General features: G+C 42.4%; 6 protein-coding genes across 10 annotated transcripts in view; 4 read left to right on the top strand and 2 right to left on the bottom strand.

Annotated features, from left to right (window-relative positions):
• LOC135461357 (5-phosphohydroxy-L-lysine phospho-lyase-like) overlaps positions 1–48,849 on the top strand; it is a 73,598-nt gene extending 24,749 nt beyond the window's left edge. Inside the window, exons 3-11 of the mRNA XM_064738399.1 lie at positions 82–156; positions 1,444–1,534; positions 2,559–2,675; positions 18,971–19,053; positions 20,188–20,282; positions 21,444–21,556; positions 32,017–32,171; positions 39,855–39,944; positions 41,607–48,849. Coding sequence (XP_064594469.1) covers positions 82–156; positions 1,444–1,534; positions 2,559–2,675; positions 18,971–19,053; positions 20,188–20,282; positions 21,444–21,556; positions 32,017–32,171; positions 39,855–39,944; positions 41,607–41,928 — 1,141 coding nt within the window. The 3' untranslated portion in view covers positions 41,929–48,849. The remainder of the gene's footprint in view (positions 1–81; positions 157–1,443; positions 1,535–2,558; positions 2,676–18,970; positions 19,054–20,187; positions 20,283–21,443; positions 21,557–32,016; positions 32,172–39,854; positions 39,945–41,606) is intronic.
• Positions 48,850–61,976: 13,127 nt separating this feature from the next.
• On the bottom strand, positions 61,977–65,517 carry LOC135461349 (uncharacterized). The gene is made up of 2 exons (XM_064738391.1): positions 65,445–65,517; positions 61,977–62,947 (listed from the first exon to the last, which is right to left on the bottom strand). Exons 1-2 carry the CDS (start codon positions 65,515–65,517, stop codon positions 61,977–61,979), a joined length of 1,044 nt encoding a protein of 347 aa, XP_064594461.1.
• Positions 65,355–102,888, top strand: LOC135461529 (uncharacterized). Its single transcript, XM_064738667.1, has 4 exons — positions 65,355–66,023; positions 85,800–86,040; positions 100,810–100,968; positions 101,779–102,888. Exons 1-4 carry the CDS (start codon positions 65,555–65,557, stop codon positions 101,936–101,938), a joined length of 1,029 nt encoding a protein of 342 aa, XP_064594737.1. The 5' UTR covers positions 65,355–65,554; the 3' UTR covers positions 101,939–102,888.
• Positions 102,889–108,934: 6,046 nt separating this feature from the next.
• LOC135482103 (zinc finger CCHC domain-containing protein 7-like) lies at positions 108,935–128,536 on the bottom strand. Of its 3 annotated transcripts, XM_064761942.1 has the most exons (9): positions 128,435–128,457; positions 127,804–127,903; positions 123,908–124,490; positions 121,831–121,994; positions 117,941–118,117; positions 114,650–114,685; positions 113,100–113,186; positions 112,684–112,789; positions 108,935–109,502 (listed from the first exon to the last, which is right to left on the bottom strand). In XM_064761942.1, exons 3-9 carry the CDS (start codon positions 123,972–123,974, stop codon positions 109,018–109,020), a joined length of 1,122 nt encoding a protein of 373 aa, XP_064618012.1. In that variant the 5' UTR covers positions 123,975–124,490; positions 127,804–127,903; positions 128,435–128,457; the 3' UTR covers positions 108,935–109,017. The 3 variants fall into 3 exon arrangements, with proteins under 3 accessions (XP_064618012.1, XP_064618013.1, XP_064618014.1); XM_064761943.1 differs by lacking the exon at positions 127,804–127,903 and having other exon boundaries at positions 128,435–128,536; XM_064761944.1 differs by lacking the exons at positions 127,804–127,903; positions 128,435–128,457 and adding an exon at positions 128,031–128,053.
• A 123-nt stretch (positions 128,537–128,659) lies between these two features.
• LOC135461782 (glutamine--fructose-6-phosphate aminotransferase [isomerizing] 1-like) lies at positions 128,660–196,235 on the top strand. 3 transcript variants are annotated; one of them, XR_010443396.1, is made up of 20 exons: positions 128,660–128,731; positions 130,276–130,383; positions 136,360–136,458; positions 139,691–139,816; positions 141,592–141,650; positions 143,046–143,174; positions 149,614–149,675; positions 150,852–150,931; positions 160,857–160,956; positions 165,251–165,414; positions 167,249–167,442; positions 173,053–173,173; positions 173,698–173,855; positions 175,316–175,430; positions 176,129–176,256; positions 179,934–180,062; positions 189,762–189,800; positions 190,894–191,055; positions 194,679–195,003; positions 195,552–196,235. XR_010443396.1 is itself a non-coding variant. In XM_064739011.1 (19 exons), exons 1-19 carry the CDS (start codon positions 128,725–128,727, stop codon positions 194,727–194,729), a joined length of 2,031 nt encoding a protein of 676 aa, XP_064595081.1. In that variant the 5' UTR covers positions 128,660–128,724; the 3' UTR covers positions 194,730–195,542. The 3 variants fall into 3 exon arrangements, 2 of the variants coding, with proteins under 2 accessions (XP_064595081.1, XP_064595082.1); XM_064739011.1 differs by lacking the exon at positions 195,552–196,235 and having other exon boundaries at positions 194,679–195,542; XM_064739012.1 differs by lacking the exons at positions 128,660–128,731; positions 130,276–130,383; positions 141,592–141,650; positions 195,552–196,235 and having other exon boundaries at positions 136,359–136,458; positions 194,679–195,542.
• A 28,178-nt stretch (positions 196,236–224,413) lies between these two features.
• LOC135461299 (beta-1,3-galactosyl-O-glycosyl-glycoprotein beta-1,6-N-acetylglucosaminyltransferase 3-like) lies at positions 224,414–232,446 on the top strand (the record flags this gene model as incomplete). The annotated part of the gene is made up of 2 exons (XM_064738319.1): positions 224,414–225,395; positions 232,003–232,446. Coding segments are annotated over 2 exons (1,278 nt in total), but the record flags the coding sequence as incomplete, so codon positions are not given.
• Positions 232,447–288,358: the final 55,912 nt, after the last annotated feature.

The raw sequence follows: 288,358 nt of genomic DNA, 5'->3' as shown, positions 1-288,358 counted from the left end.
ACGTGTGTGTGTATACACATAGGTGATTGGGTCATTATGCTGCACCAGTGATACTCATGTCTCCTTCTTGTTTTTGTTTAGGTCTGAGGCGAATGACCTTGCTCTGAGATTGGCCAAATCCTACACAAAGAGACAGGACATCATGGTTGTTGATCGGTGAGAGCTGTCTGCATCTGTTCACACTCTGGTTTAGCATTCTAATTTAACGCTTTTAGTATAAAATAAGATGTATGGGATGAATACAGAGCACAGAGCAGCCTGGCAATACAGAGCTTCAGAACAAGGCCTTGTTGACAGAGTTGACATAAGCTTGAAGTTGAAGCTTATGAAAAAAGAACTGCAGTGTTTTTTTTACCCTGGCAAAGTCATCTGGGTAATGACTTTTGTGTCTTATGAGGAATACATACATCATGCAGTTAAATGCATTTTTAACTGGATGTGAAGAATATGCTCAAGGATTTATCTCTCCAGTTTCAATTAACTTTGAAAACATTTCAAAATTGAATATTTTATCAAGCCCACAGCACAAAAACTAGAATTTGTTGACTTTTGTATTTCGCACAGCTTGATGAGAAACTCAGCGGTGAGGGTTCTCCTGTTTCATTACAAAACATGAATGTTCAGGATGTTGTGTACTCGAACGTACATGAGAAAAAAAATCAAGGAGATTTCAACAATTTATTTACATCAAAGACAGAGTCAGCCTGTGTTGTCCAATATAAAATTCATACTGTAATTGACTGAGCTTTTTGACCAGCTGAACAGCATTCGTTTTCGAAATGCTCGAAAGAAAGTTGACAAAACAGGGTCAGGATCTGTAGGGTAATCTGATCAGAGAAGTTGAATAGCACACCGTGGATGGTTGATTGTTCTCACCCATATAACTATAGACAGTGTAGAAAGCGGGCACTTGTCAACTGGCCGGCTATGTTCATGGATACACTCGCCAGTGAAGGGGCGGCGAGGCTTTGAGTGGTCAGTCAACACGCAAAGCAAAAATGTAAGCCCATTCGCTCAGGTGATATCCCGGGCCACATTGCCTTTTGTATATGATCATTGTTCATTGCGGACAATGACGAACCACAAAACACTGTAATAGCCTATTACGCAACTTACATTGTTCACTGCAGACAACGACGAACCACAAAACACTGCAGTAGCCTATTACACAACTTACATTGTTCACTGCGGACAATGACGAACCACAAAACACTGTAGTAGCTCAATAGTTGTCTGAAATTAGTTGTCTGAAGCGAGTAACCAAATCAACCAGGTGTGAGGTCAAATTAGATGTCTGCTGCGGGTAACTGGATCGACCAGGTGTGAGGTCAAATTAGTTGTCTGCTGCAGGTAACCGGATCGACCAGGTGTGAGGTCAAATTAGTTGTCTGCTGCAGGTAACCGGATCGACCAGGTGTAATCGGGCCTGTTTTATATTTGTAGCTCTTACCATGGAAACCTGGAAAGTTTAATGGATATCAGTCCAGTCAAATTCAAACGAAAAACAAGTGAGAAAAAAGATTGGGTGCATGTGGTAAGTTGATGTTATAGAACAGTGATTCTACTGTGATACTCTCTCCTGTTTTCTGCAGTCACAAATAGCTTGATAATGTTATCCAATCAAACACATTGCTGTCAGATTGCATAGTCTAAGCTTTGACATAGCCTTCACCCACTCACTCCATGAAGTGACATGTGGTAACACAGAACTGCTGCATAAAACATCACTTTGAGATCATTTACAACAATTTAGTCGCATGTAGCTGAAGGGTCTTTCACAAAGTGGTGTGGGGCAGGTCTGTATCATTCACGGACCACCACAGAGGTAAAATGAGTTGATTTACAAGCTGTTTCACCCAAACAGCATTCATGCAAAATTCATTAGTGAAGCCAAAGGTCTTTGAGATGGCATCTCATTGGACAACACTTATAATTAATTAAGTCTTATGATATGATCTTTTTCCCTGAATTTACTGCAACTGAAGAATTAAAATTTTGCTCCGTCTCTCTAGCATACAAGGGATGTTTTTTTCTGTTTTCTTTTATAAAAGAGGTGCATTCTCTGATCGATCTCCGTGATAACTACATGTAGGTCAGAACTGATTTCATCTTAGAAACCATCGCTATAAAATTGAAGCATAAAATGCACAGACAGTTGAATGCCTAGATCAGCCTTAGTAAAGCTTCAAATTTATTTTCATTTCTTTCAGAATTGGAAATAAATTTAGTTTAGACGAAGTTAGATGAAGTTTCACTTTTACTGGGTTGAAAACAATCTAGAAAAATATTTAATGATGGTTTAAGATTCGTTGGATCGTAGTCTTTCAGGGGAATTAAACATTAGTCAGATGCTTTCACTTTAAAATATATGTAATGTTGAAATTCTTTTTCTGCTTTGATCATTATTATAGCTTTAATATGTCATACCCCAAGTGTCGGCATCCAATAACATTGAAAACATTGGTAAAGGAAATGTTCAGGTGAGCTCTTTGTCAGCCGTGCTATAAAAGTTTTCGCTAACTTAGAAATGAACTGTGTTCATTTTGATTTGTACACAGGTCCCATGTCCAGATGTCTACAGAGGAATGTTCAGGGAAGATACGCCAGATGTGGGATTGCGATATGCCAATGAGGCTTTGCATGTTTTACAGAAAGCACATGAAAAAGGAAGACCAGTAGGTCAACTACTCTGAGTTCTGTATTCTTTTACAATCACTTTTTCCTTGCCTTGCAATATATTAATTTTGAGGGAACACTTACTATTGTAAACACAGGGTGAGCTACTCTCCCTGATCACATTTGTGCACACCTGCTTTCTGAAACATCCACATGGAAAACAATTTTAGGCTGTGGCTCAGTGGCCTTAGGCCTTGGCTCAGAAGTCTGTCAGTATGTCATAAAACACCAACCTTTAAGGATGCTACGCTATGGCTCAGTTGTCTGTGGCCATGACTTAGTGGGCTTACACAATAGCACAGCTGTCTTAGGTGACGGTGCAGTAGACCTACTCAACGTTTCAGAGGGCTTAGGTAATGTGTCAAAAAACCTATGCAATGTTTCAGAGGGCTTAGGCGATGTGTCAGAGGGCCTAGGCAGTGTTTCAGAGGGCCTAGGCAATGTTTCAGAGGGTTTAGGCAATGTGTCAGAGGGCCTAGGCCACGTTTCAGTGGACATAGGCGATTTGTCAGAGGGCCTAGCCAACGTTTCAGTGCTCTTAAGTTATTGCCTTAAGATGAGGCCTTTTTTACATGTAGATCAGGCTAACATATGAGATTGTTGCTTAACAGTCTTACGTGTGGACATTGATCCTGGGTTGTGGTTCACTGGTTTTGTCATAGCCCAGTGGTCATAGATAATGGGTCAGTGGTCCAGTGATAACAGTCAGTGTTTTCTGGGTATTAGATGATGGTCCAGTGACATTAGGCATTGTTTTCTGGGTATAAGATGCTATTCCAGTGGTATTAGGCACTGTTTTCTGAATATCAGATGCTGGTCCAGTAACATCAGGGAGAGTTTTCTCGGTATTAGATAATGGTTAAGTGGTATTAGGCAGTGTTTTGTGGGTATTAGATGCTGGTTCAGTGACATTAGTCAGTATTTTCTGGGTATTAGATAATGGTTCAGTGACATTAGTCAGTGTTTTCTGGGTATTAGATAATGGTCCAGTGGTATTACGCAGTGTTTTCTGGGTATTAGATAATGGTTCAGTGACATTAGTCAGTGTTTTCTGGGTATAACATGCTGGTCAAGTGGTAGTAGTCAGTGTTTTTTGGGTGTGAGATGCTGGTCCAGTGGTATTAGGCAGTGTTTTCTGAGTATAAGATGCTGTTCCAGTGATATCAGTCAGTGTTTTCTGGGTATAACATGCTGGTCAAGTGGTAGTAGTCAGTGTTTTCTGGGTATAAGATGTTGGTCCAGTAACATCAAAGAGAGTTTTCTGGGTATAAGATGCTGTTCCAGTGACATTAGGCAGTGTTTTTCTGGGTATTAGATGCTGGTTCAGTGACATGAGTCAGTTTTTTGTGGGTATTAGATGCTGTTCCAGTGACATTAGGCAGTGTTTTTCTAAGTATTAGATGCTGGTCCAGTGGTATTAGGCAGTGTTTTCTGAGTATAAGATGCTGTTCCAGTGATATCAGTCAGTGTTTTCTGGGTATAACATGCTGGTCAAGTGGTAGTAGTCAGTGTTTTCTGGGTATAAGATGCTGGTCCAGTAACATCAAGGAGAGTTTTCTGGGTATTAGATGGTGGTCCAGTAACATCAAAGAGAGTTTTCTGGGTATAAGATGCTGTTCCAGTGACATTAGGCAGTGTTTTTCTGGGTATTAGATGCTGGTTCAGTGACATTAGTCAGTTTTTTGTGGGTATTAGATGCTGTTCCAGTGACATTAGGCAGTGTTTTTCTGGGTATTAGATGGTGTGCGGTAACAATATTGAGAGTTTTTTGGTTATAAGTTGCTGGTCCAGTGGTAGTAGTCAGTGTTTTCTGGGTATAAGATGCTGGTCCAGTGGTAGTAGTTAGCGTTTTCTGGGTATTATATAATGATCCAGTGGTAGTAGTCAGTGTTTTCTGGGTATAAGATGCTGGTCCAGTGGTATTAGGCAGTGTTTTCTGGGTATTAGATGCTGATCCAGTGACATTAGTCAGTGTTTTGTGGGTATTAGATAATGGTCCAGTGGTATTAGGCAGTGTTTTCTGGGTATAAGATGCTATTCCAGTGGTATTAGGCACTGTTTTCTGAATATCAGATGCTGGTCCAGTAACATCAGGGAGAGTTTTCTCGGTATTAGGTAATGGTTAAGTGGTATTAGGCAGTGTTTTGTGGGTATTAGATGCTGGTTCAGTGACATTAGTCAGTGTTTTGTGGGTATTAGATAATGGTTCAGTGACATTAGTCAGTGTTTTCTGGGTATTAGATAATGGTCCAGTGGTATTACGCAGTGTTTTCTGGGTATTAGATAATGGTTCAGTGACATTAGTCAGTGTTTTCTGGGTATAACATGCTGGTCAAGTGGTAGTAGTCAGTGTTTTTTGGGTGTGAGATGCTGGTCCAGTGGTATTAGGCAGTGTTTTCTGAGTATAAGATGCTGTTCCAGTGATATCAGTCAGTGTTTTTCTGCGTATGAGATGCTGGTCAAGTGACATTAGTCAGTGTTTTGTGGGTATTAGATGCTGGTTCAGTGACATTAGTCAGTTTTTTGTGGGTATTAGATGCTGTTCCAGTGACATTAGGCAGTGTTTTTCTGGGTATTAGATGGTGTGCGGTAACAATATTGAGAGTTTTTTGGTTATAAGTTGCTGGTCCAGTGGTAGTAGTCAGTGTTTTCTGGGTATAAGATGCTGGTCCAGTGGTAGTAGTTAGCGTTTTCTGGGTATTATATAATGATCCAGTGGTAGTAGTCAGTGTTTTCTGGGTATAAGATGCTGGTCCAGTGGTATTAGGCAGTGTTTTCTGGGTATTAGATGCTGGTCCAGTGACATTAGTCAGTGTTTTGTGGGTATTAGATAATGGTCCAGTTGTATTAGTCAGCCTTTTCTTCGTATTAGATGCTGTTCCAGTGATATTAGGCGGTGATTTGTGGGTATTAGATAATGGTCCAGTGACATTAGTCAGTGTTTTGTGGGTATTAGATGCTGGTTCAGTGACATTAGTCAGTGTTGTGTGGGTATTAGATGATGGTCCATTGACATTAGTCAGTGTTTTGTGGGTATTAGATGCTGGTTCAGTGACATTAGTCAGTGTTGTGTGGGTATTAGATGATGGTCCATTGACATTAGTCAGTGTTTTGTGGGTATTAAATGATGGTCCAGTGGTAGTAGTCAGTGTTTTTTGAGTATAAGATGCTGGTCCAGTGATATTAGGCAGTGTTTTCTGGGTATTATATAATGGTCCAGTGGTGGTAGTCAGTGTTTTCTGAGTATAAGATGCTGTTCCCGTGATATTAGGCAGTGTTTTCTGGGTATTAGATGATAGCCCAGTGGTAGTAGGCAGTGTTTTCTGGGTATAAGATGCTGGTCAAGTGGTAGTAGTCAGTGTTTTCTGGGTATAAGATGCTGGTCAAGTGGTAGTAGTCAGTGTTTTCTGGGTATTAGATGGTGGTCCAGTAACATCAAGGAGAGTTTTCTGGGTATTAGATAATGGTCCAGTTACATTACTCAGTGTTTTCTGGGTATAAGATGCTGGTCCGCAGGTAGTAGTCAGTGTTTTCTGGGCATAAGATGCTCGTCCAATGATATTAGGCAGTGTTTTCTGGGTATTATATAATGGTCCAGTGGTAGTAGTCAGTGTTTTCTGGGTATAAGTTGTTGGTCCAGTGGTAGTAGTCAGTGTTTTCTGGGCATTATATAATGGTCCAGTGGTAGTAGTCAGTGTTTTCTGAGTATTAGATGCTGGTCCAGTGGTAGTAGTCACTGTTTTCTGAGTATAACATGCTGGTCCAGTGATATTAGGCAGTGTTTTCTGGGTATTAAATGATGACCCAATGACATTAGTCAGTGTTTTCTGGGTATAAGATTACGGTCCACTGACATTAGTCAGTGTTTTCTGGGTATTAGATGATGGCCCTCTGACATTAGATAGTGTTTTCTGGGTATTAGATAATGGCCCACTGACATTAGGCAGTCTTTTTTGGGTATTAGATGATGGTACAGTTATAGTAGGCTGTGCTTTCTGGGTGGTAGATGGTACAGTTATAGTAGGCTGTGTTTTCTGGGTATTAGGTAATGCTCCAGTGAATTTCCGTCAGTCATATACAAATGTATAACATGGAATGAAATCATTATTAACATTTTATTTCTTTGCCCAGCAAAGTGTTACCCCAAATAACAAGTCTTTTGTTCTAGACAGTTCTCTGACATGAATACTGTATTTATGATTTTGATAAAATCTTTTAAATATGAAAATGCTTTGCACCTTTGCAATCCTTTGGAAATTTCACCCTCGAAATGGCACAAGTATATTACATGGATGTGAAAACCTCGAACTCTTTGATGTACAAGTGTATTACATGGGTATGAAAACCTAGAGCTGTTTGACGCATAAGTATATTGCATGGATGTGAAAACCTCGAACTCTTTGATGTACAAGTATATTACATGGTTATGAAAACCTTGAACTGTTTCATGCACATGTATATTGCATGGTTGTGAAAACCTCGAACTCTTTGATGTACAAGTATGTTACATGGTTATGAAAACCTTGAACTGTTTCATGCACAAGTATATTGCATGGATGTGAAAACCTAGAGCTGTTTCAATGTTGATGTCCTGCACAGCCCACCTCAGTTCTCCTGCTACAACATAGCACTTATCTTCCCATATCTATATTAGTTGTGCTAAATGTCCTCTGCTATGGTGAAGTAACCTTGCATTTCCAAAAGGCTCTGCTGAGGAGAAGTTGGCTTATTGCTTGTGTGAAATTGTTTCATTATGGCAATCATGTCTGTTTCATATAATGTCTGTTTCATTATGGCAATCGTATCTGTTTCATTATGGCAATAATGTCAGTTTCATTATGGCAATCATGTCTGTTTCATTTTGGCAATCATGTCTGTTTCATTTTGGCAATCATGTCTGTTTCATTATGGCAATCATGTCTGTTTCATTATGGCAATCGTGTCTGTTTCATTATGGAACGCCTTCGTCACCATGTCTCACATATCGCAGCTGTTGTCATATCCGTGGTCTTTAATGTCAAACACACTCACAAGTAGACTTCATTGTGTGTAGAGGTTCCCTTCACCATTGACCAGATAAACTGCCTCACATATCATCTGTTGTCATAGCCATGGTCTTTAATGTCAAACACACTCACATGTGGACTTTAATGTGTGTGGAATCTCCCTTCACCGTTGACCAGGTATACTGCCTAACATATCACATCTGTTGTCATCCTTGGTCTTTAATGTCATACACAGCCACACATGGACTTTAATGTGTGTAGAGGTTCCCTTCACCATTGACCAGGTAAACTGTCCACATATCACATCTGCTGTCATCTGTGGTCTTTAATATCAAACACACTCACATGTCGACTTTAATGTGTGTATAGGTTCCCTTCACCGTTGACCAGGTATACTGCCCAACATATCACATCTGTTGTCATCCATTGTCTTAAATGTCAAACACAGCCACACATTGACTTTAATGTGTGTATAGGTTCCCTTCACCATTGACCAGGTAAACTGCCTCACATATCACATATGTTGTCATCCATGGTCTTAAATGTCAAACACAACCACACATTGACTTTAATGTGTGTAGAGGTTCCCTTCACCATTGACCAGATAAACTGCCTCACATATCACATATGTTGTCATCCATGGTGTTTAATGTCAAACACAACCACACATTGACTTTAATGTGTGTATAGGTTCCCTTCACCATTGACCAGATAAACTGCCTCACATATCATATCTGTTGTCATCCATGGTGTTTAATGTCAAACACACTCACACATGGACTTTAATGTGTGTTGAGGTTCCCTTCACCGTTGACCAGATATACTGCCTCACATATCATATCTGTTGTCATCCATGGTCTTTAATGTCAAACACAGCCACACATTGACTTTAATGTGTGTAGAGGTTCCCTTCACCATTGACCAGATAAACTGCCTCACATATCAGAACTGTTGTCATCCATGGTGTTTAATGTCAAACACAACCACACATTGACTTTAATGTGTGTTGAGGTTCCCTTCACCATTGACCAGATATACTGCCTCATATGTCACAGCTGTTGTCATCCATGGTGTTACGACCCAAACTGTCTGTATTATAAAAAGATGGCTTGTTCGAAATACACGACAGTCTAGCCGCACAAAAAAGTAACCAAAACCAGCAGATTTTATATAGACTGGTGGAATTTTCTAGAATAAGAAAATTCTTGAACACTTGTTGTAAATAAACATACCCCGAACTGAGCGTATTCTGGAACATTCTAAGGCAGAGGCAGACAGCAGGTCCTGAACTGAGCATATTTAAACAGTGGCAAGCTAAATTTAGAAGCTGACGGCAGTTGTGCACATAACACACGCATCCTTCAAGAAAAAAAGTTTTGCTAACTTTTTTTTTTTACCTACAATATATGTTAAACATTAATAAATACAACATTGTAAAACCACATGCAATTAAACATTTTATACACAACTTATGCACGAGATAAGCAATCTGCAATAACATTATCTTTTTCCTTAACATGTTTGATTTCAAGATTGTATTCTTGCAACAATAAACTCCAATGTAACAATCTCTGATTATTTCCCTTAACTTTCTGTAGAAACACAAGTGGATTGTGATCAGTATTTACAATCACAGTTTGTCTTGAAGCTGTTACATAAACTTCAAAATGTTGCAGAGCTAAAATAACAGACAAAATAAATAATAAATAAATAACAGTTGAATAACTTCTCTGAAACTTGTTAAGTTTATGGGAAAAGAAACAAACTGGATGATCAACACCAAGATTGTCTTCTTGAAGCAAAACAGCACCTACAGCAACATCTCTTGCATCAACTGCTAACTCAAAAGTTTTCTCAAAATTAGGTGCTGACAACACAGGCGAACTTTTAAGTATGGCTTTTATCTCATCAAGAGCAGTCTGGCACTCATCTCACCAAATACACTTACTGAACTTTTTCAACAGATGAGTCAATGGCTCACTAATAGTGGAAAAATTTGGAAAGAATTTCCTGTAATATCCAGCCATACCCAAAAAGCAATTAAGGTGCCTCTTGTTATAGGGTACAGGAAGTGTGGAAATAGCACTGACTTTAGAGTCAATAGGCTTAATTTGACCTTGGCGGACAACATGACCCAAATATGTGACAGTGTTGACTTTCCTGTAGTCCGTACACATTCTATATGTACCATCAGGCTCGGGTACCAAAATACATGGTGAACTCCAGTTACTGTGACTAGACTGGATAAAGTCATTGTCTAACAGGTACTTAATCTCATGAGAGAGGTACTTAGCCTTTAGCGGGTTTAACCTGTAAGGGTGTTGTTTAAGAGGTGAGGCATCATGTCTCTTGTACTGACTCTCGAACAGCAAACATCAGAAATGGAATACCTTCATCCCAGTCTTTCTCTGTGTCATAACAATAAGTCTTAATCATCTTCTTTAATGTTTGGTGAAATGTTTCAATTGCACCTTGACTTTCTGGATGGTAGGCAGAAGACTTGTATTGTTTAATGCCTAACTGGTACATAACTTGCCGAAAAATACCAGTCATAAAGTTTGAACCTTGATCAGACTGTACGGATTTGGGTAAACCAAACAGAGTAAAAAACTTTGTTAAAGCTTTGACAACAAACTTGGTGTTTATATTCCTTAAAGGAACAGCCTCAGGAAATCTAGTTGCTGTACACATAATAGTTAACACAAACTGATTCCCAGACTTCGTCTTAGGTAGAGGGCCTACACAATCAATCAATATTCTGCTGAATGGCTCTTGAAAAGCTGGTACAGGCTCTAATGGTGCCTTAGGAATAGTCTGATTAGGCTTACCCACTACCTGGCATGTATGACATGATTTACAAAACTGGGTTACATTTCCCTTTAATCCTGGCCAAAAGAAGTGGTTCAGTATCCTGTAGTAGGTCTTGATAACACCCCAGTGACCAGCTAATGGCATTTTATGTGCCATAAGTAAAATTTCAGTTCGGTACGCCTTAGGTACAACAGTCTGATGTTTAACAGCCCAGTCATCATCAACAGATACATCAGGTGGTCTCCAGTTATGCATAAGTATATCAGACTTGACATAATAACACACAGGTTCAGATGAAATAGCACAATCATCGAGAGCTCTGTCAAACAAACATGAAATTTCTGGTCTTTATGCTGTTCAGTTACAAGCTGATGTTCAGAAACATGTGATATGTCACTAGGTGTACAATGGTCTGATTCATTATCAATACAGTCGACTTGATTAAACATTTGTGTAAGAAATGTATCTTGTAAGTCCTTTACTGTGTTTTTGCCGTTATCAGAAAGTTTGTTTGACATAGACCTCGTTATAGCACAAGAGGGATACAAATCTGGAATTTCTTTCTCAACAGGATCAACAGTTTGATTTAAACAAGGTTTATCAGTCACAATAGGATTAACCTTTACTTTGTCACCAGCAAGATCATTACCAAGTAGTAGATGAATTCCTTTAAAAGGCAAAGTAGGCCTAATGCCGACAGTAGCAGGACCCGAAATAATATCTGATGACAAGTAAGCTTTGTGAAGAGGCACAGATTCAAATTCAGCAGAGCTTACACCTCTAATTAATACATTTGATCCAGAATATGACTCATCAGAAAATGGCAAAACATCTTGTAACAATAAAGACAGAAGCTCCAGTATCTCTTAATACCCTGATCTTTGTATCACAAGACATGTCACTTTTAAGTGAGACTTTACCGTCACAAATAAATGGCTCGAAAACCTTTATAACATTATCCTGTGAATTCCGTGTGCAATCTACTGGTGGAGTCTTAACGTAATCAAATGCATCAACATTGTTGACTATGTCAGACTTTTTAGCAGTAACACACAAACCAGTAGGCTTGGAGACACCCTCCTGTTCTTGCCTGCTCTTTAAAGCATAGCAATGTGACATAACATGGCCTGGCTTCGTACCATAATTACATGTAACCCTGCTAAACTGTCTATCAGTAAATGTATGGTCAGACCTTCATTGAGTAGTGTTTGAATTAACAGGTCTTCTTTGCTCACCTGATTTGTAAAAAATTTGAGTCTGTTTCGGTGGGCCTGAATTTGAGTTAAATGAACGGCTGGGAAAGGGTTCAGGTTTTCTAAATGTAGACGGCTTTTTCTGAAATGAGACCTTATGTGTAACATTGTAAGTATCAGCCATAGTGGCTGCTGCTTCTAATGTATCAGCCTCTTTATCCTCAGTGAAAGTTCTGACATCATCATTAATACACCTTTTAAAGTCTTCAATCAGAATGATCTGTTTTAACTTTTCATAATCTTTATCTACACTTTTAGCAGAACACCACCGCTCAAACAATTGTTTCTTCTGCTTAGCAAATTCAATGTAAGTCTGACCTCTTTTCTCAAAATTTCTAAATTTGTGCCGATAGGCCTCTGCCACAAGTTCATATCTTTTGAAGATAACATCTTTCACAAAATCATAATCTGCAGCCTGTTCTGTTGATAACTCTATGTATATATCCATAGCTTTGCCAGCTAACACACTCTGTAAAAGGGTAGTCCAAAACTTTTTAGGCTACTCTAAATTTTGAGCAATCTTCTCAAACTGTAGAAAATATTTATCTACATTAGTCTCACGAAATTGTGGCACCAATCTTATGTTTCTAGCGACGTCAGATTTTGGAGGCATATCAGAAAAACTTAAGCCAGACCTATGTCCTTCTAGTCTCCTCGCTTCAATTTCGCTCTGAAGTCTCAGCTTCTCCAATTCGAACACTCTTTCATTTTCCCTTTCTTTAAACAACCTTTCATTTTCCCTTTCTTTAAACAATCTTTCATTTTCCTTAAACAATCTTTCTTTTTCATTTTCTTTAAACAGTCTTTCATTTTCGTTTTCTTTAAACAATCTTTCATCTTTTCTTTAAACAATCTTTCATTTTCCTTTTGCTTCAGTTCTAACTCCTTCAGTCTTATTACAGTGGAATCATCGCCCTCAGGCCTGTATGCATCTAATGCACTTTCATCAAATTCCTGTAATTCCACCAAACATTTAACAATACTAAAACTGCATATCTTTCTTGCGTAAGGATCTTTTGATATTAACATTCAGGTACTTGCTTAAAGCATACAAATCATTCTTATTTAACACATCAAAAATGTCCTGATAAACTCGCTTCCATAAACTCGTTGGGCTTAAAATCCGACATGATGAATAAAATCTGCTGGCAAAATTTACTACAAAGTCAAAGACTAGAAAAATGACACAACTTACACAAAATCCTTTCAAATTCACTTCCCGGACAAGCCCCCAATTTGTTACGACCCAAACTGTCTGTATTATAAAGAGATGGCTTCTTCCAAATACATGACAGTCTAGCCGCACAAAAAAGTTTTATTTTACAACAATTTATTAAGTTTAACAAGAACAGATAACAAGACTTAAAAATACTAAAGTACTTAAGTTTAACAAGAAAGGATAGCAGTATCTATACAAATACTAAAGTACTTACATGTACAATGGTGTCAAGTCCAAACGGACGCATATACTCCACAATGCTTAAAAAAAATGCACAGAGGCAATATTCACAAGGGGGAAAATCCACAGTATAACTGAGTGTATGACGAAGTATACACAAAATTCCGCAGACAGGGTCCGTGTACTTATAAGCACTGTGTACACATGAGCACAAATCAAATATACAAGTTGAGACTGAACAAGTGCTCAGTGGAGATATGATATAACAAAGCCAGAGGCTATAAAGACACCAAAATTCAGCACAAAAGGCCTACTAAAGTAACACACAGCGAAAGCATCCAAAACTCTCAATAATTCTCCTTTCTTCTCTTTTGACCTGTTTTCGTAGGTCTTATATAAACTGGTGGAATTGTCTAGAATAAGAAAATTCTTGAACACTTGTTGTAAACAAACAGGCCCCGAACTGAGCGTATTCTAGAACATTCTAAGGCAGAGGCAGACAGCTGGCCCTGAACTGAGCATATGTAAACAGTGGCAAGCTAAATTTAGAAGCTGAAGGCAGTTGTGCACATAACAATGGTCTTTAATGTCTAACACACTCACATGTAGACTTTAATGTGTGTAGAGGTTCCCTTCACCATTGACCAGATATACTGCCTAACATATCACATCTGTTGTCATATCCATGGTCTTTAATGTCAAACACAGCCACACATGGACTTTAATGTGTGTATAGGTTCTCTTCACCATTGACGAGATATACTGCCTCACATACCACTTCTGTTGTCATCCATTGTCTTAAATGTCAAACACAGCCACACATTGACTTTAAAGTGTGTAGAGGTTCCCTTCACCATTGACCAGGTGAACTGTCCACATATCACACCTGTTGTCATCTGATGTCTTAAATGTCAAACACACTCACATGTGGACTTTAATGTGTGTAGGGGTTCCCTTCACTGTTGACCAGATAAACTGTCTCACAGATCACATCTGTTGTCATCCATGGTCTTTAATGTCACTCACATGTGGACTTTAACATTGACCAGATAAACTGTCTCACATATCACAGCTGTTGTCATCGGTGGTCTTTAATGTGAAACACACTCACATGTAGACTTTAATGTGTGTGGAAGTTCTCTTCACCATTGACCAGGTAAACTGCCTCACATATCAGAACTGTTGTCATCCGTGGTCTTTAATGTCAAACACAGCCACACATGGACTTTAATGTGTGTTGAGGTTCCCTTCACCATTGACCAGATAAACTGCCTCACATATCACATCTGATGTCATCTGATGTCTTAAATGTCAAACACACTCACATGTAGACTTTAATGTGGGTATAGGTTCTCTTCACCATTGACCAGGTAAACTGCCTCACATATCACATCTCGTCGTCATATGACTGAAAGATTGTTGAGTACGACGTTAAACCCCAAGCACTCACTCACTCACATATCACATCTGATGTCATAGCCATGGTCCTTAATGTCAAACACAGCCACAAATGGACTTTAATGTGTGTATAGGTTCTCTTCACCATTGACAAGATAAACTGTTTCACATATCACATCTGTTGTCATCCGTGGTCTTTAATGTCAAACACACTCACATGTGGACTTTAATGTGTGTAGAGGTTCCCTTCACCATTGACCAGGTAAACTGTCCACATATCACATCTGCTGTCATCTGTGGTCTTTAATGTCAAACACACTCACATGTGGACTTTAATGTGTGTGGAAGTTCCCTTCACCATTGACCAGGTATACTGCCTAACATATCTCATCTGTTATCATATCCATAGTCTTTAATGTCAATCACACTCACATGTGGACTTTAATGTGTGTAGAGGTTCCCTTCACTATTGACCAGGTAAACTGTCCACATATCACATCTGTTGTCATATCCATGGTCTTTAATGTCAAACACACTCATATGTGGACTTTAATGTGTGTAGAGTTTCCCTTCACCATTGACCAGATAAACTGCCTAACATATCACAGCTGTTGTCATATCCATGGTCTTTAATGTGAAACACACTCACGTGTGGACTTTAATGTGTGTTGAGGTTCCCTTCACCATTGACCAGGTAAACTGCCTCACATATCATCTGTTGTCATATCCATAGTCTTTAATGTCAATCACACTCACATGTGGACTTTAATGTGTGTAGAGGTTCCCTTCACCATTGACCAGGTAAAACTCTCCACATATCACATCTGTTGTCATATCCATGGTCTTTAATGTCAAACACACTCATATGTGGACTTTAATGTGTGTAGAGGTTCCCTTCACCATTGACCAGGTAAACTGCCTCACATATCACATTTGCTGGCATCTGTGGTCTTTAATGTCAAACACACTCACATGTGGACTTAAATGTGTGTAGAGGTTCCCTTCACCATTGACCAGGTAAACTGTCCACATATCACATCTGATGTCATATCCATGGTCTTTAATGTCAAACACACTCACGTGTGGACTTTAATGTGTGTCGAGGTTCCCTTCACCATTGACCAGATATACTGCCTCACATATCATCTGTTGTCATATCCATGGTCTTTAATGCCAAACACAGCCACACATGGACTTTAATGTGTGTATAGGTTCTCTTCACCATTGACCAGATAAACTGCCTAACATATCACAGCTGTTGTCATATCCATGGTCTTTAATGTGAAACACACTCACGTGTGGACTTTAATGTGTGTTGAGGTTCCCTTCACCATTGACCAGATATACTGCCTCACATATCATCTGTTGTCATATCCATCGTCTTTAATGCCAAACACAGCCACACATGGACTTTAATGTGTGTATAGGTTCTCTTCACCATTGACCAGATAGACTGCCTCACATGTCACAGCTGTTGTCATCGATAGTCTTTAATGTCAAATACACTCACATGTAGACTTTAATGTGTGTAGGGGTTCCCTTCACCATTGACCAGATAAACTGTCCACATATCACAGCTGTTGTCATCTGTGGTGTTTAATGACAAACACACTCACATGTGGACTTTAATTTGTGTAGAGGTTCTCTTCACCGTTGACCAGATAAACTGCCTCACATATCACAGCTGTTGTCCTCCATGGTGTTTAATGTCAAACACACTTACATGTGGACTTTAATGTGTGTAGAGGTTCCCTTCACCTTTGACCTGATATATTACCTATCATATCACATCTGTTGTCATCCATTGTGTTTAATGTCAAACACACTCACATGTGGACTTTAATGTGTGTAGAGGTTCCCTTCACCTTTGACCAGATATATTGCCTATCATATCACATCTGTTGTCATCCATTGTGTTTAATGTCAAACACACTCACATGTAGACTTTAATGTGTGTAGAGGTTCCCTTCACCATTGACCAGATAAAGTGTCTCATATTATATCTGTTGTCACCCATTGTCTTTAATGTCAAACACACTCATATGTGGACTTTAATGTGTGTAGAGGTTCTGTACACATAGATGTACTGCTTTTAGTATCACACATCCCTTTGAGGAGAGGTGTTCTAGCTGATATTTGTGCTCATGCAGTCAGGTCTACCCATATATATACCGCTTTTAGTACCACACATTCTCCTGAGGAGTGGTGTTCTAGGTGTTATAGATGCTCATGCAGTCAGGTCTACACATATATATACCGCTTTTAGTACCACACATTCCCCTGAGGAGCGGTGTTCTAGCTTATATAGTTGCTGACACAGTCAGGTGTACATATAAATGTACACCTTTTAGTACCACACATCCCCCTGAGGAGAGGTGTTCTAGCTGATATTTGTGCTCATGCAGCCAGGTGTACACATAGATGTACCGCTTTTAGGACCACACGTCCCCTGAGGAGTGGTGTTCTAGCTGATACAGTTGGTCACACAGTCAGGTGTACACATAGATGTACCACTTTTAGTACCAAACATCCCCCTGAGGAGTGGTGTTCTAGCTGTTATAGGTGCTCACACAGTCAGGTGTACACATAGATATACTGCTTTTGGTACCACACATCTCCCTTAGGAGAAGTGTTCTAGCTGATATAGGTGCTCACACAGTCAGGTGCACACATAGATGTACCTCTTTTAGTAACATACATCCCTCTGAGGAGAAGTGTTCTAGCTGATATAGGTGCTCACACAGTCAGGTGCACACATAGATCTCCTGCTTTTAGTACCACACATCCCTTTAGGAGTGGTGTTCTAGCTGTTATAGGTGCTCATGCAGTCAGGTGTACGTGTAGATGTACTGCTTTTAGTACCACACATCCCCCTGAGGAAAGGTGCTCCAGCTGATATAGGTTTTCACACATTCAGGTGTACATGTAGATGTACTGCTTTTAGTACCACACATCCCTTTAGGAGTGGTGTTCTAGCTGTTACAGTTGTACACTTAGATGTACTGCTTTTAGCACCAAACATCCTCCTGAGGTGAGGTGTTCTAGCTTATATAGTTGCTCACACAGTCAGGTATATGCATAGATGGACCGCTTTTAGTACCAAACATCTTGGAGCTTTTCCTGAGGTGAAAGTGTTAGCTGCCTTACATGTAGGTGTACAAGCACCTTTACACAATCATCCATTTTACACTCAAATTTTGTTTTGTTCCTCCATGTCTTTGGTTGATAGGTACATGTACGTAGCTTCTGGGATAGCTTCGTGATCATGCTGTACGTATATTGCTAGATTTTACGTTTTTGAAAAGCGAGGAATCTGATCTGCAGAATTGATATCAGGATTTGTCAGTGTGCGCCTTGGTAACCCTTTACCTTTATCATCAATGGTGTACATATATTATACCAGTAAATGGGTCATCCAAAATAAGCTGCCATAGGGAAGTACCCTTCTTGTTTTATCAGAAATTTGCTATTGCAAGATGTCCTGCTAAAGGCTTCAAGACACATACATGTACATGCTTATGTCTGATGACAGCATACTACCTGTTCTGTAATTTTGTCCACCTGTTGTTTTTCAGCTTTAATGCTACCTCATCATCAAATTGCATTCATCAGTTATTGTGTATTTCATGCATGTCATTCGTCTTCACGCTGTTACAGATTGCTGCTTTTATCTCAGAGCCTCTTATCTCGGCCGCAGGAGCTATAGTTCCTCCTAGCTGCTACCTGAACACAGTCTACAGGTAATATACTCCATCATCATCTCATTTTGTGCTGCCATTTTGTGCTTTATCCACTACCACTGGGCTCACCTTGCATGTCATTTAGGATTAGCTGTGGCAATTGAGGAATCTCCAAAGCTGACCTTATGTCCTGCTCTGAGCTCTCCTGCTTAAAATCCATATTTGACCCAGATGTATAATATAGGTTGAGTGGTCAGTTGTTATGGAGCCACCTGAGCAGTGAACTCTTGGTATTCGTATCTCCCATGTCTGTGGAGCAGTTGGCCACAGGTGCTGGACGTATCATTTTTCCACAACTGACCTTTTGGGGCTTTCGATCGACTGTCATGGTTTTGAGAGGGCTTTGCTTTGGAGATTCCTGAGTCTTTGACTGGTTACCTGTAGTATATGGGGGTCTGCATGTAGCCTAGATTTTTAAGCATGCTTGCTTGAGTGTGTGTGTTTTGTCAGTTCTGCATGGGTTATGGTCTGCATTTACATATACTACATGTACATATGAACAATATTATCGTGATTCGGGATTACACATTCTGGAGATACTGGACTTTGCTTCCAGATGCGAAAGTTTGCCTGAACCAAATCAGGTTCTGAACCATCCATTCTCCGAACTCAGATGATTAAATAAAAGCACTGTTACTTGACATACATGTATTCCTTGTTTCCTGAGAGACTTGCGGTGTGTTTCAGGTTGCAGCCTTCATAAGCGAACCAGCTCTGAGTCTGTGTGGTGTAATAATTCCTCCAGCTAACTACCTGAGAACTGTTTACAGGTACATAGATACTCACCTGCAGTGTCACACTGTACTCCTCACCTGGCTTTCGTAGATCAAATAGTGACCTGCAGATCAAGCAACCCTGGTATTTTAAAAAGTGCTGATTGCTTTGAACTCAGGATTAGCATACATGTTACATATTAAGTACAATATTACCAACAGATGTTCAGTTGCCGATGTTCTGTGTCAAATTAATCAAAATGTATGACCTGCATGTCTCTTGTGTATTAGATTCCATGTAAAACTATTTTTAAGTACTATGCATTGAGCTGAAGTTTAGCATTCATCTGTCTTCTACAAACGAGGTCATTGGTATCCTTGCTAACAAATCTAAGTGTAATATAACTGCAGGTGACTATAGGTATAAGTCTGTCAGGTAACTTCAGACAGCAGTGGCTTTAATCAGGCCATCCGCATGGTCTTGCATCCATATACCTAACTACAGTACCCTTTGAGGATAACATAATACACTTGTGATGAGAACCCTTTAATGCTTGTGCTGGACTTCAGCTTGACAGAAGAATTGAAGAAGATTTAATAGATGAGCAGGGTGTGTTTAGACCCTGCTCATCTATTAAATGTATAGTTAATAATGCCTTATGATAACAGGGGGAAGGGGATTTGAGGATGTTGTCACATTCATTTACCTGGATTTACAATATTTTTGTGCTGCAATTTGGTGCTTGTTGAATTAGTGAGTAGCCAGAGAGGCAGTATTCATCCACTCTGGTACATATGTATGCACCAATGTTTTTTCTTGGTTGCTTACATAGCATGTTACTTGCATGCAGCTACCATCACAATTTACCTTGAAATTTTTGCAGTTTTGAATTTTTCAAAATGCAAATCAAATTTTGTTGTTCAAGGTAATTTGTAATGTTTCTGGTTTTCGACTCTTCATCAACTTCCACGCTGAATACACAGATACTTTTGCACATAACTTGGGCATTTACGATGAAAATTACCATCGCATGTAAATACCTGATTGAAGTTCACCTATATACAGGTTGGTTGTTGTCCTGTATTCATTTTTTTTATCACTACTGTGTATTTTAAAGTTTCAGCAAAGATTTATCAGCAAGTGGAAACAACTAATATTTATCTAATTCAAGATGTTTCTTCATCCCGCAGAGCAGTGAGAGAGGCAGGTGGCCTTTGTATAGCTGATGAGGTTCAAGTTGGACTGGGCAGGACAGGTGAACACTTCTGGGCCTTTCAGTCACAAGGTGAGTTGTTCTGTCAGAGTGAAGGGGGGCAGGTTTGTGTATATCTAGTTAGGTGGAGGTTGTACTGGACAGGTGAACACTTCTTGGCCTTTCAGTCACAAGATGTGCTGTTTTGTCAGGGTGAGGGGAGGCAGGTGGTATAGCTGACGAGGTGCAGGTTGGCCTTGGTAGGGCAGGTGAACACTTCTGGGCGTTTCAATCACAAGGTGTGCTGTTTTGTCAGTGAGGGGAGACAGGTGTGTGTATAACTGATGAGGTGTAGGTTGTACAGGAGAGGTACAAGGTCACAAGGTGTGCTGTTTGTCAGTGAAGGAAGACAGGTGTGTGTATAGCTGATGAAGTGTAGGTTGTACAGGACAGGTGAACACTTCTGGGGCTTTCAAGTCACAGGTGAGGTATGTCACAGTGAGCGGAGGCATATGTGTGTATAGCTGATGAGCTGTAGGTTGTAAAGGACAGGTGAACACTTCTGGGCCTTTCAGTCACAAGGTGAGTTGTTATGTCACAGTCAGGGGAGGCAGGTGTGTGTATAGCTGATGAAGTGTAGGTTGTACAGGACAGGTGAACACTTCTGGGCCTTTCAAGTCACAAGGTGAGGTATGTCACAGTGAGGGGAGGCAGGTGTGTGTATAGGTGATGAGCTGTAAGTTGTAAAGGACAGGTGAACACTTCTGGGCCTTTCAGTCACAAAGTGAGTTGCTGTGTCACAGTCAGGGGAGGCAGGTGCATGTATAGCTGAGCTGGTGTAGGTTGTACAGAACAGGTGAACACTTCTGGGCCTTTCAAGTCACAAGGGGAGGTATGTCACAGTGAGGGGAGGCAGGTGTGTGTATAGGTGATGAGCTGTAAGTTGTAAAGGACAGGTGAACACTTCTTGGCCTTTCAGTCACAAGGTGAGTTGCTATGTCACAGTCAGGGGAGGCAGGTGTGTGTATAGCTGAGCTGGTGTAGATTGTACAGGACAGGTGAACACTTCTTGGCCTTTCAATCACAAGGTGAGTTGTTATGTCACAGTGGGTGGAGGCAGGTGTGTGTGTGTGGCAGACCGACAGGTTACAAGACACCACAGTCTTGTTCAGCCACAAGCCTGACTGATATCTTATAAGAGAGTACAGTGTTTAAAATGACTCAAATAAATACCTTGACTGTTTGTTCTCACAGATGTCATCCCAGACATTGTAACTGTTGGCAAGCCTTTGGGAAATGGACACCCTATGGCAGTTGTTGTGACAACCAAGGAAATAGCTGACAGCTTGGATGACTTCTCAAGCACAGTAAGTAGGGATCTGTCACTCTCAATAACTTCTGAAGCACAGTAAGCACATGTAGGGAGATGTCACTCCCGATAACTTCTCATGCACAGTAAGCAGGGAGCTGCCAGTCTTGATAACTTCTCAAGTACCCTAAGTAGGTACCTTCCACTCTTGATAACTTTTCAAGCACAGTATGTAGGGAGGTGTCACTCTCAATAACTTCTCAAGTACAGTAAGTAGAGAGTTGTCATGCTTGATAACTTCTTAAGCACAGTAAGTAGAGAGCTGTCAGTCTTGATAACTTCTCAAGCACACTAACTAGGTAGCTACCACTCTCAATAACTTCTCAAGCACAGTAAGTAGGGAGCTGCCACTTTTCATAACTTTTCAAGCACAGTAAGTGCATGTAGGGAGCTGACACTCCCAATAACTTCACAAGCACAGTAAGTAGGGAGCTGCCACTATCGATAACTTCTCAAGCAGAGCAAGTAGGGAGCTGTCACTCCCAATAACTTCTCAAGCACAGTAAGTATGGAGCTGTCACTCTTGATAACTTCTCAAGCACAGTAAGTATGGAGCTGTCACTCTCGATAACTTCTCAAGCACAGTAAGTATGGAGCTGTCACTCTCGATAATTTCTCAAGCACAATAAGTAGTTAGCTGTCACTCTAGAAAACTTTCCAAGCACAGCAATTATGGTAGCTGTCACTCTCGATAACTTCTCAAGCACAGTGCGTATGAAGCTCTCACTCTCGATAACTTTTCAAGCACAGTGCGTATGGAGCTGTCACCCTTGATAACGTCTCAAGCATAGTGCTTATGGAGCGGCTACTCTCAATAACTTCTCAAGCACATTAACTCATTCGATACTGGGGACGCATCTATGTGCTCACTCAGTTCACGGTGTCAGCCCCTGAAGCACTTGTATACGCTGGACATAGCCTCAGTCATATCCCCAGGAGCACACATACGCGCTCCAGTGCATGCATTTTTATTGACCTCAAAAGTCGATCTTTCCGAATTAGACAGCATAGCTCCAATCAAAAATCATGTTCTGATTCATTTCGGGAATATAGAAAACCCATTTTATTGGCTAAATAACATAATGAATGTTAATAAGTGTCCTTAGAGATGACATCTCCGCCGAAGTTACCACATTGGCAGGCAGTTCGAGTGATGACGAACCATTGATTTCAGGCTCAAGATCAGTAAAGTTTTCAAGTGTTTTCGATTCTGAGGGCTCAGAAATCGGCATTTCAGACAACGAGCTAAGTTGTGATTCCGACGAATATTCTTTGGAGGACTGTTTACCTTTGTCCGCCATTTCCCCAAAACAGCCCCAAAGTCATTCTGGAGATTTGACAGCAGCAACAACAACAACTCCGGTACATAGTACAAGCACAGGTGGTGTGAAATCCAGATGCTGTAGTACCCTGTCGACAATCGATGTACTTCCTTTCAATCAACCGGTTGGACCAGTACATATTTGGACTCATGTTAAGAATGAAAAAGACCTTCTTCATTTAATATTTCCTGATAACACTTACCAGTATTTAGCAGATCAGACAAATTTATATGTACGGAAGTGTCAAGATGTCAAACCTGATACAAAATGGACTGCAGTAACTGCAGACGAGATCCAAGCCTTTATTGGTCTGCATATTTTGATATCTGTCATTCCATTGCCAGCATACAAGGATTACTCGACGAGGGACAATCTTTGTGAAATTCCAGCCTTTGCCAAAATAATGACACGACTGAGATTTGAGAAAATCTTACAATACTTCCATTGTAATGATGTGGAGAATCCTCCACGTCATGATCCAGGTCATGATCCTATTCACCATGTCAGGCCAATATTTGATGTCGTCCAGCAGAATTTACAGCACAATTACAATCTCCACAAATCTGTAAGTGTGGATGAGGCTAGCATACCCTTTAGAGGCTGCCTTAGTTTTAGGCAATATCTTCCAGCCAAACCATGTAAATTTGAAATAAAGGTTTGGGAACTTGCTGATAGTTATAAAGGGTATGTGTATAAGATCTGAAGATGGAACACGAGAAGGGGGACTTGCATCTAGAGTTGTCAAAGATCTGACTCGATGTTTAGTTGGTAAAAATCCCCATGTTTACATGGATAATTTTTGTACAAGTCCTGAACTGTCTGTGAAGCTGTCAGCAGATAACATATGTGCAACTGGTACATGCCGCGTGAACAGGAAACTTTGGTCAGAGAAATTACACTCCAGATGCCTTCAGAAAGAAAAGGGAGCAAGCCTGAGCCTGCAGAAAGATAATTTAGTTGCTACATATTGGTTTGATAAAAGACAGGTGAGCTTTTTGTCAACACATTCTGATCACACTAAAATGGTGGAAATGAAGAGGAAACAGAAAGACAGTTCAATACAGAACATTCCAGCACCTGAAGTTGTAGGAAATTATTCAGAAAACATGAGTGGTGTCAATCATGGGGATCAACTTCGACTTCAGTACCCATCAGGAAGACCGTCCAAAAATTTTGGAAATATCTGTTTTGGTTTTTAATTGATGCTGCCGTAGCTTGCTCGTTTATACTTACGCGTGAATCACCAAATCATCCCCACAATACTCGTACTGGAAAACTGAAAAGCAGGTCACGAGTTGAGTTTCGTAGAAATCTGGCGCGTCTTCTTATAGGGCAATTTTGACAGAAACACAGGTACTCCTTGACTGAAGTGGGTAGTAATGGCAGGTCTCACTGGCCAGTTCTCATGTCAACTGTGGCAGATGTAAACAGTGCTTGAAAGACAAGCTGAGCAAGGAATCAATCAGTGGATGTGCCATATGTGGGATAAATTTGTGTGTGGTTTGTTTTGAAAAGTATCATGCCAAAGTAATGGATGAAGAGTAATAATTACAAGTTTACCTTGTCTTTCTTTTTTCTGTTCAATATAGCTAGCTGCTCTACTTGATATACAGTATGTATTGGTTATCACAGTTTTAGGAGCGACTGAGTGCTTGGGTTTACCTTCGTACTCAACAATTCTTCAGTCATATGACGATGAAGGGATCCTTAGGGTGTATGTAATGTGCCTCCTTGTTGCAGGACGGATTTCCACCGCTCTTTTATCTAGTGCTGCTTCACTGAGACCACTCACCGAAGGTAAGTAAGCCGCCCTAGCCATTATACTGATACAGGTTAACCAGTCGTTGCACTATCCCCTTCATGCTGAACGCCAAGCGAGGAAGTTACATCTTCCTCTTTTAAAGTCTTAGGTGTGACTCAACCCAGGATTGATCCTGAATCTACCTCTCCTGAAGCGGACGCTCTACCAACTGTACTATCGGGGCTGGTCACATTTTTAGAACATCTTCAACATCATTATTCACAACATCATTGTGAAGAAAAGCTAAATGCCTGACCTGAAGCTGTTCTTAAATCTAATTGCTAATCAGACACTAAAATTCAAACCATGCAGGGGCATCCCCTGTCCTAGTGGATATACAGGGAATACATATATCATCTTTCTTTTATACACTGTTCAAGTCTTCCCATAGCGGGTTAATTTGAGTTCACATGTAAGGTATACATCAAAGTATGTAAATGAGTGCGCAATCCCACAATCCTTTGCGTCTGAAGTCACGCTGTCCCAAACACACGAACACTCATTCCTTATGTTATTCAATACAGGTTATGAAAAATACTGACAGAAAATTGTGCCACAATGATAGGTAACAAAAAAAATGCTACAATAGATGGTTACTTCACTGTGGTGAGATTGCACATGTATATGGGGCCTCACATTCTCCCCGGAAAAAAATAATGCCTCTGACATTTTACAAGAGTAAACTTGGATATGCATTATATCCGCTAGGACATGTAATGTAGACACGCTTCTAAGTGACAACACTCTTAAGTTCAGAAAACTTTACAGGAAACTACTTTGAACAGTATTTCACATGGCGCCTATGAGAAATAAGTTGCAAAATCAAAGTCTACATGTATCCGGTATTCCCACTGTCAACTACTGTTTACACATTATCACACGTTTTTCCATGCCTACAATACATCATCACCTCTTACATAACCATACTAGTGTACCAAAAAGCAAAACTTCTACAGTGTTCAAAACCGTGTAAGCTCTGGTTGACCCATAGATGTGTAGGTAAGTGTAAGAGGGGGACGTCTCTGTCTTGGTTGCAGAGTGTCAGGCTCAGTGTCACCACTGCTGACTTCATTGTCTGAGCCTACATCGCTGCCAGCTGGAGAAATACTCCAGGCTTTATTTCCATCGTACTGTCGAGGGTAGAACACTGAAGCCGATATCCATATCCATCACTGTCATCCGTCTCATCCACGTGAATCTCTTCTGTAGGTCTGGTCTGCTTTTTCGTTCGAGTCCGCTGAGAGTTTCTGGAGGAAACTTCATCGACAGGTAAGAAATCACAGGGCAGAAGAAGGTTTCGGTGTAGAACTCGAGAACGACCGTTGCCTCCTTCAGTCTTCACTTCAAAGACGAACTCGAGAACGACCGTTGCCTCTTTCAGTCTTCACTTCAAAGACGAACTCGAGAACGACCGTTGCCTCCTTCAGTCTTCACTTCAAAGTCAACTCGAGAACGACCGTTGCCTCCTTCAGTCTTCACTTCAAAGACGAACTCGAGAAACCGTTGCCTCTTTCAGTCTTCACTTCAAAGACTGGGTTACTCCCCTTTTGTTGAAATACGATGTGAACGGTATCTTCCCAATGAGACCGCAACTTCCCAGGTCCTCCTCTTGGGGTCAAGTTCCTCACAAGGACTCTGTCTCCAGGATGAAGATCGGTATGGTGTACCTTCTGGTCTTACCTCTTCTTGTTGTCATCTGCCATCTTCTTCGATTGCTTACTAGCAATGTCGTAGGCTGCCTGCATTCGGGTCGCCCAGTCTTTTACAAAGTGTGAGTGATTCGTGGCCGAAAGCTGTTGGTCCAAGCCGAAGATGAAGTCGACTGGAAGCCTAGGTGGTCTACCATAGAGCAGGAAGAACGACGAAAACGACGTTGCTTCATGGCGAGTGCTGTTGTAGGCGAAGATCACTTTATCCAACGACTCCTTCCAGTTTCCTTTCTGTGACTCTGGCAAAGTCCGCAACATCTGTAGCAGGGTTCTGTTCATCTGCTCAACCTTGCCATTGTCTTGTGGATGATATGGAGTTGTATGACAGTCATGTACTCCCGACAGTTTGGTAAGTTCAGAAAAGAGTCGGTTTTGAAATTCACCACCCTGATCATGTAGAATTCTTGTTGGCAAATACATTGAACAGTTTATCAGCAACAGTTTTTGCAGACTTGTTTCTCGTTGGATAAGCTTGGGCGAACCTCGTGAAGGGATCAACTAACAGAAGCACATATTCATAACCACCTTTGCTCTTCTCTAAGTGGAGAAAGTCGATTGACACAAGTTCCAAAGGATACGTAGACAAGATGGGTTCCATCGGCACTCTGACTGGTTTAGTGGGACGTTTCTGTTTAAGGCATGCACACCTCTTGGTGATGTATTTCTTCACATCTGCCTTCATTTGTGGCCAGTAAAACCTGGTCCAGAACACGATCTGTGCCTAAGTGACCCATATTGTCATGAAGTTCCCTGTAGACAACATGGCGGAGTTCCTTGGGGACAACAATCTGTTTTCCTCGCAGTTTTTCTGTAGAGAAGTCCATTGTCACCAACCTCAAGTTTCTTCCACTCCCTCAGCAGTGATCTAACGTCAGGCTGTTCTGCTCGCAACTGTCTGGTTGTTGGTCTGCGATTCGCCTATTTCAGCCCCAGTGCTCGCTGGATCATCGAGTCTTTGAACTGAGCGTCCTTTAAGTCAATCTTCTTTACGGCGCTTTCCATCCTAGGTGAGTCTGCATTTTCCACTGAACTGGATGAAACAGTCATTCTAGTGAATAAGGGCCATATTCCTCAGATGCTGCTCCATTCAGAATCGCTGACACAGTGTCTATGGAACATTCTTCTGTACACGACAGCATGTAGGATTCTATTGGCAGAGGCATACGAGACAGTCCATCGGCAACCACATTATTCCTGCCAGGGCGATACTTCAGTTCAAACAGTGCTAATTCCGCAACCCATCTGTGACCTGTGGCGTTGAGTCTATCACTGGTTGTGACATAAGTCAGTGGATTATTGTCCGTGTACACTGTGAAGCTTGGGGCATAGTAGAGGTAATCCTTGAACTTATCTGTTACAGCCCATTTTAGAGCTAAGAACTCCAATTTACTGGAATGAAGGTGGTAGTTCTGTTTGGCAACCTAAAGAGTTCTAGAACCATAGCCAATGACTCTCATCTTGCCGTTTTGTACCTGGTAGAGCACTGCGCCTAGGCCATCCTTTGACGCATCTGTGTACAAGACGAATGGTTCGTTGAAACACGGATAACCCATCACTGAAGGCACTTGACAAAACTTTACCTTTTTGCTCTTGGTCTTTGAAGGTCGGCCATCACTACGAGTCCCACTACCTTTCAGCAGGTCATACAGTGGCTTCGCAGTTCTGGAAAAGTCCTGAATGTAATGCCGATAGTAACCGATCAGTCCAAGGAGCTTTCGGAGTTCACCAACATTCTTGGGTTTCTGCTGTTACAAAGCTACCACTGGGGCGATGTCCTTTGGGTCCATCTTGTAGCCATCTTTACTCACGATCATTCCTAGGTAACGTACTTCTCGTTTGAATACTTCACAGTTGTCTGGACGGAGTTTGATACCATGGGAAGCGAGTCGCCTCAGCAATTGTCTCACTCGTGCAACTTCATCCTGGAATGTCTTAGCATAGACCATGACATCATCAAGGTAAAATATTACTCCGCAATCCATCCAAGGCATCTTCCATGAATCGCTGGAAACAAGCTGGGGCATTTGTGAGGCCAAACGGTATTCGATTCCACTGATAAAGACCCCAGGGAGTGACGAATGCAGTCAAATGTTTACTGTTCTCATGCATAAAGCCTTGGTGGTAGGCTTTACCCTGGTCCAACAACGAAAACCAAGAATTACCTGACAGTGTGTTCAATGCATCTTGCACACGGGGAATCGGCTGTCGATCAGCTATGGTTTTCTTATTGAGCTGTCTGTAGTCGATACAGAGTCTCAGGGACTCAGGGAGCCATCACGCTTCCTAACACACACGACTGGTGATGCATAGTCACCCATCCCTTCTCTAACAAGTCCGAAAAATACGCTCTGACTTCAGCATAGAGCGCAGGGGGAAATCCAGAATATTTCTGCTGCACTGATACATTGTCCGTCAACTTAATTTCCATGTGAAGATCAGGAGCACAACCTAAGTCATTTGGATTTCTGGAGAATGCATCACACTCTTGACGCAACATGTCCCGAACAATGTTCTGCTGTCCACTAGTGAGATGACTAATGTCCACTGGTGGATCCCACTTACCACAAGTGTCACCATTCACAGAAGCATCCATACTATTGACCACAGGTTCCTGAAAGTGATTATTATCAGCATGTTTGACAGGATATACAGCATGTATGAAAGTGACATGACCTAAAATGCATTTGACATACAGTACAATCACATGGTTACTGGAATTGTAGACAGGGATATTAATGTTATGGAGTGAACAATTATTCAACATAATGAGACTGTCACTAAGCACGAGATGATCAAAATTGTGTTCAAGGTCAGGTTCAAATAGAACAGGTACAGGACTTGTGACTACAGAAGTCCTAATGCGACAGCCTACATTAACAATCTTACCTGGCAACACTTTAACAAGCTTACGGCCAGACTTTACTGAAAAAAAGATGGTCATCACGTGGTTTAACACAATTTATCAAAGCACTGATCTGACAATCACTGAGGTTTGGAAAAGCCGACCTTAATTAGGGACAAGCAGTATTGAGGACACCAGGATTGTTTACGACCTCTCCTATCGCATTAAAACCGATGATACTAACAAGAAATGGTACATTTAATGGAGAAACATGACGATCTTTTCCCAATTTCAGGTCAAGATTTACCCCAACTAACAAATGGCACATTTCCATTTACAGCCTTAAGGTTTACTCCACCACTAACAATATCTTCAGTTGGTCTCACTTTACACTTTGGCAAATTACTTGACAACCAGGAACTGCTCACTAAACTAACTTGGGAACCGGTGTCCCATAACGCACTGGTTGAAACACCATCAAGCATGCAGCTCACCACGTTTCTCTCTCCAACAAGCTTTGTGATTTTCATTTTGTCAGAGTTGCACACATAAGAGACACACTTCGCTGGTTTGTTAGATTTCTGTGATCCGATGGGGTTTTCTGTGGATGTGTCGTGAACTATGGTTGACCCCGCCTCCATAGCCCCGTTGCCGTTTCCCTTCTGCTGTTTGTCAGGGCAGTTTCTGGCTGTGTGATTACTCGCACCACAGTCCAAACAATGGCGGCACGAGCTGACCGTATTGGCTTGTCTGCAGGCTGGACATCCTCTGTACCGAGGTTTGGCGCTGCCTCAACCACGCCCATTGCTGGCCGACGTCTCCTTGATACTGGCAATTTCTGTATGTAATTGTTTTACAGACAGAAGATCTTCTTTGATCTGCGCAACATCTGTCAAGGTGTTCTTCTTGGGTTTAGGCTGGGCTGGTTTGATGTCATCCTCTTCAATGACAGAGACATTTACCTTCAGACCTTGACCTCGTGACCTTGAGGTGAGTTTCATGTGTCTCTCTTCCTCCTGTCTGGCGGCGATGCTCATCTTCTCAATTAGGAATACATCTGGGACAACGATGTTGTCAGGGTAGGGCTTTATTTCCGACCTCACATTATTATTATACAGTCCAGTCTGTAGAGCATGGAGTGTCATCAGCTGAACCAAATCACGATTGTATTTTATTTTCGAATCAGCTTCTTGCGACGCGAACAACACACGTTGACAGAGGTCAAACACTCTGATCAAGAAGTCTGGCTCGGTTTCCTTGGAACCTTGAGTGGCTGAACTAAGTAGCTGGTAAAGTTCAGTCGGGCTTCTCTCACGGAAATGAGAACGCATAATGCGGCGCAAGCTGGCAAGACTTAGGGCTGGTCTTCCCTCCAGGTAACTGCGTAACTTTAGGCTTGGACACGCAGACTTAATGACATCTTTATCGATTTCTGTCTCTGTGTACCCTTTTACCAGTCCACCCTCAATTTGGTGAATTAGGCTTGTGAATGGTAAATTGTCCTTCTGTCCTTCCACCCCAATCTGACCTGATATTTTGAACTCACGCTTTATTGAGACAATGGCTAGGGGTTCAGCAGGTGGTTTGGGTGTGACAGAACAGAGACTTTAAGTCCTTTCAGTCTGTCCAAAATTTCAGCAAGGATGTCTCTATCAATACCAAGTGTCCAAAAAGTTCATCAGCATAACAACAAGGTTCATTTTGGATTTATCTGCAACATTGTTTTGAGTCACAAGCTTAAACTCCAAACACAGTTCCTGCAAATCGGGTACTGGTATGGTCGGCAGTAAACAGCCTGTCTCCATCAGTAGGTGTTGATGGTCTGGTGTAGACATGGTGTAGTTACTACACTTATACTAGATGCTCATCGCTGTATTGTAGACATCATGCAGCATATCTATCCTGGTCACGGCACCAAATGTGAAAGACCCAGATGACACACTGTATAACGTTCGCATGGCTTTATTCTGAAGAAGAATGAAAAGGGAATTTCGTTAGGACATAATCAAAATGTGGCGATCATCTCAAGGATGGTAAATGAGTGTGCGATCCCACAATCCTTTGCGTCTGAAGTCACGCTGTCCCAAACACACGAACACTCATTCCTTATGTTATTCATTACAGGTTATGAAAAATACTGACAGAAAATTGTGCCACAATGATAGTTAATAAAAACATTTTTTATAAAAGATGGTTACTTCACTGTGGTGAGATTGCACATGTATATGGGGCCTCACACTTGCACATGCATAACTTTAATAGTTCCTCATTTAGGACTTTACATAACAGTGCTTTCCATGTATTCAGATATTGTCCATACAACTCTTCCTCAAGTACTGATTCTGCATGTATTGTCTTGAAACCTAGCATACATCTTCCCTATGATTTTAACTTGTGCATTGTGAAGTTAATTTACTCTCATCTAATTATTTTCATAATTACTCCCATTCAGGTACTTAGTGCAATGATTGATTTTAATGTAAATAGTATTCTATTATGATTGCTATATTTCTCCATTCAAGTATTTAAAAAACAAAGATTTGTCAAGTTAAGACACAGTTAAAAAGCTTTATCTTTTACCTTTGTCTTAAGTACAAACCCTCTTTCCATAGCAATGATCAGGACAATAATGGCTGGAAACAGTTTCATATCTGAGACCCCATGGGAGGACAAAAATGTGTTTTCTCAGAGAAGGAATGATAAGAAATGTAAGAAAACGAAAAAAGCTAAGAATTTCTTTTTGCTAAGAAATTGTGTTTATGATGATATATGTACTTGTTGCAGTTTGGAGGTAACCCTGTAGCCTGTGCTGTGGGGCTGGCTGTCCTAGACGTGATCAAGAATGAGAAGTTAATGTCTAGTGCTATGTCAGTGGGCAAGTGCTTGATGGAAGGATTCCGTGCTATTCTCCCCAGTCACCCAATGATGGGGGATGTAAGGTATGTGTGCTGTTCTCTCCAATCACCCAATGATGCGGATGTAAGGTACGTGTTCTACTCTACAGTACCTGTGCTGTTCTCCCCTGTCACCCAATGATGGGGGATGTAAGGTGTGTGTGCTGTTTTCCCCTATCACTCAATGATGAGGGTTGTAGGGGTTGTGTTCTACTCTACAGTACCTGTGCTGTTCTCCCCATTCAACCAATGATGGGGGAGTGTAAGGTATTTGTGCTGTTCTCCCCATTCACCCAATGGTGGGGGATGTAAGGTATGTGTTCTACTTTACAGTACCTGTGCTGTTCTCCCCTGTCACCCAATGATGGGGGATATAAGGTATGTGTGCTGTTCTCCCCTGTCACCCAATGATAGGGGATGTAATGTATGTGTGCTGTTCTCGCCATGCACCCAATGATGGGGTATGTAAGGTATGTGTGCTGTTCTCCCCTGTCACCCAATGATGGGGGTTGTAAGGTATGTGTGCTGTTCTCCCCTGTCACCCAATGATGGGGGATGTAAGGTATGTGTGCTGTTCTCCCCTGTCACCCAATGATGGGGGTTGTAAGGTATGTGTGCTGTTCTTCCCAATCACCCCATTGATGCGGATGTAAGGTACGTGTTCTACTCTACAGTACCTGTGCTGTTCTCCCCACTCACCCAGTGATGGGGGATGTAAGGTATGTGTTCTGCTCTACAGAACCTGTGCTGTTCTCCCCAGTCACCCAATGATGGGGGATGTAAGGTATGTGTGCTGTTCTCCCCTGTCACCCAATGATGGGGGATGTAAGGTATGTGTGCTGTTCTCCCCTGTCACCCAATGATGGGGGTTGTAAGGTATGTGTGCTGTTCTTCCCAATCACCCCATTGATGCGGATGTAAGGTACGTGTTCTACTCTACAGTACCTGTGCTGTTCTCCCCTGTCACCCAATGATGGGGGATATAAGGTATGTGTGCTGTTCTCTCCAGTCACCCATTGATGGGGGATGTAAGGTATGTGTGCTGTTCTCCCCAGTCACCCAATGATGGGGGTTGTAAGGTATGTGTGCTGTTCTCCCCAATCACCCCATTGATGCGGATGTAAGGTACGTGTTCTACTCTACAGTACCTGTGCTGTTCTCCCCTGTCACCCAATGATGGGGGATATAAGGTATGTGTGCTGTTCTCTCCAGTCACCCATTGATGGGGGATGTAAGGTATGTGTGCTGTTCTCCCCTGTCACCCAATGATGGGGGATGTAAGGTATGTGTGCTGTTCTCCCCTGTCACCCAATGATGGGGGTTGTAAGGTATGTGTGCTGTTCTCCCCTGTCACCCAATGATGGGGGATGTAAGGTATGTGTGCTGTTCTCCCCTGTCACCCAATGATGGGGGTTGTAAGGTATGTGTGCTGTTCTTCCCAATCACCCCATTGATGCGGATGTAAGGTACGTGTTCTACTCTACAGTACCTGTGCTGTTCTCCCCTGTCACCCAATGATGGGGGATATAAGGTATGTGTGCTGTTCTCTCCAGTCACCCATTGATGGGGGATGTAAGGTATGTGTGCTGTTCTCCCCAGTCACCCAATGATGGGGGTTGTAAGGTATGTGTGCTGTTCTCCCCAATCACCCCATTGATGCGGATGTAAGGTACGTGTTCTACTCTACAGTACCTGTGCTGTTCTCCCCTGTCACCCAATGATGGGGGATATAAGGTATGTGTGCTGTTCTCTCCAGTCACTCAATGATGGGGGATGTAAGGTATGTGTGCTGTTCTCGCCATGCACCCAATGATGGGGGATGTAAAGTATGTGTGCTGTTCTCCCTTGTCACCCAGTGATGGGGGATGTAAGGTATGTGTGCTGTTCTCCCCAGTCACCCATTGATGAGGTTTGTAAGTTATGTGTTGTGCTCTACAGTACCTGTGCTGTTCTCCCCAGTCACACAATGATGGGGGATGTAATGTATGTGTGCTGTTCTCCCCTGTCACCCAATGATGGGGGATGTAGAGTATGTGTGCTGTTCTCCCTTGTCACACAGTGATGGGGGATGTAAAGTATGTGTGCTGTTCTCCCTTGTCACCCAGTGATGGGGGATGTAAGGTATGTGTGCTGTTCTCCCCTGTCACCCAATGATGGGGGATGTAAGGTATGTGTGTTGTTCCCCCCTCTCACCCAATGATGGGGAATATAAGGTATGTGTGCTGTTCTCCCCTGTCACCCAATGATAGGGGATGTAATGTATGTGTGCTGTTCTCGCCATGCACCCAATGATGGGGTATGTAAGGTATGTCTGCTGTTCTCCCCTGTCACCCAATGATGGGGGATGTAAGGTATGTCTGCTGTTCTCCCTTGTCACCCAATGATGGGGGATGTAAGGTATGTCTGCTGTTCTCCCTTGTCACCCAATGATGGGGGATGTAAGGTATGTGTGCTGTTCTCCCCTGTCACCCAATGATGGGGGATGTAAGGTATGTGTGCTGTTCTCTCCAATCACCCAATGATGCGGATGTAAGGTACGTGTTCTACTCTACAGTACCTGTGCTGTTCTCCCCTGTCACCCAATGATGGGGGATGTAAGGTGTGTGTGCTGTTTTCCCCTATCACTCAATGATGAGGGTTGTAGGGGTTGTGTTCTACTCTACAGTACCTGTGCTGTTCTCCCCATTCAACCAATGATGGGGGAGTGTAAGGTATTTGTGCTGTTCTCCCCATTCACCCAATGGTGGGGGATGTAAGGTATGTGTTCTACTTTACAGTACCTGTGCTGTTCTCCCCTGTCACCCAATGATGGGGGATATAAGGTATGTGTGCTGTTCTCCCCTGTCACCCAATGATAGGGGATGTAATGTATGTGTGCTGTTCTCGCCATGCACCCAATGATGGGGTATGTAAGGTATGTGTGCTGTTCTCCCCTGTCACCCAATGATGGGGGATATAAGGTATGTGTGCTGTTCTCTCCAGTCACCCATTGATGGGGGATGTAAGGTATGTGTGCTGTTCTCCCCAGTCACCCAATGATGGGGGTTGTAAGGTATGTGTGCTGTTCTCCCCAATCACCCCATTGATGCGGATGTAAGGTACGTGTTCTACTCTACAGTACCTGTGCTGTTCTCCCCTGTCACCCAATGATGGGGGATATAAGGTATGTGTGCTGTTCTCTCCAGTCACCCATTGATGGGGGATGTAAGGTATGTGTGCTGTTCTCCCCTGTCACCCAATGATGGGGGATGTAAGGTATGTGTGCTGTTCTCCCCTGTCACCCAATGATGGGGGTTGTAAGGTATGTGTGCTGTTCTCCCCTGTCACCCAATGATGGGGGATGTAAGGTATGTGTGCTGTTCTCCCCTGTCACCCAATGATGGGGGTTGTAAGGTATGTGTGCTGTTCTTCCCAATCACCCCATTGATGCGGATGTAAGGTACGTGTTCTACTCTACAGTACCTGTGCTGTTCTCCCCTGTCACCCAATGATGGGGGATATAAGGTATGTGTGCTGTTCTCTCCAGTCACCCATTGATGGGGGATGTAAGGTATGTGTGCTGTTCTCCCCAGTCACCCAATGATGGGGGTTGTAAGGTATGTGTGCTGTTCTCCCCAATCACCCCATTGATGCGGATGTAAGGTACGTGTTCTACTCTACAGTACCTGTGCTGTTCTCCCCTGTCACCCAATGATGGGGGATATAAGGTATGTGTGCTGTTCTCTCCAGTCACTCAATGATAGGGGATGTAAGGTATGTGTGCAGTTCTCCCCTGTCACCCAATGATAGGGGATGTAAGGTATGTGTGCTGTTCTCCCCTGTCACCCAATGATGGGGTTTGTAAGTTATGCGTTCTGCTCTACAGTACCTGTGCTGTTCTCCCCACTCACCCAGTGATGGGGGATGTAAGGTATGTGTTCTGCTCTACAGAACCTGTGCTGTTCTCCCCAGTCACCCAATGATGGGGGATGTAAGGTATGTGTGCTGTTCTCCCCTGTCACCCAATGATGGGGGATGTAAAGTATGTGTGCTGTTCTCCCCTGTCACCCAATGATGGGGGATGTAAGGTATGTGTGCTGTTCTCCCCTGTCACCCAATGATAGGGGATGTAAGGTATGTGTGCTGTTCTCCCCTGTCACCCAATGATAGGGGATGTAAGGTATGTGTACTGTTCTCCCCATTCACCCAGTGATGGGATTTGTGAGTTATGTGTTCTGCTCTACAGTACCTGTGCTATTCTCACCAGTCACCCAATGATGGGGGATGTAAGGTATGTGTTCTGCTCTACAGTATCTGTGCTGTTCTCCCCTGTCACCCAATGATGGGGGATGTAAAGTATGTGTGCTGTTCTCCCCAGTCACCCAATGATAGAGGATGTAATGTATGTCTGCTGTTCTCCCCTGTCACCCAATGATAGGGGTATAAGGTATGTGTGCTGTTCTCCCCATTCACCCAGTGATGGGATTTGTAAGTTATGTGTTCTGCTCTACAGTACCTGTGCTGTTCTCACCAGTCACCCAATGATGGGGGATGTAAGGTATGTGTTCTGCTCTACAGTACCTGTGCTGTTCTCCCCTGTCACCCAATCATGGGGTTTGTAAGTTATGTCTTTTGCTCTACAGTACCTGTGCTGTTCTTCCCTGTCACCCAATGATGGGGGTTGTAAGGTATGTGTGCTGTTCTCCCCAGTCACCAAATGATGGGGGATGTAAGGTATGTGTTCTGCTCTGCAGTACCTGTGCTGTTCTCCCCAATCACCCAATCATGGGGTTTGTAAGTTATGTCTTTTGCTCTACAGTACCAGTGCTGTTCTTCCCTGTCACCCAATGATGGGGGTTGTAAGGTATGTGTGCTGTTCTCCCCAATCACCAAATGATGGGGAATGTAAGGTTTGTGTGCTGTTCTCCCCAGTCACCCAAAAATGATAGAGGATGTAATGTATGTGTGCTGTTCTCCCCTGTCCCCCAATGATGGGGGATGTAAGGTATGTGTACTGTTCTCCCCATTCACCCAGTGATGGGATTTGTGAGTTATGTGTTCTGCTCTACAGTACCTGTGCTGTTCTCACCAGTCACCCAATGATGGGGGATGTAAGGTATGTGTTCTGCTCTACAGTATCTGTGCTGTTCTCCCCTGTCACCCAATGATGGGGGATGTAAAGTATGTGTGCTGTTCTCCCCAGTCACCCAATGATAGAGGATGTAATGTATGTCTGCTGTTTTCCCCTGTCACCCAATGATAGGGGTATAAGGTATGTGTGCTGTTCTCCCCATTCACCCAGTGATGGGATTTGTAAGTTATGTGTTCTGCTCTACAGTACCTGTGCTGTTCTCACCAGTCACCCAATGATGGGGGATGTAAGGTATGTGTGCTGTTCTCGCCATGCACCCAATGATGGGGGATGTAAGGTATGTGTGCTGTTCTCCCCTGTCACCCAATGATGGGGGATGTAAGGTATGTGTGCTGTTCTACCCTGTCACCCAATGATGGGGGATGTAAGGTATGTGTGCTGTTCTCCCCTGTCACCCAATGATGGGGGATGTAAGGTATGTGTGCTGTTCTCCCCAGTCACCCAATGATGGGGGATGTAAGGTATGTGTGCTGTTCTCCCCATTCACCCAGTGATGGGATTTGTAAGTTATGTGTTCTGCTGTACAGTACCTGTGCTGTTCTCACCAGTCACCCAATGATGGGGGATGTAAGGTATGTGTTCTGCTCTACAGTATCTGTGCTGTTCTCCCCAGTCACCCATTCATGGGTTTTGTAAGTTATGTGTTCTGCTCTACAGTACCTGTGCTGTTCTCCCCAGTCACCCAATGATGGGGGATGTAAGGTATGTGTGCTGTTTTCGCCATGCACCCAATGTAAGGTATGTTTGCTGTTCTCCCCTGACACCCAATGATGGGGGATGTAAAGTATGTGTGCTGTTCTCCCCTGTCACCCAATGATGGGGGATGTAAGGTATGTGTTCTGCTCTACAGTATCTGTGCTGTTCTCCCCTGTCACCCAATGATAGGGGATGTAAAGTATGTGTGTTGTTCACCCCTGTCACCCAGTGATGGGGGATGTAAGGTATGTGTGCTGTTCTCCCCTTTCACCCAATGATGGGGGATGTAATATATGTGTGCTGTTCTCCCCTGTCCCCCAATGATGGGGGATGTAAGGTATGTGTGCTGTTCTCCCTAGTCACCCAATGATAGGGGATGTAAGGTATGTGTGTTGTTCTCCCCTGTCACCCAATGATGGGGGATGTAAAGTTTGTGTGCTGTTCTCCCCAGTCACCCAATCATGGGGTTTGTAAGTTATGTGTTCTGCTCTACAGTACCTGTGCTGTTCTCCTCAATCACCCAATGATGAGGGATGTAATGTATGTGTGCTGTTCTCGCCATGCACCCAATGATGGGGGATGTAAAGTATGTGTGCTGTTCTCCCTTGTCACCCAGTGATGGGGGATGTAAGGTATGTGTGCTGTTCTCCCCAGTCACCCATTGATGAGGTTTGTAAGTTATGTGTTGTGCTCTACAGTACCTGTGCTGTTCTCCCCAGTCACACAATGATGGGGGATGTAATGTATGTGTGCTGTTCTCCCCTGTCACCCAATGATGGGGGATGTAGAGTATGTGTGCTGTTCTCCCTTGTCACACAGTGATGGGGGATGTAAAGTATGTGTGCTGTTCTCCCTTGTCACCCAGTGATGGGGGATGTAAGGTATGTGTGCTGTTCTCCCTGTCACCCAATGATGGGGGATGTAAGGTATGTGTGTTGTTCCCCCCTCTCACCCAATGATGGGGAATATAAGGTATGTGTGCTGTTCTCCCCTGTCACCCAATGATAGGGGATGTAATGTATGTGTGCTGTTCTCGCCATGCACCCAATGATGGGGTATGTAAGGTATGTCTGCTGTTCTCCCCTGTCACCCAATGATGGGGGATGTAAGGTATGTCTGCTGTTCTCCCTTGTCACCCAATGATGGGGGATGTAAGGTATGTCTGCTGTTCTCCCTTGTCACCCAATGATGGGGGATGTAAGGTATGTGTTCTACTTTACAGTACCTGTGCTGTTCTCCCCTGTCACCCAATGATGGGGGATGTAAGGTATGTGTGCTGTTCTCCCCAGTCACCCAATGATGGGGGATGTAAGGTATGTGTGCTGTTCTCCCCTGTCACTCAATGATGGTTGATGTAAGGTATGTGTTCTACTCTACAGTACCCTGTGCTGTTCTTCCCAATCTTGACACCATAGCCAACACAACTGATTTCCACATGAACATCTTGACACCATAGCCAACACAACTGATTTCCACATGAACATCTTGACACCATAGCCAACACAACTGATTTCCACATGAACATCTTGACACCATAGCCAACACAACTGATTTCCACTTGAACATAGCCAACACAACTGATTTCCACATGAACATCTTGACACCATAGCCGACACAGCTAATTTCAACATGAACATCATGACACCATAGCCATCACAACTGATTTCCACATGAACATCTTGACACCATAGCCAACAAAATGGATTTCCACTGAAAGATCTTTACACCATAGCCAGTATAATGGATTACACAATGTGTTTCCCAAGCTAATGTGAACCTTTCCACTTATATGACATATTGTCATATAAGTGGAAAGTTTCTGAGCATGGCATTAAACTTTAGCCAGTTAATCAATTAACCAACATGAGACCTCAGACTGGATTATCTGGCTTCATTTTCAGGGGGATGGGAATGCTGGTCGGTATCGAAATTGTCAAGGACAAAATTAGTCGAAAACCTGCCAAAGAAGCTGCTGAAATTTTAGCATACAAGTAAGTTTATTATTTCATAACTGGATTTTGTGAACTATTCTGATTCTGATTGAACTCTACTAAGCTTGTTTTTGTCTCATAAGCTTGGACGCCGTCATAAAGTTATGAATTTCTGAGTTAACATACATATACGTACATAAATTGGCCTGTGAATAAAGGACAAATTTCTCATGCAAAGGTTAATAATTTAGAAACATTTGTATGAAATAATATAATGTCAAAATTTTTAGAAATACTGACAAAGAACAAAATCCTAAAATTTGAATATGCTGTTTTTCTCAATAAGGTTTTGAACAGTCACTGAGCTCGCAGTGTTAGTTAGCTGCACATGTGACTAAATGCTGTACAACAACTGATGTTTTTCTATGGCTTGTGGTTTTTCTATGGCTTGTGGTTTTTCTACGGCTTGTGGTTTTTCTATGGCTTGTGGTTATGTGTTGCTATGGCTTATGGCTGTCTTCTTCATGACCGGAGGCTGTGTTTTTCTTGGGCTTGTGGCTGTGTTTCTCTATGGCTTGTGACTGTGTTTCTCTATGGTTTGTGGTTGTGTTTCTCTATGGCTTGTGGCTGTGTTTCTCTGTGGCTTGTGGCTGTGTATCTCTATGGTTTGTGGTTGTGTTCCTCTATGGCTTGTGGCGGTGTTTTCTATGGCTTTTCGTTGTGTTTCTCCATGGCTTGTGGCTGTGTTTCTCTATGGTTTGTGGCTGTGTTTCTCTATGACTTGTGGTTGTATTTCTCTATGGTTTGTGGCTGTGTTTCTCTATGGTTTGTGGCTGTGTTTCTCTATGACTTGTGGGTGTGTTTCTCTATGGTTTGTGGATGTGTTTCTCTATGGCTTGTGGTTGTATTTCTCTATAGTTTGTGGTTGTCTTTCTCTGGTTTGTGATTGTGTTTCTCTATGACTTTTGGTTGTGTTTCTCTATGGCTTGTGGCTGTGTTTCTCTATGGTTTGTGGATGTGTTTGTCTATGGCTTATGGCTGTCTTCTTCATGACCGGAGGCTGTGTTTTTCTTGGGCTTGTGGTTGTGTTTCTCTATGGCTTGTGACTGTGTTTCTCTATGGTTTGTGGCTGTGTTTCTCTATGGCTTGTGGTTGTGTTTCTCTATGGTTTGTGGATGTGTTTCTCTATGGCTTGTGGTTGTATTTCTCTATAGTTTGTGATTGTGTTTCTCTGGTTTGTGATTGTGTTTCTCTGTGACTTGTGGTTGTGTTTCTCTATGGCTTGTGGCTGTGTTTCTCTATGGCTTGTGGTTGTGTTTCTCTATGGCTTGTGGTTGTGTTTATCTATGGTTTGTGATTGTGTTTCTCTATGGCTTGTGGTTGTGTTTTTCTATGTGCTTGTGGTTGTGTTTTTCTATGGCTTGTGGCTGTGTTTCTCTATGGCTTGTGGTTGTGTTTGTCTATGGCTTGTGGCTCTGTTTCTCTATGGCTTGTGGTTGTGTTTGTCTATGGCTTGTGGTTGTGTTTCTCCATGACTTGTGGTTTTGTTTCTTTATGGCTTGTTGCTGTGTTTCTCTATGGCTTGAGGTTGTGTTTCTCTGGTTTGTGGTGGCGTTTCCCTATGGCTTGTTGTTATGTTTCTCTATGGCTTGTGGTTGTGTTTTTCTGTGGCTCATGGTTGTGTTTTTGTATGTCTTATGATTGTGTTATACTGCCCTCCAGAATGAAAGAGGAGAAGATAATCGTGGCGTATGAGGGACCAGAAAGGAACGTAATTTTCCTCACTCCTCCTATGTGCTTCACGTGTGACAACGCCCGCCGGCTGGTCCAGACCTTCCACAGGGTTCTGGAGACAATAGAGCGCGGGGCACTGAGTGCTGGCTTGACCACCCTGGAGCCCGGCCACAAGCCTGTGGATGAGCCCCTGGACGTACCCATACATGTTTTGTCAGAGGTAGAGGAGACCCCGCTTTGTATGGAGGAGGATGATAGTGAGGATGGGCAACCGCGCTCCAAGCACGCCCGCTACGAGGAAATGGATTGATGCAAATCCGATCTCTCTTGCTATCGACAGTGTATGTGATATTTATAGGTATATGTATATATAGGCTGGTACTAAGCTATACCATAGTCCTACTTGACTGGCTAAGCTCTGGTTCTTTCATATAGCCCCAAGCATTATACATGCAGCTGATGTGTAGTGGTATGCTCACGAATCACCACTGAGTTTGGGAAAAGTGAACTTATAAAATAGCAAAACATAAAATGCATACAAGCAATGCGTTAACAAATTTGTTCAGAATGCTGTTTCCTGATTTTGATTATGTTTGAAAATGGCATACACATCGAAGCGTTCAAATGATATGTGTACATCTGCAGGATGTTGGGAGTTGACAGATTGTTCGTGTAGGGTTCTACCTCCAACACCAAGGTCACCTTTTGGTTGTAATTGATTTCTTGGATGAGTGTGGATTTCTACAACTGTTCACCTGTATTCATGACACTGTTGAACTTCTCATCTCTGCCAGCCATCACTGCTACACGTACATCTAAATAGTTGTTGACATGATTCATACAAGAACAATAAGTCTATGGTGTTTAGACATCTAGTTGAGACGTATCTGACTGTTCCATGTATCTGATGTTAGGCCTGCCCGTATTGACTGTCTTTATACTTTGAATGTCATTTGCACCATCCTCATCCATTCACCAAACAGTGAGTAACTCTGTATTCACCAAACAGTGAGTAATTCACCAAGCAAGGAGTAACTCTATTCATCAAACAATGAGTAACTCAGTGAGTAAGTATGGTATTCGCCACAGAGTGAGTAACTCTATTCACCTATCAGAGAGTAACTCCGGTATTCACCAGACAGTGACTATCTCTGTATTCAGCAAACTCACAGTGTTAACCCATCATGTAAACATGTACAATGTGCAAAGTCTCTTCTGTTATGTCTGTGTGAGAATCAATGTTAAATTGTATCTCAAGAAGTACTGTTTGTATTGAGATCTGGTTTGGTTGCATGTATCAGCACTATAACACTAGGGGAATGTTCCATCATGTATTAGCACTATAACACTAGGGGAATGTTCCGTCATGTATGAGCAGAATAACACTAGGGGAATGTTCCATCATATATTAGCAGAATAACATTAGGGGAATGTTCCATCATATATTAGCACAGTAACACTAGGGGAATGTTCCATCATGTAGTAGCACAGTAACACTAGGGGAATGTTCCATCATGTATTCACCCTGTAACACTAGGGGAATGTTCCATCATATAGTAGTACAATAACACTAGGGGAATGTTCCATCATGTAGTAGCACAATAACACTGGGGGAATGTCCCATCGTTGCTGCTCTTGTGTCAGGTTAATTTCACTACATTACAAAATTACCTACTCATTGTCTTGTGTATTACAATCAATGTCAAGGTCAGTGTTTGGGGGAAGTGAGTACAAATGACAACCTACTCAGATAAATTGCATTTATGTTTTTTTATCATTTAAATTTAAAGGGGCAAGTGTCATTCATTACTATTTGTAGAAAAAGCAGCAGCATTTTTATTCTAATATCGGCCTACATAAATAGCGTGGTTCTCATACACCCGGCTGATGACCGGTGGTAAACAGTCAAGTCTGCCAGGACCAGCGGTGCGAGTGTCCAAGTGATGTTGACTGGTGAGTTGAACACTTTTCAGCTTTCCTGGTGGCGACCTACAGTGGAACACCCGCGATGCATCCTCACCAGTGGTGGTGTTCTCATAACGCCAACAGAGACTGCTGGTGGGTGACTGCAGGCTCTATGAGAACCAGGCCTAAATCTCAACATTGTCAGATGTGTACCAATAACTGTTGTACGTAGTTTTTGCCCCATAATTTAAATGGAAACAAAAAGATGGAGAAAGAAATTACTTAAAGTCACTGTGTCTGTAACGTCATAGTGCCTGTAACGTCACTGTGCCTATGACGTCACTGTGTCTGTAATGTCACAGTGCCTATGACATCACTGTGTCTGTAACGTCACTGTGCCTATGACGTCACTGTGTCTGTAACGTCGCTGTGTTTGTAACATCATGGTGCCTGTATCATCAATGTGCCTATGGTGTCACTGTGTCTGTAACGTCATAGTGCCTGTAACATCACTGTGTCTGTAATGTGACTGTGTCTGTAACGTCATTGTGTCTGTAACGTCACTGTGCCTATGACATTACTGTGTCTGTAGTGTCATAATGCCTGTAACGTCACAGTGCCAGTAACGTCACAGTGCCTGTAATGTCACTGTATCTCACTATTATACTCTGACACTGTACTTGAGATTTGGAATGTGACAACCTTTACCAAGTATTACCAGCCATGTGTACAAATTGTTTTCTATCAGAATTCAGGTGTTGTTTTGTGTCATGTGTAAAGCCTGAAAATTTTGTTATGATAGCTAATATTTTGGGATCTAATATACTCTTTGCTACATTCATATATTGATATTAATAAATACTTGGTATTTTGTGACTTTTTGATTACCTGATCATTGTTGATACTGCTGTATGTATTGGGATGGTATCCTTACTCGGGTTTTAAAAGGTTGTCTTTATCTTACTGTTATGAAAGGTGGACTGGCTACTTGACATAATTGTATACATAATACATGTACACACATATCGGCCCTGCCCAGCGTTGCACATATGTGCTCAATGCATGTAACAGCTGACTTAACACACCAACAACAAAATACCCAGCATACTTTGAAGACACGAGCAAGTTTTTGTCCTGCAAAACACAAGCCAACTGTGACATAAATTCCTGATTTGTGTGCAACATTTGATGACTTACTAACTGTGTACATGGCCCAGGTTTAGATGCATGTTTTTAAATTGTTCTACTATACATGATGTTAATTTATTCCCAGCCTAGGATAGGGGATTTCGTAGTTTTCTCTACCTTCGCTGTGTTTAGGCTTTGGAATGTACTTTTGATTGGTGTTTTATTTGATTGGTGAAGAACTCAAGAATATTTCACTTATACAACAGCCAGCATTATGGTGGGAGGAAACCGTGCAGAGCCAGGGGGAAACCCCATAACCATTTGCAGGTTACTGCCAGACCTTCCTGTGTGGATGTACATGTGGTAAGAGGTCAGCAGCTATTGTTCTTATCAGTATTCAGTCGATAGCTTCAGGTATCAGGGGGAGTTTTCCCCACCCATAAATGTGGTATTAAGCACCAATCAGCAACAAGATAGGAGTATACAATTGAGTTCCTCAAAATGTGCAAGTGAGTGTCTGCATTTGCGTGTCTGAAGGTGTGTGTGGGCATGTGCAAGTACATGTGCGTGTCTGAAGGTGTGTGTGGGCGTGTGCGAGTGCATGTGCGTGTCTCAAGGTGTATGTGAAGTTTACTAAATGTACACATGTAGATGTTGATTGTGCAGGGCAGCTTGTATCAGAACTACAGAGCTGCTTTTCATAGCTGGGTTTTGATTGTTTCCTTATGTCTCCCAATGTTTCTTATACAGTGTATCTTGTCAAGGGCCTCCATGTAGTTTGCACATGTATATACTGTATAGTGTATGTATGAAATGTGGATTTGACCAGTTTTATCGTCTGCTAAGTGTTGAAAATCCAGCTAATATCTTACCTGTTTACATTGTAAAGTGGGATCAAACTTAAATTATGATATTCCGAAATATGGGTAGTATGTGTGTAGCCATAGAGAGAACATGTAACAAGATAATCCTGGAATGTCTGAGAACAGTTTACTGCTGTAGTACATGTAGATACTGGTAACCTGTAAGTTGAGGTTGTGTACAACATGTAACAAGATAATCCTGGAATGTCTGAGAACAGTTTACTGATGTAGTACATGTAGATGCTGGTAACTTGTGAGATGAGGTTGTGTACAACATGTAACAAGATAATCCTGGAATGTCTGAGAACAGTTTACTGCGGTAGTACATGTAGATACTGGTAACCTGTGAGATGAGGTTGTGTACAACATGTAACAAGATAATCCTGGAATGTCTGAGAACAGTTTACTGCTGTAGTACATGTAGATACTGGTAACCTGTGAGATGAGGTTGTGTACAACATGTAACAAGATAATCCTGGAATGTCTGAGAACAGTTTACTGCTGTAGTACATGTAGATGCTGGTAACTTGTGAGATGAGGTTGTGTACAACATGTAACAAGATAATCCTGGAATGTCTGAGAACAGTTTACTGATGTAGTACATGTAGATACTGGTAACCTGTAAGATGAGGTTGTGTACAACATGTAACAAGATAATCCTGGAATGTCTGAGAACAGTTTATTGATGTAGTACATGTAGATACTGGTAACCTGTAAGATGAGGTTGTGTACAACATGTAACAAGATAATCCTGGAATGTCTGAGAACAGTTTACTGCTGTAGTACATGTAGATACTGGTAACTTGTGAGATGAGGTTGTGTACAACATGTAACAAGATAATCCTGGAATGTCTGAGAACAGTTTACTGCTGTAGTACATGTAGATACTGGTAACTTGTGAGATGAGGTTGTGTACAACATGTAACAAGATAATCCTGGAATATCTGGGAGCAGTTTACTGCTGTAGTACATGTAGATACTGGTAACTTGTGAGATGAGGTTGTGTACAACATGTAACAAGATAATCCTGGAATATCTGAGAACAGTTTACTGCTGTAGTACATGTAGATACTGGTAACCTGTGAGATGAGGTTGTGTACAACATGTAACAAGATAATCCTGGAATGTCTGAGAACAGTTTACTGCTGTAGTACATGTAGATACTGGTAACTTGTGAGATGAGGTTGTGTACAACATGTAACAAGATAATCCTGGAATGTCTGAGAACAGTTTACTGCTGTAGTACATGTAGATACTGGTAACTTGTGAGATGAGGTTGTGTAGACACAAAGAGAACATATAACAAGATAATCCCGGAATGTCTGAGAACAGTTTACTGCTGTAGTACATGTAGATACTGGTAACTTGTAAGATGAGGTTGTGTACAACATGTAACAAGGTAATCCTGGAATGTCTGAGAACAGTTTACTGCTGTAGTACTTGTAGATACTGGTAACTTGTAAGATGAGGTTGTGTACAACATGTAACAAGATAATCCTGGAATGTCTGAGAACAGTTTACTGATGTAGTACATGTAGATACTGGTAACCTGTGAGATGAGGTTGTGTACAACATGTAACAAGATAATCCTGGAATGTCTGAGAACAGTTTACTGCTGTAGTACATGTAGATACTGGTAACTTGTGAGATGAGGTTGTGTACAACATGTAACAAGATAATCCTGGAATGTCTGAGAACAGTTTACTGCTGTAGTACATGTAGATACTGGTAACTTGTGAGATGAGGTTGTGTACAACATGTAACAAGATAATCCTGGAATATCTGGGAGCAGTTTACTGCTGTAGTACATGTAGATACTGGTAACTTGTGAGATGAGGTTGTGTACAACATGTAACAAGATAATCCTGGAATATCTGAGAACAGTTTACTGATGTAGTACATGTAGATACTGGTAACCTGTAAGATGAGGTTGTGTACAACATGTAACAAGATAATCCTGGAATGTCTGAGAACAGTTTACTGCTGTAGTACATGTAGATACTGGTAACTTGTGAGATGAGGTTGTGTAGACACAAAGAGAACATATAACAAGATAATCCCGGAATGTCTGAGAACAGTTTACTGCTGTAGTACATGTAGATACTGGTAACTTGTAAGATGAGGTTGTGTACAACATGTAGCAAGATAATCCTGGAATGTCTGAGAACAGTTTACTGCTGTAGTACTTGTAGATACTGGTAACTTGTAAGATGAGGTTGTGTACAGCATGTAACAAGATAATCCTGGAATGTCTGAGAACAGTTTACTGATGTAGTACATGTAGATACTGGTAACCTGTGAGATGAGGTTGTGTACAAAATGTAACAAGATAATCCTGGAATGTCTGAGAACAGTTTACTGCTGTAGTACATGTAGATACTGGTAACTTGTGAGATGAGGTTGTGTACAACATGTAACAAGATAATCCTGGAATGTCTGAGAACAGTTTACTGCTGTAGTACATGTAGATACTGGTACCTTGTAAGATGAGGTTGTGTACAACATGTAACAAGATAATCCCGGAATGTCTGAGAACAGTTTACTGCTGTAGTACATGTAGATACTGGTAACTTGTGAGATGAGGTTGTGTACAACATGTAACAAGATAATCCTGGAATGTCTGGAACTTACCCGTCGTATGATATGACAGTCATGTGATAAGTGTGATGTTTATTATTTTTTTTAAAACTTTGCCGTCATGACTTTAATAACATGCTTATGCCAGACCTACAATGTACATGTTGGCAGTGAAATGTTGTGTACAGATATCTCTGTAATAAAATGATAATGAAGCCACTGGCTATTTTTGTATACTACTATGGTTTTTATGTATATTGACTATCAAAGATCTTACCTCAAATGTTGAATCCCCCCTCCCATCTCCCATGCTCTGTGGTTTAAATCTCATGGTTGGTAAAAAAACACAGGTTAAACTATATCTGCATGTGCCAGCATGTGTAGGACTGGCGGTAGATATACTATAACTGTATTATAAAAGTTTCTACGGAGCCTGTATGTTACTGTTTTAGAGTTTATAACATTGTTACATTACTACACACTAACATGACCCATGTATAGAGCTAGTGACTTCATCATTATCTTCATGACTGTAAAACAATTGTTTCTCATGCCATACCTTGTCAGGTGTGATCATTTTAAAAGTGTGCTTGTTGGTGGAAAGTATTAAATAATGCTCTTGTTGAATTTAAGTTGTAGCTATTGAATCCAATGTATTGTTACAGTGTCAGTCTTTTGTTCATTATAGATTGAAACAATAGTTGTCTATACTTTTTATGTTTAACATCATGAATAAATGTTTCGCTTTCATGGTCTAAAGTAAACGTTTCTTACTTTCCTAATTCTTCATCCGTGACAGTGTAAACCTTTCATTCCTTTCCGTATTTTATCTGTGTAAACCATTCTTTCCTTCCTATAATCCATCCGTGCTGATGTAAACCGGGCTTTTCTTCCTTTGATCCATCCGTGTTGATGTAAACCGGGGTTTTCTTCCTTCGATCCATCCGTGTTGGTGTAAACTGGTCTTTACTTCCTGTAATCCATCTGCATTGATGTAAACCCGTCTTTTCTTCGTGTAATCTATTCGCCTTGGTGTAAACCGGTCTTTACTTCCTGTAATCCATCACTAAACATAATGGACAATGATGTAAATTTATCTTGTTATTAAACTGATTCATCTGATGTCCTGGTGGCCTTTATGCAACACGGAGGACACACATGTAAAACTGGAGACCATCACTGAGCTCAATGGACAATGATGTGAATTTTTCTTGCTATTAAACTGGTCCATCTGTTGTCCAGGCGGCCTGTATACACCACGCCGGACATACATGTAAGAGTGGAGTCCATTATTGAGCTCAATGGACAATGATGTGAATTTATCTTGTTATTAAACTGGTCCATCTGAGGTCCAGGTGGCCTGTGTACAACACGGGGAAAATACATGTAACACTGGAGTCCATCATTGAGATCAATGGACAATGATGTGAATTTATCTTGTTATTAAACTGGTCCATCTGTTGTCCAGGCGGCCTGTATACAACACGCCGGACACACATATAAGAGTGGAGTCCATCATTGAGCTCAATGGAAAATAATGTGAATTTATCTTGCTATTAAACTGGTCCATCTGATGTCCAGGCGGCCTATATGCAACACGGTGGACACGCATGTAAGAGTGGAATCTATCATTGAGCTCAATGGACAATGATGTGAACATATCTTGCTATTAAACTGGTCCATCTGATGTCCAGGGGGCCTGTTTACAACACGCGGGACACACGTGAAAGAGTGGAGTCCATCATTGAGGTCAATGGACAATGATGTAAATATATCTTGCTATTAAACTGGTCCATCTGCTGGCCACGTTGCCTGTATGCAACATGGGGGACACACAGGAGAAGAGTGGAGTCCATCACTGAACGTAATGGACAATAATGTGAATATATCTTGCTGTTAAACTGGTCCATCTGATGTCCAGGCGGCCTGTATACAACACGGGGGATACACATGTAAGACTGGAGTCCATCATTGAGCTCAAAGGACAATGATGTGAATTTATCTTGCTATTAAACTGGTCCATCTGATGTCCAGGTGGCCTTTATGCAACACGGTGGACACACATGTAAGAGTGGAATCCATCGTTAAGCTCAATGGACAATGATGTGAATTGATCTTGCTATTAAACTGGTCCATTTGATGTCCAGGCGGCCTCTATGCAACATGGGAAACACACATGTTAGAGTGGACTCCATCACTGAACTTAATGGACAATATGAATTTATTTTGCTATTAAACTGATCCATCTGATGTCCTGGTGGCCTATATACAACACGGAGGACACACATGTAAAACTGGAGTCCATCATTGAGCTCAATGGACAATGATGTGAATTTATCTTGCTATTAAACTGGTCCATCTGTTGTTCACGTGGCCTGTATACAACACAGAGGACACACATGTAAGACTGGATTCCATTATTGAGCTCAATGAACAAAAATGTGAATTTATCTTGTTATTAAGCTGCTCCATCTGATGTCCAGGCGGCCTATATGCAACACGGTGGACACGCATGTAAGAGTGGAGTCTATCATTGAGCTCAATGGACAATGATGTGAATATATCTTGCTATTAAACTGGTCCATCTGATGTCCAGGTGGCCTGTTTACAACACGCGGGACACACGTGAAAGAGTGGAGTCTATCATTTAGGTCAATGGACAATGATGTAAATATATCTTGCTATTAAACTGGTCCATCTGATGTTCACGTTGCCTGTATGCACCATGGGGGACACACATAGAAAGTGGAGTCCATCCCTGAACTTAATGGACAATAATGTGAATATATCTTGCTGTTTAACTGGTCCATCTGATGTCCAGGCGGCCTGTATACAACACAGAGGACACACATGTAAGACTGTAGTCCATCATTGAGTTCAATGTACAATGATGTGAATTTATCTTGCTATTGAACTGGTCCATCTGTTGTCCAGGCGGCCCTTATACAACACGGGGGATACACATGTAAGAGTGGAGTCCATCATTGAGCTCAAAGGACAATGATGTGAATTTATCTTGCTATTAAACTGGTCCATCTGATGTCCAGGTGGCCTTTATGCAACACAATGGACACACATGTAAGAGTGGAGTCCATCATTAAGCTCAGTGGACAATGATGTGAATTGATCTTGCTATTAAACTGGTCAATTTGATGTCCAGGCGGCCTCTATGCAACATGGGGAACACACATGGAAGAGTGGAGTCCATCACTGAACATAATGGACAATGATGTGAGATTACTTTGCTATTAAACTGATCCATCTGATGTCCTGGTAGCCTATATACCACACGGAGGACACACATGTAAAACTATAGACCATCATTGAGCTCAATGGACAATGATGTGAATTTTTCTTGCTATTAAACTGGTCCATCTGTTGTCCAGGCGGCCTGTATACAACACGCCGGACACACATATAAGAGTGGATTCCATTATTGTGCTCAATGAACAAAAATGTGAATTTATCTTGTTATTAAACTGGTCCATCTGATGTCCAGGCGGCCTATATGCAACACGGTGGACACACATGTAAGAGTGGAGTCTATCATTGAGCTCAGTGGACAATGATGTGAATATATCTTGCTATTAAACTGGTCCATCTTATGTCCAGGGGGCCTGTTTACAACACGTGGGACACACGTGAAAGAGTTTAGTCCATCATTGAAGTCAATGGACAATGATGTGAATTGATCTTGCTATTAAACTGGTCCATCTGATGTCCACGTTGCCTGTATGCAACACGGGGGATACACATGTAAGACTGGAGTCCATCATTAAGCTCAATGGACAATCATGTGAATTGATATTGCTGTTTAACTGGTCCATCTGATGCCCAGGCGGCCTGTATACAACACGGGGGACACACATGTAAGACTGTAGTCCACAATTGAGTTCAATGTACAATGAATGTGAATATATCTTGCTATTAAACTGGTCCATCTGTTGTCCAGGCGGCCCTTACACAACACGCGGGACACACATGTAAGTCTGGAGTCCATCATTGAGCTCAAAGGACAATGGTGTAAATTTATCTTGTTATTAAATTGGTCCATCTGATGTCCAGGTGGCCTTTATGCAACACGGTGGACACACATGTAAGAGTGGAATCCATCGTTAAGCTCAATGGACAATGATGTGAATTGATTTTGGTATTAAACTGGTCCATTTGATGTCCAGGCGGCCTCTATGCAACACGAAGGACACACATGTAAGAGTGGAGTCCATCACTGAACTTAATGGACAATGATGTGAATTTATGTTTCTATTAAACTGGCCCATCTGATGTCCAGGCGGCCTGTATACAACACAGGGGACACACATGTAAGAGTGGAGTCCACAATTGAGTTCAATGTACAATGAATGTGAATATATCTTGCTATTAAACTGGTCCATCTGTTGTCCAGGCGGCCCTTACACAACACGCGGGACACACATGTAAGTCTGGAGTCCATCATTGAGCTCAAAGGATAATGGTGTAAATTTATCTTGTTATTAAATTGGTCCATCTGATGTCCAGGCGGCCTGTATACAACACAGGGGACACACATGTAAGAGTGGAGTCCATCATTGACCTCTATGGACAATGATGTGAAATTATCTTGTAATTTAACTGGCCCATGTGATGTCCAGGTGGCATGTATACAACACGCGGGACACTTATGTAACAGCCTTCTTCAGACTTGTTTAAATCATCTGGGATATGTGTGAAGCGATTATAAATGAACGGAACTAATACACTGCCTTGTTTTTCTTTCCTGAACATAATTACTGATCTGTATCCTTCAATGTTATGTCCTTCAGTGGATGGATTAATCCAGCTGTCACTAATACCTGTCAGGGAAAATTTCTTTCCAGTATTAGCCACAAAGCTTATGATGTGAGTGAAGTGCATTTTCAAATTGCGTGCAATGTAGTGGATGATCGAAGCTGGGCTATAGTGGCGATCAGATAGTGTAGAAGGATGGAATTAAAAGTGCTTTGTGCGAACTAATTAGGTTGATTGCTAGGTAAATTTTACCAGCGCATAATTTCATCGGGGGTATCATCTGTGATATAGTGGTTCGTTTCTAAATCCTGAAATTCTATAGGGTTAAATGATATATTATTAAATTCATCAAAAAGGAGTGTAGATTGTGTTTCGAGTCGACAGTTGCAGTACCGGTACTGAAAAAGGCAATTGTTTGAAATCCACTGTGCGGTTATTAACATCAGTACTAGCAAATGTTGCATCTGTTGCAAAGGTTTGACATGTGATGCATATTTGCTAATGAATATAAATATGGACAAAGATGGCAAAATAAAACTATATGGCCAGTTGTGGGATGCACAATCATTGAAATTAGCACATGGCAAAAGATGCTAAAATTATTACAGGTAGCCACACCCATCTCTCCTGGGTTGCACCTTCTCTTAACCGGAATGTGAAGTACTGAAAACAGGCATGGCCTTACAGAACATTTTATATGCATTATCGACTCCCTCATGATATTACTGCATATTGTACAATCATGACTTAACTGAAAATTATTTCCCTAAAATGATTCTAAACGTCCCCAAAAATTTATTGTCCGCAAAATCAGTATATAGATAAAATCCAGTATTTCGCCATTAAATTTGTCATGGTTTGACAGACAGGATCTGTATCAGATTACTAGAAATATCTTTTTATATAAAACTGGCACAAATGTGTCGAATATTAGACGTTTAAAAGGCAATTATTTCAAGAACATAGTACCGTTACGTACTGTTCAGAACATCACATACCGTTACCTACTGTTCAGAATATCACATACCGTTACCTACTGTTCCGAGCGGCACATACTGTTACCTAATGTTCAGAACATGATATACCGTTACCTACTATTCAGAACATGACATACCGTTACCTACTGTTCAGAACAGCACATACCGTTACCTGCTGTTCAGAATATAATACCGTTACCTACTGTTCAGAATATCACATACCGTTACCTAGGCCTACTGTTCAGAACATCACATACCGTTACCTACTGTTTAGAACATCACATACCGTTACCTAATGTTCAGAACATCACATACCGTTACCTACTGTTCAGAACATGACATACCGTTACCTGCTGTTCAGAACATCACATACCGTTACCTGCTGTTCAGAACAGCACATACCGTTACCTACTATTCAGAACATGACATACCGTTACCTATTGTTCAGAATATCACATACCGTTACCTACTATTCAGAATATCACATACCGTTACCTGCTGTTCAGAATATCACATATCGTTACCTACTATTCAGAACATCACATACCGTTACCTACTATTCAGAACATGATATACCGTTACCTACCGTTCAGAACATCACATACCGTTACCTGCTGTTCAGAATATCACATACTGTTACCTGCTGTTCAGAATATCACATACCGTTACGTACTGTTCAGAACATCACATACCGTTACCTACTGTTCAGAAAATAACATACTGTTACCAACTGTTCAGAACATCACATACCGTTACGTACTGTTCAGAATATCACATACCGTTACCTACTGTCAGAATATCACATACATTTACCTACCGTTCAGAACATCACATACCGTTACCTACTGTCAGAATATCACATACCGTTACCTACTATTCAGAACATGACATACCGTTACCTACTATTCAGAACATGACATACCGTTACCTACTGTTCAGAACATGACATACCGTTACCTACTATTCAGAACATGACATACCGTTACCTACTGTTCAGAACATGACATACCGTTACCTGCTGTTCAGAACATCGCATACTATTGCCTACTGTTCAGAACATCACATGCCGTTACCTACTGTTCAGAACATGACATACCGTTACCTGCTGTTCAGAACATCGCATACTATTGCCTGGTGTTCAGAATATCACATACCGTTACCTACTGTTTAGAATATCACATACCGTTACCTAATGTTCAGAACATCACATACCGTTACCTAATGTTCAGAACATCACATACCGTAACCCTATTTAATGGGTCCTATATTATTAATTTAAGCTATCACAGATTTATCCTAAATCTTATGACTGAGTCTGTGATACAGTATGAGATACTAGTAGTATGTGTCCTAATGGGATACAATATGAGATACTAGTAGTATCGTTGGGATATATGGGATATGTGTCATATTGCAATACAATATGAGATATTAGTAGTATCATTGGGATATCATATGGGATGTGTCATACTAGGATACAGTATAAGACGTGTCATATTGATTTTTTTTTTTTTTTGATTTTTGTTTTACGCCGTACTCAAGAATATTTCACTTATACGACGGCGGTCAGCATTATGGTGGGTGGAAACCGGGCAGAACCGGGGGAAACCCACGACCATCCGCAGGTTGCTGACAGACCTTCCCACGTACGGCCGGAGAGGAAGCCAGCATGAGCTGGGCTTGAACTCACAGCGACCGCATTGGTGAGAGGCTTCTGGGTCACTACGCTGCGCTAGCGCGCTAACCGACTGAGCCACGGAGGCCCCCCGTGTCATATTGAGATACCATAGGTAATATATATCTTATTGGGATACCATATAAGGTATGTATCATATTGGGATACAATATGAGGTATGTGTCATTTTGGGATACCATATGAGATATGTGTCATGTTGGGATACAATATGAGATATGTGTCATTTTGGGATACCATATGAAATATGTGTCATGTTGGGATACAATATGAGGTATTTGTCATATTGAGATACCATATATGTGTCATATTGGGATACCATATGAGATATGTGTCATACTGGGATACCATGTGAGATTTGTGTCATGTTGAGACACCACATGAGATATGTGTCATATCGGGATACCATGTGAGATTTGTGTCATATTGGGATACCATGTAAGATTTGTGTCATATTGGGATACCATATGAGATTTGGGTCATATTGTGATACCATATGAGATATGTGTCATCTTGGGATACAATATGAAATACATGTATATCATCTTGTATCCCAGATTAAAATAATGCATTTACATATTAAAACTATGGGCTCCTATATTAAATATCAAATAATTTTACATATCAAATTACATTAAAACTGCATTTGTGTAATAACAAATTATAACTTTAAATAATCCTCGGACATTCCATAAAAAAATTCAGTGTTAAAATTGTTGAGTCATGACAGTAACTAGTGAACACAGAAAGTTGTCAGTTATAGTACACAATGTAAAACGAAACAGAGTTAAAAACATGAACTAGAATACACAATAAATTGTTCCTCTGAGAATGTCTTAATATTACTGCTCGGGGATGAGCTTATAGTACTATAGTAACAGGTAGGTCTACCGAAGTCGGAGCTTCACTCAACAATATGTACAAATATTATGATCACCCGATCAGGCCATAAATACGACTACGTGTCCTTGGTGTATAAGAGTCTCATCTGTTATAACAGTAGGCATAACGACAGTTAACATCAACAGTTAAGTGTCAACAGCAGTAAACCACACGGGTTTACATGTAAGTGTCAACAGCAGTAAACCACACAGGTTTACGTGTAAGTGTCAACAGCAGTAAACCACACAGGTTTACATGTAAGTGTCAACAGCAGTAAACCACACAGGTTTACGTGTAAGTGTCAACAGCAGTAAACCACACAGGTTTACATGTAAGTGTCAACAGCAGTAAACCACACAGGTTTAAGTGTAAGTTTCAACAACAGGAAGCCACATAGGTTTACGTGTAAGTGTCAACAGCAGTAAAGCACACAGGTTTACATGTAAGTGTCAACAGCAGTAAAGCACACAGGTTTACATGTAAGTGTCAACAGCAGTAAAGCACACAGGTTTACGTGTAAGTGTCAACAGCAGTAAACCACACAGGTTTACATGTAAGTGTCAACAGCAGTAAACCACACAGGTTTACGTGTAAGTGTCAACAGCGGTAAAGCACACAGGTTTACATGTAAGTGTCAACAGCAGTAAACCACACAGGTTTAAGTGTAAGTTTCAACAACAGGAAGCCACATAGGTTTACGTGTAAGTGCCAACAGCAGTAAAGCACACAGGTTTACATGTAAGTGTCAACAGCAGTAAAGCACACAGGTTTACATGTAAGTGTCAACAGCAGTAAACCACACAGGTTTACATGTAAGTGTCAACAGCAGTAAACCACACAGGTTTAAGTGTAAGTTTCAACAACAGGAAGCCACATAGGTTTACGTGAAAGTGTCAACAGCAGGAAGCCACACAGGTTTACATGTAAATGTCAACAGCAGTAAACCACACAGGTTTACGTGTAAGTGTCGACAGCAGTAATGCACACAGGTTTACGTGAAAGTGTCAACAGCAGTAAACCACATAGGTTTAGAGTTACGTGTCTTTTTTCTATCACGGCTGTAATAGTGCTGAAATGTCATAGACCTATTATATTCATTCATTCAGTAGATCGTTCAAATATTAATTCAGGACTTCCGTGATTGGGTTAGGTCAGTAATGTTGACTTCATTGTTGATATGTATCAAACCTACATGTATTTCAATTCAAGAGACATTAGGTCAACAGCAATTTTACACTGTTGGCTTTCAAATGAACAAGAATAACGGTGCTCATCTACACAATATTTAAATTCAAGATATAGGACCCCTGGGCAAACCCTTCGTTTTGCCTAAGGCCCCTGTGCATCCCATCTTCGTCTAGCACAAGGCCCCTGTGCATCCCATCTTCGTCTAGCCTAGGGCCCCTGTGCATCCCATCTTCGTCTAGCACAAGGCCCCTGTGCATCCCATCTTCGTCTAGCACAAGGCCCCTGTGCATCCCATCTTCGTCTAGCACAAGGCCCCTGTGCATCCCATCTTCGTCTAGCACAAGGCCCCTGTGCATCCCACCTTCGTCTAGCCTAGGACTCCTGTGCATCCCATCTTCGTCTAGCACAAGGCCCCTGTGCATCCCATCTTCGTCTAGCACAAGGCCCCTGTGCATCCCATCTTTGTCTAGCACAAGGCCCCTGTGCACCCCATCTTCGTCTAGCACAAGGCCCCTGTGCACCCCACCTTCGTCTAGCCTAGGACTCCTGTACATCCCATCTTCGTCTAGCATAAGGTCGCTGTGCACCACATCTTCGTCTAGCATGGGGCCCCTGTGCACCCCATCTTCGTTCGGCATAGGGCCCTTGTGCATCCTACCGGCATAGAGTATACAGGGCCCGTGTCCACCCATGTTCAACTAGCATACGGCTCTTGGCTCGTACCCACATGGTGGGGCTTATTCCATGCACTCAAATTGCTCTTGACCGGTACCCACATGGCAGGGCTTACTCCCAACACTCAGATTGCCCTTGACCAGTACACACATGACGGGGCTTACTCCCGACAAATAAATTGGCCTTGACCAGTACACACATGACGGGGTTTACTCCCGACACTCAGATTGCCCTTGACCAGTACACACATGACGGGGCTTACTCCCGACAAATAAATTGGCCTTGACCAGTACACACATGACGGAGCTTACTCCCGACACTCAGATTGCCCTTGACCAGTACACACATGACGGGGCTTACTCCCGACAAATAAATTGGCCTTGACCAGTACACACATGACGGGGTTTACTGCCGACACTCAGATTGCCCTTGACCAGTACACACATGACGGGGTTTACTCCCGACACTCAGATTGCCCTTGACCAGTACCCACATGACGGGGCTTACTCCCGACAAATAAATTGGCCTTGACCAGTACACACATGACGGGGCTTACTCCCGACAAATAAATTGGCCTTGACCAGTACACACATGACGGGGCTTACTCCCGACACTCAGATTGCCCTTGACCAGTACACACATGACGGGGCTTACTCCCGACAAATAAATTGGCCTTGACCAGTACACACATGACGGGGTTTACTCCCGACACTCAGATTGCCCTTGACCAGTACCCACATGGCGGGGCTTACTCCCGACACTCAGATTGCCCTTGACCAGTACACACATGACGGGGCTTACTCCCGACACTCAGATTGGCCTTGACCAGTACACACATGACGGAGCTTACTCCCGACACTCAGATTGCCCTTGACCAGTACACACATGACGGGGCTTACTCCCGACACTCAGATTGCCCTTGACCAGTACCCACATGGCGGGGCTTACTCCCGACACTCAGATTGCCCTTGACCAGTACCCACATGACGGGGCTTACTCCCGACACTCAGATTGCCCTTGACCAGTACACACATGACGGGGTTTACTCCCGACACTCAGATTGCCCTTGACCAGTACCCACATGACGGGGCTTACTTCCGACAAATAAATTGGCCTTGACCAGTACACACATGACGGGGCTTACTCCCGACAAATAAATTGGCCTTGACCAGTACACACATGACGGGGCTTACTCCCAACACTCAGATTGCCCTTGACCAGTACACACATGACGGGGCTTACTCCCGACAAATAAATTGGCCTTGACCAGTACACACATGACGGGGTTTACTCCCGACACTCAGATTGCCCTTGACCAGTACCCACATGGCGGGGCTTACTCCCGGCACTCAGATTGCCCTTGACCAGTACACACATGACGGGGCTTACTCCCGACACTCAGATTGGCCTTGACCAGTACACACATGACGGAGCTTACTCCCGACACTCAGATTGCCCTTGACCAGTACCCACATGACGGGGCTTACTCCCGACACTCAGATTGCCCTTGACCAGTACCCACATGGCGGGGCTTACTCCCGGCACTGAGATTGGCCTTGACTAGTACTCTTATGGCAGGGCTTACTCCCGGCACTGAGATTACCCTTGACCGGTACCCACATGGCGGGGCTTACTCCCGGCAGTCAGACTGGCCTTGACCAGTACCCACATGGCGGGGCTTACTCCCGGCACTAAGATTGCCCTAGACCGGTACCCACATGGCGGGGCTTACTCCCGACACTCAAATTGCCTGCTCGCACAAACCTGACAGCCGCCCGTGAAGTGAAAATTCCTGAGTGCGGAGTTAATTAAACATAAATAAAATATATAAGTTTCTCTTACCTGTGATGACTGGTCTGTGGAGGGCTGTCTTTTTCTAGAACTCACTGACCTGTTTACAAGACTAATGGGTGTCTATTACAGTTTTAAACACCAATGCCATTTGATGTGTAAACTGATGCCGAATGTAATTATGTTCATTAACTGGTTGCCCTTACCTCCACTTCAGTGTATTTACAGTCACTCTGTTCTACTGGCTTCAAGTATATGCTACAGGTAATTTGTATGTTTAACTGCAATATTAGCAAACTCAGCTGGATACCGGATGCCACAGAGAGGCGTTAAAATCCAATATGCTCTAAGTTTCGATGATGTCGTAAGAGAAACGTTCATAATCGTCGCTAGATAGCAGTCATAGTAGCACTTACGGCGCAACTGCAGGCCAGGTCATACGTCCGTACATCCATGGATGGTATCCACACCGCCATTCATTTAACATAGGATATCTGTCGATTGTTGAGAAAGATCGATAAACTAAATATTTATATATGTTTATAAGATTAATCTATTAATTCCTCATCCAGATTTTAAGACTGTTGTTAGTGTATCACAGTCTCACAGCGTCTTCTGTGAAAAGTTGGTGACATGTCTGTGACAAGCTGGTGACATGTCTGAGGCAAGCTGGTGACATGTCTGTGACAAGTTGTGGACATGTCTGTGACAAGTTGGTGACATGTCTGTAACAAGTTGGTGACATTGCTGTTAGCTTTAGCCAGGCGATAGGGTGACTAAGTGCCTGCAATCCCAAATGTTAGATCAACTTTTAGAAATTCCTTCAGGATACTATAGCCGATATTGAACAAATCTGTAACGTACATTATGCGATATATGCTATTGTCCACGGGTCGCTAGTAAAATGCGACCACTGGCTAAAATGACTGTAAATATCATGGCGACACATGTTAAAAGCATGCGTTGCCAAAGTAGTTACAATTAACTGTGCCTATGACTGCTTTGTGTAGTAGATAAGTACATCTGCTGAACTTTAATAAAAAGGTAAGTTTTCTAGATAATTCCTCCAATTTTTGTTTTTCCCATTAGATTAGCACAGTGGTTAAACACCACCCAGCACGTACTGGTTCTCCTACCATTTAGCACTGGAGCTCGGTTCGTGACTCCCTTAGAGGGTGTTTCATTTCCGGACACAGAGACCGGGTACAGATTTAAGATGTTATAAACATATTTTAGCATGTTTATCCATGTCAGGCCCTGATAGCGATGCAGAGCAGGCATATGTTGTATCTGTAAGCTATAGAACTTATCTGCTTGGACTTCTCGATACTTCACGCCCTTTTCCAAAAGTTATTGAAGCTCTATTTACACAGAAAGGTCCTCTGTAGTATTCTTGATGTGTTTAACATCGGGTTTCCAGTGTACACTGACCTTAAAGCAGATCTGATCATGTGGTAGCCTGGGGTACGAGCATATGTGCACGTGATGTTCTTCTATCGACAACACCACTGCATGGCGCATGCTCATCACCAAAAACTTATGGCCAGGAAGGACACACGTGTTTCGTGGGGCAGATGTTTGGCGTAGGGTCATATCTGATAGTGACCACTCATGGTTTATACCTGATTGTGGACTTTGATGTCTAGGGTAGAAGATTATAGGCCTACGTGGTTGTGACATCTGATGTTTGTGATAGAGGATTACACGTGGTTGTGACCTCTGATGCTCAGGGTAGAGGCATTTACGTGGTTGTGATCTCAGGTTGTAGGGCGGAGACTTATACGTGATTGTGACATCTGATGTTCAGGGTAGAAGATTATACGTGGTTGTGACATCTGATGTTTGTGATAGAGGATTACACGTGGTTGTGACCTCTGATGCTCAGGGTAGAGGCATTTACGTGGTTGTGATCTCAGGTTGTAGGGCGGAGACTTATACGTGATTGTGACATCTGATGTTCAGGGTAGAAGATTATACGTGGTTGTAACCTCTGATGATTAGGGTAGAGGCTTATATGTGGTGGTGACTTCTGATGTTCAGGGTAGAGGATTATATGTGGTGGTGACCTCCGATGTTCAGGGTAGAGGATTATATGAGGTGGTGACCTCCGATGTTCAGGGTAGAGGATTATATATGGTGGTGACCTCTGATGTTCAGGGTAGAGGATTATATGTGGTGGTGACCTCTGATGTTCAGGGTAGAGGATTATATGTGGTGGTGACCTCTGATGTTCAGGGTAGAGGATTATATGTGGTGGTGACCTCTGATGTTCAGGGTAGAGGATTATATGTGGTGGTGACCTCTGATGTTCAGAGTAGAGGATTATATGTGGTGGTGACCTCTGATGTTCAGAGTAGAGGATTATATGTGGTGGTGACCTCTGATGTTCAGGGTAGAGGATTATATATGGTGGTGACCTCTGATGTTCAGGGTAGAGGATAATATGTGGTGGTGACCTCTGATGTTCAGGGTAGAGGATTATATATGGTAGTGACCTCTGATGTTCAGGGTAGAGGATAATACGTGGTGGTGACCTCTGGTGTTCAGAGTAGAGGATTATATGTGGTGGTGACCTCTGATGTTCAGAGAAGAGGATTATATGTGGTGGTGACCTCTGATGTTCAGGGTAGAGGATTATATATGGTGGTGACCTCTGATGTTCAGGGTAGAGGATAATATGTGGTGGTGACCTCTGATGTTCAGGGTAGAGGATTATATATGGTAGTGACCTCTGATGTTCAGGGTAGAGGATAATACGTGGTGGTGACCTCTGATGTTTAAGGTAGAGGATGGTATGTGGTGGTGACCTCTGATGTTCAGAGTAGAGGATAATATGTGGTTGTGACCTGGTGTTCAGGGTTGAGGCATTTTCGTGGTTGTGACCTGTGGTGTAGAGGCTTATATGTAGTTGTTATTGGCTCTTTAAGATGTTCAGAGTAGAGGATAATATGTGGTTGTGACCTGGTGTTCAGGGTTGAGGCATTTTCGTGGTTGTGACCTGTGGTGTAGAGGCTTATATGTAGTTGTTATTGGCTCTTTAGTAGCGCTGTTGACGTGTGTCTGTGCAATGCAAGGACAGCCACTGCAGGTTTTCAGGACTGTAAAATATATACCATAATTAGTAGGGTACAGCTGTAATATAAACATTTGATACCAAACAGTGAAAGGGGCTATCTCTAGGAATTTTGTGAACGTAATATATGCCTATTCCACATTTAGGGATGCTATGATAGCGCTGTGTATCACCGAACTATCAAAGAAGCCATCTGTGCAATGTCTGTGCAAAGCATCTGTGCAATGGCGATATATTTGCCATTTATTAAATGTAGAAGCTGTCCAAGAGACGCTCTGTGCATATTTGTTGAAAGGACAATATATTAGCTATTTAGCACTGATGTAATAGCGCTAGGTAGAAGCAATCTATGAAAGAGGACTTATGGTGGGATTTTCTGGAAGGGCAATATATTCACTGTTTAGCCTCACTATAATGCGCTGTGTAGAAGCTAAGTATCAAAGACACCATCAACTGTGCGGATTTTTTGGAAGGACAATATATTCGCTATTTATCGCTGCTATGATAGCGCTATGCAAAAGCTAACTTCCAAAGAAGCCATGTATGCCAACTGGTTGAAAGAACAATATATGTGCCTAAATGTAGATACTAACTATCAAAGAGGACAGCTGGGCGGTTTTCCTGGAAGAGCAATATATTTTCTATTTAGCGCTGCTATGATAGCGCTATGCAGAACTTAGCTATCAAAGAGGCCTACTGTACCGAATGGTTGATTGAATAATAAATGCGCTATTTCGCAAAGGTGGTGTGTCGTACGGAATGACTGTCTCACATAATTATAGTCGAGGGTATAGGGATTGCCCAGGCATCAAAAGCACCTGCACTCCCCTCATTCCCACAGACACACAATTTGTAAGTCAATGCAGCATGTTTAACCTTAAAAGTTAATCAGTCAGTTGAGCATAAATTGTAGAATACAGAAAAGACATACAAGAAAGACTTTTACTTTTGATTTATTTTATTAACTTTTTAAACTTATTTTTTATGAAAAGCAATACAGCAATGGCGTTACCGGCCATACTGCTTCCGACGCCAATGGAATATATTTTCTTGTAAGGATAGCATAACCCTGGCAGTGATAGTTGCCATCTATTTAGACAATACTTTCAAATCGCTAATTAGCAAATATATTGCGTCATACGCATACCTTCTCCTGGCTGTGGTGTTTAGGATTTATTTAAACAATACTTTGAAATTCTGAGAAGATAAATAAGTCTTCTGGTCAACAATTGTTTACAGAAGGTTAGACATGCTAATTAGCAAATATATTATAAAAAGAGATTACTCTGAGGCCTGCTGTTTTAGGTGCAAACTATTGCTAGCAGTAATAGCTATCATCTGTTTAGACAAGACTTTCAAATCGCTAATTAGCAATGATACATTGTGTTGTACGCATAACTTCCCCTGGCCGTGGTAGTTGGGATCTATTTAGACAATACTTTAAAATTTATCTAAGAAGATAAATATAGTCTGGTCAACAGCTGTTTAAAGTAGATTTGAAATGCTAATTTGCATATATATTGTAAAAGGGGATTGTAGTTTAGATGCAAACTATTACTAGAAATGCCACTAGCCGATAATGCATCTTAATGGCTTTTACGTGTCCGATGTTTCCTGCTAAACGTCTAGTGTATTCATCCATACGCTGAGAGTATGACCTCACTGCATGACGGATCGAGAGACGAAGACATTGTTTATAATTAATTCAATGCTATGGTGCCAGTTTATCCCAAAGTAAACTCTGAAGTTAATGCTTGGCCTGTGCTATTTTAGTTGCAGAAGATACTAGCCTACTTTTCTGGGTGTCTATTGATGTCGATCTTATTAACTGCCTGGTAGGAGGTCATGTTTTCTCCTATTCCAATCAGGGTGTATAACTCTACATTCTATTATCGGAAATGGGTAACACTACACCCTGTCTTAAGCGGGTATTTGCGTTCCATGTGGTCATATCTATGAGCAGACTCCAACAGTAGCTATTGTGTGTTTGTTATAACCCCCTGGCTTTAGTTTGTCGAATTCGCCCGGACCGGTTATATATTAGTTAGTGCAGAGGATAAACCTGCATGCGTTTCACCTAGTCTCTGTGCGGTGACACGCGCCGGTCCGATGTCCACACACGGACGGGTCCACAAACCCTCCAACCCGCGTGGACTACTTAAACGCAGAGGTCACAGGACGCCGCAATAACTGCGAGGCCCGGGATAAACATAACAAGTCGGCCCTTGATCTGGATGGACGGGCAGGGCAGATAGTTCGAAAGCCCATCCCTGGGGAACGAGATTGCTGACTTCCGCAGATGCTCACAGACAACAGCAGAAACAGACAGGGCGATCAGAGCCAGGATTAAATGGGTCTGTGTCTGCGATCCTGCTATCATATGTCCCTCAATCCTCGCAAGTTCCTTACCGGCCACAATGGGGAATAGTACTTATGCCACGGTGCCACCAGTCAGTCAGCTGATTGTCACTGTAGTTATTCTGATCTGTGGAGTCTGCCAAACGTTGTCCCTTGGATTTACTTTACCTCAAACTTCACGGGTATGTGATGATCTCACGATAGATGTGTGTAAAAAACTGAATCTCTATAACCAAACTGTTTTACCGAATTTCTTCGAGCATACAAATCAATCAGAAGCTGAAAGAGCGATCTACACTTATAAAGAACCTCTAAATATGGGATGTTCTGTGGAGTTGTTACCATTCCTCTGCGCATTGCACGCGCCCCCTTGCCAGGGGTCAATCAATCTACCGTGTAGAGAATGGTGTGTCCAGATACAGGAGCAGTGTGGGAAGACAATGGAAGATGAGGGACGTGAATGGCCAGAGGCACTCCAGTGTCACTTATTACCACCAGCTTCTCATCACCAGTGCCTACTACTTACAGGTGAGATCTTGCACCTATAGGCACACATACACCATATGGTTCGTACTGAATTACGTGGCAAGTGACCACTGACCGGTTTGTCCATGTAATTACATAATAAATGATTACTGACCACTTTACATATATTGGCCATTTTACAATGTTTTAATGTAATTACGTAGGAAATGGCAATTGTCCAACATTTATATGTAATTCCATAGCAAGTCACCATTGTCCATCATTTACGTGTAATTAAATAGCAAGTCACCATTGTCCATCATTTACATGTCATTATATAGCAAGTCACCATTGTCCATCATTTACATGTCATTATATAGCAAGTCACCATTGTCCAGCATTTACATGTCATTATATAGGAAGTCACCATTGTACCAGCATTTAAATGTTATTATATAGCAAGTCACCATTGTCCAGCATTTAAATGTCATTATATAGCAAGTCACCATTGTACAGCATTTACATGTTATTATATAGCAAGTCACCATTGTACAGCATTTACATGTTATTATATAGCAAGTCACCATTGTACAGCATTTATATGTCATTATATAGCAAGTCACCATTGTACAGCATTTACATGTTATTACATAGCAAGTCACCATTGTCCAGCATTTAAATGTTATTATATAGCAAGTCACCATTGTACAGCATTTACATGTCATTATATAGCAAGTCACCATTGTCCAGCATTTACATGTTATTATATAGCAAGTCACCATTGTCCAACATTTACATGTTATTATATAGCAAGTCACCATTGTCCAACATTTACATGTTATTACATAGCAAGTCACCATTGTCCAGCATTTACATGTCATTATATAGCAAGTCACCATTGTACAGCATTTACATGTTATTATATAGCAAGTCACCATTGTCCAACATTTACATGTTATTATATAGCAAGTCACCATTGTCCAACATTTACATGTTTATTACATAGCAAGTCGCCATTGTCCAGCATTTACATGTCATTATATAGGAAGTCACCATTGTCCAGCATTTACATGTTATTATATAGCAAGTCACCATTGTCCAGCATTTAAATGTTATTATATAGCAAGTCACCATTGTCCAGCATTTACATGTCATTATATAGCAAGTCACCATTGTCCATCATTTACATGTTATTACATAGCGTCACCATTGTCCAGCATTTAAATGTTATTACATAGCAAGTCACCATTGTCCAACATTTACATGTTATTATATAGCAAGTCAACATTGTCCAGCATTTACATGTCATTATATAGCAAGTCACCATTGTCCAGCATTTACATGTCATTATATAGGAAGTCACCATTGTCCATCATTTACATGTTATTACATAGCGTCACCATTGTCCAGCATTTACATGTTATTACATAGCAAGCCACCATTGTCCAGCATTTACATGTTATTATATAGGGAGTCACCATTGTCCAGCATTTACATGTCATTTATATAGCAAGTCACCATTGTCCAGCATTTACATGTTATTATATAGCAAGTCACCATTGTCCAGCATTTACATGTTATTATATAGCAAGTCACCATTGTCCAGCATTTACATGTTATTATATAGGAAATGTTAAAATGGCCAACTTTTTCTTTACTAAGTAATTACATAGCAAATGTAAACCAGCGATTACTAAATAACATAACCTTTATGATTACTTAATTAGCTTTGGGGAGTGGGGCTGCTTCGATATATTGCCTAACTGCGTTTTTTTGTCCCTTGATCTGCAGCAGGAACATTCATTACCATAACTGGAGAAATGCTACTGGTTACATGTTGCATTGCCTTCATGTAGACATGTTATTTGTTACGCGTTTGCTGCTTAGTCGTTTGGGAATATCTTTATATAGACATGTCAGTGGTTAGCCATTTGGGCTGCCGTCATGTACACCTATTAGTGGTTGACCGTCATGTACACCTATTAGTGGTTGACCGTCATGTACACCTATCAGTGGTTGACAGTCATGCACACCTATTGTGGTTGACCGTCATGTACACCTATTAGGGGTTGACCGTCATGTACACCTTTTAGTGGTTGAACGTCATGTACACCTATGAGTGGTTGACAGTCATGTATACCTATCAGTGGTTGACAGTCATGTACACCTTTTAATGTGGACATTTCAGTGGTTTACGTGTTTGATTGTCGTCATGTAGACATGTCAGTTGTTAGACCTTAGAATAACCTTCATGTAGAAATTTTAGTTGTTAGATCTTTGTATTGTCATCATGTACACATCAGTGGTTACGTGTTTGGATCGGCTTCATGTAGACATATCAGTGGCTACGTCTTTAGATCGACTTCATGTAGACATTTTAATGGTTACTTGTTTGAATCGGCTTCATGTAGATATTTTAATGGTTACTTGTTTGAATCGGCTTCATGTAGGACATTTTAATGGTTACTTGTTTGAATCGGCTTCATGTAGACATTTTAATGGTTACTTGTTTGAATCGGCTTCATGTAAGCACGTCTGTGGTTTCTGTGCACCAGGTCAAAGTACAAGTATTTAGGATTAATATACTACGGCTCGAAATGGCCAGCTAACAAATGTGTTTATATGTTTTATTGTCTCTTTGCTCAGGTCAGGTTTGACCTGCCTAGAGTAGTCATGGGACAGGCTGAATAAGTAGAGGGTCATTCAGGTACTACGTCCGTTACGATACCACTCAAGATATTGAGTGTCCGTGTCGTTTGTTAAACAGATCGAGCTGTAAGGGCGGTTTTGGCCACAACAGATGGCTATTACTTGTCATGTGTCTTCTGTAAGGTACACGTACGTATAGCTGTCACACGCAGACTACACCTAAAGCTGTCACTCACAGGTTACGCCAGTAGTTTCACCGGCAGACTATACGCCTGTTACCTACAGACTACACGTAAAGCTGTCACTCCCAGGCTATGCCTATAGTTTCACTCACAGATCATACGCCTATCACCTACAGACCACGCTTATAATTATCACATGCAAACTACACCCATAGATTTCACCCACAGACTACACCTATATCTGTCACCCACAGACCACATCTATATCTGTCACCCACAGACAACACCTATATCTGTCACCCATACACAACACCTATATCTCTCACCCACAGGCCACATCTATATCTGTCACCCACAGACTACACCTATATCTGTCACCCACACACAACACCTATATCTCTCACCCACAGGCCACATCTATATCTCTCAACCACAGGCCACACCTATATCTCTCACCCACACACCACAAATTTTCTGTCACCCACAGACCACACCTATATCTCTCACCCACACACAACACCTATATCTCTCACCCACAGGCCACATCTATATCTCTCAACCACAGGCCACACCTATATCTCTCACCCACACACCACACCTTTTCTGTCACCCACAGACCACACCTATATCTCTCACCCACAGACCACACTTATATCTCTCACCCACAGACCACACCTATATCTGTCACCCACAGACCACACCTATATCTCTCACCCACAGACCACACTTATATCTCTCACCCACAGACCACACCTATATCTCTCACCCACAGACCACACTTATATCTCTCACCCACAGACCACACCTATATCTCTCACCCATAGACCACACCTTTTTCTGTCACCCACAGACCACACCTATATCTCTCACCCACAGACCACACCTATATCTCTCAACCATAGACCACACCTATATCTCTCACCCACAGATCACACCTATATCTCTCACCCACAGACCACACCTATATCTCTCACCCACAGACTACACCTTTTTCTGTCACCCACAGAGTACACCTATATCTCTCACCCACAGACCACACCTATATCTCTCACCCACAGAATACGCCTATATCTCTCACCCACAGAATACACCTATATCTGTCATCCACCGACAACACCTATATCTCTCACCCACAGACCACACCTATATCTCTCACCCACAGACCACACCTTTTTCTGTCACCCACAGACTACACCTATATCTGTCACCCACAGACCACACCTATATCTCTCACCCACATAATACGCCTATATCTCTCACCCACAGACTACATCTATATCTGTCATCCACCGACAACACCTATATCTCTCACCCACAGACCACACCTATATCTCTCACCCACAGACTACATCTATATCTCTCACCCACAGACTACGCTTATAGACTAAACCTATATCTGTTACCCACAGACTACACCTATATCTGTTACCCACAGACAACACCTATATCTCTCACCCACAGGCCACATCTATATCTGTCACCCACAGACTACACCTATATCTGTCACCCACAGACCACACCTATATCTGTCACCCACAGACCACACCTATATCTCTCACCCACAGACCACACCTATATCTCTCACCCACAGACCACATCTATATCTCTCACCCACAGGCCACATCTATATCTGTCACCCACAGACTACACCTATATCTGTCACCCACAGACTACACCTATATCTCTCACCCACAGACAACACCTATATCTCTCACCCACAGGCCACATCTATATCTGTCACCCACAGACTACACCTATATCTCTCACCCACACACAACACCTATATCTCTCACCCACAGGCCACATCTATATCTCTCAACCACAGACCACACCTATATCTCTCACCCACACACCACACCTTTTCTGTCACCCACAGACCACACCTATATCTCTCACCCACAGACCACACCTTTTTCTGTCACCCACAGACCACACCTATATCTGTCACTCATAGACTACACCTATATCTGTCATCCACAGACTACACCTATATCTGTCACCCACAGACTACACCTATATCTGTCGCCCACAGACCACACCTATATCTCTCACCCACAGACTACACCTATATCTCTCACCCACAGACCACATCTATATCTCTCACCCACAGGCCACATCTATATCTGTCACCCACAGACTACACCTATATCTGTCACCCACAGACTACACCTATATCTCTCACCCACAGACAACACTTATATCTCTCACCCACAGGCCACATCTATATCTGTCACTCACAGACTACACCTATATCTCTCACCCACAGACAACACCTATATCTCTCACCCACAGGCCACATCTATATCTCTCAACTACAGACCACACCTATATCTCTCACCCACACACCACACCTTTTCTGTCACCCACAGACCACACCTATATCTCTCACCCACAGACCACACCTTTTTCTGTCACCCACAGACCACACCTATATCTGTCACTCACAGACTACACCTATATCTGTCACTCACAGACTACACCTATATCTGTCATCCACAGACTACACCTATATCTCTCACCCACAGGCTACACCTATATCTGTCACCCACAGACTACACCTATATCTCTCACCCACAGACAACACCTATATCTCTCACCCACAGGCCACATCTATATCTCTCAACCACAGACCACACCTATATCTCTCACCCACACACCACACCTTTTCTGTCACCCACAGACCACACCTATATCTCTCACCCACAGACCACACCTTTTTCTGTCACCCACAGACCACACCTATATCTGTCACTCACAGACTACACCTATATCTGTCATCCACAGACTACACCTATATCTGTCACCCACAGACCACACCTATAACTGTCACCCACAGACTACACCTATATCTGTCGCCCACAGACCACACCTATATCTGTCACCCACAGACTACACCTATATCTGTCACCCGCAGACTACACCTATATCTGTCACCCACAGACTACACCCATAGCTGTCACCCTCAGACTGCACCTATCTCCCACAAACTGTACAAGTAACAGACACCCACAGACTACTGGCACATCCGTCACCCACAGACTACACTTGCAGCTGCCAGTCATAGTTAGGCCACGACTACAACCTATGGCTGTTTGTGAATCTTCAGTCGAGCCGAGCCTACAGCTGACATACGCCGTGAAAACATGTACAGACGTGTATGTTCCGCAGTCTGTTTGTTACTGAATGTTGTTTTACATGTAAGTAGATCTGTACTTTACTTTTAATGCGCTTATACATGTTTGTAATTCAGACCTTCTTTGCCGTGGAAAGAAGTTCTCCTTGGATTGCAATTTGTATACGATCAGACCAAACTCCTCTGTCAACTTTGAGCGGCATCAGTAAGATCAGTTTCAAAAAAGTGTTGGAATTTGCACATTTCAAAAAGACTCCTTTATTAAAAAGGTTGGATTCGGAGCGACTATACAGTACCGATTTTTTTTACAACCATGATGGAATAGTTTGTGGAAATATGTCCGACATTACTTCAGTTTGGTTGGATGGTTAACTTTGTTAACGTGATACAACACCACGGCTACAGAGTTTAGTCCCCATGTGGCAACATTTACTCTGTGCAGTTGCGTGATATCAGTTTATCTGAATGAAACAATAACCCATAGTAAACAGAGCCGCTCTACTCCCAGGGAATAGATCATATTCTATCCCACCGGTTTTCCTCCGCACTACATCAAAGTCCCGCGGGTTTGTTCAGTAACAGCTGGCCCAGCCCAAATCCGGGCTCAGTGATATACCAAAGAACTGCAAAAAGCATGGGGTATTACTACATAAAGCCATGGCGTGAGTGAGAGAAAGAGGCGCTCAGTCTGGTGACCGTGATCAACCATTCTATACTATATCGGCGCTCTTGTAAACACGGGCGAACGATGAGTGTGGGCCAACCGGCTATCTCATAGTGATCACTGTCGTCTCGCCTTACTCACGACTAGGACAAACTAGGCTGGTGGGAAGAGGACAGTAGTGGTGGGGGGTGGGTACAGAAGTGCGTCGGGTTTGATAGGGTTGTGGACTTTATTTGTATGTGTGGCTAGTATCACCGTCTTATTTGTATGTGTGACTAGTATCACCGTCTTGTTTGTATTTGTGGATAGTACCAACGTCATCTTTGTATCTGTGGATAGCATCATCGTCTTCTTTGTATTTGTGGATAGTATCACCGTCTTTTTTGTATGGCTAGTACTCCCGTCATATTTTTATGTGGGAATAGTATCACCGTCTTACTTGTATGTTTGGCTAGTATCACCGTTTTATTTGTATGTTTGGCTAGTATCATCGTATTATTTGTATGTGTGGCTAGTATCATCGTCTTATTTGTATGTGTGGCTAGTATCATCGTCTTATTTGTATGTTTGGCTAGTATCATCGTCTTCTTTGTATGTGTAGCTAGTATCGGCGTCTTATTTGTGTGTGTGGCTAGTATCATCGTCTTCTTTGTATGTGTAGCTTGTATCATCGTATTATTTGTATGTGTGGCTAGTATCACCTTCTTTTTTGTACGTGTTGGTCGTATCATCGTCTTCTTTGTATGTGTGGCTAGTATCATTGTCTTCTGTGTATGTGTGGCTAGTATCATCGTCTTATTTGTATGTGTGGCTAGTATCATCGTCTTATTTGTATGTGTGGCCAGTATCATCGTCTTATTTGTATGTTTGGCTAGTATCATCTTATTATTTGTATGTGTGGCTAGTATCATCGTCTTATTTGTATGTGTGGCTAGTATCACCGTCTTATTTGTATGTGTGGCTAGTATCACCGTCTTATTTGTATGTATGGCTGGTTTCACCGTCTTATTTGTATGTGTGGCTAGTATCACCGTTTTATTTGTATGTGTGGCTAGTATCATCGTATTATTTGTATGTGTGGCTAGTATCACCGTCTTATTTGTATGTGTGGCTAGTATCATCGTGTTGTTTGTATGTGTGGATAGTACCAACATCTTCTTTGTATGTGTGGCTAGTATCACCGTCTTCTTTGTATTTGTGGATAGCATCATCGCCTTAATTGTATGTGTTGATAATAATGGGGTTTAATTATTCACTCCGTTAGCAACATTTGTATAATTTAGGTAGTTATTATACGCCTGGTGTTACGTTCATTCAGTTCATTAGGTCGGGCGAGACACATGCGTATAAAAGTCTTAATTCTCAGCGTCTCCACTGACTTTTATTTTACAGCCATCACCAGCAATTGGACGACCCAGTTCTCTAGTAACTAGCAAGACATTTTAACACAAACAACTGAGACAGTACAGTAAGAAAATATTAACTTCTCTATGTACAATTTTTGATCATTTCGGAAAGACATCAAAGATCTTCGAGGTCCTTAGTTCATTTACTTCTTTGGAATCTTGAACGACAATGTCCATATTATTTTGATTGCGATATGTCGTTCTATAGACACTGTAACGACAGATGCGATGAGCACGAGATGTGGCGGATTACGTATGGCTAATCTATTGTGCCTAATGGCGCATTGCATCTGTAATTTTGATCCACATATTACATCTGATTATTGGTGACTTATTATGGAGATTCTGATTTAATGGATAAAAAGTTCGTCAGAGTTAGAGCCCGGTACAACCTGACATGTTAAGAGCGTTTCGGTATCTGCTACGGGCACGTCCGCATTTGGCCCATGTCACTCCACATGTACGCACTAGACGATAAACTGTAAGAGCGATTCCTTGGGGGTGCAGCTCGCGGCAGTTACAGAGCCGAGCAGCTATTTAGTCTCAAAAAACGATCTGTAATCTGGGCTCATGGCCTCACTGCCACCTTCTCACGGGCATACTACATCGTGAGATCATGGCATACCCCGACCACACAAGATTCAACAGCTGCTTTGTCTTCTGATACACAATTCACTCCGAGAACGCCGTGGTTTCTGATACACACATGGAGATCGGTAGGGCTGGCAAGAGATTGAATTGACATGCGTCTTGTGAAGGTGCATGGTTCCAGGAGCTGAGGGCATCGGAATACAGATGAAGATCAGGGTGTGTTAATATCCTTCAACAGAATAATGTTAGACTGAGACAAAAAGAGATGAGAATCTGGGTATATTTATATCCTTCATCAGAATACTGTCAGACTGAGACAAAAGAGATAAGAATCCGGATATATTTATATCCTTCATCAGAATACTGTCAGACTGAGACAAAAGAGATAAGAATCCGGATATATTTATATCCTTCATCAGAATACTGTCAGACTGAGACAAAAGAGATAAGAATCCGGATATATTTATATCCTTCATCAGAATACTGTCAGACTGAGACAAAAGAGATGAGAATCCGGGTATATTTATATCCTTCATCAGAATACTGTCAGACTGAGACAAAAGAGATGAGAATCCGAGTGTATTTATATCCTTCATCAGAATACCATCAGACTGAGACAAAAGAGATGAGAATCCGGGTATATATCCTTCATCAGAATACTATCAGACTGAGACAAAAGAGATGAGAATCCGGGTATATTTATATCCTTCATCAGAATACTGTCAGACTGAGACAATAGAGATGAGAATCCGGGTATATATCCTTCATAAGAATACTGTCAGACAGAGACAAAAGAGATGAGATTCCGGGTATATTTATATCCTTCATCAGAATACCGTCAGACTGAGACAAAAGAGATGAGAATCCGGGTATATATCCTTCATCAGAATACTGTCAGACTGAGACAAAAGAGATGAGAATCCGGATATATTTATATCCTTCATCAGAATACTGTCAGACTGAGACAAAAGAGATGAGAATCCGGGTATATTTATATCCTTCATCAGAATACTGTCAGAGAAAATAAAAGAGATAAGAATCCGGATATATTGATATCCTTCATCAGAATACTATCAGACTGAGACAAAAGAGATAAGAATCCGGATATATTGATATCCTTCATCAGAATACTGTCAGACTGAGACAAAAGAGATGAGAATCCGAGTGTATTTATATCCTTCATCAGAATACCATCAGACTGAGACAAAAGAGATGAGAATCCGGGTATATATCCTTCATCAGAATACTATCAGACTGAGACAAAAGAGATGAGAATCCGGGTATATTTATATCCTTCATCAGAATACTGTCAGACTGAGACAATAGAGATGAGAATCTGGGTATATATCCTTCATAAGAATACTGTCAGACTGAGGCAAAAGAGATGAGATTCCGGGTATATTTATATCCTTCATCAGAATACCGTCAGACTGAGACAAAAGAGATGAGAATCCGGGTATATATCCTTCATCAGAATACTGTCAGACTGAGACAAAAGAGATGAGAATCCGGATATATTTATATCCTTCATCAGAATACTGTCAGACTGAGACAAAAAAGATGAGATTCCGGGTATATTTATATCCTTCATCAGAATACTGTCAGACTGAGACAAAAAAGATGAGATTCCGGGTATATTTATATCCTTCATCAGAATACGGTCAGACTGAGACAAAAGAGATGAGAATCCGGGTATATTTATATCCTTCATCAGAATACTGTCAGACTGAGACAAAAGAGATGAGAATCCGTGTATATTTATATCCTTCATCAGTATATTGTTAAACTGAGACAAAAGAGATGAGAATCCGAGTGTATTTATATCCTTCATCAGTATACTGTTAAACTGAGAAAGAAGAGATAAGAATCCGGGTGTAATTCCGTCCTTTATCAGTATGCTGTCATGCTGAGACAAAAAGGATGAGGATCGGACTGTGCTTCATGCATTCATAAGACATCAGACGTGTCATCACTGCATATTGTTTGTGGACATCAGACGTGTCATCACGCTACCTTGTTTGTAGACATCAGTCGTGCCATTAGTGTAAACTGTATGTGGACATCAGACGTATCATTAGTGCACATTGTTTGTGGACAGCAGACGTGTCATCACTCTACGTTGTGCTCTCCATGTTCTTTACGTTTGTAGAACAAGACAAGTCTGTGTAAACATTGATGGTACATCTATATCTTGAGGCCATAATCACTGACGAAATATTTACATGGACTTTTAACCTCTGCTACGGATAGACAGACAGACAGCACTCACTCACTCACTTTACAGTACATCCAGACAATATATAGACATACATACAGACAGATAGACAGACAGACAGCACTCACTCACTCACCTTACAGTACATGCAGACAATATATATACAGACAGTCATATAGACATACATACATACATACATACATATATACATACATACATACATACATACATACATACATACATACATACATACATACATACATACATACGTACGTACATACATACAGACAGACAGACAGACAGACAGATGAACAGACAGACAGACATTATCCAAACGATATTTTCTACAGTGGACAACAGCAGTGTGGATCCCCACGATATTTTGTATAGTACACAACACCAATGTGTATCCCTACGATACTTTCTACACCAGTGTGTATCCCCACGATACTTTCTTCGGTAGACAACACCAGTAGTGTATCCCCACAATACTTTCTACAGTAGACAATATCAGTGTGTATTCCCACGATACCTTCTACAGTAGACAACACCAGTGTTTATCCCCACGATACCTTCTACAGTAGATAACACCAGTGTGTATCCCCACGATACCTTCTACAGTAGACAACACCAGTGTGTATCCCCACGATATTTTCTACAGTAGACAACACCAGTGTGTAACTTCCTTGTACACAAAACTCTGCGGCCGCCCGCCAATTGTCTCGATCTGTGAAGGAAGGGACCAACCCATTTCCATGGCCTGCTGAATAAACAGACTGTCGGCACTGGGGAAGTCATAATGGTTTTCTAGTGTTTCTAAGAGAGAAGGAAACCCATGTCTTATATACTTCAACCGCATATACTTTTTTTACCAATCTGTTTAAACCCTGACTATTTCCTGTGTAAAATTGCGGTTTCTGTGGATAATCCAGTTATCACAGACGAAGAAAGCACGCCAGTTTCCAAATATCTGAAGTCTACGGAGTCCTTGTATCAGTACCCAGTGGTTTAGTAGAGCCTAATTGTTGTCTGACGCTTACGGAGTCATTACCGGTACCCCACTGGTTTAATAGAGCCTTATTAGTATCTGACGTTAACAGAGCCAGCATACCGGTACCCAGTTGCTATGTAAAGCCCTAATTGTTATCTGACGTTTACAGAGCCACCATACCGGTACCCAGTTGCTATGTAAAGCCCTAATTGTTATCTGACGTTAACAGAGCCAGCATACCGGTGCCCAGTTGCTATGTAAAGCCCTAATTGTTATCTGACGTTTACAGAGCCACCATACTGGTACCCACTGGTTTTGTAGAGCCCTAATTGTTTGTCTGACGCTTACGGAGTCATTACGAGAACTCACAAAGATGTCGTACATGTACGATAATCGCACTTAAAAAACCCAGTTGTGGATTGAGTGGATTGGCTGATAACACGGAAGAAGCCGAGGTATAAACACGGAAATGTAAAATTTTTCAAGGTGGTAAACGCTTCACATTTTGGTGGGGATGCTTCTTTCTTCATTATTAAGAATTCATTATTAACTGTGTCTTACTTATCTTTCGAAAATGTAGAAACTGTGCATGTCTGAGAAAGAGATAGAGCGGGCGGAGGGGAGGGAGCAAACCATTATAGCCATTGAGATAGAAGGGGCGAAGGGGAAGGAGCAAACCATTATAGCGATTGAGATAGAGCGGGCGGAGGGGAGGGAGCAAACCATTATAGCCACTGAGATAGAGCGGGCGGAGCTAAGGGAGCAAACCATTATAGCTATTGAGATAGAGCGGGCGGAGGGGAGGGAGCAAACCATTATAACGATTGAGATAGAGCGGGCGGAGCGAAGGGAGCAAACCATTATAGCTATTGAGATAGAGTGGGCGGAAGGGAGGGAGCAAACCATTATAACGATTGAGATAGAGAGGGCGGAAGGGAGGGAGCAAACCATTATAGCGATTGAGATAGAGCGGGCGGAAAGGAGGGAGCAAAACATTATAGCGATTAAGATAGAGCGGGCGGAGAGAAAGGAACAAACCATTATAGCAATTGAGATATAGCTGGCGGAGGGGAGGGAGCAAACCATTATAGCGAATGAGATAGACCGGGCGGAAGGGAGGGTGCAAACCATTATAGCGATTGGGATAGAGCGGGTGGAAAGGAGCGAGCAAACCATTATAGCGATTGAGATAAAGAGGGCGGAGGGAAGGGAGCAAACCATTATAGCGATTGAGATAGAGCGGGTGGAGGGGAGGGAGCAAACCATTATAGCGATTGAGACAGAGCGGGTGAAGCGAAGGGAGCAGACCATTATAGCGATTAAGATAGAGCGGGCGGAAGGGAGGGAGCAAACCATTATAGCGATTGAGATAGAGCGGGCGGAGCGAAAGGAGCAGACCATTATAGCGATTAAGGTAGAGCGGGCGGAGCGAAGGGAGCAAACCATTATAGCGATTGAGATAGAGCGGGCGGAGCGAAGGGAACAACCCATTATAGCGATTGAGATAGAGCGGGCGGAGGGGAGGGAGCAAACCATTATAGCGATTGAGATAGAGCTGGCGGAGCGAAGGGAACAAACCATTATAGCCATTGAGATAGAGCTGGCGGAGCGAAGGGAGCAAACCATTATAGCCATTGAGATAGAGCGGGCGGAGCGAAGGGAACAAACCATTATAGCGATTGAGATAGAGTGCGCGGAGGGGAGGGAGCAAAACATTATAGCGATTGAGATAGTGCGGGCGGAAAGGAGCGAGCAAACCATTATAGCGATTAAGATAGAGCGGGCGGAGGGGAAGGAGCAAACCATTATAGCGATTAAGATAGAGCGGGTGGAGGGGAGGGAGCAGACCATTATAGCGATTGAGATAGGGCGGGCCAAGCGAAGGGAGCAAACCATTATAGCGATTAAGATAGAGCGGGCGGAAGGGAGGGAGCAAACCATTATAGCGATTGAGGTACAACGGGCGGAAGGGAGGGAGCAAACCATTATAGCGATTAAGACAAATCGGGCGGAGGGGAGGGAGCAAAATCATTATAGCGATTAAGATAGAGCGGGCGGAGGGGAGGGTGCAAACCATTAGAGCCATTGAGATAGAGCGGGCGGAGCGAAGGGAGCAAACCATTATAGCCATTGAGATGGAGCGCCCCGAGGGGAGGGAGCAAACCATTATAGCGATTGAGATGGAGCGGGCGGAGGGGAGGGAGCAAACCATTATAGCGATTAAGATAGAGCGGTCGGAGTGAAGGGAGCAAACCATTATAGCGATTGAGATAGTGCGGGCGGAAGGGAGCTAGCAAACCATTATAACGTTTGAGGTACAACAAACCATTATAGCGATTGAGATAGAGCGGGCGGAGCGAAGGGAGCAGACCATTATAGCCATTGAGATAGAGCGCGCGGATGGGGGGGGAGCAAACCATTATAGCGATTGAGATAGAGCGGGCGGAGCGAAAGGAGCAGACCATTATAGCGATTAAGGTAGAGCGGGCGGAGTGAAGGGAGCAAACCATTATAGCGATTGAGATAGAGCGGGCGGAGGGGAGGGAGCAAACCATTATAGCGATTGAGATAGAGCGGGCGGAGGGGAGGGAGCAAACCATTATAGCGATTGAGATAGAGCGGGCGGAGCGAAGGGAACAACCCATTATAGCGATTGAGATAGAGCGGGCGGAGGGGAGGGAGCAAACCATTATAGCGATTGAGATAGAGCGGGCGGAGCGAAGGGAACAAACCATTATAGCCATTGAGATAGAGCTGGCGGAGCTAAGGGAGCAAACCATTATAGCTATTGAGATAGAGTGGGCGGAGGGGAGGGAGCAAACCATTATAACGATTGAGATAGAGCGCGCGGATGGGGGGGAGCAAACCATTATAGCGATTGAGATAGATATGCATACAGTATATGTATGTTTTCTCTTTGGCAGAGCTGATGGGAATATACATGTGTAAAGGTGTGTAAAAAGTTGTAGAGGTTTACGTTGTATGAAAATGATCTGATCAAATTTCTTTCTATCCCCGATATGTCAAATGAGGGTCACCACAATGAAAACACTTGTACTTGTCTCCCTGACCAGCTTTAGTGTAACAGTGTCAACTGACAGCTGATATATCTATCCCCGATGACTTCTTGGCCTGGTCGATTCTGGTATCAAAATGTATTGCACAGTATCAAGCCTGATATCTGATGTATGACCATAGAGAAGACTCAGTGTAAAATAAATGGGCCAGACGGTCAAACACAGATATCACAGATACCTAGACTGTCACACAGGAATGGCCAAATCACGAATTCCTAGACTGCCACAAGAATGACCAGAGACCGGACACACAGAAATAAAGAAATCGCGGGTATCTACACTGCCACACAGGAATGGCCAAATCACAGATACCTAGACTGCCACACAAGAATGACTAGAGTTCGGATATTTACACTGCCACACAGGAATGGCCAAATCACAGATACCTAGACTGCCACAAGAATGACCAGAGTTCGGATATTTACACTGCCACACAGGAATGGCCAAATCACGGATACCTAGACTGCCACAAGAATGACCAGAGTTCGGATATTTACACTGCCACACAGGAATGGCCAAATCACGGATACCTAGACTGCCACAAGAATGACCAGAGTTCGGATATTTACACTGCCACACAGGAATGGCCAAATCACGGATACCTAGACGGCCACACAAGAATGGCCAAATCATGGATACCTAGACTGCCACACAAGAATGACTAGAGTTCGGATATTTACACTGCCACACAGGAATGGCCAAAGCACGGATACCTAGACTGCCACACAAGAATGACTAGAGTTCGGATATTTACACTGCCACACAGGAATGGCCAAATCACGGATACCTAGACGGCCACACAAGAATGGCCAAATCATGGATACCTAGACTGCCACACAAGAATGACTAGAGTTCGGATATTTACACTGCCACACAGGAATGGCCAAAGCACGGATACCTAGACTGCCACACAAGAATGACTAGAGTTCGGATATTTACACTGCCACACAGGAATGGCCAAATCACGGATACCTAGACTGCCACACTAGAATGACCAAATCACGGATACATAGACTGCCACATACTTAAATTTCCACACAGAAATTACAGTATTAGCAATAACTAGAAATTGACCAATTCACGGATACCTTTATTTGAACATAGAAATGAACAAATTACTGATACCTAAATAGCCACACATAAATGACCAAATCAGCGATACATGTCCTTAAATTTCCACACAGAAATTACAGTATTAGCAATAACTAGAAATTGACCAATTCACGGATACCTTTATTTGAACATAGAAACGAACAAATTACTGATACCTAAATAGCCACACATAAATGACCAAATCGGCGATACATGTCCTTAGATTGCCATACAGAAATGACCAATCACGCTGGGATACTTAGGCTGGCACAAAGAAATAACAAGATCATTTAACCTAAACTTGCATACAGAAAGGAACAAATCTCTTACACCTAGATGTAAGCTGTCCCACAGAAATGATCAGATCGCTTATCCTAAACTTGCATACAAAAAGGAACAAATCACTTACACCTACAAGTAAGCTGCCCCACAGAAATGATCAGATCGCTTGACCTAAACTTGCATACAGGAAGGAACAAATCTCTTACACCTACAAGTAACCAGCCCCACAGAAATGACAGTAGCACAAATATACCTCTCGAATTTTCTCAGTAATGAGACTTTTCAGCTGCCCATGAAACTGGCCTTGATTTGTGGGTTGGATTTGTGCACAATCACTGGATGTTGTCTTCCGAGAAATACACTTGGTTTTAAGAAAGATGGAGCTGGGCGGTGTGCCTGTAATTTTGACTTTCTCCGGTCCCGACTGACTATAACAGCCCACATGTTTCTTTCCGTTCAGCGTTAAGCGGTCCGGGGTCATAATTAGGCCCACATGTCTCAAATATCTGTGTGGAAAGTAAATTATTTTTCGTGACTCCGAAATGCCAAAATTTGACAGCGCATCGTAGTGAGCTTGTGGTTCCATGGTTGCCCCAGAATTTCACAGTGAAGGGTCAGCATGGACTCAGTCAGGCCTGTAAAGTTCATCGCAGTGAGCTTTGACAAACAAACAATCTATAGATGCGATGTTGACATTGTCCACTTGGCTGGCCATGCACTTGCTCCTCGTGGATTACATATACACGAGTTTAATTATTTCAACTATTTCAACGCGCTCTCCCTTGTTTGTACTCAGTGTGAGGAGACTTGTCAACTACCATAGATTGTATGGTATGTCCACATGCTATCTGGTTGTATTCAGTGTAAGGAGACTTGTCAACTACCGTAGATTGTATGGTATGTCGACATGTTATCTGGTTATATTCAGTGTGAGGAGACTTGTCAACTACCGTGGATTGTATGGTATGTCGACATGTTATCTGGTTGTATTCAGTGTGAGGGGACTTGTCAACTACCGTGGATTGTATGGTATGTCGACATGTTATCCTGTTGTATTCAGTGTGAGGGGACTTGTCAACTACCGTAGATTGTATGGTATGTCGACATGTTATCTGGTAGTATTCAGTGTGAGGAGACTTGTCAAATACCGTAGATTGTATGGTATGTCGACATGTTATCTGGTTGTATTCAGTGTGAGGAGACTTGTCAACTACCGTAGATTGTATGGTATGTCGACATGTTATTTGGTTGTATTCAGTGTGAGGGGACTTGTCAACTACCGTAGATTGTATGGTAAGTCCACATGTTATCTTGTTGTATTCAGTGTGAGGAGACTTATCAACTACCTTAGATTGTATTGTATGTCGACATGTTATCTGGTTGTATTCAGTGTGAGGGGACTTGTCAACTTCCGTAGATTATATTGTATGTCCACATGTTGTCTGGTTGTATTCAGTGTGAGGAGACTTGTCAACTACCGTGGATTGTATGGTATGTCGACATGTTATCTTGTTGTATTCAGTGTTAGGGGACTTGTCAACTACCGTAGATTGTATGGTATGTCGACATGGTATCTGGTTGTATTCAGTGTTAGGGGACTTGTCAACTACCGTAGATTGTATGGTATGTCGACATGTTATCTGGTTGTATTTAGTGTAAGGAGACTTGTCGACTACCGTAGATTGTATGGTATGTCCACATGTTATCTGGTTATATTCAGTGTGAGGAGACTTGTCAACTACCGTAGATTGTATGGTATGTCCACATGTTATCTTGTTGTATTCAGTGTTAGGGGACTTGTCAACTTCCGTAGATTGTATGGTATGTCGACATGTTATCTGGTTGTATTCAGTGTTAGGAGACTTGTCAACTACCGTAGATTGTATGGTATGTCGACATGTTATCTGGTTGTATTCAGTGTTAGGGGACTTGTCAACTATCGTAGATTGTATGGTAAGTCCACATGTTATCTGGTTGTATTCAGTGTGAGGAGGCTTGTCAACTACTGTGGATTGTATGGTATGTCGACATGTTATCTGGTTGTATTTAGTGTTAGGAGACTTGTCAAATACCGTAGGTTGTATGGTATGTCGACATGTTATCTGGTTGTATTCAGTGTGAGGAGACTTGTCAAATACCGTAGATTGTATGGTATGTCGACATGTTATCTGGTTGTATTCAGTGTGGGGAGACTTGTCAACTACCTTAGATTGTATTGTATGTCGACATGTTATCTGGTTGTATTCAGTGTGAGGAGACTTGTCAACTACCGTAGATTGTATGGTATGTCGACATGTTATCTGGTTGTATTCAGTGTAAGGAGACTTGTCAACTACCGTAGATTGTATGGTATGTCGACATGTTATCTGGTTGTATTCAGTGTGAGGAGACTTGTCAACTTCCGTAGATTGTATTGTATGTCGACATGTTATCTGGTTGTATTCAGTGTGAAGAGACTTGTCAACTACCGTAGATTGTATGGTATGTCGATATGTTATCTGGTTGTATTCAGTGTGAGGAGACTTGTCAACTACCGTAGATTATATTGTATGTCGACATGTTATCTGGTTGTATTTAGTGTAAGGAGACTTGTCAAATACCGTAGATTGTATGGTATGTCGACATGTTATCTGGTTGTATTCAGTGTGAAGAGACTTGTCAACTACCGTAGATTGTATGGTATGTCGACATGTTATCTGGTTGTATTCAGTGTGAGGAGACTTGTCAACTACCGTAGATTGTATGGTATGTCGACATGTTTTCTGGTTGTATTCAGTGTGAGGGGACTTGTCAACTACCGTAGATTGTATGGTATGTCGACATGTTATCTGGTTGTATTCAGTGTGAGGAGAATTGTCAGCCACCGTAGGTTGTATGGTATGTCGACATGTTATCTGGTAGTATTCAGTGTGAGGAGAATTGTCAGCTACCGTAGATTGTATGGTATGTCGACATGTTATCTGGTTGTATTCAGTGTGAGGAGAATTGTCAACTACCGTAGATTGTATGGTATGTCGACATGTTATCTGGTTGTATTCAGTGTGAGGAGAATTGTCAGCTACCGTAGATTGTAGTATTATGGGATTTCTCACTTATTTGACGGCAGTTTATAGGCACCAGGCCAACCAGCTCTGTAATCCCATAATACGTGTCGACACATACTCTGTGATCCCATAACATATGGCGACACATACTCTGTGATCCTGTAACACGAGACGACATATAATCTGTGTTCCCGTAATATCTGATCACGTAACACATAATGACACATACTCTGTGGTCACGTAACACATGAGAACCCATATTCTGTGATCCCTCAACACATGACGACACGTAATCTGTGATCCAGTAACACGGTACGACGCATAGTCTCTGATCTCGTAACAAGTGACCACACATAATTTGTGATCCCGTAACACATAACGACACATAATCTGTCATCCACAAACTCACGTGTAAAACCATATAGGAATCATCTCGCCCAGTAAATATTATCTTTTAAATGTATTGTTTCAAGTAGTTGTTAACATGGTATATTCTTTGTTGTACTTTTCTAGACTTGCAACTACAGAATAGCGGTAACAGGGGGTTGGAAGCTAGACACAAATCACAGAACAAGCCAGTGTTCATGCTATCACCGGGCGCCATAACAGAGTATGATTTCGCTAAGGATGACGTCACGTCCCCGGCCACGTCATTCCTCAGACGGCGTTATGACGTCATCGACTTGGGGGATCCCATGTATTTCCAGGGCTGGGCTGACGTTCAGGGTCAGGGGGCTGCCAATGATTACTGCCGGTAGGTAATGTGTCAACCATTCCCCATTCTTTCCACCAAATGTTGTCCAAAATATTCTCCCCTGTCCAGTCTCTACATGTATACTTTGTACAGTTTAAACGTATAAGAAACAGGCCTGTGCCTAGTGTCAGTCAATTGTTTTCTTTCTTTCTTTATTTGATTGGTGTTTTACGGTGTTTTACACAAGAATATTTCAGTTATACGACGGCGGCCAGCACTATGGTGGGTGAAAACCGGGCAAAGCCCGGGGGAAATCCACGACCATCCGCAGGTTGCTAACCAACTGAGCAATGGAGGCCCATTCTTTTCTTTATTTTCGCCATAAACTGGCTTTCTAATTTGTAATTTGCCTAATTTCACTTAAGCCTTAGTGCTAAGGGGTGTGTAGTTTGCTATTATTATTATTATGATTTACATAAACAGTTAAAATGAAACCTTAAAACGAGGTAAACTGACAACGCCTAAGGCGCTTGTCACCGGTTACGTTTGACCATTTGCCAGCTATCACTTTGTTGTCGATCCTCTGGTTTTGCTCTCATTGCGGCAGGGTTTTTTGATGTTGTACTTTAAGAAACTGCAACATTGAACATAACTGGTTAATGAACAACATTTTTTAAAACTGCTGACAGTCCTGCTAAGTGTTTCACAGGAGATGAACTTCATGTAGGCCTACTGAACTCCGTGTAGACCTTCTAAATATTGCACAGGGGATGATCTCCGTGTTTACCTGCTAAGAATTTTACAGGGGATGAACTCCGTGTTGACCTGCTCAGTATTACACAAGAGATAAACTCCGTGTTGACCTGCTCAGTATTACACAAGAGATGAACTCCGTGTTGACCTGCTCAGTATTACACAAGAGATGAACTCCGTGTAAATCTGCTAAGAATGACACAAGGACGAACTGCGTGTAAACCTACTAATTATCACACATGAGATGAACTTTATGTGGGCCTACAAAGTATTACACAGGGGATAAACTCCCAGTAGTCTTGGGAAGTATTACGCAGGAGATCAATTTCATGTAGGCCTTCTGAACTTCGTGCAGACTTATACTGAGTATTACACAGGAGATGAACTTCATGCAGGCCTACTCAACTCCATGCAGACTTACTGAGTATTACACAGGAGATGAACTTCATGTAGGCCTACTCAACTCCATGCAGACTTACTGAGTATTACACAGGAGATGAACTTCATGTAGGCCTACTCAACTCCGTGTAAACTAATACTGAGTATTACACAGGAGATGAACTTCATGTAGGCCTACTCAACTCCATGCAGACTTACTGAGTATTACACAGGAGATGAACTTCATGTAGGCCTACTAAACTCTGTGAAGACTTATACTGAGTATTACACAGGAAATGAACTTCTTTTAGGCCTTCTGAACTCCGTGTAGACTTATACTGAGTATTACACAGGAAATGAACTTCATGTAGGCCTACTGAACTCCGTGTAGACTTATACTGAGTATTACACAGGAAATGAACTTCTTGTAGGCCTTCTGAACTCCGTGTAGACTTATACTGACTATTACACAGGAAATGAACTTCTTGTAGGCCTTCTGAACTCCGTGTAGACTTATACTGAGTATTACACAGGAAATAAACTTCATGTAGGCCTACTGAACTCCGTGCAGACTCACTGAGTATTACACAGGAAATAAACTTCATGTAGGCCTACTGAACTCCGTGTAGATTTATACTAAGTATTACACAGGAAATGAATTTCATGTAGGCCTACTGAACTATGTGTAGACTTATGCTGAGTATTACACAAGAAATAAACTTCATGTAGGCCTACTGAACTCCGTGTAGACTTACTAAGTATTACACAGCAGATAAACTTCATGTAGGCCTACTGAACTCCGTGCAGACTTATACTGAGTATTACACAGAAAATGAACTTCATGTAGGCCTACTCACATCCGTGCAGACTTACTCAGTATTACACACGAAATGAAATTCATGTAGGCCTACTGAACTCCGTGCAGACTTATACTGAGTATTACACAGGAGATGAACTTCATGTAGGCCTACTCAACCCCATGCAGACTTACTGAGTATTACACAGAAGATGAACTTCATGTAGGCCTACTAAACTCTGTGAAGACTTATACTGAGTATTACAAAGGAAATGAACTTCTTGTAGGCCTACTGAACTCCGTGTAGACTTACATCGAGTATTACACAGGAAATGAACTTCATGTAGGCCTTCTAAACTCCGTGCAGACTTATACTGAGTAGTACACAGGAAATGAACTTCATGTAGGCCTACTGAAGTCCGTGTAGACTTACTAAGTATTACACAGGAGATGAACTTCATGTAGGCCTACTGAACTCCGTGTAGACTTATACTGCGTATTACATGGAAAGTGAACTTTATGTAGGCCTACTCAACTCCATGCAGACTTATACTGAGTATTACACAGGAAATGAACTTCTTGTAGGCCTACTGAACTCCGTGTAGACTCACTGAGTATTACACAGGAGATGAACTTCATGTAGGCCTACTCAACTCCGTGTAAACTAATACTGAGTATTACACAGGAGATGAACTTTATGTAGGCCTACTGAACTCCGTGTAGACTTATACTAAGTTATACATATTAGATGAACTTCTTGTAGGGCTACTGAACTCCGTGCAGACTCACTGAGTATTACACAGGAAATAAACTTCATGTAGGCCTACTGAACTCCGTGTAGATTTATACTAAGTATTACACAGGAAATGAATTTCATGTAGGCCTACTGAACTATGTGTAGACTTATGCTGAGTATTACACAAGAAATAAACTTCATGTAGGCCTACTGAACTCCGTGTAGACTTACTAAGTATTACACAGCAGATAAACTTCATGTAGGCCTACTGAACTCCGTGCAGACTTATACTAAGTATTACACAGAAAATGAACTTCATGTTGGCCTACTCACATCCGTGCAGACTTACTCAGTATTACACACGAAATGAAATTCATGTAGGCCTACTGAACTCCGTGCAGACTTATACTGAGTATTACACAGGAGATGAACTTCATGTAGGCCTACTCAACCCCATGCAGACTTACTGAGTATTACACAGGAGATGAACTTCATGTAGGCCTACTAAACTCTGTGAAGACTTATACTGAGTATTACAAAGGAAATGAACTTCTTGTAGGCCTACTGAACTCCGTGCAGACTTACTGAGTATTACACAGGAAATGAACTTCATGTAGGCCTACTGAACTCCGTGTAGACTTACTGAGTATTACACAGGAAATGAACTTCATGTAGGCGTACTGAACTCCGTGCAGGCTTATACTGAGTATTACACAGGAAATGAACTTCATGTAGGCCTACTGAACTCCGTGTAGATTTATACTAAGTTATACATATTAGATGAACTTCATGCAGGCCTACTCAACTCCGTGTAGATTTATACTGAGTATTACACAGGAAATGAATTTCATGTAGGCCTACTGAACTATGTGTAGACTTATGCTGAGTATTACACAAGAAATAAACTTCATGTAGGCCTACTGAACTCCGTGTAGACTTACATCGAGTATTACACAGGAAATGAACTTCATGTAGGCCTTCTAAACTCCGTGCAGACTTATACTGAGTAGTACACAGGAAATGAACTTCATGTAGGCCTACTGAAGTCCGTGTAGACTTACTAAGTATTACACAGGAGATGAACTTCATGTAGGCCTACTGAACTCCGTGTAGACTTATACTGCGTATTACATGGAAAGTGAACTTTATGTAGGCCTACTCAACTCCATGCAGACTTATACTGAGTATTACACAGGAAATGAACTTCTTGTAGGCCTACTGAACTCCGTGTAGACTCACTGAGTATTACACAGGAGATGAACTTCATGTAGGCCTACTCAACTCCGTGTAAACTAATACTGAGTATTACACAGGAGATGAACTTTATGTAGGCCTACTGAACTCCGTGTAGACTTATACTAAGTTATACATATTAGATGAACTTCTTGTAGGGCTACTGAACTCCGTGTAGACTTATACTAAGTTATACATATTAAATGAACTTCATGCAGGCCTACTGAACTCCGTGTAGATTTATACTGCGTATTACAGGGAAAGTGAACTTCATGTAGGCCTACTGAAATCCATGTAGACTTATACTGAGTATTACACAGAAAATGAACTTCTTGTAGGCCTACTGAACTCCGTGTAGACTTATACTGTGTATAACAGGGGAAATGAACTTCATGTAGTCCTGCTCAACTCCGTGTAGATTTATACTGAGTATTACACAGGAAATGAACTTCATGAAGGCCTACTGAACTATGTGCAGACTTATGCTGGGTATTACACAGGAAATGAACTTCATGTAGGCCTACTCAACTCCGTGTAGACTTATACTGAGTATTACACAGGAGATGAACTTCATGTAGGCCTACTGAACTCCATGTAGACTAATACTGAGTATTACACAGGAGATGAACTACATGTAGGCCTACTGAACTCCGTGTAGACTTATACTGAGTATTACACAGGAGATGAACTTCATGTAGGCCTACTGAACTCCGTGTAGACTTATACTAAGTTATACATATTAGATGAACTTCTTGTAGGCCTACTGAACTCCGTGTAGACTTATACTAAGTTATACATATTAGATGAACTTCATGCAGGCCTACTGAACTCCGTGTAGATTTATACTGTGTATAACAGGGGAAATGAACTTCATGTAGGCCTACTGAACTCCGTGTAGACTTATACTGAGTATTACACAGGAAATAAACTTCATGTAGGCCTACTGAACTCCGTGTAGACTTACTGAGTATTGCACTGGAAATGAACTTCATGTAGGCGTGCAGAACTCCGTGTAGACTTATACTGAGTATTACACAGGAAATGAACTTCATGTAGGCCTACTGAACTCCGTGCAGACTTACTGAGTATTACAGGGGAAATGAACTTCATGTAGGTCTACTGATCTCTGTGTAGACTTATACTGAGTATTACGCAGGAAATGAACTTCATGTAGACCTAATGAACTATGTGTAGACTTATTCCGAGTATTACAAAGGAAATGAACTTCATGTAGGCCTACTGAACTCCGTGCAGGCTTATACTGAGTATTACACAGGAAATGAACTTCATGTAGGCCTACTGAATTCCGTGTAGACTTATACTAAGTTATACATATTAGAAGAACTTCATGTAGGCCTACTGAACTCCGTGTAGATTTATACTGAGTATTACAGGGGAAATAAACTTCATGTAGGCCTACTGAAATCCATGTAGACTTATACTGAGTATTACACAGGAAATGAACTTCATGTAGGCCTACTGAACTCCGTGTAGACTTATACTGTGTATAACAGGGGAAATGAACTTCATGTAGGCCTACTGAACTCCGTGTAGACTTATACTGAGTATTACACAGGAAATAAACTTCATGTAGGCCTACTGAACTCCGTGTAGACTTACTGAGTATTGCACTGGAAATGAACTTCATGTAGGCGTGCTGAACTCCGTGTAGACTTATACTGAGTATTACACAGGAAATGAACTTCATGTAGGCCTACTGAACTCCGTGCAGACTTACTGAGTATTACAGGGGAAATGAACTTCATGTAGGTCTACTGATCTCTGTGTAGACTTATACTGAGTATTACGCAGGAAATGAACTTCATGTAGACCTAATGAACTATGTGTAGACTTATTCCGAGTATTACAAAGGAAATGAACTTCATGTAGGCCTACTGAACTCCGTGCAGGCTTATACTGAGTATTACACAGGAAATGAACTTCATGTAGGCCTACTGAATTCCGTGTAGACTTATACTAAGTTATACATATTAGAAGAACTTCATGTAGGCCTACTGAACTCCGTGTAGATTTATACTGAGTATTACAGGGGAAATAAACTTCATGTAGGCCTACTGAAATCTATGTAGACTTATACTGAGTATTACACAGGAGATGAACTTCATGTAGGCCTACTGAACTCCGTGCAGACTTATACTGAGTATTACACAGGAAATGAACTTCATGTAGGCCTACTGAACTCCGTGTAGACTTATACTGGGTATTACACAGGAGATGAACTTCATGTAGGCCTACTGATCTCCGTGTAGTCTTATACTGGGTATTACACAGGAGATGAACTTCATGTAGGCCTACTGAACTCCGTGTAGTCTTATGCTGAGTATTACACAGGAGATGAACTTCATGTAGGCCTACTGAACTCCGTGTAGACTTATACTGAGTATTACACAGGAAATGAACTTCATGTAGGCCTACTGAACTCCGTGTAGTCTTATACTGGGTATTACACAGGAGATGAACTTCATGTAGGCCTACTGATCTCCGTGTAGTCTTATACTGAGTATTACACAGGAGATGAACTTCATGTAGGCCTACTGAAATCCGTGTAGACTTACTAAGTATTACACAGCAGATAAACTTCATGTAGGCCTACTGAACTCCGTTCTGACTTATACTGAGTATTACACAGAAAATGAACTTAATGTAGGCCTTCTGAACTCCGTGTAGGCTTACTGCGTATTACAGGGAAAATGAACTTCATGTAGGCCTGCTGAAATCCGTGTAGATTTATACTGAGTATTACACAGGAAATGAATTTCATGTAGGCCTACTGAACTCCGTGTACACTTATACTGAGTATTACACAGGAAATGAATTTCATGTAGGCCTTCTGAACTCCGTGTAGGCTTACTGCCTATTACAGGGAAAATGAACTTCATGTAGGCCTACTCAACTCTGTGTAGACTTATACCGAGTATTACACAGGGAATGAACTTTGTGTAGGCCTACTGAACCCCGTGTAGACTTACTAAGTGTTACAAAGGAAATGAACTTTATGTAGGCCTACTGAACTCCGTGCAGACTTATACTGGGTATTACACAGGAGATTAACTTCATGTAGGCCTTCTGAACTCCGTGTAGACTTATACTGAGTATTACACAGGAAATGAACTTCATGTAGGCCTACTGATCTCCGTGTAGACTTATACTGAGTATTACACAGGAAATGAACTTCATGTAGGCCTACTGATCTCCGTGTAGACTTATACTGAGTATTACACAGGAAATGAACTTCATGTAGGCCTTCTGAACTCCGTGTAGACTTATACTGAGTATTACACAGGAAATGAACTTCATGTAGGCCTACTGATCTCCGTGTAGACTTATACTGAGTATTACACAGGAAATGAACTTCATGTAGGCCTTCTGAACTCCGTGTAGACTTATACTGAGTATTGCACAGGAAATGAACTTCATGTAGGCCTACTGATCTCCGTGTAGACTTACTGAGTATTACACAGGAAATGAACTTCATGTAGTCCTGCTTAACTCCGTGTAGATTTATACTGAGTATTACACAGGAAATGAACTTCATGTAGGCCTACTGATCTCCGTGTAGATTTATACTGAGTATTACACAGGAAATGAACTTCATGTAGGCCTACTGATCTCCGTGTAGACTTATACTGAGTATTACACAGGAGATGAACTTCATGTAGGCCTACTGATCTCCGTGTAGTCTTATACTGAGTATTACACAGGAGATGAACTTCATGTAGGCCTACTGATCTCCGTGTAGTCTTATACTGAGTATTGCACAGGAGATGAACTTCATGTAGGCCTACTGAACTCCGTGTAGACTTATACTGAGTATTACACAGGAAATGAACTTCATGTAGGCCTACTGATCTCCGTGTAGTCTTATACTGAGTATTACACAGGAAATGAACTTCATGTAGGCCTACTGATCTCCGTGTAGTCTTATACTGAGTATTACACAGGAGATGAACTTCATGTAGGCCTACTGAACTCCGTGTAGACTTATACTGAGTATTACACAGGAAATGAACTTCATGTAGTCCTGCTCAACTCCGTGTAGATTTATACTGAGTATTACACAGGAAATGAACTGCATGTAGGCCTACTGATCTCCGTGTAGACTTACTGAATATTACACAGGAAATGAACTTCATGTAGGCGTACTCAACTCCGTGTAGATTTATACTGAGTATTACACAGGAAATGAACTTCATGTAGGCCTACTGAACTCCGTGTAGACTTATACTGAGTATTACACAGGAAATGAACTTCATGTAGGCCTTCTGAACTCCGTGTAGACTTATACTGAGTATTACACAGGAAATGAACTTCATGTAGGCCTACTGATCTCCGTGTAGACTTATACTGAGTATTACACAGGAAATGAACTTCATGTAGGCCTTCTGAACTCCGTGTAGACTTATACTGAGTATTGCACAGGAAATGAACTTCATGTAGGCCTACTGATCTCCGTGTAGACTTACTGAGTATTACACAGGAAATGAACTTCATGTAGTCCTGCTTAACTCCGTGTAGATTTATACTGAGTATTACACAGGAAATGAACTTCATGTAGGCCTACTGATCTCCGTGTAGATTTATACTGAGTATTACACAGGAAATGAACTTCATGTAGGCCTACTGATCTCCGTGTAGACTTATACTGAGTATTACACAGGAGATGAACTTCATGTAGGCCTACTGATCTCCGTGTAGTCTTATACTGAGTATTACACAGGAGATGAACTTCATGTAGGCCTACTGATCTCCGTGTAGTCTTATACTGAGTATTGCACAGGAGATGAACTTCATGTAGGCCTACTGAACTCCGTGTAGACTTATACTGAGTATTACACAGGAAATGAACTTCATGTAGGCCTACTGATCTCCGTGTAGTCTTATACTGAGTATTACACAGGAAATGAACTTCATGTAGGCCTACTGATCTCCGTGTAGTCTTATACTGAGTATTACACAGGAGATGAACTTCATGTAGGCCTACTGAACTCCGTGTAGACTTATACTGAGTATTACACAGGAAATGAACTTCATGTAGTCCTGCTCAACTCCGTGTAGATTTATACTGAGTATTACACAGGAAATGAACTGCATGTAGGCCTACTGATCTCCGTGTAGACTTACTGAATATTACACAGGAAATGAACCTCATGTAGGCGTACTCAACTCCGTGTAGATTTATACTGAGTATTACACAGGAAATGAACTTCATGTAGGCCTACTGAACTCCGTGTAGACTTATACTGAGTATTACACAGGAAATGAACTTCATGTAGGCCTACTGATCTCCGTGTAGACTTACTGAGTATTACACAGGAAATGAACTTCATGCAGGCCTACTGAACTCCGTGTAGACTTATAGAGTATTACACAGGAAATGAACTTCATGTAGTCCTGCTCAACTCCGTGTAGATTTATACTGAGTATTACACAGGAAATGAACTGCATGTAGGCCTACTGATCTCCGTGTAGACTTACTGAATATTACACAGGAAATGAACTTCATGTAGGCGTACTCAACTCCGTGTAGATTTATACTGAGTATTACACAGGAAATGAACTTCATGTAGGCCTACTGAACTCCGTGTAGACTTATACTGAGTATTACACAGGAAATGAACTTCATGTAGGCCTACTGATCTCCGTGTAGACTTACTGAGTATTACACAGGAAATGAACTTCATGCAGGCCTACTGAACTCCGTGTAGACTTATAGAGTATTACACAGGAAATGAACTTCATGTAGACCTAATGAACTATGTGTAGACTTTGTCTGAGTATTACACATTAAATGAACTTCTTGTAGGCCTATTGAACTCCGTGCAGACTTATACTGAGCATTACACAGGAAGTGAACTTCATGTAGGCCTACTGAATTCCGTGCAGACTTATACTAAGTTATACGTATTAGATGAACTTCATGTAGGCCTACTGATCTCCGTGTAGACTTATACTAAGTTATACATATTAGATGAACTTCATGTAGGCCTACTGAACCCCGTGTAGACTTATACTGAGTATTGCAGGGGAAATGAACTTCATGTAGGCCTACTGAAATCGGTGTAGACTTATACTGAGTATTACACAGGAAATGAACTTCATGTAGGCCTTCTGATCTCCGTGTAGACCTATACTAAGTTATACATATTATATGAACTTCATGTAGGCCTACTGAATTCCGTGCAGACTTATACTAAGTTATACATATTAGATGAACTTCATGTAGGCCTACTGATCTCCGTGTAGACTTATACTGAGTATTACACAGGAAATGAACTTCATGTAGGCCTTCTAAACTCCGTGTAGACCTATACTAAGTTATACATATTATATGAACTTCATGTAGGCCTACTGAATTCCGTGCAGACTTATACTAAGTTATACATATTAGATGAACTTCATGTAGGCCTACTGATCTCCGTGTAGTCTTATACTGAGTATTACACAGAAAATAAACTTCATTAAGGCCTACTGAAATCCATGTAGACTTATACTGACTATTACACAGGAAATGAATTTCGTGTAGGCCTTCTGAACTCCGTGTAGACTTATACTAAGTTATACATATTAGATGAACTTTATGTAGGCCTACTGAACACCGTGTAGACCTCTACCGAGTATTACACAGGAAATGAACTTCATGTAGGCCTTCTTAACTCCGTGCAGACTTATACTGAGTATTACACAGGAAATGAACTTCATGTAGGCCTACTGAACTCCGTGTAGACTTATACTAAGTTATACATATTAGATGAACTTCATGTAGGCCTACTGAACTCCGTGTAGACTTATACTGAGTATTTCAGGGGAAATGAACTTTATGTAGGACATTCCTCCTGCGTGTCTATTAGACTGTTTACATCTGTGACGTTCATGCTGCGCCTCTGTTCAACTAACATTGTGATATCTATGGCACTTATAGGGTCTCTTTTACAGACATTGTTTACACACGGGTCATTTATGCTGCGTGTCTATAAGACTGACATTGTTTACATCTGTGACTTTCATGCTTCGCGTCTGTTCAACTGACATTGTTTACACCTATGACTCGTGTTGCATGCCTTTTACACCGACATTGTTTACAGACGGGGCATTTATGCATGTTTCGTGTCTGTAACCCTGACATCGTTTACACACGGACATTCATGATACGTGTCTGTGACCCTGACATCGTTAACACACGGGGTACTCATGCCTCGTGTCTGTGACTCTGACATTGTTTATACCTGGGGCATTTAACATAATCGTTTACACTTGTGATGTTCATTTTCCGTGTCTGTTACACTGTTGATACTCCGTGTTCTTTACACTAAAATTGTCAACACTTGTCATGTCCATGCTGGGTATCTGTTACACTAAAATTGTCTACACTTGTCACGTCCATGCTGGGTATCTTTTACACTGAAATCGCCCACGCTTGTGACGTGCAAACTCCGTAATTTTTACACTGAAACCATCTACACTTGTGACATTCATGCTCCGTGACTGACACACTGACATTGTTCACACTTCTGGGGGCTGCTTCGAAAAGGGGACGTAATGCTACGCCGGTTGCACATGCAAAGGCGACGTATGCCGTCAGTATTGGACGTCATGGTGATTAGGCTGGCGTAACGTTACGTCCCATTTGAGAAACACCCCCCTGACGTCCATGTTGGATATCTGTTATACTGAAATCGTCCCCACTTGTGACGTTCATTTCCCCTTCTCTTACACTGAAATTGTCTCCATTTGTGACGTTCATTTTCCTTCTTCGTTACGCTGAAATCATCTACACTTGTGACGTTCATGCTCCGTGACTGTTTCACTGAAATCGTCTACACTTGTGACGTTCATGCTACATGACTGTTACACTGACACTGTTTACCCTTGTGACCTCGATGCTGGGTATCTTTTACACTGAAATCGTCTACACTTGTGACGTTCATGCTACCTGACTGTTACACTGACACTGTTTACCCTTGTGACCTCGATACTGGGTATCTGTTACACTGAAATCGTCTTCACTTGTGACGTTCATGCTACCTGACTGTTACACTGACACTGTTTACCCTTGTGACCTCGATGCTGGGTATCTGTTACACTGAAATCGTCTACACTTGTGACATTCATGCTACCTGACTGTTACACTTACACTGTTTACCCTTGTGACCTCGATGCTGGGTATCTGTTACACTGAAATCGTCTTCACTTGTGACGTTCATGCTACCTGACTGTTACACTGACACTGTTTACCCTTGTGACCTCGATGCTGGGTATCTGTTACACTGAAATCGTCTACACTTGTGACATTCATGCTACCTGACTGTTACACTGACACTGTTTACCCTTGTGACCTCGATGCTGGGTATCTGTTACACTAAAATCGTCTACACTTGTGACGTTCATGCCACCTGACTGTTACACTGACACTGTTTACCCTTGTGACCTCGATGCTGGGTATCTGTTACACTGAAATCGTCTACACTTGTGATGTACATGCTCTGTGACTTTACATTGAATTCTATTACCCTTCGATTCCTTTTTATTACATACAACGCACTGCTTGGCTCTGTGCCAAGTGCACATTATCCGAGTCGTTAGATAGCCCCCATCACGAGACAGAAGCGTTTGACTCCTGGACATGTCTATTGTCGTTGTGTGGGTGGATAGAGGTCGTTGTTTACATTGAATAAAGCAGACGACAAATATAAACAAAGAAACAAAATGGCGATTTTTTCTGTCCAAGCGAACGTTTTTTTAAAAGAGAAAAGTATCAATTTACATAAACTTTTACAATATAAACTCTCCTACATCGATTTGATGTAAAACTACCATTAGACTACCCTGACTCGAACATTATTTCTTCAGTCGTGTACACTTGTGACGTTGATGTTGGGTATCTATTACAATGAAATCAACTACACTTTTTACGTTTATGGTGGATATCTCTTACATTGACATCGTTGTCACGTGGAGGCTCCACGATGCCTATCTGTCAGAATGACATATACTATCCAAAAAAAGAAACGCATATGTGTTTTGTTTTATTTTAAAATGAAATAAATACATTTTGTCTTCATTTCATGAGCAAAATGTGTTTTAATATTGTTAATAGTCACAGTTAGCACACATTTTATTCCTCAAAACATTTCTTGGTTGAAAATGTTGAGTTTGGAGGCCGTTTTTGGAAGAAGTAAAAAATACAGCACCACACTGCATCACGTGCAGTCTTACACGCCGAACTTACGCATGGAAAGCATGCAGTGTGTGACTATAAAACCGCAACTTCGGGCCGGAAATCGGCGTCTTTCAAGTGGTGTTTTGAAACTGATTCAACATGCCACGTCTTGACACTGTCACAAGAAATATTACCATTGGAAGACTTCAAGCTGAAGAGTCCCAATCGTCCATTTCTAGGCGTCTACACGTCAGCCAGAGCACGATTTCACGGCTTGCTGCCCGCTACAACAATACTGGGACAACAAATGACCGTCGGCGTTCAGGTCGACCACGTGTCACTACAGCAGCCCAAGATCGCTACATAAGGGTCCTCCATTTGCGTGACCGTTGTGCAACAGCTGAAAGCACAGCAGCCAGCATACCGGGACTGAGGAGGATATCAGGTCAGACAGTGCGGAACAGGCTGAGGGAACATGGACTGAGAGCCAGGAGGCCCTATATTGGGATCGTGCTGCGTCCTCACCATCGCGCCAATCGCCTCCGATGGTGTAACAACGTGACTGCATGGAATATACGCAACTGGCGACGCATTTGGTTCAGTGATGAGTCCAGATTCCTATTGCAGAGACGTGATGGTAGAAACCGGGTTTACAGACGTGCTCACGAACATTATGCCCCTAACTGCGTACTCCAAGTGGACAGATTTGGTGGAGGGAGTGTGATGATGTGGGCAGCAATATCGTATACTGGTCGTACAAATCTTGTCCACGTTCAGGGAAATCTTACGGCTGTACGCTACCGAGACACCATCCTGCAGCCACACCTCTTACCTGTCATTGACGTTCAGCGGGAGTTGTTCCAGCAGGACAACGCAAGACCGCACACGGCACGTGTCACAAGGGACTTCCTCGCCGAAAACAATGTAAATGTGCTACCCTGGGCGTCCCGTTCCCCGGATCTTAACCCAATTGAGCATCTGTGGGATGAACTTGATCGACGTCTACGCCAACGTCAACCTCAACCCCAAACGCTTCAAGAGCAAGTTGCATGTTTGCAGGAGGAGTTGCAGAACATTCCCCAGGCCTCTATCCAGCGTCTCATCCAGTCCATAACAAGGCTTGTCAGAACTGTTATTCGTGCCCGTGGTGGTCACAACAGATACTGACATTCCACTCAAGTGGTAGACTCATTGTGAGTGTCTTACCTCAAGTTGATGGCCTTGTTGTCTAGATATGGACCCTTCCTTAATCTGTGTAAAAAATATTTGCAGAATAGCAATTCTTATTTAGTTACGCATAATTGAAAAGACTGCATCACCTCCGCAAAAAACAGGGTTATGCGTTTCTTTTTTTGGATAGTATATCATGGGCTCCTGGACGTCCTTGTTTCATATTTTGTTTTGGTAAAGATAATCTAACATTACCTTCGACATGAGCAAACATAAAGGAGCTTTATTGACTCTTTTGGGTTACAATCTGTTTACTTCACGCAGGTCAATACAGACGACTCGTTCATTTCATGTTATCACGACTTTGTTAGACTACTGAGCTTGAAGGGCTCACCCGCCCTTAAAACCGATTAGATACTCAAGTATATACCGTGGTTTACTCGCTGTATAAATACTACCAGCATGCCAAAGCCTTCACCATTGATTGTTTACTGACAAACCTGTCTATATTCCATCCAGTCACCAGGTTTATTCACTTGGTCAAGTGAACAAGTTCAGTCAAATTAGCACCTTCTCAAATTGCAGTGTGATTGGGAAGAAAAAGAGAAGATTTCTGTCTTGCGCATTGGCGGGCAGCTCGGGGCAAGGTCACACATTCGTGTCACAGAGAGGGGTTGACCTGGGTCATCAAAGCACGTGGTTTATGCGAGACATCGACGGGGACGGACGAGACGATTACTGCAGGTCTGTAGGTTGCTACCCATATTCTCACTGGGACACATATAAATTATCTAGACATATATTAATTTCAGGTTAAATACATGTAGGTCAGTAACACATTTGCTTCTGTGAACTATGTAGATAATAAATGTAATGATAGCTATAAATATCTGCACTGAAATATGCAGTTGGTTGCACTTACATGCTTGCTTTCGAAGGTAGAATAAAAAGGCAAACTCCGAAAACACAAGTACAAATTATCACTTTTATGTACAATCTACTTACTTTCACATGCTCCTTTCAGTACAGATTTATTTAAACAGTCAGGGTTCGCCAGCTTGATTGGATTGATTGGTGTTTTACGCCGTACTCAAGAATATTTCACTATACGACGGCGGCCTGCATTATGGTGGGAGGAAATCGGCCAGAGCCCGGGGGAAACCAGGGCCATCCGCAGATAGCTGGCAGAACACCAGCTGACAAACCTGTCAGAGGCAACAAGATCAAGTTTGAGTCAGCATAATGAACACAGTAAGTCTGTCAGAGGGAGTTTGGATCGGTATGATGAACACAGTAAATCTGTCAGAGGGGTTACAAGACCAAGTTTGGATCAGTATAATATAGAGATAACACAGTATCTCTGTTTGAAGGGTTTGGTGATGAAGTTTGGGTCAGCATATTGAACATAGGCTATCTGCGATATTATCCAGTGCAAACACATTCTTGGCCAGACAAGTCATTAATGACTGTAAAACATTCTCTGTGATAATGGTTGATTTCACGGAATGTGACTGTTGTAAAACATACCACCTGGCTTTTCTGCTTTTCTTGCAGATGTGTCGGAGAGAAGCCTCAGACGAGAATAAGTTGTCTAAAGGCCGGTCAGCTGGGGTTTTATGGAAGTCCGCTGCAATCTGGAGATCAGTATACCTTTGATATTCCCGCATCAGGCAATTGCCACGACAGGCCGCTGAACCCTTACCACGGGGTGTAGATGAGGTTCTCATCTCAGGTGTAGATCAGGAGAAGGAAAAGTTCTCACCTTGGAGTTGGGTGATGGGAAGGAAAGGTTCTAACCACGCGGTTCAGAGAAGTGGAAGAAAGGGTTTTCACCACGGGGTGTAGAATACAGAAAGATGGTGTTCTTACCATGAGGGTATAGGTCAGGGGAAAGAAAGATTGTCACTAGGGGTGGGGAGATCAGGGGAAAGAAAGATTATCATCAGGGGGGTAGACCAGGGGAAAGAAAGCTTGTCACTATGGGTGGGCAGATAAGGGGAAAGAAAGCTTGTTTTAGTGGCATTTAGAAGTTGGCACGCAAGTACACTAGACAAGACATTGCTTACGACTTGCTAGTCCTTCAAACCGACTAGGAACCCCACCAAGCCTAACTAGTACACTCCCCCTTACCACACCCTAAAGCGCCTAAGCCCGTTGAATTTACCCCTTAATCGTCTGAGCACTACTTCCCTATATGCTCTATTGTGTTCTTACCTGTTGACACCTGTAGCTTTACTTGCTATATTTAAGCACTTTATGTTATGATGTCATTCACTTGATAACGATGCTAGTATCTGCATCGAAACGTCGTGACAATAAAACCTAGAAGTTGTAAATCCATAAGCAATGCCTTGTCTAGTGTAAGAAATCTTGTCACCAGGGGGACAGATCGTGAGGAAAATGCCTGTCACCAATGGGGTGGATCAGGGGGAGAAAAGCTTGTTACTAGGGGTGGACAGTTCAGGGGAAAGAAAGCTTGTCACCAGGGGGGTAGATCAGCGAAAAAAATCTTGTCACCAGGGGTGGGAATATCAGGGGAAAGAAAGCTTGTCACCAGGGGGTAGATCAGCGAAAAAAAGCTTGTCACCAGGGGTGGGAATATCAGGGGAAAGAAAGCTTGTCATCAGGGGGGTAGATCAGGGAAAAAAACTTGTCATCACGGGTGGGGAGATCAGGGGAAAGAAAGATTGTCACCAGAGGTGGGGAGATCAGGGAAAAAAGCTTGTCATCAGGGGTGGGGAGATCAGAGGAAAGAAAGATTGTGACCAGGGGTGGGGAGATCAGGGGAAAAAGGTTGTCACGAGGGGCGGGGAGGGGTGTAAGATCAGGGGAAAGAAGGGTTCTCACCACGGGGTGTAGATCAGGGAAACAAGGGTTCTCACTACGGTGCGTAGATCAGGGGTATGATAGGTGTTTGAGGAAGTGCATTTGGTAATGTCTACATTTTCCTATACCAGCAAGGGGGTCTACAACTCCTTTAGTGCTGAGCTGACAACATGTATGTATGATCCTCATTGAAGACAATGCATTACTGTAAAGATGGCATATATATCAGATTAAAGGCCATTGAACGCTATACAGAAAAATACTTTCGATTTATTTTTTATAACGGAGTTAAATGCTTTCAAATTAGTGGATTCGGGACCATATGTTTACTTAAAATACAGGAATCGGGTTGGTCGTTTAAAGTTTCACTCAATGAATGTATTCATTGCTGTATATGTATATGCATTTTGAATGATGAAGAATGTCACGAAGATTCCTTAGGTACAGGTTTCGCAGCCGGTTTTATGGACTGCTAGAATGATATTTAGAAAAGAGCCATGGCATACTCATTTATGTACTTTTGGTAGTATGTACCAATCAATCCATCCCCCGGGTGGTAAGATACGTTATTTGGCGACAATGGGATAAGATACGTTATCTGGCGACCATGGGGTAAGATGCATTTTTTGGCGACTATGGGACAAGATGTGTCATTTGGCGACCATGGACTAAGATAAGTTATTTGACGACCATGGGGTAAGATACGTTATTTGGCGATGATGGGGTAAGATATGTTATTTGGCGACCATGAGGTTAGATACGTTATTTGGCGACCATGGGGTAAAATACGCTATTTGAAGACTATGGGATAACATACGTTATTTGGGAAGCATGAAGTAAGACACGTTATTTGACCGCCATCGAGTAAGATAAGTTATTTGGCGACCAAGGGGTAAGGTACGTTATTTGGGGAGCATAGGGTAAGCCATGGGGTAAGATACCTTATTTGGCGACGATGGGGTAGGATACCTTATTTGGCGACAACGGGTTGGATACGTTATTTAGCGAACATGGGATAAGATAGGTTATTTGGCGACCATGGGGTAAGATACGTTATTTGACGACGATGGGGTAAGATACGTTATTTGACGACGATGGGGTAAGATATGTTATTTGGCGACCATAGTATAAGATGCCTTTTTTGGCGACCATGGGGGTAAAATACCTTATTTGGCGAGCACGGGGTAAGACGATGGCGTAAGATCTGTTATATGACGACCCTGGGGTAAGACGAGTTATTTGACCACCATGGGGTAAGATGCTTCAATTGGTGACGATGGGGTAGGATGTGTCATTTTGCGACCATAGGGGTGTGATCCGTTATTTGCCAACCATGGGGTAAGATGCGTCATTTGGCGACCATGAGGTATGATACGTTATTTGGCGACCATGGGATTTTGTGATTCGAGATCATGTGGGACAAACCCTGGATGACCTATAATTGGTAATTCTTCAATCCTAATGAGTACGTGGGAATGTCTGCCAGCAACCTGGTGATGGCCGTGGGTTTCCCCCGGGCTGTGCCCGGTTTCCTCCCACCATAATGCTAGCCGTCGTCGCATAAGTGCAATGTTCTTGAGTAGGGCCTAAGACAAAAAAAAAAAAAAAAAAAAAAAAAAAAAAAAAAAATCAATGCTAACGGAATTCGGCCCAAGCTGTGTAATAAGTTGTGTAACCTTGTTATAATTATACGCTTTGGAGTATCACGCACGTAATGTAGGGGATATTTGGCGGGAAAATGTACCCTATTCAACTTATAAACCGTGTCCCGTACTTGAAAATATCGATGCAGGTCCCTAAACGGGTAAAAATCACTAGCTTTGTGATATTGGTGAAAATCTGTTTTGTTATACATCCCTGACTGTTGTGAATTCGAATCGCCAGCCGATCCACTGAGATGTAAAAAGTGTGATACGTTCTTCACACATGAACCACTCGTTAAATATTTCAGCTGTACATGCGGTAATTATCAGATGTACATTTTTAGGCAAATACATCGTCGTGAATTCTGCAAGATACTTATCAATAGATTTTCAGTGCTATGGTTCGGGAGATACGATTGTCTTAGGAAGTATTTTATCTGTTTAACACGGTGGCTGGAAACGCTTCTTATGAAAATGCACCGTGAATACTGTGTCAATAAATACTGCTATATGCCAACAGGTTACCCTTGTATACACCACGTTTTTATAGAGGTTTTGGGATATCTTTTACCAGTTTGTTGGAAAAGGGTAGTTGGGCCAATAAATTGTGGAGATTGACGATCTGACAAATTCTTGGTAAGATTAGGCTGACAATCGTGCGTAGTGAGGCGACCTAACGAATTCCTGGTACGATTAACGTGCCAACCCGTGTAGAGTGAGGACATCTAACGAATTCCTGGCAATATTATCCTCCCAAACCGTGTGCAATAGGGCGGACCAAAGAACTCCTGATATGATTAATCGGCAAATCTTTGTGGAGAGGGGCGATCTAACGAACACCTGGCAAGATTATCCTGTCAAACCGTGTGTAGTAGGACGGACTAAGGAACTCCTGATATGATTAGCCAGCAAATCCTTGTGCAGAGCGGCGATCTAACGAACACCTGGCAAGATTATCCTGCCAAACCGTGTGGAGTAGGGTCATCTCACTCAATGTAATGTTACCGCGCTGTTGAAATCCTGTTGAAATTAGCCTGCCAACAGATGTGGAGCAGGGCGTCCTTAGGAATTCCTGGTAAGATTAGCGGGCCAACCCACGGGTTGAAGGAATTTCTGGTAAGATTATCCTGGCAACCTGTGTGGATCAGGGCGGTCTTAGAAATTCCTGGTAAGAGTAGCTTGGCAACCGGTGTGTAGTACGGCTGTCTAAGGAATGGGGAGTGCTTGGTGTTTAACGTAGTTCTTAATAATTTTTTTACTCATATGACGACGAGATACTCAAAGGAATTCCTGGTAAGATTAACCTGCCAACCCATGTGGAGCACGGCGGTCTAAGAAATTCCTGGTATGATTACCCTGCCAAACCGTGCTGAGCAGGGCGGTCTAAGGAATTCCTGGTAAGATTAGCCTGCTAACCGGTGTGGAGGAGGGTGGTCTTAGGAATTCCTGGTAGGATTAGCGGGCCAACTCGTGTGGACTAGGGCGCCCTAAGGAATTACTGGTAAGATTAGCCTGCCCGTGGAGTAGGGCGGTCTTAGGAATTCCTGGTATGATTACCCTGCCAAACCGTGCTGAGCAGGGCGGTCTAAGGAATTCCTGGTAAGATTAGCCTGCTAACCGGTGTGGAGGAGGGTGGTCTTAGGAATTCCTGGTAGGATTAGCGGGCCAACTCGTGTGGACTAGGGCGCCCTAAGGAATTACTGGTAAGATTAGCCTGCCCGTGGAGTAGGGCGGTCTTAGGAATTCCTGGTAAGATTAGCCTGCCAACCGGTGTGGAGCAGAGCGGTCTTAGGAATCCCTGGTAGGATTAGCGGGCCAACTCGTGTGGACTAGGGCGCACTAAGGAATTACTGGTAATATTAGCCTGCCAACCCGTGTGGAGTAGGGCAGGTTAAGGAATTCCTGGCAATATTAGCGTGCCAACCCATGTGGAGAAGGGCGGTCTTAAGAATTCCTTGTAAGATTAGCGGGCCATCCCATGCGGAGCACGGTGGTCTAAGAAACACCTGGTATGATTAGCCTGCCAACCCTTGTGTAGGGCGGTCTAATACCTGGTAAGACTAGTCTGTCAACCCGTGTGGAGCAGGGCGGTCTTCGGAATTCATGCCAACCCGCGTGGAGAAGGGCGGTTTAAGGAATTCCCGGTAAGATTAACCTGCCAACCCATGTGGAGCACGGCGGTCTAAGAAATTCCTGGTATGATAAGCCTGCCAACCCTTGTGGAGTAGGGCGGTCTAAGGAATTCCTGGTATGATAAGCCTGCCAACCCTTGTGGAGTAGGGCGGTCTAAGGAATTCCTGGTATGATAAGCCTGCCAACCCTTGTGGAGTAAGGCGGTCTTAGGAGTTCCTGGTAAGATTAGCCTGCCAACCCTTGTGTAGGGCGGTCTAATACCTGGTAAGATTAGCCTGTCAACCCGTGTGGAGCAGGGCGGTCTAAGAAATTCATGCCAACCCGCGTGGAGTAGGGCGGTTTAAGGAATTCCTGGTAAGATTAGTCTGCCAACCCATGTGGAGGACGGCGGTCTAAGGAATTCCTGGTATGATAAGCCTGTCAACCCTTGTGGAGTAGGGCGGTCTAAGGAATTCCTGGTAAGATTAGCCTGGCAACTCGTGTGGAGGAGGGCGGTTTAAGGAATTCCTGGTAAGATTAGCCTGGCAATCCATGTGGAGCAGGGCAGTCTGAGGAATTCCTGGTAAGATTAGTCTGCCAACCGGTGTGGATCAGGGCGGTCTTAAGAATTCCTGGTAAGATTAGCGGGCCAACGGGTGTGGAACCCGTTCCTGGTAAGATTAGCCTGGCAAGCCATTTGGAGGAAGGCGATCTGAGGAATTCCTGGTAAGATTAGTCTGCCAACCGGAGTGGAGCAGGGCGGTCTTAAGAATTCCTGGTAAGATTAGCGGGCCAATGGGTGTGGAACAGGGCGGACTAAAGATTTCCTGGTAAGATAAGCCTACCAACGGATGTGGAGCAGGGCGGTCTTAGGAATTCTTTTTAAGATTAGCCTGTCAACCCGTGTGGAGTAGGGTGGTCTAAGAAATTCCTGGTAAGATTAGCGGGCCAACCCGTGCGCTGCAGGGCGGTCTAACAAATTCCTGGTAAGATTATCCTGTCAACCCGTGTGAAGTTGGTTGGTGTAAGGAATTCCTTGTGAGATTAGCGGGCAAACCCGTGTGGAGCACGGCGGCATGATGAATTTCTGATAAGAATAGCCCACAAACCAATGCCTACACTGTCTGCTACACCACTGGAACAGAAGCTGGGAGAGCAGATATGGCAGAAATTCTGTGCAATGTACACAGTCACTCTTTGCTACACCGCTGGATCAGAAGGTGTGAGAGAAGGTACTGCAGCAGGTCTGTACGATGTAGTCTATGGAGCTTGTCTCCTAAATGTATTCAAATTTTTCAGGTAGTAATTCTAAGTAAACAATTACATTACAGAAATGGACCGATACTCAGGCTATATTAAAATATCCGACAGAAAAAAAAATGTAACTTGTAATTGGTAGCAATGCCTGTACAAGACAAATGAATGCAGAACTTCAGCTCAATGGAAAAAAACTGAAATCGTGGATTTGGTGATTGATGGTCATTATCATGCTCACTGAGCATCAGCGATAGAAAAATCCCCCTTGCATCATTGTGGTTTATATGCGTGTAAAACTTCAGATCAGTATATATACAATATTTTAGACACCACCCCTAACAGGCAGGGATTCAGTCATTTACGGGAATTAATATGTACATACCGAATCAACGATGGAATATCCTCCTCGTGCTAATCTGCTCTACATGTGTGGAAACCCTATACTTCACAAATTAATATGCCCACACCTAAAAAACGATGGAATATTTCCTCGTGCTATTGTGCCCTACATGTGTACAAACCCTGAGCTCAATACCTGTAGTACTTTTTAAGATACCACCCCTACAATTTTGTGTAACATTGCTGTCTCTATGATTGAACGCGAAGACTTACAGTACTAAATAAGCTACAGTACAGGCGAGCTGAAAAGTGGCTTATCTGTGCGCATTTACTGAATATGTGATCCCTAATATGACGACTAGGGCTTCTGAAAAATGCCCACGAGAAAATACAGCTATTATTCGTGGTCTATTCATTTACTAGAGATTGCACATTAACCACTCAAGTAACAGTTTTGGTGTCTGATGCTCAGTTCCATGGACCTCAATATTAGTATTCCACAGTATTTTAATAAAAAACAAACAAACAAAAAATCTAATTATGAGCTTTTCCAAAAGAAAATTTAAGAGAATAATATTCATATCACAATCATATCCTAAAATAAATAGAAGAAAAATTAATCCTGAAATTTAACTTTTACATTTGGTAAAACGATGTTGAATCCTCTCTTTGTCTGAACCACCGTTTGTGCACAAGTCTTTCCAGAAACAGCCTTGTTTTTTTTCTTAGATTTTTTCTTTCTATTTTTCACATTTTTACAACTGTTCAATGTCTCTTTGATGAGACCTCCCCTTTCTTGATCATCTGTAGGGATGTGATTTGCAGCCTTTTTGTTTTTCTTCTTTTGCTTTATAGATTTTCTTCGATCAGCTGCTTTCTTGGACTTGACACTGTTGTCAGTGACGCTGTAATCTGTCACATAGTGAACACTTTCTACATTGTTATCCTGATTTGGTTTTCTGCGTCTTTCAGACTGGAACTTGGCCAAAGGATTTGTCCCATGTTTGACATGATCAGATAACTCTGTGGTCATCCCTGCACTGCGGTCATCTAACTTTTGCTTCTTTCTTGAAGGGCCAGTGTTTCCGAACACCCGGTGATCTGAAGTATAAAACAGTTCTCAATTTGATCTTTTTCATCGTTAACAGCACTTACAATGCTACGCTACTTCAGGAGATATTTGACAGTTGATGGTCCTTACACGACTTGCATTAGGGCTCACAAAGGCTTTCAATATGGTCTACAGTGTAACAACCCTCAATATGGTCTACAGTGTAACAACCTTCAATATGGTGTACAATGTAACAACCCTCAATATGGTCTACAGTGTAACAACCCTCAATATGGTCTACTGTGTAACAACCAACCTTCAATATGGCCTACAGGGTAACAACCCTCAATATGGTCTACAGTGTAACAACCTTCAATATGGTCTATAGTGTAACCAGAAAAGCTTAATATTTTAACCTGCATCTCAAAAGTTCATTGTCCTATATTTAGAACAAGACACTATGATTTTGAATAAGAAAGTGACAGGTGTATAGGAAAAATGAGAATGACCCCTAATCATATATTGCTCAAAGTTGCATTTTCATATGACCAGAGAGTTGTGAGAGTGAAGCCAGTCATCCTGCTATTTTTACTCATTCTCTACATGAGAGTTGTGAGAGTGAAGCCACTCATCCTGCTAATTTTACTCATTCTCTACATGAGAGTTGTCAGAGTGAAGTCACTCATCCTGCTATCTTTACTCATTCTCTACATGAGAGTTGTGAGAGTTAAGTCACTCATCCTGCTATCTTTACTCATTCTGTACATATAACCTGGGAGTTGTGAGAGTGAAGTCACTCATCCTGCTAATTTTACTCATTCTCTACATGAGAGTTGTGAGAGTGAAGCCACTCATCCTGCTATCTTTACTCATTCTCTACATGAGAGTTGTGAGAGTGAAGCCACTCATCCTGCTAATTTTACTCATTCTCTACATGAGAGTGAAGCCACTCATCCTGCTAACTTTACTCATTCTCTACATGAGAGTTGTGAGAGTGAAGCCACTCATCCTGCTAACTTTACTCATTCTCTACATGAGAGTTGTGAGAGTTAAGTCACTCATCCTGCTAACTTTACTCATTCTCTACATGAGAGTTGTGAGAGTGAAACCACTCATCCTGCTAATTTTACTCATTCTCTACATGAGAGTTGTGAGAGTTAAGTCACTCATCCTGCTATCTTTACTCATTCTCTACATATAACCTGGGAGTTGTGAGAGTGAAGCCACTCATCCTGCTATCTTTACTCATTCTCTACATGACAGTTGTGAGAGTGAAGTCACTCATCCTGCTATCTTTACTCATTCTCTACATGAGAGTTGTGAGAGTTAAGTCACTCATCCTGCTATCTTTACTCATTCTCTACATGACAGTTGTGAGAGTGAAGTCACTCATCCTGCTATCTTTACTCATTCTCTACATGAGAGTTGTGAGAGTGAAGCCACTCATCCTGCTGTCTTTACTCATTCTCTACATGACAGTTGTGAGAGTGAAGTCACTCATCCTGCTATCTTTACTCATTCTCTACATGAGAGTTGTGAGAGTTAAGTCACTCATCCTGCTATCTTTACTCATTCTCTACATATAACCTGGGAGTTGTGAGAGTGAAGTCACTCATCCTGCTATCTTTACTCATTCTCTACATATAACCTGGGAGTTGTGAGAGTGAAGCCACTCATCCTGCTAACTTTACTCATTCTCTACATGACAGCTGTGAGAGTGAGGGCACTCATCCTGCTAACTTTACTCATTCTCTACATGAGAGTTGTGAGAGTGAAGGTTTCCATCCTGCTATCTTCACTCACTCTCTACATATAACTTGAGAGTTGTGAGAGTGAAGCCACTCATCCTGCTATCTTTACTCATTCTCTACATGAGAGTTGTGAGAGTGAGGGCACTCATCCTGCTAACTTTACTCATTCTCTACATGACAGTTGTGAGAGTGAGGGCACTCATCCTGCTATATTAACTCATTCTCTACATATAACCTGAGAGTCACGAGAGTGAAACCACAGATGCTGCTATCTTTACTCGTTCTCTACATACAGCCTGAGAGTTGTGAGAGTGAAACCACCCATGCTGCTATCTTTACTCGTTCTCTACATGAGATCTGTGAGAGTGAAACCACTCATACCGCTATCTTTACTCATTCTGTACATATAACCTGAGAGTTGGGAGAGTGAAACCACCCATGCTGCTATCTTTACTCATTCTGTACATATAACCTGAGAGTTGGGAGAGTGAAACCACTCAGCCCGCTATCTTTACTCATTCTGTACATATAACCTGAGAGTTATGAGAGTGAAACCACCCATGCTGCTATCTTTACTCATTCTGTTTTACTCATTCTGTACATATAACCTGAGAGTTGGGAGAGTGAAAACACTCAGCCCGCTATCTTTACTCATTCTGTACATATAACCTGAGAGTTGAGAGAGTGAAACCACCCATGCTGCTATCTTTACTCATTCTGTACATATAACCTGAGAGTTGGGAGAGTGAAAACACTCAGCCCGCTATCTTTACTCATTCTGTACATATAACCTGAGAGTTATGAGAGTGAAACCACCCATGCTGCTATCTTTACTCATTCTGTACATATAACCTGAGAGTTGGGAGAGTGAAACCACCCATGCTGCTATCTTTACTCATTCTGTACATATAACCTGAGAGTTATGAGAGTGAAACCACCCATGCTGCTATCTTTACTCATTCTGTACATATAACCTGAGAGTTGGGAGAGTGAAGGCGCCCATGCTGCTATCTTTACTCATTCTGTACATATAACCTGAGAGTTATGAGAGTGAAACCACCCATGCTGCTATCTTTACTCATTCTGTACATATAACCTGAGAGTTGGGAGAGTGAAACCACCCATGCTGCTATCTTTACTCATTCTGTACATATAACCTGAGAGTTGGGAGAGTGAAGGCGCCCATGCTGCTATCTTTACTCATTCTGTACATATAACCTGAGAGTTGGGAGAGTGAAACCACTCAGCCCACTATCTTTACTCATTCTGTACATATAACCTGAGAGTTGGGAGAGTGAAGGCGCCCATGCTGCTATCTTTACTCATTCTGTACATATAACCTGAGAGTTATGAGAGTGAAACCACCCATGCTGCTATCTTTACTCATTCTGTACATATAACCTGAGAGTTGGGAGAGTGAAGGCGCCCATCCTACTTGCTGCTAAAACATTCATATTGAATTAGTAAAACTAATTCTGACCTTTTCTCTTGGTACTGTCTGTGGCATGTGGCTTGTACTCCTCATATCTAGCTATAAATGGATAAACAGCTGGGGAATGGGCATTGACCTGACACTCTGTGCATTCCTACAAATAGGACCCAGAAAATGGGAAATGACTAAAATATAACATTAAGACTGATTTCTCAACAGTGGAGTTACTTTAATTAAAAGAAAATGAGTAAACAAATTCTCTAGAGTGAATCAATGAAGACTGCAAAAGACAAGACTGTGAAATCTCAGAAATAAATGTGTGACGAATTATAACCCAATGTTTATCTTCCCTGACCTAGACTGCTTAAGTTTTAAAACAAGAGGTCAAGTTGATTTTAATTATCCCACATATTGGTAACTACATAAATACATAATATAAAATTATGACAAGAAAATATGCTCACAAATCCAAAATGGCCTTTCCCTCCACAATTATGGCAGTATACACGAGGATTTCTCTTCAGTTTAAGCTTGTTCAGCCTTCCCTTGGTCTACAACATAAAATTTGTAATGATTTGTTAACAACATAAAACCCACTTAACATGGTCTGCCCACTTAGAGCTTGTCAACAATACAGAATGGTCTGACCACTTACAGCGTGTGAACAAGAGAGAACTACCTGCCCACTTACATCTGGTAAACAACTCAGGACTGTCCGAATGCTAACAACGGGTCAACAATACAAAACAGACCATTTATAGCTTGTCAGTAACACAAAACTCTGTGCCCACTCACAGTTCGTCAATAACACAACACTCTGTGCCATCATACAGCCTGTCAATAACAAAACTGTCTGCTCACTTACAGCTTGTCAATAACACAAAACTGCCTGCCCACTTACATCTTGTCAACAATATATAACTGTCTGCTCACTGACAGCTGGTCAACAACACAGAACTGTCTGTACACTTACAGTTTGCCAACAACACAGAGCTGTTTGCCCACTTACAGCTGGTCAGTAACACAGAGCTGTTTGCTCACTTACAGCTTGTCAATAACACAAAACTGCCGGCCGACTTAGAGCCTGTCAACAATGCATAACTGTCTGTCCACTTACAGCTTGACATTAACACAGAATTGTCTGCACAGTAACAGCTGGTTAACAACACAGAACTATCTGCTCACTTACAGTTTGTCAACAACACTGAACTGTTTACCCACGTACAGGTTGGCTACAACACAGAACTGTCTCTACACTAACAGCTCGTCAACCACATAGAACTGTCTGATCACTAACAGTTTGGAATTAACACGAACTACCTGCACACTAACAGCTTGGCAGTAACACAGAACTGTCTGCACACTAACAGCTTGGCATTGACACAGACCTGCCTGCACAATAACAGCTTAGCATTAACACAGAACTGCCTGCACACTAATAGATTGGCAATAACACAGAACTGCCTGCACAATAACAGCTTGGCATTAACACAGAACTGCCTGCACACTAACAGCTTGGCAATAACACACAACTGTCTGAACATTAACAGTTTGGAATTAACACGAACTACTTGCACACTAACAGCTAGGTATTAACACAGAACTGCCTACACACTAACAGCTTGGCAATAACACAGAACTGTCTGAACATTACCAATTTGGCAACAACAAAGAACTGTCTGCCCACTTACAGCTTGGCAACAACACAGAACTGTTTGCCCATTTGATATCCTTACTGATTTATTTGATTTAAATTTTTGACTGTTGCATAGGCAGTCAGTTTTATGGGTTGGGGGAAACGAGTGCCAAGGGTAAACCACTAACCTTTGACACCCGCTTTATACAGCTTTGTCAGAATTGTCCGCATAATTACATTCAAAGCCAGAAATACACACATGCTCTGAACAATGTTACTTGTAAGCTGGCAAATTCTTCTTGATACACAACAGAGGGTCTAAACTGTTACTTCTTAAGTAGTTAACACGTCAAATCGACAACAAAATGTAAGACTTACTGTAACATGGTACTGTCTCCATAGTTCTGGACATTCCTACAAACATAACAAAACACTGATTTTGACATGAAAACAATACTTGAAGACAACCAAGCTTTACAAATGATTTATTTAATTGGAATTTTACGTAGTACTCAAAAATATTATATACGATGGTGGCCAGCATTATGGTGGAAGGAAACCGCGCTAAGCCTGGAGGAAAAGCGACCCCTTAATGAGGGTGGGGGGTGGTGGGTTATGGCATTGTGCTGTGCTGGTGAAGTAACCCCTTCTGCCACAGAGGCCACACTTTTTAAATGAATATGACAAATAAACAACATAGATCAGATACACTGTACAAACCTAACCTCAGATATACTGTATAAGCCTAGACTCAGATACACTGTACAAACCTAGCCTCAGATATACTGTATAAGCCTACACTCAGATACACTGTACAAACCTAGTCTCAAATATACTGTAAAAGCCTAGACTCAGATACACTGTACAAACCTAGCCTCAGATATACTGTATAAGCCTAGACTCAGATACACTGTACAAACCTAGCCTCAGATATACTGTAAAAGCCTAGACTCAGATACACTGTACAAACCTAGCCTCAGATATACTGTATAAGCCTAGACTCAGATACACCGTACAAACCTAGCCTCAGATATACTGTAAAAGCCTAGACTCAGATACACTGTACAAACCTAGCCTCAGATATACTGTATAAGCCTACACTCAGATACAACGTACAAACCTAGCCTCAGATATACTGTAAAAGCCTAGACTCAGATACACCGTACAAACCTAGCCTCAGATATACTGTATAAGCCTAGACTCAGATACAACGTACAAACCTAGCCTCAGATATACTGTAAAAGCCTAGACTCAGATACACTGTACAAACCCAGCCTCAGATATACTGTATAAGCCTTGACTCAGATACACCGTACAAACCTAGCCTCAGATATACTGTATAAGCCTAGACTCAGATACACTGTACAAACCTAGCCTCAGATATACTGTAAAAGCCTAGACTAAGATACACTGTACAAACCTAGCCTCAGATATACTGTATAAGCCTACACTCAGATACACCGTACAAACCTAGCCTCAGATATACTGTATAAGCCTAGACTCAGATACACTGTACAAACCTAGCCTCAGATATACTGTAAAAGCCTAGACTAAGATACACTGTACAAACCTAGCCTCAGATATACTGTATAAGCCTAGACTCAGATACACCGTACAAACCTAGCGTCAGATATACTGTAAAAGCCTAGACTCAGATACACTGTACAAACCTAGCCTCAGATATACTGTAAAAGCCTAGACTCAGATACACTGTACAAACCTAGCCTCAGATATACTGTATAAGCCTAGCCTCAGATACACTGTACAAGCCTAACCCCAGATACACTGTATAAGCCTGGCCTCAGATATACTGTATAAGCATGACCTCAGATACACTGTATAAGCCTAGCCTCAGATACACTGTACAAACCTAGCCTCTGATATACTGTAAAAGCCTAGACTCAGATACACTGTACAAGCCTAGCCTCAGATATACTGTATAAGCCTAGACTCAGATACACTGTACAAACCTAGCCTCAGATATACTGTATAAGCCTAGACTCAGATACACTGTACAAACCTAGCCTCAGATATACTGTAAAAGCCTAGCCTCAGATACACTGTACAAACCTAGCCTCAGATATACTGTATAAGCCTAGACTCAGATACACTGTACAAACCTAGCCTCAGATATACTGTAAAAGCCTAGACTCAGATACACCGTACAAACCTAGTGTCAGATATACTGTAAAAGCCTAGACTCAGATACACTGTACAAACCTAGCCTCAGATATACTGTAAAAGCCTAGACTCAGATACACTGTACAAACCTAGCCTCAGATATACTGTATAAGCCTAGCCTCAGATACACTGTACAAGCCTAACCCCAGATATACTGTATAAGCCTAGACTCAGATACACTGTACAAACCTAGCCTCAGATATACTGTATAAGCCTAGCCTCAGATACACTGTACAAGCCTAACCCCAGATATACTGTATAAGCCTAGCCTCAGATATACTGTATAAGCCTAGCCTCAGATATACTGTATAGGCCTAGACTCAGATACACTGTACAAGCCTAACCCCAGATACACTGTATAAGCCTAGACTCAGATATATACTGTATAAGCATGACCTCAGACACACTGTATAAGCCTAGCCTCAGATATACTGTATATTGCTTGTACATGATCTTAGTTCATAATGGGGCTCTTCTCTGATTAGGAATAACTAATATAGAGTTCATACAGTCAGGATACTAGTCATTTAAGGATCTGTAAACAATAAGATTGTTTTGGTATAGGATAATTTCATGTATAGTCCTTAAGTTTTTGCAGCAGTTTTTGAAGTTTATATACTCGATCAAATAAGAACAGCTGCCCCAAATAGAGACAGGGTATATTTAATAAGGCAGGATATAACTGTTATAAAATAACAGTCTTGTTTTAAAGGGAAGAAAAGGCTTCTGCCTCCTCAGTATTGCCTTAGCTTAGACACAGTACTGAGTCAATCTGACTCTGCCATGAAAGTGTACGGTATATATGCAGTCCAAGAAGCTTCAAATTTTGTACATTTTCAGTTGTCTGTTCATTGACCATGACACTGAGTGAATGCTGATGACAATTTTACAATTTCTGGGTAGTTCCAATATGGATGGACTTTGTTTTGGAGACATTAAGAAGCATTATATTTTCAAAGCACCACTGATTAATAAGTTCCATATTAGAGTTCAAATCTGATTGAATTTCGGATAAAGATTTAGAAGCATTGTACATTGTGGTGTCATCAGCATAAAACTCAATGTCACAGCGAGAAACATTTAAAGTATTATTTATGAACAGTAAAGGGCCAAGAAAAGAACCCTGAGGTACTCATCATTCGACATTTAGAGATGAAGACAACTTGTTATTGATACTAACTTTCTGTGATTGACATTCGAGATAAGAGGTTATCCATTTCATTGTTAAGTTAGTGCCTCCATATATATTTCATTTTTTAAGAAGAATCTGATGGTCAATAACGTCAAAAGCCTTTTTAAAGTCAATCATGACAGAACCTGCGATTTTGTGGTCGTCTATTGCTTTATGCCAATTTTCGGACATTTTGTTTAGCACAGCTGGTAATGTAAGCACATTTTGGTAAGCTGAGCCTAACCTCAGATATACTGCATAAGTCTACAGCGGTACAAACTTATGTCAGTACCATCAACAGTTGTATGTAGACTTACAAATTGCCGATGTCCCTGCATCTGACAGCGATGGCAGACCTCCCAAAGTCTCTTCCTTGATGAAGGACAATCTCTGGCCGTGTGACCAGCAGCCTTCTCACAGTTGTAGCAGATAGAAGTTGGACAGCTGCGGACATTGTGACCCGTCTCACCACACAGGTAACAGATCAGGTGTTTCTGCAAATAAGACCATCTTCATGGCAAGATGACTGGTTCACACTATGTATCACTATCATCACAACATGACTGACACACTGACAAGGTGGATATAAACCTCAATCATTCTGTATCACACTGCAACATCCTAGCTCAATCATTCTGTATCACACTGAAGCATCCTAGCTCAATCATTCTGTATCACACTGAAGCATCCTAGCTCAATCATTCTGTATCACACTGCAGCATCCTACCTCAATCACTCTGTATCACACAGCAACATCCTACCTCAATCATTCTCCTAATGATTCTGTCCGCCATTGCAGCAAACCACCCCAATGATTCTGTGTCAGTGCATCAAACTCCCCCAATGATTCTGTGTTAGTGCAGCAAACTACCTCAATGATTCTCTGTGTCAGTACAGCAAACTTGCCCATGATTCTCTGTGTCCGTGCAGCAAACTTGCCCATGATTCTCTGTGTCAGTGCAGCAAACTACCACAATGATTCTCTGTGTCAGTACAGCAAACTACCTCAATGGTTCTGTGTCAGTGCAGCAAACTACCCCAATGATTCTCTGTGTCAGTGCAGCAAACTTCCCCATGATTCTCTGTGTCAGTGCAGCAAACTACCACAATGATTCTCTGTGTCAGTACAGCAAACTACCTCAATGGTTCTGTGTCAGTGCAGCGAACTACCTCAATGATCCTCTGTGTCAGTGCAGCAAACTACCTCAATGATTCTATGTGTCAGTGTAGCAAACTACCCCAATGATTCTGTGTCAGTGCAGCAAACTACCTCAATGGTTCTGTGTCAGTGCAGCAAACTACCTCAATGATCCTCTGTGTCAGTGCAGCAAACTACCTCAATGATTCTATGTGTCAGTGCAGCAAACTACCCCAATGATTCTCTGTCAGTGCAGCAAACTACCTCAATGATTCTATGTGTCAGTGCAGCAAACTACCTCAATGATTCTATGTGTCAGTGCAGCAAACTACCCCAATGATTCTCTGTGTCAGAACAGCAAACTACCACAATGATTCCCTGTCTCAGTACAGCAAACTACCACAATGATTCTCTGTGTCAGTACAGCAAACTACCTCAATGATTCTATGTGTCAGTACAGCAAGCTACCTCAATGATTCTCTGTGTCAGTACAGCAAACTACCTCAATGATTCTATGTGTCAGTGCAGCAAACTACCCCAATGATTCTCTGCGTCAGTACAGCAAACTACCCCAATGATTCTCTGTGTCAGTACAGCAAACTACCTCAATGATTCTATGTGTCAGTGCAGCAAACTACCCCAATGATTCTCTGTGTCAGTACAGCAAACTACCTCAATGATTCTCTGTGTCAGTACAGCAAACTACCCCAATGATTCTCTGTGTCAGTACAGCAAACTAACTCAATGATTCTCTGTGTCAGTACAGCAAACTACCTCAATGATTCTCTGTGTCAGTACAGCAAACTATCTTAATGATTCTCTGTGTCAGTTCAGCAAACTACCTCAATGATTCTCTGTGTCAGTACAGCAAACTACCTCAATGATTCTCTGTGTCAGTACAGCAAACTACCTCAATGATTCTCTGTGTCAGTACAGCAAACTACCTCAATGATTCTCTGTGTCAGTACAGCAAACTACCCCAATGATTCTCTGTGTCAGTACAGCAAACTACCTCAATGGTTCTGTGTCAGTACAGCAAACTACCCCAATGATTCTCTGTCAGTACAGCAAACTACCTCAATGATTCTCTGTGTCAGTGCAGTAAACTACCCCAATGATTCTCTGTGTCAGTGCAGCAAACTACCTCAATGATTCTCTGTGTTTGTACAGCAAACTACCACAATGATTCTCTGTCAGTACAGCAAACTACCTCAATGATTCTCTGTGTCAGTGCAGCAAACTACCCCAATCATTCTCGGTGTCAGTGCAGCAAACTACCCCAATCATTCTCTGTGTCAGTACAGCAAACTACCTCAATGATTCTCTGTGTCAGTACAGCAAACTACCCCAATGATTCTCTGTGTCAGTACAGCAAATTACCCCAATGATTCTCTGTGTCAGTACAGCAAACTATCCTAATGATTCTCTGTGTCAGTGCATCAAAATACCTCAATGGTTCTGTGTCAGTGCAGAAATCTACCCCAATGATTCTGTGTGTCAGTGCAGCACGCTACTGCAATGATTCTGTGTCGATGCAGCAAACTACATACTTTTTTGCTCAATATTCCATTGCTTCACACTGAAGAAACATGAATTCTGAAAACCTTGCTATGTACTACAGTCTCTCATTGGTTCCCCGTACTTATATTGCAGCTGGATTTTTATTATTTTTTTTATTCAATTGAGAGGCAAACAGTTTAATCACTTGACCACAGCCTGTTCCTGAACCCGCCCCACTTGTGTCCTAGCAATTGAGAGGCAAACAGTTTAATCACTTGACCACAGCCTGTTCCTGAACCCGCCCCACTTGTGTCCTAGCAATTGAGAGGCAAGCAGTTTAATCACTTGACCACAGCCTGTTCCTGAGCCCGCCCCACTTGTGTCCTAGCAATTGAGAGGCAAGCAGTTTAATCACTTGACCACAGCCTGTTCCTGAGCCCGCCCCACTTGTGTCCTAGCAATTGAGAGGCAAGCAGTTTAATCACTTGACCACAGCCTGTTCCTGAGCCCGCCCCACTTGTGTCCTAGCAATTGAGAGGCAAGCACTTTAATGACTTGACCACAGCCTGTTTCTGAACCCACCCGACTTGTGTCCTAGCAATTGAGAGGCAAGCACTTTAATGACTTGACCAAAGCCACTTTCTGAACCCGCCCCACTTGTGTCCTAGCAATTGTGAAAGGCAAGCAGTTTAATCACTTGACCACAGCCTGTTCCTGAGCCCGCCCCACTTGTGTCCTAGCAATTGAGAGGCAAGCACTTTAATGATTTGTCCAAAGCCACTTCCTGAACCTGCCCCACTTGTGTCCTAGTAATTGAGAGGCAAACAGTTTAATCACTTGACCACAGCCTGTTCCTGAACCCGACCCACTTGTGTCCTAGCAATTGAGAGGCAAGCACTTTAATGATTTGTCCAAAGCCACTTCCTGAACCTGCCCCACTTGTGTCCTAGTAATTGAGAGGCAAGCAGTTTAATCACTTAACCACAGCCTGTTCCTGAACCCGACCCATTTGTGTCCTAGTAATTGAGAGGCAAGCACTTTAATCATTTGCCAAAGCCTGTTGAAAAGGTTAATAAAAAAATATGAAACACTCTGAAAGATAAAACAGAAGTCTACTGTCGTGTACAGAGGTTTCTATTTCATTAAAGCCTCAGCTAAAAAACCAAACTGTGCTATACTTTTGAAAGTACTGTGTTAAATTTTGTGACAAATTGCAAAAACTGCACAAAAATCCCCAAATCATTACCAAACTTGGACTTGTCAGGTGCAAAAGCTCAATAAAGATATACACAAACTTTTGATGAAATGCATTTCAAGAACAAGAAAAAAGATTGAGCAATGTGTAATATGTTGAGGGAAATTTCTTAGCCCCAAAAATTTAAAAAACTACAAAACCATTTATTATCCTAGGACACCCTTGATGTACTTACAGTGATTGATGAAATATAAACCTTGATTTACCAATCCAAAATCTGGAAACTCTTTTACATGCACCCCCCAGTGAATAGTTTTAAACAACAAAAAACTAAACACTGTCCATTTTATGTCCCAACTGATACAATAGCCTACCTTAGGTCTGGGGCAGATTTTGGACAAGTGCCCGACCTCGTTACAGTTACGACACCTTATATTGAGAGGTTTGACACGGTCTGGTCTGTAGTACCTTGGTGGGATGGACGCAGGCCCTTGGGATAGCATGTCCTCATCAATCAGTGACCAGTCCTGTCCATCACCTGTAAATATAGATACAGCCATTACTAGTACATCTGCTGCAAGTACAGGATCCATTTGGTGCCTGCCTTCATAAAAACCAAGCACAAAATAGAAGTGCTGCTTAGAGAGTGGCTAGAAGAGATACGAACATGTCGATATCCACATTTAGGGTCTTATTAACACAGCTCTGGGTAATCAGTTTAAGACATATAATGAATGGAAAACACAGACCATTTAAATACCACCAGGACGAAGATGCTGGGTGGTGAAAATACCTTCACATCTATTATCCATAGAGTAACGCCATTCTAATGCCAAAACAATTGATGGTAATTAATATGCACACAGCTCATCAACGATGGAACATCCACCAAAAGCAGTACTTTTTTGAGATACCACTCCTAACATTTTAATAACATGTACCTTGTGATTTTAATACAGAATACAGTACATATACATGTAGGTCACGAATTTTGTAATTTTTGGTCACTGTTATGCCGACATGACATCAATGGTGGAATATTACTATTGTGATCTACACATTTACTACACCTGATATTACAACACCTGATATTACAACACTCGATACTACAACACCCGATATTACTACACCCGATATTACAACACCCGATATGACAACACCCGATATTACAACAAGCGGTATTACAACACCCGATATTACAACACCCGATATTACAACACCCCGATATTGCAACACCCGATACTGCAACACCCGATACTGCAACACCCGATATTACAACACCCCCATATTACAACACCCCCATATTACAACACCCGATATGACAACACCCGATATTACAACACCCGGTATTACAACACCCGATATTACAACACCCGATATTGCAACACCCGATATTGCAACACCCGATATTACAACACCCGATATTACAACACCCCGATATTGCAACACCCGGTATTACAACACCCGATATTACAACACCCGATATTACAACACCCGATATTACAACACCCAGATATTACAACACCCCGATATTGCAACACCCGATATTGCAACACCCGATATTGCAACACCCCGATATGACAACACCCGATATTACAACACCCGATATTACAACACCCCGATATTACAACACCCCGATATTGCAACACCCGATATTGCAACACCCAGATATTACAACACCCCCATATGACAACACCAGATATTACAACACCCCGATATTGCAACACCCCGATATTGCAACACCCGATATTGCAACACCCGATACCACCTCGACATTTTAAAAGATTAACATAATAATTACAGACATACAGTATAGAGAGTAAAACTACAGCAGCAGCAACAACAGTGTGATAGCTGGCAAATGGTCACATGTAACTAGAGAAATACGACCTCTTGTCAATTTACCTCAGTTAGGGTTTTATTATAACTGTTCTTGTAAATGCATAAATAGCAGCAATTTACACACCAGCTAGCACCATGGTTTAAGCAGTATTAGGAAGAAAAAAAATGCAGTGATGTTAATTGTAACTTGAGATATCATTGGTCTAGTACTACTCAAAAATGCTATGTTGTCATCACATTTAACATACAATCATATTGCATTTCCTCTTATTGAACACAGGTGAAGACACTCAAGGTATGACATAAGCTATGCTGGTACTTTGTACAGAGGTGGTTAGCACACCATCATAGCATAATGACGCAGGAGCCTCTCACCAATATTGTCGCTGTGAGTTCAAAACCAGCTCATGCTGGCTTCCTTTCCGGCCATTCATGGGAAGGTCTGAGAGCAAAATGCTGAAGGTTGTGTGTTTCCATTGGGCTCTGCCAGGTTTGCTCCCACCTCAATGCTCGCCACCATCATTTATAAACACGTGAATTTTTTTTTACACTTTTATAGTACAGGGTAAAACACAAAACAAATACATAAATAAATAAAGTTACATATACCTTGAGGAGATTTGAAGTCACCTTCACATGTGCTAGACTCCTGACTAAGGTTGAGCTGGAGATCCATGAGCACAGAGTCATCCTCTCCTGATTCATGGGAGTCACTCGAGATCTGGCCGATATAGCCATCCTCCGAGCTGTCCACATGCTGTCCTCACGTTGGTCACCATCACTGACCAGTCTCTTTCTCTTCATACAACCATGAAGGTTTGATACGTGTACACTGTCTGATCCCTGTAAGCTGGTACATTCAACCTTGACATCACATTTGCTCTTGCCTCCCAGTTTGCAACAATGGCACCTAAAGCCTCATTGCAGACAAGTTTTCGTTGTGAGTTATCTCCCCCTGGTCCAACCCACACAACTGGCTCTTGAAGAGTTGAGTTCAGTTCACACATTACATCTGCAGTGGAGGTATGGTGATAATGGATCTGGTTGTATAATGCAAGCTCTATTTCTTCCAGTTCAGAGTTGTTTCCACTCTCACATCCACCTTCCACGTCATCCTCACTAAGATACGTGTATGTATAGGCTCCTTCTTCATCCCAGTCTAAACTCAGCATTATTTCAACCTGTTCCACACCTGCAAAAATGTCAGCAAAGGCCGGATTAACAAGGATACCTACTGACCTGTCATATAATCTGTGTTTGTACATTTTAATACAGTAACTGTTGCACTAATGTTGATTTGACCTGTGTTGATTTTGAGATTACCAGACTCTTTAGCAGACCATCTTCCACGAAGTACCAGCCAGAAAAGTTCAATATTTGTAAAGCCAGATATGAACACACATGTAGTTACTTATACCTGGGGGAAAGCTACATGTAGTGGGCTGATGCTGTTCAAATGTAATAGGATGTGCTGCAATTACATCTTAGAAGAGCTAGTCTCTAATAAGCAGTATGTTGACATGCTTACTACAAAAGTCAGTGCTTCAGAGCTACCAAAACCATATCTTGTTGACATTCACAATTTACGTGTACATGCATGTATACTGTGCATGTTGTTCTGTTGTCAACATATTATAATTTCTGGTTATTATCAGGCATAGTTCTCAGAATATCGTTCACTCTTGTTCACTTCCCTGTACAATCCAATGTTATCTTTCACCTCATTGTCTAAAAGCCACTGCTGCATGTAATTAATCCAAGTACACTCCTATGTCTTCAATTTGCATGAGACTTGTTCAATAACAAAGATAATTCCCCTAAGCAGTTGTTGAGTATGAATTAATTATTACAAGCTTTGTGAATTCACCAACACTAGGCTAGTATGAGTAATCAGGCTGGTAGTATTTAAGCTGAAGCTGGTTATGGCAAATGTGTACTCCTACAGCTTTTGACTTGACAGAATCAAACATGCGTCTACTTTATTCCAGGTCGCAAACTACCGATATCTCAACAACAGGAGCACCACCCAGGATATTGCACAAAATACCATCAAATTGGTACAGGGTAAAGCCAAATAGATAAACAGAACCCAATCAGCCTTTGATCATGTCATGGCAAAGCTCCGTTGTTTCAAGCTGACATTTTGAAAATGTCAAATACGCGCTTTGTTCTTGATCGCAAACTACATCCCAGCATGCACATTATCCCACAATTTTCCAGGAGCGTCGACCAGCCCGGATAGCACAGTTGGCAGAGCGTCCGCTTCGGGACCGGTAGATCCAGGATCAATCCTTGATCGAGTCACACCTAAGACTTTTAAAAGAGGAAGTTGTAACTTCCTCGCTTGGCGTTCAGCATGAAGGGGATAGTGCAACAACTGGTTGACCCGTATCAGTATAATGGCTCGGGCGGTGCGGCTTACTTGCCTTCGGTAAGTCGTCTCAGTGAAGCAGCACTAAATAAAAGAGCAGTGGAAATCCGTCCTGCAACAAGGAGGCACATTACACGTGCATGCACCCTAAGGTATTCCTTCGTTGTCATATGACTGGAAAATTGTTGAGTACGACGTTAAACCCCAAGCACTCACTCACTCACTCCAGGAGCGTCAATTTACCTATGTCCAGTTCATTTAGTTTTCCTGCTTTATATTTTAATGTATCTGCTGAGAAAAGGCATGGACAAAGTTTTTCAGAAATTAAAAAGTGTTGAAACAGTGTGTAAACACTAAGTCACTGTGCCACTCCATTCACAGGTAAGCTACCTGTTGGCGTGCAGGTTTCTGAACTGGTACAGCAAACTGATAATCTCTGCAACATTGTGGGTGACAGAAGAAGGATGTCCTTAATTACAAGTCTCAAATTAGGCCATTTCAAAGCAGTGACGCTTTGCCCGGACGATAGAACAGGCTAACAGGGATCAAAGTCTGACATGATCTGTTTAGTCTTCTGTTCTGAAAATTATTTTGATGGGTAGGCTGTTGTGCTGTGAATAAATGGGAACAAAGATACAGTCAAATACAGATATATACATTTTCTGAAAAATGCGGCTTTGCCACCTCAGGATACCCTTTAAATTCCCCTTTACAATTCAATGATTAAACGATGTGGTGGGTAAATTTGACACCGTGGACATCCATGGACTTCACCCATAAGAGGCAGTGGCAAGAAGACAACACAGTGGAAGATAATTCTGGAGGTTATAGGGAAATGATCAACATTGGACGATATTCAGAAAAGTATGAATGATAATAACAGGGCTTGAAGCTGCGAACAATCGTTCAAGTTACAGGGAGGTTAGACAATGACAAATTTTTGAGAGCGATTTTTCGTTCCCTGAAGACAAACTGACGAAACAGGAGAAAAACAAAATGTTTAATGACTAAATCTGTTAAAGAGCTGGGCTGTCGACAATTTATTGCCAGTTTTCATCGCCATTTTCTATCAAATCGAAAGTGGTGTGATCCAAATGCCGATGATTGAAAACCTTAACTTCAAAAGTTGATGCACACAACTGGACTCATGATGCACTTATTCTGTTTATTTACTGCCATGCAGTGCATTGCACTCTGGGTGTATGGAAGTTGTGCTCCCACTGTGCCACTTTGAGCCCTATTAAATTCTTTAAAACAATAATTTAAATGACACCTACGTTCAGAAATCATTGGAGTTAACTGTAATGATGCAATGCTAAATTTTAAGTAAACAACACATATTTTTACATTGTCCTAACACCTTAGACTGGTGGAATATATAACTTCATATTTTATGGCTTCCTGGTACCGGTATAAAACATGAAATGAAATAAATTATACTTACATCACAATCAATTAACATTTATATAAAATTTTAAAAAATGAAAAAGGGATAATTTTCATTCAAGAAAATAATTTTTAACTTATATAATTACTGGGCATTTAACGTTGTACTGAGGAGAATAAAGAATAAATGCTATATCAGGGGTTGTCCCTACGCTACAATACCCCCCAGCCCAGTATAAAGAAAGGAGTTGAAGTAATCACCTGGGGCTAACTTGTTCAAAACCCATAACTGTGGTGACGGTAAAATAGCTGCTGCTTCAGCAGTGACCGTCTCAGTATTTCGGAGCTGGTGTGCCATTACTGAGTGCAAAATACCTGAAGTGTTGTGTGTGCGGGCGAGCTGACAGGTAAGAGGCACAGATGACGTATGTTTATATACTGCAAGCAGACATCGTTTAGAAATGACTAATCGGACATGGCGTGAATCGGTTGATAATTTACCATAGGTTGCCCCTGTGGCTGTAATACTCCACCAGCCCAGTATAAAGAAAAGATCTGAAACAGCTACCTGGGACTAATATAACAGACTGTCATGTTAGTCCCAGCCGTAAATAACACCCGCACAATCCCCGAGACAAGTTCCGACAACGTGTTGTTGTAATATATTGTGTGGTCAACACTTCTTAATTTTGCGTTTTTACCACATCAAGCTATATTTTTTCTCACACTTTTTCATAGACATGCTCACCAGACGCCAGTAATGGCCCGTTCCGTGTCTAGTCATCGGACGGTAACATTTAGAGAGTGTGGGAAAAGCTGCTCACAGACCTTTCGAAATGTTTCTGAAACTGAGGAATAAAAGTGCTAACCTACAGTACAATTTGTACACGTATGGTGTAGCAGAAATCTTTAAACAGCTCTGTAGGGCTGTGATTTCGCATACTATCACAACCCTGTCTTGTTCCATAAGCTTACCTTAAACACGGCATGAAACTAAATTGGAAACTGGATAAATTCCAACTTCACCCGCCATGTTCAAATGCATACTCCTCACAGCCCATACAAGATGGATAACTACCGACACTTCTAATCTTTTCTTCAATTTTGTTTTATTTATTTCAGAAATCGTTTCAGTGATTGATGTTGATTATGGGCTCCTCTAAGTCATTACTGGTGATACTGATCCTAAATAATTAGTCCATATGTGTGAAAAAGTCAATCTTGTCTAGCAGTAGTGGAAGTGAAAATTGTATACATGACTCCCTTCACTGTGGGGAGTATACATTCAAACATGGCGGTTCGAATCAGAATTTATCCAGTTTCCACTATAGTTTCATTCTTGTATGGATTTACTCGTGATGCCACATGGGAACACCTACCTGGAATTTATAGCTGAGACGACTGTGATTAAGAACAGACAAATGTATGTCCAGCAGTAGTATGCGGAAGGCAGCAAGGGAAGTACAAAAGCTTATGGAACAAGACAAGCATGTGATAGTATACGTAATCACAACCCTCCAGCCAACCCACTGCGTCAAGCTCTGGGCCCCGCATGTGGCGCAGAATGTTTACATGGTTGTCCCACTTAGCGTTCGTGGCATGACAGGAAGCTTGTCGTGCTGATATTTTGGGTGGAGGATTGTTGAAAGCCGCTATCGATTTTGGCAAGATGTGCGGTAAGAAAGTGAAATACCACAAAGGGCTTGCTTCTGTTTTTATCAGTCACTGTTTATATTTCATAAATTTAATCAGCATATTAAGTGCTGAAACCTAGTTTTTTCTGACAGTTTCCCTGGTGCAAGTGGTTTTCAAAAACTTGTTGCCCTCGTACATGTAGGTTACATGTCGAGTGTCGTAAGAGTAGACTTGCCAGAAAATCAGGTAACTTCTAGAAAAAGCCTGAGGATTCAAATAGCACTTTATTTCCCCACCTAGCCAAACATGCATTTATGCGGAAATACACCATGTGTCTGGTTAAAAAAAGAAAAAATTAATTAATCTGATAAATGAAGTAATTTATAAAATAAATACACATATACATACACATTAAAATATAAAATGAATACCACATGTATATAATTTTATACAGAAGAAGAAACCAAAAACTTTTGCATTTCTCTACATTGTTGGGTTACAGCTATAGAGGATATTGAGATTGTCCCCTTTTTTCTGTTACCTATTCTCCACTGCAGCTGCTGAGGTAATGTGGTCAAATGGTATTAGAAGATGGGACTTCAGGGGAGAAAATCAGTTTTTCTGAAATTTCTCTATTGAAATTAAAATGAGACTCCATGGGTGAGTGGTTAACATGATAGTGCAGGACATATAATAACTAAGGCGCTTAGCTCTCACCACTATAGAGGCTGATGTGAGTTCAAGTCCTGTCCAGTTGTATGTGGGAAGGTCTTCCAGCTAACTGTTCAGTCAATATTTTCACTGCCACACTGCATAAGTAAAGCATGTACTGGTAGGTGTGAGTAAAATGATAAACTTGCGCCTTTATGTGTGTGATCTCTAATACCCTTATTTCTTATGCACAGATTTTTAAGTACTACTTTTACCCCTGATAGCCAGCGAAGCATGAGTCTCTGACCTAAATTATTTGTATCCAGTTTATGAAGAATAATATTATACATACTTAGATGTACATGTAATAGTGATATCAGCTATCACCCTAAGCTGATATATATTATACATGTAGTTTTGTTTGGTCAAGCGAAAACTCTACGGATAATGCATGGATTGAACGAAACCATTGTTACTTGTAACAACAATGGCTGTGTTCTTTCTGAAATGGGAATAGTGAAATATTGTGTTATAGTAGTGGCATAACCACATGTATACATTTCATGTGTTCTTACTTTAAATTTGTTCTCTTTAATGCCATATGTTTTGTTCACTGAAAATTTTGGAAGGTGGGCCTTCGTGGCCAAGCGGATTATCACTCAAACACGGCACAATGACCCAGGAGCCAATGCAGTCCCTGTGAGTTCAAGTCCAGCTCTTCTGATTCATCTCCAGCCGTATGTGGGAAGGTCTTCCAGCAACCTTCGTATGGTCATGGGTTTCCCCTGGGCTCTGCCCGGTTTCCTCCCACCATAAGGCTGGCCGCAGTCGTATAAGTGAAATATTCTTGAGTATAGCGTAAAACATCAAATAAATAAATTTTGAATGTGTCCAGCATTGACTACTCTGTATCTTAACGCTGATTCCTCTTCAGGTATATTTGCATATCTGAATCATTTGGTACCAGCAACAAGGAAGGAAATTCTGGAAATTCTCTTCAGTGGCGTGAGAAAGCTCGAATACAGAGGTTATGATTCTTTTGGTAAGAGATTCACTCGATTTCTTCTTACAAAGACATTTAGATGTTGAGTAAACAGTACTAGTACCAGGATTAAAGGTCTTATTGATAACAACATCTCAAGTTATTAAATTGAGATTTCCATGTCCAGTGGATATTTACATTGAAAGTTTGATGGTATAAGCAACCATGTCAAAATGTGGTGTATGTAAATATTAGCTAAGAAGTTAAACTACATGTATGATTCGTAAGTAATTAGGTTTCCACACTGAAAGCTGGAAGCCTATTTTTCTTGCATAGAATATTAACCTGGACTTAGAACTTAACTGGACTGTTACATGTCACAGTCCATGATTTCCCAAAGGGGACTGAATGACTGTTTCAAACGTTATCATCGTCATTGTCACAAACTGCTCTGTACAGAAGCAAAAACTGAAAACCATTCATGCAGACTGCTTGAAAGTCATTCAACTGCAGGCAGTTCTAGTTTATTTTAGAATTCGTTTTTGGTAATTTTTCAAAACGTGGAGAGGTTCAAATGACACATGTAATTCACTTGCACTGTTCATTACTAAGTTCTTCGGGCTACATACTGGCACATGTATGTAAAACTGAACCACATCCTTTAACTTTGTTCTCTCGACCCGCTTACATGAATGCCCTGATTTATTTATTTATTGATGTTTTACACTGTACTCAAGAATATATCACTTATACGATGGTCACTTTGTTGGGAGAAAACTGAGTGCCTTGAAAATTAATATGCTCACACCTACTTGTCGTGGGGCTAAAAATTTTGAAACATATATTTCAAATCGCCTGAAAACTGTGGAAGTTAAAGTCTTCCTTTTTTCTGATTATGCAATTGCAGTTTATTCATTACATTAGGGCTGAAAATTAAGAATGAGGTTGGATGAGGTCCTGCCAATACACATTTATTACAATTAATAATGGGGTTGGATGAGGTCCTGCCAATACACATTTATTACAATTAATAATGGGGTTGGATGAGGTCCTGCCAATACACATTTATTACAATTAATAATGGGGTTGGATGAGGTCCTGCCAATACACATTTATTACAATTAATAATGGGGTTGGATGAGGTCCTGCCAATACACATTTATTACAATTAATAATGGGGTTGGATGAGGTCCTGCCAATACACATTTATTACAATTAATAATGGGGTTGGATGAGGTCCTGCCAATACACATTTATTACAATTAATAATGGGGTTGGATGAGGTCCTGCCAATACACATTTATTCAAATTAATAATGGAGTTGGATAAGGTCCTGTCAATACACATTTATTACAATTAATAATGGGGTTGGATGAGGTCCTGCCAATACACATTTATTAAAATTAATAAAGGGGTTGGATGAGGTCCTGCCCATAGACATGTATTTGGATTGAGAATGGGTTTTATGATTGAGTACACATGCATTACAGTTTGTGTGACATGATTTTTTCTTTCATGTGACATGGTCTTTGTTGACTGAACTGGCTTCGGCGTGCTGCCAATTGAGAATGGGTTTGGATGAGGTCCCGCCAGAACAGATCTATTAGGGTTGAGAATGGGTTTGGATGAGGCCCTGTCAGTACACGTGTATTAGGATTGAGAATGGGTTTGGATGAGCCCCTCCAGTACACATGTATTAAGGTTTAGAATGGGTTTGGATGAGGCCCTGCCAGTACACATGTATTATGGTTGAGAATGGGTTTGGATGAGGCCCTGCCAGTACACATTTTTTTTTAGGGTTGAGGATGTGCTTGGATGAGGCCCTGCCGGTACATATGTATTAGGATTGAGAATGGACTTGGATGAGGCCCTGTCAGTACACATGTATCAGGGTTGAGAATGGGTTTGGATGAGGCCCTGCCTCTGCACATGTATTAGGGTTGAGGATATGCTTGGATGAGGCCCTGCTAATACACATGTATTAGGGTTGAGAATGGACTTGGATGAGGCCTTGTCAGTACACATGTATAAGGGTTGAGAATAGGCTTGGATGAGGCCTTGCTAATACACATGTATTAGGGTTGAGATTGGGTTTGGATGAGGTCTTGCCAGTACACATATATTAGGGTTGAGAATGGACTTGGATGAGGCCCTACCAGTGTACATGTATTAGGGTTGAGAATGGGTTTGGATGAGGCCCTGCCTCTACACATATATTAGGGTTGAAAATGGGTTTGGATGAGGCCTCGTCAGTATACATGTATTAGGGTGGAGAATGGGGTTGGATAAGGTCCTGCTAATACACACATATTAGGGTTGAGAATGGACTTGGATGAGGCCCTGCCTCTACACATGTATTAGGATTGAGAATAGGTTTGGATGAGGCCCTGCCAGTATACATGTATTAGGGTGGAGAATGGGGTTGGATAAGGTCCTGCTAATACACACATATTAGGGTTGAGAATGGACTTGGATAAGGCCCTGCCTCTACACATGTATTAGGATTGAGAATAGGCTTGGATGAGGCCCTGCCAGTATACATGTATTAGGGTGGAGAATGGACTTGGATGAGGCCCTGCCAGTACACATGTATTAGGGTTGAGAATGGACTTGGATGAGGCCATGTCCATACACATATATTAGGGCTGAGGATATGCTTGGATGAGGCTCTGCTAATACACATGTATTAGGGTTAAGATTGGGTTTGGATGAGGTCCTGCCAATACACATGTATTAGGGTTTAGAATGGACTTGGATGAAGCCGTCAGTACACATGTATAAGGGTTGAGAATGGGTTTGGATGAGGCCCTGTCAGTACACATGTATTATGGTTGAGAATGGGTTTGGATGAGGCCCTGCCAATACACATGTATAGGGTTTGAAAATATGCTTGGATGAGGCCCCTCCAGTACACATGTATTAAGGTTTAGAATGGGTTTGGATGATGCCCTGTCAATACACATGTATTAGGGTTGAGAATGGGTTTGGATGAGGTCCTGCCAATACACATTTTTTTAGGGTTGAGGATATGCTTGGATGAGACCCTGCTAATATACATGTATTAGGGTTGAGAATGGACTTGGATGAGGCCCTGTCAGCACACATGTATTAGGGTTGAGAATGGACATGGATGCGGCCCTGTCAGTATACATGTATTTGGATTGAGAATGGGTTTGGATGAGGCCCTGCCAGTACACATGTATTAGGGTTGAGATTGGGTTTGGATGAGGCCCTGTCAGTACACATTTATTAGAATTAAGAATGGGTTTGGATGAGGCCCTGCAAATACACATGTATTTGGGTTGAGAATGGACTTGGATGAGGCCCTGTCAGCACACATGTATAAGGGTTGAGAATGGACTTGGATGAGGCCCTGTCAGTACACATGTATTAGGGTTGAGAATGGATTTGGATGAGGCCCTGCCAGTACACATGTATTAGGGTTGAGAATGGACATGGATGAGGCCCTGTCAGTACACATTTATTAGAATTAAGAATGGGTTTGGATGAGGCCCTGCAAATACACATGTATTAGGGTTGAGAATGGACTTGGATGAGGCCCTGCCAGCACACATGTATTTGGGTTGAGAATGGGTTTGGATGAGGCCCTGCCAGTACACATGTATTATGGTTGAGAATGGGTTTGGATGAGGCCCTGCCAGTACACATGTATTGGGTTTGAGAATATGCTTGGATGGAGCCCTGTCAGTACACATGTATTAGGGTTGAGAATGGACTTGGGTGAGGCCCTGTCAGTACACATGTGTTTCGGTTGAGAATGGGTTTGGATGAGGCCCTGCCAGTACACATGTATTAGGGTTGAGAATGGACTTGGATGAGGCCCTGTCCGTACATATGTATTAGGGCTGAGGATATGCTTGGATGAGGCTCTGCTAATACACATGTATTAGAGTTAAGATTGGGTTTGGATGAGGCCCTGCCAATACACATGTATTAGGGTTAAGAATGGACTTGGATGAGGCCTTGTCAATACACATTTTTTTTAGGGTTGAGGATATGCTTGGATGAGGCCCTGCCGGTACATATGTATTAGGGTTGAGATTGGGTTTGGATGAGGCCCTGGGGGCAGGCACATGTATTGGGTTTGAGAATATGCTTGGATGGAGCCCTGTCAGTACACATGTATTAGGGTTGAGAATGGACTTGTATGAGGCCTTGCCAATACACATTTTTCAGAATTAAGAATGGGGATTTGATGAGGTCCTGCCAGTACACATGTATTGGGTTTGAGAATATGCTTGGATGAGGCCCTGCCAGCACACATGTATTTGGGTTGAGAATGGGTTTGGATGAGGCCCTGCCAGTACACATGTATTAGGGTTGAGAATGGACTTGTGTGAGGCCCTGCCGGTACACATGTATTTCGGTTGAGAATGGGTTTGGATGAGGCCCTGTCAGTACACATGTATTAGGGTTGAGAATATGCTTGGATGGAGCCCTGTCAGTACACTTGTATTAGGGTTGAAAATGGACTTGTATGAGGCCTTGCCAATACACATTTTTCAGAATTAAGAATGGGGATTTGATGAGGTCCTGCCAGTACACATGTATTGGGTTTGAGAATATGCTTGGATGAGGCCCTGCCAGCACACATGTATTTGGGTTGAGAATATGCTTGGATGGAGCCCTGTCAGTACACATGTATTAGGGTTGAGAATGGACTTGTGTGAGGCCCTGCCGGTACACATGTATTTCGGTTGAGAATGGGTTTGGATGAGGCCCTGTCAGTACACATGTATTAGGGTTGAGAATGGACGTGGATGAGGCCCTGTCAGTACACATTTATTAGAATTAAGAATGGGGATTTGATGAGGTCCTGCCAGTACACATGTATTGGGTTTGAGAATATGCTTGGATGGAGCCCTGTCAGTACACACGTGTTAGGGTTGAGAATGGGTTTGGATGAGGTCCTGCCAATACACATTTATTAGAATTAACAATGGGGTTGGATGAGGCCCTGTCAATACACATGTATTAGATTCAATAAGGGGGTTGGATGAAGTCCTGCCCATACACATGTATTTGGATTGAGAATGGGTTTTATGATTGCACATGTATTACGGTTTGTGTGACATGATTTTTTCTTTCTTGTGACAGGGCCTTTGTTGACTCAACTGGCTTCAGCATGCTGCCAATCAGTGGCGAATCGTTGAGCCATACCCAGCTTTGACTGGATTGGCTGCAGTATTAAATCTGGATTTGTTAGGTGCCTGGTCCAATATGACAGGGTACTCAGCACTCGGTACACTCCAATAAACATTACCTGTGAATGGCTTAAATGAGGAAAATGTATTTAGCACAAAAATGAATAATAAATACATGAAAAAAAAAGAAAGAGTGCCACATTAATTAAAATGATATTTTCAAAAAATGTGCCTATTACATGTCCTTAATTGGAGACAGAGACTGACTAATGATGATTTTCAGCAGTATTTTCCCCACAATCTGTTTCTAGCCAAGTGTTTGTTAATTTCAGCATATCCAGAGCAAATTTGGGGTTCAGGTGAAATAATGTAGAACTTTTCAAGGACAGCATGTCAAGTAGCAACCACTGAAATGGTGCCTTGTTCATGGACAAATGAACCAGCCATGGCACAGCTCGCATATTGTTCATTTATGAGCGAGTGAGTGAGTGCTTGGGGTTTAACGTCGAACTTAACAATTTTTCAGTCATATGACTATGAAGGAATCCTTAAGGTGCATGTAAAGTGCCTCCTTGTTGCAGAACGGATTTCCACCGCTGTTTTATCCAGTGCTGCTCCACTGAGACGCCTTACTGAAGGCATGTGAGTCACCCCGCCCAAGCCATTATACTGATACGGGTCAACCAGTCGTTGTACTATCCCCTTCATGCTGAACACCAAGCAAACAAGTTACTTCCTCTTTTAAAGTCTTAGCTGTGTCTCGACCCAGGATTGACCCTGGATGTACCGCTTCTGAAGCGGACGTTCATTTATGAGATAATTATACAGGTGTGCATACATACATTATAGTCTGACATTGTTTGTCCTCCAGGAATTGGGGTGGATATAGGACAAGACACTGATGAAACATATTCCATTAAAGTGGTCAAGAACAAAGGCAAAGTGTCACTGATAAAGGAACAGATATCATGTAAGTCACTGCCAGTGTATCCACTGTCATGGCACTGATAAGTGCACGGATATTAGGTAAGTCACTGCCAGCGTATCCACTGCCATGGCACTGATAAGTGTACGGATATTAGGTAAGTCACTGCCAGCGTATCCACTGTCATGGCACTAATAAGTGTACGGATATTAGGTAAGTCAGTGCCAGCGTATCCACTGTTATGGCACTGATAAATAAACAGATATATGGTACATATAAGTCACTGTCAGCTTATCCACTTTCATGGCACTGATAAGCGAACAGATATTAGGTGAGTCACTGCCAGCATATCCACTGTCTTGGCACTGATAAGTGAACAGATATTAGGTGAGTCACTACCAGCATATCCACTGTCATGGCACTGATAAGTGCATGGATATTAGGTAAGTCACTACCAGCATATCCACTGTCATGGCACTGATGAGGGCACGGATATTAGGTGAGTCACTGCCAGCATATCCACTGTCTTGGCACTGATAAGTGAACAGATATTAGGTGAGTCACTACCAGCATGTCCACTGTCATGGAATTGATAAGTGCACAGATATTGGGTAAGTCACTGCCAGTATATCTACTGTCATGGCACTGATAGGTGACAGATATTAGGTGAGTCACTACCAGTATATCCACTCTCATGGCACCGATAAGTGAACAGATATTAGGGAAGTCACTACCAGCATATCCGCTGTCATGGCACTGATAAGTGAACAGGTATTAGGTAGTCACTGCCAGCATATCCACTGTCATGGTACTGATAAGTGAACAGGTATTGGGTAAGTCACTACCAGCATATCCACTGTCATGGCACTGATAAGCGAACAGGTATTAGGGAAGTCACTGCCAGCATATCTGCTGTCAAGGCACTAATAAGTGCACGGATATTAGGGAAGTCACTGCCAGCATATCCACTGTCATAGCACTGATAAGTGAATAGGTATTATGTAAGTCACTACCAGCATATCCACTGTCATGGCACTGATAAGTGAACAGATATTAGGTAAGTCACTGCCAGCATATCTGCTGTCAAGGCACTGATAAGTGAACGGATATTAGGGAAGTCACTGCCAGCATATCCACTGTCATGGCACTGATAAGTGAACAGGTATTGGGTAAGTCACTGCCAGCATGTCCACTGTCATGGTACTGATAAGTGGACAGGTATTGGGTAAGTCACTGCCAGCATGTCCACTGTCATGGCACTGATAAGTGAACAGGTATTGGGTAAGTCACTGCCAGCATGTCCACTGTCATGGCACTGATAAGTGGACAGGTATTGGGTAAGTCACTGCCAGCATGTCCACTGTCATGGCACTGATAAGTGAACAGGTATTGGGTAAGTCACTGCCAGCATGTCCACTGTCATGGCACTGATAAATGGACAGGTATTGGGTAAGTCACTGCCAGCATGTCCACTGTCATGGCACTGATAAGTGAACAGGTATTGGGTAAGTCACTGCCAGCGTATCCACTGTCATGGCACTAATAAGTGTACGGATATTAGGTAAGTCACTGCCAGCGTATCCACTGTTATGGCACTGATAAATAAACAGGTATATGGTACATATAAGTCACTGTCAGCTTATCCACTTTCATGGCACTGATAAGCGAACAGATATTAGGTGAGTCACTGCCAGCATATCCACTGTCTTGGCACTGATAAGTGAACAGATATTAGGTGAGTCACTACCAGCATATCCACTGTCATGGCACTGATAAGTGCACGGATATTAGGTAAGTCACTGCCAGCATATCCACTGTCATGGCACTGATGAGGGCACGGATATTAGGTGAGTCACTGCCAGCATATCCACTGTCTTGGCACTGATAAGTGAACAGATATTAGGTGAGTCACTACCAGCATGTCCACTGTCATGGAATTGATAAGTGCACAGATATTGGGTAAGTCACTGCCAGTATATCTACTGTCATGGCACTGATAGGTGACAGATATTAGGTGAGTCACTACCAGTATATCCACTCTCATGGCACCGATAAGTGAACAGATATTAGGGAAGTCACTACCAGCATATCCGCTGTCATGGCACTGATAAGTGCACAGGTATTAGGTAGTCACTGCCAGCATATCCACTGTCATGGTACTGATAAGTGAACAGGTATTGGGTAAGTCACTACCAGCATATCCACTGTCATGGCAGTGATAAGCGAACAGGTATTAGGGAAGTCACTGCCAGCATATCTGCTGTCAAGGCACTAATAAGTGCACGGATATTAGGGAAGTCACTGCCAGCATATCCACTGTCATAGCACTGATAAGTGAATAGGTATTATGTAAGTCACTACCAGCATATCCACTGTCATGGCACTGATAAGTGAACAGATATTAGGTAAGTCACTGCCAGCATATCTGCTGTCAAGGCACTAATAAGTGAACGGATATTAGGGAAGTCACTGCCAGCATATCCACTGTCATGGCACTGATAAGTGGACAGGTATTGGGTAAGTCACTGTCAGCATGTCCACTGTCATGGTACTGATAAGTGAACAGGTATTGGGTAAGTCACTGCCAGCATGTCCACTGTCATGGCACTGATAAGTGAACAGGTATTGGGTAAGTCACTGCCAGCATGTCCACTGTCATGGCACTGATAAGTGAACAGGTATTGGGTAAGTCACTGCCAGCATGTCCACTGTCATGGCACTGATAAGTGAACAGGTATTGGGTAAGTCACTGCCAGCATGTCCACTGTCATGGCACTGATAAGTGGACAGGTATTGGGTAAGTCACTGCCAGCATGTCCACTGTCATGGTACTGATAAGTGAACAGGTATTGGGTAAGTCACTGCCAGCATGTCCACTGTCATGGCACTGATAAGTGAACAGGTATTGGGTAAGTCACTGCCAGCATGTCCACTGTCATGGCACTGATATGTGGACAGGTATTGGGTAAGTCACTGCCAGCATGTCCACTGTCATGGCACTGATAAGTGAACAGGTATTGGGTAAGTCACTGCCAGCATGTCCACTGTCATGGTACTGATAAGTGGACAAATATTATGTACAGTGTAAATTACGTCAGGCATATCCATGGTCATGCATTGAACATGAATCTTTAATTCTTTCCACCCTTCATGTTGTAAGTAGTTAGGAATACATTCTAAGCCACTTGTTGAATGTTAAACGTGCCAATGTTCCTAGATCAATCAAAGACAAATCAAAATGATTGAAATAAACAAGAGCTGTTATTCCTTGCTTCAGTGCACGAGGACCTAAATCTAGACATGACCTACGATGTTCACTGCGGAATTGCTCACACCCGATGGGCCACACACGGAGCACCTTCCATGGTCAACAGTCACCCACAACGATCGGACCCAACCCACGGTATTTGTTCACATTCACAGCTATATACATATATTACCATGTGGATTGTATTTTAATGGATCATTATTTATTATTTTTTTGTTTGTTGGCTGCATAATTAGGGCACCCCAACGTTTGACAAGGTATATCTATGGAACAGCACTGGCTTCCATCTACTTGAATGTCCATACCAGTATTTGATTGTGATCCATGGAAAATCACTGGCTTTTGCCTATTTGAATAACAGTGCCAATATTTGATTGCGATCCACGGAACAGCACTGGCTTTTGCCTACTTTAATAACAGTACTAGTATTTGATTGTGATCTGTGGAACAGCACTGGCTTTGCCTACTTGAATAACAGTACCAGTATTTGATTGTGATCTGTAGAGCAGTACTGGCCTATGCCTACTTGAATAACAGTACCAGTATTTGATTGTGATCTGTGGAACAGCACTGGCTTTGCCTACTTGAATAACAGTACCAGTATTTGATTGTGATCTGTGGAACAGCACTGGCCTATGCCTACTTGAATAACAGTACCAGTATTTGATTGTGATCTGTGGAACAGCACTGGCTTTGCCTACTTGAATAACAGCACCAGTATTTGATTGTGATCTGTGGAACAGCACTGGTTTCTGCCTACTTGAATAACAGTACCAGTATTTGATTGTGATCTGTGGAACAGCACTGGCTTTGCCTACTTGAATAACAGCACCAGTATTTGATTGTGATCTGTGGAACAGCACTGGCTTTGCCTACTTGAATAACAGTACCAGTATTTGATTGTGATCTGTGGAACAGCACTGGCTTTGCCTACTTGAATAACACTATCAGTATTTGATTGTGATCCATGGAACAGCATTGGTTTTTGGCCATTTGAATAACAGTACTAGTGTTTGATTGTGATCTATGGAACAGCACTGGTTTCTGCCTACTTGAATAACAGTACCAGTATTTGATTGTGATCTGTAAAGCAGCACTGGCCTGTGCCTACTTGAATAACAGTACCAGTATTTGATTGTGATCTGTGGAATAGCACTGGTTTCTGCCTACTTGAATAACAGTACCAGTATTTGATTGTGATCTGTGGAACAGCACTGGCTTTGCCTACTTGAATAACAGTACCAGTATTTGATTGTGATCTGTAAAGCAGCACTGGCCTGTGCCTACTTGAATAACAGTACCAGTATTTGATTGTGATCTGTGGAATAGCACTGGTTTCTGCCTACTTGAATAACAGTACCAGTATTTGATTGTGATCTGTAGAACAGCACTGGCTTTTGCCTACTTGAATAACAGTACCAGTATTTTGTTTGGGATCCTTGGAACGGCACTGGCTTTTGCCTACTTGAATAACAGTACCAGTATTTGATTGGGATTCATGGACAGTACCAGTACCAGTATTGTGAATGTTTTCATTGTCATTAAAGTGGGTGCGATTAGTGAAAGCTACTGTTTCTGCGGATACAAGATTTGCTTACCTTGGTGAAGGGCTAGTGTTTGCCATAATATATCCGCTTGATGGGCTTTTTTCCGACTGTATTCTGTATCTACAGGTATATGTAACTCTGAAATATGCTGAGGTTATAATTTACTGTTATATCATAGCAGGTTTTAACAGCCACTGAAAGAATGAATGAATGAATGATTATGGCTTAACGCCACATCAGCAATATCTCAGCCATATCATGGCCAACCACTGAAAGGCTGAAGAGGTTATTTGGGATATGTGTCTCTGTATTTATATTGTGCATTTCAGTATGATTGTCTTCATGCGTTTTCTTATTTCTCAGAGTTTATTGTCGTACACAATGGAATCATCACCAACTTCAAAGTCATTAAGCTGTTCTTGGTGAGTCTTTTTTAGTTATGCCATTCATAAGACTATTTTTGGTCAGTCTTGTTGGTTATGCCAATGTCATCAGACTATTTCTGGTCAGTCTTGTTTGGTTATGCCAATGTCATCAGGCTATTTTTGGTCAGTCTTGTTTAGTTATGCCAATGTCATCAGACTATTTTTGGTCAGTCTTGTTTGGTTACGCCAATGTCATCAGACTATTTTTGGTCAGTCTTGTTTGGTTACGCCAATGTCATCAGGCTATTTTTGGTCAGTCTTGTTTAGTTATGCCAATGTCATAAGACTATTTTTGGTCAGTCTTGTTTGGTTATGCCAATGTCATCAGACTATTTTTGGTCAGTCTTGTTTGGTTATGCCAATGTCATCAGACTATTTTTGGTCAGTCTTGTTTGGTTATGCCAATGTCATCAGACTATTTTTGGTCAGTCTTGTTTGGTTACGCCAATGTCATAAGACTATTTTTGGTCAGTCTTGTTTAGTTATGCCAATGTCATCAGGCTATTTTTGGTCAGTCTTGTTTAGTTATGCCAATGTCATAAGACTATTTTTGGTCAGTCTTGTTTAGTTATGCCAATGTCATCAGGCTATTTTTGGTCAGTCTTGTTAGTTATGCCAATGTCATCAGGCTATTTTTGGTCAGTCTTGTTTAGTTATGCCAATGTCATCAGACTACTTTTGGTCAGTCTTGTTTGGTTATGCCAATGTCATCAGGCTATTTTTGGTCAGTCTTGTTTGGTTACGCCAATGTCATCAGACTATTTCTGGTCAGTCTTGTTTGGTTATGCCAATGTCATCAGGCTATTTTTGGTCAGTCTTGTTTGGTTATGCCAATGTCATCAGGCTATTTTTGGTCAGTCTTGTTTGGTTATGCCAATGTCATCAGACTATTTTTGGTCAGTCTTATTTCGTTATGCCAATGTCATCATGCTATTTTTGGTCTGTCTTGTTTAGTTATGCCAATGTCATCAGGCTATTTTTGGTCAGTCTTGTTTAGTTATGCCAATGTCATCAGGCTATTTTTAGTCAGTCTTGTTTAGTTATGCCAATGTCATCAGGCTATTTTTGGTCAGTCTTGTTTGGTTATGCAAATGTCATCAGACTATTTTTGGTCAGTCTTGTTTGGTTATGCCAATGTCATCAGGCTATTTTTGGTCAGTCTTGTTTAGTTATGCCAGTGTCATCAGGCTATTTTTGGTCAGTCTTGTTTGGTTATGCCAGTGTCATCAGGCTAGTTTTGGTCTGTCTTGTTTAGTTATGCCAATGTCATCAGGCTATTTTTGGTCAGTCTTGTTTGGTTATGCCATGGGATAGTACTATTAACTATTAACCTACAGCAAAACATACCAGTGAATGAGAAAGTTTAAGCTTTGTTTTCTTTTATTGTGACAGGAAGCGAGAGACTTTGTGTTTGAGTCTGAAACCGACACAGAGGTCATCCCAAAGCTCATCAAGCACCTGTATGACAACAACAAAGACAAGAACTTTAGAGAGTTGGTGGAGATGACCGTCATGCAACTGGTCAGTGATGCTTTACATCATTATCATCTCACACATGTACAGCATTATCACACATGTACAGCAGTATCCCACATGTACATCAGTGTCAAACATGTACAGCAGTGTCACACATGTACAGCAGTGTCACACATGTACAGCAGTGTCACACATGTACATCAGTGTCACACATGTACAGCAGCACCACACATGTACAGCATTATCACACATGTACAGCAGTATCCCACATGTACATCAGTGTCACACATGTACAGCAGTATCCCACATGTACATCAGTGTCACACATGTACAACAGTGTCACACATGTACAGCAGTGTCACACATGTACAGCAGTACCACACATGTACAGGAGTGCCACACATGTACAGCAGTGTCACACATGTACAGCAGTGTCACACATGTACAGCAGTGTCATACATGTACAGCAGTGCCACACATGTACAGCAGTGCCACACGTACAGCAGTGTCACACATGTACAGCAGTGTCACACATGTACAGCAGTTCCACACATGTACAGCAGTGCCACACATGTACATCAGTGTCACACATGTACAGCAGTACCACACATGTACAGCAGTGTCACACATGTACAGCAATACCACACATGTACATCAGTGTTACACATGTACAGCAGTGCCACACATGAACAGTAGTGCCACACATGTACATCAGTGCCACACATGTACAGCAGTACCACACATGTACATCAGTGTCACACATGTACAGTAGTACCACACATGTACATCAGTGTCACACATGTACATCATTATCATTCATGTACAGCAGTGTCACACATGTATATCATTATCATTCATGTACAGCAGTACCACACATGTACATCAGTGTCACACATGTACAGCAGTGCCACACATGTACAGCAGTGTCACACATGTACATCATTATCATTCATGTACAGCAGGGGGCCTCCGTGGCTCAGTCGGTTAGCGTGCTTGCTCAGCATAATGACCCAGGAGTCTCTCACCAATGCGGTCGCTGTGAGTTCAAGTCCAGCTCATGCTGGCTTCCTCTCCGGCCGTACTTCGGAAGATGTGCCAGCAACCTGCGGATGGTCGTGGTTTCCTCCGGGCTCTGCCCAGTTTTCTCCCACCATAATGCTGGCTGCCGTTGTCATTTAAGTGAAATATTCTTGAGTACGGCGTGAAACACCAATCAAATAAATAAATAAATAAATTCATGTACCGCAGCATCACACATGTACATCAGTGTCTCACATGTACAGCAGTGTATCACATGTACATCAGTGTCACACATGTTCAGCAGTGCCACACATGTACAGTAGTGCCACACACGTACAGCAGTGCCACACATGTACAGCAGTGTCTCACATGTACATCAGTGCCACACATGTACAGTACAGGAGTGCCACACATGTACAGTAGTGTCACACATGACCAGCAGGGTCACTTCAGACAGTGGGTGGAGATGACTGCCATGCAACTGGTCAGTGATGCTTTAGATCATTATCATGTCACACATGTACAGCATTATCACTCATGTACAGCAGTATCACACATGTACAGCAGTGCCACATATGTACAGTAGTCTTGCTGATGCCGGGGTTTTTGTGGTGGTCGTTATGTCTGTGACAGGCCACCGCAATGAATCCAGTGTATGGAGTTATGTCACCAAACCGTTTGTTTCAAAATGCTGTGAAATCAGCAATATCCTGCATGCTTCAAGTGTGTTATCAGAAAATGCTGGAAGTGAAAATGCCGTTGAGAATACTTACATGTCGGTCACGCCACTCCCAGTGCAAGTGCCCAACGCTGTCGACTATAATGTTACACATAACAGTAGCAATACCATCCAAATGGCAAAATCCCAGTTTTCAGTCATGCCTCGAAGATTTGGAGGGTTTTCAACAATGCAACAGTAAATAACAGCACAGTCAACTTCACATCCTCAGGATAGTGGACTGGCTGCAGATTGTCCTTTTTAACTCCCAATCCTTGTTTGATGTTTTATCCATGTTGAACTGTTGTTTTTTTTCACAATGTTCAGTCCATTTGCTTATCTTTTCTCTCTGCAAATGCTGTTGTCAGACTGCCGCAAATGTATTGCGGTTGACCCAGATCTTCAAAATCGGTACATCATGTGACCCTTATGTACGAAGTGACGCCTATATTTTACGTAGCGATTCTGGTACGGCGTACTGAGTGAAACATGTGCACGTCGCTGGTTTAATGTATATATAACTTTGTACGGATTGCGTTATTACAAATTGTATTTCACAATCCCATAAACACAAATCATATTTATCCTCATGATACCTTGAACATATAAATTATAATATATTTATTTGCTTACTTATAATAAGCATGAAGGCATATCTATGATGCTGTTATTGTTTTGTTATTTATCAACATATGTTGGGAAATTAACATTGAATTGAAAATGTGAACTGAAGTGTTCCATTTTTTTAGCATTCGTTACCCAGTGTTTATGAATTTGATACAGAATACAACATGACCGCAAAGCATTTACACAAGTAAACCAAATAAAATTCAGTATCAAACTAGTGTTCACCTAATTTTGTGTATGTTTCAATTATTTTTTTTTCGTACATAAGTCAAACTTTAATTACGTTTAAACAGTTGAACTCCCTGCTTTTTTGTCATTGTGCTGATGCCAGAGGTTTCCAGCTCCTTTAGCTCTGTCAAACTGAGCTTAGGAAATCTTCTGACCTGCCCAAACTGCCAGCAACGAACGACGTCCCTGGCTCACTGTCAGTATGGTCGCTGTTTGACACCGTGCCTGTCTCACCGAGGCCTACTCCGATCACAGCAGCTGAAAGCAGGACAATATGAAAGCAGATATTTTATAGTTGGACTTGATTTCGAGAAACAAACATATTCTTTTTTTTTGTTCTATCCTTGTCGTAAAGCACGTCTGTAATATTTAGCGTCATCATGGTTTCGTCCAGAAGTAGGTCACGCCCCTTTAGAACGTTCGGTTGAACGAAAACATGTCCGGGAAAGTGCGGGCGTTTTTTGCTGCAATGGCATTTTTGTTATAATTATGAAACATTTTGCTGCTACCAAGGTAATAGAATACAAATAATGTTCGCGTCAGGGTAGTCTAACGGTAGTTTGACATCAAATCGATGTGGAAGAGTTTACAAATTTTAATATATATTAAAATATAAAAAATGTTTAAAACTACTGTTAGACTACCCTGACACGAAAATTATTTCTTAATTACGAGACAGAGTTCATAATGGTTGGTTTATTCTCAATAAGTAGTGCAACATCTATATATAACATAGTGTGTGAAGGTGTGAATGAACTCACAAACCTTTAGTTTGCTGGGTTTAAATCTGTGTTTCGGCTCCCGGCTTACAGCGGAAGTCAACCCGTTTCCAGAAGCCTTGCTCTGATTGGCTCTGGGTCAGCAGTACAGCTAATCAAATGACCTGTACTATGTCTTCTTGAAAAACCAACAACCAAAATGGTGTCGCGTCAAGAACTTAATACCCCTAGCCATGTGAGCGGAGAGAAGTACAAATTTGCTGTGTGGAAGCATTTTGCTTTTCTGGCAGGTAACCGCTTGGTAACTGTTTGTCAGACTTGCAAAATCGCAATCAGATATACAGGAAGTACCACAAATATGTCTACGAGGCACCACCCTGATGTAACAGAGGACAATGCGCCAAGTCAAACCAAAATGTCAACTTTGTTTATCACAGACGCTGCATTCAAAGCTAGGACCAATCTCACCAAGGGCAAAATTAATCACCAAAGAGATTGGGGTGTTTATTGCTCTTGACTTGCGCCCATATTTTGTGGTCGAAAACACTGGATTCAGGCGACTTGTAGAGACACTAGAGCCAAAGTATGACATGCCGTCCCGCCCTCACTCCTGCGAAAAGGTGATCCCTAGTCGGCAGTCAGAGGTGAGAGACAGAGTTACTTCTGAATTAGACAAAGTCACAGCCATAGCAATCACCACTGATGGATGGACGTCAAGAGGCACAGAAAGCTTCATCACAACAACAGCCCACTTCATTAAAAGTGATTGGATGATAGGGAACTATGTTCTTCAGACCCGACCTCTCCTTGAATCACACACAGTGATAAATATTACACATGTTCGGACATCAGCCATGGATTAATTTAAACTCCAGATAGTGGGGGTGTCTACACCTTGTGTAACGGACAAGCAACATGGTGGTGGCAGTAGAGGAAGCAAGCCTGGCTCCACATATTCGATGCTTTGCACATACTACGAATCTAGCATCTCAGAGGGCACTACAGGTTAACAAGGTTTCAAGACTTGGGAAGAGTCCGAAGAATTGTTTTACTTTTTTCACCGAAGCTCAACGGCAGCAATGCTGCTCAAGTCTAAGCAGGCTCTTCTTAAACTCCCAGAACACAAACTGGTTCAAGATGTCCCAACCAGATGGAACAGTGCATATCAAATGTTAAGTTGATATTTAGAACAACAGCCTCCTGTTACCTCAGTCTTACTGAGTAGAGAAATCAGGAAAATTAATCTGGTGTGAAGACACTTTCAGAATCAGATGTCACCAAGGCAGAGGAAGCCGTGGGAGTTCTAAAGCCCCTGAATGCAGTCACAACACTTCTGTGCAGCCAGTGACATCCTACAGCATCACTCATCCATCCATTAAAACAGGTCATACCAAGAGCCATGACAGTGGATGAAGAAACATACTCTACTTTTGTACAGAGTATCAAAATTGCCGTCAGGAGGGATATTCAAAAATGCTACACAGGTGATGCAGTCCGAGACTTCCTCCTGCTGTGCTCAGCTTTAGATCCGATGTTTCTTTCGTTGACTCGGGAAGCTGATGTTAGATGTGTCCATGTGTACAACAGTATAGGGACAAAAGCTGCAGCACTTCATAATGCTTTGTTATTAAAACAGAACCTGAAACCTCCACTCTGCAGACTGTGGGAAAATCCCCCTCTGTCCGACTTACCATGTTAGATTCCACATTTACCATTTGATTTAGACTAGTCATGTGAGGTTCCATATTCACTCTGTGAGAGCCCACAATACAAGTCCCTTGAATGCCAGGATGAAGAAAAGTACGAACCCTCTGCAAAAAAAAAAAAAACTGCTATGGGAAATGTTTTTTGGAGACATTTTTGTAACTAAAGTCGTGACAGAGAAGTCTTTCTATTCGATGCTTTGCACATACTAGGGGGGATGAAGTGGCAAGGTACAAATCCGAGTCAGAGATCTCCACAGATGATGACGTGCTGCTTTGATGGAAATTCGATGAGCAGAGTTATCTGCTGCTTGCTGCTCTCACCAAAATCTACCTGGGGGTCCCAGGCACCTCTGTGCCCAGCGAGCGTGTGTTTTCTATGGCGGGTGATGTGGTTAGTGCTCAGAGAGCACAGCTGAAGAGTGTGCATGTTGACCATTTAATCTTTTTGAAGAGAAACATGGAATAATTGATTGTTTTTTTCCTGGTAATGTTACTTCATACTGAAAATTCATTAATACTCATAAGACTTCAAGACATATCATCATGTTCATAATGATGCTGATGCAGACTGCTTGGCATTAAACTTTAATTTAAAATATGTTTTCTTATACTGAGACACATTCTGACAATAAATGTAAGTCTATGTTAATTTAAAATAATTTCAAATCTGCTTAATTTTGTAGTGTATGATTTTATTGATTTACTGGTCTGTAAGTAAATTCACATTGATCCATTCAGAGCAAAACATTTAAACAAGAATTCTTTATTTGGTGATTGCCTTCTTGTTATGTTGCCTGTATTCCAATGTTAATTATCTCTACATACATCAAAGATCAGGTCTATGATATGTTCTTAACACCTTTTCATCAGAAGATTTCATTATGTTTTTTTTTCTCATTTAATGGGTCACAGATGTAGGGTAATGGCACACATTGTGTATGTGACAGATGTTTGGTAGTGTCACACATTTGGAGATGTCACAGATGTGTGGTAATTAAATCTTCTCATTTAATGTGTCACAGCTGTAGAGTAATATCTGACATTTGCAGATGTAACAGATGTACAGTTATGCTAGACGTGTAGATGTCACAGATGTACAGTAATGTCAGACATTTGCAGATGTCACAGATGTATATTAATGTCAAACATTTGCAGATGTCACAGATGTACAGTTATGCTAGACATTTGTAGATGTCACAGATGTGCAGTTATGCTAGACATCTGTAGATGTCACAGATGTATAGGTATGCTAGACATTTGTAGATGTCACAGATGTAAAGTAATGTTGGACATTTGCAGATGTCACAGATGTACAGTAATGTCAGACAGTTGATCTTACAGATGTACAGTAATTGAGACGTGCAGATGTCACAGATGTACAGATATTGACATATTTACTGAACATTTCACACTCACTGTGTTTCAGTACATTCCGTTTATACAGATACTATTTTACCTATTTGTAGGAAGGGGCCTTTGCTTTGGTGTTCAAAAGTCGGCATTTTCCCGGTGAATGTGTGGCCACAAGGTGAGTAAACATTTAGACAGAGCAGGTACATCTAGAGGAAGGATAAAGGTGGATTCACAATATGAAGGGCAGGTAGAGGGAGGACAGCGAGAGGTTGCCTTCATGCCCTTCATGTTGTCAGTGTTGGCAGAGGGAAGACATTGGAAGGTTGCCTTCATGTTGTTTGTGTAAGTAGAGGAAAGACAATGGGAGGTTGCCTTCATGCCCTTCATGTTGTCAGTGTTGGCAGAGGGAAGACATTGGGAGGTTGCCTTCATGCTGTTCATGTTGTCAGTGTTGGCAGAGGGAAGACATTGGGAGGTTGCCTTCATGCCGTTCATGTTGTCAGTGTTGGCAGAGAGAAGACATTGGGAGGTTGCCTTCATGCCGTTCGTGTTGTCAGTGTAGGCAGAGGGAAGACAATGGGAGGTTGCCTTCATGCCCTTCATGTTGTCAGTGTTGGCAGAGGGAAGGCTTCACTGATGCGCCTTACTGAAGGCAAGTAAGACGCCCCACGTGAGCCATATACTGATACGGGTCAACTAGTTGTTGCATTTTCCCCTTCATGCTGAAGTCCAAGTGAGGAAGCTGCAACGTCCTCTTTTAAAGTCTTGGGTGTAACACTCTAACAGCTGTGGCTAGCGGGGCCGGTTGTAGGTAGAGGAAGGGCAATGGGAGATTGTCTTTGTGTCCTTCATATTGTCATTGTAGGTAGAGGAAGGAAAATGTATGTATTTCTTACAGATCTGACAGTCTTATGGGTTGTATTCTGTCTTGCAAACGTGTCAGCCCAGTCTTATGAGTTGTATTTCTGCCTTGCAGTCATGACAGCCCAGTCTTATGAGTTGTATTTCTGTAATGCGGACGTGGCAACCAAGTGTTATGAGTTGTATTCTGTCTTGCAGACACGACAACCGTGTGTTATGAGTTGTATTTCTGTCTTGCAGACATAACAGCCCATTCTTACAAGTTGTATTTTGTCTTGCAGACATGATAGCCAAGTGTTACGAGTTGTATTCTGTCTTGTAGACACAACAACCGTGTGTTATGAGTTGTATTTCTGTCATGCAGACTCAACAGCCCTGTGTTATGAGTTGTATTTCTGTCGTGCAGACTCAACAGCCCTGTGTTATGAGTTGTATTTTTGTCGTGCAGACTCAACAGCCCTGTGTTATGAGTTGTATTTTTGTATTGCAGACGTGGCAGTCCTATGTTAGTCGGTGTTAAAACTTCTACCAAATTTACAGCTGACCACATTCCAGTATTCTTCAGGAAAGGTCAGTAATAAAATGGCTAACTCTGTCTTTAGATATGTCTATCACTGCACAGTTCTACCTGTAAAACTGCCCATAACTGTGCAACTTTATCTACATATCTGCCCATAACTGCGCAACTCTACCTACACACTTCCCATAACTGCACAACTCTACCTACATGTCTGCCCATAACTGCGCACTCTCTGCCTACACACTTCCTATAACTGTGCAACTCTACCTACATGTCTGCCCATAACTGCAACTCTGTATAGGTGTCTGAACATAACCATGCAACTCTACCTACATGTCAGCCCATAACTGTGCATCTCTACCTACATGTCTGCCCACAACTATGCAACTCTACCTACGTGCCTGTCCATAACCATGCAACTCTACCTACATGTCTGCCCATGACTGCGCAACTCTACCACATGCCTGCCCACAACTGTGCAACTCTACACGCATGTCTGCCCATAATTGTACAACTCGTTTAAATATATCCTCATGACTGTGCATTTCTATTTACATGTCTGCCCATAACTGTGCAACTTTACTTATTACATGTCTGCCCATCACCTTTTAGGTCTACATGACTGCTGATAACTGCGCAACCCTACTTCCATGTTTGCCCATAACTGTGCAACTCTTTTTACATGCCTACCCATAACTGTGCAACTTTACTTACAGGTCTGCGCATAACTGGGAAACTCTACTTACATGCCTGCCCATAACTGCGCAAATGCCTAAATGTGTGCCTTTAGCAGTGGAACTCTACTTACATGTGTACCCATAACTGTGCAACTCTACTTACACGCCAGTCCATAACTGAGCAACTCTACCTACATGTCTGCCCATAACTACGTGACTCTACCTGCATACCTCCTCATAACTGTGCAACTCTAACTACATGTCTGCCCATAACTGTGCAACTCTGCCTACATGTCTGCCCATAACTGTGCAACTCTGCCTACATGTCTGCCAGTAACTGGGGAACTCTACCTACATGTCTCCCATAACTGTGCAATTTTACCTACATGTCTGCCCATGACTTTATTTCTGCCTACATATCTGCCCATAACTGTGCAACTCTACCTATTGTCTGCCCATAACTGTACAACTCTACCTACATGCATGTCCATTACTGTGCACACTCTAACTACATGTCAGCCCATAACTGTGCGACTCTACCTGCGTACATCCTTGTAACTGTGCAACTCTAACTACATGTCAGCCTATAACTGTGCGACTCTATCTGCATACCTCCACATAACTGTGCAATTCTACCTACATGCCTATGCATAAGTGGACAACTCTAAATACATGATTCCCCATAAATGTGCAACTCTACCTACATGTCTGCTGATAACTGGAGAACTCTACCCACATGTACATGCACAGACAACTCTACCTTCAGGCCTGTCCTTAACTGGGGAATGTACAGGCCTGAGTGTAAATGGATGACTCCAACAACTTTTGGCTCGGGGTGTAGGAAAAAAAAATATGGAGCAATCTACCGAAAACCAAAAAAAGGGTCGGGTGTGGCCAAGGTAGGTAGGTAGAATGTTATACACATTGGTGGTCAGATCTGAATTTGAGTGGACAGGCGTGTATGTTTGACCCGACTGTATAATTGAGAGAATTACGTACCAAGAAGATAAGAAAACTGAAAAAAGTGCACTGTAATTTAGGAACAAGGTTATCGAGTAAAAATGAATTGCAATACTTACGTGCGTACATGTACTTGTCAAATTATGAAGAGCCAGTATTATTACCAGACTTGCCAACTTTTAGGTTAGCATTGGTGTTCGGGAAATTTGAGGTCTAAATTAGACATTCATTCACACATAGGATTATGCGGGAGTAAACCGGGATTGCCTGGATTTCTGACTGGGTTGATTTCAAGTACAGGATTTATGTTGAAGTCCACCAGATACGTGGTGTGTGTATTTAGAAAACAATAGGCTGTGCATATTCAGGTAAATACTGCTCAGATAGGGCCTACTGTTTTGTCTGTGACACGAAAGACTTTATGGTTATACAGAAAATATAGACTATTAAACTGTATATACTAACACAAAATATGACTTTGTGTATTATTTCTGTATTAATATAAAAAAGCGCCATTCTCAACATTATTTTTGTGAACATTTCTACTCTATTGTTACCCTAATGTTTCAGTAAATGCAAAAAGAAATGTTGTACTATATGGAAACTCTGATTTTTAAAGATATAGATTAGCCAGATAAATGCATGGATTGAGCTGATTTATATAGAAAATTAACTACATCAGTGAAGTTTTAAGGTGGAAGCAGAGCAAACAATATTAGGAACATAACTAGTATATACAACAGTTTCCCGGATCATGAATTGTGAGAGAAAACAGGACAAAACAGCAGTTTCATCCCAGGCTTCTACCCTACCTAACAATCGCTAAAGAACTTGAATTGTTAAGCATATTACAAAGACCAACTCAAAGGCATATTTGTGCAGATCGGTTCTGACTGACACATTGACGTTCACTTATAAAAAAAATAGCCGAAATAGAATAAGATGCAAGATAAAGAAGTTAGAATTGCCTATTCATCGGCTTAATGATTTTTCATTAATAAATCTCAAACTAGTTAAACACTGTTATACGATGGGTTAGATGTTGAGGTAGATCAGCATAGACACAACACACATATACCCAAATAACAATTCAGTAGCCTATACAACTGCTATGTATATTTTTTAGTGTTTTTGTGCACGGAATTCTCACAACCAACTCACATCCGAGCCTAGGGGTTGTTTTTTTTTCTTGTTTGACAGATGTTCAAGAAATAATATAAAGTTGATCGTTTGTGTGCTGAAACAATGTAAAAGAGATATTTTCCTCTTAACTGGAGGTGTTGGTCTTTTATTTATCGTAAGTCCTAAACAGTAAACCATTGTTAATAATACACCATGGAAATCAACAATGCAAGCTTCCACGGTGACCAGGCGGAAATCCTCATTATAAGAAAGACATCCAGTCATCTCCAAATGCTTTATTTCAGGTTTAGCTTCCTTTGCAATATTGGTTAAATTAACGTAATTTTGAGTTGGTGTTGAGTCGTTGCAGGACAGTGTAGTCTTTGGGCCTTCACGCGTCAGGGTACTTACAGTTGTTTCTGCTCAACAGTGAGCAGATAAAATCATTGCTTCATGCCGTCAACATACTTTTTTTTACCAGCAAATTCACCACAACGATAAACTGACTCATTGTGTGGCTGTTGACAACGTTTGAAACACCATCTTTACCTTCAAATATGGCACCCTCACAACAAATGGTAAATTTTTGCACCCCTTCCTCCACTGTGCCGAACCTGATTTGAGATTATTTGGTGGTATAGTAAATTAATTGAACCAAAGAATGCCTGTGATCAGTATTTTACTGTTTTATTCCATATCTCAGAATTCATCACATACATTATTATGAGTAAAGAATAATCATAAAACAGATCCACAGTCAATATAAAACGAAAAAGTATAAGTTTTTTACAATCTCTAGGCCAGCTTCTTTGAATGTACTAGTGTGTTGTGGTGCTTCTTGTCAAGGTTGGTGGTGGTGGGGTGGGGGGGGGGTGGTGGATTTCTCTCGGCTGACTGAGTATTTACTTATACCACTGATGTCAGTGTTGTGACCAGTAAGTAATTAAGAGCTGACTACATGAATATTTGTACACCTGGAAATCAATCATTATTTCGACATAAAGATTTTGCAGAAAAACAATGTCAACTTTCAACTGGCCCAAATTAATAAATAAATACATGTACAGTCCAGACCATCCCGCTTCACGACACCCTTGCTAACAGCTGTACTAATAGTGATGTCCTAAACAACATGAACTACCGAACAAGTAAGTTGCAGAGGCTGACAAATGCTCACTTTGTTTACACGTCAGTACAGAAGAGTACGACGTTAAACCCCAAGCACTCACTCAATCAGTACAGAAGAAATGACAGCCCAGTCCGTGAGCTGATTCCTTTCATTTATAGCTTGTCACGATGAAGCCGATGGTCAGTATGCTTATGAGAGCCAATCACATCATTTGTTATGTGCAAGATACCTACACAGAACCGATATAAAAGCAGAAAGTGTAACAGAGATTGAAGGAATATGGATAGATAAGATTAAATGCTGTGATATTCTCCTAGAAATAGCAAACATTAAACAGCAGTATCATACCCTGGCTTTACATACATGGCTAGCAATTCATTGCCATTTGGATCTCAGCTCGAGTAATGTGGCTGATTGTCGTAAGCTGAAGTCAAACGGAAAGGTGCCGTAAATACTTACTACTCGCAGGAATTTATTTTCACAGATTTTCTCAAAAAAATATGTTTGCGGGAATTAATTCTCGCGTGTTTAAGGGAATACTGATAAACAAATCTTAAAATTTTCCAAGATATAATACGGCCAAAATTATTTGAGCATATAAAACAGGTATCATCATGGGTGGCTTTAATCCTCCTTTGTTTTCTGCGGTGTTGCTAATCCTCATGATCTGGATCACAGATTAAAACAATGGGGGAGGGATTATCATGCGAGAAGACTACTTCGCACCTACCGTGAGCAGTACTCAAACAGGTGGTTCGCCACATGGACGATCTGCAGAAGCATGTCGCTGGGGGCCATATATAGGCCTATGCCATACACAAAGTCTACAGCGCTCCCGGCATACTGTAGCACGTCCTGGTAGCGTTTGATAGCAGACGGATGGTCGATCGGAGAGGAAATAGGGTCTTCAACGTTCGCGGCAAACTGTTTTTGCGCTTCGAAGGCTGTGCCCGTGCCTAGAGCACGCGCCCTTGGTTGCGCTTGGGCACCTAGAATAGCCCACACGTATGTCCAGATGAAATCGTTTAGGCGCTCTACGCCCGGCTGCGTGAATCCTTGGGATGTGTCGACAATGAACGACGCCCAAGCCTCCTCAGTGTCCTGCTCGATGTAGTCGACGTGGAGCGCTGTAGCTTTCTAGAGAACGACATCCTGCTCGGATCGAAGGTCCCATCGCCAGTGGGGCTGTAACCCGTTCTCGTGATATAGTAGTATGCCACTCCGAGGCCGTGATTCACCCCCTACGCCTCCAGTCTGTGTGCGCATCTACGCGGAACTCCCTACAAATCCTCTCATAAGCCCACTCGTCGTGGGGGGTTTTGAATGCCGCCCACGCTCTGTCTTGCGGCAGGGGGGCCTGGATCTCTTCCAAGATCCGCCTAACTTGGTAATACACATGGAACGTGTACAGGGCCCTTATTTGTTTGTCGGGGGCGAGAAGATGGTCTTTTACAGAGACGCCGCAGCCCGTGGTTGCGCACCAGACCGCGAAGTTCACTTGGTTCTGCCAGAATTGCATAGGATTGGTGTTCCAGGCCTGAACAATGTCATTGCTGGTTATCTGTGGCAGCCGGTACTTGGCCAACACATCTGTGAACTGGACTGGAAAGGCCTTCTTTTCATCGATGTAGATGTCAAATCGCGTGAGCTGCTCTGCGTGGGTTTGGATACTATGAAATGCCCCGGCCTTGTAAGTGGCCTCTCTATTGAACCTGTAAGCCTCGCTGTTCATCGTGGCTAAAATGTTCATCACATTGACTGACATTCTAAATGGGGCACAGCACACCCTGCCTCATGCCCTTAACAACCTCGACGGCCGCCTTAAAACCGCCCTTCACGAGATAACATTCTACCCGAACTGGGTGAATATCCCCACCGGAGTGGGCTTCTTGCTTGATGGCAAACATGTTGAACTGGCGACGGGCTACTACAATGTCTGTATGCTGGACAAGGGTATATTCCGGCCGCATGGGGTTTCTCTGGAAATGAATGAAGCTACGGGCCGCCTAGTCCTTACCCTCCCTAGAAATGCCATCATAACGCTCTTAGAGCTTGCCCCCATCTTAGGGTTCTCCGACGGGATTGCGCCCATAGGGGGGACTGTGGAGGGTGAAAATCTACCTAACTTGGTCACACACAAAGAAGTCTTCATGCATTTGGATGAACTGAGCACCTCAGAAAGCGTGAGAATAACCTCAGATTTCGGTGGCGGTTCAACACTACTTCAGGCCATCGCCGTGACTGGTGAAGGGATAAACTGCGGGAAGACGGTTTCATTTCCCAACCCACCGTACAAAGCCTTGCGCACCGACTATATAACGCACTTGACCGTGGCACTTTTAGACAAAAACGGCAAGTATATTAATGTAGAGTACCTCAGTGCTACCCTAGAAATAGAATGAGTATGGTGGATGCAGCCGGTCCCAGGTCTGCATGCCTGTCTTTAAGTGACTTGGCAGATGTGTCGGAGTTCGAACTTCAAGGCCAGGAAGGTAAAATCTACGCCTTCCAGTTTCAAAGTGGCAAGTACAGCCTCAAAAAGATTACGGAGGGGGGGGGTGGGGGTGGGGGGGGGTGCAAAGCAGACCCTGCCACGTTTGCTTCCCTTGAAGATGTCTCATCCTCTGTAGAGCAAGAGCGCAGGTCGCCTTCTGAGGTGATTGAAGAACAAAAACTCTCATTAATTCGCTTTGAAGACCGCTTTGTTCTTGCCAGAGCTCGCGACCCCGATTGGCTGATAGATGTGAAGGTGACCCCGATGACGGTCCAGGCCACTAGGGCCGATGTGAAAAAAGTTTTCAACTCCGGAAACTATTGCGTGTCGTACGTACCAGACGCCAGCTGTTCTATAGATCGGAACAGAAGAGGCCGCTTCGCACTAATGCCGGGGCTGGAAGGGCCCGTGCGTCTTACCGCGCAAACCGATTTTAAGGCCGCACTACTACTAAACCCTGGATCTATACTTATCTTCGACCTCATACTTGGCGCGGCCGAACAACGCCGTTGCACTTTGATTACCGGGGTGAAAATAAGGTGGCCTGCGGAGCACGATACAAAGGATCTCAGACTGATGATCAAATTACAGGCCCAGGGCGACCCAATCATCCGGAACTCTCTCGAGGATATACGAGTCGTCATAGGGGGCGTTTTAAATCTCGATGCAATCCATTTAGAGTGCGGTATAGGCCTTCGCCACTTCGTTGTTAGTAGCCCCGATGACAATTTAGAGCTAACCGACGTTATTGATTCGTAGGATAGACAATATGGGGTGACTGTACCCGACAATCACGGATGAAGACTCCTTGCCGACGATTACGGATGACCACCCCTTGGCCCCGACCGCGCCGACGATTATGGTTGAAAACCCCCCGGAGGGTGTGGCGCACGCCCATCGCCTGCAGTATATCAGCGAATTACAGAGGCAGCTTGAATCTGAGCGAGATCTCTGCCGGGCCTTGTACAAAAAGGTCCGGCGCTGTGTCTTAGCCGCCGAGGCCCTTGATTCGGCCATGTTCACGGCCGGTTTGGGACTAGGGGTTGCAGGTCTGGGACTACTCACAACAATAATTCCAGCCCCTTCTGTCTTGGCCATGGAATCTGTGGCCCTAGCTTGCGGTGTCTTAAATGTCTCCGGAAAATTTGTTAGCCGCCGACTTCACGCAAAGGCCAAGAAACATAACGATATACGGCTGTTGGCTGAGGCTAAACTTAACAGCATCCTTGCGCAGGTAATTACGGCATTATCTGATGGTGTTATTTCGGACGTAGAGTACAGGCAAGTCGTTCAGGAGCTCAAGAACTACTCTGATCTGAAGCAGGAGATACACGCTAAGTCTGGTAAGGCATTCAACGCCGTAGAGATCGATGAAAGCACGAAAAAACTGCTTATAGATCGCGGCTGAAAACTATCTCGGCAAGAGCTGAAAAATGCTCTTTCCGAATGATGTTCTGGGGAGGTGCCCAGGGGGAACTTGTTTGGAACCAGGGCAACCCCATGCTATGTCTCGAGAGCCCCGGGGGCAGGGCATTAGCCAGGATCTGACAATAGGGCGTCCAGGGGGTTTGGGGGCCGCCGTAAATAAGCAGGGGGTCTGCCGCCGGAGACATTTTATCGCCACTGTATCATTGAAAAACAAGACCTTTTAATAGCTTTAATTGCCATTATATCACTGGAAATAATGTATTACTATTGGACCCCAGAAATTGACTGTTTTGGTGGGGGCACCAAATATATCACACATTTCCCACCAATGACTGACACTGAGTGCGAATCACTAAAAAGAGTACATAAATTTTATATTAAACTATGTATGGTTACAATCTGTTATGCTTTGGACAACCAAGTGTGAAATAGGAGGTAGAAACTGTAAAATACACAATTCAATACAGATGTAAGGAAAACATTGGCAGTTTGGCGCATCAGTTCAAGTGTGAATGCTGTGAATCAGGAGGTAGAAATAAATAAACAATAAAATACACAAAAAGGAAAACAATCAAAATGCATGGTAATTTGACACAGCAGGTGCATGTCACTCACAGTTACACTACTTCACATGCAACGGAACCAAATCAGAGTACAGTATACATAGCTGTGAGACTGAGAACATGCAAAATTATCACCACTGAATCTGTGACTGTCACTCACTAAAAGAGTAGTGGCACCATACGTTTTGAGCACCTAAGTCACAGTAGGTAGAAATAAACTTTGTAAAATACAAAAAACAAGAAACAATTCAAATACATGTACTATCATTCACATATCTATGTCGAGAAATTAACTCTGGGCACAGTAGTGCATGTCAAACATCATTTCTGTCATCTGAATACATATATGAATACACTTTGTAAACTTACATGTTAGAAAAATATTCACAATCTAGTATACATACATATAATATTAATACACTTTGAAACAGTGCACTGGTCTGTGGGCTGGGACTCGCCGTAAAAAATATTGCCCGTCAAAAATACCCCTTATGGCTGGATTGCCCGTCCAGTTGGACGGGTGTCTGGCTAGCCTGGTACCCGGGGGTAAAAAAAATCTGCACAGGGTGGGGCTCGAACCCATGGTCCAAAAAAGCAAAAGGCCTGGTTTATAGCTCAGTCTGTTACCAATTAATCACCACCCTAACGGCGGGCTCCGGATTTTTTGCGCTAGTGACCCACCGTTAGTGGGGGGTGGGGGGGGGGGGGTGGGGGTAATTGGCGCTGACACATCCCACTACCTTTGGGCCATCTACAACACCCCTTGGTAAGGTCTCTCTGCCTCCGAAACTGTCGAAAGTTGCAGAGATTTCTTAGAAGTGCGTAGAGCCTGGCGCCATTATGCAGGTAACGCATTCATATACTACATATACAGGAGACCAAATCCGGATTTGAGCTAGCAAACATCCCCTTATACATGTAGTATATGAATACACCCCTTACACACAGCGCCTTTCCCAGCTCTGTCAGCTGACTGAGCTATATCCCACGACCCACGAAACATAGGCTAAATTGGAAAGACTATTCCGCATAAACAAAATATTTCCAATCATCCTAAAAATACTGGATCTTATCAAACAAGACACGCTGAAAAAGGCTGTCACATTTATTTTTCATAAAAATCCATAGTTTAAGCCCTATAGTGGGGAGAAAATCAGCTGAATCACCCTGTTGTGCAATACAGCCGGCCTTTATATAGACTATACGCCTTATGTATTAAATGCCAACTAGGTCGCCTCATATCAATGTGTGTGTGTAGGTGAGACTTGTAAATAAGCTTGTCGGCCTGGCCTGGGGAAGCAGGGAAAGGGGGGGCCTCTATTTGTTATTTGTGCCAGAACCCTCCTTCCCTATACTACTTTCATTTAGTGTTTTACGCTTTACTCAACAATATTTCACTTATGCGACAACAGTCAGCATTATGATGAGAAAAAATCCCATGAAAAACAAGAACTATGAGGCAGGTAGCATCAGAGAACACACTATTACATACAATGTAGATGTAAAGTAAGGTGGTGTGTACATGTATTTAATGGTGACCTGATAGGACATCAGTACCTACTAGACTCGATCAGAAACTGATTGTTCCATGTCATGTTTCAGATGGACAGGGCAAGCCTGTCTCCAGACAAGACAGTTTCATGGAATTTCACCCAATGGGCCCAAACAGACAGGTGGAGTACTTCATTTCTTCGGATCCAAGGTAAAGTCTGTCAGTGGTTTGTTTTCTGTAATTGCTGATTAGATTAGAGAGGAATCATTGCCCCTCCCCAGCACATGACAATACCTCCCTTGTGTTTAGCAGATCTCAATACCTCGCTTGTGTCCAGCACATCTCACTACCTCCCCTCTATCCAACAGATATCACTACTTCCCTTGTGTCCAACAGATCTCAATACGTCCCTTGTGTCCAGCAGATCTCAATACCTCCCTTGTGTCCAGCAGATCTCAATACCTCCCTTGTGTCCAACAGACTCACTACCTCTCTTATTTTCAGCACATCTTACTACCTCCCTTGTGTCCAGCATACCGGTATCTCACTACCTCCCTTGTGTCCAGCAGATCTCAATACCTCCCTTGTGTCCAGCATATCTCAGTACCTCCCTTCTGTCCAATAAACCTCACTACCACTCTTATTTTCAGCACATCTCACTGCCTCCCTTATGTCCAACACATCTCACTACCTCCCTTGTGTCCAGCACATTTCACTACCTCCCTTTTGTCCAACAGACCTCACTACCTTTGTTGTTTTCAGTACATCTCAATACCTGCCTTGTGTCCAACACATCTCACTATCTCCCTTGTGTCCAACAGACTCACTACCTCCCTTGTTTTAAGCACATCTCAGTACCTCCCTTCTGTCCAATAAACCTCGCTACCTCTCTTGTTTTAAGCACATCTCACTACCTCCCTTATGTCCAACACATCTCACTATCTCCCTTGTGCCCAGCAGATCTCAATACCTCCCTTGTGTTCAGCACATCTCACTACCTCCCTTGTGTCCAGCACATCTCAATACCTTTCTTGTGTTCAGCAGATCTCACTACCTCCCTTGTGTCAAACGGATCTCAATACCTCCCCTCTATCCAACAGATCTCACTACCTCCCTTGTGTTTGGCAGATTTCAATACCTCCTTTGTGTCAAACAGATCTCAATACCTCCCCTCTGTCCAACAGATCTCAGTACCTCCCTTGTGTCCAACAGATCTCAATACCTCCCTTGTGTTTGGCAGATCTCAATACCTCTTATCTGTTCGGCACATCTCAATACCTCCCTTGTTTTCAGCACCTCACTATACCTCCCTTCTGGCCAATAGATCTCAGTACCTTCCTTTGTGTCCAGCACATCTCTATACTTCCTTTGTGTCCAGCACATCTCAGTACCTCCTTTGTGTCCAACACATCTCAATGCTTCCCTTCTGTCCAACACATCTCAATACCTCCTTTTGTCCAACACATCACAATATCTCCCTTCTGTCCAACACGTCGCAATACCTCCCTTGTGTCCAGCACATCTCTATGCCTCTGTTTTTGTCAAACACATCTCCATACCTCCCTACTGTCCAACACATCTCAATACCTCCCTTTGTCCAACACGTCGCAGTACCTCCCTTGTGTCCAGCACATTTCAATACCTCTCTTCTTCCCAACATGTCACAATAACTCCCTTGTGTCCAACGCATCTTAATATCTCCCTTCTGTCCAACACATCTCAATACCTCCCTTGTGTCCAGCACATCTTACTACCTCCCTTTGTCCAACACATCTCAATACTTCTCTTCTCCCCAACACGTCACAATAACTCCCTTGTGTCCAGCGCATCTTAATATCTCCCTTCTGTCCAACACATCTCAATACCTCCCTTGTGTCCAGCACATCTCACTACCTCCCCTGTGTCCAACACATCTCAATACCTCCCTTGGGTCCAGCACATCTCAAAATATTTTTTTCTGTCCAACACATCTCAACACCTCCCTTGTGTCCAGCTTATGTCAATTGATGTACCTCCCTTTTGTCTAGTACATTTTGATACCTCCTTTCTGTCTAGCACATCTCAATACATCCCTTCTATCCAACACATCTCAATACCTGTTTTCTGTCCAACACATATCAATGCCTCCCTTCTTTCTAACACATCTTAATGTCTCTCCTTTGGCCAGCACTTCACAATGCCTCCTTTCTGTCTACCTTATCTCAATGCCACCCTTCTGTCCAACACATCTCTACGCCTCCCTTCTGTCCAACACATCTCTATGCCTCCCTTCTGTCCAACACATCTCTATGCCTCCCTTCTCTCCAACACATCTCTATGCCTCCCTTCTCTCCAACACATCTCTATGCCTCCCTTCTGTCCAACATATCTCAATGCCTCCATTCGTCCAACACACCTCAGTGCCTCCTGTCCAACACATCTCTATGCCTCCCTTCAGTCCAACATATCTCAATGCCTCCTTTTGTCCAACACATCTCAGTGCCTCCTGTCCAACACATCTCAGTGCCTCCCTTCTGTCCAACGCATCTCAGTGCCTCCCTTCATTCCAACACATCTCAATGTTTCCTTTCTGCCCAACACATGTCGATGCCTCCCTTTAGTCCAACACATCTCAATGCCTCCTGTCCAACACATCTCAATGCCTCTTTTCTGTCCAACACATCTCAATGCCTCTTTTCTGTCCAACACATCTCAGTGCCTCCCTTCTGTCCAACACATCTCAATACCTCCCTTGTGTTGAACACATCTCAGTGCCCCCTTTCAATTCAGCACATCCTAATGCCCCCTTTCAATCCAGCACATCTCCATGTCCAGCAAATCTCGAAGTCTCCTTCTGTCCAGCACATCCCGGTTTCACAGGCTCTTCTCAGTTTCCTTCCACCAGAATGTTCGCCACAGTCATATACACTGTAAGCGAAATATTCTTGATCTCAACATAACACACAAATCAAGTGAATGAATATATTAACTAGTGGGATTGATCACTTCGTACAAACTTGACCAAAGATGTAAAGCAGGGGATATTTCAGCGTTAGCAGATCTTACAGTTATTTCCTCAGTGAGCTGATCCAGTTTAGTCCCATCATTTTTTTCTGCCGGACCAGTTTTACACAAGATCGGTGCATAGCTCACTCGACATGTGCAGAGGAGGATATCATATACTGTGCATTACTGCCTGATTGTAATGATATATCCTACACGTACCATACAGTCATTATGGCCAGCCCATGCTGGGTTGTTGACACAAGCATTATTGGCAGACCATGCAGGGATATTGGCACAGCCATTATTGGCAGCCCATGCAGAGATGTTGGCACAGCCATTATGGGCTGACCATGCAGAGATGTTGACATGTCCGTTATGGGCAGCCCATGCAGGGATATTGGCACAGCCATTTTGGGCAGCCCATGCAGGGATGTTGACACAACCATTATGGGCAGATCATGCAGGGTTGTTGACACAACCATCATGGGCAACTTGTGCAGAGATATTGCCACAGTCATTATGGGCAGCCCATGCAGGGATGTTGGCACAGTTATTATGGGCAGCCCATGCAGAGATGTTGGCACAGTCATTATGGGCAGCCCATGCTGGGATGTTGGCACAGTCATTATGGGCAGCCCATGCAGAGATGTTGGCACAGTTATTATGGGCAGCCCATGCTGGGATGTTGGCACAGCCATTATAGGCAGCCCATGCAGGGATATTGACACAACCATTATGTACAACCCACGCAGGGTTGTTGGCACAGCCATTATGGGCAGCCTGTGCAGGGATATTGACACAACCATTATGGGCAGCCCATACAGGGATGTTTGGCACAGTCATTATGGGCAGCCCATGCAGAGATGTTGGCACAGCCATTATGGGCAGCCCATGCAGGATGATGGCACCATCCAGATGGCATCTTCTGCTGATTGACCAGCTCATGTGGTCTCATCCTGATCCCTATATACGACAGTTTCACCTTTTCCTCCATGTTGTCTGTGGACACAACACTTACCTGGTTTAAATGCAGGCCTGTTTACTCTACGCTCACTATACGTGGATGGTAGAACTGTCTTGGCTGTATGATCGAATTGTGATTTGAACATCACCCTCCCATATTACACACAACATAGGTCACAACATTTAAGATCATTTGGATTGAGCATTAATGTAGATTATTTGCATAATAACTGCCTTGGCAAGATGTTAATTACATGTGTGCACATTGTCAGGCTAAATGTGAACACTATGGACTTAGATTCATCACTCCCATTAAATTTGAAGGCCTGGTACGGCGTGAAATGTGACACATACACACATGATGGCATGACAAGTCTTGTTTATCTTGGATTTCCCATGAATTATAAACTATGTTGTGGTAAAACTGTAATAGTAATTCTTTTCTCTGACTTTAGACTGGTACCTACATATACATGTACACTGGATGTGCAGGCACATACATTGCCCATGATGAACCTTGTTATCTTTGTAATCAGAACTTCATCAATTATTGCAGTGCTATTATTGAATACACAAACCGTGTAATATACTTGGAAGATGATGATGTGGCTGCCGTGTCAGATGGTTGCTTAACGATCCATCGCCTGGAAAGTGGGCAGGCTGACAGCAGTGTCAGAGAGGTGACCACTTTGCAAGCAGAGATACAGCAAACTCTCAAAGGTAATGCAAGTGGAGATACAGTAAACTGTCAAAGGTAATACAAGCAGAGATACAGCAAACTCTCAAAGGTGATACAAGCAGAGATACAGCAAATTTTCAAAAGTGATGCAAGCAGAGATAGAGCAAACTTTCAAAGGTAATACAGGTTGAGATACAGTAAACCCTCAAAGGTAATACATGCAGAGATACAACAAACTTTCAAAGGTAATACAAGCATACATACAGCAAACTCTCAGAGGTAATACAAGGAGAGATACAGCAAACTCTCATAGGTGATGCAAGGAGAGATACAGCAAACTCTCAAAGGTAATACAAGCACAGATACAGCAAACTCTCAAAAGTAATACAAGCACAGATAGAGGAAACTTTCAAAGGTAATACAAGCAGAGATACAGCAATACAGATAACACTCTACAACACACTGGCCTTTTGGGGCAAAATCAGCTGAAAGGTAATACTAACACACCTGTGAGGGAGAAGTCAGTTTAAAAGTAACACTAAGGCACTGGCCTGGGGGTAAATCAGCTGAAAGGTAACACTCACTCAAACACTGGCCAGGGGGTAAATCATCTGAAAGGGAACACTCACTAACACACTGGCCTGGAGGAGGTGGGGCGGGAGGGTGGAGGTGGGGGGTGTAAATCAGCAGAAAGGTAACACTCACTAACACACTGGCCTGGGGGTAAATCATCTGAAAGGTAACACTCACTCACACACTGGCCAGGAGGTAAATCATCTGAAAGGGAACACTCACTAACACACTGGCCTGGAGGAGGTGGGGTGGGAGGGTGGGGGTGGGGGGTTTAAATCAGCAGAAAGGTAACACTCACTAACACACTGGCCTGGGGATAAATCAGCAGAAAGGTAACACTCACAAACACACTGGCCTGGGGGTAAATCAGCAGACAGGTAACACTCACTAACACACTGGCCTGGGGATAAATCAGCAGAAAGGTAACACTCACTAACACACTGGCCTGGGGATAAATCAGCAGAAAGGTAACACTCACAAACACACTGACCTGGGGGTAAATCAGCAGACAGGTAACACTCACAAACACACTGGCCTGGGGGTAAATCAGCAGACAGGTAACACTGACTAACACACTGGCCTGGGGATAAATCAGCAGAAAGGTAACACTGACTAACACACTGGCCTGGGGATAAATCAGCAGAAAGGTAACACTGACTAACACACTGGCCTGGGGATAAATCAGCAGAAAGGTAACACTCACAAACACACTGGCCTGGGGGTAAATCAGCAGACAGGTAACACTCACTAACACACTGGCCTGGGGATAAATCAGCAGAAAGGTAACACTCACTAACACACTGGCCTGGAGGGGGGGCGGGATCAGCAGAAAGGTAACACTCACTAACACACTGGCCTGGGGATAAATCAGCAGAAAGGTAACACTCACAAACACACTGGCCTGGGGGTAAATCAGCAGACAGGTAACACTCACAAACACACTGACGTAAATCAGCAGAAAGGTAACACTCACTAACAACTGAGGTAAATCAGCAGAAAGGTAACACTAACACACTGGCCTGGGGGTAAATCAGATGAAAGGTAACATTCACTAACACACTGGCATGGGGGTAAAACAGCAGAAAGGTAACCCTCACTAATACACTCACAAACACACACTGGCCTGGGGTGACTGCAGAAAATACACTGGCTCAGAGGTATGTGGAGTCGAGAAAAGTGCCTGAAAGACATATACTACATACACACTGTCGACAACACACATACTTGTAACTATCCTCATGTGTCTTATGATCTGAATGTAGAAAAATGTTTAGATGTGTATGTGTACTGTACTTGTTTCAGGCAATTTCAGTTCATTTCTTCAGAAGGAAATTTTTGAACAGCCAGAGTCAGTGATCAACACCTTGAGAGGGCGTGTGGACTTCAAAAAGAACAAAGTGATCCTGGGTGGCCTGACAGACTACATGCGGGACATCCGAAGATGCCGGCGACTTATTTTCATTGGCTGTGGGACAAGCTATCACAGTGCTATGGCAGTAAGTCTTGGTTGACACAGTGCTGGACTTGTAGGACAAACTATCAGAGTGCTATGGGAGTGAGTCTTGGTTCACATACTGCTTGAGCTGTGCTGATTTTACACAACAGTCTGTTGCTGCACACAGATGATGCACTGGGTGTACTCAAACTGGCAGATTGTACACAACAGTCTGTTACTGCACACAGATGATGCACTGGGTGTACTCAAACTGGCAGATTGTACACAACAGTCTGTTACTGTTCACAGATGATGCACTGGGTGTACTCAAACTGGCAGATTGTACACAACACTCTGTTAATGAACACAGATGATGCACTGGGTGTACTCAAACTGGCAGATTGTACACAACAGTCTGTTACTGCACACAGATGATGCACTGGGTGTACTCAAACTGGCAGATTGTACACAACAGTCTGTTACTGTTCACAGATGATGCACTGGGTGTACTCAAACTGGCAGATTGTACACAACACTCTGTTAATGAACACAGATGATGCACTGGGTGTACTCAAACTGGCAGATTGTACACAACAGTCTGTTACTGCACACAGATGATGCACTGGGTGTACTCAAACTGGCAGATTGTACACAACAGTCTGTTGCTGTACACAGATGATGCACTGGGTGTACTCAAACTGGCAGATTATAGCCTGCACAACAATCTGGATTGTAGGCGTACATGTATGTTGGAGAGGCATTTTAATCAAATATGATAGTTTGACACATTCTTTTGTCCGCAATGACTCAGCTGGACAGTGTGTGTGTGTGATCGAACTAAGACTGAGGTTGTCACTTTATGACAGGCATGAATTTTTCTTTATTAGACTGATCTGAAACTTTATACTGATACTCTAGTTTGAATATGTAGATAGTCTAGATGAAAGCAGACAGATATTCTATTTGTCATTTTACATGCTGTGGGTGTATTCTCTTTCTGTGAGCTACCTGTATATGTAAAGCTACCTGTATATATAAATTTACATGCACCTGTATATGTAAAGCTCATTGTATTTGCAAAGTGTAAACATTTCTTCTACATGTATACCACCACTCCTTCAGCTTTAGTGTAAACTTTCCTTCCTCTTCTATCCGCTTAGGCCATATATGTATGTAGAGTGTAAATCTTCTCTTCTATCCCCATGGAGCTATAATTAGAGAATAAACTTTACCTTCTCTGCTATCCCCTTAGAGCTATAACTAGTGAGTAAACTTTACCTTCTCTGCTTTCTCCTTAGAGCTATAATTAGAGAGTGAACTTTACCTTCTATGCTATCCCCTTAGAACTATAACTAGTGAGTAAACTTTACCTTCTCTGCTTTGCCCTTAGAGCTATAATTAGAGAGTAAACTTTACCTTCTCTGCTTTTGCCTTAGAGCTATAATTTGTGAGTAAACTTTACCTCCTCTGCTTTCTCCTTAGAGCTATAATTAGAGAGTAAACTTTACCTCCTCTGCTGTCCCCATGGAGCTATAATTAGTGAGTAAACTTTACCTTCTCTGCTATCCCTTTAGAGCTATAATTAGTGAGTAAACTTTACCTTCTCTGCTATCTACTTAGCGTTATAATTAGAAAGTAAACTTTACTTTCTCTGTTATCCCCTTAGAGCTATAGTTAGAGAGTAAACTTTACCTTCTCTGTTATCCCCTTAGAGCTATAATTTGTGAGTAAACTTTACCTCCTCTGCTTTCTCCTTAGAGCTATAATTAGAGAGTAAACTTTACCTCCTCTGCTGTCCCCATGGAGCTATAATTAGTGAGTAAACTTTACCTTCTCTGCTATCCCTTTAGAGCTATAATTAGTGAGTAAACTTTACCTTCTCTGCTATCCCCTTACAGCTATAATTAGAGAGTAAACTTCACCTTCTCTGCTTTCCCCTTAAAGCCATAATTAGGGAGTAAACTTTACCTCCTCTGCTTTCCCCTTAGAGCTATAATAAGTGAGTACACTTTGCTTCCTCTGCTGTCCCCATGGAGCTATAATTAGTGAGTAAACTTTACCTTCTCTGCTATCTACTTAGCATTATAATTAGAAAGTAAACTTTACCTTCTCTGTTATCCCCTTAGAGCTATAGTTAGAGAGTAAACTTTACCCTCTCTGCTTTGCCCTTAGAACTATAATTAGAGAGTAAACTTTACCTTATCTGCTTTTGCCTTAGAGCTATAATTTGTGAGTAAACTTTACCTCCTCTGCTTTCTCCTTAGAGCTATAATTAGAGAGTAAACTTTACTTTCTCTGCTTTCCCCTTAGAGCTATAATTAGGGAGTAAACTTTCCCTTCTCTGGTATCCCCTTAGAGCTATAATTAGTAAATAAATACCTTCTCTGCTTTCCCCTTAGAGCTATAATTATTGAGTAAACTTTACCTTGTCTGCTTTCCCCTTAGAGTTTTAAATAGAGAGTAAACCTTAACTTCTCTGCTTTCCCCTTAGAGCTATAATTAGTGAGTAAACTTTACCTTCTCTGCTTTCCCCTTAGAGCTATAATTTCTGAGTAAAATTTACCTTCTCTGCTTTCCCCTTAGAGCTATAATTTCTGAGTAAAATTTACCTTCTCTGCTTTCCCCTTAGAGCTATAATTAGAGAGTAAACTTTACCTTCTCTGCAATCCACTTAGAGCTATAAATAGAGAGTAAACTTTACCTTCTCTGCTATCCCCTTTACGGCTATAATTTGTGAGTAATCTTTACCTTCTCTGCTTTCCCCTTAGAGCTATAACTAGTGAGTAAACTTTACCTTCTTAGCTTTCGCCTTAGAGCTATAATTAGTGAGTAAACTTTACCTTGTCTGCTTTCCCCTTAGAGCTATAATTAGGGAGTAAACTTTACCTTGTCTGCTTTCGCCTTAGAGGTATAATTAGTGAGTAAACTTTACCTTCTCTGCTTTCCCCTTAGAGCTATAACTAGTGAGTAAACTTTACCTTCTTAGCTTTCGCCTTAGAGCTATAATTAGTGAGTAAACTTTACCTTCTCTGCCTTCCCTCTAGAGCTATAATTAGAGAGTAAACTTTAAGTTTTCTGCTTTCCCTTAGCGCTATAATTAGTGAGTAAACTTTGCATTCTCTACTATCCACTTAGAGATATAAATAGAGAGTTAACTTTACCTTCTCTGCTTTCCCCTTAGAGCTATAATTAGTGAGTAAACTTTACCTTCTCTGCCTTCCCTTTAGAGCTATAATTTGTGAGTAAACTTTACCTTCTCTGCTTTCCCCTGAGAGCTATAAATAGAGAGTAAACTTAACCTCCTCTGCTTTCGCCTTAGAGGTATAATTAGTGAGTAAACTTTACCTTCTCTGCTTTCCCCTTAGAGCTATAAATAGAGAGTAAACTTTACCTCCTCTGCTTTCACCTTAGAGGTATAATTAGTGAGTAAACTTTACCTTCTCTGCTATCCCTTTAGAGCTATAATTAGTGAGTAAACTTTACCTTCTCTGCTTTCCCCTTAGAGCTATAAATAGAGAGTAAACTTTACCTTCTCTGCTATCCCCTTAGAGCTACAATTAGAGAGTTAACTTTACCCTCTCTGCTTTCCCCTTAGAGCTATAAATTCTGAGTAAACTTCACCTTCTGTGCTTTCCCCTTAGAGCTATAATTTCTGAGTAAACTTTACCTTCTCTGCTTCCCCTTAGAGATATTTTTAGAGAGTAAACTTTACCTCCTCTGCTTTCCCCTTAGAGCTATAATTAGGGAGTAAACTTTACCTTGTCTGCTATCCCCTTACAGCTATAATTAATGAGTAAACTTTACCTTGTCTGCTTTCGCCTTAGAGCTATAATTAGTGAGTAAACTTTACCTTGTCTGCTTTCGCCTTAGAGCTATAATTAGTGAGTAAACTTTACCTTCTCTGCTTTCCCCTTAGAGCTATAGTTAGAGAGTAAACTTTACCTTCTCTGCTATCCCCTTTACGGCTATAATTTGTGAGTAATCTTTACCTTCTCTGCTTTCTCCTTAGAGCTATAAATAGAGAGTAAACTTTACCTTCTCTGTTATCCCCTTAGAGGTATAATTAGTGAGTAAACTTTACCTTCTCTGCTTTCCCCTTAGAGCTATAATTAGTGAGTAAACTTTACCTTGTCTGCTTTCGCCTTAGAGGTATAATTAGTGAGTAAACTTTACCTTCTCTGCCTTCCCTCTAGAGCTATAATTAGAGAGTAAACTTTGCATTCTCTACTATCCACTTAGAGCTATAAATAGAGAGTTAACTTTACCTTCTCTGCTTTCCCCTTAGAGGTATAATTAGTGAGTAAACTTTACCTTCTCTGCTTTCGCCTTAGAGCTATACTTTGTGAGTAAACTTTACCTTCTCTGCTTTCCCCTTAAAGCTGTAACTAGTGAGTAAACTTTACCTTCTTTGCTATCCACTTAGCGCTTAAATTAGAGAGTAAACTTTACCTTCTCTGCTATCCCCTTAGAGCTATGTGTGGAGTGTACATTTTACCTTCTTTGCTTTCCCCATAGAGCTACATATGTATGTAGAATGTAAATACCTCTTCTGCTGTTCTGTCAGAAGTGTGAACAGTGTGCATTATTCTTGTGAATGTGTTTGGTTCGGTCAAGGGTGTGCATTGTTCTGTTAGGAGCGTGCTTGTTTCTGCCAGGTGTATTTGAGCAGACTTATAAAACTTCTTATGACCTCTAGAGATTCAGAATATAGGTTTTGCTCCGCTCTTTGTTTATCACCAGTTAATCTCTATTGACTCAGAGATAAAAGTCTTACATTTTGGCAGCATGTCAGACTCATATTTAGCTCCTTTATAGGAGACACTACTACAGAAAAGTGGATTTACTTATATTCTATTTAAAACATCAAATACATTCCCAGCCTGTATTGTTCCAATAAAACTTTTGGAAGATAGCCCAGTCTTATGATTTATTTTAGTGAATCAGGAAGAACAGTGTAATAGAAGATCTAAAGATTCATTTTTCAGTTTAAACACCAAACAGTGAAATCTGTTCTTTAACATATATACAGTCAAATTATCAAATATTCCATCAAAATCAGCGATACTGTTTGTGAGAGGGAGTTTCAGGGGGAATAACTCTGCCTGCTTGTTGATGCGACTGTATACAGTGAACAGTTTTTAGCAGGTTAAAATTAATCAACATAACTTAACATAATTTTTCTTTATACACATTTTATAGTACATTTTTTTTACCAGAATTCTGTGACAATCGGTCAAACATAAAGCCACTAACTCCCTTTATAATTCATTTTCATAGACAATAAAATGTCAGATATGCGTAAAGCATGTAAGAAGACACAAAGCGCAATGTGCAATGCTAAAATCCTTGTACGTTAGGTATACTGTTTTGTATCAGTCGACTTTAGTGTTCCTCTTAGTGAACAGTATTTTCAGGATTTTGGAACTTGACAAGTAAAAATTACACAGTATAGTCTGGCAACCACGATTACATTTACTGTGTAACACCAGTCAATCTGATACCTGTAAATTTCTGTCAGGAGTGTGTATAGTGTGGATTATTATGTCAGGAATGTGTACAACATACATGGCTATGTCAGGAGTGTGTATAGTGTGGATTATTATGTCAGGAATGTGTACACCATACATGGCTATGTCAGGAGTGTGTATAGTGTGCATGGTTCTGTTCTCAGTCTCGTCAGCTGATGGAGGAAATGACAGAACTGCCTGTGGTGGTGGAGATGGCCAGCAATTTCCTAGACAGAAGCGTGCCTGTCTTCAGAGATGACGTTTGCTTCTTTCTCAGTCAGTCAGGTAGGATGGTGTTTAATGTCATGTCAGAATGTGACAATTTGGATATGTATAACACACAACAGATATCACACTGTTAGAGATATGTTCTAAGAGTCTAGAGATGTCCTGTGGAAGTTTTCAATATGGTCCCTTATGGTCCCAATGTCTTGGTGTGACACGATGAGAAGAGGAACACAGGGCTGAGCTCTGGATATTGGTTTAGCACCCGGGAAGATTGAACTGAAAATGATTAACCAGCAGACAGGTATTTTTCTCTCAGTTCACTGGTGTACAATTTAAGCTGCTGAATGTTAGCTGCTGAATCACTAGAACTCTTGAAAAGGTAGGCAAGAAAGCAGTTGATTAGTACAATATCGATGAACGTTGCTGTCGACTCTATATGTATGCAAACAAGATATCCAACATGTTCACCAAATGTGGTTGGTTATCCAAAGCTTATTGATCATTCACAAGTCGATAATATGTTGTGAATAGTGATAAAAATCAACAAATTCTAAAATTTCAAATGTATGTTTGCTTGACAGGTGAGACTGCAGACACGTTACTGGCCCTAAGATACTGTCGGAAACGTGGCGCTATTATTGTTGGTGTCACAAACATAGTGGGCAGCAGCATATCAAAGGAGTCGCACTGTGGAATACATATCAATGCTGGACCTGAGATAGGGGTAGTCAGTACAAAGGTTAGACTCTGATGAGTTCATATTGTAGCTAACACTGTTGGTGTGAGAGTACGTCCTTGTGTGTAACACCTACAGTATGTCCTGTGTGTAGCACCTACAGTGTATCCTATATGTAGCACCTACAGTGTGTCCTGTATGTAACACCTACAGTATGTCCTGTATGTAACCCCTACAGTATGTCCTGTATGTAACACCTACAGTATGTCCTGTGTGTAACCCCTACAGTATGTCCTGTATGTAACACCTACAGTATGTCCTGTATGTAGCACCTACAGTATGTCCTGTATGTAACACCTACAGTATGTCCTGTATGTAACACCTACAGTATGTCCCGTATGTAACACCTACAGTATGTCCTGTATGTAACACCTACAGTATGTCCTGTGTGTAACCCCTACAGTATGTCACACCTACAGTATGTCCTGTATGTAGCACCTACGGTATGTCCTATCTCACAATACACATGGCACACTTGTTACACATACACATACATGAACTGTGCTGGCATCATGTCAGCTGTACAGGACATCGCATCGCATCGCATCCCACAATGTACATGACACACTTGTTACACATACACATACATGAACTGTGCTGGCATCATGTCAGCTGTACAGGATATGGCATCCCACCCCACATTGTACATGGTACACTTGTTACACATACACATACATGAACTGTGCTGGCATCATGTCAGCTGTACAGGATATGGCATCCCACCCCACAATGTACATCACACAGTTGTTACACATACACATACATGAACTATGCTGGCATCATGTCAGCTGTACAGGACATCGCATCCCACCCCACAATGTACATGACACACTTGTTACACATACACATACATGAACTGTGCTGGCATCATGTCAGCTGTACAGGACATCGCATCCCACCCCACAATGTACATGACACACTTGTTACACATACACATACATGAACTGTGCTGGCATCATGTCAGCTGTACAGGATATGGCATCCCACCCCACATTGTACATGGTACACTTGTTACACATACACATACATGAACTGTGCTGGCATCATGTCAGCTGTACAGGATATGGCATCCCACCCCACAATGTACATGACACACTTGTTACACATACACATACATGAACTGTGCTGGCATCATGTCAGCTGTACAGGATATCACATTGCATCCTGCAGTGTACATGAACATGTAAACATTTGTATTATTTTGTCATGTGCACAACACCTGTATGACATAATACCAAGTCATGTACCCTAGTAATTTGGGTACTCTACATTGATTTGGTGGATTATACATATTAGCATATTGATTGCTCTCTGTCCTTCATACAGGTGTACACAGGTGTGTTGTTTAGAGTTAAAACTTTATTTCTGAGAGTCTGATTTTGCCTTGCAACTCATTAGTTTTTGTTAGGCAGAATGTTTTCATCTCTGTCTGGTCTGTTAATGTTTGTCTTCCTTCTGTGCAGGCATTCACCAGTCAGTTCATAGCCTTAGTGCTGTTTGCCTTACTCATGAGTGAAGACAGATTATCTATGCAGCCTAGAAGAGCAGAGATTATCACTGCTCTGAAGCAGCTATCAGGTATTACAGCAACAGTTTTTATTATCAGCCCTTAACCACAATCTTAAGTCTATATATATATATATATATATATATATATATATATATATATATATATTTATGCCAACAACCACATGAAAATAAAGTTTTGGTGGATGTGAAAGAAATTCTGTTTTTTGAAAAGTAAAAACCTGTATTAGATGAAAATCAACATCCTTAATTCATTTTTAACAAATGAAATTGTATATTAGACTTATTTTGACATGTTTATCAGGCTTAATCAGGCTTAACATCTGTCTTTTGAATAGTATTTTACTAAGGGGTCCCCTTGGCTCATTTTAGAAGTGAAATATTCTTGAGTACGGCATAAAACACCAACGAAATAAATAAATAAAAAAATAATAGTATTTTACAAGGATTATCATATTTGATCTCTGAGGTGTGTTGAGGAACTTTTATAAAGAGTGAAATTCAAGTCAGTACTCGCCGCTTCTGGTTATGTGTTGTTAAGCAACCACTGATTATACTGTATATAATCATATAGGACACTGCCAACACTCAGTATCCCTGATTAGAATGAAAATTCAAAACTGCAGTTGAAATACGATGTAGAAATTTGAGGTGGTTGCCATTGTTTTTTGTTATACCTGTTCTGTACATCCAAAAACTTTTTACTTAATATCTGTTGTATTGAGAAAAAATTATTTACTATTTTGTAGATCAAATAAAAGAAGTGCTTAAGGTGGATGAACACATTCATTCCTTGGCTGAGGAACTTTATCAACAAAGAAGTGTTCTGGTCATGGGCAGAGGTTATAACTACTCTACCTGTCTGGAAGGAGCACAGGTAACTAGTGCATACAATTATGTGGCTGGTCATATAACTACCCTCCCTGTCTGGAAGGAGAACAGGTAACTAGTGCATACAATTATGTGGCTGGTCATATAACTACTCTGCCTGTCTCCAGGGAACACAGGTAACTAGTTCATGAAGTTATGTGGCTGGTCATATAACTACTTATGTGGAGGGAGCACAGGTAACTAGTGCATACAATTACGTGGCTGGTCATATAACTACTCTGAATGTCTGGAGGGAACACAGGTAACTAGTGCATACCATATGTTGCTGGTCATGTAACTACTCTGCCTGTCTGGAGGGAGCACTGGTAGCTAGTTCATGCAGTTATGTGGCTGGTCATATAACTGCTCTACTTTTGTGGAGGGAACACAGGTAACTCGTGCATACAATTACATTGCTGGTCATATAACTGCTCTGCCTGTCAGGAGGGAGCACAGGAACTAGTGCATACACTTATTTGACTGGTCATATAACCTCTCTACCTGTCTGGAGGGAACACAGTTAACTAGTGCATATAGTTATGTGGCTGATCATATAACTACTTGTATGGAGGGAACACAAGTAACTAGTACATACAATTATGTGGCAGTTCATATAACTACTCTGAATGTCTGGAGGGAGCACAGGTAACTAGTGCATACAATTATGTGGCTGGTCATATAACTACTCTGCCTGTCTGGAGGGAGCATAGGTAACTAGTGCATACAATTATGTGGCTGGTCATGTAACTACTCTGCCTGTCTGGAGGGAGCACAGGTATCTAGTTCATGCAGGTATGTGGCTGGTCATTTAACTACTTATGTGGAGGGAGCACAGGTAACTAGTGCATACAATTATGTGGCTGGTCATATAACTACTCTACTTGTGCAGAGGGAGCACAAGTAACTAGTGCATACAATTATGTGGCTGGTCATATAACTACTCTACTTGTGCAGAGGGAGCACAGGTAACTAGTGCATACAATTATATGGCTGGTCATATAACTACTCTACTTGTGCAGAGGGAGATAGGTAACTAGTGCATACAATTATGTGGCTGGTCATGTAACTGCTCTGCCTGTCTGGAGGGAGCACAGATAACTAGTTCATGCAGTTATCTGGCTGGTCATATAACTACCTTTCTGGGGGAAACACAGTCATATACCAGTACATGTAACTATGTGCCATGATCATATAGCTGCCTATGTGGAGGGAGTACAGGTATTTACCAGTACATGTAATTATGTGCCTGGTTATAGAAATACCTGTCTGGAAGGAGCACAGGTGTTTGCTAGTACATGTAATTATGTGCCTGATCATATATGTTCACTACATGGGAAGCATACATGTGTAGGTAGCTTGTGTTGATGTGCCTTTTACTATAACTACTCTGTCAATGGGAACACTGCTCATGTGCAGCTGTGTGCCTGATTATATAACTCCATGTACATGTACATTACCTCTACAGTCATGAGTGTACACTGTAGGGTTCCTTGGTGTCACTATTTGTTATGCGTGTGGGGTCTTGGGGAGGATGCTGATGCATGGCATGTGGCTGTAAATACGCTATCATTAGCTTTCATTGATAGCTTGTTTACACCATGCAGTGCTGTTTGCTCCTTTTTACACCTTGCAGTGCTGTTTGCCCCTGTTTACACCATACAGTGCTGTTCCCTCCTGTTTACGCCGTGGCGTGCTGTTTGCTCCTGTTTACACTGTGCAGTGCTGTTTGCTCCTGTTTACACCATGCAGTGCTGTTCTCTCCAGTTTACACCGTGCAGTGTAGTTTGCTCCTGTTTACACCATGCAGTGCTGTTTGCTCTTATTTACACTGTGCAGTGCTGTTTGCTCCTGTTTACACCATGCAGTGCTGTTCCCTCCTGTTTACACCGTGCAGTGCTGTTCCCTCCTGTTTACACCGTGCAGTGCTGTTTGCTCGTATTTACACTGTGCAGTGTAGTTTGCTCCTGTTTACACCGAGCAGTGCTGTTTGCTCCTGTTTACACCATGCAGTGCTGTTTGCTCCTGTTTACACTGTGCAGTGCTGTTTGCTCCTGTTTACACCGTGCAGTGCTGTTTGCTCCTGTTTACACCATGCAGTGATGTTTGCTCGTATTTACACTGTGCAGTGTAGTTTGCTCCTGTTTACACCGAGCAGTGCTGTTTGCTCCTGTTTACACCATGCAGTGCTGTTTGCTCCTGTTTACACTGTGCAGTGCTGTTTGCTCCTGTTTACACCGTGCAGTGCTGTTTGCTCCTGTGTACACCATGCAGTGATGTTTGCTCCTGTTTACACCGTGCAGTGCTGTTTGCTCCTGTTTACACCGTGCAGTGATGTTTGCTCCTGTTTACACCGTGCAGTGCTGTTTGCTCCTGTTTACACCATGCAGTGATGTTTGCTCCTGTTTACACCGCGCAGTGATGTTTACTCCTGTTTACACCGTGCAGTGCTGTTTGCTCCTGTTTACACCATGCCATTATGATTTAAATTCTTCTTTGAAACCATATGACTATAAATCAGAAACAGTTAACTAGGCTTATGTTTGGTGTAGAGACGAAGAAACTTGTGGGCCCAATATAGCCGTACCCATCATACATGTACCTTACATGTGCATGCATGTTGATGTTTAATGTTTGACTTAAGTAAAAAGTTGCTTTGTGAAATTGGCCGAGGTTGTTTTTCTGATCCATCCTCTTATGGGAGAGCCCTGGATGTTTTTCTGTACTTTGTCATCTTCTGGAGAGCCCTGGCTGCTTTCCTGTACTCTCATCTTCTGGGAGAGCCCTAGCTGCTTTCCTGTAACCTGTCATCTTTTGCGGGAGCCCTGGTTGTTTTTCTGTATATGTCATCTTCTGGGGGAGCCCTGGTTATTCTTCTGTATCAGTCATCTTCTCGGGGGAGTGGGGTGGGGGTGGTAGGCCTGGTTGTATTCCTGTACCTGTCATTTCCCGGGGGAGCCCTAGTTTTTCTTCTCTACTTGCCACCTTCTGGGAGAGCCCTGGTTGTTTTTCTGTACCTGCCACCTTCTGCGAGAACCCTGGTTGTTTTTTCTGTACCTGTCACCTTCTGGAGAGCCCTAGCTGCTGTCTTGTACCCGTCATCTTCTGGGAGAGCCCTGGTTGTTTTTCTGTACCTGTCATCGAGAGAGTCTTGGTTGTTTTTATGTACCTGTCCTCTTATGGGAGAGCCCTTGTTGTTTTTATGAACCTGTCATCTTCTGGAGAGCCTTGGCTGCTTTCCTGTATCTGTTATCTTCTGGGAGAGCTCTGGTTGTCTTTCTGTACCTGTTATCTTCTGGTGGAGCCCTGGTTGTTTTTCTGTACCTGTCAGCTTCTGGGAGAGCCCAGGTTCTTTTTATGTGCCTGCCAGCTTTTGGAAAGGCCCTGGTTGTTTTTATGAACCTGTCATCTTCTGGGTAGCCCTGGCTGCTTTCCTGTACCTGCCAGCTTCTGGGAGAGCCCTGGTTGTTTTTTTTTTTGTACCTGTCATCTTCTGGAGAGCCCTGGCTGCTTTCCTGTACCTGTCATCTTTTAGAGAGCCCTGGCTGCTTTCCTGTACCTGTCATGTTCTGAGCCCTGGTTGCTTTTCTGGTTGTTTTTCTGTACCTGTCATCTTACTAATAGTTTCATGGTGATATGTGTTACATTCATTAAAATGATATTACACTATTTTCCTTATCTTTTCAGAAAATCAAGGAGTTGACATACATGCATTCTGAAGGAATTATGGCTGGAGAACTGAAACATGGTCCGTTAGCCCTGATAGACAAAGCCATGCCTGTCATTATGATTGTCACCAGAGATCACGTCTATTCTGTAAGTTACCACCTGCTCGCTGTAACAAGGGGTCATGGGATCTCTGATAGACAGAGCCATGCCTGTCATTATGATTGTCACCAGAGATCACATCCATTCTGTAGGTTATTAGCTGCTCACTGTCATAAGGGATCATGGGATTTCTGATAGACAAAGCCATACCTGTCATTATTATTGTCACCATAGTTCACATATATTCTGTAAGTTACCACCTGCTCGCTGTAACAAGGGGTCATGGGATCTCTGATAGATAAAGCCATGCCTGTCATTTTGATTGTCATCAGAGATAACATCCACTCTGTAGGTTATTAGCTGCTCACTGTTACAAGGGATCATGGGATTTCTGATAGACAAAGCCATGCCTGTCATTTTGATTGTCACCAGAGATCACATCCACTCTGTAGGTTATTAGCTGCTCACTGTCGCAAGGGATCATGGGATTTCTGATAGACAATGCCATGCCTGTCATTTTGATTGTCACCAGAGATCACATCCATTCTGTAGGTTATTAGCTGCTCACTGTGGCAAGGGATCATGGGATCTCTGATAGACAAAGCCATGCCTGTCATTATGATTGTCACCAGAGATCACGTCTATTCTGTAAGTTACCACCTGCTCGCTGTAACAAGGGGTCATGGGATCTCTGATAGACAAAGCCATGCCTGTCATTATGATTGTCACCAGAGATAACATCCATTCTGTAGGTTATTAGCTGCTCACTGTCACAAGGGGTCATGGGATCTCTGGTAGACAAAGCCATGCCTGTCATTATGATTGTCACCAGAGATCACGTCTATTCTGTAAGTTACCACCTGCTCGCTGTAACAAGGGGTCATGGGATCTCTGATAGACAAAGCCATGCCTGTCATTATTATTGTCACCAGAGATCACATCTATTCTGTAGGTTATTAGCTGCTCACTGTTACAAGGGATCATGGGATTTCTGATAGACAATGCCATGCCTGTCATTTTGATTGTCACCAGAGATCACATCTATTCTGTAGGTTATTAGCTGCTCACTGTTACAAGGGATCATGGGATTTCTGATAGACAATGCCATGCCTGTCATTTTGATTGTCACCAGAGATCACATCTATTCTGTAGGTTATTAGCTGCTCACTGTTACAAGGGATCATGGGATTTCTGATAGACAATGCCATGCCTGTCATTTTGATTGTCACCAGAGATAACATCCACTCTGTAGGTTATTAGCTGCTCACTGTCGCAAGGGATCATGGGATCTCTGATATAGACAAAGCCATGCCTGTCATTATGATTGTCACCAGAGATCACATATTTGTTGATTTGGTTTGTGCATATTATATACTGTAAATTACCAAACACGTGATTTGCATGTGATGTCTTGTGTATTGGGGGTGGTATCTCAGAAAGCACTGCATGTATTTGCCTATTGTACTGCAAGTTTTACATACATATAAATCACAATAACACAAGGTAGGTGTTCCATCTCTGATGCTCTTTGTGCATAGTAAATTAGCAAATTCACAATTTCACTACTTGATGTTGAGCTGAAATTTTGCATTCAGTCACCTCCAGCTGCCAGGCATTCTCTTTAGTGTAGGATTATTATAGTACCTTGATTGCCTGTGGTGGCGTACATAGCAAAAATATTAACATCTTATAAAGTAACCTACATGCATGTATTTAACAGCTCCTAATTGTATTTAGGCCTATCTTGTCACTATCAAGGACTTAGGTAGGGGAAATAGACGCAGAACGCCATTACCGGTAATGTGGAAGTTACCAGGAGGAGGATATGCCATTTGACCTTGACTTGTAGGGCCATTGCCCAATAACTGATCTCCCATGGCGTGGATGCCAACAAACTTATTATACAAAGTTTTGCATTAAAGTTTGTGGAATGGACTCTTAATTACATTTGCTGTGTGATGAACATGTGGATATATAATTCTGAAAAAGATCAAAAATAAGTTGGACAGATTTGCCAGTTGTGAGTATGTGTGTGCTTTTAAAACTCATTTTGATGTCTGGACCTCTCAGGTATTCTGTCCAGAAGGCAATCTTTCTTGACTGTGTGATATCATCACGTCATTATGCAGCCATATCGTGGTGAGATGTGGCTGAGAAGTACGTAGTACATACAATGTAAGTGGTTGGGAGGATTTGATTGTTCAAGTTTACATGAACAATTGTACACGAATTAATTGTTATCACAAACTAACATTGTTTGTATTAGGGGCACTGTTACTTTGAAACCTTATGACACGTGTGGCATAGTCTTGACAAACTCATAGTTCAAAAGTGAAAGGGACAGACTCGTTCAAGATGATGGATGGCCTTCGAACTCAAGATGATATGCACTTCTTATGACTGACCATTCTTTACCAATTCGATACACTCAAATGAGTTACCATGCTGACTGATGACGATTTGTGTAAAAAAAAAAAATGAAAAAAATGTACTGTCTTCCTTCCTTGTGGTAATCTTAAAATGGTGGTTGAATTTAATCCCTGGTAACCTTTTGTTTCTATTCGGAATTTTCTCTAGGGGTTATCTCCATTCATGATAGTGTTCCACTGGGTGAACCAGAGATAGAAACCAGTGAGCTTGTTGAGGACTAATTTATGTTATTATTCACAGGACCTCTTTAAGTATCCATCATTTTCATTTAAGCCTATGCTAAAACTTCTTCCCCTGTGCACTTGTTCATTTATAATCAGCCTTTGCTGTTTTCTTTTCTTTTTTTTTTTTCATGTTCTTGCTGACAGAGATTTTTTTCTTACTGTATTGTGAGAAGCTAGAGCAATATACCCATTTCGCAGCCTTTGGGCTTCTAGTTTCACATTTCGATCTGTTTTAGGTGTTGTCCACTCTGGTCTACTCGTATTTTCTGGGCCATTGATATTGTTAAAAGCATAGAAGAAGGCCTGTGGTCGCAATTCCCTAATTTTGTACTCAAATAAGCAGTCACACAACAACATACAAATAACTACAAAGACATGTGGCCACCTCCCTCTTGACATGAATTCTGTCTACCCACAATCCTCCTTGCTCAGTTTCCTGTACCTTCTTACATGGCCACAGACCCCATTAGTTTTCCATAAGCGACAATGTTAACGTTTAGCGCTGTAGCTCATTCCCAAACAATCCGTGGCCAAAAGGCTTTGGTGCATACCTGGCCCAGCCTGTGAGAAAGAAGCCATAAACATCTTGACATACACTGACCGTCAAAATCTGGACCTTTCCATGCAGGCAGCTGGGAGAGATGCCTAGCAACGCCAAGGGGACGTCACTCGCAGCCTCATCACCACCTGTCTCCTTGTGTCCTCTCGCCCAGAATTTTAAACTTTCATCATTAAAACTCATACCTGCCCAAAGCTTAGACAATTTCCATCATGTTGATACCAAGCATGCACCTGTACCACAAAAATGGCTGGCTGACAGCAAAAAAAGACTTTACACCCTAAAATACACAGAACTACAATCGTCCCTACTGAAAATACGGAAGTTGTAATGGGGGTCCTGTGTCCATATTCCATGCATGTACATGTACAGCCTGAACAGTCATTTTGACAAATTTGTGTAAACCCTATCTCAGCTATTATTATACCCCCCTCAATGAAGCAAGGGGGTGGGGTATTCTGGAGTCACCCTGTCCATGACACAATTTTATCCATGCACCTCCTAAACTACTGCGCCAATTTTGATGAAACTTATCTACACATACATCTTGCCTATCATATGATCTTGTGAACATTTTAAGTTTAATGGCAGCAGGGTTATTATTTTTATGATTGGCTTTGTCTAATTATTTTCATAATTACCTCCATTTAGGACTTAATAGTGCTTTGCCATCTATTCAGATTTTGTCCATACTCCTTTTTCTAACGCACTGAACCTATTTCCACGAAACTCAGCATACATCTCGCCTATCATCGAAATTTGTGCATGCTTACATGTACATGTAAGTTTAATTATATTGGGTAATTATTCTAATAATTGCTCCTGTTCAGGTACTATATGATGCAGTACTGGATTTTCATGTACACAGATTTTGCTCATGCAACTCCTGCTAAAGTATTGCACCAGTGTCCCTTAAACTTTGTGTATATCTGATATATCATCTAAATATCTACAGGCTTATTGATAATAACTATCTGATTATTATTTTTTTGTTTTAATACTCACCCCCATTCCAGTACATGGTATAATAATGCTCTTCATGTGTACAGCTAAATGGCCAAGCTGAAGACATTTATGTCGTTTCTTCAACTAGTCATTTAGAACAATGCATTGTACATTCACCATACACAAATATTTCCAGCTATATAATCTTCTGATCACTATATTCACCATACACAAATATTCCAGCTGTATTATCTTCTGATCGCTACATTCACCATACACAAATATTCCAGCTGTATTATCTTCTGATCGCTACATTCACCATACACAAATATTCCAGCTGTATTATCTTCTGATCACTACATTCACCATACACAAATATTCCAGCTGTATTATCTTCTGATCACTACATTCACCATACACAGATATTTCTAGCTGTATTTTCTTCTGATCGCTACATTCACCATACACAAATATTCCAGCTGTATTTTCTTCTGATCGCTACATTCACTATCCACAAATATCTCCAGCTGTATTTTCTTCTGGTCACTACATTCACCATACACAAATATTTCCAGCTGTATATTCTTCTGATCACTACATTCACCATACACAAATATTTCCAGCTGTAGTATCTTCTGATTGCTACATTCACCATACACAAATATTTCCAGCTATGTTATCTTCTGATCACTACATTCACCATACACAAATATTTCCAGGTGTATTATCTTCTGATTGCTACATTCACCATACACAAATATTTCCAGGTGTATTATCTTCTGATCACTACATTCACCATACACAAATATTCCAGCTATGTTATCTTCTGATCACTACATTCACCATACACAAATATTTCCAGCTATGTTATCTTCTGATCACTACATTCACCCATACACAAATATTTCCAGGTGTATTATCTTCTGATCACTACATTCACCATACACAAATATTCCAGCTGTATTTTCTTCTGATCACTACATTCACCATACACAAATATTTCAGGTGTATTATCTTCTGATCACTACATTCACCATACATAAATATTTCCAGCTATGTTATCTTCTGATCACTACATTCACCATACACAAATATTTCGAGCTATGTTATCTTCTGATCACTACATTCACCATACACAAATATTTCCAGGTGTATTATCTTCTGATCGCTACATTCACCATACACAAATATTTCCAGGTGTATTTTCTTCTGATCACTACATTCACCATACATAAATATTTCCAGCTATATTATCTTCTGATCACTACATTCACCATACACAAATATTTCCAGCTGTATTATCTTCTGATCGCTACATTCACCATGCACAAATATTTCCAGCTATATTATCTTCTGATCGCTACATTCACCATACACAAATATTTCCAGGTGTATTATCTTCTGATTGCTACATTCACCATACACAAATATTTCCAGCTGTATTTTCTTCTGATCACTACATTCACAATACATCAATATTTCCAGCTATGTTATCTTCTGATCACTACATTCACCATACATAAATATTTCCAGCTGTATTTTCTTCTGATCACTGCATTCACCATACACAAATATTTCTAGCTGTATTTTTTTCTGATCACTACATTCACCATACACAAATATTTCCAGCTGTATTTTTTTCTGATCACTACATTCACCATACATAAATATTTCCAGCTGTATATTCTTCTGATCACTACATTCACCATGCACAAATATTTCTAGCTGTATTATATTCTGATCGCTACATTCACCATACACAAATATTTCCAGCTGTATTTTTTTCTGATCACTACATTCACCATACACAAATATTTCCAGCTGTATTTTTTTCTGATCGCTACATTCACCATACACAAATATTTCCAGCTATGTTATCTTCTGATCACTACATTCACCATACATAAATATTTCCAGCTGTATATTCTTCTGATCGCTACATTCACCATACACAAATATTTCTAGCTATATTATCTTCTGATCGCTACATTCACCATACACAAATATTTCCAGCTGTATTTTTTCTGATCACTACATTCACCATACACAAATATTTCCAGCTATGTTATCTTCTGATCACTACATTCACCATACATAAATATTTCCAGCTGTATATTCTTCTGATCACTACATTCACCATACATAAATATTTCCAGCTGTATATTCTTCTGATCACTACATTCACCATACACAAATATTTCCAGCTGTATATTCTTCTGATCACTACATTCACCATACACAAATATTTCTAGTTATGTTATATTCTGATCGCTACATTCACCATACACAAATATTTCCAGCTGTATATTCTTTTGATCACTACATTCACCATACACAAATATTTCCAACTATATTATATTCTGATCGCTACATTCACCATGCACAAATGTTTCCAGCTGTATTTTTTTCTGATCACTACATTCACCATACACAGATATTTCCAGCTGTATTTTTTTCTGATCGCTACATTTCTCCATTCAAATTGAATGTATGATCCAGTAGTGCAATCAGTGCACACCATGAATGGCCCATGAAACAATAAATATGAAGCAGAACTATAAAGCAATATGACGTCCCATCAATTCTTTTAAGATTTTATTAGCGCTCTTTCATTTTATATTCTTGGAAATGTTGGGGATGGAAGGGGGCATTTCAGACGTCTGAACATAGGGTTCTGAAAGTCGCACATTTGTGCAAAATAACCTGAAGTTGTGCACTGTCAGGTTATTTTTTGACATTTCAATCTTTAGTAGGAGTTGTCTGATTTTTCTGAGAAAATTTGTGGGAGCCACATCTTGGCTATTATTTGGCATATGATTGTCAAACACACATAAAGTGTGCAAATTGGCTTAAGAAGTTTCCTGCCCTTATGTAAATTTTCCGATATTTGTGATATTTCAGCGGAAGTTTGAACCTTGCACAGAGTGTGCAAAATGACCTGCAGTTGTGCACTGTCCACTTACTTTTTCACATTTTCATCGGTTTTAGGAGTTATCTGCCCTGTACATTTATGCGACGTAACTCTGATGTCATATTGGCATATGTTTTTCATACTGATACAAAGTGTGCTAAGATAACTTGAAGTGATGAATTGTCAAATTATTTTTTCACATTTCAATTTTTTGAGTAGTTGTCTGCACTTGCCCATAGGGCATAAGATACATATTATCTCGGGTATGATTCTCAAACTTACACAGGACCCTCTGTGGCCAAGTGGTCTAAGATGCTCATCTCACGATTGCTGTAGGCTCAAAACACCCTATAAAATCTCTTTAAAATATATTAATATTTTACAACAGTGGCTATTTGTGGTCTATTTATGCTTTTTCTGAAGGGGAGGGGTTGCATATATGTACATGTTTGCAATCTCTGTTTGCTTTCTTGTTTTTCTTACTGATTTGAATACAGGCTAATGCTTGAATTACACCCTCCCCAAACAGATTACACCCTCCCCAAACAAATTACATCCTCCTCAAACAGATTACACTTTCCCCAAACAGATTACTCCCTCCCCAAACAAATTACACCCTCCCCAAACAGACTACTCCCTCCCCAAACAAATTTCCCCAACAAAGACAATCTATTCCTAAAAGGGGGGCCTCCGTGGCTCAGCCGGTTAGCGCGCTAGCGCAGCGTAATGACCCAGGAGCCTCTCACCAATGCGATCGCTGTGAGTTCAAGTCCAGCTTATGCTGGCTTCCTCTCCGGCCGTAAGTGGGAAGGTCTGTCAGCAACCTGCGGATGGTCGTGGGTTTCCCCCGGGCTGTGCTCGGTTTCCACCCACCATGATGCTGGCCGCCGTCGTACAAGTGAAATATTCTTGAGTACGGCGTAAAACACCAATCAAATAAATAAATAAATCTATTCCTAAAAGTGGTTACAGTGTGTTGCATTTAGAGCTAAAGTGTTAGTGTGTTTATTTATTTATTTATTTGTTTGGTGTTCTACGCCGTACTCTAGAATATGTCACTTATACGACGGTGGCCAGCATTATGGTGGGAGGAAACCGGGTACAGCCCTGGGGAAACTCACGACCATCCGCAGGTTCGTTAGTGTGTTCACACAGACTTAAAGTGTTCACATTGTGTTGCATGTAGAGCTAAATTGTTTACTGCGTGTTGGACATAAAACTAAAGTGTTTACAGTGCGTTGCAGGTACATCTAAAGTATTCAGCGTGTTCACAGAGCTGAAGTGTTTACAGTGTGTTGCATGTACATCTAAAGTATTCAGCACGTTCACAGAGCTAAAGTGTTTACAGTGTGTTGCATGTACATCTAAAGTATTCATCGTGTTCACAGAGCTAAAGTGTTTACAGTGTGTTGCATGTACATCTAAGGTATTCAGCGTGTTCACAGAGCTAAAGTGTTTACAGTGTGTTGCATGTACATCTAAAGTATTCAGCGTGTTCACAGAGCTAAAGTGTTTACAGTGTGTTGCATGTACATCTAAAGTATTCATCGTGTTCACAGAGCGATAGTGTTTACAGTGTGTTGCATGTACATCTAAGGTATTCAGCGTGTTCACAGAGCTGAAGTGTTTACAGTGTGTTGCATGTACATCTAAAGTATTCAGCACGTTCACAGAGCTAAAGTGTTTACAGAATGTTGCAGGTGGAGCTAAAAGGTTTACAGTGTGTTTCAGTAGAGCTAAAGTGTTTTTACAGTGTATTGCATGTACATCTAAAGTATTCAGTGCATTCACAGAGCTAAAGTGTTTACAGTGTGTTGCATGTACGTCTAAAGTATTCAGCACGTTCACAGAACTAAAGTGTTTACAGTGTGTTGCATGTACATCTAAAGTATTCAGCGTGTTCACAGAGCTAAAGTGTTGACAGAATGCTGCATGTGGAGCTAAAAGTATTACAGTGTGTCTCAGTAGATCTAAAGTGTTTACAATGAGATCATATAGAGCTAAAGTGTTTGCAGTGTGCTGCACGTAGCACTGAAGTGTTTACAGTGTGCTGCATATAGAGCTAAAGTGTTTAGAATTTGTTCATGTAGAGGTACATGTAAATTTTGGCCTCAAAGTGTTTCTATGTTTTCTAGAACCTCCTATATTTTCCTATATTTGTTGAACAGTTCCTGTATTTCCTATATTTTATGAAAAACCGAGCTCAGGATTTGCTGTCAACCTTTTTGCTAATTTTAGCTTACATGTGTAAAGTACATGTAAATATGTGGGCTACATCTGAAGTTATGTCATACCCGTGACATTTGCATGAAATAGCAGTTAATGCAAATAGGCTACTTCCACTGCAGTACTACTGTACCAATTTTATCTTGAAGTAAAAGTTTATTTTATGCAGTATTTTCAATGATGCATGTTATTATGCTTTGTTAATAATTTGTCACAAATAGATATACCTGATGGTGGTCTTTATGGGTTGATGCCTGGTATACGAATGTCTGTTTCAATGCAAAGATTCATGACTTCTACTGTTTTAAACAAACATCCAGTCAAAAGACTGCCAAATAAACTGAAACACTACTTAGCGAGCTGCCGGGTTTCTCCTAACCTTTGTTATAGAGCGTTAAAGTAAAAGGATCTGGCCATGGTATCCTGAAGTTTTCTGTGTATTCTCTTTTCAGAAATGCATGAATGCTCTACAACAAGTCACAGCAAGACATGTAAGTAATTACTAATGTGATGTCTGCATTAAAATGACTCATACCAAGTCTTACCAAAGACTTTTAAAATGACTCTTGCTGCTGCCTTTCTTGGTGCTCATCACTGAATTTGGAGCAAGGAAACATGACTGTTTCACCTTTGTCAGCACTGTCATGTGACTGGGTGGAGTCTGGTGTCTTTGGCATGATATGCTTCAGTGGTGACAGCACTTTGGTGGAATGGACTCCAGCCACAAGAAGACATATATATATATATATGTACACACACCTAATGACTTCTCATCGTCATATGACTGAAAAATTGTCAAGTATATGGTGATGTCAATGTCCTTCTTGAATTGAAGAAATTACCTAACAAATGTCCTGCTTGACCTGCTGAAGTTACATAACAAATGTCCTACTTCGACTGCAGAAATTAGCTAACAAATGTCCTATTTGGACTGAAGAAGTCACCTAAGAAATGATCTACTTTGGCCGCAGAAGTTACTTAAGAAATGAAATGCTTGAACTACATGAGTCACATAACAATTATCCTACTTGGACTACAGATGTTACCTAATAGATGTCCTGCTTGAACTGCAGAAATAACTTAACAAATCCCCTGCTTGAACTACAAGTGTTACCTAACAAATGCTTAGGCTAAAGAAGTTATGTAACAAATGTCCTGCTTGAACTCTAGAAATTACCTAACAAATTTCCTACTTTGACTGCAGAAATTAGCTAACAAATGCCCCGTTTGCACTGCAGAAGTTACCTAAGAAATCTTGTGCTTGAACTGCAGAAGTTGTCTAACAGATGTCCTGAGCATCTACAAAAATCAGCTAACAAATGTTCTGATTGAACTGCAGAAGTAACCTTAGAAATAGTCTGCTACCAAAGACATGCATGTCTGAGAAGTTTTACCATTGATATTTGTTATGTTTGAGATAGGGGTTGGTGATACCCAATACTCCACCTTGGCATCCTGGTCTGAACCCCTATTCATTGTTTATATGTTTTGTGATCTAGTTTTGACCTGCTAGGCCCTTAGTGTTGCAGAGGGGAAGACTTGTATAAAAGCATGTCATATGAACTTTGCAATTTCACACTTCAGGGCCGCCCAATCCTGATTTGTTGCCAAGGTGATGAGGAGACCAAGAAATTCGGCCACAAGTTTCTGGAGGTGCCTCACACTGTGGACTGCTTACAGAGTATACTTACCACAATTCCCCTGCAGCTGCTAGCCTTCCACATTGCTGTCCTTAAAGGATATGATGTAAGTTTATTGACAACATCTACAAAACCACATATTCAGTCTCCATATTTGCACATGTACACACCATGACCGTAAAGCATGAACGTTACACACTACTGACACTTGACGATGTCTTTTATGAAATGGGATATGCGAAATATTTCTTGAAATTAGGCACAGGTTTGAGATTCTACTAAATTCTGTTGGGCAAAGAAAGTTAGAAGTTAGAAAGACTTGTTTCATGACGCCACTGGGTACCCGGCTTACGGATATTTCTGTTTGGTATCACAATTGCCCAGGTTAACTTTACCCTTACAGTGTCAGAACTACCTGAAAATCTCAGATCTTCATGGCTCAGATGGATACCGGTTGCGTTCGCTGAGAAGACGATGACGGAAATAGAGAAGTGTTACATACAAATTAAAAAAGAATGCTGTGCACTTGTGTGGCATTGAGAAGTTTTCGCGATATCTGGTGGGATATCATTACCGTGAAAGGTAAAGAGCGACGCATGCACTGTAGGGAGTGTGTTACTGCTTGTTCATCTGATAAACAGACCAAGGATATAGGCCAGTGCCAATATAGTTGCCGGAGACTGCTAATGAGGCTCATGACGCCCAGTTCAGTTTGGAATCACAAACCAGGAAAGACTATGGTGATAGCTGACACACTTTCATGCAAGTAAAGGTGATAACTGAGCTGTCACTAGTCCTGCGGATCTACAGAGAACAACGAGCAACCTGCAGCGTTAATCATTTTATTCAGTACGGATGGTCAAACCACACAAGAAATTCTGGAAATATCAGAGACTATTTCTCCCTACATGAGATACTTAGCACAGTCAACAGAAGTTTGCCTTGCGGTATTTCATTGGTGATTCCGGAATGATTACATGATTACATTCTTAATAGAATCCATGACGGACATCCGCCTATGACTAAATGATATGATTGGCAAAGCGGCCAATTGTTATATTCACCAAGAATCAGTAAACAGATCCAGACCAGAGCGCCAAGTTTCACGCCTACCCTTGGGAAGGAGCCATCAAAGGCAGCCCCCTAGCCCTCAGGTCTGCGGCAGCAGTTAGCAGCCCATAGAGAGAGAGAGGTAGTGATTGAGAAAGACAGATAGTGATTGAGAGAGGGAGGTATTGATTGAGAGAGATAGATAGTGATTGAGAGAGGGAGATATTGATTGAGAAAGATAGTGATTGAAGGAGAGATAGTGATTGAGAGAGGGAGATATTGATTGAGAAGATAGTGATTGAAGGAGAGATATTGATTGAGAGAGAGATATAGTGATTAATTACTTTCCATGTTACTTTCAAACAGCGGAAACTGAAAAACATTTGTGCACGATTTGGAGCAGCCGAACAGACAACAGAAAAAATTTCATGTCTAGAGACCTTAAACAGTTCCAAACTGCCTTTTGTCAAATGTTGAGTCCACACCATCATCGAGCACAGGATGAAATAGAGCGAACAGTTGATACCACAAAAAATACTTTGGGGTAAAACATTCTTTTTCTAACCCTGATGACTTATCAGACTGGATGTAGTCTTGCAAATCTATTAATAAGGCGCCCACTGAGGACAACCCTTCTTACCCTTCCTTGAAATCTTTAGCCATGATGGTTGAATTTTTGAGCGCATGAGAAATCGTGGAATGAGATTCTCAACATGGTGCTTCAGATCTATGATCATTTAAGTCTGGACAAACAGTGCAGGTAAAATTGGACAAGAAAGACACCTTATACCTCTTGTGGTCCAAACCAGTGTAGGCCAGTGTGGTGGTAATAGGTGACAAGTGAAATCAGTGTAGGTCAATGTGGTGGTAATATGTGACAGGTGAAACCAGTGTAGGCCAGTATGGTGGTAGTATGATAAGTGAAACCAGGGTAGGCCAGTATGGAGGTAATAGGTGACAAGTGAAATCAGTGTAGGTCAATGTGGTGGTAATATGTGACAGGTGAAACCAGTGTAGGCCAATGTGGTGGTAATAGGTGACAGGTGAAACCAGTGTAAACCAGTATGGTGGTAGTATGATAAGTGAAACCAGGGTAGGCCAGTATGGAGGTAATAGGTGACAAGTGAAACCAGTATAGGCCAGTATGGTGGTAATATGTTACAGGTGAAACCAGTGTAAGCCAGTATGGTGGTAATATGTTACAGGTGAAACCAGTGTAAACCAGTATGGTGGTAATATGTTACAGGTGAAACCAGTGTAAGCCAGTATGGTGGTAATATGTTACAGGTGAAACCAGTGTAAACCAGTATGGTGGTAATATGTTACAGGTGAAACCAGTGTAAGCCAGTATGGTGGTAATATGTTACAGGTGAAACCAGTGTAAACCAGTATGGTGGTAGTATGATAAGTGAAACCAGGGTAGGCCAGTATGGAGGTAATAGGTGACAAGTGAAACCAGTATAGGCCAGTATGGTGGTAATATGTTACAGGTGAAACCAGTGTAAGCCAGTATGGTGGTAGTATGATAAGTGAAACCAGTGTAGGCCAGTATGGTGGTAATAGGTGACAAGTGAAACCAGTATAGGCCAGTATGGTGGTAATAGGTGACAAGTGAAACCAGTATAGGCCAGTATGGTGGTAATAGGTGACAAGTGAAACCAGTATAGGCCAGTATAGTGATATTATTTTAAGTGAAACCAGTGTAGGCCAGTATGGTGGTAATAGGTGAGAAGTGAAAACCAGTATAGGCCAGTATAGTGATATTATTATAAGTGAAACCAGTGTAGGCCAATGTGGTGGTAATATGTGACAGGTGAAACCAGTGTAAGCCAGTATGGTGGTAGTATGATAAGTGAAACCAGGGTAGGCCAGTATGGTGGTAATAGGTGACAAGTGAAAACCAGTATAGGCCAGTGTGTTGGTAATAGGTGATAGGTGAAAACCAGTGTAGGCCAGTATGGTGGTAATAGGTGACAAGTGAAAACCAGTGTAGGCCAGTGTGTTGGTAATAGGTGATAGGTGAAAACCAGTGTAGGCCAGTATGGTGGTAATAGGTGACAAGTGAAAACCAGTGTAGGCCAGTGTGTTGGTAATAGGTGATAGGTGAAAACCAGTGTAGGCCAGTATGGTGGTAATAGGTGACAAGTGAAAACCAGTGTAGGCCAGTATGGGGTAATGAAACCAGCACATGATCCAGCCCTTGCCAGATCCTTTTGACAACAATGTGGAATGTACTCTGCACATGTTGTTTGTTCAAGGATGCTGTTGACAAATTAACTCTTGTCGGAGTTAGTTGTTTAACTTCATTCTCTGAACATTAGCCAGAATGTGAGTTTTTACTGGTAATCTTTTTTGTTTATCATAGAAATCCAAAGTATGGACGTGGAACTTACTTATGAGATATACTTTGCTGTATGTTGCAACCTTTGTGTTTAAAACCAACAATAGTCGTGCCCACACACACATGTACACTTTCTGGCAGGTAGTAAAACATTTCAGCAACTTTTACGGATAGATCTCTGCTGTGACTCATTAACAAAACAGGGCTGTGGTTTTCGCCTGACTCACCGGTTTCTCCAAACATAAAACTGACCCATCATATTCTTGTTTATGGCATTAATCAAAAATCAAATAAATTAATAATTAAAATGAAATAAATGTATGTTTTGCATTTTGCAGACTGACCAGCCTCGGCATCTTCTCAAAACGTACACCATTAAAGACGATTAGACGCCTCCTCAAAATGTACACGAAGGCCGATCAGATGCATTTCCTCATAAAGTATGCTTAGATGCATTTCCTCATCGAAGATAATTAAATGCATCTCCTAATCAGAGACAGTCCAGTGCATCTCCTCATCAGAGAGAGTCCGGTGCATCTCCTCATCAGAGACAGTCCGGTGCATCTCCTCATCAGAGACAGTCCGGTGCATCTCCTCATCAGAGACAATTATATGCATATTCTCATCAGAGACATTTACCACATACTGCTCAATTCAATTCAGGTAGTCCACTAGATTTAATTTTGAAGAACACTTGCATTCATAATGCTACTCTAATAAGTATATTTTCCTTTGCATTTTAAATCCTCTGCATAATAAAACAGAGCTTGAATCTCAGTATTTGTATTTACTCTATTTTTGTATACACATTTTGCATATAAATATACATGTAAATGTGTTCCTTGGCAGTGTACATGTGTGTACAGTATTACCTGTCTTGATGTGGTTAGTTTTAGGGAGTTATCCTTCCTTTTGTATACTGGACAGATATGTATTATTCTTTTTATTTTGATCTGTAGTACTAGGAAATATGCGAATGGAAAAGGCTAATTAGCTTTTGTAACGCCTGTCAATTATGCCCATAGTGCTGTCCTATATGTTCATGTGACATGTCTTTTCTGTCTTTATAATTTTCAGTTTCAAAAGTTGCTCACTGACGTCATCTTGATTTTAGTATATTTTCTTATTTATTTGGTATCGAAGTGTTAAATATAACCAACATATCAGAAAGTGTTTTATTATTACATTATTTGACTAATTAATGCATACAGGTACTTATCAGTGTTTTAAGTGGGCGTTGTCCGCAGAGCGTCTACCTAAAGGCTTGTTACCTCTGAATGGAATACCACCTCAACTACCCCAGACCGGCCCGGATAGCACAGTTGGTAGAGCGTCTGCTTCGGGACCGGTAGATCCAGGATCAATCCTTGGTTGAGTCACACCTAAGACTTTAAAAGTTGTAACTTCCTCGCTTGGCGTTCAGCATGAAGGGGATAGTGCAATGACTGGTTGACCCGTATCAGTATAATGGCTCGGGCGGGGCGGCTTACTTGCCTTCGGTAAGTCGTCTCAGTGATGCAGCACTAAATAAAAGAGCGGTGGAAATCCGTCCTGCAACAAGGAGGCACATTACACGTGCATGCACCCTAATGATTCCTTCGTCGTCATATGACTGAAAAATTGTTGAGTACGACGTTAAACCCCAAGCACTCACTCACTCAACTACCCCAGACTGAAGGTAGACTGAAGATGTAATATGATATTAAACTGTCTTTTCTGGAATCCAAACAAAACAAAGCAGGGCTATGCGTTAACCTGAATTATGGGGAGATAACAGTAAGGAGACAGGGGCATGTAATTACCTCTATTGTAGAAAGACCATATATTTTAGAGGGGTTGGGGGTGGATAACAGGTGTATGCAATAACCTAACTTGTAGAGAGAACATAGGGAGGGGAAGCAGGGTTATGTTGTGTGTGTTGTTGGGGTGGGGTGGGGGGCAGGGGATAATAGGGAGGAGAAACATGGGTATGTACTGACCTGAATGGTGAGGAGACAATAGGGAGGAGAAACATGGGTATGTACTGACCTGAATTGTGGTAAGACGATAGGGAGGAGAAACAGGGGTATGTAATGACCCGAATGGTGAGGAGTTAATAGAGAGGAGAAACATGGGTATGTAACAACCCGAATAGTAGTGAGATGATAGGGAGGAGAAACGGGGGTATGTACTGACCTGAATGGTGAGGAGACAATAGGGAGGAGAAACGGGTATGTAATAACCTGAATTGTAGTGAGATGATAGGGAGGAGAAACGGGGGTATGTAATGACCTGAATGGTTAGGAGACAATAGGGAGGAGAAACATGGGTATGTAACAACCCGAATAGTAGTGAGATGATAGGGAGGAGAAACGGGGGTATGTACTGACCTGAATGGTGAGGAGACAATAGGGAGGAGAAACATGGGTATGTAACAACCCGAATAGTAGTGAGATGATAGGGAGGAGAAACGGGGGTATGTACTGACCTGAATGGTGAGGAGACAATAGGGAGGAGAAACGGGTATGTAATAACCTGAATTGTAGTGAGATGATAGGGAGGAGAAACGGGAGTATGTAATGACCTGAATGGTGAGGAGACAATAGGGAGGAGAAACATGGGTATGTAACAACCCGAATAGTAGTGAGATGATAGGGAGGAGAAACGGGGGTATGTACTGACCTGAATGGTGAGGAGACAATAGGGAGGAGAAACATGGGTATGTAACAACCCGAATAGTAGTGAGATGATAGGGAGGAGAAACGGGGGTATGTACTGACCTGAATGGTGAGGAGTTAATAGGGAGGAGAAACAGGGGTATGTAATAACCTGAATTGTAGTGAGATGATAGGGAGGAGAAACATGGGTATGTACTGACCTGAATGGTGAGGAGACAATAGGGAGGAGAAACATGGGTATGTAATAACCTGAATTGTAGTGAGATGATAGGGAGGAGAAACGGGGGTATGCACTGACCTGAATGGTGAGGAGACAATAGGGAGGAGAAACATGGGTATGTAATAACCTGAATTGTAGTGAGATGATAGGGAGGAGAAACGAGGGTATGTACTGACCTGAGTGGTGAGGAGACAATAGGGAGGAGAAACAGGGGTATGTAATAACCTGAATTGTAGTGAGATGATAGGGAGGAGAAACGGGGGTATGTACTGACCTGAATGGTGAGGAGACAATAGGGAGGAGAAACATGGGTATGTAACAACCCGAATAGTAGTGAGATGATAGGGAGGAGAAACGGGGTTATGTACTGACCTGAATGGTGAGGAGACAATAGGGAGGAGAAACATGGGTATGTAATAACCTGAATTGTAGTGAGATGATAGGGAGGAGAAACGGGGGTATGTACTGACCTGAATGGTGAGGAGACAATAGGGAGGAGAAACATGGGTATGTAATAACCTGAATTGTAGTGAGATGATAGGGAGGAGAAACGGGGGTATGTACTGACCTGAATGGTGAGGAGACAATAGGGAGGAGAAACATGGGTATGTAATGACCTGAATTGTAGTGAGGTGATAGGGAGGAGAAACCGAGGTATGCACTGACCTGAATGGTGAGGAGACAATAGGGAGGAGAAACAGGGGTATGTAATAACCTGAATTGTAGTGAGATGATAGGGAGGAGAAACGGGGGTATGTACTGACCTGAATGGTGAGGAGACAATAGGGAGGAGAAACATGGGTATGTAATAACCTGAATTGTAGTGAGATGATAGGGAGGAGAAACGGGGGTATGTACTGACCTGAATGGTGAGGAGACAATAGGGAGGAGAAACATGGGTATGTAATGACCTGAATTGTAATGCGATGATAGGGAAACGAGGGTATGTAATGACCTGAATGGTGAGAAGATAATAGGGAGGAGAAGCATGGGTATGTAATGACCTGAATGGTGAGGAGATAATAGGGTGAAGAAACATGGGTATGTAATAACCTGAATTGGAGGGAGACCACAGGGTAGTATGTAATAACCTGAATTGTAGGGAGACCACAGGGTAGGGAAATGGAGGTATGTATAACCTGAATTGTGGGGAGACCACAGAGTAGGGAAATGGAGGTATGTATAACCTGAATTGTGGGGAGACCACAGGGTAGGGAAATAGAGGTATGTAATAACCTGAATTGTGGGGAGACCACAGGGTAGGGAAATAGAAGTATGTATAACCTGAATTGTGGGGAGACCACAGGGTAGGTAAATGGAGGTATGTAATAACCTGAATTGTGGGGAGACCACAGGGTAGGGAAATAGTAGTATGTAATAACCTGAATTGTGGGGAGACCATAGATTGGGGAAACGGGGGTATGTAATGTAATAACCTGGATTGTAGGGAGACCACAGGGGTAGGAAAATAGAGGTATGTAATAACTAGAATTGTAAGGAGACCTTAGAGAAAGGAAATAGAGTAATGTAATGACCTGAACCTAGACATGCATAACGCCTTTTTACTCCTTGTATACAGAATGCCCCATGAGGAACTCGGACACAAAACAGTCCAAATTGCAGCGAAAACACGCGGTTTTCTGATGTAGCGTTGTAGTGTTTGTACACTTATTTTGAGGGCGCATGTACCGGAAGGTGAGGCTCTGCAGAAAGTGACGAAAGAATAGGCCCTGCTCAGCTTTGAAAACTTTGTATTACCTTTACCAAAGCAGTTCAGAGATCCCGGTGACTGAGACAAGGTCTCCCCTAGTTGCCAAGTTATATCTCCTGACTTGATTGGTTTTCTGAGAGAGTACTTCGATAGAGGATTGTAAGAAATTATTATTATTATTATTATTAATAATAATAATAATAATAATATTATTATTAGGGGTCCGCGCAGTTTTCTTGATATCGTTCGGATTATTCTTATTATTAGTCGTTTCGTAAAATTGCATTGTATCTCGAAAACTTGTAATGTAGCGTAACCAACTTTGCAGTTTTAGTTACGAACACATGAAGCAACATGTGACATTTTCTGCTGTTTGGCCAGTCACGTCTTTTAGCGGCCATTTTGAATGTTATTGACAAGCTTTAAAAATCTTCTCCAGACGGATGAATCTGTCGTCATGAAACTTTCGGTAGCAGTTACTAAGTCAATGGCCCTACAAAGATTCCAAAAATGAGTTTGATATGGAAATTATGGTATAGCAGACAAATGAAATTAGCTCAAACGTAGGCCTACTCTAAAAACTGCACAACGTATGGGACAAAAGCATTTTTGAGGATACCTTGACGTCAGGATTATGCCATTTTCACCTTCGAGCTGTGCTTTTCACGTAACTGCCAAAAACTTGCCAGAAATCGTTCGACTTTTCTTCGAAATGTAACATGCGATCTTTGAAAGAGTGCATGCAACTGTTAACAACAGTTTACCGTGGTAGCGGCCATAAACTTTGCAACAATGTATTCTCTCAGTCTTTTTCTCGGACACCAACATTGCAACAATGTATTGTTTCTGTACTTTTTCCTCGGCTATCAGTAGAAGATCAAGGCGGCCTAATCTGTATTCTCTTCTTCACTGTAAACGGTGTTTGGCAGTCTAGGGTTCATATCCAGAACATTCCGTTACTTTCTTTGTCGCGTTTTGTTTTCTATTTTCGTTCTTATTTTTACTGTACAGAGCCGATGCCCAGAAATTCTGTTCTCGGCACTTAACCACATCACTGAGCAATGTTTATTTTCTGTTCACTGGTCTAATGGACATTGTATCTAGCTGCCTGTAGTTAAAAACCAGTGAATTCCTGGAGATCAGTGTTTGCTTTTATGAGAGCAGGATAGCAGAAGTGGTAAAAGACCAGCAGCGTGAACCTGGATAATGCTGCTGGATTACGGCTTGTTATTTTATGTATTGTCTCCATTACATTAGCTGTCGTCTGGAAGCCGTCGTTTTACCTTCATGCGTCAGCTTGGTCGGTTTTGCAAAACCATCAACTTTTAAGTTATTTCTTTAAATCACCCATGGCTCCGACTTTTCAAATTGCCAGGAGTGCAGTGGTCTAGTATTGTCTTGTTGGCCACTCTAATCTGTGCTCGTGCTAATAAACTGTGCAAGTATTCTAGCTTGATTTAAAGGGCAAAGTAGAATAATTTGATCAGACATTTATATATTCAAGCAAAAATGTTTAGGTTTGGGTAAAACATTAATTCAATAAATTATATATTTTTTAAATATGCGTATGTGTGTGTTATAAAACTATACGGACCCGCTTTATAATAACATACATATCAAAATCAACATTAATCCATGAAAATATAATGATAATGTAAGAATAACAAAGAAAGTCTCAATGGTTAGGGGTTAAGGAAGCTTCAAAGATGTTATCAGGTTTGATAGCGTTTGTGATCGGCCCGGATGGCACAGTAGAGAGCTGAGAGTAGAGAGTCTGTAGATCCTGGATCAATCCTAACACACTAACACTTTAAAAGAGGAAGTTGTAACTTCAAAACGAATTGAATAATTTATAACCCTTTCTCGACGTCATCAGTTGAACTGATTGGATGAGCTGAAACCCTAACTCAGTATGACATTGCTGAGTGTTTTATCTGTAGCCTGAGGCATGCAGTAAGATCCTAAACAGGATCAGCTGGTAAATTCTGGACAACCAAGACGAATTGGTATGGTCTACATCAATACTTTTGACCCCATAAAATCATCCACTTTTCCCCACGTCTGGAGATCATTCGGATGCAGTTTCTGGAAATGTTAATACAAAAAGTACACAGCTTGCGCATGACGGACTTCTTCCCACTGGTCGGGTAATGACCACGCCGTTTGTTTGTATTTCGGTCGCTGAAATACACGTTGGTTTGGTCGAGCCGTAGATCTGAGATGTGTTTCATTCCTCCAAGCTTAGCTTTCAGAACGTGATGTACTCCATTCCATTCACTAACCTGAAATTCGGTCATTTCGAGCGTGCTGTTCCCAGCATGTCAAAGGTTTTACAATTGTCCATTTGTGCGCATGCCGTTAGAACCAGATTGATACATTGAGATTCTGTTCGATTCCACAATTTCCATGGTAACCACATTGCTATTTCCCCTGTATGGCTTCATGTCTAGGTTACAACTCCTATTCTCCTGCATGCTCAGTTTTAATTTTTACCGGATATACAGAGATAGCATCTAACATTTTATTATGTCTGTGGTTGTCATGGCAACCTGATAGTAGAAATGTCATACATCACAATGTTCCTCTTCTCCCACAGAAGACATATTTACCGTCATTTTGTATAAACACACTAACCCCATTGTCTAAATAAGAAAGACAATTGTTTGCGAGTGGGTCATCAAAATTGAAGGCACAAAAAATAAATAAATAAAAATTAGTAGATCCAGCTATAGGTTTGCAAACTGTCAACAATTGTACATGTATAGGGGGTGATGTTTGTATTGTAAGCTGAGAAGCAGGTATTCTCTCTCTAACACACTTGATCTGCAGACCATTATGCTGTATCAAAAAGTTGAAAATTGAGAAAATTCACTGAAACTTCAGGGTGCAGATCAGAAGGGCTATGGAGATCAAAACGAAGGAAAAGGAATGTATTGGGTTTGCATTATGAAGTGTAAATGAAAATACTAAGTAGATTTCACTTATAAAAGGAAATTATCTAACATCAAAGAAGAAGAAAAAGTCATGATGTATCTGTACATAGATAAATCATTATTTTTTGTATTTTCGTTATTGTGTCAGAAAAAAATATTCTACCCATTATGAAGTTAGGCTGAAGGAAAAGCTGTGATCTGGAAACTTTTGAATTTTACTGAATATACACAATTTTGCTCTAATTTTTCCTTCCCTCATCTCAGCTGAAGGAAAGGTGTTTTCATAATTAGGAAATAAAAAAAAACACCTTCGACTACGAAATACATGAACATGTGTGTATTGAAAGTAGATCAGAATTTCATTCTGTAAACTCACTGGTTATGTTCCGTCATAACGCTGGCTGTTGTATAAGTTAAATATTCTTGAGTGGAAAACACCCATTAATGAAATAAATCAAACCATTCCTCACAACCGAAAAAGAACTTTAAAAAGTTTAGAATTTAAAGTCATTGAGATATGATCTTAGTTTCCTCGTATACCCGGACGCTTATATACAACCAACACATTCTAAGATAGTCATTGAGATATGATCTTAGTTTCCTCGTATACCCAGACGCTTATATACAACCAACACATTCTATTATAAAGTCACTGAGATATGATCTTAGTTTCCTCGTATACCCACACGCTTATATACAACCAACACATTCTAAGATAAAGTCACAGATATGATTTTAGTTTCCTCGTATACCCAGACGCTTATATACAACCAACACATTCTAAGATAAAGTCACTGAGATATGATCTTAGTTTCCTCGTATACCCAGATGCTTGTATACAACCAACACATTCTTAGTAGTCACAATATGTTACAAAATAAAATAACCGAAACAAGTCCTGAAGCCTGATCTGTTTCATACTAAGTTGTCGCTCGCCTGTTGCAGATTCTGCGGATGAAACGTTTCCCACTCATAATCATCTCTGGAGATATTTGTGTACATGTATGTTATTATTCATATTGGGAGCGGGTCATGGCTGATTGATCTTGTCTGTAAACACACAAGGTGAGGGTTCAATCCCAGCCTTTAGCAAGGGCCTTGGTGGCGAAAAGTGGCCGACAGAGATAAGCATATCTTGCAACGTGGTATGCCGGTTGTTTACCCCAAGTATTCCAGTGCCCTCCATCTATACAACCGACTTAGCTGATGTGTGATATTTCTGTAAATCCGTGCTCAACTTTATTTTATTCAGACTGAACTTAAAATGATGACAGCGAGAATGCACACAAAGTCTTGATAAAGGCATACCTGATAAATTCCTCAGACAATACCTTGAACTCGCTTGTGATTTTTGGAAATTCTACAGTTCATAGCATTGAATGTATTGACTAAACTCGTGTAACTGGAAATAAATAATCAATTTTGAATGATTAGCACAGTGATCTCACTTTTAATTTTCACCCTGAAGTATTAATCAGCAGCTAGTGCCCTTATAGACTTGAGGATTACACCTCAGTGTGAGGTATAGATAATGTGTATATCGGGGTGTACACCACATGTACACCTCAGTATGAGGCATAAATGAGGTCTGCCATATGCATCTACCTCAGATAAACCTCAGGAACTGTGAACAATTTTTGAATATGAATTAATGTACCCCAGATATCCTTCAGTAACTCTGAAAAAAAAAATGCACACTAAGAAAATATATCTCAGGTACATGTTAGAGGCCAAAAAAAAAGGAAAAAGTACACTAAACAAATACAAGCCCTTACCTCACAATATACTTATTTCCCTTTTTTTGGCAAATATTGATCAACCAGAGAGCATGAATATACTTTCCCCTTGATTATTCCAAGATGGCTGCCTCTGACAGTGTGCATGTCTAGGTTATGGGAAAACAAACCCGATCATGCATTGACTTATGCTTTCTAGTGCAGAATTTGTAACGTGTGGTCACATGAAAAGTTTAAAATTATGGTCGGAAAGTAATGAAGTTAACAACTACTACGGAGATTTTATCTTAACAAACATTGTATTCTCTTGAATAGGCGTGCGTTCTGTAAAAACAGAAAGAAATAAAATAGCATTAATGATCGTATCACAAATGATCAAACTGATGAAATAAATAATATGTCCGTGCACTACGCAAGCTTAATACAAACACATTAAAACAAACAACATCGGTAACGTCCGGTAAGTAATATTCCAACATGTACCGTCTTCTCTTATATAATACAATAGAATGCAATATATTACTGCTTATGCCATTCCAACTTTGTAAACATGCTAACCCAGGTCTACGGATTTCTCATAAATACAGGGCAGCATATTTTTCCACAGCAAAATACATGAAATCATTTATCAACAAACATCGAATACATCAGCTCATTCATATTCATGAGCGTGGCGTGACGTCATGATCTACAACGGAGATTTCGAAGGCTTTAATTTTCCACAGTTATCAAAGAAATAACAAGACCAATGCTCAATCTAACTAATGAAAACTGAAGAAATATTTGTAGGGTACACTTCAGTAAATGCTTAGTTTACATCTATATCAGATAAATGCCTTATATGAGCGCAGTCTTTGACTGCGCCCTGTGTTATTGTGTGACCTGTAAGTCCCTGTCTGGTTACGTTGCGCCGAAAAATGATAAAGCAACACTAAATGCAAATGTATCAAAGTATCCAAAATCTTGTGCGTCAATTAGCAGAGAAAATGTATGTCACTTCACCTGAAGAGTGGATTTCCGTACTCTCAAAACAAGTTTTACGCTGCGAAACTGGCTCTTCATCACCGCGTTCGTAGCTACCGCTTCGCTATCATCTGGCTGCTGTGATGTCAGGTCGCGGGTAGTAACTGAGTGAGTGTGGGGACAGTTTAGTGCCTGTGTGGTGTCAGGGAGCGATCCTTGCTTGCATCTGACGTACTTTCTTAACAAATTGCTTTGAAAAAGAGTAGCAATAAATTTTGATCAAGCAGCCAGAAAGCTCAAAATAACGGTGAAAACGGTGTGTTAATTGTGAGTTACACTCAGAAACATTGAACTTGCCTATAAGCATATACGTCAGCTTTTACTCGGGTACACCTCCACTGAGCTGTACTTTATGCAAATTAATACTTGAGGTATTAATTTGCAAATTTGGCAGTACACCTTCAGTATACCTCACGTACACCTCAGATCAGACATGTTACACTTCAGTGGTACACCTGTAATGTACGTCGAGTCTAGTAGACCTTATCAGAGTAAGGGTAAATATGTCGTCGGCGTTTTGGGAAAAGCCAAGGGCTATCTTATCAGACACGAATGAGGTATCAATGAACAGACCAAGCTCTTGAAAATTCTACATATACACAGTAATCAGAGAAATTTGTGGAATAATAAATTACATTGTATTGTTAGCGCACACTGTCTATTATTCACAAGGCAAAGTAATGCACAGCGTTCGCTCCTAGGCTTTGCCCATTTCATGTTATACATATAAATATGTAGGCCCTATGACACGTATGTAAATGGAAGTTAATGAAGTTGCATGTGTAAATGTACGCACTTTACGGACTTAGGAGAGACTTGATCTGAATTGCTCATCATGAGTTGGTCCCTTACATACCACGGCTACAAATGCAATACATGAAATGCACATGTGACCTGGAATTGGCACATAAATTCGGAATAGCACAAACAGATCTACACAGGGATTAATACAATGCGAAAGGAAAACAAATAAAGCTAAGGATACAGGAGTATCCCAAGCAGATTCGAACTATCGCCATCATGAGGATTACTTATTTACTGTATCAGTAATGCCCCCAATTAATAATCGAGAGTTACAGTGTTCGGTGCCATATTTACTGGTTATGTGTACGGTATTAATGGTGGAACAAGTTACAACAGATTTACAGCTCTATTTAATCCATCCACAAGTGAACTGGCTGGCAAGTACGCCAGTAGGCCTATAAGGCCTACAGAAAACACAAACGTGGTTGTAAGCCACTATCACCATGGAACTTCCCATCACACCAGCATGTTCGACGATGGCATCACCATTACACTTGTACAATGTAACCACGTACATGTTATTTAAGCAGCTATGTGTCTACACATCCTGGTCGTTCGGTTACGCATGGCACAACACCGTTCTTCTGAATTTAATCCAACTCATCCCAGACGTTCAACGATGTATGAGTGAATGCTTTTGTTGCATTCGGGGGTTCAGAATGAAGAAGACAATCCCAGACGAACAGTGAAGGTGCTTTACTGGCTAGAAATGGCCGACGGCCATACGGTAACATACAACAAACTCGATGTAATAGTGCGCATGCGCGTGACCACACAACGTAACAGCCTTGACACAACGAAGACCCCAGTATTCGTCACTAACGCACGTGTGTGTGTAGGCCTACACTTGTAAAACAATATAATACTTTATCCTTAGTTATCCGTAAGGACGTTACATCTCCCATTTTATGAATACATACCCTCTTTCTATTTGTCGAAGAACAACCTATTGGTGATGTGCACTCAAAAATGGTTATTCAAGTCACGTTGCTTACAAGTTGAATGTCTCTTCAAAGTCATTGATGGAGGAAGAGTCAAAATGAGGGCTGTCAAGCTCAGTAACGGGTGAGTACACCACGAGCGTCGATGATTTCTGTGCATCACCGTCTCACTGAACTCGCCAAACGAGCAAGGACAGTAGTATACAGAATAGGAGTTCTGGCACACCCTCCCCTGGGGCCCTCCCCAGAACAAAATAGAAGCCCCCAGCCCCTTCTGGTGTTCTATTAGACATACCAGTTGCACCAGGTATACTTCGATAAATACAACAACAACATGCCAAAGGGTAGCAATAATTGCCAGTGGCTTCTCATCAGTTCAACGGAGCTCTGTGGTAAGAGTTGTCTGTGGGAGTACTGCGGTGTTCACCTAGCCCGTCTGCGGAAGAGTCCTGGCATCCAGCCATGTATTAGCTGTAGCCGGGGTGTTAAAAACCGATTTCGGCTTTGCGGGGCCTGCGGATATAATAATGTCCAGACGTGTGAAAGCCAGCGGAGGCGCAAGGCTTTCTTGGACGAGTTCAAACGGCTGGCGGCTATCGAAATTCCCTATTAGAGAATCACTGTCAATAGGTATAACGATGATGTTGGTATAACAGCGAGTACAATGAAACATCATCAAAAAGCACGAGCACTACGGAGGAGTTTGAGACGCTCATAGGTGTTCGGCCCAAGTACCCACGGCCCCGCATTGCCTTGGAAGAACTGCAGGGGATCCTCGACAGGTATAAAACGGCTGTGGCTGAGTTGAAGCGGCTGCAAGACAGCAAGAACTCCCGAAGTAACGAGGAGTTGAAGCAAGACGTCAGTAACGAGGAGTTGAACCAAGACGTCAAGAACCTCCTCAGTAACGAGGAGTTGGATGAATTGCTAGGCGAAAAGAAACTAGAATTCATTAACACTGACAGGGTCATAAGGAATCTCCTCCGGGTCTGGCAGATGAACGTACCCGAAGGCGTTTGGACAGACGTAGCCTTCTTAGAAGAAATTCGAGCTATTATTCGCCAGAAGCTAGAAGAAGAGATCCTGGCACTCAACGGGGTTAACTTCCAACTAGGCCTCAGGGTTCAGTTGCGAAAGGGCAACGCCGATGGCAGTGAAGAGTATACCAGCCCAGTACTCCACAACAAACAGGAGGCCCTCTTAGAGGCCGGTGACATTGACGGGGCTCTAGATAAGGCCTTCCCCACCATCCAGGAGGTGCTAGAAAAATGGACACAGCGAGGGTAAGGGTGGGTTGTCAATAGCGTGCAAACACTCTGGCTTGACATTGCAAGGTATCAGCCACTGAGAGGCGGGCCCTACATCCCCCTACCCGCAGCTGTGAGTGATAAGAAAGCAGTCATCAATGTGAAGAACAAAGACGACGACTGCCTCCGATGGGCACTCCGGTCTGCCTTATTTCCAGCCACCAGAAACCGTCAGAGACCAATAAAGTATCCCACCAATGATGGCCATGATTTTAGTGGGATCGACGCCCGCACGCCCATCTCTCAGATCCCTAAAGTGGAGGAAAAGAACGACCGCGCCATCAACGTGTTCGGGTGGGACAAGGGCGTGATCGTGCACCGCCTCAGCAATAAGCCCGGCGACACGTCATGAATCAATCTGCTGCTGATTGGGAAGGTAAGCAAATTCCATTATACGTGGATAAAAGACCTCAACCGTCTCCTGTTCCAAGAAAGTAAGGCACACCATTGCAAACACTTCTGCGAGCGCTGCCTACACGGTTACACAAGGGAGGATCTGCTCGAGGCGCATAAGCCGGAATGCCAAGGGATTGGCCAGACGGCGGTGAGGGTGGAGATGCCCCAGGAGGGGGAAAACAAAGTTCACCTTTCAGAACCACCACAAACAGCTACCGGCTCCGTTCATCATATATGCCGACTTTGAGGCTCTGACCAGAAAGGTTGAAGGCCCGCCGCCGTCACCTACAGAGAGCAGCACTCAAAAGACTCAGCACCACGAGCCCTGCAGTTACTGCTATGTTGTGGTGCTTTGCGACGGCCGCACAAAACGCCCCGTGGAATACAGAGGCCCTAACGCGACGGAACACTTCCTCAGAGCTCTCCAACAGGAGGAGCAGGAAATCAAAATTATTTGAGTCAACCCTATAGCCATGAATATGACTCCCCAGGACTGGCAGGCCCACAACAACGCCGCAAGCTGCCACGTGTGTGAGAAGCCTATAGGCGCCGATTCTGGTCGCGATCACTTCCATATCACCGGCAAGTACAGAGGCACGGCCCATAACGCATGCAACCTAAAATTGCGGCTGGGTCCCAAGACAGCCATACCAATAGTCTTCCACAACCTTCAGGGCTACGACGGGCACCTCTTGATGCAAGCCATAAGTAAGGCGGAGGGCCGCATCTCCTGCATCCCCAACAACACGGAAAAGTACATCTCCTTCTCGCTGGGGCAGCTCCGCTTCATCGACAGCGTTCAATTCTTACCGAATTCCCATGACAATCTGGTAGAGGCCAACAAACCGGAGGCTTTCCTTATCACAGCCCGGTATGAGCCCGACGAAGAAAAACGAAAGCTGCTCATGCCCAAGGGTGTCTAACCCTATAAGTATATGGACTGCTGGGAGCGCTTCGACGAGTCAAGCCTCCCACCCAAAGAGGCTTTCTACAGTAAGCTCAAAGTCGGAGGCATTAGCGATGACTACATCCACGCTCAACAGGTATGGAAGGTATTTAACTGCACCAATCTGGGAGACTACACAGACCTTTACTGCCGCACAGACGTGTTCCTGTTGGCCGATGTGTTTGAGGCCTTCCGGAAGACTTGTTTACGGCAGTATGGATTGGACCCTGCACACTACTTTCCGAGCCCAGGTCTCTCGTGGGATGCGCTGTTCAAGAAGACCGGGGTAGGGCTGGAGCTCTTGACCGACTACGACCAACATCTCTTCATTGAGAAGGGGTTGCGAGGAGGTATCTCCATGGTAAGTAAGCGACACGCCAAAACCAATAATCCGCAGGTGGAGGGAGACAACCCCGAAAGTCCAAACAGCTACATCCAATACCTAGACGCGAATAATCTATATGGCTGGGCTATGAGTCAGTTCCTTCCAAGGGGCGGCTTCCAGTGGGTAGATGACGCGCGGCGTCTCGGCGAAACGTTTGCTACCCACCCCCACGACAGTCCTTCCGGTTACATCCTCGAGTTCGACCTAGAGTATCCGGCCTATATAACGCATATAACGGCTACCCATTAGCCCCGGAGCGTCTGGTGGTCCAGAAGGAGTGGATGTCCGACTATTAGCACGGCCTTCTCGGTAAGAAATCGCCTACCGAGGTCGAAAAGCTGGTCCCCAACCTCCGCAACAAGGAACGGTACGTCCTGCACTACCGGAACCTACAGCTGTATCTATCTCTGGGAATGCGCCTGACAAAGGTTCACCGGGCCCTGAGATTCGCCCAGATCCCTTGGATGGAACCCTATATCAGGATGAACACAGAGCTCCGAAGAACGGCCGCGAGTAAATTCGAGAAGGACCTGTAAAAGCTAATGAAGAACTCGGTCTTCGGAAATACCATGGAGAACCTTCGGAAGCGTGTGGACGTCAAGCTGGTACGCTCTGGAGAAGACGACAAGATCCGACACTTAATAGCCAGCCCGAGCTTCGCACGGGCAAACATATTTGGTGATGACCTCGCAGCGATTCAGATGCACAAGACCCGTCTAGTCGTAAACCGACCTATCTACGTGGGCATGAGCATTCTAGATCTCTCCAAGCACATGATGTACGACTTCTACTACAACTACATGAAGGCCCAGTACGGAGAGCGCTGCCAGCTCCTCTACATTGGCACGGATAGTCTGCTACTCGAGGTTCAGACTGAGGATGTTTATAGGGATATAGCTGAGAATGCAAACCTGTATGACACCTCAGATTACCCACAAGACCACCCCCTGCACAGCGTACCAAATATGAAAGTCTTGGGGAAAATAAAGGACGAGTGCGCGGGGCGCCGAATACATTGGTCTGCGCCCCAAGATGTACTCCATTCTGGAGGCAGATGGAGCCAACATTAAGAAGGCCAAGGGCGTGAAAAAGGGAGTTGTGGAAAAGCGCATCCGCCATAAGCAGTACAAAGAGGCCCTCTTCGAGAAAAAGATCTTCCGCCACGGTATGGACGTGCTGCGATCAGAGCGCCACCATATCTATGGGCAGCACCTGAATAAGGTCTCACTGTCCCCCTTCGATAGATAGCCGAAGATGGTGTCCACACCTTGGCTTATGGCTATGCGCCTCCTTGACGGCAGGATGGGACTTCGAGTGAGTGAGTGAGTGCTTGGGGTTTAACGTCGTACTCAACAATTTTTCAGTCATATGACGACGAAGGAATCATTAGGGTGCATGTACGTGTAATGTGCCTTCTTGTTGCAGGACGGATTTCCACCGCTCTTTTATTTAGTGCTGCTTCACTGAAACGACTTACCGAAGGCAAGTAAGCCGCCCCGCCCGAGCCATTATACTGATACGGGTCAACCAGTCATTGCACTATCCCCTTCATGCTGAACGCCAAGCGAGGAAGTTACAACTTCCTCTTTTAAAGTCTTAGGTGTGACTCGATCAAGGATTGATCCTGGATCTACCGGTCCCGAAGCGGACGCTCTACCAACTGTGCTATCCGGGCCGGTCTGGGACTTCGAGGAACTACCGTAGAACCCCATTCGGGGGAAGTTGAGTATCAGGAGGCACTATAAGCAACCCCTCACGAACGAATCCCGGTCGTGGACAATCCGACGTATTGTCTAGATAGTACAGCACGGGTTCATTAGGCTTTGTGACAGAGCGCCCAAGCCGATATATCTATAGAGACCACACAGGATCAGTCGCACGACAGCGGCCGCCCTCCAGCTATCCAGGCTGATAGAGATAACGAACGCCAACACCCTCGGGAATCTTCCGCTCATTAAGTCCAACGGGACGACCTGGAACCGTCGAGGAAGGCTTATGGGGCATCCCTTTTGCCTTGATGGCGTCTTTTGCCTTTTTTTGAACCGCTCCACTATGCCTTGGCCTCGGTGGATATCCACGCGGCCTCGGCGGACTGTGACATCGTGTTTGGCCAGCAGTTGGCTCACCGCACCCATAAACTCGCGCCCAGGGTCAACTTGGAGAAGCTTCGGCCATCGAAGGGGTCCCCTCTTGTAAATGCGAGAGAGAGCATCAGCGACTTCTTTGGAATCTTTAGTAGCCAGAGGTTCCACCTCCTTGTAGCGAGAAGTGACATCAACAACTGTCAGCGCGTACTTATACAGCTGCCGGCCTCGCCGATCATGTGGTAGAAATAGAAGATCAGCTTGGTGGATGTCATTCGGCGTAGAAACATCGAACATAGGCCTCGGTATTTTTCGGGGACGAGGCAGGCATATCTGCCAGATAGCCTGCTTTTTCAGCCAGGCCCGGACCACATCTTCGGAGACTTTAGCCGCAGTGGCAAGTTTCTGGATGGCCGAGTGGCCCTTCCAGTACCCACGACGGCTGTAGTAGATATTTGCCAGGCGAACAAACACTTTACTAGCCATGTCATCAAGGTATTCTAGCAGAACTCTAACAGATTTGCGACGAAAAAGATCGTCGCGCGCAGAACCACCTCGTGCCCGGCGAAGAGCTCAATGGCGGCACAGTCAGTTCGGATTACTTAGTGAATTTTGCGATTCCGTAACTCACACCCCCAACCACACAAATTCCGAGGATGACGAAGGTCATCTCGCGGTGTTTTTGGTCTTCACTAGGCACATAGAAATCGGAGAGCTGTGGCTCTGTGCCCAGCAGCGCGTCGCGTGCGTCGCGTGTAAGAGTTTTGCCCGAGACCCTAGAATACTCGCGGATTGCAGCGTCGACATCCCGGAACGTATGGATAGCGTGTCCCTGGCGGCGGAGTTCATCGTTGATCCAGTCCAAGCGCTCAGTGCGCTTTGGGGCCCATTTTTCCTGGGCGGCTTGGAGCTGCTCTACAGCGCGGTCATGGCGCCTCCGCTCTTCGTCGACATCGGAACTCCTCAGCATCGAAAACATATAGTTGCTCCCGCTGAAGGCCAAAGCGTTTACGAGGGCGCCGCCCATCATCATTGCGATGGAGGCCATTACTACTTGATTATATTGGGAGGAAGGAGCCCTTGTTTAATTAGCAGGTCCTTCGAAAACATGGCCAGGCCTACATCTGCAATGACCATGCCGACGTCACAGGGTGTTAGGTCCAGCTTCGGGAGGGCTCCTTTCAGGAACATCTGGCCGAGACGACCGTACCCAGTAGCCAGGAGAGAGACCACAGTGGCATGGTAGACCGCGTTGACTAGCACTTTTCCGTCGCTGGGTGGGCTAGACATGCTGCTCTATATAGAAAGGGTCGCGACGTATATTCAAATGGAGATTCTTTTCTTGCGGCGCTGCATGCGGTGTAATATCTGTACCTCGTGCTGTATAGCGGCTGCGCCACACGCGTAGCAACACTAGCACTATAAGACTGTCAACGCTTAATAACGCCAGGGGCGCCCTCCAGTCGGGTGCCTTTGTAGAATCCTCTTCCTTCGGCTGTTCCTTCGTAGATTCCGGCTGTTTCTTGGTGGAATCGCCAAGCTAAGCAGCCTTTGCCTCGCGAAGCTCGTCCTTAAGCTTTTCAGCCTTGGCCTTTCTCGCTGCAGCACCCGCTCGACCCGCAGCGACTTTTTGGGGATTCTTCGCAGGGCCGTCATTCAAATGATGGTGTTCAAATGAGCAGTGCTCAGTAGTGGTCAGCGCCATGGTTAACGGTTGCAAGTACTTACCATAGCAGTAGTATAGCCAGCAGCTAGCACAGCTAAGCGTCTGTTCAACAAATGAGTCGGTGGCGAGCTGTGCCATGAGCATTGGTCGATTCTCGAGTGGGATTGGTAGGAGCCAGCTGGCCGCTCTTACATGTGATCTCAAGAATATACCTCCAAGACCGTCAACCGTCCGCGCACCGAGCTTAGCCTCGCACCGGGAGTGCAGCTTTTCAACGTTTTCGTCGCTCATGGCGTCGATCTCAGCGGCTGTTACCTCTTTTCCCCGATATCGCTTGACCTGCCCACCCACCGCCAGCCTATCCCTGAGCTGCCGTGCATGTTGGCTGGGCTGTTGGCTGGGCTCCTCCTCCTCCTCCTTGCCCAGAATCTCGTCTATAAGCTCGTCGGTATCCATTATTAATACGTAGGGGTGACTACGTCTAATATATAATCTTAGATGTGGCGGGCGTATCGGTTATTAGCAGGAGCTTAGAATGCGCATTGTTCTTGAGCTTCTGTCGAACCTCTGCCTTTTCGCTCTCGGCCTCGATGATGTGGTTCTCCTCCAGGCATTCGTTGAACGAGTGCCGATCTTTGCAGTGGAATAAAGCCACCCACCTTGTCTGCTCGCGAAAGTCTTTGAGGACGGCGTTATATTTCTGAGTGAGGGCCGAGACGCTTTGCTGTGCATGACGGCCCGAGAAAGCCATGAATGACAGCATTTTTTCTTTCTTCTTCATCACCTTCAACGCGCTACAATCATCGATGATGTATAGGGTGGGCTCCCCCTCGAACAATCTCTAGAAAGCTCTCAGGCATTCGTGTAGCCGCTCGCCGGGATCAAAACAATAGACCTCAGGTTCAGACAGTATCCATCTCCACCGGTACGCCTCGTTATGCTTAAGAGTGGGGCACAGGATCACAATGTGATGAAAGAAACCGCAGAAAGGGCCCTCAAGCATGTCCAGCATGAAGACTGTTTTGCCGCAGTTTGTCTGCCCACAGACAATCGCGCAGTAGGCGTCATCAATAAAGCGCGCTAACGAATCTACCATTCTTGATGTGAAGCATTGCGTCCATGATCACATAGAGATATACGTTCAACACGCCGGGATCTTCTCTCTCTTTTGTCACCTGTATCGTAATTCCCTCGCTGGCGTTCTGAACGCGCCTCCCACTGCCATGCAGCTCGTCATCGTCGCTTGGCCGAAGGTCAAGCCAGAAGGGTTTGTGCGTCAAGAACTCTAGTCTTTTACGACCCTGGCCACCTCAGGGTCCCGCTTCTTAAGTGGTGAGCTGGCGAAGAACCTCTGGACCTCGCCCCATTGCTGGTACGCCCGCATGCCCTGGCTGTACAGCTGATTGAGGACCCCTTCTATTGTGACTTCTACTTTGGTGATCTTCGGGTTGTAGAAGGATTCCGACCTCCTCCCCCACGGGGTCCTCTTAGCCTCGAACAGCATGAGGATGCCCTTCATTGCTCTCGCTGGAGTGTTCAGGTTTATGTTCCAGAGAGTATCAGACTTGTCCTTCACAAACTTTCGGTGGCGGAGGACGCGATCATACAGAATGGAGACGCCCCCGGCAAACTGGGTGCGGATCTGTCTAGCGAGCTCCTCATCGGTGACCATATCGAACTCCAGGCTGATGTTGTCGATGGTGTAAGTCGTGTCATCGTCTGTTGTCTTGATGACCCGGCTGTAATCGTTGAAAGTCAGTTCGTACTCCAGTCGGTCGGCCAAGGCACTCTGGTAGAATGGCATGTGGCCATCTAGAAGCTCAAAGTCTAGCTAGATGTGGAACCGGCTGCCAAAGGCGTGAGCGATGGCTTTTTCTCCAGCATTGTCGTTACTTGCGTCCTCCGCTCCGACTCTAAGTTTAAGCATGTTTTCGCTGCCGATGCCTTGGTAGGCCGCATTCCTTAGTTCGTTTTTGGTCAGCCATAAGTCGCCGTAGCAATGAAACACATCAGAGTCGTCGATGGACATTACCTCATTCCCGCTGATTCTGATCGTGGTTTTCTTGACTACTGCGCGTCCGAGATTCCCGACCACTGTGGCGTTCAGGTCTGATGAATTGATCGTGATCGAGAAGGCCAAGCGCACGGTACCGGGCACAATGACGTCATTTGGGCCGAGGTTGGGGAAGCAGACCATGAGTTGTTGATTCTGGTCGATCGTACTCGGGTTGTTGGTGACGACCAAGGACTGCCGTACACCTTGTACCCCCTAAGGCTTACGGAGTGTTCTGAAAGGGTTTAGCTTGCGTGTGATGCATCCATTGTGTGTATTGAAGGTATACCTTGCAATGTTCAATACGAGGATTATGGCAGACTTTGACTTAGATGATCCGGTGCCCGGCGACGCCCAAGAGGGCAACATCATCGACGACGAGCAGACCACTCTCCGTGCAGGTGTCCAGATCGGGGTGTATCCCGAGCATCAACCCATTGATGAGATCCTCAAAACCAAAGAGGGAAGGCTGTTAGTGTCCGCCGTGAATGATTATTACGATACCATGGAGGGGCTGTATCCCAACCTTACCAAACCGAAGCGCTATTACACGGATTTTAAGATTGACGAAGAAGGGAAACTGCGACTCAATAAATACCACGATCTGAACCTCACCAGCATAAACACAGGTGAACCGCTATCCCTCTCAACACTCGCCGAGAGAGGAGGGGCTGATGTTGTTCAGAATAAGCTGGGCTTTGAAGACTGGACAACAAGCAAACAGCCATCATTGCATAAGGCAGCAGTCGCAGCCCTGGAGACAGCGAGTTCAGAGCTCGGTGCCGCGGCCGCGGAGGCAGATACCATGGAGCTGAAGGATTTAAACCAAGCAGCGAAAAAGGCCGCTGATGCAGTCCACACACTGGAAACACGCTTGACGGATAGTGAGGTAGATCGGATTATTGAAACGATAAACGACCCTCCTCTTCCCATACAAGAGATTCCCGACCCTCCTCTTCCCGTACGAGAACTTCTGGGGCTTGATAAGGCACTGCAGATCTTGGAAGGCGAACACGCGAATAACCTCGCCAAGCTGTCAAGTCTCGATAAGTACATCGCAAAAGAAAAACGGAAGTTGGGGGAGGCCCCTGATGAATTCTCCCGGCGCCAGATCGCAGACCGGATAAGGAATCTCGAGGACGAGAGGGTGCCCCGGCTCGAAGCAGCCTCTTTAACGGGTGAAGCCCTGCGCACGCAAATACACCGCATCAAGCAGACGATCGATCGCATCCTACACAAGGATACCACTCCGGCCGAGCGCGTCCGCACCCTCTTCCGGGAGCAGGGAATAACCGTGGTCTCCATTCTCACGGCAATTGGGATGGCGATCTCGATACTGGGGCTAGCGATAAAGTTGGCGCTGACTGGCAGGTCCGGCAGGGGCATCCAGCCAACACCACCTCCATCCGACGGGCGTGGTCTTAAAGAATGGGTGAAAAAGCATCTCCAGTCCCTGGTGCGCGCCCTTGGCAAGCTGGCTGGGAAGGCTGCCGCTGCGATTCCGGGTATTATTGGCAGCATCGTGTCCTGGCTACTGAACATTCTCGGGAAAACGGCTGGGTGGCTGGCCGATAATGTCTGGGCTCTAGCCGTCGCAGTAGGTGGCCTAATGCTTGTGGCTGTTCGCAAGTATTTAACGCATAGTCCACAGCAGCAGTAAGCCGATACCAACCCCAGCGACGACGATGGCTGTCTTCTCCGCATCGTGATTCTTTTCTGCGGTGGGTGGTGGGACGCTTTCTTGTGGCTCAACGAGGAAAGGTGGAGGGACGCTTTCTTGTAGCTTAACGTGGGAAGGTGGGACGCTTTCTTGTGGCTTAACGATCCCGAGGAAAGGTGCGCGCTTGTGCAAAGTGGGCGGTACTTTAGCGTTCACACCCTCACTGGCGCCTAGCTTCTGGTCCTCTGTGGCCACGAAAATTTTGCTGTTGTATGGCCGATCTGCAGAAGCATGTCGCTGGGGGCCATATATAGGCCTATGCCATACACAAAGTCTACAACGCTTCCGGCATACTGTAGCACGTCCTGGTAGCGTTTGATAGCAGACGGAAGGTCTATCGGAGAGGAAATAGGGTCTTCAACGTTCGCGGCAAACTGTTTTTGCGCCTCGAAGGCTGTGCCCGTGCCTAGAATACGCGCCCTTGTTTGCGCTTGGGCGCCTAGAATAGCCCACACGTATGTCCGGATGGAATCGTTTAGGCACTCTACGCCCGGCTGTGTGAATCCTTGGGATTTGTCGGCAATGAACGACGCCCAAGCCTCCTCGGCGTCCTGCTCGATGTAGTCGACGTGGAGCGCTGTAGGCTTTCTAGAGAACGACATCCTGCTCGGATCGAAGTTCCCATCGCCAATGGGGCTGTAACCCGTTCTCGTGATATAGTAATATGCCACTCCGAGGCCGTGATTCACCCCCCTACGCCTCCAGTCTGTGTGCTTATCTACGCGGAATTCCCTACAAATACTCTCATAAGCCCTCTTGTCGTGGGGGTTTTTGAATGCCGCCCACGCTCTGTCTTGCGGCAGGGGGGCCTGGATCTCTTCCAAGATCCGCCTAACTTGGTAATACACATGGAACGTGTACAGGGCCCTTATTTGTTTGTCGGGGGCGAGAAGATGGTCTTTTACAGAGACGCCGCAGCCCGTAGTTGCGCACCAGACCGCGAAGTTCACTTGGTTCTGCCAGAATTGCATAGGATTGGTGTTCCAGGCCCGAACAATGTCATTGCTGGTTACCTGTGGCAGCCGGTACTTGGCCAACACATCTGTGAACTGGATTGGAAAGGCCTTCTTTTCATCGATGTAGATGTCAAATCGCGTGAGCTGCTCTGCGTGGGTTTGGATACTATGAAATGCCCCGGCCTTGTAAGTGGCCTCTCTATTGAACCTGTAAGCCTCGCTGTTCATCGTGGCTAAAATGTTCATCACATTGACTGACATTCTAAATGGGGCACAGCACACGCTGCCTCATGCCCTTAACAACCTCGACGGCCGCCTTAAAACCGCCCTTCGCGAGATAACATTCTACCCAGCCTGGGTGAATATCCCCTCCGGAGTGGGCTTCTTGCTTGATGGCAAACGTGTTGAAGTGCCGACGGGCTACTACAATGTCTGTATGCTGGACAAGGACATATTCCACCCGCATGGGGTTTCTTTGGGATTGAATAAAGCCACGGGCCGCCTAGTCCTTACCCTCCCTAAAAATTCCATCATAACGCTCCAAGAGCCTGCCCCCATCTTAGGGTTTTCCGACGGGATTGCGCCTATAGGGGGGACTATGGAGGGTAAAAATCTACCTAACTTGGTCTCACACAAAGAAGTCTTCGTGCATTTGGATGAACTGAGCACCTCAGAAAACGTGAGAATAACCTCAGATTTCGGTGGCGGTTCAACACTACTTCAGGCCATCGCCGTGACTGGTGAAGGGATAAACTGCAGGAAGACGGTTTCATTTCCCAACCCACAGTACAAAGCCTTTAGCGACGGCTATATAACGCACTTGACCGTGGCACTTTTAGATAAATACGGTAAGTATATTAATGTAGGATACCTCAGTGCTACCCTAGAAATACAATAAGTATGGAGGGCGCAGTCGGTACCAGGTCTGCGCGCATGTTTTTAATCGACTTGGCAGATGTGTCGGATTTCGAACTCGAAGGCCAGGATGGTGAAATCTACGCCTTCGAGTTTCAAAGTGGTAAGTACATCCGCAAAAAAATTGCGGGGAAACCTGCCGATTCGAAGTTACTCACATTTAATAACGTTGAAAATAATGTACATCACGTGTTGAATCAAGTCATTAACAACCTCGACGGCCACCTTAAAATCGCCCTTCGCGAGGTAGCATTCTACCCGAACTTGGTGAATATCCCACCCGGAGTGGGCTTCTTGCTTGATGGTAAACGTTTTGAAGTGCCGACGAGCGACTACAATCTCTGTATGCTGAACAAGAATATATTCCTCCCGCGTGGGGTTTCTCTGGAAGTAAATAAAGCCACGGGCCGCTTAGTCCTTACCATCCCAGAAAATACCTTCATAATGTTCCAAGAGCTTGCCCCCTTCTTAGGGTTCTCCGAGGGGATTGCACCTATAGGGGGGGGGGGGGTGTTGTGGAGGGTGAAAATATACCTAATTTGGTCACACACAGAGAAATCTTCGTGCATTTAGATGAACTGGACGCCAGAAAAAACTGGAGAATAACCTCAGAGTACGGAGGCAGTTCCACACTACTTCAGACCATCAACGTGCCTGGTGAATGGATAAACTGCGTGAAGACGTTTTCATTTCCCAACTCACATTACAAAGCCTTGCGCGCCGACAATATAAAGCACTTGACCTTATCACTTTTAGAAAAAAACGGCAAGCTTATACATATAGAGAAGCTTAATGCTATCCTAGAAATACAATAAGTATGGTGGATGCAGCCGGCCCCAGGTCTGCGTGCCTATCTTTAAGCGACTTGGCTGATGTGTCGAAGTTCGAAGTTCAAGGCCAGGAAGGTAAAATCTACGCCTTCGAGTTTTAAAGTGGCAAGTACATCCTCAAAAAGACTCCGGGGCAAGCTGAACCTGCCACGTTTGCTTCCCTTCAAGATGTCTTATCCTCTGTAGAGCAAGATCGCAGGTCACCGTTTGAGGTAACTGAAGAACAAAAACTCTCTTTAATTCGCTTTGAAGACCGCTTTGTTCTTGCCAGAGCTCGCGACCCCGATTGGTTGATAAATGTGAAGGTGACCCCGATGACGGTCCAGGACACTAGGGCCCTGGTGAAAAAAGTTTTCAACTCCGGAGCCTCTTTGGCGTCGTGGATACCAACCAGCGACTGTCATATAGCTTTGGGTGGAAGAGGTTACTTCACACTATCTGCGGCGCCTGGTGTAGAGGCCGTGCGTCCTACCGCGCAAACCGATTTTAAAGGCTCACTACTACTAACCCCCGGATCTATACTTATCTTCAACCTCATACTTGGCGCGGCCGAACAACGCCGTTGCACTTTGATTACCGGGGTTAAAATAAGGTGGCCTGCGGAGGACGATACAAAGGATCTCAGACTGATGGTTAAATTACAGGCCCAGGGCGACCCAATCATCCGGAACTCTCTCGAGGATATACGAGTCGTCATAGGGGGCGTTTTAAATCTCGATGCAATCAATTTAGAGTGCGGTATAGGCCTTCGCCGCTTTCTTGTTAGTAGCCCCGATGACAATTTAGAGCTAACCGACGTTATTGATTCGTAGGATAGACAATATGGGGCGACTGTACCCGACGATCACGGATGAAGAGCCGACGGATGACCATCCCTTGACCCCGACCGCGCCGATGGTTGAAAACCCCCCGGAGGGTGTGGCGCACGCCCATCTTCTGCAGTATATCAGCGAAATACAGAGGCAGCTTGAATCTGACCAAGATCTCCGCCGGGCCTTGTACAAAAAGTACCGGCGCGGTGTCTTAGCCGCCGAGGCTCTTGATTCGGCCATGCTCACGGCCGGTTTGGGACTAGGGGTTGCAGGTCTGGGACTACTCACAACAATAATTCCAGCCCCTTCTGTCTTGGCTATGGAAGCTGCGGCCATAGCTTGCGGTGTCTTAAATGCCGCCGGAAAATTCGTTAGCCGCCGACTTCACGCAAAGGCCAAGAAACATAACGATATACGGCTGTTGGCTGAGGCCAAACTTAACAGCATCCGTGCGCAGGTATCTACGGCATTATCTGATGGTGTTATTTCGGACATAGAGTACAGGCAAGTCGTTCAGGAGCTGGACACCTTATAGATCGCGGCCGAAAACTAGCTCGGCAAGAGCTGAAAAACGCTCCTTCCGAATGATGTTCTGGGGGTTAGGGTTGTTGCCTCATTAGCTCGGGCAGCAGCAGGTTTTCATAATACTGCCGGATTGGCTCGGGGTGATCCACCGAAGCGCACACGTCGTTGGTGAAGAGCTTCAGCACGAGCAGCCGGCCCGCGTTGACGCGTCCGTCTTCAAACATGCTGTCGGTGACTTCTTTGTAGCCTCGCAAGTCTTGCACCGTGCCGACTAACTTCGCCCAAATAGGCTGGCTGGTCGTTTCCATCGCGGGAGATCCCATGATTATTCATTGTATTCTCTGTATACCTAATAAGAAATTTCGATAGCTATCAGGCCCTCCGCTGGGGGGCCTCTATTTGCCAAGGGGAGGGTGTGCCAGAACCTATACAACTATACTTATATCTTTCACGAGAAGGGGCTGGGGGCCTCGATTTTGTTCTGGGGAGGGCCCCAGGGGAGGGTGTGCCAGAACTTCGATTCTGTATACTACTAGGACTGCTTGCGGAATCTTGGCCCAGATCCTGATTAGGCCTTTATCCATTGCGTCCCATTCAGGAAAAAACGTCGGTCAATTTCGTTCCAAACGTGCTCAACAGGTGCTAAGTCAGGCGAATTTGCAGGCCAATGGACGACATCCACAAAAGTTTTTGTCGCCTGAGCCGTATGCTGACCGGCATTGCCCTACTAAAATGAGATTCTGGGGCCGTGACGCCGCAGGAGAGGGACGAGAATGGGTTGAAAGATCTGGTCTCCGTAACCTACAGCCTTTTTAGTTACAGTCAACACCAGCAAGAGGAATACGGTGGCGAAATGTGAAACCTCCCCACTCTGCCGCTGACCCGCCGGCGAAACGGTTTCTCAGGACAACATGGGACGCGTTGACGCCCATCTGAATAGGAAAGGTGGAAACATGATTCGACAGTAAACAGTATATTTTGCCACCATTGTTCAAGGCGTCTGACGTGTTTTCTGCAGCACTGCAACCTTTCTTGGAGATACTCAACGACGGGCGTATCACAGGACGACGTGCGCACAATACACCAATCCAGTCTCCCCCGACAGTTTTGTTGTGGTTTGTTGGTTTATGCGGCGGTGGTCTGGAATGATTCAAGCGGTTTCTGGGACCGTATAACGTCTGTTTCTGAGGTTTGTGATCTTTCGCGTGCGTCATTACCCGTGGACGTCCAGATTTCTGGCGATCTCTTATATAACAATTAAAGAAGTACAACGTACATGTGTTACATATTGGGTCATAACACTCCCTCCACCGCCTAGAAAATAGATGACTGTGCCTAAGCTACAAGTGCACTAACAAAATATTAAACTCCTTACAATAAGAAAAAATGTTTACAATGGATACATGTAAATATACAAAGATACCTAGACAAATAAGGGTTCAAGTCCTGGATAACATATCAGCCACAATGCTATGTTTACGAGCAGATGTACAATCTCCAATGCATTCGACTCTAAGGTTAAACTCAGAACATTAGGAAAGAGTAATAATTACAGCTAGTTTTAAGAAACTTACAGACACTCAACTTTATCTTCACTTTAGCTGCGACCATGCTAGGCATACACAGGAAAATCTCCATTGTCATGAATACATTACCACTATTAAATAATAGCGCTACAGTGAAAGAGATATTATGCAAATCACCTATTATTAACAGCACACGTCAAACCCCTAACTTAAAGAAATCGCGGAATCTCTTTCTGACAATCCGTGTAATGCACAGGACACTAAATGTAACAAACATAGATGTGGAGCTTGTGTCCATACCGTGGAGAGCCATTGCACTGGATTTAGTGCAAACTCTGTTCCTGAAGTTAAATATAACATGTGAATAAAAATTTGTGATATACTGTGTCATTTGTTCAGGCTGTGGTATAAAATACATTGGCCAAACAACAGATCTGTGCTCTAGGCTAAGTGTTCACAGGCAACAAATTAATATCGAAAAGCGTTGTTTTCTTTCCGTTAGTCGTCATATCGGGCAGTGTGCTGTTTTTCACTCACCACCATTTACTGTCTTCCATTTTATCAAGTACCGTATGAAACCAAGCTTTAACATATGAAATGGTATACTTGACTTATTTTGGTTGTCTTTGTATAGTATTTTATCAGGAAAATCCGATTTGATATCTGTTAAGCGTGAAGTGTTAAATTAGAGTCAGTGCTCGCTGGCCCTGTTTTTGTGTTGTTAAAATTGACTGCTGTTGTCAAGTAAACAATGACCGTACTGTATATAATTATGATTTTACACAGCCTACACCCAATATTCCTGATGAGAACGCCACACACACACGCACGCACACACACACACACACACACACACACACACACACACACACACACACACACACACACACACACACACACACACACACACACACACGCACGCACGCACGCACACACACACACACACACACACACACACACACACACACACACACACACGTGCGCGCGCGCACATATACATACAATTTTCGGCCACATTTCCATATTCCTCACAGTACAGCTTTCAAGGACTTCAGTGTTCGGCCACTCTTCCATACTTCTCACAGTGCAGCTTTCAAGGAGTCAATTTTCTGACCCATTGGCTGATGTAGCGCGGTCGCGCCCAGTGTATTTGAGGCAAATATTCCTGCTTAATCTACATTTGTTTGTTTATGCAAAAATATTTCTAATCTATGTATGGAACAGTTTGACTTCGGCGTGGTTTGTTTACTCGGAATGCATGGCGGGCTTGTAAGACCTTTGCGCTTTGTTGTCATAAGGCGGGGTCAGCAGCTTGATCTCTTTGATACAATGAACAATTAATTAGCAGAGGAATAGCAAACAGTACAAGTCAGTAGGTGTAGGCCTGTATTCCTGGTGGACTTACGCTGGTCTTAACCAGTCAATGTGTGTATAATAAGTTATCTAACGTTTATAGGGCAGGACACGTGTGCGTCTAATGTTGGTCTATATATGTGAACTGTCACTTCGGTGGAGTTGTGAAGATTGGAATATACTGCTCGAGTTGAAGACGATCAGATGTACTATGCCCGAACGATTTATTTTGCTCCATTCCAAGGTAAGTTCTACATCCAGAAAATTGTATACTTACACATTTCGAAGGTAGAGATATGCTATATGACATGCGCTACGAACGTATTTTAATCAGCCGAGATTGTCGCTGCTGTCTGAGTTTATTTAAATGTGTCATCCAGGTTCAATTCCATATGAAATGTAACAGATCCTAAACACATTCTCTTGCATACTTTCTTCTCATCAGAGGATCCTGTAACGTTTGCAAATCTCATGACGGTGGAAGGCCTTGCTCCCCAGGATGTCGATTTCCTGCCTGAAGACGTCAGTACCACACAAGGTGATCAGGACACGACATCTGGTGATGCTTATGACAACTATCACATTTTCTGTAGCTATTATTCATTTCATCACAGCAAGATACAAATTCACCGTTGACAGTGTCCACGACATAAGTCCGAAGTGGGTAGATTACTTCCCGCCACCTTCAACACTTGACTGCACAGCTTATCTAGAAGGAGAGCAGGAAAAGATCAGACAAGCGTTGGTGATACAAAAGTCGTATATATACCCCTTTATATCTGACGACAAATTTGTGGTGTTAACAAAGGATTGCGATAGGTACAAGAGACTTAAAGGATATTTTACAAATTCAAGCAAGGAAGAAAAGGAATTCCCAATTGCTTTCAGTATATTGCTGTACAAAGAGGCGGAGCAAGCAGAAAAGCTTTTGCAGGCCATATACCGCCCTCAGAACTTGTACTGCCTTCACATTGATAGGAATTCCCCTTCACCCGTCCACACCGCTATGGCAGCCATTGCGAAATGTTTTGATAATGTATTCATTGTTTCAAAATCGGAGAAAGTCGTTTACGCTGGATTTTCAAGACTTAAAGCCGATATTAACTGTATGGAGGACTTAGTGGTCAAAAGTACATCGTGGAAATATTTTCTGAATTTACCCAGTCAAGCATTTCCATTAAAAACAAATGCAGAACTAGTGAAAATATTAAAAATCTACAATGGAAGTAATGACATTGAAGGCATTACTGGTGATCGAATGTTGGCGAATCGTTATCGTTACAAACACATACTTGTGAAAGCTTCCGAAGGTGCCCGACTTCATTTAGAGAAAACAGAGAAGTTGAAAGAAAGACCACCCCATAACATCACCATTGTAAAGGGGAGCGCTTATGGTGTATTCTCTAGAGCTTTCGTGGAGTTTCTCCTTACGGATAAGTTTGCTGTCGACTTGCTGAAGTGGTGTGAGGATATTTACAGCCCAGACGAGTACTTCTGGGCCACATTGCACCATCAAGGCTTCTATGGCACGTTACGTCCTCCTGGAGGATACTCTGGTAAGTATACGCTTCCAGACAGTTAACAGTTGACAATCTTGTTTAAAAATAGTTAAGGGTTGACGGTAAAATTTTCAGATAGCGCTTCATACAAAATTTGAACTGCCGTTTTTTTTATACCCCAGTAAGCCTAAGAAACATCACAGTCTGTTTGTATAATTTCAGTTTAAGGAATGAAAGACTTTACTTAATGTTTCACTTTCATTCCAAACTGTGAGAAATGTTAGTCGATAGTTTTCAAGAAACAATCGTCGCAGACTCCTAAATATACATTTTATATATTGAATTCTTTGGGCCAGTGCAATTGGTGATCATTGTTCTACCTCTATTAAGCAATGTCATGTGCCCAGCGAGCAAAATGGCAAAACAAACTTATATCTGCGTGTCGTTTCACAAAGAATTGTGAGTTAATTAACGTTTATACAGTGAAATCTGAAAGAACCTTAAGGGCAAAAGATATGGGAAGAGTTGAATTTGTTTTATAAGACGCCTTTTCTAGGTGACAAGACGCTTGCTCTGTGAATAGCTTACTATTACTGTTGGTGAACGCAGAGAATATGCGGGAGTGTGGCCTATACAGGTGATTTCCTAATGCCGATTGCATAACGCATATAGTTTATCATATGTAGTGAGTGAGTGCTTGGGGTTTAACGCCGTGCTCAACAATTTTTCAGTCGCATGACGACGAAAGAATCCTTAGGGTGCATGTAATATTGCAGGACGGATTTCCACGGCTCTTTTATCTAGGTCTGCTTCACTGAGAGCCCTTACCGTTACCCCACCCGAGCCATTATACTGATACGGGTTAACCAGGCACTATCCGCTTCATGCAGAGCGCAAAGCGAGGAAGTCACAACTTCCTCTTTTAAAATCTTAGGTGTCACTCGACCCAGGATTGATCCTGAATCTACCGCTCCCGAAGCGGACGCTCTACGAACTGTGCTTAACATATTGAAGATATCTCAGTATCTCAATCATACATCGGCTGGAAAGTGACTTTGATCCAACTGGCCCTCTTTTGGAGACATCACTCGCACTCGTCGAGACACTTACCACATGCAGCCCCACTGACTCAGCAGGACTGTTAATGCTCGTGTCACCGCCTGATCAAGCTCATACATACGTTTGTGATAATTCCTCCTAGATTATCCACAGAATTTGCACTCATACTCCTGTTTGTGAATATGAACGTAATACAGACGACAGCACACGAACGCCTATTTACAGTGTTGTGTTTGTCACTTTACATGACGTGCCTTCAATCTCGTCGTACTTGGACGTCGCTTCATTTTTTCGGGTTTATTCGAATACAAACGCCAAAAATTAGACCAGAAAATTAAACCAGAACTGCCTGGCGGACTCACTAAGATACATGTATATGTACAAATATCGGCTCCACCGAAAATGATTGTCTCTGCACCAATTAGGGAGGCACAAGTGCGGACCTTGCTGGTTCGTAACATTGGCAATTAGGAAACCGGTTAGGCGTACAAATGTGTCAGAGAGTAGATGTGTATATCATTTAGGAACAAGTGTACCATAGATGAAACGTGTCTGCCATGGTCGTACACGTGTATTGCAGACAAGAAGTCTGGGCCCAGTTGTTCAAATGTGAATTAAAAGTTAAGCCAGTAAATCTTATTACCAGTCTTGGCCTAACACAGAAATAAAGGGACTTCATTCCAGATTAGTCTGGTTAACACTGTACTTAACTGTAAATACACTTTTGAAAAACAGAGCCCAGGTACAAGAGTATCACAGTACGGACTTGTCTGTCGTAGGCGTACTCCTCTACGTCTAAGAAAGGCACTTCTTCTTTGTGGTGCACTTGTCCTCGAAGGGCAAACACGTCCGCTCTCCTCTCTGTTGCTCTCCTCTCTGCCGTTCTCCTCTCTGTAGTACACATGTACCCGAAAGACAGACCGCCCCCTCCACTTACACTTGTGCGTCCTCTCTATGATACACGCGTACGGCCAAGACAGGCACGTCCTCTCTATGATACACTTGTACGCCTAAGACAGACACGTGTACTCGATGATACACTTCTACGTCTAAGACAGACTCGTCCTCTCTATGATAAACTTATTCGCCTAAGACAGACACGTCCTCTCTATGATACACTTGTGCGCCTAAGACAGACACGTGTACTCGATGATACACTTGTACGTCTAAGACAGACACGTCCTCTCTATGATACACTTATACGCCTAAATACAGACACGTCCTCTCTATGATACACATGTACGCCTAAGACAGACACGTGTACTCGATGATACACTTACACGTCCTAAGACAGACACGTCCACACTTGTACGTCTAAGACAGACACGCCCTCTCTATGATACACTTACACGTCCTCTCTATGATAGACTTATACGGCTTGGACAGAGACGTCCTCTCTATGATACACTTGTACACCTAAGACAGACATGTGCACTCGATGCTACACTTGTACGGTTAAGACAGACACGTCTTCTCCAGGATTCGCTTATACGCCTAAGACAGACACGTCCTTTCTATGATACACCTGTACGTCTAAGAGAGACACGTCTACTCTAGGATACGATTCTACCCACAGGACGAACACGTCTACTCTGGGATACACCTGTACGTCTAAGACATACACGTCTACTCTAGGATACGCTTCTACCCAAAGGACAGACACGTCTAACACTGAGAGACTGAGACGCTTATACGTCTAAGACAGACATGTATAATCTAGGATACGCTCAGACGCCTAACACAGACACGTCGATCTAGGATACACCTATACGTCAAAGACAGACACGTCTACTCTAGGATACACTTGTACGTCTAGGATACGCTTGTACATGTAAGACAAACACGTCTACTCTAAGATACGCCTGTAAGCCTAAGACAGACACGTCTACTCTAGGATAAACTTGTACGTCTAAAAGAGACACGTCTACTCTAGGATATGCTTTTAAGCATAAGACAGACACGTCTACTCTAGGAAACGCGTATACGTTTTAGACAGACACGTCTTGTCTATGTTACACTTGTACGTCTAAGACAAACACGTATAATCTAGGGTACGCTTATACATCTACGAAACCTCCATTCTGTGACACACTTGTAAGCCTAAGACAAACACCTCCTTTATGCGACACACATGTACTCCTTAGAGTCCGCTAGGTGATACATCTATACGTCTAAGACAGACACCTCCGCCCTGTGATACACTTGCACACCTAAGATAAACACGTCCGCTCTGTAATACACTAGCACCCGAAGCACAGACACCTTCGCCTTATGACACACTTGTTCGACAAAAACAAACACGTCCACTCTAGGATACGCCTGTAAGCCTAAGAGACACCTCCTCTCCAGGATACGCTTATACGCCTAAGACAGACACGTCTACTCTAGGATACACTTGTACGTGAAAGACAGACACGTCTAATCTAGGATACACTTGTAGGTCTAAGACAGACATGTCTACTGGAAGATACACTTGTACATCTAAGACAGACACGTCTACTCTAGGATACACTTGTAGGTCTAAGACAAACATGTCTACTCTAAGATACACTTGTACGTTAAAGACAGACACGTCTACTCTAGCATACGCCTGTAAGCCTAAGACAGACATGTCTACTCTAGGATACACTTGTAGGTCTAAGACAGACATGTCTACTCTAGGATACACTTGTAGGTCTAAGACAGACATGTCTACTCTAAGATACACTTGTACGTCTAAGACAGACACGTCTACTGTAGGATAGACTTGTACGTCTAAGACAGACACGCCTTCTCTAGGAAACACTTGTACGTCTAAGACAGACACGCCTAACACAAACACGTCCACTTTAGGACGCGCTTTTAAGCCTTAGATAGACATGTCTACTCTAGGATACACTTAAACGCCTAAGACAGACACGTTTACTCAGAGATACGTTTATAAGCGTAAGACAGACAGGTTTACTTTAGGAAACACTTATACGTCTAAGACAGACACGTCCTGTCTATGTTACACTTGTACGTCTAAAACAGACACGTATAATCTAGGGTACGCTGTGACATCTACGAAAGATACGTCCTCTCTAGGATACGCTTATACGCCTAAGACCCACACGTCCTCTCTATGATACACTTGTACGCCTAAGACGTCCTTTCTGTGACACACATGTACTCCTTGGACAGACAAGTCCGCTAGGTGATACACCTATACGTCTAATACATATACGTCCACTTTGTGATGCCCTTCTGATACACTTTCACACCTAAGATAAACACGTCCGCTCTGTAATACACTTGCACGCGAAGCACAGAAACCTCCGCCTTATGGCACACTTGTTCGACAAAAACAGACACTTCCACTTTGTGACACACTTGTGCGCCTAAGACAAACACATCCGCTCTGTGATACACTTGTACGTCCCAGACAGAGACGTCTACTCAATGATACAGTTATACACCTAAGACAGACACGTCCTCTCTATGATACACTTATAAGCGTAAGACAGACACTCTATCGCTTGTCTCTACGATATACTTCTACCCGAAGGACAGGCACGTTTACTCTGTACACTTATAAGCCTAAAACACATACACCCGCTGTGTGCTGCACTTATACGCCCAAGGCACGTCCGCTCTGTGATACACTTCCACCCAAAGGACCGTCACGTCCACTCTATGATACACTTATAAGCCCAAGGTAGACACGTCACCTCTGTGATGCACTTGCACGCCTAACACAGACATGTCCGATCTGTAATACACTTGTACGTCTTAGTTGGACACGCCCAATCTGTGATACACTTGTAAGCCTGAGACAGACTCGTCACCTCTGTACCGAAAACTCCGCTCTGTAATGGAAATGTTCGCTTGACACAAACGCCTCTTCTCTGTGATACACGTCCACCCGAACGACAGACACATCTACTGTATGATACACTTATACGCGTAAGGCAGACAAGTTGTCTCTGTGATACGTTTCTTCACGAAGGACAGTCACGTCTATTCTATGATGCACTTACAAGCCTAAAACAGACACACCCGCTCTGCGATGCACTTATACGCCCAAGGCACGTCCGCTCTGTGATACACTTCCACCCGGAGGACAGACACGTCTATTCTATAGTACGCTTACAACTCTGTGACACAATTGTACACCCAACACAGACCCGTCCGATCTGTGAAACACTTGAACGCCTGACACAGACTCGTGCAATCTGTGATACACTTGTACGCGGGACTGACTGGTCCGATCTGTGATACACTTATATGCGTAAGGCAGACACGTTGTCTCTGTGATACACTTCCACCCAAGGACAGTCAGATCTACTCTATGACACACTTATGAGCCTAAGACAGACAAGCCCTCTGTGTGATGTACTAGGCACGTCTGCTCTGTGATACACTTCCATCCGAATGACAGACACGTTTGCTCTGTGATGCACGTGTGCACCTAAGACAGACACACCCTCTCTGTGATGTACTTGTGCGCCTAAGACAGACATGTCCGTTCAGGTATACACTTGTATAGCTAAGATAAACACCTACGGTGTGTGACACGCCTGAGAGATATGCTTAAGAGAGACACTTCCGCTCCATGATACACTTGTACACCAAGGACAGACCCCTCTCCCCAGTGATATACTTAAGCGCAAAGGACAGAAACGTCGGCTCTGCGATACACGTGCACACATAAGACAGACACCTTTTCTCTTTCATACCCTTCAAATGGTGGACAGACAGTCCTTCTCTCTGCAATTCGCCCTCTGTGTGATACTCGAACACGAAGGACAGACGCCTGTCCCAGTGAAAAAGTACAGAATCGTTCGCTCTGTGATACACTTTCACCTGAAAGACAGACACGTCTACTCTGTGATATTCTTTTACGTCTAACACAGACACGTCCGCTCTGCGATACACGTACAGGTCCTCTCTGTGATACACTTGTACGCCCAAGGCATGTCCGCTCTGTTACACACTTCCACAAGAAGGACATAAACGTCCACTTTACGATACCCTTGTACGTCTAAGACAGACACATCCTCTCTGTGATACACTTTCACCTGCAGGACAGACACGCCCGCTCTGTGATAAACTAGTGCGCTTAAGACAGACATGTCCGCGCTGTGATACATTTTTGCAAGCCTCACAGCCTGTCTTAGGCATACAAGTGTATCATGGAGTTGGCCTGCCTGTTTTGCGCGCACTTCTTCGTTGCAGATATTTCATTTGATAAGTTTTGTATTTTACAAAAGTTGATGGTTTATCCTCGTGTAGAGTTATAAACTGTGACATTTTACACGATGTCAGCTAAATTGTTGATACCGGTGATTAAGTTGGCCTCCATTGTGGATATGGAAAGATGTACTGTTAAAGTGGCCTCAGTGAACTGGAAACGTTGTGTTGTGTTAATATCCACAAATTCTCAACTTCAGAGAGCAATACAAATCAAGCCAAGTCAACGATAAGGCGGGTCGATACATTATAAGTATTTATAGTGTACAGTATTTGGAACTAAGGTTTGTGGACTAAGGTTTACGACTTCATATACTCAGAAAACTTCATGAATACGGTAACTTACCATGCAAGCACTTCAGTTTGAGAACAGTTTATTCATTCTGTGTTTCAGGTGAGCCGGACAAGAAGTTGTGGTTAGCGATGTACGCCTCCTGGTCGCAGCCGTGCCACGGTAGGTTTGTCCGAGGAGTGTGCGTTTTTGGCCTGGGAGACATCGCCAGACTAACATCCCGGAAGGAATTGTTTGCAAATAAATTCTACCTCCAGTTTCACCCGTTTGCTTTGCACTGCATGGCAGATTGGATAAGGAATAAAAGCTTGTCAAACGTGCCTTCCGATCTGTATTATTACAGGCAGCTCTCCTTCATCAATGCTGGAAAAGATTCAGTGAAAAATATCTTAACATGACAAAGACTAGAATTTCCTTGATAAGCCCATCAACCCGTTAGACAAATTAATGAAAAATTAGCCATCTGGTAATTAAGAAAACCTTATCATTTCCTTACCCTTATGCTTAAGTCTCCAGTTCCCATTTCTAAAAGACAAACACAGACAATCCCTGATACATTAAAAAGACAACTTCATACTGTTTAAAGTTGCTGTGATATGAACATATATATTTTTATATAGATTTTTCTGATGTGGGGAAATGATGGAGTAAAAAAAGCAAATAAACCTTCTCAACTTTCTACAACTGCAGTTTGGAACGTCTTGTTCTTATCAAGGATTGAAGTACATGTATAACAGTGCGACAGGCTCTATATGGGCGTGTTTTCAGGGAAGAAATGGTCACTTGGACATTAATAAACAAAGATTTTTTATACATCTAACAAAGCCTCGTTTCCATCCTGAGCTTTGTAAAATGGAGAAATTTTGAAAGGCGGTGTTAAAGAGAGAGAAAACACTGTCGAGTGTATCAACTAACAGGAAGAAAACTGATTTTCACTGAAAATGTGTTGTATGTGTGCAGTAGGCAGGGATCTTAAGTCTGTTGCCTGTGTGCAGTTAGACTGACTTAAATCAGTTGTCTGGCTCATGTATTGTTTGCCACGCCCCTGGTATATAAGGGCGTATACAACATATTTAGATTCATGGGAAATGTTTATTTTAACAGTGAATAAGGAGTCGGTCGTGGGAATTTAACGCTCGAATCTTCCAATATATGGATGCACGCTCCACACCTGGGTTTGTTACATTTGCTTACCCGTGCATCAGACTGGTTTTCTGCAAAACGAACCCTCGTTAACATTTTCTTCAGGTTTGGGCTCTGTCGTTTACTGTTAATAATTGTAGATTCGGAAATGATATCTTTCGTTTTTGCACTGTTGTTCAATATAGGTAACATATTTAGTATTATGGGGTCTATATTATTATTGTTGAAATTGTAAGTAGATATAAAACCTATAATATTCTGATTGGCAGTTTTTGGTGAGATTTGTCTTAACACGCTTATGGGTGAGATTTAACTTTTCTTATCCCAACGTCTATTAATCCGTCTGAATATCCCCTACAGAGTAAGGCAGACTTTAATTCAATAAATCGCTCATTGCACGTGGCTGGTTTGATGGCAATAGCACACACCCGTTTAGCAAATGAATAAGGGGTATTTTCCCGTGTGTGCGTGACATAATTGGAGCTAAAGTGAAGATAGGGTTGGGTATCCGTTGGTTTCCGAATTTTATCTGAAATGCGTCCAAGGTTTAACAACCAGAATATCTAAGAATGGAATCCTGATATCATTTGTATCCATTGTAAAAGGAATTTGAGGATGTGGCGCATTAAGGATATCAAACAGTGATTTGATTGTACCATTTTTTGATGGTCAAAAAGACAAAACAATCATGTAAATAACGCTGCCACTGTTTTCATAGGTTTTACCGTACTCGGTTCCGTATTTCGAAAAAATAGTTTCACACAATTTAATTTCACGAATCCCCATCATCAATGCTGCGTTCACTGGAGCCATTTTGGATCCCATGGCAGTACCTAAAATTTGCATGTAGTATTCATCACTGAAGCAAAATGAATTTTTCAAAATTAAATATAATACTATCACTGATAAATTCACTTTTAAAACGGTGGTGGAGAGAGCTAGAGAATTTAGTACAGCTCTAAAACTAAGTACCAGCTAATTCTGTTACTAGTGTACCAAGAGCGTCAATAGTTTTTTGGGTTACAAGTGTACAGAGGGCGTCAACAGTTAACTCAGTTCCAAGTGTACAGAGAGTGTCAACAGTTAATTCGGTTACTAGTGTACAGATTGCGTCAACTCTTTTTCATGATACAATGGGTTGACTGGCAACTCAGACTTTTCCATTTTAAGTCGCACTGGAGACAAAAGAAAACCAGATCGCACTTTTGAAAGATTCCCAGTTCTTTTCATCTTCCAAAACTATTCTCAAATAGCTGATCTAATCTCGATAATCATATCTGCTATTTTTTGTACGCTGCCATTAAAATGCACGGGCACATGTCAAAAGGTGTTGATTTAAAAATGATAAATTCGATTAAACACAACCTGCACATAATGCAATTCGCTTGAGATTCGCAAAGCGGAGAAATAAGAGACAAAAGAAGCGTTGAGCATATAGTTTACGTCTATAATAGGGTGAGCAAGATGACCATCGTGTTACTTGTACAGAACGATAGCCATCGATGACAGTCGTGTTGACGCGTACAGAAGGATATTGAGAGATGAACGTCGTGCTTGTGTGTACAGAAGGATATTGAGAGATGAACGTCGTGCTTATGTGTACAGAAGGATATTGAGAGATGAACGTCGTGCTTATGTGTACAGAAGGATATTGAGAGATATACGTCGTGTTCATGTGTACAGAAATATAACCAGCGATGACCGTCGTGTTTAAGTGAACAGAAGAATACTAGAAAAGACAAATCAAGGGAGAGTGGAGCATAACCAACGAGATAACTTTGGAGCCTTAGGTAGAAGTCTCACTAGTTCCATGGATAGTGTACAAATCATCATGTTGTGATAGCCAACGCAAAATTTCATTTTATACAAAACCAGGAATCTCGCATGTCGACAGTTCCGCCAGAAGACAAAAAGCACTCACCTAAGAAAAGTCTCCACCAAAAAATATTTTACCCCTAACTCTGCACTGGTGTTATACATTTTATTCACGATGTTTTAATCACCTTTTCAAACAATAAGTAAAGCATAATACTCATAGCTACAAATAAAAGAGATACTTGTACGACAGCTATGGTATATTTACATATGCCTAAGTGTGTAAAAAAAGCATAAAAATCCATCAGATCTGATATACACTATCTCTATCGTTGCTGACATACCCCATCTTCAAAAGGTACTAAGAAACCGCATCTCCATCAGTAGTAATACACACTTTCTCCATCAATACTGACATATCCCATCTCCATCAGCAATAACACACAATATCTCCATCATTACTGACATACACTATCCCCATCAGTACTGACAAACCCCATTTCCATCAGTACTGATTTACATTATCTCCATCAGTACTGACATACACTATCTCCATCATTACTAACATATCCTTTCTCCATCAGTACTGACATACCCCATATCCATCAGTAGTGACATAACCCATCTCCGTCAGTACTAACATACACCAACTCTATCAGTACTGACATACCTCATCTCCATCACAACTGACATACACCATCTCCATCATTACTGACATACACTATCCCCATCAATACTGACAAACCCCATCTCCATCAGTACTGACATACCCCATCTCCATCAGTACTGACATACCCCATCTCCATCAGTACTGACATACACTATTTGCACCAGTAGTGAGATACCCCATCTTCAAAAACCAACTCCATCAATACTGACGTACCCCATCTCTATCAGTACTGACATACACCATCTCCATCAGTACTGACATACCCCATCTACATCAATACTGTCATACATCATCTCCATCAGCACTGACATATCCCATCTCCATCAGTACTGCCATATCCCATCTCCATCAGTACTGTTTACACCACCTCCATCAGTACTGTCATACATCATCTCCATCAGCACTGACATACCCCATCCCCATCAATACTGACATATCACATCTCCATCAATACTGTCATACATTATCTGCATCAGACTGACATATCCCATCTCCATCACAACTGACATACCTCATCTCCATCAGAACGGACATAGCCATCTCCATCACAACTGACATACCCCATCTCAATCAGTACTGACATACCCCATCTCCATCAGTACTGACATACCCCATCTCCATCTGTACTTATTACTTCATCTCCATTAGTATTGACATACCCCATCTCTATCAGTATAGACATACCCCATCTCTATCAATATTGACATAACCCATCTCCATCAGTACTGACATACACTATCTCTATCAGTATAGACATACCCCATCTCTATCAATATTGACATACCCCATCTCCACGAGTAGTGACATACACCATCTCCAAAAACCATCTCCATCAGTACTGACATACCCCATCTCCATCAATACTGTCATACATCATCTCCATCAGTACTGTCATACATCATCTCCATCAGCACTGACATACCCCATCCCCATCAATACTGACATATCACATCTCCATCAGTGCTGACGTACCTCATCTCCATCAATGCTGACATATCACATCTCCATCAGCACTGACATACCCCATCCCCATCAATACTGACATACCCCATCTCCATCAATACTGACATACCTCATCTCCATCAGTGCTGACATATTCCATCTCCATCAGTACTGTTTACATCATCTCCATCAGTACTGACATACATTATTTGCATCAGTGCTGACATATCCCATCTCCATGAGTGCTGACATACACCATCTCCATCAGTACTGACATATCTCATCTTCATCAGTACTGACATACTGCATCTCCATTAGTACTGACATATCTAATCTCCATACTGCATCTCCATTAGTACTGACTACATCATCTCCAATAGTACTGACATCTCTATCAGTACTGACATACTGCATATTCATCAGTAATGACATACCCCATCTACATTGATACTGTCATACATTATCTTCATCAGTGCTGACATATCCCATTACCATCACATCTGACATACCCCATCTCCGTCAGAACTGACATACCACATCTCTATAAGTACTGACATATCCCATCTCCATCAGTGCTGACATATCCCACCTCCATCAGTACTGACATACCCCATCTACATCAGTACTGACATACCCCATCTACATCAGTACTGACATACCCCATCTACATAATTACTGTCATACATTATCTGCATCAGTGTTTACATATCCCATCTCCATGAGTACTGACATACACCATCTCCATCAGTACTGACATATCCCATCTCCATCAGTACTGACATACCCCATCTACATAATTACTGTCATACATTATCTGCATCAGTGTTTACATATCCCATCTCCATGAGTACTGACATACACCATCTCAATCAGTACTGACGTACCACATCTCTAGTAGTTCTGACATACCCCATCTCCATTAGTACTGACATGACCCATCTACATCAGTACTGACATACCCCATCTCCATTTGTACTGACATATCCCATCTCCATCAGTACTGACATACATTATCTGCATCAGTGTTTACATATCCCATCTCCATGAGTACTGACATACACCACCTCCATCAGTACTGACGTACCACATCTCTATTAGTTCTGACATACCCCATCTCCATTAGTACTGACATACCCCATCTACATCAGTACTGACATATCCCATCTCCATGAGTACTGACATACCCCATCTACATAATTACTGTCATACATTATCTGCATCAGTGTTTACATATCCCATCTCCATGAGTACTGACATACACCATCTCCATCAGTACTGACATATCCCATCTCCATCAGTACTGACATACCCCATCTACATAATTACTGTCATACATTATCTGCATCAGTGTTTACATATCCCATCTCCATGAGTACTGACATACACCATCTCAATCAGTACTGACGTACCACATCTCTATTAGTTCTGACATACCCCATCTCCATTAGTACTGACATGACCCATCTACATCAGTACTGACATACCCCATCTCCATTTGTACTGACATATCCCATCTCCATCAGTACTGACATACATTATCTGCATCAGTGTTTACATATCCCATCTCCATGAGTACTGACATACACCACCTCCATCAGTACTGACGTACCACATCTCTATTAGTTCTGACATACCCCATCTCCATTAGTACTGACATACCCCATCTACATCAGTACTGACATATCCCATCTCCATGAGTACTGACATACACCATCTCCATCAGTACTGACGTACCACATCTCTATTAGTTCTGACATACCCCATCTCCATTAGTACTGACATACCCCATCTACATCAGTACTGTCATACCCCATCTCCACCAGTAATGACATATCCCATCTCCATCAGTAATGATTACATCATCAGCATCAGTACTGACATTACCATCAGTACTGACATACCGTTTCGCCATCAGTATTGACATACCGCATCTCCATCAGTACTGACATGCCCCATCTATATTAATACTGTCATACATTATCTGCATCAGTGCTGACATATCCCTTCTCCATCACAACTGACATACCCCATCTCCATCAGTACTGACATACCCCATCTCCATCAGTACTGACATACCCCATCTCCATCAGTACTGACGTACCACATCTCCATCAGTACTGACCTACCACATCTCTATTAGTACTGACATACCCCATCTCCATTAGTACTGACATACCCCATCTACATTAATATTGCCATACATTATCTGCATCAGTGCTGACATATCCCATCTCCATGAGTACTGACATACACCATCTCCATCAGTACTGACGTACCGCATCTCCATCAGTACTGACATATCCAATCTCCAACAGTACTGACATACCCCATCTCCATCAATACTGTCATACATCATCTCCATCAGTACTGTCATACATCATCTCCATCAGCACTGACATACCCCATCCCCATCAATACTGACATATCACATCTCCATCAATACTGACATACCTCATCTCCATCAGTACTGTCATACATCATCTCCATCAGCACTGACATACCCCATCCCCATCAATACTGACATATCACATCTCCATCAATACTGACATACCTCATCTCCATCAGTACTGACATACCCCATCTACATAATTACTGTCACACATTATTTGCATCAGTGCTGACATATCCCATCTCCATGAGTGCTGACATACACCATCTCCATCAGTACTGACATATCTCATCTTCATCAGTACTGACATACTGCATCTCCATTAGTACTGACATATCCCATCTCCATCAGTACTGACATACTGCATCTCCATCAGTACTGACATACTGCATCTCCATTAGTACTGACATATCTAATCTCCATACTGCATCTCCATTAGTACTGACTACATCATCTCCAATAGTACTGACATCTCCATCAGTACTGACATACCGCATCTCCATCAGTACTGACATACCCCATCTACATTGATACTGTCATACATTATCTTCATCAGTGCTGACATATCCCATTACCATCACATCTGACATACACCATCTCCATCAGTGCTCACATACCGTATCTCTATCAGTACTGACATACTGCATCTTCATCAGTAATGACATACCCCATCTACATTGATACTGTCATACATTATCTTCATCAGTGCTGACATATCCCATTACCATCACATCTGACATACACCATCTCCATCAGTACTGACGTACCACATCTCTATTAGTTCTGACATACCCCATCTCCATTAGCACTGACATACCCCATCTCCATGAGTACTGACATACCCCATCTCCATTAGTACTGACATATCCCATCTCCATTAGTACTGACATAACCCATCTACATCAGTACTGACATACCCCATCTCCATTTGTACTGACATACCCCATCTCCATCAATACTGACATACCTCATCTCCATTAGTACTGACATACCCCATCTCCATCAGTACTGACATACCCCATCTACATAATTACTGTCATACATTATCTGCATCAGTGTTTACATATCCCATCTCCATCAGTTCTGACATACCCCATCTACATCAGTACTAACATACCCCATCTCCATTTGTACTGACATACCCCATCTCCATCAATACTGACATACCTCATCTCCATTAGTACGGACATACCCCATCTACATCAGTACTGACATACCCCATCTCCATTTGCACTGACATACCCCATCTACATCAGTACTGACATACCCCATCTCCATTTGTACTGACATACCCCATCTCCATCAGTACTGACTTACCACATCTCTATTAGTTCTGACATACCCCATCTCCATTAGTACTGACATACCCCATCTCCATTTGTACTGACATACCCCATCTCCATCAGTACTGACGTACCACATCTCTATTAGTTCTGACATACACCATCTCCATTAGTACTGACATACCCCATCTACATCAGTACTGACGTACCACATCTCTATTAGTTCTGACATACCCCATCTCCATTAGTACTGACATACCCCATCTACATCAGTACTGACATACCCCATCTCCATCAGTACTGACGTACCACATCTCTATTAGTTCTGACATACCCCATCTCCATTAGTACTGACATACCCCATCTACATCAGTACTGACATACCCCATCTCCATCAGTACTGACATACCCCATCTACATAATTACTGTCATACATTATCTGCATCAGTGTTTACATATCCCATCTCCATCAGTACTGACATACACCATCTCCATCAGTACTGACGTACCACATCTCTATTAGTTCTGACATACCCCATCTCCATTAGTACTGACATACCCCATCTACATCAGTACTGACATACCCCATCTCCATTTGTACTGACATACCCCATCTCCATCAGTACTGACATACCCCATCTCCATCAGTACTGACATACCCCATCTCCATCAATACTGACATACCTCATCTCCATTAGTACTGACATACCCCATCTCCATTTGTACTGACATATCCCATCTCCATGAGTACTGACATACACCATCTCCATCAGTACTGACGTACCACATCTCTATTAGTTCTGACATACCCCATCTCCATTAGTACTGACATACCCCATCTACATCAGTACTGACATACCCCATCTCCATTTGTACTGACATACCCCATCTTCATCAATACTGACATACCTCATCTCCATTAGTACTGACATACCCCATCTCCATTAGTACTGACATCTTCATCAGTACTGACATACCGCATCTCCATCAGTGCTGACATATCCCATCTCCATTAAAACTGACATACCCCATCTCCATTAGTACTGACATACCCCATCTACATCAGTACTGACATACCCCATCTCCATCAGTACTGACATACCCCATCTCCATGAGTACTGACATACCCCATCTCCATTAGTACTGACATACCTCATCTCCATTAGTACTGACATACCCCATCTACATCAGTACTGACATATCCCATCTCCATGAGTACTGACATACACCATCTCCATCAATACTGACATACCTCATCTCCATCAATACTGACATACCCCATCTACATCAATACTGTCACACATTATTTGCATCAGTGCTGACATATCCCATCTCCATGAGTGCTGACATACACCATCTCCATCAGTACTGACATACCCCATCTCCATCAATACTGACATACCTCATCTCCATCAGTACTGACATACCCCATCTACATCAGTACTGACATACCCCATCTCCATCAGTACTGACATACCCCATCTCCATCAATACTGACATACCTCATCTCCATTAGTACTGACATACCCCATCTACATCAGTACTGACATATCCCATCTCCATTAGTACTGACATACCCCATCTCCATTAGTACTGACATCTTCATCAGTACTGACATACCGCATCTCCATCAGTGCTGACATATCCCATCTCCATTAAAACTGACATACCCCATCTCCATCAGTACTGAAGTACCCCATGTCTATCAGTACTGACATCTCCATCAGTGCTGACATACCGCATCTCCATCAGTACTGACATACCGCATCTCCATTTGTACTGACATATCCCATTTCCATCAGTTCTGATTACATCATCTCTATCAGTACTGACATACCCCATCTTCATCAATACTGACATACCCCATCTCCATCAGTACTGACATACCCCATCTCCATCAGTACTGACATCTCCTTCAATACTGACATACCTCATCTTCATCTGTGCTGACATATCCCATCTCCATCAGTACTGTTTACATCATCTCCATCAGTACTGCCATATCCCATCTCCATCAGTACTGTTTACATCATCTCCATCAATACTGACATACCTCATCTCCATCAGTGCTGACATATCCCATCTCCATCAGTACTGTTTACATCATCTCCATCGGTACTGACATATCCCATCTCCATCAGTACTGAAATACACATTCTACATCAGTACTGACATACCCCATCTCCATCAGTACAGACGTACTCTATCTCCATCAATACTGACATACCCCATCTCCATTAGTACTGACATACCCCACCTCCATCAGTACTGATATACCCCATCTCCATTAATACTAACACACCCCATTTACATCAGTACTGACATACCCCATCTCCATCAGAACTGACATACCCCATCTCCATCAGTACTGATATACCCTATCTCCATTAGTACTAACACACCCCATTTACATCAGTACTGACATAGATGATCTCCATCTGTACTGACATACCCCACCTCCATCAATACTGACATACCTTATCTCCATTAGTACTGACATACCCCACCTCCATCAGTACTGATATACCCCATCTCCATCAGTACTGACATACCTTATCTCCATTAGTACTGACATACCCCACCTCCATCAGTACTGATATACTCCATCTCCATTAGTACTAACACACCCCATTTACATCAGTACTGACATAGATGATCTCCATTCTTAAAGAGTTTTCTTCACCAATCTTGAGCGTTCACCACACGATTGATTGATGTTATTCTAAATTTATACAACTAATGTATAGCAAATTGATGATTTTAAAACTAAATACTCTCATTATATTACATCTTGTCTAGACTTGTATTTATACAGGTCTAAATTTTTTTTCTGCCACTCCAAGTTTGAATTTTGACTTAGCATATTATTCTTACCTGGATAGCTATATACCGAAGGGTCGTGCATATGGCATGTACATATCCATTGGCATTTCTTAGCATCATGTGTGACATGTGACCAATTCACAGTTAAACACCTTACAGCAGAAAGCTGTGTGTGAAAACTATCCCACTAAACGCCTTCACCCTAAGTTTGTAAAGTTGTACAATGAGAGGGTACTCACCCTGATATATAACCGTGTTTGATTCTGCTTAACCCGGGGCCAGTGGCTGTTTTTTCACCGTTTGAATTTTAGTCGCACGTTAAATATATTAATAGTTGCAGTCAAAAGGCAACTGAGTGGTTTTAATTGTTAACAACTTATTAACGAGCATGGTACACGATTTAAATACTGATTGCGTTCATTCGCTTAGCAATGATTGTATCGATACAGGAATGACAGCGTTTTATCAAATAATCTGGACGCAGATTATATGGCTATGGTTGTTAACAATTAAAACCACTCAGTTGCCGGTGCTGCGTATCATTGAATAAGGCCTTCTTTGACAGCGAGTGTGTCTGATTTTATAGAGAACTGAGTTTAGCCGAAAGTTAGGAGAGACAGATTATAGTGCACACGAACAGATTATCTAACACATGTAATTAAACTGACGGCCAAAAGAAACTTTACAAAGAGTTCAGATCAATTTATTTTGCCAAAACGAAAACAGGATGACTGAAGTTTAATTTGTTGAAAAGACCAATGACTTTAGATATTGAAGACTGGAGTAAGAATGGACAAAGCAGCCCTCAAATCATTTTACAAGTGATTTAAACAGACCATGTGTAGAAAAATAGTCATTCCATCTTGATTAACAATGGGCAAAGTATACAAAAAGCTGATTATTTTTAAAATTTTAAAACTCCTGGACGCATGATGCAGCCGTTCATTTACCTCTTCAACGGTAAACTCACTGTCTGCCATCGGCTCGAAACAGGCAGAAGCGGCTTTCATCCGTGAAAACAACACGTTGCCAGTCACGTAGCTGCCAAGTGCGTACAATTCGAGCCCATGGTAATCTCTGGCGACGATGTTCGGCTGTCAACAACTACCCTCTGAATGGTCGACAGGCCCTAATTCCGTGAGTCATAAGTCTCCTGGACTCGGTCCGCCGACTGACCCGGTGACCTACGGCATTGATTGAAGATGACGTCAGGAAGCGGTTCCTCATGAGTAAGGTGCACAGGTACCCGTCTTCTCTGGGCGTAGTTACCCTAGCCCTGCCTGTTCTTTATATTATATTACATTTTATATCATATTATACTAGTCATAAGAGAGCAGCCGAAGGTCCTTGCAATGTGGGCATGGGTGGCTGGGTACCATACCCAGGGCCCTCTCGAGTTGTTCAGGAGTCAATCGTGGCATTACTTTGATGGTTTTTAGTCACTGTGCAGGTCCAGCAAACTGTGTGTAACGTTTTTGTTCACTTATTACATGTGCAGTTGCGGCCATGCATGGGTCACGTGATTTTTTAACTTTCTTCGTTGTCTCAAAACAAATTTGTGTGGGCGTATTTGACGCTTGTCGCGCATGGGAATATGCTTCGCACAATGTTTTCCTACAACAATTTGGTATTACTTTGTGAAAAGGCTGGTTAAATTTAACTCACGGAGTAATTAAGTTTCTTCTGGCCGTGGGTTTATATTATCCAGCTCACATGGGCACAATATCTTACACACATAATATTCAACACACATGGGCATATTATCTAAAAACATGGTCATGTTATCTAGCAAACATCTTACACACAAAGTATCCAACACACATGGGCATATTATCTAACACACATGGGCATATTATCTAACACACATGGGCATATTATCTAACACACATGGGCATATTATCTAACACACATGGACATAATATCTAACACACACAGGCATATTATCTAACACACATGGGCATATTATCTAACAAACATGGGCATGTTATCTAACAAACATGGGCATGTTATCTAACACACATGGGCATATTAGTTAACACACTTGGACAAGTTATCTAACACACATACTGGCATAGTATCTAACACACATGGGCATAGTATCTAACACACACGGATATATTATATAAGACACATGGGCATATTAGGTAACACACGTAGATTGATTTATTTATTTGATTGGTGGTTTACGCCATATTCACAAATATTTTACTTATACGACAGCCGCCAGCGATGTAAATAATTCACGTCAGGAGATGCAAATCACCCATTTTAGGAGATGTAAATTTTTCACTTCAGGCGATACAAATAATTCATGTCAGGAAAAGCAAATAATCCAGGCCAGGCGATGCAAATAACTGACACCAGGCGAAGAAAATTATTCACGCCAGGCGATGTAAATAATCCACGACAATTGATGCAAATAATCCACGCTAGATGATTTATATAATTCACGTCAGGAGATACAAATAATCTGCGCCTGGTGATGTAAATAATCCACGCCAGTTGATGCAAATAATCCACCCGAGGTGATGTAAATAATTCACGTCAGGTGATGCAAATAATCCACGCAAGGCGGTGCAAATAATTCACGTCAGGAGATGCAAATAACCCACTTTGTGCGATGTAAATAACTCACTTCAGGCGATACAAATAATCTAAGCCGGTTGATGCAAATAATCCACGCCAGGTGATGTAAATAATCCACGCCAGTTGATGCAAATAATCCACGCCAGGTGATGCAAATAATTCACGTCGGGAGATGCAAATAACCCGACTTTAGGCGATGTGAATAATTCAGGCCAGGCGATGTAAATAATTCACGTCAAGTGATGTAAATAATCAACGCCATGTGATGTAAATAATCAACGACAGGTGATACAAATAATCCACACTCGGCGATGTAAATAATTCAAGTCAGGTGAAGCAAATAATCCACGCCAGGCGATGTAAATAATCAACGCCATGTGATGCAAATAATTCACACCAGTTGATGCAAATAATCCACACTCGGCGATGTAAATAATTCTTAAAGAGTTTTCTTCACCAATCTTGAGCGTTCACCACACGATTGATTGATGTTATTCTAAATTTATACAACTAATGTATAGCAAATTGATGATTTTAAAACTAAATACTCTCATTATATTACATCTTGTCTAGACTTGTATTTATACAGGTCTAAATTTTTTTTCTGCCACTCCAAGTTTGAATTTTGACTTAGCATATTATTCTTACCTGGATAGCTATATACCGAAGGGTCGTGCATATGGCATGTACATATCCATTGGCATTTCTTAGCATCATGTGTGACATGTGACCAATTCACAGTTAAACACCTTACAGCAGAAAGCTGTGTGTGAAAACTATCCCACTAAACGCCTTCACCCTAAGTTTGTAAAGTTGTACAATGAGAGGGTACTCACCCTCTTAAAGAGTTAATTCAAGTCAGGTGAAGCAAATAGTCCATGTCAGGTGATGCCAATAATCCGTGTCAGCTGATGTAAATAGTCCATGTCAGCTGATGCAAATAGTCCATGTTAGGTGTTGCAAATAATCCATGTCAGGTGTTGCAAATAATCCATGTCAGGTGTTGCAAATAATCCATGTCAGATGATGCAAATAATCCACACTCGGCGATGTAAATAATTCAAGTCAGGTGAAACAAATAGTCCATGTCAGATGATGCCAATAATCAATGTCAGGTGTTGCAAATAATCCATGTCAGGTGTTGCAAATAATCCATGTCAGATGATGCAAATAATCCACACTCGGCGATGTAAATAATTCAAGTCAGGTGAAGCAAATAATCCATGTCAGGTGATGTAAAAAGTCCATGTCAGGTGAAGCAAATAATCCATGTCAGGCGATGTAAATAATTCACGTGAGGTGAAGCAAATAATCCATGTCAGGTGATGTAAAAAGTCCATGTCAGGAGATGTAAATAATCCATGTCAGGTGAAGCAAATAATCCATGTCAGGCGATGTAAATAATTCACGTGAGGTGAAGCACATAATTCACTCTCGGCGATGTAAATAATACACGTCAGGTGATGCAAATAATCCACGCCAGCCGATGCAAATAATCGACGCTCGGCGAAGTGAATAATTCATGTCAGGTGAAGCAATTTTGTCCATGTCAGGTAATGCAAATAATCCATGTCAGGTGATGTAAAAAGTCCATGTCAGGAGATGTAAATAATCCATGTCAGGTGATCCAAATAATCCATGTCAGGTGATGTAAATAATTCATGTCAGGTGAAGCAAATAGTCCATGTCAGGTGATGTAAATAATCCATGTTAGTTTATGGAAATAATCTGTTAGCAAAAAATGCACGTACAAGAAAATAGTTCTTGTGCGGTAAATAATGTAAATAATCAATGTTCAGTAATATGAAATAATTCATGTGCAATGATGTAGATAGCTAATTTCCAATAATGTAGATGATCCAGGTCCAAGTGGGTCAATAATCCATATAATGATTAATAATGTCAATTTTAATGTTCAGTGATGTAAAAAAATCTATGTTCAATTCTGTAAATAATCCATGTTCAGTAATGTAAAAAACTCATGTTTAATAATGTAAAAATTCCATGTTCAGTGATGTAAAAAATCCATGTTCGGTGATGTTAAAAAATCTATGTCCAATGATTTAAAAAACTAATGTCCAATGATTTGAGTAATCCGTGTTTAATGATGTAAAAAAACCAACTACAATAATGTGAATAATCCATGTCCACTGATGTAGGTAACTCATGCTCAATAGTCTAAATAAATGTTGTCCAATGATGTAAAAAATCCATGTCAAATGATGTAAATAATTCATGTCCAATGATGTAAATAATCCATGTCCAGTGAAAGAAGTAATTTATGTTCAATAATTAAAATCATCCTTGTCAAGAGATTTTAAAAATCCATGTCAAATGATGTAAATAATCCATGTCAAATGATGTAAATAATCCGTGTCCAATAATGTAAAAAATCCACGTCAAACGGTGTAAATCATTCATGTCCAATGATGTAAATATTCCATGTCAAATGATGTAAATAATTCGTGTCAAATGATGTAAATCATCCATGGCCAATGATGTAAATAATCCATGTCAAATGATGCAAATCATCCATGGCCAATGATGTAAATATTCCATGTCAAATGATGTAAATAATCCGTGAACAATAATGTAAATCATCCATGTCAAATGGTGTAATTAATCCGTGAACAATAATGTAAATCATCCATGTCAAATTAATCCATGTCAAATCATGTAAATAATCCATATCCAATGACTTAAAAAATCCATGCCAGATGATGTAAATCATCCATGTCCAATGATGTAAATAATCCGTGTTCAATGATGTAAATCATCCATGTCAAATGATGTAAATCATTTCGATGTCCAATGATGTAAAAAATCCATGTCAAATGATGTAAATAATCCATGTCAAACGATGCAAATCATCCATTTCCAATGATGTAAATACTCCATGTCAAATGATGTAAATAATCCGTGTCCAATGATGTAAATAATCCATGTCAAATGATGTAAATCATCCATGTTAAATGATGTAAATAATCCATGTCCAATGATGTAAATATTCCATGTCAAATGATGTAAATAATCCGTGAACAATAATGTAAATCATCCATGTCATATGATGTATATAATCCATGTCAAATGAGGCAAATCATCCATGTCAAATCTTGTAAATAATCCATATCCAATGACGGAAATAATCCATCTCGGATGATGTAAATAATCCGTGTCCAATGATGTAAATCATCCATGTCCAATGATGTAAATAATCCATGTCAAATGATGCAAATAATCCATGTCTTTTGATTTAAATCGTCAATGTGCAAGGATGCAAATAATCCGTGTCCAATGATGTAAAAAATCCATGTCAAATGATGTAAATCATCCATGTCACATGATGTAAATCTTCCATGTCAAATGATGTGAATAATCCGTGTCAAACGGTGTAAATCATCCATGTCCAATGATGTAAATAATCCATATCCAATGATGTAAATAATCCATGTCAACTCACGTAAAATATTCATGTCAGATGATGTAAATCATCCATGACAATTGGTGTAAATAATCCATGTCCAATGATGTAAATATTCCATGTCAAATGATGTAAATAATCTATGTCCCATGATGTAAATAATCCATGACCAATGATGTAAATAATCCGTGAACAATAATGTAAATCATCCATGACAAATGATGTAAATAATCCATGTGCAATGACGTAAATATTCCATGTCAGATGATATAAATAATCCATGTCTTTTGATGGAAATCATCCATGTGCAATGATGTAAATAATCCATGTCAAATGATGTAAATAGTCTATGTCAAATGATGTAAATAATCCATGCCCAATGACTTAAAAAATCCCATGTCAAATGATGCAAATAGCTTATGTTCCATGATGTAAATAACTCATGTGCAGTAGTGTAAAGAATCTATGTCTAATGATGAAAATAATCCATGTTCAATGATGTAAATAATCCATGTCAAATGATGTGAATTATTCATGTCAAATGATGTAAATCATCCATGTCCAATGATGAAAATAATCCATGTCAAACGATGCAAATCGTCCATATCCAATGATGTAAATACTCCATGTGAAATGATGTAAATAATCCATGTCCAATGATGTAAATATTCCATGTCCAATGATGTAAATAATCCATATCCAATGATGTAAATGCTCCATGTCATATGATGTAAATAATCCATGTCAAATGAGGCAAATCATCCATGTCAAATCTTGTAAATAATCCATATCCAATGACGGAAATAATCCATCTCGGATTATGTAACTAATCCGTGTCCAATGAGGTAAATCATCCATGTCCAATGATGTAAATAATCCGTGAAGAAAAATGTAAATCATCCATGTCAATTGATTTAATATATCCATGTCCAATGATGTAAATCATCCATGTGAAATGATGTGAATAATCCGTGTCAAACGGTGTAAACAATCCATGTCCAATGATGTAAATAATCCATATTCAGTGATGTAAATAATCCATGTCAACTGACGTAAAAAATCCATGTCAGATGATGTAAATCTTCCATGTCAAATGATGTAAATAATCCATGTCCAATGATGTAAATATTCCATGGCCAATGATGTAAATAATCCATATCCAATGATGTAAATGCTCCATGTCATATGATGTAAATAATCCATGTCAAATGAGGCAAATCATCCATGTCAAATCTTGCAAATAATCCATATCCAATGACGGAAATAATCCATCTCGGATTATGTAACTAATCCGTGCCCAATGAGGTAAATCATCCATGTCCAATGATGTAAATAATCCGTGAAGAAAAATGTAAATCATCCATGTCAAATGATTTAATATATCCATGTCCAATGATGTAAATCATCCATGTGAAATGATGTGAATAATCCGTGTCAAACGGTGTAAACAATCCATGTCCAATGATGTAAATAATCCATATTCAGTGATGTAAATAATCCATGTCAAGTGACGTAAAAAATCCATGTCAGATGATGTAAATCTTCCATGTCAAATGATGTAAATAATCCATGTCAAATGATGTAAATAATCTATATCAAACGAAGCAAATCATCCATGTCCGATGATGTAAATAATTCATGTCCAATGATGTAAAAAATCCATGTCAAATGATTTAAAATAATCCGTGTCCAATGATGTAAATAATCCATGTCAGATGATGTAAATCATCCATGTCCAATGATGTAAATCATCCATGTCCAATGATGTAAATAATTCGTGTCCAATGATGTAAATCATCCATGTCAAATGATGTAAATTATCCATGTCCCATGATGTAAATCATCCATTTCAAATGATGTGAATAATCTGTGTCAAACGGTGTAAATCATCCATGTCCAATGATGTAAATAATCCATATCCAATGATGTAAATAATCCATGTCAACTCACATAAAAAATTCATGTCAGATGATGTAAATCATCCATGTCAAATGGTGTAAATAATCTATGTCAAACGATGCAAATGATCCATGTCCAATGATGTAAATACTCCATGTCAAATGATGTAATTATCTGTGTCCAATGATGTAAATAATCCATGTCCAATGATGTAAATAATCCGTGAACAATAATGTAAATTATCCATGACAAATGATGCAAATCATCCATGTCCAATGATATAAATCGTCCATGTCAAATGATGTAAATAATCCATGTCCAATGATGTAAATTTTCCGTGAACAATAATGCAAATCATCCATGTCAAATGATGTAAATAATCCATGTCCAATGACGTAAATAATCCATGTCAGATGATGTAAATAATCCATGTCTTTTGATGGAAATCATCCATGTGCAATGATGTAAATAATCCATGTCAAATGATGTAAATAGTCCATATCAAATGATGTAAATAATCCATGCCCAATGATGTAAAAATCCTATGTCAAATGATGCAAATAGCTTATGTTCCATGATGTCCAGTAGTGTAAATAATCTATGTCTAATGATGAAAATAATCCATGTTCAATGATATAAATAATCCATGACGTAAGTAATCGATGTTTAAAGACGTAAATAATTCATGTCCAGTGGTGTAAATAAACCATGTTGTAAATAATTTATGTGCAATGATGTAAATTGCCCATGTGTATTGATGTAAATAATCCGTGTCCAATGATGTGAAAAAGCTAATGTGTGATGATGTAAACAACTTATGTTCCATTATGTAAATTACCCATGTTCAGTGGTGTAAATAATTCATTTGTAATGTTGTAAATAACCCATGTGCAATGATGTAACTAACTCATGTGCAGTGATGTTAGTAATCCGTGTCCAATAATGTAAATAACCCATTTCTGATGATGTAAATAACCCGTGGCTAATGAAGTTTGTCCACGATATGGCTGAAATATTGTCCATGTGGCATTATACCATAATCATTCATTCATTCTAATGATGTAAAGAGGGGCCTCCGTGGCTCAGTTAGTTAGCGCGTTAGCGCAGCGTAATGATCCAGAGGCCTCTCACCAATGTAGTCGCTGTGAGTTCAAGTCGAGCTCATGCTGGCTTCCTCTTCAGCGGTAAGTGGGAAGGTCTGGAAGCAACCTGCTGATGGTCGTGGGTTTTCTCCTCGCTCTGCCCGGTTTCCTACCACAATAATGCTGGCCGACTATAAGTGAAATACTTGAGTACGGCGCAAAACACAAGTCAAATAAATAATGATGTAAATAACTCATGTACGATGCTGTTTATAAGCCATGTGTAGTGATGTAAATAAAATCCTTGTCCAGTGATTCTCAATATATGAAATGGAAATGTCAGAAGAGATCGCGTACCATGTATTACATGCACTAATGGGGGTGATTGCTATGGCCAGTGATTGCTAAAATTGTGAAAAGAGTACAGCTGTACAGAAAAAGAATGCAACTGTACCGAATACAAATAAAAAAAATATAGCGTTATAGAGTAAAGAATACAGCTGTACAGAGTACGGATACAACTCTACAGAACAAAGAATGTAGCTGTACAGAGTATGAATACAGAATATAGCTGTACAGGATAAAGAGTATAGCTGTACGTGATAGAGAGTATAGCTGTACAGGATAAAGAGTACAGGTGTGGGTGAAAATGATTCACAGATGAATCATCTGTCCTTAACAGAATTGATTTATTAATAACATGAATATGTTTTACATATACAGGGGAGGGGGCGGCTGTACAAGGAGATGGTTTCGGATTAAAACACTCTGGGATGTGCTCTTACCTACTGGTGTCTGGATGAATGTGATACGCCCACACTGATGAACACAAATTTCAAGTGATAACCCATTATAATGTGTTAACCACATCTGTGTACATTTATTGTGATAGCTCGCGCGTGTGCCAGAGAGATTAACGTGCTGTCAAAGGGGACAAAACTGTTCGTTCTGCAGCAATATCTGATGCAGGACTGTGACTGTGATCAAGCGACAGATCAAATCGTGACTGGAAAAAAACAAACGTGAAGAGTTTTTTAAGTGCATGTAGGCAGACATTAATTAGCACATAAAACGCGACTAAAGAACACGATTATTTTAAGAAACTGGTTAATTAGTTAAAGTCATAGTTAGTAATAGACTTGCAGGATTTTACTTGCTTTGAGAAAGGAGCCGTGACCATGGTGCAGGGGATAAGCTTTCAGATTTACGCTGCTAACCGCGTGAACATGTCTACCTATCTATGGGAACATAGCCAACGCGTCTGCACACGTCTCAGTGCAACAAAACCTACGACCGATGCTACCGGTTCCCTACAGCTCCACTGTTATCCTCGGCTCATTGGGTGACTCTCTAGTCATCCTCACCATTGAATGCTCATAGAAAACGAAACTTGGAACGGTATAGTTCGTCGTCTAAAAGATTCCAGATTCGTTGTAGTCAGAGGAGAAAGGTAGCCGATGAACCCTGTCATGTATGTATTTATATCGGATAATGTTAGCGAAGGCTTTAAGGAGCGGTTTAGCTTTTTTGTTGATTTATGGCGATTCGCAAACTGTTGAAGCAGTAATAAAACTGAAGTTATTATGAATACATGTTCATTGCTTACTTCAGAAAACGCTTCGGTAGGGCTGCTTTAGGCTTCACCTAATGTTTTATGAAGATTGATATAATGCTGCTCTCCTTCAGATGACGGGCTTCCATTTGTTAACATCGTTGGTATGTCATATTTTGTAGATAACAATCTAATCGTCTGTCTACTGCACCACTATCTTCCTGGCTCTTGCCAGATAATGGATTGCCAGACTGTGTGGTTTGTGTGTTTTGTGCTGTTAATCATGCCTTGTGTGATTAACCAAGGTCTGGAAGACTGTTTTGTGCTGTTAATCATGCCTTGTGTGATTAACCAAGGTCTGGAAGACTGTTTTGTGCTGTTAATCATGCCTTGTGTGATTAACCAAGGTCTGGAAGACTACACATTGTGGACCATTAATTTAGGCTACTTATTTCAAGAGGATATTCAGACCACGTATTACAAAGTATGCAGACTATACCTGTGAATGAGTAACATTAATGGTTATCTTCTGTTAGTCTAGGCTCACTGCTTCACGCAATTAAACCCAGTGCAGTTTAAAATACGCAGATATAGAAAAAGAAATGTAAAAGTTTGGATTTAAAATCCGCTTACATTTATCTTGGTTGGTTATTTATATGTGCTCTCTATATATCCAGGCACAGCACTCTCTGTATTCAGTCAACACTGCTATATATCCAGTCACAACACTCTCTGTATTCAGTCAACACTCCTATATATCCAGTCACAGCACTCTCTGTATTCAGTCAACACTGGTATACATCCAGTCACAGCACTCTCTGTATTCAGTCAACACTCCTATATATCCAGTCACAGCACTCTCTGTATTCAGTCAACACTCCCAGATAAAATTCCGGGCGTCGAAACAACACTCTCAGTGTTAAGACACTTATGTTCAGACACTTACAACGTCCAGGTATCATTCCCAATGTACCGACAACACCCGCAATGTCTACACGACACTCTCAATGTCCATACAGCTCCCCCAATGTCAAGACAACACCCTAAATGTTCATACAACACTCCCCATGTCCATACAACATTCCCAATGTCCAGAGAACACCCTCAATGTCTACACAACACTCTCAATGTCCAGAGAACACTCCAAATGTCCAGAGAACACCCTCAATGTCTACACAACACTCTCAATGTCCAGAAATCACCTTCAATGTCTACACAACACTCTCAATGTCCATACAATACTGCCAAAGTTCAAAGAGAACTCTTACAGTGGTCAGACAAGACTCACAATGTGCAGAATACGCCCTCTTCCATACAACACTCCCAATGTACAGACAACACCGTCAATGTCTACACAACACTGTCAAAGTCCATACAACACTACCAACGTTCAGAGAACACTTACAGTGGTCAGACAACACTCACAATGTTCACAAAACTCCCTCAATATCTAAACAACACTCTCGATGTCCATACAAAACACCGCATGTCCAGAGAAAAATTGCAATGTTGAAACAACACTCACAATGTTCAGAAAAACCCCTCAATGTCTACACAATACTCTCAACGTCCGTATAACACTTCCAACGTCCAGAGAACATTTACATTGCTCAGACAACCACCCCTCCTAAAGTTTACACAACACACCCAATGTCCATACAACACTCTCACTGTCCAGATAACACCCCAAATGTCTACACAAAATTCTCAACATCCACACAACACCCCAATATCCAGAGAACACTCTCAATGTCTACACAACACCCCCAATGTCCATACAAGGCACTTAATCCCCAGAACACACTCTCAATGTCTACATAACACCCTCAAAGTGTACACAACACCTGCAATGCCTACACAATACTCTTAACATCGATATAAGATTCCCAACGTCCAGAAAAGACTCCGAATATCTAAACAACGCTCTCAATGTCTATACAACACACTCGATGTCAAGAAAACACCCTCACTGTCTACGCAACACTATCAATGTCTCCACAACACTTATAATGCCCGTAAAACACGTTCAATGTCTCTCAATGTCCATACAACACTGCCAACGTTCAGAGGACACATACAATGTTCAGACAACACTCACAATGTTCAGACAGCTTCATCAATGTCCTGACACAGAGTAAATGTTCAAATAACACTCTCTATGTCCAGTAAACACTATCAATATTCAGACTACACTTCCCATGTCCAGACAACACTCCCTATGTCCAGCCAACACTGCGTATGTCCAGCCAACCCTGCGTATGCCCAGCCAACACTGTCAATGTCCAGACAACGCTGCCAATGTCCGAACAACACTTCCTATATCCAGCCAACACTGTCGAAGTCTAGACAACACTTCCAATTTCCAGACAACAGTCCCTATGTCCAGACAACAATGCCATTGTTCAGACAACAGTCCCTATGTCCAGACAACAATGCCATTGTCCAGACAACAGTCCCTATGTCCAGCCAACACTGCCAATGTCCAGCCAACACTGTCAACGTAACAACCAGTGTCCAGAAAACAGTCACAAAGTCTAGTCAACATTCAAAATGTCCCAATATTCAGAAAGCATTTCCACTTTCCAGAAAACACTCCCCAATGTCCAGATAACCTTCCCAGTACCGAGAAAACAATCCCAATGTGTAGCTAGGACTTTCAATGTCACGACAACTGTCCCAATGCCTAAGTTAACCTCCTCATATCCAGACAACACTACCAATGTCCAGGCAATACTCCCGATGACCAAGAAACATTTCAAATATTTAGACAACTCTTCAAACGTGCCGACAACACTTTATTGTGTAGACAACACTCTCAATATCCAGACAACACTACCAATGTTCAAACAACTCTGGGAAATACCATTTGTTTAACAGAGCATTTGACAGGAACCATAAACCTCAGAATTGTTTTTACAAGTATTTTTAGTTGAGCTAAGATCAAGCAGGTATTTGTGCTTAGCATATACATTGGTCACATATGCAAATAAACACCATAATTCACGCAAATTGATACTTTTGACACGTTGTCTAGTTACGATGGCAGTGGCTAAGACACCCAGTTATTAAAAATAGAAATTTGACATTATTAAATGAATGTTTTTCCGATTTAATCGATTTTTTCTTCTCTAAAAATGTAAAAAAATATTCATTGGTCTATTGATAACAAAAATGTTAAAAAATAGAACATATATATATATATATATATATATATATATATATATATATATATATATATATATATATATATATATATATACATATATATATGTTTTTTTTTAAGTTTTCATTTAATATTGCAAAACTTGAATCGGAATCTGCACATATACTGAAGATCAAAAAGAGAAACGTAGGCCTACGTCCAACTTTTGTCAAGTCTTACAAACAAAGTAAAATCATATTTGTTCCAGTTGATTATTGCCTCAGATGTAATGGTTGTTAAATGAAACTTGCCCAGGTCATGACCCTGTCACCATCCCATCCCTCGCTGTTGCTAAGTTGACCCCACTATGTTCCGCACACATGTCAATGAGGTCAGTTCTCGCCAGTTCGGACAAATATTGGTGAAATCAAATGGCGGCTATAGTTGACTTCTTTTAGCGAGTCACTTTTCTGTGAAATCAGTCATACTCGCTACCAAAATTGCCTTTAGTCAGGTTTCGACATCAAAAACCCATTGCCCCGGGTGACGTCATACTTATTTGGCCTATGAAATGGCCTATGCTATATATATTCCGTAATCTCGACTGTGATGTTTAAACTTCATGTACATGCAGAATGTAGTACATCATCATGGTCAAACAGAATGTAGTACATCATCATGGTCAAACAGAATGTAGTAGGCCTACATCATCATGGTCAAACAGAATGTAGTACATCATCATGGTCTAACAGAATGTAGTACATCATCATGCTCAAACAGAATGTAGTACATCATCATGGTCAAACAGAATGTAGTACATCATCATGGTCAAACATAATGTAGTACATCATCATGGTCAAACAGAATGTAGTACATCATCATGGTCAAACAGAATGTAGTATACTATCATATTCATACAGAATATAGCACATCATCATGGTCAAACAGAATGTAGTATACTATCATATTCATACAGAATATAGTGCACCATCATGGTCAAACAGAATATAGCGCATCATCATGTTCAAATAGAATATATTACACCATCATGTCCTAACAGAATGTAGTACATCATCATGGTCTAACAGAATGTAGTATACTATGATATTCATACAGAATATAGTACACCATCATGTCCTAACAGAATGTAGTACACCATCATGTTCAAATAGAATATAGTACACCATCATGGTCAAACAGAATGTAGTATACTAACATATTCATACAGAATATAGTACACCATCATGGTCAAACAGAATATAGCACATCATCATGGTCAAACAGAATGTAGCACATCATCATGTTCAAACAGAATATAGTACGCCATCATGTTCTAACAGAATGTAGTACATCATCATGATCAAACAGAATGTAGTACACCATCATGTTCTTACAGAATACAGTACATCATCATGGTCAAACAGAATGGTCGGTTAGCGCGCTAGCACAGCGCAATGACGCAGGAGACTCTCACCAATGCGGTCGCTGTGAGTTCAAGTCCAGTTCATGCTGGCTTCCTCTCCGGCCGTACGTGGGACCGTGCTGATAGTCGTGGGTTTCCCTCGGGCTCTGCCCGGTTTCTTCCCACCATAATGCTGGCTGCCGTCGTATAATTGAAATATTCTTGAGTACGGCGTAAAACACCAATCAAATAACTAAATAAATCAAACAGAATGTAGCACATCATCATGTTCTAGCAGAATGTAGTACACCATCATGTCCTAACAGAATGTAGTACATCATAATGTTCAACCAGAATGTAGTACACCATCATGGTCAAACAGAATGTAGCTCATCATCGTGTTCTAGCAGAATGTAGTACACCATCATGTCCTAACAGAATGTAGTACATCATAATGTTCAACCAGAATCTAGTACACCATCACGTTCAAACAGAATGTAGTACATCACCATGGTCAAACAGAATGTAGTACATTATCATGTCCTAACAGAATGTAGTACACCATCATGTCCTAACACTATGTAGTACATCATAATGTTCAAACAGAATGTAGTACCTCATAATGTTTAACCAGAATGTAGTATATTATCATGATAAAACAGAATGTAGTACACCATCATGTTCTAACAGAATGTAGTACACCATCATGTTCTAACAGAAGGTAGTACATCATCATGTTCTAACAGAATGTAGTACACCATCATGTTCTAACAGAAGGTAGTACATCATCATGTTCTAACAGAATGTAGTACACCATCATGTTCTAACAGAAGGTAGTACATCATCATGTCCTAACAGAAGGTAGTACCTCATAATGTTTAACCAGAATGTAGTATATTATCATGATAAAACAGAATGTAGTACACCATCATGTTCTAACAGAATGTAGTACACCATCATGTTCTAACAGAAGGTAGTACATCATCATGTTCTAACAGAATGTAGTACGCCATCATGACTATGTACGTATGTATGTGTGTATGCATAGTGTATTACGTCCTAGTGAACAATTATGTAGTCATATGACGACGATTACAATAGGTGTGTGGGTATAAACCGTGTTTCCTTTTTAATCGAATACTTATTTCTGCATTGTTGGTCAATTAACACATATTTTAGGTGATTTGCACCTAGCGCCATATCCCGCTGTGCTTTTCCCGGTAGCCATTATGGAAATATATGTATGTATGCTTGGGGATTTACGTCATACTCACCAATGTTTTTGTCATATGAGGAGTTATTTGGTGTACGTACATCTAACATGTCTTCTTGTGGCAGGGTGAGTCAAGGTTGCCGACACTGAAGTATCATGTCGAAGGCCACAGGCATGACAACTCACCCAGTTGCGTAATACTGACCAACCACTTCTGTTTCCTTGCTATAACTCTCAGTGCTGAACACCAACCCAGGCAACAACAAGTACCATTTTTAAGTATGATTCGTACGGCATTTGATCCCAGGTCTCCCGAATTTTAGGCGGACTCTCTAACAATAAGGCCACAGGAGTTGCTATGATAATATTGTTGTTATGATTAAAACAAAGTAATGGGAAGCTTAAAAACTAATTATTCCTTTATTAATGAACGGTATTGGTGAAACTAACATGGCACTAAAACAATTTAGACTTCTTTCTGATATGCAAAAGTTCAGCAGACAAGGGAGAGCAATCTGTAATGTAGTTATAAGAAGGCCCGATGTTTGCGTCCCTTGTCAACTTCATTTAGGTATTATTCGGTGCTAACAACAACGCTTTTCAGCAAAAATTATTTTGTAATCTTCTCTAAATAGAGGTATTTATATATAGGTGCTTGTATTCTCCCACGTCCATATAATGCGTGTAAAATAGGATGGTTTACTTTACTAATTTTTCGCGACCATTTGACTTATGTCAGAATGATGAGTGGACAAAGGCCGAAGAAGTACGCCTTTGCCCCTCCCTCGTCAAGAGGTTGCAGCAACAACAGAATAGGCAGAGAGTGCACGTTCTGCTTTTATGAGTACTCGTAATATTGACCATATCAATTGGACTCAAATCAGGAATTGCAAAAACAGTACATACAAAGCGTCTTGGCTGGATGTATTCTACTGATATACCCCCAATCGGTATACCCTCTATCGGTTACCCTCAGTTGTTACATCCCCAATCGGTATGCCTTCGATCGGTATATCCCCAATCGGTATACCACCAATCGGTATACCCTCGATCTGTATATCCTCGATCGGTATACCCCCAATAGGTATACCACCAATCGGTATACCCTCGATCGATATACCGTCGATCGGTATACCCTAAACTGGCACATCCCCAATCGGCATAGCCTCGATCAGTATATACCCTCTGTTGGTATATCTCCAATCGGTATACCCCCAATCGGTACACCTTCAATCAATATACCCATAATCGGTACACCCCCAATCGGTACACCTTCAATCGGTATACCCTCAGTCGGTAAATCCCCAATTCTTACACACCCAATCGGTATATCCCCATTTGGTGTATCCCCAATCGGTATACCCTCAATCGGTATATCCCTAATCGGTGCACCCTCAATTTTTTATCTGCTACATTAACAATTCCACCTCTTTACGATATGTGTATTTATATATTTATACGCCATGTTCAGTTTATAGGCTTTGTACCAATGGTTGCGAAATATGTCATGAAACTGAAATGAAACACCATGTAGGCTTATGACGGCAGCATAATTATATCCATAGATTACTTCTCTTCATCCACTCGCTGTAGCTGTTCAATTTTGAAGCTGACATAATTCAGACGAGCGTTATTTATTCAACCTGGCACGGAGAAATAACGAGAAACAAGCCTGGAATAGGGCTGTCCGTAAAATATCTCATCGACTTTGTATACAGTACGGTTTTTTCTTTTAAAGAAGAAGAAATTCTTCCAATATAACACAGATTTTATGATCGTAAATGAGTGATAAATGTCTTCCCCGGGTGATTTACTTTGGCATTGTTTCCAGACAACTACAATGACGCTTTCCTAAACTCGGACGAGTGCAAAAGACAGAATGCAACAGCTTGGCGTCACTGTATAATTGTATATAAAACACTGGCACTGGATGCGACAAAGCTTTAACACTAAGATGGATTTAACATCCCAAAATACACATTTTTGTTAAACAAGCTATGTACGTGTCTCCCACCAAAGCCTGCGGAGCTCTTAAATGAACATTGCTCGCGCATACGCCAGCGGAGCTCCTAAACAAACATTGCTTGCACCAAGGCCTGCGGATGTCCTAAACGAACATTGCCTGCACCAAAGCCAGCGGATCTCCTACACGAACATTGCTCGCACCAACGCCGGAGGGGCTCCTAAACGAACATTGCTCGCACCAATGCCAGCGGAGCTCCTACACGAACATTGCTCGCTCCAACGCCGGAGGAGCTCCTAAACGAATATTGCTTGCACCAAGGCCTGCGGATGTCCTAAACGAACATTGCTAGTACCAATGCCAGCGGAGCTCCTAAACGAACATTGCCTGCACCAAAGCCAGCGGATCTCCTACACGAACATTGCTCGCACCAACGCCGGAGGAGCGCCTAAACGAATATTGCTTGCACTAAAGCCTGTGGATGTCCTAAACAAACATTGCTCGCACCAACGCCTATAGAGCTCCTAAAACGATATTTCAATACTTTTTTTTGGAAATAAACTTTTTAAAGAATTTTAGAACCTTAGGCCAACATTTTTATCTCAATTATATTAGTAATTTTATGACGAAAATAGATTTGGTTATTTATGTTAGACTAGAGGGACAAATGGACACCAGAAACTTTTTCCTGTGGCATGTAAATTATTATCCCATATTCCCCGCGTTATATAAATAAAAATGTTTGATTGATCACATGAACTTTTATTGACAAGCTTATCCAATGAAAAGGTACAACAGCATACCGGCCTGCTTCTACTGTTTGTTGTCATGAAAAAAACAGGCTGGCGATTAATTATTACACAGTAACAGAGGTGTCTTCAATACAGACAGTTAAGTTTTTGGGACACTGACTTATCTTTTTGAAATGTGAAAATTTCCAAGCTTGGTAAAAGGAAATGAACCACTTGACAAAAATGACACTGACAAAAACAAGATCAAACGTCAACGACGGAAACATGCCTCGGTATTGTTCCCTTTGTATAAACTGGTCTGCATCTCACGTACGTCGAGATTATTCTTAGATCTACACGTAGTTCATTCTATTTGCCACATCTAAAACAATAATTGGTCACACTGTCACCTTTTCACGGGTACTATCAAACGGAAACGCCAAAACAAAACCAAAATCAATCCTTTTGTAAAATTGTAGACACGGTTTTGTTGCATTTTCCAAGTTCTATGACAGTTGGTGAGACCAGTAAAAGAGTTTTGAGACGAATTGCGAAATGTTCCGATAAATGAACTATTATGAATGTATTTAAATACAAAAACTAAAGGTGGTCATCTTAACGCACACTAATGGACTGTGTTATGCTTCGTGTTCACAGAAATCACAGATTTCCTCAATGTTTTCCACAATTATAGTTAGTAAAATGTGTGGTTCGGTCCCAGTTGTTTCACATATATCGATATCAGGACGTATCCCATTTGCATACTTCTCAAAACCAACATCTATGAACCACATAAAACAGTTCAAAATAAATTATGGGATAAATAACATATGCAGTTCGTTCCCCATTACATCAATTTCAACTCCTGAAGTAACTTGCATTTCTGCCGGAACAGTAGCTCGTCACTTGTTTAACAAATTTGATATAATGGGTCATTCACTGTATATCCTTTATTTATTTTGGTATCTTTGAAACGTCAGCGCAGTGCAAAACAAAAAATAACTTAGTTAGACTAGTTTAGACTATAGTAACAAAGACCACAATCCAATCCATTTTTTCATTTGCTGGTAAGAATAAAATTATCCGTCTGTGTTAGTAACACTATGTGAACGTAAAAATGTGTGTTGCATAAACAGTACTGCTGATACCAGGTCACGTAATGTTACGGAGCCAGGTAACACAATATTATAAGGATCGTCCATAAAGCCTAATCCCCAGGGACAGACTTGTTTCGAGCAGGGGCTCCCGAGCTTGATAGAACCAGAACACACTGCATAAGTCTGCGACAGTTTATTGAAGATACATGTATACAGGGAGGTAATGCGCACGCACCGGCGTGAGCACTCAGTCCGGCCCTCGTAATCAAGACAGAGAAGCTGGCGTGATAAGCTCCGATGGCCTTCTGCAGGCTGTAAGCTTCGTTTAATACCCGCAAGGCCTTATTCAGGACTTTGCCTCAGTATACTTTTTCACGAAGAGAGACGAATTCTCCGAGCGAGCTTTGCAAGAACTGCCGATGTACAGCTCGACACGGCCTTATATAGGGCAAATCACGTGGTATAGTAACACAGGTAATGACAACTAGTGGTTCATTTACAAGGGAGATAACCCATACAAAGGAATTACAAAACACTGGAGCATTCATTCACAAAACATAATACAAACATTTAATAATAATACGGAAACATAACATTACCCAAGCCTCTAAACCAGTCTCTTCCCGAGGCTGGCTCGGGCAATGCTACCGTAGTAAAACAAGATTCAAATTCAGTGATCAATGTTCATGGTAATTATACTTCGAGTTTTCAAAATTTACAATGTTCACTCATATTCCTCCAATTCCTCGGTCTTCGGGTGTCTCCTCTTGATCCCGTTGCACTGAGTAGACTTGTCACTCATCTCTGGTCCTGTCTGGGTAGACACGCCTCTGTCGCAGCTTGTGGTGGATGTTGGCGCCAGCCGGACTGGCCTCACTGGAGCCGATCTGCACGCTTCGTCTGGTATTGGCGACGCTCTGTCCGCCAACAAGACAGGTGTGCCGTGCGAACTGCTCTCTTGATTTGCCGGTCGTTTAGGTGTGACCACCGGGCTGGGGCAAGTGGGCCTCCTAAAGGGGACCTCAGCTGTGGCTTCCCTGATTTTTCCATCCCGCATATGTAATAGACTGGAATGTCGCCTCTCCACATGTCTCCGTACATCTGACAGGCGCTCAGACGAATAACTACACAGCTGGGAAGTATGTTTCTGCTTGCGATGTTTGGCAGAGATATGCTCTGCCATTTCCTCTGGAGAGTTAAATATCTCCACGCAAAACGGACACTTTGGCATAGCTACAGGGTGCTGCACGACAGACTTCATTCTGACCATCTCGGCATGCGGTCTCCGTGACTCTGTCTGCCTAGAATCGAAGGAGCCTTGGCTTTTATGCTCTCATCAGTCACGTGGTACACACAGAAATCCTCCAGGTACGCAGGACGTCTGCGGATTTTGTTGCCTGACCCTCCAGAAGTTCCGATTGCAGTGTCTGTGCTGAGGGGCTCTCCACGGTCAACTTCAACTGTCGGTTCCCATACTACCGGCTGGTATTCATATATAACTTCGGGTCTCTGGTGGCTCTTATTTGTTTCTGATATTTCTGTGGGTCGAATGTAGGCTTTCAGTCGATCCACGTGGACTACCTTTGCTTTCTCCCCCATTTGCACTCGGTAGGTGACGTCACTGTATTTGTTCAGGATGGTATATGGCCCGGTCCACCATTTCTACAGCTTTGGTGACAATCCCTTCCTTCTCTGTGGAGTAAACAGCCAAATTTGGTCCCCTACTTGAAATCTTTGCCACTTCAGCTTAGTGTCATAACGACGTTTCTGTCTGTGCAAGGCACATCCTAGGTGTTTTCAAACTCACTCATGGACAGTCTGTAGGTTCTCCCCTAACTTGACAGTATAATCTATATGGGAGAGCTCCGTCCGTCCAGGAGGTGATCAAGTTTCTAATTCGGCCGGTATTGTAACCACCCGCCCAAGGAAGATATAATTTAGAGAAAATTTCGTCGTGTCATGATCTGCGGCCCGGTATGCCATGCACATGAGTTGTAGATACAGATCCCAATCTTTGTGATTTGTGGACACGCATGAGCTTTGGCTCATGCGCTCTACCATGCCGTCTGACTGGGGATGGTACGGAGTAGTCCGTGTCTTGCGGATATCCAACAAATCGCACAACCGTGTCATCAACCGAGATTCAAATTGACTCCCTTGGTCCGAATGAATGATTCTCGGCACCCCAAAGCGGCAAACTTCTTCGTCGATCAGGACTTTAGCGACAGTTTCCACCTCCATGTTAAGCAAAGCATGCGCCTCTACCCATTTGCTCACATAGTCTTGAATCACAAGGATGTACATATTCCCGTTCACTGTCTTGGGTAATGGCCCGCTGAGACCCATCGCTATTCTCTCCATAGGCGCCCCGGAGTTCATTAGTTGCATTGGTGCACGTGTTCGTTTTCCATAAGGTTTATTTTGGGCGCAAGTGGCACAAGATTCACACCATTTGCGGACATCTCGCTGGAGGCCAAACAAGTAGAATTTATGCCAGATCTTACTGACTGTTTTCGCAACTCCCAAGTGTCCACCTGCAGGAGATTTGTGACTCATTTCCAGGACTTTATTACGAAGGGTAAGCGGAACGACTAGCTGGTCTCTAGAGTGGCGGCCGTTTTCCTCAAACCACTTACGACACAAAATACCAGCTTTCAGACACAGTCGGTCTCATTGTGCCCAGTAAGACTTGACCTCCGGTTTCAGACAAGAAACGCTGTCCCAATTCGGTCTTTTCCCATCGACGAGCCAATGGATAACCTGTGCTAGGCAAAGATCATCGATCTGCGCCCTTCGGACGTCAGATAGCATGCCACCCAAGGTAATTGATTGGACATTAACTGCATCTTCAGTCTGGCCTCGTAATCCACATTCTTCGCCTTTGCACTGTCTGCGTGGGGCTCTGGACAACATGTCAGCATTGCTATACAGTCTACCAGCTCGATGTTGGATCTGAAAATCATATGTGGCAAGCATATTTAGCCAGCGTGCCATCTGCCCCTCGGGCTCCTTAAACTGCATTTCCCAGTGCAGCGCACTATGATCTGTTCTCAGTTGAAACCGTTTGCCATGAAGGTACAGTTTGAAATACTGAACAAAATGCACCACAGCTAGCAGCTCTTTTCGTGTAACACAATATTGTCGTTCACTCTTCGTAAGAGTCCTACTTCCGTACTCCACCACACACTCTACGCCGTCTATGCATTGCGATAGGACAGAACCGGACCTATGCCATTGTTGCATGCGTCAGCGTCCAGGATGAATGTTTCTGCAAAATTCGGGTGGGCCAACACAGGGGCAGTGGTTAAAGCAGCCTTCATCTTTTCAAACGCCGTGTCGCCATCCGACGTCCACACAAAGGGTTTATGTTTCTCTGTGAGTCTATGTAGGGGTACCGAAATGCTTCCAAACGACTTGACAAACTTCCTGTAATAGGATGCTAGGCCAGAAATCTGCGCACCTCAGTCGCGCTCGTTGGACGAGGCCAATCACGAACAGCCGTGACTTCATCTGGACAAGGCCCAATGCCCTTCCGGTTAACGACATATCCGAGGAAAGTGACGTTTCGGGGGAAAAGAGAACATTTGTTAGGCTTGAGAGGTAACCCTGCCTGTTGCAACCTCTGCAAAACGCCCTCTAACCTTGTCCAATGTCCTCCAAAGTTCCGTTTAAACACTAGGATATCATCGAGGTAGATGAGGCATGTCTCCCATTTTAGGCCAGCGCACAATCTCCAATAAACGTTCAAACGTGCTGGGAGCATTACATAAGCCAAATGACACCACGTTAAACTCATAAAGCTCTCGATGAGTAGTGAAAGCTGTCTTCGGCCTATCGGCAGGATTCATCTCTACCTGCCAGTATCCACTCCGAAGATCCAAGGTGGAAAACAGAACGGATCCGGCAAGGGAATCCACTCTCCGGAGAGGATAGGCGTCCTTGACTGTCACATGGTTCAACCGGCGGTAATCCACACAAAAGCGAAGACTACCATCTTTTTTCCTGACGAGTATAACGGGGAAGCCCAAGGGCTGTTCGACGGCCTTATTATGCCGCGTTCCAGCATGCTGTCGACCTGTTTACTTATCTCCGCCCTTATTAAAGGAGAGACTCGCCTAGGCTGTTGCTTTAGCGGTCTAGCGCTACCGGTGTCTATTGTGTGTTGAACGACGTCCGTGCGTCCCAGGGCTTCGTCGGCGTATGCAAACACATGTTTGTACTTTTGAAGTAGTTTTTCGGCCTGTGACCTTTTCTAGTGGCCGTTAAATTCTATGCAAAATATTGAATCATGTCCTTAATGGCTGACTGAGATGCGACGTTCTGCTGCCCGTACAACCCTTGACTTAGTGGTACCATAGATCGTATGGGTTCCAGATAAGCTGTGGTGGTTCCTTTATAGAGCTGTACTGGTTCAGCACAAAGATTCACCAACCAACCAAAAAGAATTTCCCCTAAAAAGGGACAACTTCTCGGCTGGTTCTGCTAGACCGAAGATCAGATCATCAGACGATCGCTGCAGTTGGCAGCTAACAACAGCCTCATGCCTTGCCGGTATGGTGATGCTTTATTTCAACGATACTCTACTGCAAGCATGGCTGTCTTCCTCTAATAGGTTAGCCCATTTCCGTCCAAGCTTCATGGATCCATTTTCCAAATCCAACATGGACTTGTTTTCCCGCAGGAAGTCAAGACCAAATATTCCTTGCCCACTGACTGCTGCCACTACAACTTCGTGTCTAGTTTTCTGCTCAGAGGAATCTATTTCGAAACATCCGAACCCTTTGGTTTCCAGTGGTGTCCAGCCAGCTAATACCAGTGTTTTTGACATCTGCTCCAGCTCTGGTATGTTGCCTGGCGATAGTTTTTCGAACAGATCATTCAACGAGCACCTGTGTACACGACAAAGTCAGCTTGTATACCGTTGATTGTAACACGAACGGCAAATCCTCTGTCCACGCTGGCTAACGACCCCCCGCCAAGTTTAATTTCCTTCAAGGAAGATGTTGACTTCTGGGATGTTGAATTACGGGTTCCGCCACCCCCCCCCCCCCCCTCCCCCCGCCCCGTTGACTTATTATTTAGACAATTTCGCTGGTGTCTATCCACATCAGCGTTCTTCTGGCTTCTGACATGCGTCAAGCTCGACAGCTAACTGAAGAGTTTCGTCAAAATTCTTAGGCCTCAGTCTCATCTCTGGGTCAGTCAGAGCTTCTATGTACTGGTCTTTGCCCAGTGTATCCAAACGTCCTCAGGGGCGTTAGGGTAACCTTAGTGTGTTCAGATTTGTTCAGCTCTTCCATGTTCGGCGGTGCAAATCTCTGCGTTTACCAAACTGGAATAACTGGCTTTTGTTCCTCCACTGACAAACCCTAGAATTGCCTGGGCGGGTCCCCTCAAACTAATGGCCAAATACAACCCTCGCTGCTCATCTGTCCAGCCATTTATTTCCGCACATGCGTCAAAGTGAGTGTGGTAATCTATCCACGGGGATGATCCATCAAAACTAGTTGGGATAACCAAAGGCTTTCGTGTAAATAGAGGATTCCTAAGGGATTCCTCTCTCGCGTGTCTCACCTCTTCCGGTCCCGCTAATTTCGCCCGTCCTTGCGGCTCCCGGGAGATCGCCGACAACTCTCACACTAATTGCATCAGCCTCCTATTGGTTGTAGCTATTTCTTGGTCTAAATCTCCCGCACTCAGTCCAGCACCGCCTGACAGATGAGGATAGGTACTTGACGGAGCTTGTCGAGAAGGTACGTCCATTTCACTTCTTTCCGCATGGACGGGAATGGCAGACGTTCTTTCCCATTCATCAAGGAAATCGTACAAGCCGGTCCGGCGTCCTATACCCGAATCAGTCGTCATCCGCCGACATCTTTATATATATATATATATATATATACATTCAGAGAAGTAATGCACTCGGGGTGAGCACTCGGTCCGGCACAAGACAGAAAAGCTGGCGTTATAAGCTCCGATAGCCTTCTGTAAGCTTCGTTTAATTCCCGCAAGGGCTTACTCAGGACTTTGCCTCAGTATCCTTATTCAGAAACAGAGACGAGTTCTCCGAGTGAGCTCTGCAAGAACTGCCGATGTACGGCTCGACACGGCCTTAGATAGGGCAAATCACGTGGTATAGTAACACAAGTAATGACATTTAGTGGTGGATTTACAGGGGAGATAACCCATAAAAATTACAAAACAATGGAGCATCCATTCAGGAACATATTATTGTAAGCAAAATAATACAAACATTTAACAATAATACAGAATGATAACAATAATACATGTGGAGAGTGGAGGTGTAAAAGGGAGAATTGAAACGGTGTTATCGTGTTATATGCATGGATGTGGACATGCAAAACAGAAAATGGACACAATGTTATTGGGGTATAATACGTATAATACGAAAATACAAAAGGTGTTATTGTGTTATGCACATGGAAGTGGACATGCAACACTTAAAGTAGGAGCGATGTTATCGTGTTATAATTGTTATGTGAACAACTGCCGCCAGCTTCTAAATTTAGCTTGCCACTTTTTACATATGCTGAGTTCAGGGCCTGCTGTCTGCCTCTGCCTTAGAATGTTCCAGAATACGCTCAGTTCGGGGCCCGTTTGTTTACAACAAGTGTTTAAGAATTTTCCTATTGTAGAAAATTCCACCAGTCTATATAAGACCTATGAAAGCAGGTCAAAAGAGGAGAAAGGAGAATTATTGAGAGTTTTGGATGCTTTCGCTTTGTATTACTTTAGTAGGCGTTTTGTGCTGAATTTTGGTGTCTTTATAGCCTCTGGCTTTGTTATATCATATCTTCACCGAGCACTTGTTCAGTATGAACTTGTATATTTAAATTGTGTTCTTGTGGACACAGTGCTTATTGGTACACGGTCCCTGTCTTTGGAATTTTGTGTATATTTCGTCATACACTCAGTTCTACTGTGGATTTTCCCTCTTATTTGTGCATTTATGCCTGTATGGTTTTCCGCATTGTGGAATATATGCGTCCGTTTGTACTTGGCACCGTTGTACATGTAAGTACTTTAGTATTTGTATAGATTCTGCTATCCTTTCTTGTTAAACTTAAGTACTTTAATATTTGTAAAAGTCTTGTTATCTGTTCTTGTTAAACCTAATAAATTGTTGTAAAATAAAATCTGCTGGTTTTGGTTACTTTTTTGTGCGGCTAAACTGTCGTGTATTTCGAACAAGCCATCTCTTTATAATGCAGACAGTTTGGGTCGTAACATAATACATATGGAAGTTAAGTTGTGAAAGGGAGAACAGAATAGTTGTTATCGTGTTATGCGCGTGGGATGTGGACATTCAAACACGGAGAATAGAAACGATGTCATCGTGTTATATATAATACATATGGAAAGTGAAGGTGTAAAAGGGAGAATACAAACGGTGTTTTCGTGTTATGTGCATGGAAGTGGACATGCAAAACGGAAAATAGAAGCGATGCTATCGTGTTAAAATACTTGAGGAAGTTGACATGCAAAACGGAATATAGAAACGGTATTATCGTGTAATACGAATGGAAGCGGGCATGCAAAGCGGAGAATAAAGGCGCTGTTATCGTGTTATAATACATATGGAAGTATGCGTGTAATATGTATGTGTGTGCGCGTGTATGCGTTCGTGGGCGTTCACGTATGTGTGTAATGTGTGTGTGTGTAACATATATTTGTGTAATATGTGAGTGCGCGTTTATGCGTGCGTGTATCTGTGTAATAGTTGCCCGTGCGCGTGTATGTGTGTAACATATAAGTGTGTAGTATACATGTATATGTGAGTAATATGTATGTATGTGTCCATGAACAGGGAGATATTACACTGTAAATAGAAGTAAAACACTTCTGATGTTATAGCAGCTGGAATATTTCTGCAGGCTTGCTTCCTTTGGCGTCTGACTGGTTGCCATACCGACAAATACATATGGCTTGCTTTCTACTAGAAAAAAGAAATGTTCAATATTTTATAAGTTGAATATATAATGGAAGACATGTACATCGTTGTCAAGACGTGTTTTAAATAGGTCGGAGTTTAACACATCGATACTGGTAAGCGAGTGTGCGACACTGCTAGTGTATGATACCATGTTTTGATACTCGGTTTTATTTCACCAACATCTATGATTTACAAGTGTGTGATATTAGCGGTAATGTTACTAGGTTTGTATACAGTTATAATATGTGGTTATGCCGAAAAGAATCTAAACAATCTAAATCCTATGAGTGGGGGTGTAAAAGGGAGAATGGAAACGGTGTTATCGTGTTATATGCATGGAAGTGGACATGCAAAACGGAAAATGTTCACAGTGTTATTGGGGTATAATACTTGTGAGAGTGGGCGTACAAAACGGAGAATGGAAACGGTGTTATCGGGTTATGCACATGGAGGTGGAACACGTAAAATAGAAGCGATGTTATTGTGTTATAATACATATGAAGAGTGGAGGTATAAAAGGGAGAAAAAAGCCAGCACTATTGTCTCCGCGAATAGGTCGTACTATATTTTTATATTTTGAAGCTGTGGAAGGCATTTATGTCCATAATACAACAGTTAAACAGTTTCTGTGAGTGACCATAAATAAATATATCGACTGTGACATGAAGCTGTGATCGTCAACAATTACTTGCTAGATTTTGACATGAAGTTGTGAACGTCATGATCGTCATCAGTGATTTCCTACACGGGGACCTGAAGATGTGATCGTCATCAGTTACTTCCTGGACTGGGACATGAAATTGTGATCGTCGTTCGGTACCTAATATACCACTTAGTTGCGACTGAAGCATGAAGTTGGGATTGTCGACAGTTGCATGCTAGAATGTGACATGAAGTTATGATCGTCGTCACTGTCATCAGTTACCAGGTAATCTGGAACCTGAAGAGGTGATCGTCATTAGTTATTTACTAGACTGGGACATGAAGTTGTGATTGTCATCAGGTATTTTCCAGGCTGAGGCATGAAGTTGTAATTTTCATCAGTTACTTTAGTAGTATACACACTATAGGTTCTGGCGCACCCTCTCCTGGGGGCCCTCCCCAGAACAAATAGAGGCTCCCAGCTACCTTTCCCCCCATAACACCCCCCTCCCCACGGTAAATAGGGGCTCCCAGCCCCCTTCCCTGCTTCTGGGGTTCTATTAGACATACCAATTGTATCAGATATGCTTCTACACCAATTGTGTATACAACAGCATGCCAAAGGGTTACAATAATTGCCGGTGGCTTCTCATCGGCTCCACGGAGCTCTGTGGTAAGAGTTGGGGGAGTACTGCGGTGTTCACCTATACTGTCTGCGGAAGGGTCCTGGCACCCAGCCATGTATTAGCTGTGGCCGGGGCGTTAAAAACCGGTTTCGGCTTTGCATGGCCTGCGGACATACTAGGGTCCAGACGTGTAAAAGGAAGCGAAGGCTCAAGGCTTTCTTGGACGAGTTCAAACGGCTGGCGGCCATCGACATTTACAATTAGAGAGTCAGTGTAATTATGCATACGAGGCGTACAATGAGGCATCATCAAAAAGCGCGAGCACTACGGGAGGAGTATGAGACGCTCATGTGTGCGGCCCAAGTACCCACGGTCCCGCATTGCCTTGGAAGAATTGCAGGGGTTTCTCGACAGGTATAAAACGACTGGGGCCAAGTCGAAGGCTAAGTGGAAGCAAGACAACAAGACCTTCCTCAGTAACGCGGAGTTAGATGAAGTGCTAGGTGAAAAGAACTTCCTCAGTGACGAGGAGTTGGATGAAGTGCTAGGTGAAAAGAAACTAGAATTCACTAACACCGGCAGGGCCATAAGGAATCTCCTCCGGGTCTGGCAGATGGACGTACCCGAAGGCGTTTGGACGAACCCCATAGCCTTCTTAGAAGAAATTCGAACCATTATTCGCCAGAAGCTGAAAGAAGAGATCTGGGCACTCAACGGGGTTAAGTTCCAACTAGGCCTCAGGGTTCAGTTGCGAAAGGACAACGCCGATGGCAGTGACGAGTATACCAGCCCAGTACTGCACAGCAAACAGGAGGCCCTCTTAGAGGCCGGTGACATTGACGGGGCTCTAGATAAGGCCTTCCCAACCATCCAGGAGGTGCTGGAAAAATTGACACAGCGAGGGTAAGGGTGGGTTGTCAATAGCGTGCAAACACTCTGGCTTGACATTGCAAGGTATCAGCCACTGAGAGGCGGGTCCTACATCCCCCTACCTGCAGCTGTTAGTGATAAGAAAGCAGTCATCAATGAGAAGAACAAAGACGACGACTGCCTCCGATGGGCACTCCGGTCTGCCTTATTTCCAGCCGCCCTGGACCCTCAGAGACCAACAAAGAATCCCACCAATGAAGGTCTTGACTTTAGTGGGATCGATGCCCCCACGCCCATCTCTCAGATCCCTAAAGTGGAGGAAAAGAACGACCTCGCCATCAACGTGTTCGGGTGGGACAAGGGTGTGGTTGTGGATCGTCTCAGCAAGCAGCCCGGCGACACGCTCCGAATCAATCTGCTGCTAATTGGGAAGGCAGGCAAATTCCATTATACGTGGATAAAAGATCTCAACCGTCTCCTGTTCCAAGAAAGTAAGGCTCCAAACCGCAAACACTTCTGCGAGCGTTGTCTACACGGTTACACAAGGGAGGACCTGCTCGAGGCGCATAAGCCATAATGCAGTGGGATTGGCCAGACGACGGTGAGGGTGGAAATGCCTTAGGAGGGGGAAAACAAAGTTCACCTTTCAGAACCACCACAAACAGCTACCGGCTCCGTTCGTCATATATGCCGACTTTGAGGCTCTGACCAAAAAGGTTGAAGGCACACCCGCGTCACCTACAGAGAGCAACACTCAAAAGACTCAGCATCACGAGCCATGTAGTTACTGCTAAGTTGTGGTGCGTTGTGACGGCCACACAAAACACCCCCTGGAATACAGAGGCCCTAACGCGACGGAACACTTCCTCAGAGCTCTCCGGCGGGAGGAGCGGGAAATCAAAGATGTTTTAACTAACCCTATAGCCATGAGGATGACTGCCATATCACCGGCAAGTACAGAGGCGCGGCTCATAACGTATGCAACCTAAAGTTGCGGCTGGGTCCTAAGACAGCCATACCAGTAGTCTTCCACAACATACGGGGCTACGACGGGCACCTCTTGATGCAAGCCATTAGTAAGATGGAGGGCCGCATCTCCTGCATCCCCAACAACACGGAAAAGTACATATCCTTCCCTTGACAATCTGGTAGAGGCCAACAAACCGGAGGCTTTCCACATCACAGCCCGGTATCATCTAGCCGAAGAACAACGCAAGTTACTCATGCGCAAGGGAGTCTATATGGACTCCTGGGAGCGCTTCGACGAGTCCAGCCTCCCACCCAAAGAGGCTTTCTACAGTAAGCTCAAAGTCGGAGGCATTAGCGATGAGGACTACATCCATGCTCAACAGGTATGGAAGGTATTTGACTGCAGCAATCTGAGAGACTACACAGACCTTTACTGCCGCACAGACGTGCTCCTATTAGCCGATGTGTTTGAGGCCTTCCGGAAGACTTGTTTACGGCAGTATGGATTGGACCCTGCACACTACTTTACGAGCCCAGGTCTCTCGTGGGATGCGCTGTTCAAGAAGACCAAGGTAGAACTGGAGCTGTTGACGGACTATGACCAACATCCCTTCATTGAGGAGGGTGGCGAGGAAGTATCTCCATGGTAAGTAAGCGATACGCCAAAGCCAATAATCCGCAAGTGGAGGGATACAACCCCGAAAGTCCAAACAGCTACATCCATCACCTAGACGCCAATAATCTATATGGCTGGGCTATGAGTCAGTTTCTTCCAACGGCCGGCTTTCAGTGGGTAGGTGACGCGCAGCGTGTCGGTGAAACGATTGCTACCCACCCCACGATAGTCCCGAGGGTTACATCCTCCAGGTCGACCTAGAGTATCCGGCCGACCTACATAACGCACATAACGGCTACCCATTAGCCGGGGAGCGTCTGGTGGTCCAGAAGGAGTGGATGTCCGACTATCAGCACGGCCTTCTCAGTAAGAAAGCGCCTACCGAGGTCGAAAAGCTGGTCCCCAACCTCCGCAACAAGGAACGGTACGTCCTGCACTACCGGAACCTACAGCTATATCTATCTCTGGGAATGCGCCTGACAAAGGTTCACCGGGCCCTGAGATTCGCCCAGATCCCTTGGATGGAACCCTATATCAGGATGAACACAGAGCTCCGAAGAACGGCCGCGAGTAAATTCGAGAAGGACCTGTACAAGCTAATGAAGAACTCGGTCTTCGGAAAAACTATGGAGAACCTTCGGAAGCGTGTGGACGTCAAGCTGGTACGCTCTGGAGAAGATGACAAGCTCCGACGCTTGATAGCCATAACATAAGGCAAACATATTTGGTGATGACCTCGCAACGATTCAGATGCACAAGACCCGCCTAGTCCAAAACCGACCTATCTATGTTGGCATGAGCATTCTAGATCTCTCCAAGCATCTGATGTACGACTTCTACTACAACCACATGAAGGCCCAGTGCGGAGCGCGCTGCCAGCTCCTCTACACTGACACGGATAGTCTGCTACTCGAGGTTCAGACTGAGGATGTTTATAGGGATATGGCTGAGAATGCAAACCTGTACGACACCTCAGATTACCCACAAGACCACCCCCTGCACAGCGTACCAAATATGAAGGTCTTGGGGAAAATGAAGGACGAGTGCGCGGGGCGCCGAATACATTGGTCTGCGCCCCAAGATGTACTCCATTCTGGAGGCAGGTGGAGTCAACATTAAGAAGGCCAAGGGCGTGAAAAAGAGAGTTGTGGAAAAGCGCATCCGCCATAAGCAGTACAAAGAGGCCCTCTTCGAGAAGAAGATCTTCCGCCAAGGTATGGACGTGCTGCGCTCAAAGCGCCACCATATCTATGGGCAGCACCTGAATAAGGTCTCACTGTCCCAATTCGATGGTAAGCGCTGGATCGCCGAAGGTGGTGTCCACACCTTGGCGTATGGTCATAGAGATGCGCCTCCTTGACGGCGCCCGCAGGATGGGCTGGAATGGACATCCTCTTCGAGGAACTACTAGCGTCGTAGAACCCCATCCGGTGGAATCGCGGGCCATCCGACGTATCGTCTAGATAGTACAGCACGGGCTCATTAGGCTTAGTGACAGAGCGCCCCAGCCGATATATCTCTAGAGACCACACAGGATCAGTCGCACGACGGCGACCGCCCTCCAGCTCCCCAGGCTGATAGAGATAACGAACACCAACACCCTCGGGGATCTTCCGCTCATTAAGTCCAACGGGACGACCTGGAACCGTCAAGGAAGGCTTGTGGGGCACCCCTTTTGCCTTGATGGCGTCTTTTGCCTTTTTACCCATCAGTCTCGTTGTCTCGTTATTCAGAGCGGCCACAACCCACAACATCAGGGGTCCCCGCTTGTAGATGCGAGTGAGAGCGTCAGCAACCCCTTTAGATTCTTTTGTGGGCAACGGCTCTGCCTCTTATAGCGCGAAGCGACGTCCGACGACGGTAAGATCGTATTTATAGGTGCGCTTGCCGACCTTATCATGGGGAAGAAATAGCAGGTCAGCCTGGTGGACTTCGTTAGGCACGGCCACATCGAACTTCAGCCTTGGGATTTTCCACGGCGCAGGCAAGTTACATCTGCCAGATAGCCTACTTTTCCAGCCAGGCCCGGACCACATCTTCGGAGACTCTAGCGGCAGTGGCAAGTTTCTGGATAGCCGCGCGACCCTTCCAGTACCCACGAGGGCTGTAGTAGATATTTGCCAGGCGAGCAGACACCTTACTAGCCATGTCATCAAGGTATTCTAGCAGCCCTCTAACAGACTTGCGACGAAAAAGATGTTAATCATCCCGGCGTTCGCGGTGAGTTTTGCGATTCCGTATCTCACACCCCCAACCACACACATTCCCTGGATGACGAAGGTTATCTCGCGGTGTTTTTGGTCTTCACTAGGCACATAGAAATCGGAGAGCTGTGGCTCTGAGCCCAGCAGCGCGTTGCGTGCATCGCGTGTAAGAGTTTGTCCCGTGACCCTAGAATACTCGCGGATTGCAGCGTCGACATCCCGGAACGTTTGGACAGCGTGGCCCTGGCGGCGGAGTTCATCATTGATCCAGTCCAAGCGCTCAGTACGCTGTCGGGCCCATTTTCCTGGGCGGCTTGGAGATGCTCTACAGCGGTCATGGCGCCTCCGCTCTTTGTCGACACCGGAACTCCTTAGCATCGAAAACATATAGTTGCTCCCGCTGAAGGCCAGAGCGTTTACGAGGGTACCGCCCATCATCATTGCGATGGAGGCCATTACTACTGGATTATATTGGGAGGAAGGAGCCCCTGTTTAATTAGCAACTCCTTCGAAAACATGGCCAGGCCTACATTGGCAATGACCATGCCGACGTCACGGGGTGTTAAGTCCAGCTTCGGGAGGGCTCCTTTCAGGAACATCTGGCCGAGACGAGCGTACCCAGTAGCCAGGAGAGAGACCATAGCGGCGTGGTAGGCCGCGTTGACTAGCGCTTTTCAGTCACTGGTTGGAGTAGACATGTCGCTCTATATAGAAAGGGTCGCGAAGTGTATTTAAATGGAGTTTCTGTTCTTGCAAAGGAACAGGCTTAATATCTTGTTGTGCTGTATCGCGGCTGCGCCACCCGCGTAGCAACACTAGCACTGCAAGGCTGCCAACGTCTAATAACGCCAGGGGCGCCCTCCAGAGGGTGATTTGGTGTGCCCGTTCCTTCGTAGAATCAAATCCCGTCGCAAAATCTGTGGCTCCACACTCCTTCGTAGAATCCGGTTCCTTCGGGTGTTTCTCAGTAGAATCAGCTGCGCCAAGCAAAGCAGCCTTAGCTATTGTGACTTCTACTTTGGTGATCCTCGGGTTGTAGAAGGATTCCGACCTCCTCCTCCACGGGGTTCCTTTAGCCTCGAACAGCATGAGGATGCCCTTCATTGCTCTCGCGGGCGTGTTCAGGTTTATGTTCCAGAGAGTATCAGACTTGTCCTTCACAAACTTTCAGAGACGGAGGACGCGATCATACAACCCACAGTACAAAGCCTTGCGCTCCGACTATATAACGCACTTGACCGTGGCGCTTTTAGATAAAGACGGCAAGTATATGAATGTAGGGTACCTCAGTGCTACCCTAGAAATACAATGAGTATGGTGGACGCAGCCGGTCCCAGGTCTGCGTGCCTGTCTTTAAGCGACTTGGCAGATGTGTCGGAGTTCGAACTTTCAGGTCAGGAAGGTAAAATGTACGCCCTCCAGTTTCAAAGTGGCCAGTACAACCGCAAAAAGATTACGGGGGGGGGGGGGGGGGGCAAGCAGAACCTGCCACGTTTGCTTCTCTTGAAAATGTCTCATCCACTGCAGAGCAAGAGCGCAGGTCGCCGTCTGAGGTGAATGAAGAACAAAAACTCTCATTAATTCGCTTTGAAGACCGCTTTGTTCTTACCAGAGCTCGTGAGCCCGATTGGTTGATATATGTGAAGGTGACCCCGATGTTGGTCCAGACCACCGGGGCCGATGTTAAAAATGTTTTCAACTCCGGAAACTCTTTCGTGTCGTACGTACCAACCCGCGCCTGTCTTGTGGCTTTGGAAGGAGGAGGTTACTTCATACTAACTGCGCCGCCGGGTGTAGAGACCGTGCGTCTTAAGGCGCTAACCGAGTTGGAGGCCAAACTACGAATAAACCCTGGATCTATACTTATCTTAAACATCATACTTGGCACGGCCTCTCAGCGCCGTTCCTCCATAATTACCGGGCTGAAACTAAAGTGGCCTGCAGAGGATGATGGAAAGGAGCTCAGACTTATGATCAAATTACCGGCCCAGGGCAACCCAGTCATCCAGAGCTCTCTCGAGGATATACGAGTCCACAGGGGGCATTTTCAATCTCGATGAAATCTATTTAGAGTCCGGTATAAGACTTCGCCGCTTTCGTGTTAGTAATCACGAGGACCCCGACCGCGCTGCCCATCGTCTGCAGTATATCAGCGAAATACAGAATCAGCTTGAATCTGAGCGAGATCTCCGTCGGGCCTTGTACAAAAAGTACGGGCGCGGTGTCTTAGCCACCGAAGCCCTTGATTCGGCTATGCTCACGGCCGGTTTGGGACTAGGGGTTGCAGGCGTGGGACTACTCACAACAATAATCGCAGCCTCTGCTGTCTTGGCCATGGAAGCGGCGGCCCTAGCTTGTAATGTCTTAAATGTCGCCGGAAAATTCGTCAGCCGACTTCACGCAAAGGCCAAGAAACATAACTATATACGGCTGCTGGCTGAGGCCAAAATTAACAGCATCCGTACGCAGGTGTCTACGGCATCATCTGATGGTGTTATTTCAGACGTAGAGTTCAGACAAATCGTTCAGGAGCTCAAGAACTACTCTGATCTGAAGCAGGAGATACGCGCCAAGTCTCGTACGACATTCATCGCTGTAGAGATCGATGAAAGCACGAAAAAACAGCTTATAGATCACGGCCGAAAACTAGCCCGGCAAGAACTGAAAAACGCCCTTTCCGAATGATGTTCTGGGGAGGTGCCCAGGGGGGGGGAGGGGCTTGTTTGGAACGCGAGCAAACCCCCTGCTATGTCTCGAGAGCCCCGGGGGTAAAAAAAAATCTGCCCAGTGTGGGGCTCGAACCCTTGGTCCAAAAAAGCAAAAGGCCTGGTTTATAGCTCAACTTGTTACCAATTAATCACCACCCTAACGGTGGGCTCCAGATTTTTTGCGCTAGCGACCCGCCGTTAGGGGGGTTAATTGGTGCTGACACATCCCACCACCAATGGGCCATCTACAACACCCCTTGGTAAGGTCTCTCTGCCTCCGAAACATAGAGCCCGACGTTATATGCAGGTAATGTATTCATACTACATATACAGGAGACCAAATCCGGATTTGAGCTAGCAAACATCCCCTTATATACGCAGTATATGAATGCACCACTTACATACAGCGCCATTCACACCTCTGTCAGCCGACTGAGCTATATCCCAGACCCACGAAACATGGGCTAAATTGGAAGGACTTTTCCGCATAAACACAATATCTCCAATCCTCCCAACAAATATTGGATCTTATTAAATAATACACGCTGAAAAAGACTGCCACATTTATTTTTCATGAAAACCCTTAGTTTAAGCCTTATCCTGGGGGGAAAATGAACTGAATCACCCTGTTGTGCAACACATCCGGTTTACATATAGGCTATACGGCTTATCTGTTAAATGCCAACTAGGTCGCCTCGTACCAATGTGTGTATGTAGGCTAGACTTGTAAATAAACGTGTACGCCTTGACTTGGGGGGCGCCCAAGGGGGGTGTTATGGGGGAAAAGATAGCTGGGAGCCTCCATTTGTTCTGGGGAGGGCGCCCAGGGGAGGGTGCGCCAGAACCTATAGTGTGTATACTACTACTTTCTAGGCTGGAACACGAAGTTGCGATTGTCATCAGGTACTTGCTAGACTGGATCATGAAGATGTGATTGTTACCAGTTACTTTCTAGACTGGAACATGAAGGTGTGATTGTTTTCAGGCGTTTGGTAGGCTGGGGCCTGATGTTTTGATCGCCTTTAGTTACCTACAATAAAGTTACATAAAATTGTGATCTTAAATCAGTTACAAGTGATCGTCATCATTATTATCACTTACTTACTAAACCTTGCCGTTATCAGTTACTTGCTAATATTGGACATGGAATTGTGATCGTTATCAGTATCTTGCTAGAATGGGTAAATTTGATATACTCATTACATAAACATTTTAAAGGGTTTCAAGTGTATAGCACACAGGGGTCAACACATCACACAACGCCGTGAAATATTCCTGCATAATTTTGTATCTAACATGAAACTGTGCTAAATTTACTGATAAGCCAAAGAACTCGAGTCCGTTTCCAAAATTCTGAAAATCTGCCACGGTTGTGTAGAGCCGTCATGTACAGCGCGTCGGACTTCAGAGAAAAAAGGGGTGGTATATATACATATATTTGTCGACGCATATCCTATCTCCACGACATAACTGGAGAGTAAACCATGCAGGACGTTCTGGTAGGAACAGGCTGGTAATATATCTAGATAGTAAACCATGCAGGAAGGTTCTGGTGTTCTGCAAGTTCTGGTGAGAACATGTTGGTCATATAGCCGGATAGTAAACCACGCAGGACGTTCTGGTAGGAACATGTTGGTGACGTAAGTAAATAGTAAAAGACGCAGGACGTTCTGATAGGAACATGTTGGAAAATATAACTGGATAGTAAACCACACATAAGGTTCTGGAAGAAACATGTTGGTAATGTAAGTGGAGAGTAAACCACGCAAGACGTTCTGATAGAAGAAACATGTTGGTCATGTAACTAGAGAGTTAACCACGGAAGACGTTCTAGTAGGAACATCTTGGTGATATCACTGGATAATAAACCACGCTGGACTTTCTGGTAGGAACATGTTGGTGATATAACTGGATAGTAAACCACACAGGAAAGTCTGGTAAGAACATCTTGCTGGTTTAACTGGATAACAAACCACGACGGACGGTCTGGTCGGAACATGTTGTTAATATAGCTCAATAGTAAACCACGACGGACGGTCTGGTAGGAACGTGTTGGTGATATATCTGGCTAGTAAACCACGCAGGACGGTCTGGTAAGAACTTGTTGTTAATATCACTGGATAATAAACCACACAGAACCTTCTGTTAGAAACATGCTGGTCATATAGCTGGATGGTAAACCATGGAGGACGTTCTGGTAGTAACATGTTGTTAAGGTAACTTTATAGTAAACCACAAAAGTCGTTCTACCAGAATTATGTTTGCGATATAACTGGATAGTCAACCACGCAAGGTGTTCCAGTAGAAACATGTTACTAGCACGCAGGAGGTTCTGCTAGGAACAAGCTGATAATATAACTGGATGAGAAACCACGCATGACGGCCTCATATGACCATGTGCCTTTTAATGGTAGATAGTAAACCTTGCAGAACGTTCCTGATACATCTTGATAGTAAACCACGCATTACGTTCACATGTTGGTGACGTAAGTGAATAATAAACCACGCAGGACAGTCTAGAAGGGGCATGTTGGAAAATATAACTAGATAATAAACCACACATGAGGTTCTGGTAGGAAGATGTTGATAATGTAACTGGACAATAAACCACGCAGGACGTTCTGGTAGAAACATGTTTGGTAATAAAATTGGATGCTAAACCACATAGGACGTTCTGGTACGAACATGTTGGTGGTATAACTGGATAGTGAACCCTGCAGGACGTTGTGGTAAGAACATGTTGGTCATGCAGCTAGAAAGTAAACCACACAGGACGTTCTGGTAGAAACATGATTGGTAATACAATTGGATGCTAAACCACATAGGACGTTGTGGTACGAACATGTCAGTGATATAACTGGATAGTGAACCCTGCAGGACGTTGTGGTAGGAACATGTAGGTCATGCAGCTAGAAAGTAAACCACGGAAGACGTTCTGGTAGGAACATGTCAGTGATATAATTGGATAGTGAACCCTGCTGGACGTTCTGGTGGGAACATGTTGGTCATGCAACTAGAAAGTAAACCACGGAAGACGTTCTGGTAGGAACGTGTTGGTGATATCACTGGATAATAAGTCACGCAGGACTTTCTAGTAGGAACCTGTTGGTGATATAGCTGCAGGGTAAACCACGCAGGACGTTATCTTAGGAACATGTTGGTATTATAACTGGATAGTAAACCACGCATGACTTTCTGGTAGGAAGATGTTGGTGACGTAAGTGGACAGTAAACCACGCATGACCTTCTGGTAGAACTTGTTTGGTAATACAACTGGATCCTAAACCACATAAGACGTTCTGGTACGAACATGTCAGTGATATAACTGGATAGTGAACCCTGCAGGACGTTGTGGTAGGAACATGTTGGTCATGCAACTAGAAAGTAAACCACGGAAGACGTTCTGGTAGGAACATGTTGGTGATATCACTGTATAATAAGTCACGCAGGACTTTCTTTTAGGAACATGTTGGTGATATAACCCGATAGTAAACCACGCAGGGCGATCTGCTAAGAACATGTCAGTGATATAACTGTACAGTAAGCCACACGGGACGGTCTAGCAGAAACATGTTTGTGATATAACCCGATAGTAAACCACACAGAACGTTCTGTCAGGAACATGATGGTCATATAGCTGGATGGTAAACAATGCAGGACGTGCCGGTAAGAACATGCTGGTAAGGTAACTTGATAGCAAACCAAATAAGACGTTCTACCAGAATTTTGTCTGTGATATCACTGGATAGTCAACCACGCAAGGTGTTCCAGTAGAAACATGTTGGTGATGTAGATACCACGCAGGGGGTTCTGCTAGGAACAAGGTAATAATATTACTGGATGGTAAACCACGCAGAACGGCCTCACAGGCGTTCTGGTAGGAACATGTAGGTGATGGAACTGTATAGTAATCCAGACAGGACGTTCCGGTAGGAACCTGTTGGTGATACATCTGGATAGCAAACTACGCTGGACGTTGAAGTAGGATCATGTCAGTGGTATAACTGGATAGTAAAGCAGGCAGAACGTTGTGTTTGCAGAATAACTGTATGGTGAATTACGCATCACATTCAGGTGGGAACATGTTGGAGACTTAACTGGTTATTACACGAGGCAGGACGTTCTGGTAGGAACATGTTGGTGATTTAACTTGATAATGAACTACGCATGAGGTTCTGGTAAAAACATCTTGGTGATATACCTTGATAGTCAACCACGCAGGTTGTGCTCTTAGGAGCATGGTGGTCCTGAAGATGGATAGTAAACTACGCAGGACGTGCTGGTAGAAACATGTATTTTATGTAACTGGATAGTAAACCACGCCAGGTATTTAAGTAGAAACATGTTTGCGATGTAACTACCACGCAGGATGCTCTGACAGTAACATGTTGGTAATATATCTGGATAGCAAACCACCGAGGATTTTCTGGTAGGAACATGTTGCTGATATAGCTGGATGGTAAGGCACGCAGGATGTTCTGATAGGAACATGTTGGTCATATAACTGAAAAATAATTCACGCAGGAGGCTCTGGTAGGAACATGTAGGTGATGTAACTGGATAAAAAACCACACAGGAAGTTCTTTTAGGAATATATTGGTCACGAAGCTGGATAGAAAACCATGCAAGACGTTATGGTATGAACATGTTGGTAAGGTAACTTGATAGTGAACCACACAGGACGTTCTGGCAAAAACATATTGGTGTTATCACTGGATAGTAAACCACGCAAGGTTTTCTAGTAGAAACATGTTGTTGATGTAACTACCACGATTGAGGTTTTGGTAGGAACATACTAATAATATAACTGGAAAGTAAACTATGCAGGACCGCTTCGTAAGAACATGTTGGTTATTTAGGTGGATACTAAACCACGCAGGACGTTCTGATAGGAACGTGTTAGTTTGGTAACTGGGTATAGTTGGACAGTAAACCACGTAGGACGTTCTGATAGGAACATATTAGTTTAGTAACTGGGTATAGTTGGACAGTAAACCACGCAGGACGTTCTGATAGGAACGTGTTAGTTTGGTAACTGGGTATAGTTGGACAGTAAACCACGTAGGACGTTCTAGTAGGAAGATGTCGGTGATGCAACTGGATAGTTAAACCGCGCAGGAGGTTCTGGTAGGAACATGTTGGTGATGTAACTGGATAGTAAACTATGCAGGACGGTCTAGTAGGAAGATGTTAGTTTGGTAACTGGGTATAGTTGGACAGTAAACCACGTAGGACGTTCTAGTAGGAAGATGTTAGTTATGTAACTGGATAGTAAACCGCTCAGGACGTCATGTTAGGAACATGTTGGTGATATAACTGGGTAGTAAAACACGCAGGAACTTCTGGTAGGGTCTTAGTAACATACTTAGTTGATAAGATTGTCGAGGGTTAGTATGCAAGTAGGACCCGTCTTAGAAAATGCTATTGCTCTATGCTGAGGATGGAATCTTTCCAGTGGGGATTCACTGCAGTATAGGATATACAATCTCACTGTGGCTTCCGTGCTGGACTTCTACCAGCGTATATGTTGACATCTCCGCTACATGCTATTCGATATTTACCGTATGTGATTGGATTGGGGGCTACTTGTGTCGCTTGCTCGACGTAAATGGAATCCATATTATTTTGGCACGCGAGAGTTTGGCACACAATGTAACGGCCATCGGATAGCTATATTTGGACACAAAGCAATGTGGCACAGCACTTTTATATCACGGAATTGTTTCACAAGGTAATTTTGTTAAAACACTCTTATTTATATGTTGATTAGTTATTTCACTTACATTGCGTATTATACAAGTTACTGCGAACATTCTTTTACAGTGCTAAAACTGTTTACAATGTTATAGGCAAAGGTTAACAATTCCAGGTTAACGACCATATATGTCATAGGTTCTCTCACACTCAAAAGAAGCCGGGAAATGAAAGCAGAATACTTCTTTTGAAAATAGAATAACGCAAGGTTTGACAACAACTCAACTTATAATTGTAAACTTAAATTATTCATTTTTATGTACTGCAAACTAAACTTAAAATCCGTAAAATAAAACATTAACTATTATGTACAGCAATTGAACTTGCAATCTGTTGGTCCAGAAGGTTTAAACAATGAATGGAATATATTTATTTATTTTTTTATTTATTTATTTATTTGATTTGTGTTTTACGCCGCACTCAAGAATATTTCGCTTATACGACGGCGGCCAGTATTATGGTGGGAGGAAACCGGGGAGAGCCCGGTGGAAACCTACGACTATCCGCAGGCTGCTAAAGACCTTCCCACGTACGAACAGAATATAAGTTTTGGTCACTTAGAGAGCATAGGTAGAGCCAGCATGGGTACATTAAGCATAAGTAGAAGAACCGCGCCTGTACCCTTTGTCGATCTTACTTTCCTTATTCTGGCCATTAACAAAATCAATCTGTCAATCAATCAATCAATCAATCAATCAGTTAATTAATGATTTATTCATTTATTTATTCATTCATCCACCGATTGATCCATTCATCCACTCATTCATTCATTCACTCATGCAATAAATGAATCACTCCCTCACCCATTCACTCATTCAATCAGAGCCTCAGATGCAGTCTTCATCATTATTTATCTAATTAGTGTTTTACGCCATACTCAAGAATATTTCACCTATACGTTAAAACTTTTACTCATTCACTCACTCTCCTATACGATAGCAGCCAGCATTATGTTGGGAGAAAAAAGGGCAGAGTACGAGGAAAACCCATGACCATTCACAAGTTGCTGCAGACCTTTCCACGTACAGCTGGAGAGGAAGCTAGCATAACAGCATGAACTAAACCTGAACTTGATCGCACTAATAACAAGGTGCTGTGTCACTGCACCATGCTGGCATGCTAACACCCTCCACCAAAGAATCCCCGCCCCACTTTACTTTTTGAAATGAGAGCAAGGATCAGCAAAATGTCTGTGGATACAGGACAAGAAACAGTAAAAGGTCCATGACACAGCAATGTCTGATGGAGAAAAAGAAACAGTAAAAAATTATGATACAGCACTAGAAATAAAAAACAGTAAAAGTCAAAACATGTCGCTGCACAGAGGACAAGAAAGATACAAAATCATTACACTGCACTGGTAATAGAGAAGGAGAAATAATAAAATATTAGAGAGAACAGGAAAAAGTAAAAAGATATAATAGATCACGTCTGTGTTTGCAGAATAACTGTATGAATAGAGAAACAAATGATAACATAGCAATTTAACAGAAACAAATGATGACATTGCAATTTAACAGTGAAACAAATGATGACATGTAAAAAGAACCAGAAACAAATCATGACATAGCAATTTAACAAAAAAATAAGACTTGTAGTAAAAAGTCATGATTCTATACTGTAATGAAGAACAGCAATGATAATAAAAATAATTATGACACAGCACAGGTAATAGATAACAAGAAATTGAAAAACATTATGACACAGTTCAGTAGTAGAGAACAAGATATATTTATTTATTTATGAGATTGGTTTTTACGCCGTACTGCGGCGGCCTATATTATAGAGTGAGGAAACCAGGCAGAGCCCAGGGATAACCCGAGAACAACCCGGAATACAGCACTGACACAGAGGACAGGAATCACAGTAACACGCCATGATACTAGAATGTATCAAAAAAGGAATGATAATAAAAGTCATGATACAACAGTCATAGAGAACAGGAGCAATAGTAAAAGTCTTGGTGCAGCAGTATAATAGAAAACAAGAAATGGTACAATTCATGATACTACACTGTTACAGAAAACAAGAAAAATGTCTTAATAGAGAACAAGAAACAGAATGAAAAAGATATACTGCATCAGGTCCTAGTAAACATGGGAACAAGAAAAAAAATTATGACAATTAAGCAATTCGTAACATCACTCGTAATGAAGTAGATAACAAGGAACTGAAAATATTATGACACAGTTGTGTAGTAGAGAACAAGAATATCCCTGAAAAGTCATGATACAGCACTGTAACAGAGAACGGAAGAAAAACCATGACACAGCACCGTAACAGAGAACGGGAATAAAAGTCATGATACTACTCTGTAACAGACAACGGGATTGAAAGTCATAATAAAACACTGTAACAGAGAACGGAAATAAAAGTCATGATACAGCACTGTAACAGAGAACAGGAATAAAAGTCATGATACAGCACTGTAACAGTGAACGGGAATAAGAGTCATAATACAGCACTGTAACAGAGAACAGGAATAATAGTAAAACATCATGATAGTTGGCAACACCATAACAGAGCACATGAGTATTAGTAATAGGTCATGAAACTGCACACTAATAGAGAGCAAGAAGTAGTGAAAGGCTAATGATATAGCGCTAATGTAGAACAAAAATAATACCGCAATATTACAATTAAATGCCACACATGTTGTCAGATAACCACCGGAGTACTTCCGCATTCAGTGTAAACAGATGTGTGCAGTATGGCGCAGATTAGGGCTAAACTCGGGGCCTCGGGCGCCGAGTTGCAGCTTAAAGTCTTAGAAAAACGATCAATCCCAAGTCTGTGCCACACATCTCATTGCACTTAATCATTTCGGTCAAACTCAGTAACCCCAGTAAAAAACATATCCCTACCCCTCACTTTTCATTAGGTATATATGAAAGACGTAATTTTGTGCCCGAATTAGTCCGCTATCATTCGCCTCCACACCCCCAGCTAAACTACTGGTAGA

The sequence above is a fragment of the Liolophura sinensis genome, chromosome 1 (genome assembly GCF_032854445.1).
Source record: "Liolophura sinensis isolate JHLJ2023 chromosome 1, CUHK_Ljap_v2, whole genome shotgun sequence".
Lineage (NCBI taxonomy): Eukaryota > Metazoa > Mollusca > Polyplacophora > Chitonida > Chitonidae > Liolophura > Liolophura sinensis.
Note: the sequence above shows the minus strand (reverse complement) of the source record. Positions and strands in the feature narration are given on the sequence as shown.

What these genes read in the sequence shown, in the direction of transcription:
- LOC135461349 (XM_064738391.1), bottom strand. Translation starts at nt 65,517, where the DNA reads ATGATAGCAGGATCGCAGACACAGACCCATTTAATCCTGGCTCTGATC. An exon ending in GTCTGTTTCTGCTGTTGTCT is followed by an intron (nt 62,948 to 65,444) that starts GTGAGCATCTGC and finishes TCTACACCACAG; the next exon opens with GTCACAACCACGAAAATGCC.
- LOC135461529 (XM_064738667.1), top strand. Translation starts at nt 65,555, where the DNA reads ATGGGGAATAGTACTTATGCCACGGTGCCACCAGTCAGTCAGCTGATT. An exon ending in CCAGTGCCTACTACTTACAG is followed by an intron (nt 66,024 to 85,799) that starts GTGAGATCTTGC and finishes GTACTTTTCTAG; the next exon opens with ACTTGCAACTACAGAATAGC. An exon ending in GCTGCCAATGATTACTGCCG is followed by an intron (nt 86,041 to 100,809) that starts GTAGGTAATGTG and finishes CTCAAATTGCAG; the next exon opens with TGTGATTGGGAAGAAAAAGA.
- LOC135482103 (XM_064761943.1), bottom strand. Translation starts at nt 123,974, where the DNA reads ATGGATCTCCAGCTCAACCTTAGTCAGGAGTCTAGCACATGTGAAGGT. An exon ending in AAATCTGCCCCAGACCTAAG is followed by an intron (nt 118,118 to 121,830) that starts GTAGGCTATTGT and finishes TCTTATTTGCAG; the next exon opens with AAACACCTGATCTGTTACCT. An exon ending in GGAGACAGTACCATGTTACA is followed by an intron (nt 113,187 to 114,649) that starts GTAAGTCTTACA and finishes TTTATGTTGTAG; the next exon opens with ACCAAGGGAAGGCTGAACAA.
- LOC135461782 (XM_064739011.1), top strand. An exon ending in TAGGGGTAGTCAGTACAAAG is followed by an intron (nt 173,856 to 175,315) that starts GTTAGACTCTGA and finishes CCTTCTGTGCAG; the next exon opens with GCATTCACCAGTCAGTTCAT. An exon ending in CCTGTCTGGAAGGAGCACAG is followed by an intron (nt 176,257 to 179,933) that starts GTAACTAGTGCA and finishes TTATCTTTTCAG; the next exon opens with AAAATCAAGGAGTTGACATA.